Source organism: Homo sapiens, chromosome 5 (assembly GCF_000001405.40).
Source record: "Homo sapiens chromosome 5, GRCh38.p14 Primary Assembly".
In the NCBI taxonomy this organism is placed as follows: domain Eukaryota; kingdom Metazoa; phylum Chordata; class Mammalia; order Primates; family Hominidae; genus Homo; species Homo sapiens.
In genome coordinates, this window is record NC_000005.10 from 173,828,235 (window position 1) to 174,114,058 (window position 285,824).

The 285,824-nt window shown below is 42.1% G+C and overlaps 3 protein-coding genes, 1 long non-coding RNA gene and 1 pseudogene across 12 annotated transcripts, besides 26 other annotated features; 3 read left to right on the top strand and 2 right to left on the bottom strand.

Moving 5' to 3' along the window:
• Positions 1,528-1,637: an enhancer, noted in NCBI's record as "active region_23667". NCBI's record gives its function as "activates an Ori minimal core promoter by ATAC-STARR-seq in GM12878 lymphoblastoid cells {active_cell/tissue: GM12878}" and the evidence as "EXISTENCE:reporter gene assay evidence [ECO:0000049][PMID:35858748]".
• Positions 7,472-7,766: a silencer, noted in NCBI's record as "tiled region #12964; HepG2 Repressive non-DNase unmatched - State 23:Low". NCBI's record gives its function as "represses a minimal TATA promoter and a strong SV40 promoter by Sharpr-MPRA in HepG2 cells {active_cell/tissue: HepG2}" and the evidence as "EXISTENCE:reporter gene assay evidence [ECO:0000049][PMID:27701403]".
• Positions 25,117-25,657: a transcriptional cis regulatory region, noted in NCBI's record as "candidate enhancer chr5.4558 targeted for multiplex CRISPR interference". NCBI's record gives its function as "positively regulates CPEB4 gene expression with high confidence in K562 cells {active_cell/tissue: K562}" and the evidence as "EXISTENCE:mutant phenotype evidence [ECO:0000015][PMID:30612741]".
• Positions 27,299-27,868: a transcriptional cis regulatory region, noted in NCBI's record as "candidate enhancer chr5.4559 targeted for multiplex CRISPR interference". NCBI's record gives its function as "positively regulates CPEB4 gene expression with high confidence in K562 cells {active_cell/tissue: K562}" and the evidence as "EXISTENCE:mutant phenotype evidence [ECO:0000015][PMID:30612741]".
• Positions 27,452-27,746: an enhancer, noted in NCBI's record as "tiled region #12084; K562 Activating DNase matched - State 5:Enh". NCBI's record gives its function as "activates a minimal TATA promoter and a strong SV40 promoter by Sharpr-MPRA in K562 cells {active_cell/tissue: K562}" and the evidence as "EXISTENCE:reporter gene assay evidence [ECO:0000049][PMID:27701403]".
• Positions 32,298-32,765: a transcriptional cis regulatory region, noted in NCBI's record as "candidate enhancer chr5.4561 targeted for multiplex CRISPR interference". NCBI's record gives its function as "positively regulates CPEB4 gene expression with high confidence in K562 cells {active_cell/tissue: K562}" and the evidence as "EXISTENCE:mutant phenotype evidence [ECO:0000015][PMID:30612741]".
• Positions 33,955-34,230: a transcriptional cis regulatory region, noted in NCBI's record as "candidate enhancer chr5.4562 targeted for multiplex CRISPR interference". NCBI's record gives its function as "positively regulates CPEB4 gene expression with high confidence in K562 cells {active_cell/tissue: K562}" and the evidence as "EXISTENCE:mutant phenotype evidence [ECO:0000015][PMID:30612741]".
• Positions 46,682-46,840: a silencer, noted in NCBI's record as "fragment chr5:173301919-173302077 (GRCh37/hg19 assembly coordinates)". NCBI's record gives its function as "represses an EF-1alpha promoter that drives an FKBP-Casp9 reporter gene in an ReSE screen in K562 erythroleukemia cells {active_cell/tissue: K562}" and the evidence as "EXISTENCE:reporter gene assay evidence [ECO:0000049][PMID:32094911]".
• Positions 56,406-56,655: an enhancer, noted in NCBI's record as "active region_23668". NCBI's record gives its function as "activates an Ori minimal core promoter by ATAC-STARR-seq in GM12878 lymphoblastoid cells {active_cell/tissue: GM12878}" and the evidence as "EXISTENCE:reporter gene assay evidence [ECO:0000049][PMID:35858748]".
• Positions 59,622-59,861: an enhancer, noted in NCBI's record as "active region_23669". NCBI's record gives its function as "activates an Ori minimal core promoter by ATAC-STARR-seq in GM12878 lymphoblastoid cells {active_cell/tissue: GM12878}" and the evidence as "EXISTENCE:reporter gene assay evidence [ECO:0000049][PMID:35858748]".
• On the top strand, positions 60,115-133,746 carry CPEB4 (cytoplasmic polyadenylation element binding protein 4). Of its 5 annotated transcripts, NM_030627.4 has the most exons (10): positions 60,115-62,624; positions 82,289-82,370; positions 104,216-104,266; positions 114,792-114,815; positions 116,733-116,906; positions 121,274-121,363; positions 121,726-121,844; positions 123,590-123,704; positions 124,857-125,038; positions 127,676-133,746. In NM_030627.4, exons 1-10 carry the CDS (start codon positions 61,500-61,502, stop codon positions 127,901-127,903), a joined length of 2,190 nt encoding a protein of 729 aa, NP_085130.2. In that variant the 5' UTR covers positions 60,115-61,499; the 3' UTR covers positions 127,904-133,746. The 5 variants fall into 5 exon arrangements, with proteins under 5 accessions (NP_085130.2, NP_001295118.1, NP_001295120.1 ...); NM_001308189.2 differs by lacking the exon at positions 104,216-104,266; NM_001308192.2 differs by lacking the exons at positions 60,115-62,624; positions 114,792-114,815 and adding an exon at positions 64,817-64,949.
• Positions 61,886-62,387: an enhancer, noted in NCBI's record as "H3K4me1 hESC enhancer chr5:173317123-173317624 (GRCh37/hg19 assembly coordinates)". NCBI's record gives its function as "activates a minimal SCP1, AML or CMV promoter by ChIP-STARR-seq in naive H9 embryonic stem cells {active_cell/tissue: H9 hESC(naive)}" and the evidence as "EXISTENCE:reporter gene assay evidence [ECO:0000049][PMID:30033119]".
• Positions 62,388-62,887: an enhancer, noted in NCBI's record as "H3K4me1 hESC enhancer chr5:173317625-173318124 (GRCh37/hg19 assembly coordinates)". NCBI's record gives its function as "activates a minimal SCP1, AML or CMV promoter by ChIP-STARR-seq in primed H9 embryonic stem cells {active_cell/tissue: H9 hESC(primed)}" and the evidence as "EXISTENCE:reporter gene assay evidence [ECO:0000049][PMID:30033119]".
• Positions 62,392-62,686: a silencer, noted in NCBI's record as "tiled region #13797; K562 Repressive non-DNase unmatched - State 1:Tss". NCBI's record gives its function as "represses a minimal TATA promoter and a strong SV40 promoter by Sharpr-MPRA in K562 cells {active_cell/tissue: K562}" and the evidence as "EXISTENCE:reporter gene assay evidence [ECO:0000049][PMID:27701403]".
• Positions 65,783-65,902: an enhancer, noted in NCBI's record as "active region_23670". NCBI's record gives its function as "activates an Ori minimal core promoter by ATAC-STARR-seq in GM12878 lymphoblastoid cells {active_cell/tissue: GM12878}" and the evidence as "EXISTENCE:reporter gene assay evidence [ECO:0000049][PMID:35858748]".
• Positions 65,913-66,032: an enhancer, noted in NCBI's record as "active region_23671". NCBI's record gives its function as "activates an Ori minimal core promoter by ATAC-STARR-seq in GM12878 lymphoblastoid cells {active_cell/tissue: GM12878}" and the evidence as "EXISTENCE:reporter gene assay evidence [ECO:0000049][PMID:35858748]".
• Positions 73,492-73,786: a silencer, noted in NCBI's record as "tiled region #4386; HepG2 Repressive non-DNase unmatched - State 15:Elon". NCBI's record gives its function as "represses a minimal TATA promoter and a strong SV40 promoter by Sharpr-MPRA in HepG2 cells {active_cell/tissue: HepG2}" and the evidence as "EXISTENCE:reporter gene assay evidence [ECO:0000049][PMID:27701403]".
• Positions 89,769-90,028: an enhancer, noted in NCBI's record as "active region_23672". NCBI's record gives its function as "activates an Ori minimal core promoter by ATAC-STARR-seq in GM12878 lymphoblastoid cells {active_cell/tissue: GM12878}" and the evidence as "EXISTENCE:reporter gene assay evidence [ECO:0000049][PMID:35858748]".
• Positions 113,426-114,064: an enhancer, noted in NCBI's record as "H3K27ac-H3K4me1 hESC enhancer chr5:173368663-173369301 (GRCh37/hg19 assembly coordinates)". NCBI's record gives its function as "activates a minimal SCP1, AML or CMV promoter by ChIP-STARR-seq in primed H9 embryonic stem cells {active_cell/tissue: H9 hESC(primed)}" and the evidence as "EXISTENCE:reporter gene assay evidence [ECO:0000049][PMID:30033119]".
• Positions 135,203-136,402: an enhancer, noted in NCBI's record as "CDK7 strongly-dependent group 2 enhancer chr5:173390440-173391639 (GRCh37/hg19 assembly coordinates)". NCBI's record gives its function as "activates an origin of replication core promoter dependent on BRD2, BRD4, P300/CBP, MED14 and CDK7 cofactors, with strong dependence on CDK7, by STARR-seq in HCT116 cells {active_cell/tissue: HCT116}" and the evidence as "EXISTENCE:reporter gene assay evidence [ECO:0000049][PMID:35650434]".
• Positions 135,297-136,179: an enhancer, noted in NCBI's record as "H3K27ac-H3K4me1 hESC enhancer chr5:173390534-173391416 (GRCh37/hg19 assembly coordinates)". NCBI's record gives its function as "activates a minimal SCP1, AML or CMV promoter by ChIP-STARR-seq in naive H9 embryonic stem cells {active_cell/tissue: H9 hESC(naive)}" and the evidence as "EXISTENCE:reporter gene assay evidence [ECO:0000049][PMID:30033119]".
• Positions 139,610-140,273: an enhancer, noted in NCBI's record as "H3K4me1 hESC enhancer chr5:173394847-173395510 (GRCh37/hg19 assembly coordinates)". NCBI's record gives its function as "activates a minimal SCP1, AML or CMV promoter by ChIP-STARR-seq in primed H9 embryonic stem cells {active_cell/tissue: H9 hESC(primed)}" and the evidence as "EXISTENCE:reporter gene assay evidence [ECO:0000049][PMID:30033119]".
• Positions 144,958-145,037: an enhancer, noted in NCBI's record as "active region_23673". NCBI's record gives its function as "activates an Ori minimal core promoter by ATAC-STARR-seq in GM12878 lymphoblastoid cells {active_cell/tissue: GM12878}" and the evidence as "EXISTENCE:reporter gene assay evidence [ECO:0000049][PMID:35858748]".
• Positions 153,120-153,621: an enhancer, noted in NCBI's record as "H3K27ac hESC enhancer chr5:173408357-173408858 (GRCh37/hg19 assembly coordinates)". NCBI's record gives its function as "activates a minimal SCP1, AML or CMV promoter by ChIP-STARR-seq in naive and primed H9 embryonic stem cells {active_cell/tissue: H9 hESC(naive and primed)}" and the evidence as "EXISTENCE:reporter gene assay evidence [ECO:0000049][PMID:30033119]".
• On the top strand, positions 160,936-181,314 carry C5orf47 (chromosome 5 open reading frame 47). Of its 3 annotated transcripts, none has more exons than XM_017009028.2 (5): positions 160,936-161,354; positions 169,919-170,004; positions 171,466-171,565; positions 172,962-172,997; positions 178,609-181,314. In XM_017009028.2, exons 1-4 carry the CDS (start codon positions 161,030-161,032, stop codon positions 172,979-172,981), a joined length of 531 nt encoding a protein of 176 aa, XP_016864517.1. In that variant the 5' UTR covers positions 160,936-161,029; the 3' UTR covers positions 172,982-172,997; positions 178,609-181,314. The 3 variants fall into 3 exon arrangements, with proteins under 3 accessions (XP_016864517.1, NP_001138426.1, XP_011532733.1); NM_001144954.2 differs by lacking the exon at positions 178,609-181,314 and adding an exon at positions 176,037-177,906; XM_011534431.2 differs by lacking the exons at positions 171,466-171,565; positions 178,609-181,314 and adding an exon at positions 176,037-177,906.
• Positions 191,276-191,865: an enhancer, noted in NCBI's record as "OCT4-NANOG-H3K27ac-H3K4me1 hESC enhancer chr5:173446513-173447102 (GRCh37/hg19 assembly coordinates)". NCBI's record gives its function as "activates a minimal SCP1, AML or CMV promoter by ChIP-STARR-seq in naive H9 embryonic stem cells {active_cell/tissue: H9 hESC(naive)}" and the evidence as "EXISTENCE:reporter gene assay evidence [ECO:0000049][PMID:30033119]".
• Positions 211,517-211,988, bottom strand: RPL12P22 (ribosomal protein L12 pseudogene 22; annotated as a pseudogene).
• Positions 217,472-280,945, top strand: NSG2 (neuronal vesicle trafficking associated 2). Its single transcript, NM_015980.5, has 5 exons — positions 217,472-217,609; positions 218,500-218,650; positions 235,998-236,081; positions 275,994-276,104; positions 279,080-280,945. The coding sequence occupies exons 2-5, from the start codon at positions 218,522-218,524 to the stop codon at positions 279,269-279,271; spliced, it is 516 nt and encodes a 171-aa protein (NP_057064.1). The 5' UTR covers positions 217,472-217,609; positions 218,500-218,521; the 3' UTR covers positions 279,272-280,945.
• Positions 254,041-258,246, bottom strand: LOC102724551 (uncharacterized). 3 transcript variants are annotated; one of them, NR_188239.1, is made up of 3 exons: positions 258,164-258,246; positions 255,865-256,056; positions 254,041-254,393 (listed from the first exon to the last, which is right to left on the bottom strand). It is a non-coding gene; the product is annotated as an uncharacterized LOC102724551 (long non-coding RNA). The 3 variants fall into 3 exon arrangements; NR_188240.1 differs by lacking the exon at positions 255,865-256,056; NR_188241.1 differs by lacking the exon at positions 258,164-258,246 and having other exon boundaries at positions 254,938-256,316.
• Positions 262,638-263,139: an enhancer, noted in NCBI's record as "H3K4me1 hESC enhancer chr5:173517875-173518376 (GRCh37/hg19 assembly coordinates)". NCBI's record gives its function as "activates a minimal SCP1, AML or CMV promoter by ChIP-STARR-seq in primed H9 embryonic stem cells {active_cell/tissue: H9 hESC(primed)}" and the evidence as "EXISTENCE:reporter gene assay evidence [ECO:0000049][PMID:30033119]".
• Positions 263,140-263,639: an enhancer, noted in NCBI's record as "H3K4me1 hESC enhancer chr5:173518377-173518876 (GRCh37/hg19 assembly coordinates)". NCBI's record gives its function as "activates a minimal SCP1, AML or CMV promoter by ChIP-STARR-seq in primed H9 embryonic stem cells {active_cell/tissue: H9 hESC(primed)}" and the evidence as "EXISTENCE:reporter gene assay evidence [ECO:0000049][PMID:30033119]".
• Positions 280,946-285,824: the final 4,879 nt, after the last annotated feature.

The following is a 285,824-nucleotide window of genomic DNA, read 5'->3' on the forward strand; positions in this document are numbered from 1 at the left end:
GCCATGGCAGCCATCTTGAGATAACAAGGGGAAAACCAAGAGAACTGGAGAGATGTGGACCCAATGGACCATCCAGATATCTGGACACTGAGCTACTGCTGAAGCCACGCTGCAAGGGTGTACCCCTCAGACTTCTCAATACGGAAACAACAGACATCCTTGTGATTTAAGCCGCTGCTTGTTTGTTATTTGCTCCACGAATCTTAACTAATGAAGGAATTGTAAGGAATGAGACTGGAGGGTCTAACGGGGCCTAGATTATGCAGGGCCCTTAAAGGCAGCTGGGGTAAGTGAAGGATTTTACATAGGAAAGGGAAGCTCAGGTTTAAAGAAGGTAAGTCACTACCCAGAGTCCTACTGCTAATAGGTGTCAGAGCTGAGATTTGCAGAGACCCTCCAAGTGGAGTCCAAGTCCCTTCCTACCACTCTGTAGGGCAATTTGCCTCTACAACCAAATGGCCCTAGTCAATCCTCACAAGAGGATTCTCTTGGCCTATGGGTCATTTCTAACTACATGCTGGAAAAGCTGAGATTTGGCCAAATCTTCCTTATTTGGAATCAGATCTGTGATCTTCAGAAACAAGAAGACTTGAGGAGGTATGTAGGGACATGGGAGAAGGTGCAAAGTTGAGAGATGGTATGGATGAATTGAACTTGGGGAAAAGACTCACAAAGACACAAGGCATGGAGGAAATTACAAACAGAAGGATGGTGCCAACCCTTCCACCATCTTGGTTTCATTGTCTGAGAAGAAAGTGGGAACCCCAGCATCCTCTCCTGCCTCTCCAGGGTCTGCACCTGTCTGACTCCATTGCACCACAGGCATCCAGGAGGCCCTGAACTCCTCAGGGCCACTGCAGGGTCTCACTCAACCACTCTCTCAGAGTCAGGCTCACTGCGTGCCACAGAATGGGTCCTTAGTCAGCATCTGCCCTGTATGGACTGAAACTTGAGACAAAGCAAAACTAGGGTGAGCTCACCTCTGGGGTGGGCACCTCCTCAAAAGACAGGATCACAGGTCATCCCCATTTTTTTCTCTCCCAGGTTCTTTCAGCTGAACAGACCCATCCACACATCTCTTCCCCCAACAAAAACCACAAACCTTTTCCATGATTCTATTTCAGGAGATTCAACTTAGTTTAATAGTTCAGAGTGCTAGTTCTGAAAACCAAACTGCCCGGCTCTGCCACTTACTAGCTGTGTGATTTTGGGCAAATAGTTTAACATCTCTATGTCTCTGTTTTCTCATCTGTTGCGTATAGTACCCACTTCGTGTGGACTGTGCTTGTGAGAGTGAAGTGAGTTCATTCATAGACAATCCTGACATACACCAAGCACGTGATGAACGCTGTTGTGATTATTTATGATTATCCTGACTCAGGACCTTGCCCCTCATGCCGAGCCCACTTCAGCTTATAGTACTCATAGCACATGCATCTCAGAGAGGTGTCCACAGATTTGAAATCCCTTTTTTTGCTCCAGCAATTTGAAGCCCAGCATTCCCGTTTAAATCCTGACTTAGCCAGCCCCTCAGGGCCCAGGTAGGACCAGCCTGACTGCACACTACCCTGTCATCCCCGGGCTTGTCCCCCATCTCCTGCCCTCTCTGTGCACTAATGGCTGGGGAGCTAAGGGAGGGCAGTGTGCCCTGGCAGGCCTGGCCACGCTGAGCCTTGTTTGTGTATTTCCACCTTCATGCTTCAGTTGCTGTCGCCCCTGACTCATCAGTTAGTTAACAAGCTCCAGAACTGTTCCTCCTCCTTGGGACATCTCATCACACAGCCCATCTAGCCAGTGAGAGTGTGGGCTCCAGCGGGGTGCTTCTGAGGGAGAAGCTGTCTTGTCTGTTCTTCTGTGATTCTGCCCTTCCTTCCTCAACGCTCTGAGACCAACTCAAAAGCAAAGTCACTGTCTTTCTTTTGCAGTGTGTGCATGTGTGTATGTGTGTACTCATGCGTGTGTGTGTGTGTATAGGCTTTTGCTCTTCACAGAAAGAAATCATGAGCCATCTGGCTGGCTGATCAAGAAGGTTATTATTTTTAACAATAATAGCAGAAGCTCACATTTACTGAGCATTTACTATAAACCAGCATTTTATGTGAATTAACTTGTAGAATGTTCTAAATAACCTTGGGAAGTCAGGTGCTTTTGAAAATCACTGTTTTACAGACAATAAGAGTGCAGCTTAGACAATAACTTGCCCAAGTCATGCAAATACTAGTAAGTGACAAAGGCAGGATCTGACTCTAGCCTGTTCCACTCCAAAACTGTACCCTTAATTGGTGCTTTGAACTTTTTGGTACATACAAATCACTTTGAAAACCTGACGCAAGTGCTGATTCAGTAGATTTGGGTTGGGGCCTAAGATCTAGCATTTCAAAGAAGTGTTCACATCATGTTGATGCTAACCAGTCTGAGCAGACACTTTAAGCCATGTTGATCTAGATCACCCTATTGTTCCTTCTGACCTGTTAGGATGACTGCAGGGTGTTCAGTTAAATTTTTTCCAGGAAGGAATCTCCTGAAATAGAATCATGGAAAAGGCTTGTGGCTAGAGTCCTGGGTTTGAATTTCAGCAACCATTTAGTTCTCATGACCTTGGGCAACTTCTACTTTTAGAAACTCAGTTTCCTTATCTTCAGAATGAGGATAATAGTATCCACTGGCAGGTGATTGCAAAAGAGTAGATGTGAAAATGCCCATGAAAAAGGGCTCTGCAGACTGTACCAAAAGTTCAGCTATTAAAGCCATTTGTTGTTAAATAATAATATCATTACTATAAAAACTCCTGATTGAATGGGCAGTGGGGAGGGTCTTATGTTGCCGTCATTCCATTTTTCATTCATTCCCAAACTTTTTTTTAAAACCATCTACCTGATGACCAAGGGTAAAGAGATTCATCACAGTGTTTTATTTATAGAGACCTTCACTACCTCAGCCTCTGAGCTCTGTAGGACCCTCTGTGAAGTGTTGTTTAATACCCACAAAGCAATTCTTCCAAGCCCCTTCCATCTTTGGCAAAATAGATGAAACAGGATTGGATCTCCCCCACCTCAAAAAAAGAGATCACAAGGAGAGCAGGAAGACCAAGCAAAGCTAACGCCCACTTCTGAATTCCCAGCCATTGAGGCTCAGCATAGAGAGCAACAGATGGCTGCAGTAGATCTTGCTAATCTGGCCAAATGACAGATTAGCAGAATTTAGGTATTTCTCATTAGCTCCCTTGCTTTTTCCTCTACAATAAACTAAATGCAGTGAGCTACAAATTATTTACTGTTTCTCCCATTAAGAGGTGAATTCCGTTTCCCCTCCCCTTGAATCTAAAGTTGCCTTTAGACTTGTTTGGTTTATATCAATAGAATGTGGCAAAAATGACATTTTAGGGCTTCCCAGCCTAGGCCTTCAAATGACCAACAGATTCTACCTTCTCCCACTTTGAAGCCAACTGCATGTGTAAAGAAGCTTAAGCCAGACTGCTAAGGGGTAGGAGGGGACGGCGTGGAAAGAGGCCTTGAAGATCAGAGGCCATCCTCGGCATTGCAGCTGCAGATAAGATTCTAGTGGAAGGCAGCTCCATTAGTGCCCTCAGCTACCCCTTATGAAACAAAAGAACCATACCAGCTAAGCCCAGGCAACCCACAGGATTGGGAGAAACAACACATGAATTGTTTTAAGCCCCTGTGTTTTGGAATGGTTCATTATGCAGCGATTGATAACTAAAACACTAGACTTTTTTGAATCTAAATTTTCTTTCTAATCGTCTCTTCCACTTACACATCCAAAAAATATGTCCTACCTATGTGTTAAGACAATGGCTTGCAGCATGGTCCCCACATCAGCAACATAAGCACCTTGTTAGAAGCTTGTTAGAAATGCAAATTCTAAGGCCCACCCCAGACCTGATGGTTCAGAAACTCAGGGATGGGGCCCAGCAATCTATATTAACAAGCCTTCTGGGTGATTTCAATATAACACTCAAGTTTAGGGATCACCGGGCTCAGCCAGTGGTTCTCCATCTTGGCTGTGCACCTTGATCACCTGTGGTCTTTAAAAATACAAACGTGTACAGGGCTTACCCCAGACCTACTGAATCAAGGAAGGCCTAAGTATATGTGCTACTGAAAGCATTCCTTGCTGATTTTGCTATGCAGCCAGGTACTGTGGAGGAATTCAAGACCCTCATGATGTTTGGGCCCTGTAGATCTGTGCTTCTCAAGCTTGAATGCACAAAGGATTCACCTGGGGATCTGATGAAATGCAGATTCTGACTCAGTAGATCTGGGGTGAGGCCTGAGATTGTGCATTTCGAATATGCTCCCAGAGGAAGCTGATGCGGTCAACCTCATTGAGAGCAGCAATACCCTGGGGAGTCACCATCTTCTCTGAAGGGTAGATGTCATAAAAAGTAGTTTTATGTTACACACTCACACACAGAAACACACATACCATCTCTAAATGCCGTAGCCGGGAGTAGCTACACAAGGCGCCGTTGAGGCAGCTTCAATGTCCCTACTACGCAGACTTTAAGGATGACTCCCTATAGGAGATGCCATTTGAGCTTTGCCTCAAAAGATAAGAAGGATTTTGTCCAACAGACATGGAGAATGATGTTCTAAGGTGAAGAGAAGGGCCCATGTTAAGGAAGCCCCAAAAGCTGCTTAGTGTGACTGAGGTCTATCCTGGTGGGACGAGAAAAGGGAAAGAAAGCCAGAAACTGTTTGTGGCCAGATTATGAACAGCCTTGAACATCAGGCTAAAAAAGTCCAAACTTTATCGCATGGGCCATGGGGAGCCATGGAAATTTCTTCAGCAGGGGAATGATGTCTCTGTGCAATCAGAATCTGGTTCCCACAAAAGGTAGAAGGGTTGCCCTGATTTCTCATCTTTGTCACGACTACAAGATTTATGTCAGAAGAGAGAGAAATGCCAGAAAGATGCAGAAGCCTGGAATTAACTGCACAGGCCTGTATTTTGAAACAGGTGGCTTGTCTTCCTTGAAAGATGACAGTTCTCCAATCTTTTTGAGGAACCGTTCCAAGAAAGAGGAACAGTAAAAGATTTCCACTCCCAGAGAGCATAGCTCTGCTCACATGTTCCAGTAAGTAATGTTCTCTGTATCACAATGAACAGAAAAATGTGCGTGATGGAATGAAAATCCGTACTGCCTGGCTACCCGTGGGCAGCCTTGGTTACTATGGAAAATTCCTGATTAAAGTCAGCAGAAGAATTTCCTAGCTAACGACTATTATTAATAGGAGCTTCAGCCTTGCGCTGACATTCTTTAATATGTCATTGCACAAGCCAGGTGATTAAACTCCTATGTTTTTTAAAAGGAAACAGAATGCACCCACCTTCTCCAGGCTGACTACCCTTTTTAATAACCCACGCGGTCCTGCTTAGTTAGTATAAGAACAAAACTGCAACCATGAAATTATTTTAACAAGACCATAAAAAAAACAATTTGCTTGAGTGATGTTTAGGGAGAAGGGGGGACCCACCCTCTCCTTAAACTAATTAAACTGTACTATATGTCCTTGTGTAGTTCCTGACATTTTTCTGGTTCACTCAGTTTGAATCGCTACACGGGGATCGGTGCCAAGCTCCCAAATGGCTAACTCAAAACAAAAGCAGGGTCTCCGGAGTATTCCTAGGCATCCAGCAAATTGAGGGAAAGTTATTTTGGGTTAATCAATGTACTTCAGTTGCAATCACATCTTGCCCCATAGAAAAGACGGAAAACAAGGACTCACTGTTTGAAGTCTAACTCAGGGTGAACTAGGAAGTGACACTGACCTTCTTATGTTCTTCGTGTTTCACTATTTTATTTTTTTCTGAAAAATTACACCCTGCTTTGCATGAAGCCAAAAACAGTAGCCCCTCATGTTCCATTTCTCCCCCCAACCTGCTGATAGTTTATGTCTTTCCCACTCACACTGGCGATTACCAGAAGCCACTGGCAGCTTCCTTGAATGTCTTTACAGGCAAGGAGTCTATTCTCAGCCTGGTAGGGACTAGACATTGATTAATGGCTGGGAACTTTGGTTTCTGGCAAGACAAGCCTTAGTTTAAGCTGAGGAGGGCTTTGGGTGTTGGTCAGACTCTTGTCAAAGTCAAACTGGGAGGCACAATGGGTGTCTTGGACACAGCACCGTCACGCATGTCTTAGTCTCCTTCTGAGAAATGTGCCCCTGTGTATTAAGACCCAATATCATGGCCTTAACACTCCTTGAAACTAATGTTTACCAATCACTTCAGAGTTTAGAGAAAGTGTTCGCTTCTGAAAAGCTCTTTAACGTTGATGAGGCAATCATTTAAATTCCGAAGAACTGTGGAGCACAGATAAAGCGCATAATTCAATTTATTTCTGTTTAAAGCAATATACAATGAACTGCCATGTGTGAGATTCTGATGGGGTACCATCCTTTGGATGAACAGGATGAAACTGATAGAGGTGCTTTCTGACTTCAGGGAAATTAGACTGTCCTAATTTAGAGAGGAATCAGTATGATAAATGGTAGAACTGCTCATAGTGATAAGCCCTAACATTTTCATTATGTTCTGCAATATGCAAAGTACATGCATATAAGTGTATAGACAGCTAGCTACAAGGCCATTCTTTTCTCCTGGCAATGGATGCCAATGGTCTCTGATTGCTCTCCCACTGGTTCATCCAACCCAGTGGGAAAAATATCAGCTGGAGTCATGAGGTATTATGCAGGTGAAAACAATCAAGTGGTTGACTAAGAAAGTCTGGGCCTTTGGAGTCAGACTGAGATGTGAATCCTGACTGTTCTAACTCAAAGCCTGTCAAATGAGAGACACGTCCCTCTCCATCTTGTATGATACTTGCTTTATCAATTCCAGGTGTGCCTCATACAGAGGTGCTGGTCCATGCCTCAGCCTTGCCATGCTGTCCTCTACTCAGGTCCCCTGTCCTGTGCCATTGTACATCTTGTCTCCTGCCCCAGAGCTCCATGAAGAGTGTCGTCTTGCTCTTTGCAAAACATCTGCCTCTTTCTTTGTCTGGAGGAGGAGCTGCCAGGAAGGGAAGCTGCCAGGAAGAAGAGCAACTCAAGTTGGCCTACTTCCTGTTTTGAAACCCAGGGACTTGCTTGCAATCAAGGATGGGTTGTAGAGGCTTGAGGAAGATAGTTCCCAGCACCCCATGAATAAAGGGCTGGTTGTGGCGTGTGGTTCGCATGGCTGGCAGTGTGCTCTTGAGCCTATTTCTGGCTTAACAATATGCCCTCCCTCCATGGGGTTGCATTTTCTTAGAAATCCAAGATGCCAAGAAGGGCAATGTTGGTGGCCTGATCTGGTACAGGAAAGCTAGCCTGATGGTATGTGTTCCTCTACCTTTGATACTTAGTGTTTTCCTCCTTCCCTGTTCCCATGGAGAAGAAGCAGCAGGGCTACTGGGGCACCGAAGGAGAACTCACGACTTACTCCCTACAGCTTTCCAGAAGCACAATGCGTGGCCCTCATCTCTGGCACCACAGTCGCTCCCCTCTTTCAAGCCACATCATCTCTTGTTTGAATGCCTGCAATATCTCCTAGTCACTGTCCACGCCCTTGCCTTCCTGCAATACCTAGTCCATGCAACAGTATCATCTTTTCAGAATGCAACTGTGACCCAGGGCTGCCCAATCAGAGCATGACATCGCCTGGCCGGCATGACTGGTTGAGGGATGGCCTGTAATCTAAGCTAGTGAATAATTATAACTCTCACCTTTTAAGCTCTTGCTGTGTGCCAGACATGGGGCAAAACCCCTGACAACCAGCATCTCACTTCACCCTCACAATAATCCTATGCTGTCAGCACTATTATTATTAGAGGGGGTTAGTAGCTTGCCACAGGAATCTACTGAGAAAAGCGTCAGAACCTGAATTCAATACTTTCTAAATCCACAACCCATGTTTACAATGAAGTGTTAACAGAGACATAGAGCACCCTGTGGCTATTTTCTCCCAACAACAACACTTTTCACTATGTCTTCTAGTGAGGCCAGTGTTGTGGTGCCATGTAGACAAAGCCAAAAACAAAAAAACAGGGGCTGGGGGGACCTGCTGAACAGCCTGGCTACCCAGGGCTTATCAGCGAGATTGTCCTCCCTCCTGCAAGCAAGGTAAGGCATATATGCCCCCTAACAGTAGTAGGTTTTATTTTTTTTTTTCTGAATAAAAAGCCACCACATTGTAGTAATCTGCTACATCTTGGTGGACTGATCAGTTTCTCCTCCTGAAATTGATCTGGACATATTTTTGCATTTATCCTGGGATGGAACCTCCTGCAAGATTCCTCCTTTTTGGTTTGGTTTGAAACACAATGGTTTGCCACCATTACCGATATCCTCAGCACACTTAGCAGGCTGTCCCAAGAGTGGAAGAGTCCCGTCGTGCACTGGGCCAGGAATCTGGGGTCAGAAGGACCAGTGTGAAGAGCTGTGTAACTCCAACACAGCACAGGAGCTAGCTAAACCCATCTCTCAATAGGAGAAGAACCCTACCTCTCAGGGCTGGAGGAGGGCTGCACTCATTTCTGTCCATGCTTAGTCAAGTGCCTGGCACACACCCTCCTAAAGACTAAGTAAATTGTAGCTCTTTTTATTCATTGTTCTACTGAGAGGAAGAGTTGATTTTAAACTCATGATTATTGGCTTAATTAATTTATACCCCAAAATTCAAACACATGTTGCTGATATATAAGTAGCCCAGTCCTTCCACTTTTTGTCTCCCTTTCTTTTTTTTTTTTTTTTTTTTGAGACAGAGTCTTGCTCTGTCACCCAGGCTGGGGTGCAGTGGCACAATCTTGGCTCACTGCAAGCTCTGCCTCCCGGGTTCACCCATTCTCCTGCCTCAGCCTCCCGAGTAGCTGGGACTACAAGCGCCCGCCACCACGCCTGGCTAATTTTTTTTGTATTTTTAGTAGAGACAGGGTTTCACTGTGTTAGTCAGGATGGTCTCGCTCTCCTGACCTCGTGATCCACCCGCCTCGGCCTCCCAAAGTGCTGGGATTACAGGCGTGAGCCACTGTGCCCAGTCCTGTCTCCCTTTCTTAATAAAAAAATTACTCCTCCTATAAAATGATCACTAACACCACTGATAGGGTTTGGCTGTGTCCCCACCCAAATCTGATCTTGCACTGCGGCTCCCATAATTCCCATGTGTTGTGGGAGGGAATCAGTGGGAGATAATTGAATCATGGGGGCGGTTACCCCCATACAGTTCTTGTGGTAGTGAATAAGTCTCATGAGATCTGTTGGTTTTATAAGGGGTTTCTGCTTTCACTTGGCTCTCATTCTCCCTGCCTGCCGCCATGTAAGACCTGCCTTCCGCCATGATTGTGAGGCCTTCCCAGCCACCTGGAACTGTGAGTCCATTAAACCTCTTTTTCTTTATAAATTACCCAGTCTCAGGAATGTCTTTGTTACCACTGATTTCTATTTTTTAAACTGGAAAATGCACATGACATCACTTATTTCTCCCTATATAAAAACCCATGATGAGGTACTTAGAGGTACCAGAAATCACAGAGACAGAAAGCAGAATGGTGGTTGTCAGCAGCTGGAGGGAGGTGGAAATGGGGAGTTCTAGTTTAATGGGTACATAGTTTCAGTTTTACGGAATGAAAAGAATTATGGACATGGATGGTGGTGATGGTTGCACAATACTATGAATATATTTAATGGCACTAAACTGTATATATTAAACACAGTTAAGGTAGTAAAATTTTATGTTATGCATATTTACCACAAATTTAAAAACTGGAAAAAACTCATTGTAGTTTTCTGATTATATATTCAACATCCGGGCGAGGCACAGTGGCTCACATCTGTAATCCCAGTGCTTTGGGAGGCCGAGGCAGGAGGATCACTTGAAGCCAGAAGTTCAAGACCTGGTCAACATAGCAAGAATCTACAAAAAAAAAAAAAAAAAAAAAAAAAATCAACTTAGCCAGGCATGATGACATGTGTTTGTAGTCCCAGCTATTTGGTAAGCTAAAGAAGGAAGATTGCTTGAGCCCAGGAGTTCAAGCCTGCAGTGAGCTCTGATCATGCCATTGCACTCTAGCCTGAATATATAAAATACAAAAAAAAAAAAAATTCAATAACCATGTATTCCAGAAAATTTAGAAAATTCATAAGATCACTGAGAAAGTAATATGTCACTAACATTCTCATCCTACTACCTAAATAGTTGTAATCAATGATTTGGTGTATTTACTCAAAATTTTCTGTCTATGTATACTTATGTTTTTAAAAATAAATAGGATTATCTCATGTTAAAAAAATGTAAGTCATTTCCAATTCAGGTGCCAAAGAAAGTTTTACTTCTGGGTAGGGCACAGTGGCTCACACCTGTAATCCCAGCACTTTGGGAGGCTGAGGCGGGTGGATCACAAGGTCAGGAGTTCAAGACCAGCCTGGCCAAGATGGTGAAATCCCATCTCTACTAAAAATACAAAAATTAGCTTGGTGTGGTGGTGGGCACCTGTAATCCCAGCTACTCAGGAGGATGAGGCAGAGAATTGCTTGAACCCGGGAGGCAGATGTTGCAGTGAGCTGAGATCGTGCCACTGCACACCAGCCTGAGTGACAGAGCGAGACTTCATCTCAAAAAAAAAAAGAAAGTTTTACTTCTGAGACATTAGTATACTTTTTCCTTATATGGCACAAATAATGTAGCATCATATTTTTTTTTCATATTCTCAAGCATCATCATGTTTTCCTTTTTGTTCTGGCCACTGGGAAGCTCAATCTAAATATGTGGCCAACTTTGATAAACGCCTAGAATCCTTTGTCTGCTTGTTTATGTCCTAACTTCCTTCCTGGCCCTGATCTATTAAATCTCTCTTTCCCTAATCCTGATTTGTTCTCTATGTATAGCTTTGTAGTTTACTGTTGTATTGTATTGTGTTATTGTACATACATAATATTATAGGTACTATTGTAAGCTCCACATGGAAAAGGGTCGATGATATGTAAGTAGTCACTAGGAAGAAGATTCATCAATATTAAGTATTCTTGTAATCTGTCACAATCACCTGATTAACCTGTCATCATATGGTAAGCCCCAGGTGGCAACAAAGCAGGGGAGGGGATGGCCAGTGTTTATATGCGTGTGGGGAAGAGATAGAGACAGAGAGGCTTCAACCACCCCATATAGAACTCTAGAATCTGCTTGGGTTCCTGGTAGCAGTTTGTCACTTGAGAGAGGGTTTGTGAGCTTTATCTGCTGTCTCCTGATAAACCTGGGTGACTCACTTGTCTCTGGCCTGTATGTCTGTCACAGCTCCTGGCCACTCCCTGAACTCCAGAATAGGCACCTTCAATCCACTTTCTACTGGGTCCCAGGGTGATTTTCTTTTTTTCTTCACTACAAATGTGACCACATGACGCTCCTGCTTAAACCCTTCAGTGTTACCCACAAAGTACCCCTAAAAAATTCCTAATCGAATGCAGCCCTCTCGTTTCATAATTGAGAAGAATGTGACCCAGAGGTAAAGCAATTTAGTGGCACAGTTGGGACCAGAACTGAGGTTTCATTTATTTGTTCATTCATTCCTCCATGCATACATTTATTTACTAAAAAATTTTGAGGACTAATAGGCATCAGGCACGTTGGAGGCTCTGGAGACATAGCAGTGAGCGACACACCGGGTCTGCTGTCTTCCAGCTTCCACGCTAAAGGGGCAGGATGCAAGAAACAGATTGACGCAGAAATGAACAAGGTTTCAGATTGCTCTAAGGGCTATGAGACTTAAAAAGGAGGCACCATGCTGGAGAGTGGGTTGGGGTGGGGTGGTAGAAGAGGCTTGAGGTAGGGTGGTCGGGGAGACTCTCTGGTTGTGACATTTGAGCAGTGGCTAGCGTTGGGAAGATCTGGGTCTTTGCATGCATATGAGGTCTTGAGGAGAGCACCCACCTGGCTCCTTCTAGCACTCTGAGGAGAAGGAGAGGGCAGGAGGGGAGTTCTGTAGCAGGGATGGCAGGGTCAAGTCTCGGAGAGCCTTGGCAAGGTCTCCCGCCCTGTCATCACAATTGTGGTTTCCAAAACTCATCACAGGCTCAGGTGTGTTTTCAGGCCAAAGGCTTTTGGTTGAAAAGCAAGGAGAAAATGGAGAGCTAAGCATTTCCTTTCATGCCCAGCCCAACCAAGGCACAGCCCTTCTCACTGGATGAAATTTACACCTAACGTTATTTTTAGTCTTCTCTCTCCAGCTCAATGAATACACCTCACATGCAAGAGAAGATGAATTTATCTTTGTGGTTGAGAAATGCTCACATGTGAGAGCGGGAAAGAACACAAGCTTTGGAGGGAAGGAGAACATGGTTGAAACCTTGGTCCTGAAACCTGGTGTGGTCTTTAAGCCAGCTTCCTCACCTTCTACCCCACAGTGTCCCATCTGTCAATAAAATTAGTAAGGACTGGGGTGTATACGGTGCTTTGTGTTCTTTACAAATATTATCTCAGTTCATCTCCTAAGAACTCTCTTATGGTACTATTATTTTCAAACCCATTTTACTGATGGGGAAACTGAGACCCAGAGAAAGGGACCTGAAATTCAAACCCAAGCAGTCCCACACCAAGGTCTATCCCAAAGTCTTCCCCAGGATGTCATATCATCTTGTGCATGGTACTGCCATTGGGAAGTGTAAAAGAACTAGAGCTGGTAAAAGGCCCAGATGAGACTCTGGGCCCCCTCAGCATTGAATCCATCTTCTTTTTACTCTGAAGAACCAGACGGATGGGGCACAAGCAGGTGCCCCATGGCTGCAAATGTGAGGCAGTGCAGGGGGGTAAGACTGGTTGGCTCACCAGGGTCCCCAGCCCAGCAGCCAAATGCCCAGGTATTCCTCCTCCCTTCTGCCAAGGAAAAGAAAAATAGGTTTGACTTCTTTTCACTGTAGTCGTGGTCCCCAGCCATGACCCTTTCCCCTGGATTTCATTGTTATGCAGAAGCCACTCCGTCCCAGGCAGAGCGTGTCCCTCCTTTAGGCTCCCACTGCACCACGTACATCCTGTATCTCGCCCTTATAAACCTGTATGGTAATTACTTTACTTGCCCAGGGCAAGAGTACAAACAGAGACCCACATATTATACGTCTAAATATTAAAAGTTATAAATCAAGCTAATGAACTGTTAAATAAAATATGTCTAGCTGCATACCTTGACAAATATATCTGCCTAACAATCTGGAAGGTCAAGATTGAATTTAGAAATCTCAGATGCCTCAGCATTTTGCGCCTACAGGTGGTGACCTTGGAAAGCCAATCCCAAGCCCCAGGCCCGGCTCCTGCCCCACTTCTCTCCCCGCCTTGGTCTGTATCTGTACTGAGATGGGCCTTGTGCAGGCAAAAACACCTGAGGGTGCCCCGGCCTCACAGCCAAACTCCATTGTCTATTTCCCCTCCCAACCAACAGCTACCCTTGGCCACCAATGGGCTTCAAGGTTTGCGCACGGGCGGCTTGCTCAGCCTTTGAGAGGACAGACCTGGGGAAGGAGTCCATGCAGTTTCTGGAAATAAGCTCATAGCTGTTTGGGCAAGGTATTCTAGTCCCCAGTGTGTGCATAGACCATGAGCTACAACATTGGTATCTAATAGAAACATAACGTGAGTCATAAATGCAAGCCACGTGTGTAATTTAAAATATAGTTAATCTTTGAATAACACAGAGGTTAGCGGCAGTACCCCCTGATCACAGTCATACCAGCTTATAACTTGACTTCCTTAAAACCTATCTACTAAGCTGAAGCAGGAGGATTGCTTGAGCCCAGGAGTTTGAGACCAGACCTAGCAACCAGTGAGACCCTGTCTCTACAAAAAAAAAATAAAGAAAAATTATCTGGGTGTGGTAGTGCAGCCTGTAGTTCCAGCTATTTGGGAGGCTGAGGAGGAAGGATCACTTGAGCCTGGGAGGTTGAGGTTACAGTGAACTGTGATCACGCCACTGCACTCCAGCCTGGGTGACAGAGCAAAACCCTGTCTCAAAAACAAAAAAACAAAAACAAAAACAAACCACTAATAGCCTGCTGTTGACCAGAAGCCTTACCAATAAACACATATTTTGTATGTTATACGTATTATACACTGTATTCCCACAATAAAGCAAGCTAGAGAGAAGAAAATGTTATTAAGAAATCATAAAGAAGAGAAAATATATTTACTATTCATTAAGTGGGAGTGGATCAGCATAAAGGTCTCCATCCTTGTTGTCTTCAGGTTGAGTAGGCTGAGGAGGGGGAGGAAGAGGAGGAGCTGATCTTGCTGTCTCAGGGGTGGCAAAGATGGAAGAAAATTCATGGGTAGGTGGACCCATGCAGTTCAACTGACACTCTGTGTTGTTCAAGGGTCAACTGTATACTAATAGCTCACATTTTTTTTTTAATAAATAAATGCTGGGTGCAGTGGCTCATGCCTGTAATCCTAGCAATTTGGGAGGCTGAGGTGGGCAGATTGCCCAAGCTCAAGAGTTCGAGACCAGCCTGGGAAACATGGTGAAACCCCATCTCTATCAAAATACAAAAAATTAGCTGGGCGTGGTGGCACATGCCTCTAGTCCCAGCTACTTGGGAGGCTGAGGCATGAGAATCGCTTGAACCTGGAAGGTGGAGATTGCAGTGAACCGAGACGGCACCACTGCACTCCAGCCTGGGTGACAGAGGGAGACTCTGTGTGTCTCAGAAAGAAAAAAAAAAAAAGCAGGTGAAATTAATTTTAGCAGTATATCTTATCTAACCCAATGTATCCAAAATATTATTCCAACATGTAATCAGTGATAGAAATGTTACACCCTATTTTGTACTAATTTTTTTTTCTTTTTTAAAAACCAATTTTAGGCCAGGGGCGGTGGTTCACACCTTTAATCCCACACTTTGGGAGGCTGAGGCAGGTAGATCACTTGAAACCAGGAGTTTAAGACCAGTCTAGCCAACATGGCAAAACACCGTCTCTGCTAAAACTACAAAAATTCACGGCTGGGCGCGGTGGCTCATGCCTGTAATCCCAGCACTTTGGGAGGCTGAGGTGGGCAGATCACCTGAGGTTGGGAGTTCGAGACCAGCCTGACCAACATGGAGAAACCCCATGTCTACTAAAAATACAAAATTAGCCAGGCCTGGTGGCTCATGCCTGTAATACCAGCTACTCAAGAGGCTAAGGCAGGAGAATTGCTTGAACCCGGGAGGCGGAGGTTGCAGTGAGCAGAGATCGCACCAATCCACTCCAGCCTGGGCAACAAGAGCGAAACTCTGTCTCAAAAAAAAAAGTTAGCTGGGCATGGTGGTGCACACCTGTAATCCCAGGTACTCAGGAGACTGAAGCAAGATAATCGCTTGAACCCGGGAGGCGGAGGCTGCAGTGAGCCAAGATCGCACTCCACTCCAGCCTGTGCGACAGAGTGAGACTCTGTCTGAAAAACAAAAACAAACAAAACACCATAAAATTCACCGTTGACAGTACACAATGCAATGGATGTTGGTATATTCACAAAGTTGTACAACTATCACCACTACCTAATTTCAGAACCATTTCTTCATCTCCAAATGAAGCTGTGTACCTGTGAGCAGTCACTCCCCATTCCTCTCAGCCCCTGACAACAACAGATTATTTTGTACTAAATCTTTTAATTCCAGTATGTATTCTGCATTGACAGCACATCTCAATTGAGCTGGCCACATTTTGGGTACTCAGTAGCCACTTGGGTGAGTGGCTGCCTTGTTTGGCAGTGCAGGTCTAGAACTTTGCTACTGTGAGTGTCATCTGTTGTCAAGTAGGAGCTGTAGCACCTGTAGAATCTCAGGCCCCCACCTAGACAAAATTAGCATTTTAGCGAGATCGCCAGGTGATGATCTGCACGTTAGAGCTAAAGAGGCTGGCTGCTGTAGAAGGTTCCTGAGCATACCCCTTTGACCTGCTGACTTGACCCAGAGAGGACCAGAGCTGAACTGGGGGCAGGGTTGGGGTCCTTTTAAGGGTAGTTTTGCCAGAGTCTTCCTACTGATCCACAGTGCCTCCCGTTAAGGCCCTTGACCTTGGGCAGAAAAGACCAGCATAGCCTGAAAAAAGAGAATGCTGAGGGCTCAGTGAATAGGAACAGGCTTCCTAGGCAGTAGAAGTGGAGACATCTGTGAAAAGGAAAAAAGACAAGAAAGAGCATGATCACAGGGGCACAGCAGGCCAAGAGTCCCAGAGGCAGGTCTGGAACAGGAAGCTTTACAAAGGCTCTGGCTAGGATGGGAGATGGTGGTAAATAGTTTGTGCTGGTTTCTGAGCATGACCAGGTAGGTGTCTAGTCTACGAGATAAGCCCATGGGAGGCTTCTGAAGAGAGCTATATAGGGAAATTTCATACATTGAATTCTTGATCACAAGCCCTTACATTGTAAAATCAGAGCTGTGTCTCAACAGATTAAATTTACCAATGGTGTAAACTGACGTCTTGTACTAAGGGTGGAAGCCAGTCCCATAATATGCTTTTCGTTGAGATTTCCCAGACATACTGGAGGTGAGATCTTCTGCTAGAAGTTACATTGTGGAAACTTCATTGTCTTTTTGACTGGCATCATGGATTTTTTTTTTTTTTTTTGGTAGGGGAGAGAGAGAGCAGGTCTCTAGGTTCATTTCACTGTTGGTTCAAGCTAGACGAGAGTTGAATGGACAACAGTATCTTCAGATGAAAATGAGAGGCAGAAAGAAGCTAAAGTCTACGCAAATAAACACTATGCTTTTGCTCGATACATATGATATCTCCATTCACGTCCACCATGCCCCTCTCAGGTAAGTGTCGTTACGTCAGTCAGGAGGTGTTCAGCAGCAACTAATAGGACATCTGGCTAACAGTGGCTTAAAAAATGTCTCTCAAAACATGGTTCACGCCAGGCATGGTAGCTCACACCTACAATCACAGCACTTTGGGAGGCTGAGAAAGGAGGATAGCTTGCATCCAGGAGTTTGAGACCAGCCTGGGCAATATAGCAAGACCTTGTCTCTACAAAAGAAATTAAAAAAAACAAAAATTAGCCAAGTGTGGTGGTGCGGGCCTATAGTCCCAACTACTCAGGAGGCTGAGGCAGAAGGATCACTTGAGTCTAGGAGATCGAGGCCGCAGTAAGCTGTGATCATATCACTACACTCAGCCTGGGCAACAGAGTGAGACTGTCTCAAAAAAATAAAATAAAACAAAATAAATGTGGTTCACTGGCATCTTCTGCATCATGCAGGAACCTGTCAGAAATGCACATTCTTGGGCTCCACCCTAGACCTACTGAATAAGAAACGTGGCGAGTGAGGGCAACAATTTGTGTCTGAACAAGCCCTCCAGATGATTCTGGTGCATGTGCAGGTTTGAGAAAAGCGGTTTCAACAATAGAGACACTAACATTTCTCAACAAAATGTTCAGAAGAAGCTCCACACGGCCAGCACTCTGGCTCAGCATCTCTGTGATTCTTTTGACTTTTCCCTCATGGTCACAAAATGGCTGCCACAGCTTTTAAGCATCACATTCTTACCTTGCAGCATCCCAGACAGGAAGGTCAGGGTGATGGCAGAAAGGGGAATCTTCTTCATTTGGACTTTCTCTTTTATTGAGAGGAAAATATATCTTAGGAACTTCCTCAGCAGACTTCCTTCCCCAACTCATTCTCCAAGCCGGGTCTCATGGTTGTCCCTAGGCAAATCATTGGCAAAGTGGAATACGGTCCCCACAGTGACTTAAACTGAGCACAATTCATCCCCTTGAGCTCACTGCTGCTCCTCCAATGCCTGAACAAAATTATTTCCTATTACCATGAAAGGATCAAGGCATGGGGGTAGGGAGAGTTGTTTGCATGCAACTAACAGTGTCTACTACAATTATTGTCCCCGGTTTACAGATGTGGAAAGTAAAGCTCAGTGAAGACTACATAGCTAGGAAATACGGGAGCTGAGATTCAAAGCTCACTTTTGTTTCTGGCTCCCAAAATCTTTCTGCTACCTTACTTCACCTGCAAATTTACCAGTGACCCAAATGCTGGAAAGTATAAGAGGTAGATTCTGTGACTTTATGCAGTAGCCAACATTGAGATATGGACTATAAATTGGAGCACAGGATGTCAGTAGAAGAGAGGTCACCACCTGGATACCTGTGGGCCTTGTGCTTCATTTGGTAAAAAGTTTAAAAAAAAATTTAAATTCATGTTCCATATTTAATATTGGAAGACTTCACATACAAATTCTGACTTCTAAATTCATTTGAAGAAAAATGAGAGGATCTTGCCTCCCTGGACCAACATGCCCTTGTGGTGAGAATCTGTGGGAGCTGAGTGGTGTCTGCTTCCTTTGGATGGAGCAGGGCTTCCTAATTTTCCTCATTTCCTATCATTCTCTATGGCCTTACACCTGACCCAGTTCACCTATTTGCATCACTTGCCTTGTCCTAGCAGACATGTTGCCCCCCAACCTGAATCCTGTGCCCATGTGTCCAATACTGCAATGCCAATGGTAAGGTCCAATAGCATCTATTCCCCTCTTTAGCCCCCAAAACCTGCAGCCACATGTTCCAGAGGAAGAAAAAAGACAGTAGGAGCTTTCAGAGTGAATTTGAATTTTCCTGCAGGGCCTACAGCACTGTGACTCCCTAGGACTCTACTATAGGCACTGCTCTGCAGTTTGAGACATGACTCCAGAAGGCAGGGCTGGGATATAAACCTCTGGGTGTCATTTGAGGGCCCTGAAACAGCAAGCAGTTTGGGGATAGGGTCTGGAATTAAGGAGGTAAGGACAAGCTGGGCTGCTTTACTTCCTAGAAGCTAGCTTCCCCTGAAGCTCCCCAATTTTCCTATGCAATTTTATATTCTTCAGTCTCCATATGCCCTCTGAGACTTGTAGTTGTAAAACACCACCTGGGGACTAATTGTCCTCCAGCTTAAGTCACTACCAGAAGAAGTTGTGTATAAACTTTGGACCTATTTCTTTATCTTACTTTTCAACTCTGAAATTCTGGTCCCCTGTGTTAGTTCATTTGCAATGCTGTAAAGAAATACCTGAGGCTGGGTAATTTATAAAGAAAAGAGGTTTATTTGGCTCACAGTTCTACAGGCTGAACAAGCAGCATGGTGCTGGCATCTGCTTCTGATGAGGCCTCAGGAAACTTACAATCCTGGTGGAAGATGAAGGGGGAGCAGGCATATCATGTGTCAAGGGAGGGGGCAAAAGAGGGAGAAAGAGATGCCACACACTTTTAAACAATCAGTTCTCTCATGCCTGTAATCCCAGCACTGTGCGAGGCCAAGGTAGGAGGATCACTTGAACCCAGGAGTTTGAGTCCCCAGCCAGGACCACAAAGTGAGACCCCATCTGTACAAAAAAATAAAATTAGCCAGGCATGGCACATGCCTGTGTTCCCAGATACTTGGGAGGCTAAGATGGGAGGATTGCCTGAGCCTAGGAGGTCAAGGCTGCAGTAAGATGAGATCGTGCCACTGCACTCCAGCCTGGGTAACAGAGTGAGACCTTGCCTCGAAAAAACAAAAACCAAAACAAAAGACTATCAGCTCTCATGTGAACTCATTACCACGGGGAGGGCACCAAGCTGTTTATGAGGCATCTGACCATGACCCAAACACCTTCCCCTAGGCCCCACCCCCAATACTGGGGATTACATTTCAACATGAGATTAGGAGGGAATAAACATCCAAACCATATCATCCCCTCTTCCACTCTTTAAGTCCATGTATAAATTCATCTGGATGGTATTTCCCCAGAAGCACTTCACTACAAAGTAGAAGCAACAGGAAGAAGAATAGTGCTGATAATAGTATAGCTGAGAAGTGAGGTCCTGCATGGGAAAAGCCCTATCCCAGCTCTGTGCTGGCTCTGAAGACCCAAACTCAGGGGACTCTCAGTCTGGCAGGGGAGCCATGAGAGAAACATGTCATGACCAAGCAATCTGATCAGGGCAGCTCTGTAGGTAAACATAGGGTGTTCTTGGGTCTTGGAGGACTGGCACCTACCCTGAGATGAGGAAGTTTCTGGAGGAGGTGATGACTGAATCTTGAAATAAGAATCAGCCAAACAAAGAAGAGAAGGGCAATCCAGGCAAAAGGAACAGTGGGAGCAAAGGCCTGGAAGTAGGCAAGAACATGGCATATGTGTGGACTGACATGTCCCTGGAACCAAAGAGGAAGGCCGTGGATGAGGCTCTGGGGGTAAGAAGCAAGTCACTGAAGATGGTTGGCTTCATCCGGAAAGAATGGAGACACCATGAAGGGCCTTAAGGAGAGATGTGACTTGACCAGATGATTGGAGGGTGGATAGGAGACCAGCGATTACTCTGTGCTATTGCCCACTAAAGAAAGAAGGAAACTCCTATTTGCCCTCCTTCTCCAGGGTTTACTATCTCTGGAAATGACACTGCCATCTACCCAGTTGATCAAGTCAGGGACATCCTCCTTAACATCTGCTTCTCTCTTACCTCAGTATCACCAAGACTTAGAGAGTCTGCATTCTCAGTATCTCTCCAACACGCTCATCCTCCAATTTCCCCGCCATCATAACCTCCAATGGCCTCCTGATGTTCCCCTGCCTCCAGCTTCTTCTTCTTCTAGCTATTCTCTACATCACAGCCATGGTCTTCCTAAAGTGCAGACTTAATCTTGGCATTTCTTAGCAGAAAAAAATTTTTTAAAAGCCCTTCAGTGTCTCCTGTGTCAGTCAGGATTCCTACTGCAATCAGAACTCTAGCTATTTAAACAGAAAATAGTTGTATAAAAAGGATATACAGCAGCACAGCAAATCATTGGAATTTTGTTTGTAAATCATCATCCTTTTGTTGGGCAAAGGATGTGCCTTATGTTTCAGTCATCTGTTGTGTAACAAACCATCTCAAAACTTAGTGGCTTAAAACAGCACCAATTGTATACCATGACTCAGGGCTGACTGGGCTCTGCTGGGCAGTTCTTCTGGTCCTCATGGTTTTGGCAGGAGCTGTAGCCTCCCGGAGGCTCAACTCAGCTGAGATGGCTCATTCTCATGACTGGTGGTTGGTCCTGGCTGTCAGGTAGGAACTCAGTTGGGGGTGTCAACTGAGCTTCTCAGTTCTCCCTGTGGTCTTTCTATGTGGCATGTGCAGCTGGATTCTAAAAGGGAATATTCAAAGGGTGTGAAAATGAAAGCTGTAGATCTCCTATGGCCCAACCTTGAGAGTTACACAGAAGCACTTCTGTTGCATTCTTTTGGTCAAAGCAAAGCAAGAGGGCCAGTTCAGATTCAAAATAGACTCCTCTCCTTCGTGAAAGGAGAGGCAAAAATGTGCAGCCATCTTTATATGCACCATCCCTTACTTGTATATCCTCCTAAATCACCTAGTAGGATACATAATAGGTGCTTAATAAAAATTTGTTAGGGATCAATGTATTCAATTATTTATTTATTTATTTAGAGATGGTGGCTGGAGTGCAGTGATGCAATCTCAGCTCATTGCGACCTCCACCTCCTGGGTTCAAGCAATTTTCCTGTCTCAGCCTCCCTAGTAGCTAGAACTACAGGCACTCGCCACCATGCCCGGCTAATTTTTTTTTTGTATTTTTTTTTTGTATTTTTTTTGTAGAGACAGGGTTTTGCCATGTTGGCCAGGTTGGTCTGGAACCCTGACCTCAAGTGATCCACCCGCCTCAGCTTCCCAAAGTGCTGGGATAACAGGCATGAGCCACCACGTCCAGCCTGATTTAATCATTTATTTATTCATTTATTTGGGAATCATTGGCCATGAAATAGACCAATAGTCTTGGAAAACACTAGAAGGCGGCTCAATGCGCTGAAGAGAGTCCACCAGACCTATGGTCAGACTTTGCCTTTCTTATGACCTTAGGTAAATTGCTTAGTCTTTGGAACTCAGTTTCCTCATCAGTAAAATGGCATAACTATGCCTACAGATGAGAGTAACAACACCCACCTCACAGGGTATTTCCAGGTTTAATTGCTCATGTGTTCTAGCCCTGCTTGTTCACTTTGAGGTGATATGACCCAGTAGAGAAAAACTTACTCCCCTGAGAAACAAGTTTTATTTTGGTGGTGCAGGGGTGGCGGACCCTCTGGTGTTACTTTAGAGCACTTTCATTTGAAACAGTTACAACACTACAAACAAACAAGACATAGACTTTTTGCTTTTTGAAGATAATTAATTGAAGAAAACGAGTAATAGAGGTTGCCTCTGGGGAACCAGGAATCAGAGATGGAAGGGAAGTGTGTGCTTTACTCTGTACTTGTTGGCACTGTGTGAATATTTCTCTTACAGGTCTCTCTCTCCAAAGAGAGAGAAAGAGAATTTAAATATGAGGAATTCAGATACAGTTGAAACAATTTCTTCTGGGTCACAGTGACTTCAGTGAGCACATAGCTGTTCATTAATATAATTCACAGCCACAAAAAAAGATGTGAATCACATTTTTCCTATAACAAGAAGCCTTGAAAAGAGCACCCGGAGTGGGGCTCTGAGGCTTCTTATCTCTCCACCCCTGTGGCAGTTTCCTCTCGGATCCTTGGGGTGCTTCTGCATTTGTTCATTAAATGCCTGCTCAGACTGGAGACAGCTCAGGCAATGTCCTGTCATTGCTGGACATGACATGTTCGATATACTGTCACAGTCTCCTTCCCGCATGCCCCCTCGGTGGCCCTCACTTCTGTTTGGCTCAATCATTTAATTTGCAGACTCCAGGCAGCCTAATTCCTAATCTTTCTTTAGCAAGATCATGATATGTGATGCATTGGGAGCCAGTCAAGGAGGTGAGGGGAAGTCTGGAAGACGAATAGATGAAAGGAGGGCAGGAAGGGAGGGAGGAAAGAGGAAGGAAGAGGTGCTGATTCTTGCAATTTTCTAGAACCTCTCCAAAGTCTTTTTTCCTCCATGACCCTTTCTCCCCTTGCCCTGGGATTCTCTTGTCCTCACTACCCTTGCAGTCTCCCACTCCTGCGTATTGTACAAGCTGGTGCAGACTGAGAAATGTTGCTCTGAAAGACAGGAAAGGGAATTTTTTTAAACATCTGCTTCATTACCCAGCTCCCCACTGCCCAGCCACCAATACACACAGACACATTGAATGTCTCCACAGGTCCTCTCAGCTCTTTGAAAATGATGAACTATCCAATCATTCACTTCTCTAAGTCTCCACCACCCCATCCCTGTCACTCCAGATGAGAAATTCATATAAAGATGGCTTTGCTCAGAAAACAATGTTGCCTGTGGCCATTAAGAAAAAAAGGTCTGCCCACCCTTAAATGTTTATCATAGCTCCTGATTTTTTTCTTTTCTTAAATCTTTTTTTCTTTTTTTTGACTTGGAGCAAGGAGGGTCTGACTGTCACTTGGAGCTAAACCAGTCTCCAAGTGGCCATCAGACCCTCTTTGCCCCAAGTCAGTACCGTCCTCAGTGACAGCTCTGATATGGGTTAAATTGTGTCACCCAAAAAGACGTGTTGAAGCCCTGACCCCCATACCTTGGAGTGTGACCTTCTTTGACAGTAGGGCTGTTGAAGATGTCATTAGTTAAGATGAGGTCATACTGGAGTAGGGTGGGCCGTTAATCCAGTATGACTGGTGCCTTCCCAGAAGAGGAGAAGGGACATACATGAAGTCACATAAGGGAAGAACACCATATGACACCGGAGGAAGGGGCTGGAGTGATGCAGCTGCAGGCCGGGGAACATCAAAGATCGCCAGCCAACCACCGGAAGCAAGGAGAGGCAAGGAAGCATCTGCCCAGAGTTTCAGAGGAACAGGGCCCTGCTGACACCATGATTTTCCAACCCTGGCCTCCAGAGCTGTGGGAGAATACGTTTCCATTGTTTTCAGCCACCCAGTTTGTGGTACTTTGTTTATGGCAGCCCTAGCAGGTTGATATAACTTCCTGCTATTGCCTTTGAAGCTACCGCTGGACAATAGTCTTTCAAAAGGAACTAGGGGTTTGATTTCAATGGGATGAATTTGAATAGAGTTTTGGGAGCGAAACACATATGCTGTCACTGAATTCTCAAAAAGCCTGATTTCCTCCAAGTGTCCTATCAAAAATATAAAGACATTTGAAGATAAAACACACCTTCCTTTTCCTTATCCGAGAAAACCCCAAGTTCTCAGGATAACAGACACGGGACGGCAGAACTCAAGAGAGAGTGGACTTGTGGCAAATGTGGAATCCCAGGCCCGCTGTGTGGCTATCAGCTGCGTGGTCTTGATTGAGTGTGTCAGTCAGGGTCCTGGAGGAAACGCCACTCACTGCAGATGGGTCAGGTGAAGAGACTTTAAGGAACTGACCACATGCTGTGTGCTGTGGCTCCCACCTATCATCCCAGCTACTTGGGAGGCTGAGGTGGGAGGATCACATGAGCCCAGGAGTTCAAGGCTGTGGTGAGCTATGATCGCACCACTGTACTCCAGCCCAGGTGACAGAGCGAAACCCCATCTCTCTACTATAAAATGAAAAAAAAAGAAAAAGAAAAAGAGGGAAGGGACCACACAGGTGCTGGGAGGATGAGGAAATAAACCAGGAATGACGAAGCATGCAAAGAAGAGCAACGAGGAGGAGTTGTTACCCCTTCAGAGCAGAGGGGACAGACGGAGGAAACGGTGGCATTGCCCTCTATCAGGCATCACACTCATGGAGGGACTCAACGACTGGCAGACAGGTGGCACCTAACTAGGTAAGGATGGGGAAGAAAGACTTCGACTTCTCTCTTCTCCTGCTAGTGCCTCAATTGGCTGAACCCAGCAGGAAGCCCAGAGGACAAGGACCCCAGCACAAAGAGATGGCAGAGAGAGCAAATGGAGAAGAACTACTACAGCAAGCCATTCTCCATTCCGAACTAAGTATTTCCCTGGCCAAATGGGAGTAAGAATACTGACTGCTAGGCTTGTGACATGCCTATCACTTGGTCATGAATTATAAGGGACATAGCACAATGCTGGGCAAAGAGGATTGTCCTCGAGAAACACCCAGTGAATAAACAATTAATGGGCTGAGTGGATTTTCTTACGAGGCACACACATCATTCTTTTTTTCTAAAAAAAAAAAAAAAATCTCCAATGATAGACTTGGATAAATTATGCCTCAACTCCATGTCATAAAAGGTACAGAGGGAATTGTACAGCATATTAGAGATAATTAACTCCAAGTAGAATCAGGGCTGCCAGAATTCAGGAAGGACTCTGTGAGTCAATCTCACCCTAAAAAGGCACTGAGGCGCATGTACAGAAAGGAAAATAGAAGCCAATTAATTCAAAACATTTGGTACCTTGTAGCCTCAAGAGGTTTAGATGGAAGCACTTAGCGAGTGTGACTGAAATGGCAAGTACGTCCGGCTGCATGTGATAGATTGGTGGGAGCTGATTCAGCCACCATGCAGAGTACTGAGAAGTTGTGTCCATTTCTAGGAACTGTTGACTCAAAGGCAAAATGCAAGATGGAGCTTCATTAGGGCAGGTGGGTTTTGAAGGAGAGTTGAGACAAAGGTTATTTTTATCTCGGGGCTGTTTTCCAATCTCTCCTCACTTTCAAGGAAGGGAACGGATAGAGCACCTACTGTGTGTTGAGTAGGAGCTAAAAGGCCCCTGCACACCACTTCAGCGAATCCTCACAGCAACCAGGAGAGCGAGAAGAGGAAAGAGGCTCAGGGAAGGCTTAGGGACTTTGAGCCTTGCCCAAAGTCCCATCAAAGCTGGGGGGCCCAAGAGGAATTCAAACTTATGTTGTTTTCACGCTATACCACGTGACCTTTTTTTCCTTTTCTTTTTCTTTTCCTTTTCTTTTTTTTTTTTTAGAAAGGATTTCACTCCGTCACCCAGACTAGAGGGTAGTGCATAATCATAGCTCACTGCAGCCTTGACCTCCTGGGCTCAAACAATCCTCCTGCCTCAGCCTCATTAGTAGGTGGGACTATAGGCACATGCCACCAAGCCAGGGTGACTTTTAATTGTTTTTGTACAGAGCAGGTCTCCTTATTTTGCCCAGGCTGATCTCAAACTCCTGGGCACAAGTGATCCTCCCACCTCTGTCTCCCAAAGTGCTGAGATCACCGGTGTGAGCCACCGCACCCGGCCCAAGTGACTTTTTCCATCCCATCATGTGAGTCAAACCTCTTGGCTCCACTCTCAAGATATGGTCCTAAGAAACTACAGAAACAATTTCACCATACTGGAAGAAACACAAATATCAAACAACAAAGGAAGAACAGAAAGAGGGATCCTGCAGGGAAATCCCAGTTCTGCCTCTGCCTCATAGGTTGCTACCACCAGATTTCGATGGTTCTACCACACACACTTTTTGTTTTCTTTTTCACATTTTAACATCTCAAAAATCAGAGTATATTTTACAATTGATGGCATGTCAGAGTTTAATTGACAGTTGTTATTCTTTCTTGATGGCACATTACACAATGGTGAGCCTTATCATGTACTGTTGGCACATTTATGAAATATATTATTATCAGCTTCATTTTTCACAGATGAGTAATGCAGCCTGTTCACAAGCAAATCAGTGGTCCCCTGCCCACTTCCCTGACCTCACCTCCGCCTAGGATGCCTGATTCTTTCTTTCTTTCTTTCTTTCTTTCTTTCTTTCTTTCTTTCTTTCTTTCTTTCTTTCCTTCCTTCCTTCCTTCCTTCCTTCCTTCCTTCCTTCCTTCCTTCCTTCCTTCCTTCTTTCTTTCTTTCTTTCTTTCTTTCTTTCTTTCTTTCTTTCTTTCTTTCTTTCTTTCTTTCTTTCTTTCTTCTTTCTTCCTCTCCTTTTTCTTTTTTTTTTTAGTCTCGCTGTTGTCCAGGCTCTGGGCTCACTGCAGCCTCCATCTCCTGGGTTCAAGAGATTCTCCCGCCTCAGCCTCCTGAGTAGCTGGGATTACACTCACCCGCCATCATGCCCAGCTATTTTTTGTATTTTTGTAGAGACGGGGTTTCGCCATGTTGGCCAGGCTGGTCCTGAACTCCTGACCTCAGGTGATCTGCCTGCCTAGGCCTCCCAAAGTGCTGGGATTACAGGTGTGAGCTACTGCGACTGGCCGACACCTGATTCTTTCTACATTTGCCCTCTCTTCCTCCCTCTAACCACCATTTTGTTCCTATTTGTACTGGGCCCTGTGGGCTGCCTTGTAAACACTCTTTCCTTTTTCCCTCCTGGCCAACAGGACTCTGATTTGATAGAAGCGTCCATTGATCCAGATAGGTTATCTTACCCCATATCAATTAGATACCCAATGTAATCATGGAAAATACCATTTCTCTCACTTGTGTAGTTCGGGCTGGGCTTGTGAGTCACTTGTGGTCTAAGGAAAAGTGTACTGGGGACTCCTGGGGAAAGCTTCTTCTCTTTTAGAAGATACAGAAGTTTTCTTTGTTTCGCTAGACAGTTGTGTCTGGATGTGCCTGGCACTACAGGCACCATGAAGGGACCCAGCCTTGGGATGGGCAGAGACACAGAAGGAAACCAGGCCCTGATGATGTGGTGCAGCAGTGCTGTGTTCCCCATTTTCCACCTTTTACTTGAGAACTCCCAGCTCAGTGAGATAAAAATGTGCTTATCGTAGAAGCCACCTTGAGTCGGGGTTTTCTGTGACTTGCAGCTGAAGGCCTCCTCATTTACGGGCAGCCTCAGGGCTTTCCTCTCACTGTTTTTCTGCTTGACCCTCTCCCCCTGGCTGGCTCCGCCTCATTCTTCAGGCCCAACTCAGAGGTCACTCCTGTCACCTCCCTGTTGGATGTGCTCCCGCCAGTCACTCCATCTCGTTCTGTTCTGTTTCCCGCAGAGCCCTTGGGATTCATTAAACTCGTCTGGTTTAAGGACAGCACTTGATTCCCCCACACCAGAACATAAGCCCCAAGACAGCAGGGACATGCCTGTCTTATTCACTCCAGGACTCCAGGACTTAGCTCAGTGCCTGCCATATAGTAGACACTCAATAAATCATCTCTGAGTGATCAAGATGTAGAGAGCTGGCATTTTAAACCCAAGCATTTTACATCTTGCTAGATGCCACCTTTCAGAACTCTTTACCTCCCTGTTTTAGGATTCAGGCTCCTTGTTTCCCTAGCTAGGCCCTGCTCCTTAGCTCACAGATGCCATTTCCCCCTAAGCATCAGCATTCTCTCTTTGCAGGTGAACTCTTAAAAAGGAGACAATCCTCCTGCCTCAGCCTCATGAGTAGCTGGGACTACAGGCACATACCACCAAACCAGGGTGACTTTTAATTGTTTTTGTACAGAGCAGGTCTCCTTATTTTGCCCAGGCTGATCTCAAACTCCTGGGCACAAGTGATCCTCCCACCTCTGTCTCCCAAAGTGGGAGCTGCCTGCCCTGCATTCCATTGCTCAGCTCAGGATTGAATTGATGGCTGTGTTCTCCAGGCCAAAATCCTGGGCACAGAATTGGGATGGCCTTATCATCCCTCTGCTCCACCTTCTTGCTTTCTCTGCCAGTAGCCCCTACCTAATCTGCTGCGGGATTGGGGGTGGGGGGCAGTAGTTATGATGGTGATGGCACCATGGATCCCAAGAATTCCTCAGAAATTAGAAATTTAGGCTCAGACAGGGAAAGTGATCTGGTCATAGGCAGTAGTTGGAAGACACGGGAAGAGAACCCAGCTTTCCTCTCTCTCCCGGTTCCAGGATCTTTCCAGTAACCTGTTACTTCTTTTTAGATAGAGACATAGTAAACTGAAAGTTGTCGTTACTTCCAAGGTGAACTAGAGCATCTCCCTATGTTGCCCAGGCTCATCTCGAACTCCTGGGCTCAGTCCATCCTCCCGCCTCTGCTTCCCAAAGTGTTGGGATTACAGGCATGAGCCACCACGTCCAGCCCGTATGATTTCTCCAATCCCTTCATGTGAGTCAAACCTGTCAGCTGTTTCAATTCTGTGAGCCTCAATTTACCAATCTGCAGATTGAGGCACTCAGCCATTTTCCTCAGAGGGTGTGTGTGTGTGTGTGTGTTTCTTAGAAGATCATGCAAGGGCTGATATAAAGGCCATAAAAACACTAAAGCAGCCTTTCCTCTAAGTCCAGGTTCAAGGGCCCATCTAAGTCCAGCATTTTAAAATTTGACCCCTTACAAACACACAGCTTCATCCTTAACAAGATGCTTAGCCTGAGCATCTATCGTCTGCCGGCTTCCTCCTCTAGCCCATCTATCCCCATCCCCTGGACATCTGGTGCCTGTGGCTGATCCATTAGCTGCCTTGCCTGCCCCCAGAGCAGAGCGATCCAGGCCACCATGAAATATTTAAGCAGCCCTGACAGCAGATAACTTACTCTGACTGGATTCTGCTTTGGCTGTGGTTTGGGTTACAGATGAGAAGGCTGACCAGTTAAGGCAGAGAAGTTAAAGGCCTGGTGCAGGGCTGCCCTTAAAATGGGGAAGGGACACTGGAAAATACATTGCAGCTAAGGATGACACTATTTTTTTTTTTTTTTTTTTTTTGAGACGGAGTCTTGCTCTGTCCCCAGGCTGGAGGGCAATGGCGCGATCTCGGCTCACTGCAACCACTGCCTCCCTGGTTCAAGCAATTCTCCTGCCTCAGCCTCCTGAGTAGCTGGGACTACAGGTGTGCACCACCACACCCAGCTAATTTTTTAATTTTTAGTAGAGATGGGGTTTCACCATGTTGGCCAGGACTAAGGATGTCACTTTTTAAACAAACGCAAACTTCGCAAGCTCAGACTTGCTACAGGATTGTAAGTCAGTAGCCAAGACCTGAGAATCCATTTCTGACAGTAGAGAATTTCAGCCTTTAGAGGCATCAAGACCTGAGTTCAAGTCAGCCTGGCTGCTTTCTAGCTGTCGTCCTCTTGTGAGTAACTAAATTGTGCTGAGACTCAGTTTCTCTATCTGTAAGTTGAAGAAAACCAGCCCTTCTCCAGATTGCCATGAGACTTAAATGCAATAAGATGTTTGGAGGTAGCTGACAGGTGTTTACTTTATGTGAGTTCCCTCCTTCCGCTTAATCAGGAGTTTCTTATCTGGGTCAGCCTTAGGAATGAGAGATAACTAGGTGTCATCTGGATGGATATAGGATGACAGTTTAAGGGTCACCTACACTGGAACCGAATTCACTTCATCTGGGCTGTTAGAACACATTCCAGACTCCTAGAATTTCTTTACTACTGACTTCATTCCAAAAAAGGATCTGAGGCTACAGAGTGCACGTATATATATTACTGTTAATAAAACAGGAGTAGGAATAATAGCAGCTAATGTTTATAGGGTTTGCTGTACAGCAGGTGCTGTGTTAAGTGCCCTACCTCACATTATTTTTTCTTAAATACAGCACCCTGACAAGCAGGCAGAAGCGTATCTGCTAAGCATTGATGGCCCTTTCTGGCTCTAATGCCAGAGCAACCCTGACTTCTAGGTCACGGTTGTAAAATAAATTGTTGCAATGGGATCCAAAAAAGGGGGAAGTTTATACTAGAGAGCTTTACAGTCACAATAACAGAAATAATTTTTCCTGTAGGAGTCCCAACAGTAAAGGTGTTTTTATAGCTGGGAGTTCATAACCATAAAACCTAAAGTCACCAGCTCCTACAGTGTAGAATCACGTGGCATCTTCCTTATCACCACCAGCTCTGACATTGGTGCAAAACATCTTACGCATTTTCTAATCTTTTTTATCATCTTTTCCAGCCAATGTTATGATAAAGTCTTGCAATCAAAGCAAATGTTACCACTGCAAAGCCATTTGACCTATTGTCCTTGTGGCTTTCTCAGCAGAGGGGCCCTGTAAGGCCAATTGTATACCATAAATAATCCATCAGGTTATCCAGTTGGCATAATGGGCCCTCCCACTGCAGAAGAAAAGCTTGTGGTTGAGTGTCCAAGGTCTCTCTGAGCTCCTTGGCAGCCCCTTCCCAAAGGGAAATACAGTGAAATTTAGAGGGAGCCCTCCTTCCCCGAAAGGAGGAAGCAAACACTCTGGGTGCTGTTGCTTTGGCTTGGTTCCTTTGGAGTGAGGTGCTGTCTAACCAGGCTCTTGGCTGGATGTTTGCTTTTCAGCCTCTTTGGCTGTGACTTCTGTGGGGTGAATATAGGATCTGTCTGCCCCACTCAGTGCAAGAAGCTGGTGGGATTTGGCAGACCCCCAAATGTGCCAGATTCCATCTACATGCATGGATTCCACACTCTTCACCTCATGGAATCTTGACAGCTCTTCTGCGAGGGAGGCAGTACGATCCTCATTTGACAGATGAGGAATAAAGGAGGCTCAGAGAGATAAGTTTAGCTGCCCAAGCTCACACAGCAGGGAAGTGGCAGAGTCTGACTAGACCCAAGATCTCCTGACTCCAGCTGCAATCTTCAGAGAGTTACGATGATGACATACTTCATTGCACACAGGGAACAGGTAACAGAGCTGGGGAACCAAGCCCAGCACTCACCCCAGTCCACCACACAACCTCCCTGCTTGCATTTGCCCAATGAATAAATATTTGCTGCCCACCTGCCAGACACCAGGGTCTACTGGATGTCCTGAGGATGTAGCTATGAGCAAGTCAGGCAGGATCTGTGTGTCCCCAAGGGGCTCACCTTCTAGTGCAAGAGACAGATGATAAATAAGAAAGCTGGTAGGTTGACAAGGGTATTGTTGTTGGGATTATCTCATGGTGGAAATATTCAAGGGCTGGGGCAGGGGAAAAGGGTGGGGTATGTGGTCACTGCTTTAGACAGGAGGATCAGGAAAAGCTTCTACGAGGAGGTGACATTATCTGAGAACTTCAAGATGTGTAGGAGCCAGTCATGGCAGGGAGAACAAGAAGGGTAAGGGCCCAGAGGTGAGATGTAGCTTACCCGGGACAGGGAATAACACAGGGCAATATGGCCAGAAGGTCACAAATGAAGACCAGAAGGGCTCAGGATGAAGTTGGACAGAGGTTGGCAACAGATCTTGAGGATCACATAAAGGGGTTGAATATATTTCCCTAAGGGCAACACAGAGGCATTGAAGGGTTTAGGCATGGAGGTGACATGACCGGATTTGCATTTTAGAAAGATTTCTCTCTCTCTCTCTCTCTCTCTCTCTCTCTCTCTCTCTCTCTGTGTGTGTGTGTGTGTGTGTGTGTGTGTGTGTGTGTGTTTTAGAAAGAGGGGAGTGGGGAAAGGTTGCAGGGTGGGGACCTGGGAAGCCAGTGGAGTGCTGTAGAAGCCCAGACATAGCTGAATGAGGGCAGTGGCAATGAGAAAGGAAGAATGGGGCAAATTTGGGACATGTTTAAAAGCAAAATAATGCAGAGTTGTCGACAGCTTAAAAGTGAGCAGCGAGGGAGGGGAGGTGTTCAGAATGACTTCCAGGCTCCTGGCTTGAGCAAACTGGGTGAAGAATAAGGCTAGTCTAAGGACTGTTGGAGCAGGACAGTGCAGGAGGGCCTGGGTGAAGATTAAGAACGCTGCCCCAGGCTTGAGTCTTGAGTCCCACCCTCCAACAGAAGCCGTGCCACCAGCAACAAGATCCCTTCCCCCACAGAGCAGGCAGGACCAGCACCAAGATAACAATTCCCTCTGCCCAGAGCCTTCCGGGGACGCCAGCCAGCCAGGCCCTGCTGCAGCCAGGGCACTGCATGCTCTAGATTGGGTTCCTGGAAAAACTGTTCAATTATTGATAAGGAGCTCCCCTGACATCACTGAAAGACAACAACCCTCTCTCCTCGCTGCCCTACAGATCTGGGTTCCCCGGCTTGGCAGCTGGAATATGATGGGGGTGGGGGCCAATGCAACCCTTGAAACGCAGCCACAAGAAAGCACTCAGCATACAAAAATAATAACAATGCTGTAATAACTTACATTTTCTGAACACTTGCTATGTGCCAGGCAGGGTTCCAAGAAAGCTTGGAACCCTGGAACCTTGGAACTCTTCTTAAGAACTCTAAGATGGAGTTCCTATAATTATTCCCACGTTATAGGTGGAAAAACTGAGGCAAAGGGAGGTTAGGTAAATTGCCTCCTTAGGTCACCCAGCTTGGAAATGGTGAAGCAGTCTCGCTCCAGAGTCTGTGGTGTCCCCCACTTCTCTGGAACTGCTTCCAGGTGATAACACAGGTGGGGAGGGGAAGCTGGTAGCAGAGAGGCCTATTTTACCTTTCTGCATTTGAAATAAATAAGTTAGATATTAGAATGATGTGGGCAACATTGAACTAAGCCCCTATTCAGCGCAAATATTCACCACTTTACTAACCCTCTATGCAGTGAGAAATCTGCTCATACCATGTTACAGATTTCGAGAAAACTAAGGTTAAGAGAGATGAGAGGTTTCACCAAGTACTGGGCAGCTTGGAAATAACTAACCTGAAATCTGAACCTTGGTCATTTAACACCAAGGGCAGTGAGTTCTCTGACTTCACTGCACATATAAGTATATGCATATACCGTGTATATAAATTATGCACATTCCCTGAAAAGGATATTGATGTTTCCACACAGAGCACACATGCTACACGGTCCAACCTCATGTTGTGATGGCCATCTGAGTATTTCCATCCTCACAGAAAGCCCAGTGAAAGATCCACTCTGTAGCTAACACTCCAGCTGCTGCCACCTTGCTTGTTTTCTGATCTTGGGTAGGTGCTCTTCTTTTTGTGACCTTAGAAGAGAAGAAGTTACACCCTAAACCCATTTCTCTAATCCTCCACCAATTTACTGCTTTGAAATATTCAATTACTTCCTTTTATTTTCTTGTCTTTGAAATTTGTTCAATAGTTTGCCTTCTTCTCTTTCTTGCTGCCTTCCTTTTTCAGTCAACGAGCTTTTGCTGAGCACCTACTTAGCAGTACGATGTTGCAGGAAGACCATCACAGCGGAGCAAAATAGGCCTGTGATCAGATACCAGCTCTGGGGCCTTAGGCAAGTTCTTTCACTCCTCCCAGCCTCAGCATCCTCGTCTGTAAAATGGGCAAATCCTACAATCTACTCCTCATGGGTTGCCACAAATAGAAAACATAGCCACAGTTGTGCAAGTATCTGACATGGAGCTTGACGCAAAATTGGTTCTCGGTAAATGTTTGATGAACGTTGAGACTTCAGGTGGGAAGGAAGAGGAGAAGAGTCAGACACAGGCCCTGCCCTTGAATAGGTTCCTGCCTACAAAGGGAGATAGGCAGAAATAAGTGAGGCAGCCTGTGATAAGGCCATACAAAGGGGCAGATAAAGAGTCCTGAGGACTAACAGGAAGGAGAAATGCTTCTCATGAAAGTACCTTAGGTTCTGCAGAACAGCCTAGAAACACATTCCTGTGTCTCTCCCTCTCTCTGAGGGGTCAGGAGGATGTTTTTCTAGGCCAGATCTGAATCTGCCCTGAATCCTCAGCAAAATAGGGCAGAAGGTGATGGGAAAGAATGGAGATGACACTATCTGTGATTGAGGCCAATGGCTTAGAAGCAGTAGAAAGCACCCCTTGGCTAGTCCCATCTGTGGGCAACAGCCAGACATTCGGGTCTGCCCTGCGTCCTGGCTTTGCCACCTCCAAGCTATGTGACTTTTGGAAAAATGTCCCCCAGTGTCCTGAAGCCTCAGACCCATCACCTATAAAATACAACTAAGGCCAGGTGCAGTGGCTCACGCCTGTAATCCCAGCCTTTTGGGGGGCTGAAGCGGGTGGATCACCTGAGGTCAGAGTTCCAGACCAGCATGGCCAACATGGTGAAACCCCGTCTCTACTAAAATACAAAACTCAGCTGGGTGTGGTGGTAGGTGCCTGTAACCCCAGCTACTCAGGAGGCTGAGGCACAAGAATTGCTTGAACCCAGGAAGCAGAGGTTGCAGTGAGCTGGGATTGCACCACTGTACTCCAGTCTGGGTGACAGAGTGAGACTGTCTCAAAAAAAAAAAAAGAAAAAATACAACTAACAATAGCTTCTATCTTCAGAGCTGTTATGAGGATGGATAGCACTGTATGCAAGCTCAGGGCATATGGAATCTATATAATAAGGATCAACTTTTACTTCTTGTTCTCTTTTTGCTAAGTGGGGTATGTTTGGGGCTCTTCTATGGCAGGTACATTTTATTGGCCAATTAGAATTTTGGCAGCTCCATTTTAGAACAACGAAAGGGTAGGCCCTTGACAATTTTATGTTTTTACTGTTCAACAGAGGAAACTGTATGAAATATGTGTGTTGAATTAATAGGAACAAGCAGGATCCAGACCCCTGCATCCAATTTAGACGTGAGTTCAGCACAGCATCCATCTGACCCCATCTCATATTGAACAATGGGTTTAACGTAGACTTGAAGGGGAGAATATCCATGAGTGCTTGGCAGCAACCATCAAAGTGGGATGATCCCTGTGAGCAGGCCAGCACCATCAATTGATAGGTTCAGAGATTCACAAAGCATACACACACATGCAGAGGCTCTGCTGGGCTCATTCATGCAGCCAGTTCATGCATATGGATAAAGTAACTGTTCAGTGGCCAATCAAGGGACAGCTCCTGAGCAGGAAAGGAAAGAGCATTATACCAGGGAAGCAGAACTCTATTTCAAATTCACGTCTGCCACTTTCATCTCTCTGAGCCTCAGTTTCCTTATTTGTAAAAATGAGTAAAATATAACCAGGGTTGTCAGGAATACTAAATGAGCAAGTTGATATGAAAATGGCGTGATACAGTGCTTGGAATGTAGTGGGGGCTTAATAAATGCTGGCTAAATTGGAATCTGCTAAGGACTACAGAGACATAAAGATTTAACAAATATTTATTGGTATTCTACAATATGTCAGCCTTGTGTCAGGTTCTGGGCACGTGGAGATGAGTAAAACATACCGTTGTGGGGAGTCTACATTTTAGATCTGTGCTTTCATTTTATTTGTGTATGTGGAACAGGCATACACAAACATCAGGGAAGACGCCACAGAAGAAATGAAGCAGGGTTTGAAGGACATGAAGGAATTTGCAATCAGAGTCACTCCTGATCTTGGAAAGTTCCCTTTGGCTATCTGTTGCATTTAAGAGTATAGCCATAGAGAAAGCCTAGGTTGAATACTAAATTCAGTTTGAACAGGTAAAGGGCCCACATCCCTAATATAGAGGGTTAGAGGTCATGTCAGCCTTCCAGCTCAGCCAGCCCAAACCTAGTCTTAGCCCTGCCACTCCTCTCCGCAATCCCGGAAACAGGTCACTATCACTGGGATCCCAAACTTGACTTTTCCTTTAAATCTCCAGTCCTGGGGGACAACAGCCTCTCTAGGGTTCCAGTTGAGAACCGGGGTTTCAGAAATCTTCCCTTTGCCTCTCTAGACCCACAGTCTAGCCTGTTGCACCCTGCTCTGTGATTCTGGGAGCTGATTTCAGTGACCGGAATCAACGATGCCTGTTTGCTCTCTGGTTCCTGGTTGGGCTCAAACAGCAGGGGCGGGGCAGGAGACGGAAAGTGAGGTTGGAGTATTCATTCCCCTGCCTCCACTTGCTGGGCCACTATGGGTTGGCTGAGTCCCTCCACCAAAGGCCACAGGTCCTGCACACCAGGCTTTCTGTCTCAGGGTCCAGGTCAGCACTCTGTCTCCTGTCCCCTCAGACCTAGGAGAGGTGACAGCACTCAGCTTTTACCAGCCCCAGAAAACTGCACCGTATCTTGTGGGTTCCCCATACCTTTGTAAATAGCTCCTTTATTAAACGTTCCTCAAATTGCCTAATTTGAGCATGCCATCTGTTTCCTCCCAGCCCCTGACTGACACCTCCAGGTTCTCAGCCTGGAGACTGCTTTGCACTGTGCATATATTTTTCTGGACCAGTGGAAAATAAGGCTGGAAATTTGGCCGTGACAAGGTTGTCCTTCCAAATCTTTGCACATCCTGTTTGCTGTTCAATTTGGGCCTGCTATAAGAGTCACTTTTCCTCCCAGTCCTTAGGAAAAGTGATTTTTTCTGGCATAATCTGAAATCAGGAAGCTCAGAGATGTGTGTGGACAGAATTCACATTAACTAAAGGGACCCATTCATCTACCACACACCATGATCTCAGGATTAATTTGAATTACACAATGCCAGTCTTCTAGGAGAGCGTCTGGCACCGAGTAGGTGCTCTTAACTTCATTAGATCATATCATTGGCTTGACTTTACTCCCTAATGATTCCCATGGATATTGTCCCAAACATCCACTCTGCTCTGTAGCCTTGTCATTTATATACCTGCAATGTATAGAAATGTTATTCACACTTTTGGAACTCCTACTAGGCGCCAGGCGCTTCAGGCAGTAAGGTAGAGGGTGGCAACTGGTACAGTGAATAGGCATGCTTGCCCTACCCACTTCTTCCTGTATTCACTTACTAGCTTGTAGCCTGAACCAGTTACTTAGCACCCTCGTTAATGTCTTCGTTTCCCTATGGGTAAAATACACATAATAATATTACCTACATCTTAGAGCTGCTGGGAGGATTAAGTGAATAAGATGTGTAAAGTGCTTCTATACATGTATTATGATTATACCCATTATTTCATTTAATTCTCATAACCCTAGAGGTATGTGTGATTGTCACAAATTTGCAGGTCTGTCTTACTACAAAGCCTGGTTTCAGCATGCTCCCATTATGGCCAGAAGCAGCTGACATTACCAAAGCCCATCACAGTGCCCATGAAACAGGAAGCAGGCGAGGACCCTGTCTATCCGGCCCCTCCACAATCCCAGCTAGTGGGAGATTATGTTGGGGGACAGAATTCAAGGAGAGCTGCAACAAATATATTAACAATGGCTGCTGTGTGTTGGGTGGGTACTCTGTGCCAGGAACCATGATAAGCACTTTATGTATCTTATCCCGATTTCAACTCACAATGATGCATAGAGGAAACCATTATTAACTTCACTTTACGTGAGAAACTGGGGCACCTAGGTTTAAGTAACATGGCTAGGGTCATACATATAGAAAGCGGCCCTAGCAGGATTGAATCTTGGTCTCTCCATTCAGAATTTCATGCTCTTAACCACCAAGAAAAGACAGAGTAGCATGCTGCTCAATTGACAAAACAGGAATCCCACAGAAACCTGTCTAGGGATTCTGCACCGTGAACCCCATTCTAACATAAACCAGGTTTGCATCCTTGCTGCAGCAGTGAGGAGTGTAGCTCGGTGCTGAGGCTGGCAAATGCAGCATCTGATGCAATCTATTGCATTACTGAATGTGCAGTGCTCATGTTTTAAAAAAAGAAGAAAAAAGGAACGAAAAAAAAAAAAAAAACGCTGTAGAAATGGTTGGAAGGCGGGGAGGCCCAGAACCCGGCCAATTGAAAAGCAGCAGCTGGCTTTACCAACGTCGATCGCAGTGCCCATCAAACAGGAAGCAGGCGAGGACCCTGGCTGTCCAGGTCCTCGCCAATCCCAGCCAGCCAGACAAGGAAGGCTGAGGGCACTCTGACAAGGCCCTTTCAGCCAGCTCCCGCAGCCAGGCCCAGCTGTACAAAGCAGTGTCACTGCCTCAGAGGAGACCATCTGGGGGACAATAGTTCCGGGATAGTCTGTCCTCTCTCTGTGTGCTCTGTCACCCCCAGGCTCCGCCTCAGCTGCTGCCCGCACCAGGCCAGGGGGAGACTTCCCCATTTCCTCCTTTAAAAGGCTCATCAGGAAGGAAAGAAGAGCAAAAAGCAACGGGTAAAATAAGGTTTAGCTTCATCCAACACAAAAGGGGGTGAGATAAAGGACAATTGTGTGTCAAACCCAGTATGAAACATACTGGGGCAAGGCTAATGAGTGGGGGCCCACCCGAGAGAGAACGTCAGTAGGATCTAGCAGCTGGTCGCCACCACTGTTCAGGGGCTGAAGGCTTGCTAGAACCAATTGGACTGTGCGTGAAGTCTTCTGGCTCGGACCGACGGTTTCAGGGACAAGCGGCCCAGGACTCCGATCCCAGCTCAGTCGCAGGTACCGGCATACAGCCACTTCCGCGGTACCCTGTGGCCCCACCCCTGGGCACAGATGATTGAGCCAGGAGAAGAGGTCAGCTGACCAAGAAAGACCAATCAGAACCCCACTCTTCCAGTGGGAACACCCACCTCTCAACACCTCGAGGGCAGGATTTTTTGTTTTGGTGTTTGTTCCTCCCCGCCCTTTTTATCTATTTTGTGCACTGCTATATCTTAAATGCCTAAAATAAAACCCATAACCTAGCAGTTGCTCAGTATGTATTTAACTGAATCATGCTCTATACTTCAAGTCAGGATTCAGCCAACTGGTCTCCCTCGAACTAGAACTGAAGTTCCCTTAACTGGGAAACTGGGGCAGTCCTGCTCTGCAAAATGGACTTCAGGGTGTGCAATGGGAAAAGAAGGAGGAGAATGAGCAAGAAGAATGGAGGCAGAGAGAGTGGTGACAGGCTTCCCGAATACATCCCAGTATCCTTATGATAATGTTCTTCTTTTTCCTTAAGCTAGCTGGAGTGGGTCTTCATATTTAAAACCAAGTCATTCTAGCCCAAACAGCATGTCTCCCTGAAATCCTTTCCCAAAAGGATTGGTGAAAAGTCCCATGAACTCCTGAAATATTTTTAGCTTAGTGCACTTGGAGGCATGAGGCACAACTTTAGTCCTTCCCCAAATACCTTGTCTGATCTGCCAACTGAGACACCGCAGAGGGAAAGTGATAGGGTGGCCAGTTCTGGGGCCTCACTGCCTGACCCCAATCCTGGCTCCTGCCCACCCTCCCTGAAACCCAACTCAGGTTATCTAACCCTTCTGAATTTCTTCCTTTGCAAAATGAAATTATAATAGCATCCATCTCCATGGCTTATTTTGAAAACATAAAGTGCTTTGTACAGTGTTTAGCACATGGTTAGTGCTAGATAAGTAATAATGTATCCAATACATTGAATAAGCAGGACTCATTAAAGCAACTTTATTTTTGTCTCCCATTTCTCTTTAGAACTCTTCATTGTGTTCAGTCCATTCTTTGCCCCAGAATGAGAATATGGACAGATCCTTGAGTTTTCTAATCATTGTTAAGTAATAAAACATCCTGTGGTTGCTTTAAATCAGGGACGTTGCTTCAATTCATTATTTACATTTTCTTCCCTCTTTCCCCTAAGGCCTGCTGCCAACAGAAACCTGTGGGTCTGGCTTTTCTGCTCCTCCACTAGCTTGCTAACCTATTTTCTGGTGCTTCCAAGAATCACGTGGGGATAGAGAAGGGAGGTAAAGGGGATAAGGAAGTTCTTAATTGGACGGTACTGTCAAAGACTGGCTTTGTCCTCTCTGAGTCTGATAGATGTTTTAAGTTGACAGTTTCCCTCCTGAATGCTCTATAGGTTATTTGGGGACAGCCCTGCTGCCCCACCAATGATTATAACTGCCTCGATGCAGGTGAGCTTTTTGTTTGCCCAGTAACTCGCCATTCCCCTTCTTGGCCTCTCCAGGTACTTTCTTCTGGACAGAATCCCTTTCACAATGACCCCAGGCTGACATTCCTACTAGGAATGTAATACCCCCTTCCCCTGCCCTCCGCCTCATCTATCGTTGCCCAACCATTGTAGGCCATGTCCCTACTTCCTCTCCTCTGCTACCACCAACTACAGCTTCCTTAAGCATGAGTCAGACCCCAGCCCACCACAATCCCCCAGTTGCAAGGCACACAAAACAAGCTCTCTGGGAGTCACTAGGAACTAGGGCTAAGGCTGAAGGCACAGACTCCTTTTCCAAAGAAGTCTTCACAAAATCTTTCCTAAATTTCCAAAACCCAACCCTTTTCTGTCTTCCAAAGGGGTGGCAAGCTTTGATAAATGTGCAACTGGTTTTTGCATTTTACTTTTGTAAATCCTGCACTCTTGGGCTGGCCTCAGCCCACCTGTGGCTTGTAGCAGCTGTCATACCTTAGTTCCTCAGGTAAAACTTCAATTTTAACCTCCCGTTGCATTAATAATAAATCAACATGTGCACGTGACCTTTCAGAGCCCAAAATGTGATCATATGCATTATCTTACCTATTCTGCACTGCAGCTCTATTGAGGTGGCAATTCTGCTCTCTCCATTTTTCAGATGAGGAAACTGAGGCATAGAGAGGTCAAGAAGCTTGTACAAGATCACACATCTGGGAAATGAAAGTCAGATTTGCACCCATGTCTACCTGACTCCTTTTCACTGCCAGAGATATCCTCCCAAGGGGAAAGACATATAAGGGCACTGTGCCCTTGATCTGTAAGCCTGGCACTTGAGACTTCCATGGCCCCCAGGCATTCCTGATTCAGGGGATGTCCCAGAAGCCACCCTGGAAAGGCAGTGGCCTCCTCAATACAGAGCTAAAATACAAACGTGAGACTTCCTTGAAGCGGATCGAGGCAGCCAGCCCTGTGACTGGCAGCTGAGTTCAGAGAACCAGCCAAAGCAAAGCCGTGTTTCCTTTGCACATAAAGCATCCATTCTCAGCCATGCACACTGGCACAGACACTCACAGACCAGAGCCTCAAAGGGCTGGACAAAGAAACAGACACAGGCAAGAGCAAAAGTTTTTTTTTTCTTTTCTAAATGCAAAGCCCAGATAATACTCAACATGTATATACAATTTTCATATGAGCTGAATTTTTTATAGAAAAGGCAGAGACTTCTTGTGCCAAAGTTTTGGGGGCAGATGGCTGGGGGGTTGTTTATAAAGACAGATTTATAGCCTGTGGCCCCTTCTTCATGGGCTGAAAATACCCCGGCTCTGTTTCCCCCATGTTTCTCATTTTCCACCCATCTTCTCCTTTTCCCCTTTTCGTTTTTGATACCTTTCAGTGGCCAGCCCTGGCCAGCTACCCTTCAGTAGCTACAGAGATGAGCTATTCAAACCTTCCTCCAGAGCCCTACAGTCAGGTAGGGGAGACAGACAAGAAAAGCCAATAATGAAAATACAGAATAAGGCCAGGTGTGGTGGCTCACGCCTGTAATCCCAGCACTCTAGGAGGCCGAGGCGAGTGGCTCACCTGAGTTATCAGGAGTTCGAGACCAGCCTGACCAACATAGTGAAATCCTGTCTCTACTAAAAATATAAAAATTAGCCAGGCATGGTGGCGGACACCTGTAATCCCAGCTACTTGGGAGGCTGAAGTGGGAGAATCACTTGAACCCGGGAGGCAGAAGTTGCAGTGAGTGGAAATCACATTGCACTCCAGCCCGGGTGACAGAGCAAGACTCTGTCTCAAAAAAAAAAAAAAAAAAAAAAAGACAAGACAAGACACTAATAGAGCAAAGGAAATATACATAGAGTGGGGAGGGGGCAGGTGGGATCAGAGGGGATTTTCACGATATGTTACCACTGGTACTGACTGACCAGATAGAATGATTCCATGACCCATTGGAATGGACTCCAGCCTTTACATGGGATTTGGTGACTATCAGCTCATGGTAGAATAAGAGAAAGCTTCATGGAGGAGGTGAAGACTGAGCTGAGGTGTAAAGGGCATGTTTGTGAGGCAGGCATATTTGAGATGTGGCAGTTTCGGGCCAAGGGAACAGTAAAGGCAGAGAGGCAGGAGAGAAAGTCCATTAGGGGAACTATCAGGACCTCTCCATCGCTGATCCCTCGGAGGCCCAGAGTGGTCAGTAGGTATCTGTTGAATTAATAAAAGAATAATGAGTCAATGAATGAAGTGGAAAATGTGTGGTAGGGGGGCATAGAGGGTGAGGCTGAAGAGCAGCAGGGAGGCAATAAGATAGCTACCATTTATTGCAGTCTGAGATGTGCCAGAACTTTACGCAGATTATATTATTCTATCCTTCCCATCAGGGCTAGCTAAATTGTCTATATTGTATGAGTGAGGAACCTAGAGCAGTCCCAGGCACAGAGAGCGTGTTAGACAGGTATTAGTATTACCCCAGAGTTACAGATATGCATGTTGAAACTCAGAGAAATAAGGTAACAGTTTGTACAGCCAGGCCTTTCTGACCCCAAATCTCATTCTCTTATCTCAAATCCTAGAGGAGAGTACGGCCATTTAACTTACGTGAATTTTGCTATACACATTTGCGGGGGTGGTGGGAAAGGAAATTTTAAGAACATGGGCCATTCTTCTCATCATGATCTATGCCATGGAGTAAACGTGGGGCAGAGCCTGAATCTAAAAAGGTTGCCTTCACTCCTCTCAGTTCCTTTGGGCCTCTCATGGCCAATATGTCTAGGTGTCCACATGATTTCCATACAACAAAGTTCCTAAATGCAAGCCCCCTACTTTACTTGGGCTCAATCAAAGAAACAGTGATGTATCTGGTCCAACCATGGACATTAAACAATCACTCTTCCTGTATCATGCACATTGATAGACAAGTTAGGAAATTGTTGAAGATGATTTTTACAATATCAATGCAGTCCGTGTTGTCTTTGGAATGTACTGGCCCCAGGAAGGTGCAATTATGCCCAGGGCAGCCTCCAGGTTAGGAATGGCCAGCTGGTCTGTGGGTTAAAGACCCTTGCCTTGGCAGCCATCTTTGTGCCCCTTTGTGCTTGGAATGCCAAGTATCTTCTGATTTTCAGTGGCCAAAGCAACCAGATATTATCTGAAAGCCAATAGTGGTTTTCTCAGCTATGGGAACATGATGAAGACCAAAAAGACCACACTCTGGTGTTGTGGATGCCATCCCTTGGCTTTCCACCACCCTGGTCTTTCTGTGGTTAATTTTTGGCTCCCAGAAATGAAGGCTCCATAACAGAGCTGGAAAGCTCTCTCCAGGGCACGAAGGAGCTACCGAGCTGAGACCTCTCTTTTGACATCTGAACATCAGAACCTAATCAAGGATGAGGACCATTACTTGGACCCGTTTTTCTAAGGTGACTCAGCCTGACAAGGCCCTAAATAACATCCAAATATTATCCCACACTGGGAGAAAGAAAGAAAAATAAAATCAGGCTACTTCATCATTTGTCTCTCATGAATGCATCTTATGAATATTTTCCTTTAAAAGACTAATCTGCTGAGAACTTGGAAGAACGTATTTGTGTGCATTCATTAAGTCTCCAACTTAGAGGCACATTCTGGGACTAATTATTTTTTAACTAACTAATCAGCATGTTTCATTCATAAATTGGGATTTATCAGTATAGCACATGAAAGGAGAGAACATATTATTATTTTAATTTGGTTAATATGCAAAAACGTGCTGTGTTTGTAATGACCTGCTTTCACTGAATAGACACAGCCTGGAAATAGTAGCAGCTTCCTCTAATGAGGGTTCTGGCTCCTGGCCCCAGCTGCTCGGCACTAGAAACTCAGTTTGCTCTCTGACCCATCAGCGTTTGTGCTTCTCCGGTGAGGAGGCAGGAGTGATTTCCTCACAAGGAGAAAAACCAAAGGCCTTGTGTTTGCTCTGCTGATGGAACCAGTTACACCCGCTTTGTTAGTGGGAAGAAAAAGCATGGGGGTAGGGGCGGAGAGTGGTGGTTGGAAGGGGTTATCACACACACACACACAGACACACACACACACACACACACACACACACACACACACACACACACGCTCCCAGAGGCCCAACTCCATTAATAAGAGATTCCACCATAATCTAGTGATTCTTGTATCTTACTCTATTGCGCCCATCATCCATGTGCAGCTTGTCTACCATGCAAATAAGTCCTCTGTTCTGAAGTCCCTTGATAAAGGGATTTATTTACCAGCCTAAACTGGTTATCCCATTTGCCCCTGCAAATGTGTGGTTCCTCCTTGCCTCTGAGCTGTCACACACGCTGGTTTAGAGCCACTGAGCCAGGGCCTCAGGTTCATGCAGCCTGTCAGGAGCCTGGGTTGTCTCCCAGACCCCTGCAAACATTCGGCCCAGCTTTGAACCTGAATCCTCTTGCCCCTCTGATTCGGCTCAGCTTTGAACCTTACTCGTCTTGCCCCTCTGATTCGGCCCAGCTTTGAACCTGAATCATCTTGCCCCTCTGGCCAACAGCACTGCTCTGGACTCACCTAGAAGGGCAACGTGGGGCAGGCGTCGCCACTGGCCTTTCTGTGACACGCTGGAGTAGGGTCCAGCTGTATTTTTTCTGTCCAGCCCTGGTGCCAGCCTGCTGAGGTCTCCACCCAGACACATCCTGATGTGGCACATTCTAGAGCCAGGCGCTGCTTTTGTGTTTTAAAGGAGGACGTTTCCTCTTCTGTTTTTTTTTTTTTTTTTCACTGTAGAAGCTCTTTTTACATTCTGAAAGAAATACACATGCTCATTGTAGAAGATTTAGAAAAAGCAGAAAACTATCCATTAAAATTCAATCTATAATCCCACTAGCATGAGACTACCCGCATGCACACTGACATTTGGGGTGTTTGCTTCTGGCCCCTTGTGCCTGTGGCAGAACAGGTCTTCTCCAAGAGGGAGAGTGACCTGGGCTTCCTCTATTTGTGAAGCTCTGAGTGTGAAGCAATACTAAAACAGAATGAAAACCATTGTGCCGTATTTTAAATGTGTATATTCTTGATATATTGTGCACAGATATACTCTTGCCATTTATCATGTGACTCTTACAACAGTGTATCTGTGACTGTGTGTGACAGTGTTTAGAGTATTCCTGTGATTATTGTATAACTGCATTTACAGGTCACGTCCAAAGTCTCAATTAGTGAACATAAGACCTGGTCAAATGGCTCTCCTGGATCCCTTCCCATAACCCCATGGGCATTTGTACTTACATCATATCGGAGATCATACTGCATTCATATTTTTATATTTTGACTTAATACTATTTTGTTAACCTTTTCACAAGTTAATAAAAATTCTTCCACAGCAAGCTTTTAGTGGGTAACCAGCATTCTACTATGTAATCTTACTACCTAAGCTTTCACCCATTATTGAACATTTCAAATGGCCAATTTTTTCCCCATTATAAATAATACTGCATTGAACATCTTTCTGTGAAAATCTTTGCAACTCTCTGGGGTTATTTCCTTTGGATGGAGTCCTAAAAGGAAAACTAATGGGCCACAGGGTAGGAACATCTGAGAGTATCTTGTTTCATGTTGCTTGATTTGTTTCCAAATAGGTGGTATTGATTTATCCTGAAAGTTAGAACATTTTCACTATCTTATTTAGTCTTTAATTGCACAAGTAATTCACAGGAATACACTCTCCTTGTACAAAATTTAAGAAAGTAAGGCCTAAGTCTCTTTTAACCACCCCCTCCAATCCCTGAGGTAGCCACAGTTTTCAGCTTAACAAATGTCCTCTAACAATGCATTTATTTAGTTATCTGTGTTCTTACATAAAATTGCATTACCTATAAAGTATTAAAAACTTGCATACTTCTATAACCGTAGAAAATGTAGTATTTTTGTGTGTGAATTTTTTACATAAATGGTGTCATAATGTATAGGTATTATGTGACTTGTTTATTGCCTTCAGCTGTCTGTCTTGGAGCTCTTCCTTTGTGCATATAAATCTACCTCATGCTGTCTAACTTTCCATATGTTTCCATGGGCTACATATAGGCTACATATTTGGATCCTCCCAATTTTTTCATGTTTACAAATAGTGATGCAATATAAACACTTTTACACAAGCGATTTGAACAAGATTTTTCTCTACTTGAAATCAAATGGTATAATTACTGGGTCATGGGATATGCACACTTTTAATTTTAATAGATGCCAAATTAGGCTGGGCATGGTGGCTCACACTTGTAATCCCAGCACTTTGGGAGGCTGAGGCGGGCAGATCACTTCAGGTCAGGAGTTCGAGACCAGCCTGGCCAACATGGTAAAACCCCGTCTCTTCTAAAAATACAAAAATTAGCCAGGTATGGTGGTGTGTGCCTGTAATCCCAGCTGCTCAGGAGGCTGAGGCAGGAGGATTGCTTGAACCCAGGAGGGGGAGATTGCAGTGAGCCGAGATCACGCCACTGCACTCCAGCCTGGGCAACATAGCGAAATTCCATCTCAAAAAAAAAAAAAAAAAAAAAAAAGAATCCAAGTTGTAGAGGACATTTTAAATTACTTTTATTAGGAATATTCTAGAATGTTGTGGATTTGGGCTTAATTATCAAGGATGTAATTCTAAAGTGTTCTATTATGTAGGATGTCACCCAAAGGTCTTTTCATGTCTTCATTCATTCCCTCCATCTCCATCTGCTCTGGGCCCAGGGTGGCCCACTCACCTGCAGTACACAGTCAATGAATGCAGGTTAGGCACTTTCCCCTTCACCCAGCCCCACCCTTTCAGAGCCCCAACCTGACACCTGGTTCCCTTCAGCACCTGCCAAGACCCTGCTCATCTTTCCAGATAGAGCTCACATGTCCCCTCTTCTTGGAAGCCCTCCCTAGAGTGCAGGCTGTGTAAAGCAACCTCTCTTCAGTGTCCCCATGGCACCCTTATTTATTGGCTTGTCATGCTTACTGCAATTTGGAATTTAGTCATCTCTACCCCGTTAAAATGGACAGTCTTGGGCTTTCAATGGTGCAGCATTTGGGTGTCAACTGATAAATATGGACCACTGACTGAATGACAAATGTGCTCGAATGGCAGTCTGTCGGTTTCCAAAGAGAAGGGACCAACCACATGCAGCTTTTTTCGTAGAGAGCTTCACAGAAAAAAGGCTGCAAAAACATTAGATGGCTAATAATTGACCCTTTATGGTGACCATGATCTTAATAAAAATGATAAACAGTTGGTGAGTAAAGTAAATCACGAACTCTCACACGTACAAAAATTGAGAACCACATTCTCCTCTGGAAAGTGTTTATACCACTTCTTGCTTCAATATTTCTTCATGAAATCTAGAAGCTTTTTATGCAATTGATTTTTTAAAATGCATCCCAGGGAATGATAAACAGCAGCAAGAAAGCCACTCAAATACTTAGAATATGGTGATTGTATTGTCATAAATCTCTGGGTAGAATCTCAACTATGAAAAGAAATGTATGAAAAAAAGACTGGAAATAAATATATCAAAATGTTAATAATGGTTGCTCCAATGGGGTTGGGATGCTGTGCAAATTTCTTTTCTTCTTCTTTTTTAAAAACTTTTCTGATTATTTTACCATGAACATAAATTCATTTTTTATTAATTTTCTATTTTTTTGGAGACAGAGTCTCACTGTGTCACTCAGGCTGGAGTGCAGGGGTGCGATCACGGCTCACTGCAGCCTCAACCTCCAGGGTGCAAATGATCCTCCCACTTCAGCCACCTGAGTAGCTGGAACTACAGGCACACCACCATGCCCAGCTAATTTTTGTATTTTTTGTAGAGACTGGGTTTTGCTGTGTTGCCCAAGCTGGTCTTGAACTCCTGGGCTCAAGCAATTCACCTGCCTTGGCCTCCCAAAGTGCTAGGATTTATAGGCTTGAGCCACCGTGCCCAGCCGTAAATAGAAATAACCAAAAAATTTTTCAGCAATTAATCAAGCTTCTAAGGAGAAAATTTTAAATACTCTGTGATTTGCATACATATATGACAGGATAAAATAATTGCAAGAGAACTAGTCAAAAATATCAACTCTCAGATTAGATAGTCACTCATTCAGGACTGTATTGGGTGAAGGGGATATAGTGCTAAACAAGTCAAGTGTTCTTCTCACCCTCAGGAAGCTCATAATTTAGTAAAAGCCACAAACTCAAATATCAACAGGGGCCAGGCAGCAAGGGGAAAGCAGTGAAATCCACCAACAGGCCCATTCCCAATATTTCCTAATATTTGCAGGTCCAGGGAAAGAATATAAATGGAAGCCCACTCAACATAATCTAGATACTCACAAGCTCTAAATCAAGTTATCAAATTTAATTTAATTTTTTTTTTTAATATGGAGTTTCGCTCTTGTTGCCCGGGCTGGAGTGCAATGGTGCGATCTCGGCTCACTGCAATCTCCGTCTCCCGGGTGCAAGCAATTCTCCTGCCTCAGCCTCCCAAGTAGCTGGGATTATAGGCATGCACCACCATGCCCAGCTAATTTTGTATTTTTAGTAGAGACAGGGTCCTCTATGTTGGTCAGGCTGGTCTCGAACTCCCGACCTCAGGTGATCTGCCCACCTCGGCCTCTCAAAGTACTGGGATTACAGGCGTGAGCCACTGTTCCCAGCCAAATTTAAGTAACTTCTAATCTCTTATCTTGACAAATATACCTTTATAACCACCTGGAAGGCCAGGTTCAAATTTAGAGTTCTCCCTTGCCTGAAGATGATGACTTAGGAAAAACTGGTCCCCAGTCCAGAGTCCTCCCTCTTCAACACCTGCTCTTCTTCTCTTCTCATATCTGACTCCATTTCATACAGCAGGGGGCTTTGCGCAGGTGGGTGGACACTCTGGCCTGCACATACAAGCATCATCCTCTTCCTCACCAAATAATAATAATAAAAAAACAGCTTTTCATTGCCACCCCTTGGGTCCCAGGGTGTGCACCCTGGCAGTGCTGGGTGAATTAACTAAGAAAAGAGGTCTCTGCTGGCTCCAGAAGCAGGCTCGGGTAATTTGGGCTGGGCATTCAGGGTCTCTTGGTACCTGCAGTATGGTCTAGAAGAGGCAATGCAGGCATCTATTGGCTCCTCAGACTTCTTGCAGCATGGAGAAGGGCCAGGGTAGACCCTCGAAAGCAGGCCAAGGGCAGGGGCCCCACTTCTCTGGGCCTTTGGTCAACACCAAAGACTGGGTAGAGACCATGGCGAATTGGAGAGCAAACGCCCCATCTTACAACAGCAGCAGCTGCTCAACTCCAGCCCCAAATTATCATATGTAGGAACACACATCCAGATGGCCACATCTTATACTTTTTGAAGAAAAGACACAAATCTGGATTTTCCTATGAAGTTTCATAATTTTTACATGTTAGCAGGTAATAAGAATAAAAACGTAAATTACTCCGCTGGCCAAACTAAAAATATCTGTGAACCACCTGCCTGTGACTTCTATGAAGGAAAGCAAACCAAACTTCTGTTTACATGTTGCTTGACCACCGTTTAGTTTTGAAAATGATATTCTCCAACTCATTAATGTCACTTGAGCCCATAAGTAAATGATGTTGTCTCCATGGCTGTATATATGTTTGAATTTCATGCATATCTTGTTCCCCAGCAGAATTCCAATTTACCTGGCACCTTCCAGTACCGATGTCTGTCCCCATAAGCCATCAGAAAAGACCTGATGTATGGATCTACACATTTTTCTTCCCTGATGCTGACTTTGATCATGCTCTTCTCTCTGACCTTCCATCTTAACCTGGGCACAAAGCTCTCACTGCACTGCTCGTATCTCTTTACATGGCTGCTTAAATGCCATTATCTCCTTACATGGCTGTTACTTTGAAAATTATCTCCATGTCCCCAGGGCCTATCACTGAGCCTGTCATGTGGTAGACACCTAGTACATTTTGTTTGTTCTGGAACTGAATTCATTGGTGTTTTGTTCTCCACGATGACCCACATCTCCCCAGTCAGATATGAATAATAATTATAGATGATAGTTCTTGGACATTTGCTATAGGCTAGGTACGATGCTAAGAGCTTTATACATATTACCTCGTATAATCCTTTCAACTAACTGCTCAAAAAATGTTATCCTCATTTTCCAGATGCTGAATCTGAGGTTCAGAAAGACAAAAAGACCTGCTCACAAGTCTCTCAGCTGGCAAATGGGAGAGGTGGGACTTGAGCCAATCCTGCCTGCTCTGAAAGGTCTGTGTTCTTAACCAGGAAGTCGGTGCCTCCCTAAATGTCCTTGAGCTCTTTTGGATAGTACACAGAGGAACTGTCTCTTATTTTGATTTCTAGACATTTGTTCCACTCAATATGCATTTATTTCAGTGTATATTAGGAAAAATAAATAACAGTAACTTCTTATGGCATATCATATTGATTTTTCATTTACATTAGTAATACGGAATTTTCCTTTTAACTTATTTACTTAAGTTCTAAAATATTGAGTCCATTTACAAACAATGTTGAATGAATAATAAATACGATATGTAGTACAATAATACAATACAAATTATGTATCAAGTATATACAAAGGACTAGGATTTGAAAAATACTGCCTCAGAAACCACCATATATGGGTTTAAAAGAAACACACACACAATGAAACTAATAATTAAACTCTCACCACTCTCACTTGGAACTTGCATTTCCAAGTTTGTAGAATGTTGCTTAAAAAAAATATTCCAGACCCTGCCTAATGAAGACTCCAAGCAGTCTCTAAATTGCTAACTTTGAAGCATGTTTATTTCTTTTTCCTGTTTCTATTTTTGGAATTTAAATGGCTGAATGGATTTTTAAAAATTGCCTCTAAATAAAAAATGAGCCAGGGGCCTGGAGCTCTCTTCTGTCTCATTTGAACTCTGAGCAAATGGTGAATTACAACACCCCTGGACATAGTGGTTTCTAACTACCAAGCTGCCAGGCTTTTAAATAACAGCAGCACCGAATTGTGGCCATAATGCTACCTATTTCCCTTGATAAATTATTTATGCACTTATTATATTTTACATGGGCTGCTGAATCTGAAGGTACTTCTTTGGGGGCCAGGTGATTTCAAGAAGCCCATTACTGAGAATCAACTCAACAACATTAGAAACTAGCACATCCAATTGTATGTGATATTACTCATTAATATTACATCGTTACTGCCTCAGCAGTTGTTTTGGGTGGTGATAACTTTATGTGTGTGTGTGTGTGTGTGTGTGCATGCACTATCCAAAGGCTTCAAGGCAATCCACTTCATTAAGAAGCTGTTTAACATTGAGGGTACATCAATAAAAACTAGCTTAATGCAATCGTGGAACTGTACCTAAGATGACTCGGCCAAATGAAGCTATTACCCATATAATGTGTTTCACACAAGATGGAAATGGTTTACTAAGTTTATAAAATCACTCTCCAGGATTTACAGTGACTGATTTGCTGTAAGATCAGCAGTGTGGTAGAAGTTTTATGCTAACAGTAACTTCACATATGCTCTTAGGAAATTGCTATATTTTCCTCCAAAACAACACAAAACAGCAATGAAATAGAGAGCACTGTTTGTAAAATGTTCCAAAGCACGCTTGTAATTCATCCTAACATTTAGTATTTGGACTTTGTTTGTGACTTGCATAGAAGAAACAAATTAATTAATTCAGCCTTAATTCAACAAACACTCATTAAACGCTTACTATGTGCTGGACAAAATGCTGGGCCCAGGGAACACCAAGGAGAAAAGAAGAGTCCCTGACCTGGAGGAGCAACTCCAGTAGGTAGGCTCTAAATGGTCAATTCCATAATTGTCAATTATGCCGCTAAGTGTCCATGCCAACTAGGAGAAGACACTCACTTCTGCTCCAAGGGCAGAGAAGGCCATGCATGCTTAGTAGAAGCTCCCCGGGCAAACAAAGCAGGCGAGACCTACGGTAATTTTATGGTGGGCATGTGAGACACTTGTTGATTCCTCCAGAGCCTTTCCCTCCTCCTTTGCTAGCTGAGTCCTGATTTTGTTTATGTTTCAGGTTGAGCTCCTTTGGTCTCAGGGAAGGTGGGTCCATGTCTGATCTAGATCAAGGAATGTGACCCAGCTCTGACCAAAAAGATGTAATAGGGAGTGAGCAAGTGGAAAAGGCCTTTCCTATCTGATCAGAGGAATGTTCATGATGAGAAACTCTAGGCTCTTTGCAGCCCTTTCCCTCTAGCTTCTGAATGCCTGTGTGATGACAGGGACTGTGGCAGATTTCTTAAGACCTTGGAGGGAAGACCAAAAACGTCTAGAGATTCCAACCCAGATCCCTGACATCACTAGCCTTCCAGCACCAGCAACCACCCACTCCAGCCTTCTTGATGTGTGAGAGAAGTAACCTCCAATTGTTTAAGGCACTGTGTTACTTGCTGCAAATAGCATTCATGACTTATTGCAAGTTTGTGGAAACACAAGTTTTTCAGGGTGCTTGAAGCAATGCTCTTAAAGGGTTGCAAGGGATGATGCTGAGACGTCAAGCAGGTGCCAGGCTGTTGAGGGCCCTGATGCCACATTAAAGGAGTTTAGCAGTGCTTTCCAGGCAATGGGTCCTTTCCCAGTGGGATACATCAGATGACTGGAGGCAGCACACATATAAGGCAATGCATAATCTTGAATCACACAACCAGACATTTAGCTCTGTTCCCATTCTCTTTCAGTCCTTCTAATTACATAAAGAAGATCTTTCAAAATTGGCCTAGGTGGCTCACGTCTATAATCCCAACACTTTGGGAGGCCAAGGTGGAAGGATCACTTGAGCCCAGGAGTTCGAGACCAGCCTGGGCAATATGGTGAGACTCTGCCTCTACAAAAAATTTAAAAAATTATTAGCCAGGCATGGTGATGCACACCTGTGGTCCCAGCTACTCAGGAGGTTGAGGTGAGAGGATGGCTTGAGCCCAGGAAGGGGAGGCTGCAGTGAGACAAGGTGAGAGAGCCATTGTACTTTCTCTAGGTGACAGAGAGAGACCCTGTCTGTTAAAAAAAAAGGAAAAAAAAATTGGCTTAGGAAGTCTTTACTCTCTCTAACCTTATTAATCTTCCTTTTCAACAAAGATAAAGAATTTTGATAATTACCTTTTGGTTATAGCAAGTGGTACTTGTTTTTCATTTTGGTTGGTGAATCAAGTTTCCTTGAATGTATACTTATTTAAATTTTTTTAAAGTAAGTCAACTTACTGAAAAATATTAAATAAGTGATAGTGCAGGAGCTACACCTACATGGCAAAAACTGCAACGCTGTAATGAAAAACACTGAAGTTTGAAAAATACAGTTGAGTACATCAGGGAGCCACTCAAAGTGTTTAAGCAATGGAGTAATGTAATTAGACTCCCCATTTACAAAGATTTAGTGGACAAGGCCAGGCATTAAGCCTGAAAATGACTTTTGAAAAAAAAAACCAAACAAATTTCAGATGAGAAATGATCAGACTTGAACCAAAGCAGGAGATAGGGAGAAAAGGAGATGCTAAGGAGAGAAAGGGAGGAAAACTTAGGGACCAAGAATAAAAGGATGGAGAGGGAGAGGGAGGAGTTTGGGATGATTCCAAAGTTTGGCTTAGGTAACCGAAAGAATGAATCATGGCACCATTAAATGAGCTAGAGAAAATCGGAGGAGGACTAGGGCTAGAGGGAGGGTGATGGGTACAGTTGGCCACATTGAATTGACAGCCTCTCATTAAACCCAGACGGTGCTGTAGACCACTGGTTCTCAAAGTGTGTTCACCAAACCATCAGCATAGCCTGGCAAATTGCTAGAAATGCAAATTCTTGGCGCCACCCATACTTATTGAATGAGAAATTCTAGTCTGGTTTAACTAGTTCTCTAGGTGATGCCGATGCATGATAAAATTCAAGGACCACTGGGCAGGAGACAGAATTCTGAGTCAAGATACCTGGAGAAAAAAATTTGGATTATTTTAGACAAGGCCTTTCCTTGGGCCTCAGTTTCCTCAGTTGCAAAATGAAGGATTGACTGGGCTATAAGATCTCCAGTAAGTCACCAAACCTCACTGGGTCTCAGTACTTCACCCCTAAATTACCATCTCCCCCTTCTTCTTTAGTAATAGAACCCCAATTTTTAACTAAGTACTTGGGAGTCCAGAATAAAGATCATACTTTCCAATCTCTTTGGCCACCAGGTATGTGACTAAGTTATGACCAATGTGCAGAGAATGGAAGTAATGTGTGTGTCATCTGAAAAGTTTCCTCAAAGAGAAGAGTTCTGTCCTTTTTCATCTTTTCCTCTGTCCTTTGGTCTGGAATGCAGACATGATGGCTGGAGCTTGATCAGCCATCTTGTATCATGAGGGAGAAATCACACTTGGAGGAGAGAAGAGCAATGAGTTAGAAGGAAGCTGGGTTTCTGATGACTCATTGAAACCACCCACTAGCTCTATGTTAACTCTTCTAAACTTCTTTTATGTGAGAAAGGAACTATTTTATTCTAGCCATTTTTATTTTTGACTTTCTCTGCTCCTACATTATTACTAGAAAATCCCTTGTACCTTATACTTTTATTAAAAAATACTATGAGAAAGCCAAATCAGAATATTTGGGGGCAGGGCCTAGGAATCTGCATGTGATGACCTCCCCTGGGAACTGATGAACTCTAAAATTTGAGGTTGGGTGCCTAGGAATTAACTCATATTATTGTTTTATAGTTATATATATATACTCCATGAACAAGGGAGTAAGAAATTTGGGTATTAAAAAGATTATTTTGTTTTTTGTTTTTACACATATTGATGACTTTCTTTGCACTTTTTTTGCTTAAGGGTTTGGAATTGAAACTCTTTGTAGTTCAAATTCTGCCCATAAGGAAATCATCAGACAAACTGGACCAGTGCCTGTGAGCTTATGGCTATGTTGGGGTTAGAATTTTGATCCCTGACTCCCAGCTCTCCGACCTCTGGACCCTGCAGCTTCCCTGCAACCTCTGAAAAGTTACTTTTTTCCCAGCATTGCAAGTGAAAATCCTCCAGCCTAGCCACAAAGTGTTACAGGGCAGCTGTTCAGCAGCATGGCCAGTTTTGATAGATGAAGCGAAGTGTGTCCAATCAAAACAGCAAAGGGTAATCTAGGTCAGCAGCCTGGCCACATAGGTGACTGGAGCCACAAAAGAATCCAACTCATCCCAAAGTGATGCATGTCACAGTTTGGAAGGTCAATCCTCTGTTCTAGCTCACCTAAATCTTTGCCAGGATACGACAATTTCAAGTGAAGCATATCTGTGTCCTGGACCTTTCCAAACCATTTATCCAATAACAATGCACTGGAGGGATTGGCTTCACCACTCACTATCAAAATGGCTTGTTAACTATTCACTCTATGTTAATGATAATACCTCAAATGGGAAGGCAGGAAGAAAATCATGTTTAAAATGCAGAGGGCTTGAACAGGTTGCAAAACAACCAATAAAAGAAGAAAACACGACCCAGCATTAGTTAAAAAAAAAAAATCGGTTCTTTCTAAGTAAATATGCATTCTTTCCAACACTGAAAGAGAGTGAAGATCAGAAGTGGGGTTTAACGAAACCTGCTTTCATGACTTGGTTTTGTTTCTATCAAGCTTGCCTTATGGTAGTGAGCTTCCAGGCACTCTTGGAGAAGAGGATATTCCAAAGGTAATTTCACCTTTCTTTCTTCCCCTACCTTCACAGGCCCTGCCTTTGAATATTATTATTATTATTATTTTTAGTTTCATTAAAACATATATTCCACCACTACATCAGAATGCTTATTAACGTTGCCAGGCAAAGTAACTGCTGGGTATTAATCTCTTGGAGGCCTGGACCATATACTTGTCCAGACTTGTCTTCTCACTACAGCTCACTAACCAAAACCAATACCAAGGACACAGTGTCCTTCAATTCAATTACAGAAAGTTCCTGGGCTGCTAACTCTAAAAGGATCAAGTGCTTTAAATATTTCTGCAGGCAATAAGCATGGCTCATGTAATGAGCTTTTTTTGTATGTGTGTCATATTTGTATAATGTGCCCCTGTGTCTTAGAAAAAAAGAACTGAAACAGGGCTGCTGCCTTGTACAACTCCATTGGATGCATTCACATACTAGTCTGTGGTGCCTTATGAAGTTGCACAGTGCACAACCAGGGCAGCCTTGGGTAGTGGTCCTGATTTTTGGTCATTAGACAAGCCTCTGGGGAGCTCGGGTGTGGGCTATTGGGAGAAGGCTGACAATGCATGCTTCAAGGAAAGTGGTGGGAGACATTAGAGCTGGACTGGGGCAGAGTTCACCTTGTGTGATTATGGGGTGAGATTTCTACTGCTTGCCGAGCTTTAAAAGAGGCTGGTGAAGGAGATATTAATGCCCTGCTTCCTGGAAGGCTCTAGGTTCTGGGTGTGGTTGACCTCAAACCCCAGAGGGGGCTGGGCAGTAGCTACCAGGTTACAGGCATTCCCCAGCCTACAACTTCTCTGAAGGTGTGTTAGCCCTCATTGTACTAGACAGGGATAGAGCTTTTTAATTTTTTTTTTTTTTTAACTAGTAGCACCTTAATGTTTGGGCAGAACTTGCTTCCCCTGCAACCCAAAAACTTTCTGGTGAGCACACTTCATGAAAAAGGCTCTCTTCTGCCAGCAGAGTGCTCAAGCCAGCACTCACCTACATCTGTAGATCCTTTTGGAGATCCTAAATGGAGCTGCTGAATTGTTGTCATGGTTACCATGGGAAGTTTCTGAGGCCAGAATGTTTTCAAGGAGCGCAGCCCTGGGCTCTGGGTATCCTGGGTTCCTGAGTAGGCAACTGATGCCAAAAAAAAAAAAGAAAAAAGAAAAGAAAATAATAGATTTCCCCCTTCCTTCTTCCATACTTCCAGTCCCTAAGCAAGAGTCTGATGTCTTAGTGATCATCCTAGCTGCAAACCATCCCAATCTACTGCCCACACCTGACTTAGCCTTAAAAGATTAGCCCGACTTGGCAGCACCTGACTGTGGCCCTGGGCGTCTCCACCTTTTATCAACCAAGACAAGTTCCTGGATTCCCTTGTGCACACAGCTGCTTCTAGGCAAAAGACACTTGTGAAGGAATTCCCTGCATTTAATGTGTTACAAAGGAAGTGACATTTTTGATCACCTCTGATATGGTTTGGCTCTGTGTCCCCACCCAACTCTTATCTCAAATTGTAATCCTTATGTGTAGACAGAGGGAGGTGATTGGATCAAGGGGGCAGTTTCCCCATGCTGTTCTCCTGATAGTGAGTTCTCATGAGCTCTGATGGTTTTATAAGTGTTTGACAGTTCTTCTTTCACTCTGGTCTCTCCTGCCGCCTTGTGAAGAAAGTGCTTGCTTCCCCTTCGCCTTCCGGCATGATTGTAAGTTTCCTGAGGCTTCCCCAGTCACGTGGAACTGTGAGTCAATTAAACCTCTTTCCTTTATAAATTACCCAGTCTTGGGCATTTCTTTATAGCAGTGTGAAAATGGACTAATAAAACTTTTTAGGAGTCCAGCACTTCACATGTATCCCATGTAATTTACAAACTTAGCAAGAGAGGAAATATCATTCACATTTTATCTAGAAGGAACCAAGGGCTTATAGAGGTGATGCCCAGTTTTGCACAGCTAGGAAGCAGCAGAGCTGGGATTCAAATTCAGGGCTGTTTGGTTCCAAAGGTGCTCTTTTTTCCAAGTCATGGCTGCCATTTTAGCCACTGATAATTAGTAGCTCTGAGGGACCCTAAACCATCTTCTGGGCATGGAACATTCATTTGTTCATTCAATAAATGTGTTCTGAGTTTTGAGTCTGCTCTGTGCCAGACCCTCTTCTGGCCACTGGGGACATAAAGATAAATCAGACACAACCTCTGCCCTTAAGAAACTAACCCACTGACAACCAGCAGTAATTAAAAGAGAGCAATCTACAAGACATTAGAGAGAGGGCCAGTCAAGGAAACCATTCTGGCGGAAAAGACACCTGACGGAACCAGCTAAGTTTCCAGGCATGTCCAGTTGTAGGGAATAAACAGCAGGTAAGACCCAATCTCTATGCTCAAAGAATCCATAGTAGAGTTACAGAGACAAGACTCATGCTCATGGCACAATGAAAGAGAATAAAATCACCGATTGAAGGCCCTCAGGTGTTCTACACGGAAGTGATGGAGGATTGACAGACTGAGGCAGAAGTTGAGACCATTAGAGGAAGGCTATGGAAATGAAATGGAAGCCACCTTTGTTCATACTATTTTTCATTAATCTTGGTATCTTTTTTTTCCCTCTAGTTGTGCCAGTTACTTCTGGCTCTACCCTGATTTCTTTGTTCATTTTTCTTCCTGCTAAAGGAAAATACTCACTTATTTAACATATTTAAAGCTGTGCTGAGAGCAAAGCATTATCCTAAGCCCTGATGGTGGTCATAGCGTTGGGAATGTACAAAGATAAACAGGACATTAAAGCCCTTGAGTACCAAACATAATGAAAAGTCTGATATGTGAGCTCCAAACCAAATGGCAAAAGGAAGGAAATAATTAATTCAGACTTGGAAACAGGAGTGAGGGGTGGGGGGTGGGTGACGGGTGGAAGGGGTGGCAGTGGGTTGGGGGGCTGTCACTCAGGGAAGACTTCATTGTTGCTGGTTTGTTCATTCACGTTTTCAGGATTCATTCACTGATGTCTCCTATCTACAATGTCTGCTCCTGAAAGAGCCCACGGTCCAGCACAGGTCTGGAAGACATAAACCATCACAATATAGTGTGAGAAACAAGCACGAGAGGTACACAGGGCCGTGGACGCTTATAAGAGAGAATTCAGAAGATGCTGTTGGTGGCTTTTGAACTGATTCCTAGAAATAAATAGGAATTTACCAAAGGAGAAGAGTGGAAAGGACATGTAAAAAGGCATTGAGAGTGTGTTTGGAGGGGGAAGAGGCACTAAGATATACCACCCATTAGGTAGAAAGGCTTGAATACCAGACTAACAAGTTTGGCCTTTATCTTCGAAATAATGGGCAACCATAGAAGAAATCGGAGCATGTGAGGGTCAAGATAAAATTTTAGTTTTGGAATTTTCCCTCTGGTATTGCGTGTAAGGTGTACTAGATCGGGATGATACGGGGGCATAGCCACAGACGCCTCAGCTGCATCTCTGCACCTGGGAGACTGCACCAGATGCGAGCCTAGCAGAATGGGAGAGTGGGAGGTGCGGGTGAGCGAATGGAAGGTTAAGGGAGAGTCCCTCGTGAGGTCTACATTCTGGGCAAGGGCAAACGCAGTTCTAGGCACCGCACAGCTGCTGGCAAGACCCGCCTCCCCTTCCAGATCCCTCTGGGGCGGAGCTCGGGCCAGAGCACGTGATGCTTGGAGCACCACCTTTACTGTGGGCACCCTTCTCATTCATCCGCGGTTTCACGGGCCGCCACTTCGATCTCCAACACCTTGACCGTATGCCTTCGTGAGCGAGGAATCCGTTCTCCTTGACACGTCCCTATTGCTCCTCCTGCAAAGCCCAGTTAGGGAAGAGAAATATCAAAGGAGTCCCTTGCCCACACAAAAGATGGCGACCTGCTGCGCTCACTCTGGGTGGGGGAAGCGGGTTCCAGGCGCCGGGCCTCACTAGGCGAGGCGCAGACGGAAGAGGCGTCTCTGGAGGTAACTTTTCGACCTTCCTGGGAGTAGCTCTGAAGCGAGGGGGCGTGGCCTCGCCTGAGTTCTAACAGATGATTGGTCTTCCGGCAGGTAGGTGGGGAATGAGTGCTACCCCCACCCCTCCCTCTTCGAACCGGAAGTGTCTCTGGGTCTTTCCAGCTGGTTGTCATTTCACTCGGCTCGGTCCTGAGGAGAAGGACTCAGCCGCGGCTGCGGGACCCGGGCACCGGGAGGCGGTGGCGGCGGCGGCGGCGGCAGCAGCGGCGACAGCAGAGGAGGAAGAGGAGGAAGAAGGAAAGAAAAAGAAGAACCAGGAGGAGTCCTCAACAACGACAGCGGGGACTGCGGGACCAGGGTAAAGCGGCGACGGCGGCGACGGCCCAGCAACCGTGAGGAGAAACAAAAGCCTTCTAAATTATAGTTTAAAAAAAAATTCTGGGGGAAAAGAGAGAGAAAGCCGAGGGGGGAGGCCCTTCTCCTTTAAAATAACTACGGTAGTGGGTTTTTCCTTTTTTTCCTCTTTTTTCCCTCTCTGCGGAGAATCGAACTGAGGGAACTGAACAAACCGCCCCTGGGTCCCATGAGGGAAAAAAACCCCGGAGCCGCAGAGAGGGGAAGAGGCAGAAACCGCAGGACCTTCCAGGTCGCCCCCTCGGTCCCCGCACCCCCAGGCCGCCCGCTCACCCTCGTCGAGTCTCGCTAATCCCTCCTGATCGCGACCCCCGCAAGAGGGAGAAACGGGTGTTTCCAACCCCTTTCATGGGGGAGAGGAAGCCGCGGGGAGCCCAGGAACAGCGACCGCAGCAAGATCTGCACCCGGAGCCTCAGGAACAGCCCCAGAGGCCAAAACTGCACCCTGCGAAAGAGCAGAAAACAGGACCAGGAACAGCAGAAACCTCCCTGCAATCATCTTTCCATTAGTCAATGCTGATTTCCTCTCCCGAAACCAGGAATTCACTTCCCACCCCAGATAACCTAATATAATCTATATATATAAATATATAATATATAATGTTCTTAAATTATTCCTGATTTTTTTTTAACCAAGCTGCCAAGAAAAGAACGTATTCCCCTCTTAGTCCTATTCTAATTTTTATGTGAGTGAATCTAAACTGCTGAGGAAAACCATATGTGATTGTTAAATTATATATATCTATATTTTTACTCCGCGCAAGGCTTATTCTTCTACATCCATAGATGCTTGAGAAGCTCTGTTTTTGTCATTCATGTACATTTTCCTTTGGAAAAAGAAAGCGCCTATTTTACTAACCAAAGACTTGATTTTTACCCTCTTCATTTTTATTCCCTCCTAAAAATAAGCCCAATTGGATCCAAGTCAATGTTTTAAGAGATTTTTTTAAGAGTTGTTTTTTCTTTCAGAGACCAGAATTCCAAATCAGAACAATTTAAGGTGATAAGCTGCGATCTTTGAGCTAGCTATAAATAAGACATTTCAAGCAAGCAAGCAAACAACTTAAATTTGGGGTAGAGGAAAAAAAAGGCGTGAGACATCAGGTTGTCATTTTTTATTGTGAGATTCTGCTCCTAAAGATAATAAATGGGGGATTACGGGTTTGGAGTGCTAGTGCAAAGCAATACTGGGAATAAATCTGCTTTTCCAGTCAGATTCCATCCACATCTGCAGCCTCCACACCATCACCAAAATGCCACCCCCAGCCCTGCTGCTTTTATAAATAATAACACAGCTGCCAATGGCAGCAGTGCTGGGTCAGCTTGGCTTTTTCCTGCTCCAGCTACCCATAACATTCAGGATGAGATCTTGGGGTCAGAAAAAGCAAAAAGTCAGCAACAGGAACAGCAAGACCCCTTAGAAAAGCAGCAGCTTTCCCCAAGTCCAGGTCAGGAAGCTGGAATACTGCCTGAAACAGAGAAGGCAAAATCAGAAGAAAATCAAGGGGACAATTCTTCGGAAAATGGCAATGGGAAGGAGAAAATAAGGATCGAATCTCCAGTGTTGACAGGGTTTGATTATCAAGAAGCCACTGGGCTAGGTACTTCAACCCAACCCTTGACATCTAGCGCATCGTCTCTTACTGGTTTCAGTAACTGGTCAGCAGCGATAGCGCCTTCCTCCTCTACAATAATCAATGAAGATGCAAGTTTCTTTCACCAGGGAGGGGTCCCTGCTGCTTCGGCTAATAACGGTGCTCTGTTGTTTCAAAATTTCCCCCATCATGTCAGCCCTGGCTTTGGAGGCAGCTTCTCTCCTCAGATCGGGCCTCTCTCACAGCACCACCCACATCACCCTCATTTCCAGCATCATCACAGCCAGCATCAGCAGCAAAGGAGGTCTCCTGCCAGTCCCCATCCCCCACCCTTCACACATAGAAATGCTGCTTTTAACCAGCTGCCTCATTTGGCGAATAATCTTAACAAACCCCCCTCTCCGTGGAGCAGCTACCAGAGTCCGTCACCAACACCCTCCTCTTCCTGGAGCCCGGGCGGTGGTGGATATGGTGGCTGGGGAGGTTCCCAAGGCCGAGATCACCGCAGAGGGCTGAATGGTGGAATAACGCCCCTGAACTCCATCTCGCCTTTGAAGAAAAATTTTGCAAGCAATCATATTCAGCTCCAGAAGTATGCTCGCCCCAGCTCTGCCTTTGCACCTAAATCCTGGATGGAAGATAGCTTGAACAGGGCTGACAACATTTTTCCTTTTCCGGTAAGATTATGTTCCATTAATAGATTAGGATGAATAAGGAAATAGCATGGTGTAATATCTATGTAACTAGAGTTTGAAGTGCCCGTATTCACATCAGAGCTTTTCTTAGAGAGAAAATGAATCAATAACCAGACTTTATTTTAGCAGGAGTGTAATTGGAACAAAATATTCAGCTGTTTCTTTGGCAGTTTTCTAAATTGTAGCCTTAATCTTGTCATAGATAATTATGAATACCTGGTAGCTGGTGATGTAGTAATTATTAACTATAATACCTTTCTTGCCTGACATGAGAATCAGGGTCAGTTTTTTCCCTATTTAGATGAGAATAAATAATATATAGATATAAATATATTTCATTGCAGAAACTATTGAATGTTTTCTGAAGTAACTATATAACTAAACAAATTTCTTTTGACACTATAAGGTAGTGATTCACTGAAAACCAGCTATTGAATTACAGTTTTCTCACTGGTTGGTTGCATTTTAAACCTGGAAACTCTCTGAACCTTGTAGGTCTGAACAGCCTGAATTGATGGACTTGGCAATTCCTCTTAAACCTCTGCAAATTTTGGCCTACCTTTCATCAGTAAGGACTATCTAGTGAGAGAAATGATCTAAATGTTTTCTTCATCCCCATTTATTTTTGAACACTGTGAAACTGTTCATCTCAGAGTGACTCTTTATGCCTTTCACCCGTTTGTTTATTTTCCAATGTTAACATTGAAGATGTAGATAATTAAACCATTCCTAAAAATAGATCCAGGCAAAGATCATTTGTCTTTCTTGCTACCAGAATATCTTTATTCTGGCAAGAGTCATTGATGTTTTTGAATTAATGAGCAGCAAGTTAGGTTGATATGAACTAGATAAAGGGAATTTCATAGGTGGTTGAACGTCAGATGCTCCACTAAATGTATATACTTTGAGGGTATGATTATATGTGTTTAGGAAATTTATAAGGGGTAAGAATCTAGCATTGAATCTAGTTTTCCCAACAACCTCACAAGATGAGTTCTGTTATTATCCCCATTTTACAGATGCAGAAATTGAATATGAGAAATATATAATAACTTAGCCAAGGGTACACAGCTGGTCAGAGTACAAATTCTAAGTTAAAAAAAAAAACAAACCCAAGGATTGAAAATATGTATACATACATGTGTGCACGTACACATGTGCTACAGCTAGAGGGTTACTTTAGAAATATTTCTGCAAAGGCTGAAACAGATTATAGAATCATTGCACTGTTCCCAAATACGATGTTAGCCCTAGCAGAATTATCTGTTTTAATTAGTAATTGACTGAGAGGGAGGGGAAGTTTGCTAAGAGAACCCTATGTCATTCCTTTCCTAAGGATTCAGGTGCAGTGCATCTTAAAATATGTGGGTATATTTAGTTTTCGACTTCTAAAAACGATTTTTTTTTTTTTTTGCCTATCAAAAAGCTGTTGGCATTTGCTTTAAAGGGTTTCAGTTGTTAAAACCAAAGATCAATTACTGTGCTTTAGTGGTCAAGTAAAAAGGCTGTTTAAGACATTGACAATCCCATGAAGTCTATTTTTAAAAAGTTGCCTTTGATATTCCTTTGAACATAAATTTAAAGAAAATTTAATGCAAAGATAAGTTTTATGAATTATTCTTATATTGCTAATTTAAAAATTGTAAGTTAACATTCAGTACATTTTAACTGGATTAAGATTTGGCTCAGAACTAAATACACCTTTTTTTCTTATTTTGCTACTATATGCTGACACAGTGAATTTATGTGGCCTCACAGTTTGGTTCCCATTCTCAGCTTACTGACTTTTGTTAAGATTGCTTTAGGAAAAATGAAAAGTTCAGACAATGAATAAAATATACATATATGCACATTAATATTTTTTCCTATTGGGCTAATAGAGTGTGTGTTATGTGTGAAATCTTTTTGAACAGTTTCTTTGGAGATTAAGTTGATTTATGAAATAATAGTTAGACTAAGATTGATACTAAAATATATTGTTAGAAACTAACTCTTCCCTTAGAACTGCTGTCTTTTATATTGATTATGGGAAAAGGATGGTCAGTGTACCTGACTTTCAAATATGGTAAGATTCAAAAGTAAATTGTTAATTCTGCTCCTCATCCCCACCATTTGTAGCTCTGTGTGTGTGTGTGTGTGTGTGTGTGTGTGTGTGTGTGTGAGAGAGAGAGAGAGAGAGCACACGCACACATGTATGAGGAGAGAGCTAGCAGTGGGGTGATTTGAAAGTCACAAGAGAAATAAATGATTTGAAAAAAATCTCTATGACAAGAAACTCCTAATTGGGTTTTGAAAAAGTCTAAAGAAGTAAGTAAACTGACCACTGTGATTCTTACTTAAATGGATACAGTTCTTTTTGCTTTTTAAAAACCAATAATTCTTGTGAATTAGTTATTTTTGAGAAAAAGTATCATTTTAAGTTGGTATAAGTAACTTGGTTAAATTTGTCTTATTTAAATTTATAACTTGCAGGCACGTGCCTGTAATCCCAGCTACTTGGGAGGCTGAGGCAGAAGGATTGCATGAGCCCAGGAGTTTGGGACCAACTTGGGCAACATAGTGAGACCCCCGTCTCAAAAAAAAATAATTTATAACTTAAACACTATTAATTTTAGGAAAGAAATTTTATAGATATTAGCACTTCAATTTAATTACTATTAAAATAATTCCTTTCTTCTGCAATATTTCTCACAGGGGAAAAAAAAAGAATAAAAAGAATTCCTTAGGCGTGATAGAGAGATCTTGAAACTTACCACAGACATTAAGGATAGTGCTTACATGGGTACATTATAATAATGGTATTCAATCAAAGGCCAGCACGTTATTGTTATATTGAAAGGAAATAATTTACCTGAAGTGTAACTGATATTAGGCAATGTTTATTTTAATTTGAAATGAACCAGAATGATTTTTACGTTTGTTTACTCAGGTTTGGGTACATATAATGAATTAAAATTAATAACCTTTTAAATTCATAATCCTCCCCCCCAATAACTGATAGGGGAAGACATTTTATTTGGAGGATTTTTGTATATTAAAAGGTGTTTCTAAGTTATTTTTGCTTAGCTTAAAGCTTCATTACATGAATTCAGAGGGCATCACTCAAATCCTGATTTTGTTTGTTTGTTTCTTTTAAGACAGGGTCTCGCTTTGTCACTCAGGCTGGAGTGCAGTGGCATAATCACAGCTCACTGCAGCCTTGACCTCCCTGGGCTCAAGAGATCCTCCTGCCTCAGCTTCCCCAGTAGCTGGGACTACAGGCACATACTACTATGCCCGGCTAATTTTTGTATTTTTTTGTAGAGACAGGGTTTCACCATGTTGTCCAGGCTGGTTTCAAACTCCTGGGCTCAAATAATCCACTCGCAGTGCTGAGATTGCAGGTGTGAGCCACCGTGCCTGACTGAAATCCTGTTTTTAGACACAGCTAAAGTAATATGCATATAATAATAGCTAACATGTGGCGGGGTGCGGTAGCTGACGCCTGTAATCCCAGCACTTTGGGAGGCTGAAGTGGGCGGATCACTTGAGGTCAAGAGTTCAAGACCAGCTTGGCCAACATGGTGAAACCCTGTCTCTACTAAAAATACAAAAATTAGCTGGGCGTGGTGGTGGGTGCCTGTAATCCCAGCTACTCCAGAGGCTGAGGCAGGAGAATCGCTTGATCCCAGGAGGTGGAGGTTGCAGTGAGCTGAGATCATGCCACTGCACCCTAGCCTGGGGGACAGAGTGAGACTCCGACTCAAAAAAAAAAAAAAAAAAATCTAACATGCCTCCTGTGTTCTAAATGTTTTACATGTATTGATTCATTTAATTCACTCAACAATCCTATGAAGCAGAAATTATTATTATTTTTATTCACAGACAAGATTTGGCTCTTAATCATTATACTACAGTGCCTCTTCACATAATGATAATATGGCAGGGGGATAGTGGGTGCAGGTGGGGCTGGAAGGGAGAGTGCCTCCCAGACGCATGTAAGATGAGAGGAAAAAATTTTACAGTGATACATGATGATCAAAGGCTGATTGTAGATAGAGTATTGAAAGGGGAAAATAATTGAGTATACTTGTTTATCAACTTTAAATGTTAAACTTAGATAATATTTTGGTCAATGCTTTTGTTTTAAATTTTGAGCACATGTTATATACCAGGCACTGGGCTAGGTGCTTTCAAATATGTTATTTCACTTCCTATGTGGGATTTCTCAGCCCTGTGACATTTGGTTTTATTGTCCCAATTTCAAAATGAAGGTCCATATTCATGTGACTACAGGCATGATTGGACCCTTACAGTAAGGAAAAAAAAAATCCTGTCTTACCAAACATATCTTAGAATTCTGACATCCAAAGCAGATAATATATTGGGGCACCTGCCAATAATTATATTTGAGTATAGCATTTCTTTGGAGGGGTGCCTGGATCTTCTATCCTTACAGGAAAGTAAAGGAGAATTACTTAGTATATGTGCTGACACCCTCTTAACTACAGCTCAATTATGTTGCCGCTTTCATTAGCTAAGAGTCAGGTAGGAAGGAAAAAGACAAAATCAGTATGTCACAAAGACTATCCTAAAACTTGTTTGATAGGGAAACAAGTGTCTAGATCCTCAAAATTATATACTGCATCTTATATTTGCAAACAGAACACTGCTGGAGTGCTTCAGTTCTAAAAGTCATGGTGGATTATTAAAATTGTCTAATAGGCAACCTCATTACATTTTCTTGTTTCTTAATACAGTATCGTTCCAAGAAGGATCTTTGCATAGGAAACATTTTCTTTGACTTAGAAGGGGAGAAATCAGTTTTTTCAACTGTAAATTGTGGGTCGGATGGTTCTAGATCTAGCAGAACTGACATATTGGAAAAATCTTCCTCTTTGTAGAAGGCTTTTTAACTAGGTTAGATAGCTTTTCTGATGAAATTAAAACTAATTCCAGGGTAGAGTTTTTTTCTTTTTCTTTTTCTATCTTCAGAGAAGCCATCTTCAGAGAAGCCATGGAATATGATCAGCACATTGTTCCAACACCTTTCAGGAAAAACCTGTTTATCGCAAGCCTAATAAATGTGGTTGTTGCTGGTTGCAACTAGAAAGATGCTACTTAGCTCATGAGTTTAAGTTTTTGAAAGTCATCGTTGTTGGTGTTCATAAGAAAGAAATGGGGAACCTAGTTTTTAAATTAACATATGCCTAGGTTTGAATTTGACAGTTTCAGTTTATTTTCCTTATGACTTTCTCTATTTTGCTAGGAGGAAAATAAGCTTGATAATTCGCTGTCATATTTTTTCAGCGCTGTATTGTACCTCAGTTTTTGGTCTCATCTCACATAAGATAATGTGAATAATGTGCTTCTCTTTAAGGCAGAGAGCCTATAATGTGAGCATTTTAACTTTTTGTGACAAAATTCATTTTATTTTATGTTTAATTGTTCAAAGTTGCCTTGCAGAAATTAAAAGTATGTTTTACCATGATAAATTTAGAGCAATATATTTTTTAAAATTCAAATTTATTGGAGATTCCCATCCATTTTTTCTCACCGCATTTTATCTTATTGAAACAGAATGAGTTCCACCTTTAAGTTTTCAAAAAATACTTAGTAGATAGAAAGATAAAGTTGTTGATACTATTTTCAATCAGTTTCTGAAGGTGAAAAGTGAACAATTATTGAGAAAGGCTATTTTGTGAGCCCAAAAATGTAGAGTGAAGCATAGGCTGTGGACTCAGACTTAAGTTTGACTCTGAATTTGAATGTAATTATTTACTATATGAAGCTGTTGTAAAAATAAATAAAATGCATATATAAAGCTTTAAAAATTTTGTCTCTAAACTCTAATGAGCAGTGTGACCTTGAGTAAATCTTTTAAATTCCAGAAGAAAATACCGTATCAAGAAAATAATAACTGGCCGGGCATGGTGGGTCACACCTGTGATCCTAGTACTTTGGGAGGCCGAGGTGGACGGATCACTTGAGCCCAGGAATTTGAGACCAGGCCTGGGCAACATGGTCAGACCCCATCTCTAGAAAAAATACAAAACACTTTTTCTAAAATATGATAATACCTAACAGTGAAGGGTAATGTGAGGCACCTTATGTATGTGGCCATATTAGGTTGATTAACTTTTTAAATTTAAAATATGGCTTTCTTATATTGAATAAAGTTATGAAATTAGTTACAAATATAGCTTGTGTTACTGTGAAATATTTTAGTCATGCTTATCTTGCTATATATGCTTTATTGAATAAGCTATAGATGCAACCCCAGACAGATAAAATATTTAGCAGAATTATCAATTTTCTCGAAGAGAAGTTTTCTAATTAAATATAAGCTTAAACTTTCATTAGCATTGACAGCCTGTTTCTTTCAGGATTTTGAAAGATTTTGGCCACAGTTGTTTTATTAAGAACTTTAGAACATGTGATTGCTTTTGCATACATTAAAGGAGACTACATTTTAATGGAGAATTTATGATTTTTCAGTAAGAGATATGAAAGGGTGCCATAGATTTGAATTGAGAATAGTTTGGCTTTTATCCTGGAATCAAGAGTTTTTAAAAAATATTTTAATGTATTTAGCACACATTTATTGGAGCACCTACTATGTTATGGACTAAGCACAGGACTGTCATAAAAAATGAATCAGTAACATGGTTTGTAATGTATTTTTGACCTGTGCTAATCTTTGAGTAAGACTGAACATGCATTTTTTTCTCTTAAATATTATAAACAAATTATCAACTAGCCCAATAGTTTCATTTTAATCTATAAATTGTTTAATCATTAAGGCAAACTAACATTCAATTTTAGCTATAACAAAAAATTGTATAAATGGCATTTCCAAACTTTTTTATTAACGTAGTCATTAATGTGTTTATAAATATATGCTTATATTTGGAAATTTTAAATTTTTAGAAAATTATAATGTTTTTGGAAAAATATTTGGAAAGTGTAATTATCAATTATAAATACACACTCGTATAAGTTACCGTATGTTTATATATAACATGTGCTGATTTACATTCTATGACAAAATGGTACCACAAAAGGCAAACTTTAACTTGGATAGCAGAATTCTGGTCCTGTTACATGCCAAAGAAAAACTCCATCAGCTACCTATAGGTGCTCATTCATGTTTACAAATGGAATTATTCAAGTTCAAAGCTTTAAGCTGTACAAGCGCATTTTATATTGTAGGTTATTTTGGTTGGGCAATTTCTATTTGCTAAAGATTTATCAGATATATTCTAATCATTTTTTAGTAGACCAAAACTAAGTTATAATTAGTTCCTCAGTATTATATATTTTAAATCTATATTTATTTTAAAATACCATGTAACAATTTAAATAATAGTTCTTCCAGGTATTCTTGAGGAATGCATCTAGTCAATAGGATCATGGTACTAGTCAGTAAAATAGTTGCTGCCATTTTATTGTCTATGAGACCTTAAAAAAATAAAAATATAAGAACGTGACTCAGAATATTCACATACTCTGAAAAAATGTTATTAGAAAACTATCTCAGTTAATGGAAGTCAGATCTGGGTTCCAGATATGGCTCGGCCATTCATTAGCTATGTGACCTAGGCAAGCTACAGCACCTTCTGGGTCCTTTATTTTCTCATTTCTTTTGTCTGGTATTTTTGAGGATAAAATGAAATATGTCTAATATTTGGCTTCTAGAAGATTCTATTGTTTTAAGAAAGCAACTCATCAAACAGAAATATTAAGTCAAAGTTTTATTCAAAATATAGCACAATTTCTTAAAATCTGAAAACCCGTGTGTAACTGGTGTGTGATAATTTGAACTTAATTTTATTTTTTGAGACAAGGTCTCATTCTGTTGCCCAGACTAGAGTGCAGTAGCGCGATCTTGGTTCACAGCAACCACCACCTCCTGGGTTTAAGCAATTCTCGTGCCTCAGCCTCTCCAGTAGCTGGGACTACAGGCATGTGCCACCAGGCCCATCTAATTTTTGTACCTTTTAGTTCACCATGTTGGCCAGGCTGGTCTCGAACTCTTGACCTCAGGTGATCCGCTCGCTTTGGCCTCCGGAAGTGCTGGGATTATAGGCGTGAGCCACCGCACCTGGCCTGAACTTAATTTTAAATAAATAAAATACAATTCCTAAAGTCACTATACTTAAATAATGGTGGGACTGAGGCTAGATGACACACTGATTTTCTTGAACACTGCTGAAAGTGACCAACTGGTGATATTTTTTTTCTCTCTTGGTAAAGCACCCCCTGACCCATGTCTTCTTAAATTTTTATTATGGAAAAATTTAAATATATTCCATGGTAGACAGAATAGTCTAGTGAACTCCCATGTATGTGTCACCTGGCTTCAACAATTATCAGCTCCTGGACAATCTTGTTTCATCTATACCCTTAATCCTCTCTCTCCCCATTTGTATTATTTTGAAGCAATTGCTTCATATCATATTATTTCATCTGTAAATGGTTCAGTATGTGTCTCTAGAGGAGTCTTTAAGAGAAAACATTAAAATTTTTTTCAAGTTGTTTTTTTAAAGAAGGGTAGTGAGAAACTGAAGCAAGGCCCACATTTCTGTTGTACCTGCTCAGTCTGTTTCACTGCTCAACCTGGTGCCAATAGTGGTGGACCACTGTTGGCTTCATCTTCTCTTTCTGTAACATAGAAAAATAAGAGATCCAGTTAAAGCACCCAAATACCAGCTAGTGATTCGAAATTTGGGAGGAGAGTATACCGTTTTCCTCCCTTCATCTTATCCTTTCTCTAGGTTCACACTTCTGTGGACTTGTGGGCAAGACCTCTGAAAGGAAAGATGAGTGAGAGAACAGGACAGGACTGAGCTTTTATGGTTGCTGTCTTTTTTGTTTTTCTGTTTTTTAAGAGGAATGTAGAGGTTTGGGGTCCCTTGCAGACTTTTAGACTGCATCAACTTTTTACATTTCTTGCTTGCTTTCAGTGCACAAATGTTTGATGCTTTTGAAGGGCCATGGGCTGAGGATGCTTAGCTATGGCAAACGTGATACTTCTGCTCCTGAAGTGCACTGGCCAGTGACCTCCTCTTTGTGCTTGAGTGTTGAGGAGTGCCTTCTGCCCAGGAGATTCTGGAGAACTGTGGATGGGGGTCGGGGGGTGTTGTGAGAGTCTGGAAATGTGGAGGCTGGGCACAAGCTGCCTTTTGAGATCACTGTCAAGGCTCACAGAAGAGATGTCGAGGGTTACAAGACATAAGCTTCAGTTTAGGAATAAAGGTTGTGCATTGGCCAGGTGTGGTGGCTCACGCCTGTAATCCCAGCACTGCGAGAGGCTGAGGTGGGCGGATCACCTGAGGTCGGGAGTTCGAGACCAGCCTGACCAATATGGAGAAACCCCATCTCTACTAAAAATACAAAATTAGCCTGGTGTGGTGGCGGGCGCCTGTAGTCCCAGCTATTCTGGAGGCTGAGGCAGAATAATCACTTGAACCCAGGAGGCAGAGGTTGCAGTGAGCCGAGATCGCGCCATTGCACTCCAGCCTGGACAACAACAGCGGAACTCTGTCTCAAAAAAAAAAAAAGTTGTACATTAGGGTGGACCCCTCTCCCTGCTGACGCCGGACCCTGCTCAGACCTAGCAGACATGGAGAACAGGAACTCTAACAGCCAGTTGAGGTCTAAATAACTTCATTCCTCAAGGCTGAGTGTTAGTATTGTTTACCTGCTTTCCTTGAACTAATGACTTCTTGCCCTGAATAGTTTATTAGGGAGAAGTCTTATACTGATAGTTTTGGGGTCATAGGTTTGAACATATTTTGATTATCTCTATGAAAACAGGTTATAGAAAATAGCACAGAATCACTGACTTATTCAGATACAACCGATATCTAATTTAAAATGTGAGTTTCATGCTTTTTTTCATTGCACCATAGAAGGGGCAGAGAAATGTTTATTGAATGAGTTCACTAACCGCCATGCTTTGTGCTCCTGCTGCCCATATACCTTATCTCACTGGCTTTTCACTACAGATTTATAAGGGAGGTGCTATTATCCTCGTTTTGCTGATGAAATTAAGGTTCAATGATATTGCAGCATCAAGATCACTTGCTTAGTATGTTTGATACTTAGTATCACAAGTATCAAAGCTTGTGATAGATTTTAATTATTTCTCTCTGCTAGGCAAGATTAGTATGAACAAATTGTCAAGAAGAAGAAAAGGTCTATTGATTCAGGAACTGACTGACTAATCAAGCCTAGAATGGTCATTTGGTTTTTTAATACAAATAAGTGATGACAAGAAATGTTTATCATTTTAAGGATTTATAATGCTCAAAATGAATGTGATTTATTTAGTAAAGGTGCAATAAAAAATGTTCTCAGAGGCTTTCTGGAGAGATCTTATTTGTCAATTAACATGGCAACCAAATGGAGCTGTTGATCCAAGGTAATACACTGAAGACATTCATTCATTTAGTTGTAGATCATAATTCTATTAGGGAACATGTGGTAACCTAAGATCTGTTAGACTCTACCTTCATTACAGGAGCTATAATGAAAAAGTACTGATTGAAGAGGGAACTTGCAAAGAAATATGAGATGCTGTTAAATGTGGTCCCTCCTGCTTCAGATAATTACCACTTTAACTTTAATCTCTGATGCTCGTTGTCTTCATTCAGGCCACGTATATATAGTGAAGGATTTCATACCTGGCAGGTAATAATAGAGCAAAAATTCTAGGCCCAAACAAAACTTCACTTAAACCACTTTTCCTGAACATCTGCTCTGAAGTCAGACTCGACCACTTACTGTGTGACTTTGTAGGGCAATTAGTTAACTTCTCCTAGCTTCATTTGCCTACGATGGGGAAAATAAATGACAGTACTGACTTCATATGATGGTTGTGAGGAACTAATATATGTAAATGTTATGTAATTCATGTAAGATGCACAACACAGAGCCAGGAGGAACATGTTAGCCACTTTCTATATCAGTGGCGATGGCTTTACGGCATGCTACAAGCTGTGGATATGAAAATGAGTGAAGCTCATGGCGCATGGTGATAGTATAAGCTCTGTCATACAGAGCTTATCACTATCTTGTGGGATGTCAGAGTGCTAGGGAGACATAAGGGAAAAGGGATTTGCTGCCTGTGTAGGGATGTGAGGGTCATTTGGAAGTGGAATCTTGAAAGTTGACTGGATAGTCCACTCTTGATGATCTGTGAATTTACATATTATTTAATTCAAGAGGAATATTTACATTTTGGCAAATCTTGAATTAAAACTCCCATAGTTACCTTTGATTAATTATGGGCTCTACTGGCATCTCAAAATTTCTATTTATTTTGGCAGCTGACACACTGGCGTACACTTTCCTTTCAAACCAAAATATTTTCCCTTCCCTTCTTTACCAGGGAAAGTTTAAGCCAGAAAGAGAAACTTCTGTAGCCTGGTACAGATATGTAGCAGTCTGAGAAATGATGATCACAGTAATATATGTTTTTATAGAAATAGAATGAGTCAAGGGATAGCTGAATTTTGGCTTTGGTTCTTAATAATGTGGTTACATTCAATTAATTACCTTTTGTGTTTTAGACTCAGTCTAGTAATGCCAAAACATACTAGCTCAAGTATAAAAAGAAGCAATAATAGAGTGGTGGTGGTGGTGGTGGGTAGCATGGGTTATATTTAGATGAGAACATTTAAACTCAGTACAGTTTTTGCCTGTGAGCACATAACCTAACTGTGAACACCCCAGCATCCAAGACAAAAATGTAACATGATGGGTGATGTAGATCTCATTCTCTAATGAAAATAAGCATACTTTTAAACAAGAGTGAAATATTTTTGAGAGAAATTTGCCTTGCAGGTTTCTAATCATGGGGCGTTGACAGACAATGAATTTTTCCATTGCTGACAAATTTTACAAGAAAATTCATAGATGTTTAACAAACAGCAGTTACTAATATTTTCTGCTTATTAAAATCTGAGATCATGCTGTTAAGCCATAATTCTATAAAAGCAAGTCCAAAGGGACCAGTATATACTATGTATTTTCTGATGATGTGACTTGATAAATAGGTTGAATCTGAAGGAATGAGTAATTAGCATATCCTTTGTTTAGACTGTTTATCTTGGCTTGTAGGGCATTTGACCAGTTGTGAGAGAGAGAAGACATGTCAGTAGTAAATACCTGAATGGCAGATATTCCATGTAGCTGAATGAAAAAAAAAAAAAAAAGCTATATGCTTAAGATATGGGGTATATGGATGCCAGAGATAGTATTTTATTGTGAAAATTCAAGCACCAAATTTGTATTTTGTTTGTTCTTAATGGTGAGCCACTCACCTCTTGATGCTTTTTCTTAAGGAATTTTGTTTTGGTGAAATTGAACTTTATTTTAATCTTTCCAAAGGTATGGACCTTAGAACTTGAAAGACAGAGCTGTTTCAGGTTTTGAGAGCAAAGCCCTTCTCTTCATAAGGAAATCATACAGTAGTTCCTGTAGAATATTTAAGCTGGACTGCATCATAGCTGGCCAACTAGGATAAAAGCTATAAAGCACACCCCTAAGGATCTAATGAAGTTAACCTGTTGAATGGATTTGCTTAACTCCGTGGTTCTCAAAGAGTAATCCCTGGTGTCATTTGGAAACTTGTCAGAGATGGGAATTCTTGGACACGACCCATGCTGAATGAGACTGTGGGGATGGACCCAGTAATCTGTATTTTAACAAGAACTCCAGGTGATTCTGACGTACTCTCAAGTATGAGAAACGCTGGCTTAGATCAGCCATCTGGATGTTAAAAAAAAATGGCCACAAATGATTATTTTGGTCTGTGGCATAATTACAATTTGGTTGTTTTTCCTGATAGGAACAGACCAGCAGGTTCACGTGCTGCTTGTGGCAGCTTCTGGAATGTCATGAAAAGCCTTGTCATTAGCTATATACTGATGTAGGTCTTCCCATTTTGCCCTGGCAGGCAGTATTATTCAGGTGTATACTAAAAACAAGGGTCCTCTCTGAAACATTCATTTTGTTTTGTCAGAAGCTTATTTTTATCAACTTTGATTTTCATAGTGGTATCATAAGGTCTTTCTTTTAGAAATTGTCCTGTGAAGTAGAGATGACAGAAACTGAAACTAACCAGTTACTGACATGCAACTCAGTATATTAAATATAATAATTAAGACTACAGAATATGATGAGGTTTAAGCATTGTGATAAAGTTTGCTTTGCTTAGCCTTGAAAATCATTGGTGATCTTTTATTTTCCTTCATGATTACTAAGCTCACATGTTCTAGAGTCAGAAGGTCTGGGTTCACATTCTGCCTCCACTTACCTAACATTGATGGAATTATTTAAATACTCGAAGCTTCAGTTTCTTCATCTGTGAAGTGGGATAATAACTGAACATATCTAATTGTATCAGGGTTTTGTGAAGAATAAATGAGGTTATGAATGTAACCCATAATGTTAGCTGCTGATAGTAATCCTATTAGTACTGTTACTACCACCAGTACTCCTGTGGTTAGTAGATAACCCAGAGATGCATTTATGATGGGTCTCTAATTTGTATGCCACTCTGTCATCTCAATGGGGAAAAGGAAGATAAGATTTCTCTTTCTCTTCTTATGGTTTTAGTACCTCTGATATATATCATTTGTATAGGTAAAATATAAAAGGTAATATTTGTATAAGTAAAATATAAGTAATATTTGAGTGCCTACTGTTTGCCAGGCACTAGCCAGCATATTCATACCCTCAGAACCCTTAGAGTGCCTCCTTTATTCAAATGTATGTCTTAATTAGTATGGTTCTTTGCCATGATCATTACCCTACCCAAGGAAGGATCACTTACTTGGTTTATAGTAAGACTTGGGTTTGAATCTGACTATGCCACTAAACTATGCAGTAACCAATCTGTGTAGTAAATTGTGTAAGTTTTCTTTAGTCTCAGTTTTTATTATTAAAATAGGAGTAATAGGCTGGGTACAGTAGCTCATGTCTATAGTCCCAGCTACTTGGGAGGCCGAGGCCAGAGGATCACTGGAGCCCAGGAGTTTGATGCTGTGGTGAGCTGTGATTGTGCCACTGCACTCCAACTTGGGCAACAGAGTGAGACCCTGTCTCAGATAATAATAATAATAATAATAATAATAATAATAATAATAATAATAAAAAAATGTAACTTAGAAGATTTGAGGATTAATTAAGACAGTGTTTATCAAGTACCTAGAATAATATCAGGTGCTTAGTAGATGCTCAATAAAGGGTAGGTCTGCTTTTCTAATTTCTCCCTTTAGGGTGCCAAGAGAAACTGGCAGTGGGGTTGAAAGCAAATTGAGTTGTCAGTATCTTTTGTTTTATAAGAGATTCTTTAATAATCTATCTGAAAGCAGCACACTTCACTCTTCTGTCCCCCAGCAAATTTTTTAAGTAGATTTTTTTTGAAAGAAGCTTATTTTATGTTTTATGTAGCATAATTAAAATGCCATGATTGTCTTTTTTTTTTTGAGATGGAGTCTCGCTCTAACGCCAGGCTGGAGTGCAATGGTGTGATCTCAGCTCACTGCAACCCCGCCTCCCAGGTTCAAACGATTCTCCTGCCTCAGCCTCCCAAGTAGCTGGGGTTACAGGCACCTGCCACCACGCCCAGCTAATTTTTGTATTTTTTCACCATGTTGTGGGCAGGCTGGTCTCGAACTCCTGACCTTGTGATCTGCCCACCTCGGCCTCCCAAAGTGCTGGGATTACAGGTGTGAGCCACTGTACCCAGCTGTGATTGTCCTTTTAAGACTCTAAGTGATCATTTTCTTACTAATTGATCACTGACCCTTGCCTTTTTGTGGGCAAAAGTGATGGACTTTGATTAGTGGGCAAAAGTGGTGGACTTTGATTAATAAATTCTCATCCTTATTTTTGGTTCCTGCCATAATTGTCATAATTTAAACTGTAAATCTTGAAAGAACAAGACATGTTAGGATATCAAAAAGCTAGAATACAAATGTATTTTGGAGTTAGGACAGGGACATCAGAGATCCAATCAAACCACTCCTTTTATGGACCAGAAAAGAGGTATAAAGGACGAAAGTGCCCAAGCTCATAAAATACGACAGGCAGAGTTGAAGCTTCCTAGTGTCTAATGCCCATTCCACTCATTTATGCTAATGTTCATGTTTTGGTCATTAGCTCAAGTTCAATCAAGAAGAGCATCACCTAACAAGGTTTCTATTTTACAGTTAATCTTTGGGAAATGGATTCTAGAAAATAGGTCAGTGGTTATATTTGATCCAATTAACAATTTAAAAAGGCAAAATTGAAGAATGAAATATGGAAATCAAAGCACTCTTATTCTTTTGATTTGACTCTTTCGTTGTTGCATAGGAAAACCAGCATTGTTTGTACTGTTCTTATACTTTGGGTTTGTTTATCTGTGTCCCCTTTATCTATTTCCTAATGGTACAGACACATTTTAGGATTTTTTTAAATTAGTTGTTAAAAATGGACAGAAAAGATCAGTGAGGGAGTAAATCAAGAATGGCAATCTTAAAACCTGCTCTGAGAACAGAATGTTTACTTGACAAAATATGTGGCTTTTGAACTCTTTGAATTACCAAAGCATCATAAACAAAATGTTTGTAGTAAACTATACTTGCTAATAAGTTTGGGTTGTGGGGAAGAATACATATTAGACTAGGTTTGGCAAGAATGAAGTACTTGTGTCATCGGACCTTATACCTTGCAGCAGTCTGTGGAGGCAGTTTCCTTCTGAGTCCCTGTAGAGCCTGAGAATCCTTCTCAAAACACCTTGCATCTAATAGTACCAATTGAACAAACTTTGTGTATTTGTATTTACTTGTCATCCCTGTATTAAACTGTAACAAATTATAGGAAAAAATTAGTATCATTACTAAAAATTAGTGTAAAAAGGGTGGAGAATTTCTTTTCATTTCATAAAACATTACTGAAAATTTAAAATTTAATTTAGGATTTTAGTTTTAATGTACTTTACCAGTTAGAAGTCAGCAAAAATCTTTATGTTTCCCACAATATGCTTGGGGTGCCCATGGGGCAGGGTAGTGGGAGGAAAGTGTGGAATAGTTTACTAAATTCCATTCATAATACCACATTTAAAAACCTATAGGTTGCCAGGCATGGTGGCTTACACCTGTAATCCCAGCACTTTGGGAGGCCAAGGTGGGCGGATCACAAGGTCAAGAGATCAAGACCATCCTGGCCAACATAGTGAAACCCCGTCTATACTAAAAATACAAAAATTAGTGGGGCGTGATGGCACGCACCTTTAGTCCCAGCTACTCAGGAGGCTGAGGCAGGAGAGTCGCTTGAACCCGGGAGGCGGAGGTTGCAGTGAGCCTAGATCACGCTACTGCACTCCAGCCTGGCAACAGAGCGAGACTCCGTCTCAAAACAACAACAACAACAACAACAACAACAAAACCTGTAGGTAGAAAAACAAAAACAAAAACTTACAGGTAAAAAGGAGGCTTCTTGACTTACTGGAAATAGTTCTTATAAAACAAACCAAACAAAACCAGTCTATATTTTTTATCAATTGCTTCTTTTCAGTGCTCTTGTCATTCAGTGATTGCAAAATGCATGTTCCGGAAATTCATAAGGTTGCTTACTCTGTTAGTTGCATGAAAAACAACACTAAACTTAATTCCTCCCCTCCCCCAAAAGAAAACATACAGCTCTTTAGAGGGAAAGGGGGAAATATAAAGACAAATAAATCTTAAGGAAGTAGCAGAGAATATTTTAAATGTTTAAAAATTACATGAAGGAATACATCCATTCATTGATTTAGCAAACATTTGCATGCTTTCTACCTGCCAAGACCTATGTGAGGCAGAGTAATACAGAAATACAGGACAGTGCTTCTTAACCAGTTTTACATCATGACACACATAGAAAATGATAATTTTTAAACGGAGATCATCTGCCAGGAAGCTCCTGCCACCTCAGGCTCTTTTGGACAGTCTTGTGGGCTTAGGACATGACTGACTTGGCGCACCATCACCCTGTTGTGGTAGGCATACTGGAAATATTTGATGTGAGACATAGTTCCTGCTCTTGGGAAGCTCACAGTCAGAGGACACAGCCAAGTGAACAGACACCAGGAATTATTGCCTCCAAGACTGGTTTGTGTTGGAGATGGAAATGGATGGCCCTTTTAAAGGTGTGGTTCATTGCTGAAATAGAACATATCCAGCAACTATAGAATGAGATAGTGTAATTTTATATTAACTTCTAAACCTCAAATAATGCCTCAAGTCTACTTGGCTTCTGAAAGAATATGCAGGTTTTGACTTAATTTAGTGCTTGAAATGAGGAAGTGTAAACACAGAACAGCTTCTCTCTTTTGGGAATACTAAACCTTAGTCTGATCCTGGCCATGTATACTCCTGCCTCTCTATAGATAGATCTTGTTCAGGAGATGAGGATAATGAGGAAAGAATCCGGTGGAAGAGGTGGGGCAAAGATGTTCTGGAGGGAGTCATACCAGTTTAGAGCAGGATAGAATGGTAAGGCACGTGTTCACTCTTCCCCATCCTCATCCTCACCCTAACCTTCCCACCCCTGGGGGAAAACTTGAAATACTGTCTCTTACCTGTAATATTAGATTCTACCTAAATATACTGTCCCTGGACTCCTCAAGTTGCAGTGGTATTATAAAACCACTCAGCGCACATTACTGAATATCTGCATGATGAGATGGGGTCAGGAGGAGTGGTCCCTATTTCAGGGAAGCAGAAGAATCATGTGGGGTAAGATGTGTTACAAAAGCACAGAAGAGAAATGTTAGGTCCATCCAAAAAAAATAAAAAATAAAAATGCTCTCAAGTGGAGGACATCCTCTGTCAGCTTAGATGTTCTAGAAGTTAGCTAGGAAAGTAGAAAAATGAAGGGGATACAATTAGGAGGTGATGTTTTAAAAAATAAAGTCAAAGCTTTGAATTTAAATTGTAATGTAAAAGGAAATATAATTGAATAGAAGTTTTAGAATTCTGCTTGCAGATTCCTTTGGGATCCCCTTTTTCTTTAATATTCTTGCAGTGGCCTTTGTGTGTTTATGTACAGTATCCTTAAGGTGGGTCAGAGCATGTATTATTGCTTTGTCTCAGTTTAATTTTAAAATGTTTTCATCTCCTACTTTCAATGTATCAAGCTAAACCTTAATTTTAGTTGTCTCTAGTACTCTTCATCCTGAGGAATGTCAGAGCACTTGGGATGTTGTATATTTTAGGATTCCATACCCACTCTTGAAACGCACTTGGTTAAGCTAGGGGTTTAGGTCAGCAATGTACCCCACACTCTTCCTTCCCTTTAATTTTAATGCAACAAAATCAAGCCTAATTTTGCAAGTTGAGAGTAAATAAGAATTGAGATTTTGTTTTGTTTTGTTTTGTTTTGCTTTCTCATCTAAATTCTAACTCTTATTCTAACTCTGATCCTTTTATTCTTTATTTACCAGAAGTAATGACTGGGTTGTTTGGGGACCTAATAACACGTTGCATTGGGGGCAGGGAGGGACAGAACATGCTTCAGCAGTTCTCTATTGCTATTCTCATCCTTCTCCTTAGAGAAAGCCTCGTGACAGTAATGAGAGCAGCTTCTGTGCTTCATTATTCCAGATTTATTTTTATGTTGGGGGAAGGGAGAGTCTACGAAATTTTTTTTTTTTACATGATTTTTGGAAGGAAGGAGATTTTTTTTCAACTTTCTATATAGATTATTAGTTTTAAAAACAAATCTTCAGAGAAGGCAAATCATTAACAGTCAAGAACAACTTTGATAATATATAGAGATGAATAAATCAGTATTTTTATTTTCTTAAAATAAGTATATAATTTATCTTGGCTGGATCTGGTGGCTCATGCCTGTAATCCCAGCACTTTGGGAGGCTAGGCAGGTGGATCCTTTGAGGTCGGGAGTTCAAGACCAGCCTGGCCAACATGGTGAAACCCCATCTCTACTAAAAATACAGAAAATTAGCCGGGTTTGGTGGCGGGTGCCTGTAATCCCAGCTACTCTGGAGGCTGAGGCACAAGAATTATTTGAACCCGGGAGGCAGAGGTTGTAGTGAGCTGAGATCGCACCACTGTACTCCAGCCTGGAACAGTGTGAGACTGTGTCTCAAAAAAAAAAAAAGATTTCTCTCATTTTTTTTTTTGTATGCTTTACCATTTAATAGTCTTACAATCATTCGATGACTATTTTTAAACTTTGCCTTATAAGAAAATATAGCTATTTTGAACAGCACATACAGGTACCAGTCTAGCAGATAACTAGTGGGACAAGTTTGGAAAGCTTTGCCACGTTTTTGCAATCTTAAGTGATGGGAAAGAATTTTTTTTTTTTACACTTATGTAATGTTCTTAACTAATACAGAAATTCGTTTTAATGGTTTTGGCTTTCTGAATAAATGTGATGCTTTTGTTGAAATTATTGTTAGAAGTCAAATCACTCTTTGCTGAGCCCTGTGTACTTACTTTTGTGGTTTTTGATGTTTGGTGTTAATAATAACATTTAGTAATAATGTGCCTTACATAGAGAGTAAAATTGCTACTTTGTGATCTGTGTCCCATCTAATGAAACTTACTGTCCTCTTTTATATTTAAATGCTATTTTAAAAAGTGGTTTGTGGCTGTTTGTGTCTACAGGATCGCCCCAGGACATTCGACATGCACTCACTGGAGAGTTCACTCATTGACATAATGAGAGCTGAAAATGATACCATTAAAGGTAAGTTTAGAAATATACCCAATTGATTTCAGACAATAGTTTTAAATGTGTATTAACTATTTAATCTGATACACAGTATGGCAAATATTATGGAGTCACTTTGTATGCAGTAAGTTCTATCAATTTTACACATATACCTCTTGTTGTTAAAAAATCCAACATACTTGATGAACCTCTATAGTGGAGCCATCGTGATACCAGGTAAGAGTACTACGTGAGTACTAATTGCCAAGAATGGGCAATTATCTCAAAGACACCAACTACATACCTTATTATTATTTTTTTTATATCTCAGGCAATAACTTCTCAGTGTCTTAGTTGTTTATGTCTACCTACTTATGACAGTGATTATGTCCCAGGAACAGTTCACATGTTGGTAGAATTTTTGCCTACTTTCATGTTTTAAAAAATAACCAATAGTTTCAAAGTTAAAATGAAGTTCTGTAGTTCTCAGAATTTTTTTCTATGTATTATGTTAAAAAAAAATACTGTTTCTACATGGATTCTAGTCTCATGTTACTGACAAGTTGTGTTATCTTGAATAAGACATTCTGTTTGACTAGGCCTCAATTTCTTCACCTTTATAAAGACGTAGAATTACCCGGGTGCTTTAAAAATAAAATGTAGATGTCTGGACCCCATTCCATACATGGGGTGCGGGCTTGCATGTTTTTATTTTTTTTTGAGACGGAGTCTTGCCCTGTCGCCAGGCTGGAGTGCAGTGGCGTGATCACTGCAAGCTCCGCCTCCCAGGCTCACGCCATTCTCCTGCCTCAGCCTCCCGAGTAGCTGGGACTACAGGCGCCCACTACCACGCCCGGCTCATTTTTTGTATTTTTAGTAGAGACGGGGTTTCACCGTGTTAGCCAGGATGGTCTCGATCTCCTGACCTAATGATCTGCCCGCCTCGGCCTCCCAAAGTTATTTTTTAATATCTCAGGTGATGCTAACATGTAGCCAAGAATGAAAATTGCAAGACTAGATATTTCCTAAGGGCCTTTCCTCTGATTTTGGGAAAAGTATCTCACAAAATAAAACATTTTTCTGGATAAAAATATCAGTTTATTAGAAAGCAGGTTTTTTTTTTTTTTTTTTTTTTTAAGAAACTTAGAATGTTTGGTATATTTGGTCATCCCACTTAAGCTGTTGGCTCCTTCATTCATTCATTCATTCATTCATTCATTCAGTGATTCAATGTTTATGACACTGCTTTGTGCCAGACATAGAGCTTTGCACTGAGGTCAAAGGTGACAAGGCAGCCTGTTGTTTCAACTGGTGACCTGCTTAGCCTAGTTTCCCTTTGAGTTTGGCTTATCATGTTACTGATGCAGAAAAACATTTTATGTATTTTTCAGTAGACCAATAGTGATAATATTGTTTTAATGAAGAAAGCTTTTAGGTTTCTGGAGAGAGGGAAGAAAAATAATGTGTAAAAAATAGGCATCCATCTGATGTGATACCTTTGAAATAAGAATATTTGGAAGGTCTTTACTGAGTTTCTCATGGAATTCTGGTGGATGACTTTAGTGTAGATGCATGCTATATAGCTGTGGAAAGATGATCTCCCACTCAGAATTGGCTTTATTTTTGCTACTTTTTAGCACTCTGACTTTGGGTAGTCTTCAGCCTCTTGGACCCTTTGTTTTCTCTTCAGAAAAATGAAGAGTCTAAGGTGCTATTTCTAGCACCAGAAAAATTGTACACTCTTAAAAAATAGCTAAAGGAAAAATATGAATAAGGTCTGTGGGTTGTACCAATGTCAATTTCCTGGTTTTGTATTATAGTTATGTAAAATGTTGCCATTTGAGAACACTGGATAAAGGGTACATGAGGCTTTCTCTGTACTACTTTTGCAACTTGCTGTGAATCTATAATTAGCACTTTGGGAGGTAAAGGAGGGAGAATCACTTGAGCCCAGGAGTTTGAGACCAGCCTGGGCAACATGGCAAGACCCTGTCTCTATATAATAAAGTAATTTGAAAAAGAAAAAAACACAGACCCTGTCTTTATATAATAAAATAATTTTTTTTTTTTTTTTAAAAAGTTAAGGTCTGGTGCGGTGGCTCACGCTTATAATCCCAGCACTTTGGGAGGCTGAGGTAGAGGATGGCTGGAGCCCAGGAGTTCAAGACCAGTCTGGGCAAGATGGTGAGACCTGGTCTCTACAAACATTTAAAAAAAAAAAAAATTAGCCAGGCATAGCAACCCACACCTATGTTCCCAGTTACATGGGACGCTGAGGCAGGAAGATCACTTGGGCCCAGAAGGTTGAGGCTGCAGTGAGCTGTGTTCCTGCTCTTTAAGACCCTGTCTCAAAAAAAAAAAAAAAAAAAAGTATGGAAAAAGTAGTTAAAGAACATTTGTATATTCTTAATGTGTTTAATTCTTTCAGCACATTTTAAAAGAGCTTCCCATACACTAGGTACTACAGATAATAAGTAATTAGAAATCATTTTCTAAGTGCCTATGGTTTTTATCACAGAAAATATAGGTTACAAACAGCAGTGGATAGAAACAACTTGTTATGTGACATTTTAAGAAGCAAGCCTCTAACTAATACTTAGGTTAGATAAAAGAGTTGGCACACATTATTCTTTTTTTTTTTTTTTTGAGACAAGAGTCTTGCTCTGTTGCACAGGCTGGAGTGCAGTGGCACGATCTCAGCTCACTGCAACCTTTGCCTCCTGGGTTCAAGCAATTCTCCTGTCTCAGCCTCCCAAGCAGCTGGGACTACAGGCGCCTGCCACCACGCCTGGCTAATTTTTGTATTTTTAGTAGAGATGGGGTTTCACCTTGTTGGTTGGGCTGGTCTTGAACTCCTAGCTTCAGGTGATCCACCCACCTTGGCCTCCCAAAGTGCTGGGATTACAGGCGTGAGCCACTGCACCTGGCCAGCACACAGTATTCTGATACGATTAACAATAGAATTTCCTTGGCCATCAGTTTTAGCCAGGACATCTCTATCAGATTTTTTTCTTCTAATTTGCTCAACGGATAATTGTTTAAAGTTCTGCCTTTATTCTATATTCTCTTTTTAAGTTCTCCTTACCAATTTTTACTAAATTAAGTTTCTTTAAGCTGATATTATAGGGATAATCAAAAGTTAGGTCTGATGACAAAATAAATTAAGTCTGATTGATCTAATCTGGGAACATACAGATTTTGTAAAATAGTGATTTATAGACTGCAACGTGATGGAATAGAAAGACAGTGGCTTTTGGAATCAGATCTGGTTAAACGGCCACTCTGTCACTACAGTCTGTGGTGGCTGTGAGGATGACATAATATGATGCAGCTATAGATTTCAGCGTATTGCCTAATTCATAGAAGACACTAAAGAAATTACATGTATTATTACTAAACATGTAAGTCTGCTTTCATGCTCATCAAAAAAGCCAGCTTCAGTTTAAGTTTAGGTGCCAATCTGGCTTGAGTATATTACAGGAAGCTTGTGTGTTTTTTCCTACAAAGAGCAGTAAAGAATTCACAGATGAGTGCATGGATCTAAAATGCCAGATTATAGTTACGCTTGTTTTCTTTTTCAAACAAGACCATGACCTTTGTATCATTGTAGCCTATCACTGCCAAGACATTGTTTTTGCTCAGGGTAACATTTTATTTCTTGTCAAACTATCTTCTGATTTAGATAGCTATTTTAGGAATACTATGCTTGATTTTAACAGTGGTTCATTCTATTGTGAAATTTTGTTTAAAGGTAATAAAGATAATAAAATTTGAATAACTTAAAAAAACACATTGTCATTTTGAAATAGGTATCTAACACCTACCAATTCATTTTGAAAATAAATAAATAAAATACTCTTCTAGTGCTCTGCTTCCTTAGAAACAGAAAATAGAAAATTGACATTAGCCAGGTGTGGTAGCTCACACCTGTAACCCTAGCACTTTGGGAGGGCCAGGTGGGTGCATCACCTGAGGTCAGGAGTTCGAGACCAGCCTGGCCAACATGGTGAAACCCCATCTCTACTAAAAACAGAAAAATTATCCGGGCGTGGTAGTGTGCACCTGTAGTCCCAGTTACTCCAGAGGGTGAGGCAGGAGAATTGCTTGAACCTGGCAGGCGGAGGTTGCAATGAGCCGAGATCGGGCCACTGCACTCCAGCCTGGGCAACAGAAGAGAGAGACTCCGTCACAAAAAGGAAAGAGAAGAAAATTCGTGTTAATTCTGAGATTAGTAGAGAACAGTATACCACTCAGAAAAAAAAATTAAAAGATTTGATTGTTTTAGACTTTACAATTCAAAGACAACTTTAATAATCTTAAAAATAATTTCATAAAAAATTATGAATGACCTCATTTATTTTTCTCTTTCATTTCTGGTTCCTCATAGGTATGCAGTTTGTGTGTGTATGTGTTTAATACGGCCTAAAATTGCTACGGGAACTACCAGTTGAATCTATTGGTGTGGCTATTATTAACTTAAATTTTCAAAAGAGCTAGAAAACTTAATTTGTATTTTTCATTTTGGAACAAAAAAATTCCCTTACTGTAATGCGGTTAAAAAACTTTATTTTTACTATCAACAAAATGCTTAATAGTCCTAGGAACGTTCAAGTACAGTTTTTGAATTTCTTTATGAATGTGTTATTGATTCCAACTGGTTTGTTGGAAAACTTATTTTTTTTTAAACAAATGTTCAAAGGAGTACATAGCTTTCATAATTCGTATTAGGTTTTTTTATAACTTATTTTTAATTGCTTTTCTAAGAATTTTGAGGCTACTATGATTTTTTCTATGTACAGGGATTTAGCTCTTTGTGCGGTGGGGAAAGGGTTCTCCTCATTCCTTATCTCCCTGTCCTTTCTCTGGTCAGCTGGCAAGTCTGGATGTTATTTTTATCCGCGAAATTGTGTATTGCCTTCTCCATAACCAACACCAGTGACAATCCTCAGAAGCTCTTCCCCAGAGACCGAATTCATTTTCTTTGCTGCACACTCAGTCTCATAAGCTTAGAGCCTGAGCTACAGGCTGATTTTGAATTTTGATCTCCCAGGTGGCAGCTTGTGCATTGCTACAATATTATTAGGCTTATCAAGTTTTTCTTCACCTGGACAGAAAACTATTTTATTGCTGTAGATGCCTAGATGATTATTTGGGGAATATTGTATCTTATTGTTATGCATGTTTTTTCTCGCTTATGAAATTGGTACTTGTTACTTAGAAATGGAGCAGCATGAAATAGATTAAAACCACATGCGAGTACATCTGTTTTCAGCCTTCTGAAGCATAGGTTGGACACAGTGAAATAAAGATTCATGAGTTAGTATTATATTCAGTGTATAGAGAGACCTCTGAAAATTAGGGAGCCTTTTTTTCTTTTCTGTATGTGAAGGGAATAAAGAGACAAAAATAGTGCTTAAAAATTAGACGTCAGACAGAATATAACAATCCACAGTTTCATGATAGTGGTTGAGTATTTTAAATTCAATATATGAAAACAATATAATATTCAATTTGCTTCATTTCACTAGAAAGCCAAAATGAGACAGCAAAATTATTGAGAGAACAAAGGCAATCTACAGACTGTCAAAACATTATAGTTGTTCTTCAGATATGAAATTATGACTTAGATATCATATTATTCCTTTGAATAGTGTGAAAATGGAGTCTTTTTCTCTTCATATTGTTGTAGAATATATGTTGCTTTCAGATTTTTGAAAGAAAGGCTCAACATATCCACCACAATTCCTCTGAGTTTCAGGCATTTCAAGTACTTAATTTGAATGTAAGCAATAATGATTGCATTCAGAAATGCAAGTTGTTTAAAGTGCCAGTCTTTTACATATCCCCATGGTGCCCAGGAAACCTATTGCATATGTAGAGGAAGTAGTGGAAGCATGTTATACATCACTGCCTCACGTGTTTCATGCATCGCTTTATTTTAAGAGCTATGGATCTACTCCAAAAATGCTATGTATTTAATTCCTGACTGCCAAAGGTGTTGTGACCTTGCATTTTAAAACACTTTCATATTTTTTCTTGCTTTATCTACGTGTTAAATTTAGAGACCCTTCCCTGACTATTTTTCATTGCTGTAAATTTGTTTGAAACAAATGCTTAAATGAGTGGGCAAGTGATGATTCCATCTGTGCTTCTTTTCTTTGTTGCTAAGCAAAAGAATTTATAATAACCTTTCTAGAAGAAAATCATGAAACTCAAGTTGAAAGTTTAGTACACAAAGCTTGTTTCATCAGTTTTATAAAAGTTTTTTTTATATCATTGTAAGAGAGTGGCTGTGGGGATTATTTAAATTCTGTATCTTTACAGTTGGGATAGAATTTAGTGCTACTTAAAAATATGTAATAAATAATAGGAAACCTTAACTTTTCTTTCGATACACCATTTTACTAATATTCCTATATTCCAAATTGCAGTCACTTAGTTGACTTAGAGAACACATGTTGTATACTGGTAGAGAGGCATTAGAACAAGTATTTTATACAGATACTGACTCTGTGCAGGCTGAAATAGCTCTGGAAACCTGCTATGAGAGTTGCTAAATTTTGTCACTTATTTATTTCATATGTTATAAATTTGAAGTAATTTGGGAATAAATAATTTTTTTTCAAAATGAAAGGAAGTCCTACTAAAATAGGTTCTGTTGCTTTAATATTAGAATGATTTATTTCAGGTAGGAATGGTGGGGAGAGTATATAATTTCTTACAGTATTTAACCTTTTTCTATTTAAATTGGTTTGCCTGTGGCAAAATAAGAACAGATTACTGGTACCCTAACCTCCAACCTTTTTAAAGGATTAGATGGACATTTTCCTTTAAGGGACATTTAATGGGGCAGATTCAAAGTACCATAAAGAAGAAGTGGATAGGCTGGGCGTGGTGGCTCACGCCTGTAATCCCAGGGCTTTGGGAGGCCAAGGTGGGTGGATCACCAGGAGTTCAAGACCAGCCTGGCCAACATGGTGAAACCCGTCTCTACTAAAAATGTAAAAATTAGCAGGGCGCGGTAGCGGGCGCCTGTAATCCCAGCTACTTGGGAGGCTGAGGCAGGAGAACCGCTTGAACCTGGCAGGCGGAGGTTGCAGTGAGCCAAGATCAAGCCATTGCACTCCAGCCTGGGCGACAAGACTGAAACTCCATCTCAAAGAAATAAAAAAGAAGAAGAAATGGATAACGCAAACCAGTTAATTTTACTCGGATTTATAATCAAATTTCTCCTTCCAAGTAAATTATTAGTGTGTGGTATCAAATGTGTCTGGCGAATTGAGGGATCTTTAAATATCATTAAGTCTTTAAGACTCAGAGTCGGCCGGCAGCTGCCTGCGTGTCTGGCTGAAGCCTTCCTGAACTAGGCTGGCTCTTTCTTGCTCGGTTTGGATGATACCAAGTAATTCAAAGTAGCGTAACAGGGGAGTGACTTAAGTCTCCTAAGAATTAGAAAGTTGCCTTAATTCTCAAAGCCTCATAAGTAATGGAGGACGTTAAATAGCAAAGAGTATAATTTAAACTGGGCTACAATTAAATGTGTGTGTGGCTATGTAGGAATGAAGCGTGTTTCTTCTCCTCCTGTACTCTCCCTCTCTTGACTGCGGAAATGGAACATCCTAAACAGTCTTTCTCTTGCCTTGGCTTAGCTGTGCTGTAGGATGGGACCTGGGCTTCTGTGTTGAGGTAACTTCTATTGTGAGGAAGAAGAGGGCGAAATTGTGTGGCATGATTTTTTTGTATGAAAAGTGAAGGGCCTATTCTTAATTTTGAACAACTGCCTGCTTTCTGATTTACTTTTGATCCGGATTTGTTGGATTCCTCACTGTACTGTGTAGGTTGAGCTTACAAAGGTGTGGATTTTGAGCAGTGCGATTACCCCCTTTCAGATTTGGGGTTGCTGTTGTTTTTGTCTTTGGGTTTTTATAAGGCGGGGAGGGTAAGGGGAAATGCCTAGGAAAGAAAATCATGTGATGTATGTGAATGCCGACATCGTCATAGGATCGGACTGAAGCCTTTCTCCCTCTAGCCTCTGAATGGAAACCAACTCAGTTCAAACTAAATGCATCTTGTGCATGGGCCAGATCCTCATCTGCCCCGTTTACTTACATAACACATACTAGTCAATCGAAAATAGTGATCCTCTGCCCTCTACCTGCCACACATTCGTGATTGAATATTTAACCCTTGTTTTTATTTGGTCTGAAAATCAAATAAGCAGTTGCCACAAAGGGGGAATTTGTCTTATGTCATCCATGATGTGGGTCCGTAATTACTTAAGCAGCCCCTTTATCTTAATCCTGAACATTGAACACAAGGAATCCTATTTTGAGGCCATGAAAATCGGTTATCGTTTTATTCTTTGTTACCTGAGTGAGAGGTGAGGGTAACGGTGGGCGAGTAGATGGGGGAAGTATTATAATAGTAAACTTTTAATGTTATTAGAAGGTTAAACATACATTTAAAAGATTTTTTTAATACATAATTTTTTCTTTTCAGTTGTAGTAAAGTTCCCTTATAATATGGTTATTATGACTTAATATTGTTTGACATACATTCAGGGCAGGGATTTAACTATGTGTGGTAGATAAAAACTTAGAGATAAATAAGAAAACAAGCAACAATCAGGTAACAAATTAACAAGTACTTTTCTTTAATGTTTTGCTTTGTCATATTAAGTTTTGTGTACAATTTAAGCTTATGTTTTACCATCTGGACAGGCAAAAATAGTAATCTCCACTCAGAAATGAAATCAGAATGACAATTAAGTAGTAAGATTTTCAGACTTTGTCCACAGTTTGTCAATGATAAATATTAGGGACCTTCCTACTGTAAAAAAGAGAAGGGGCCCCACAATATTTATGGGGATACATGTCATTCATGTGCCACATCTAAATTAATAGAGTGTATTGTGCACCTTTAATAGTGTCACTTGGTTTTTCTGTTTTCCTTCTATAATAAAATTCTATAGAGGTGACTCTTGCTGTCTCATTTCCTGGCAGCTACAAAAACAGCCCAAATATCTGCTTAATAAAAAAGCCCTTTGTTGTCTATGAAGGTCTTAAGGCTTTCCTTGATCTTGTTATATAATCCATGACGATGTTATTTGCTGACTTTGGGGGAGGGGAAGAAATGCCACCTGATTCATAGTTGTCATAAAAATATCCAAGATTCTCTGCATTTAGTTTAGCAACAGGAACGAGGGAACAGTTCACAATTGTGCCACAGAATTATTACTTCCCAAAACTCCTGCATGGACTTTCTACCTGAATGTTGTATGCAGTTGATTCATTTATCAACTGTATGTGCCTGGATTGTGAATTTCTTGTTTTTCCCCCTCACATTACCATTATCCTTACTACCAAAACTAAAAAGGAGGAGAGAGAAAATTCTCTGAAATTGTTCTTGCTTAGCCCTGTACAATTAGCCATACAATTTGTAAAAGGAATACTTTTTAAGAAGGTTTAAACTAGTCACTACTTTTCAAATCAGACATTGAGATGGTCAGGCTGCCTCTGGGCTTCATTATTTTATCTAATTGACTGATTCTGAATTCAGTCCTACACCACTGCACTCAGTTCTAAAAGCAAGGCTTTGTTTTATTCTGGGTATTACCTGGTAACCAGTCAATTAAGAACATTAGTGGAACTCTGAAGGGAAAGCACTTCCATAATCTCTTTGGAATCCAGTTGGGTTGATGCCAGTTGCTGTGTATTGGAAAAGAGAAGGAGGAATCAACCAATTAGAGCCCCCTTTTAGTGCTTGAGAAACCAACAATAAAGAGCAAGTCTTAATTCTGAAGAGCAGCCCTGATTAATTGAAATATAAATAACTTTTAAAAATCTAACTTCTGCTGGCTATAATATTCCAAATAATAAATGTCTGGCATGGTTGACTAAATAGAGGTATTTAAACCAGCTGCCTGATTTCTTTATTGTAATGATCGGAAGTTGTTAGCATATAACAGACTTTTCCAAATGTTACGAAATAAAAGGAGAAGTGTTCAGGGTTGTGTTCAAACCTGGTTTGGCCACTAGTAGTGCCTTAGATTGGTCACTTCTCTCTAGACCTCAATTTCCTCACCTGTAAACGGAGGGGTTGAACTTAATGATCTTTACATTACCATCAGCAATTCAGTCTTACATTACAAAACTGGAGGTACAGTTTTATATTTTAAAACTGAAGGTTTTTATGGTGTAATGACTGAAAGTAGCCCATGAATATCATGTGATTCTGGGTGTGGCAGTATTTCATATGGAGTAGTTTGTATAAGGGCTATAATCAGAGATCAGATTTAGTCGGTTGAGTGAAGGCTTTGGGTCTAAACTACATCTTTTCTTTTTGAGATAGGCCTAAAAATATTATGTTTAGAAAACAGTTGTTTAAACTTGGCCTCGTGAAATGTTTTTGTTCTCCATTTGTGAACCATGGGCCTCTTCAGCCATGGGAATTATTTGATAGAGCCTGTGAACCCATTAGTGACCAGGCATTCCAGTTAGATGATAGATGTCACTTGTGTATGCATGATTATCTTCCAAAAGCATGTGGATGCTGATGTAATGCAATTAAAATACATTTAAAGGTGTTGCTGAGTTCATAGTAGCCTTCTGATATTAAGATTTTTTTTTGTTTTTGTTCTGTTTTACTTAGGGTAGAGACAGGGGTAGGAGTCTTCAGTTATTATTATGGAGGAAAGCCTCTCTGAAATATTTTGATCAAAGTAGGTCTTAATAGTTATTACAACAGATTATGAAATACTGCTCTAGAGAACTTCCCTAATTTTTCTGCTTTATACTCTTGCCATTAGAATGCTCCTTGTTACAAAAAAGAACATAACATAAAAAAGGAATTTAACAGAGGAAATGGTGAGGAGGAGGACAGGGAGGAGTGAGGAGGCTACTGACGCTCTCCTAAATTGTCCTCTCCACCAAGTAGCATTTTGGAGCTTCCTGACATCTGAAGCCATCTTTATTCCTTTGTAGCAGGGTTAAGAATATGGGCTGCTGAGGCTACATCCTGCATGATGCCAGGGGGTAGAGGGAGCCATCTGACGAGATGGGTGCACTCCGTGTTGTATAACATGGCAGTTCTTGTTAGGAGGGGGAGGCAAGTGCTACTAAAGCCTCTTTAAGCCACATGGTTTGGAAGTGTCTTATATTTTAGCTTCTGCTTATACTCCACCTCCACAAATATTTGAACATATTCAATGTGCCAGGTAGATTGAAGGATAGTTTTGATGCTGTGCTGCATTTTTCCTTTTCGAGGTAGACCTGGACATTCTGTATGGGAAGCAGCATTAACCAGTTTCAAGTGAAAGGGTGCTTACCTCTGATACCATTTCTCTTTTATTCAGTGCCCCTTCTGAGAATTATTTGTAACCCAGATCCTTACGGTAACCTGTTATGTGAGTTTTGTGGTCTTCATTTTACAGTTGAAAAGAATTGGAGATCCCAAAGATGCAACAGCTTCTGTAAAGTCACTCAGATTCCTGGTACCTACAAGGGTCAATATAGGAGGAACACACAGCTTCTGGCTCCTGGTTCAATGGCCTGAGTATTTATTGTGTAGCCTCTGAGAAGGAAACAAACATAAGAAAATGGAAACATTTTTGTCTAGTATGCTTTGACAGAGGGTAGGCATTCAATTTTTTTTTCTCTTTCTCTTTCTTTCTTTCTTTTTTGAGACAGGGTCTAGCTCTGTTGTCCATCCTGGAGTGCAGTGGCACAATCTTGGCTCACTGCAGCCTCCGCCTCCTGGGCTCAAACGCTCCTCCCACTTCAGCCTCCCAAGTAGCTGGAACTACAGGTGCCTGCCAGTGCACCTGGCTAATTTCTGTATTTTTTGCAGAAATGGGGCTTTGCCATGTTGCCTAGGCTGGTCTCAAACTCCTGGGCTCAAGCAATTCACCTGCCTTGGCCTCCCAAAGTGCTGGGATTACAGACATGAGCCATCATGCCTGGCCAAGATTTCTTAATTTCAATTTAGGAGATGGTACAAAATTTAAAAATCTGTATTTTATCATAATCTATGAAAGATTCACACATCACAGTTGGCTGGTTTCATACTGAAGTGTGCCTTATTGGGAGTGGAAACTTTTCCAAGTTGACTTGTTCTCTTCCCTGATTCTGATTCACCAGATTTGCCATGGGACTTAAGCATGTGCATTCTTCATGTGATTCAGATACACTTCCTTCGCTTCCCACCCCCAACTTTTGCGCTGCTTTGGATGTATATGTAAAGTCCAGAGCTGTCTGAGGCCATTCATACAACAAATATACATCAGGCATCTACTGTGCACCAGGTACTATGGTTGTTGGGATATATCAGGGACTAACTAAAAACAAAGGTTCCTGGCTTCATGCAGCTTATTTTCCAAATAATTACCAGACATCTTTGAATATCCTGTTTATTATTTAATTTAGAAGATTAATAAGAGGAAAAGTAAGAACCCAGAGTATTGATAGGAGAAAATAGGTAGTGGGCCTTCTGAGAAATAACAAAAGGTGAAATTCTTATATCAGATATAAAATGCAAGTCCATTTTTCATTAAGGTTCAGAAAAGTTGTCAGAATTCATGTTAAGTAAGTGACTAGAGTTAATGATAGATAGGTCTGTATGCAGAAAGCCAACTAGTGACTTTGCAGATTGCTTTTTGGGGTTTGGACTTCAGTAAACAGTTTTAATGCAACTTTTTATCAGTGTAGTAGCATTCTATTTTATAAAATAATGGTTATAAATAAGAAACTCAGTCTTAATTCTCTTTAGTTTCTGTAGTCAGAGAAAAGTCTAATTAGATCTCTTGTGGCTTCTCTCTCTTATCTCTAAAGTTCTCAATCATTTACACTGACTTAGCTTGTGGTCCCTAGAGATTTCATAAGTTTATCTTGGTGTTTTTTTATGTTCATGTCAGCACAGAGAGCCATTTGTCAAAATTATTTTCACCTTGGGGCCAGTTCTTTATTCATTGGTTCTTTTAATATATGTCTCTTGTAACACATGCTTCTTTTAAGCAAACTTTTTGCAAGGTAGGAGAATTTTAATTTACTGCCTTGGCTTTTTTTCTGGATTGCTTTAATTTTTTCTACTACTTGGTCTGTTTTTCCACTTTTCTTTCCATTATATTTTTTTCACCTTTTTTTTTCCAACTGACTTTGGCTGGCTTAGCTTGGACAAAAACTACACCTAGTTTTGCCGAGTTTTTTAGAGCTTAAAAAATTGCCATTAATCTCTGGTATCATAACATCCTCTTAAGGCAAGTTATCTTGTTGCTCTGTCCTCTAAATGTAGCATCTAGAGTCAGAAGGCTTCTGGCAAGGATAAAAATAGCCTTCCTGCTTGCTGGTTTGTTGTTAGCTTTACTGGCAGTAGGAAATCTTTTGAATTCCTTAATTGGGTCAGCTTCTTACTAGTTTCTCTCTGGACATTCCCTTCTGCCTGAAATTCTTAGATGCTTTTAGATCTTGCAGCTTCGCACCTGCCCCGAGTTGTAGTCAAAGCAGTCCTTCCCTTCTATGAAACCTTCCTCCATCTGTAGAAACATATTCCATTGACCTCTCCCATCTTACAGATAAGTGTTATTTTCTTTTGCCACTACTACAATCTGTTTTTCAATCATCATATTACAATTGAAACATTAAATTTGGGGTTTTGGTTCAAAATGAAGATCCTCTCTGGTTTTATTGAAAAGAAAAATTTTAGGTTGAATTTTTGAAGTTTTCATTAAAATTATTATGTATCTTTGCCAGTTTGGCTTTGATGAAAGTAAGGGGTTAGGTTTTGTTCTTTTCTCTCTTCCTGAGAAGACTTATATCCCTGTTTTTAACCAAGGACACTAGCAAATTCTCATTTTTCTGAAGCTGAAATATCCCCCAGATTTGCCCCTCCCTTTTCCAAGGTTCCAGTTTGGAACTTTTTGGCCAAAATAAATCCTACTTGTCCTTTCTCTTACAAGTGGAAAATTGTTGGTTATCTTCGGCTTATTACTGGGGAAGGGAAAGGAATTAATTTTGTTAAGTACCTACTGCATATTGAGGGATTTTTTTTGGCATTCTGCAAACATTATCTCAAGACTGTCTCACAACAGCTCTGTGAAGTCAATGGAATTATCTCTGTTTTCCTGAGGTTCAGCAAAGCTAAATAATTTGACTTAGGTCACAAGATGATACCGGCTTGACTCTACCCATTACACTGCATCTTCCATGGCAGAGAGATCATCAACTGCTGACTTTGCTTCATTCATTTTCCACAGTTGTTTATTGAGCACCTTTCTCTGCTCCAGGCTCTGGGGTAGCACACCCAAAATCCATAAAGATCTCATTGCCCTACAGCAAGAGATTAAAACAAGTAATGTAAATATGGTGTAATAAGTGTAAAGAATACTGGAAGGAGTACAGAGGGTTATCTGAATCAAAGCAAGGATGATGTGGGGCAGGGAAGGCTTCTCATAAGATGTGAGGCCTAGCAGGGGAACTGCTGGGACAAAAGTGTGGAGGCTTGAGTGGTAAGACATTGAGGGGCAGAGAGAGAGAGGAGGGCCTTCTAGGTAGAGGGAGTTACCCAGAAGTTGAAGTTATGGGCCAGCAGTTCTGAATGGCTGGAGTGCCTGATGTGGGAAGGGAAATGGCAGTGTGGAGAGTTAGGAAAGCCATTAATTCAAAGATTTTTGTAAGTACTGGCTTTTGAGCTGAAAGCCAAATTTGTAGCAGAGAAGGGTTTTGTTTAGCCTAAACTCTGTGTGTTTAGTGAATTTTAAGTGGCTCTTTGGGAGGGGACAAGACTCTTCAGCTGATATCTGTCTCAGCCAGTTCCTTCTTTGTGATTTTGCATGGGAATGTCTTTGTTGGAAGTTGGTTGTAGCACAGATAGATAAGGGGGTAGAATAAGCTTACTGATTTTGATTTGGGGAGTTATTTTTGTGTCAATACACTAAATTATTAAAAATTAAATTTATACCATTAAATTATAGAACATATTGAATGCTGTTTTGTTCATATTGCTATGTCTTCTGCATTTGTGTAAGTATATAAAGTTGGCATTCAAAACCAGTGGATTTATTACACATTTCTTGAGCTTTGCTGTCCGATGTCCAGGTCCCCACAGCGCCATCTTGCTGCAAGTCTCAAGTGGAGTTTGTAAAAACAGAAGATGTGCAGGGGTAGGAGGACTACCTCCTTTAAAATATTACTTATGACGGTATAGTTTTGATTTACTTAGATGTGAGCTAAACAAAATTAGCAGGAGCAGAGGTAGGAGCAGCACTTCTAGTTAGGCAATCAACAACTGCAAATGTATGTGTATGTATATATTTGTGTGCATTAGAAATTTTTAATGGTGCTCACTGAAGACTCCTCTGCAAACACCCTGCTTTTCTTTGGAGTATCCACATTTTTATAGGGTGAATCAATCAAAAGTTGATCCTTAAAAATTTTATGCTACTTGTCACTTTAGAGTTATTCCCTATTATCATTCCTTGGCCTGCACCATGTTGTCAACATTGTTGGCATGACTGTGAAAAAGAAAAGCTTATAGATAGCGTGAAATCTAATTGTGCTGCAGATACATTTGATACTTTTTGGTGTTTGTGTGTTTGAAATGGCAGCATTTATTTTTATTATTTCCTGTTGAATTATCAGTAGTAGTAATATCTGGATTATTCTTTAGAAAATAACTTATTTTACCTAATTAATGAAAGTAATACTTATATATACTGCTAATGTAAAGGAGGATTTCCTCTGGTCTTTTCTCCTTTTATTTTTTGACTTGGTTACTTTAGTTAGTGTCTTAAAAGGATATGATAGTACATACTGTTCTTTTTAGCACCTCCTGCCCCCACCTATTCTAAGTCAGTCTGTTGGTAAATATTGGTTCTTCCAACTGGCAAATGCTTAGCATAGAATTGCCTAGTTGACGTATGGATCTTTTCTAGGTTGTAGGATTTGGTAGTGTAGATCCCCAGAGTCACACTGTATCTGTTGCCTATATTTGGCTAGGTTGAGTCATGTCACCAAATATAGCCTATGCCTTCGGCATGATGTATGCCAGGCTTCTGGTTCCAAATTCTGCAGCTGGCCTCCAGAGACTACTGCTTTTCCTGTCATAATGTTCCTTAAGATTAGGGCTGCTGACCAGGCAGTATTTTTTATATTTATAACAAAATCAATACCAAGAGCCTTCAAAGATTGAATTTTGCTCATCAAATAGGTTCACATGCTGAAATCCTAATGCCTTCCTTCTCCCTTTAGAAATTAAATTCTGAATGTGCCCAAACCTGGATAATGATTAAAGATAGATGAGTTCTTGGCTGGGCACCGTGGCTCATGCCTGTAATCCCAGCACTGTGGGAGGCTGAGGTGGAGGCATCACCTGAGGTCAGGAGTTCGAGATCAGCCTGGCCAACATGGTGAAACTCTGTCTCTACAAAAATACAAAAAAAATTACCCGCGCATGATGGCGGGTGCCAGTAATCCCAGCTACTCGGGAGGCTGAGGTGGGAGAATCACTTGAACCTGGGAGGCGGAGGTTGCAGTGAGCCAAGATCGTGCCATTGCACTCCAGCCTGGGAGACAGAGCGAGACTCTGTCTGAAAAAATAAAATAAAAAAGATGAGTTCTCAAAAACCCAACCAGACAAAACAGCAGGCAGGTACTGGGTTATATTAATATTCAGACATCTCAATTTTTATTTTATTATACTTTACTTATGAAATACTGGTGTTTTGAGTTCAGTGGAATGAACTCATCAAATGCTCACCTGGTACCCAAACAGGACACTCAAGATGCCTAGGTATTAAAAGCTCTAATTCCGAAGGGGGCTTTAATGTAAAAGAGGTAAGAAGGTTAGCCAGAAGCTGAAATGATTAGGTAAGAAAGTTAGTTGTTGCTTTGTAGCTACAAATAAAATTTGGTGAGTTCATTAAAAAGATGTTTCCAGCCAGGCGCAGTGGCTCAAGCCTGTAATCCCAGCACTTCGGGAGGCCGAGGCAGGAGGATCACGAGGTCAGGAGTTGAAGACCAGCCTAGCCGGGTATGGTGAAACCCTGACTCTACTAAAAATACAAAAATTATCTGTGTGTGGTGGTGCTCGCCTGTAGTCCCAGCTACTCGGGAGGCTGAGGCAGAAGAATCGCTTGAACCCAGGAAGCAGAGGTTGCAGTAAGCTGAGATCGCACTACTGCACTCCAGCCTGGGTGACAGAGTGAGACTCCATCTAAAAAAAAAAAAGATAGATTTGAAAAAATCCTTGAGAAAACTTATGCCTACGCAAAAGCCTGCGTGCACATAGATGTTTATGACGGCTTTATTCATAATTGTCAAAACTTGGAAAAACCAAGATACCCTTCAGTAGGTGAATATAGATTAGTAAACTGTGATCCATCCAAACAATGGACTATTATTAAGCACTAAAAAGAAATGAGCAATCAAACCATGAAAAGATATGGAGGAACCTTAAATGCATATGACTAAGTGAAAGATGGCAATCTGGAAGGCTGCATACTTTATGATTCCAACTGTATGATAGTCTGGAAAAGGCAAGTCTGTGAGACAATAAAAAGGTCAGGGGTTGGGGGCTGGCGAAGAGGGATGAATAGGGGGAGCACAGAGGATTTTTATGGCAGTGAAACTACTTTGTATGATACCATAATGGGTGGATACATGTCATTATACATTTGTCCAAACCCACAGAATGAATACCAAGAGTGAACCCTAATGTAAACTGTGAACTTTGGGTGTAACAAATGTATAGGTTGGTGCAAAAGTAGTTGCAGTTTTTGCCATCAACCTATACCACTCTGGTCGGGATGTTGATAATGGGGTAAGCTATGCATATGTGGGGGCAGGGGGATATCAGAAATCTCTGTATCTTCCTCTCCATTCTGCTGTGAACCTAAAATGCTCTAAAAAAATGACGTTTATATATTTATTTGTAAGTATGCAAATATGCTTATATAAAAGCACATATTTATATATCAACATAAAAATACATATATACGAGACACACACTCTTCATTGGGAACATGGAGTGAGGGCCACTGTCTCAGGCATGGGAGGGGATTATCAACTAGCTAGCCATGGAATAGAAAAGCTATAGAAACTTACACCAATATAGCAGAGAGGATATTAGAACAGAAATAAAGGAAAAAGTACGAGAGTGCAAAAAGGTTGTAGATAACCAAATTCCCATGGCACTTTTAATGGAAGCTTTTGGAGGATTTCCAGAAAGGAAATGATATGTGTTATCCATAATATGATGGACAACTCTTTAGATATTTTAGTTGTGGAGAGAATTTACGGAAGAGTAGGGCACACAAGTTAGGGAAGCATTATGAAAGTTAAAAAAAGAAAACAGTTTCTTAATGTCACTTATGTTAAAATTTAAGTAGAAAGAATAGCTGATTGTTTAACAGAATGTCACAGGTGTGTTTGCTACTAGAGACCACAATTGATTCTAACCTGACAACAGGAATCATATCACAAGGCCGGATCAAAAAAATTAAAAACAAGTATCACTTTCAGAGTTCAACTGTGAACTTTGCCAGTGATTTTTCAGTGTCGCATTGTGTCTTAGCTGGAGGGTAGAATGACTGTAACTTATAAGGCCAAGGGACAGGGAAAGTGTTAAAGGTCACCTCCTTTGGTTGTGGGAGGTCTCTTCAGGAGATATGGGAAGAGTTAATCTCATAATAGAGTTAAGAGACCGTTTTGTTACTGTCAAGTTGAAATTTTCTCTTTAAAAGATACCCAAAACATGAGTTTGTGATAAAGTGGAACTTCATTTGTGAAACTTCATTGTGAAACCAGCCTGTTTAGTAATTGTCTTTTGGATTCTCATTGTTCATTATCCTCCCTTAGGGCTGGGTGAGGTGGCTCATTCCTGTAAACCCGGCACTTGAAGAGGCTGAGGTGGGAGGATTGCTTGAGCCCAAGAGTTCAAGACCAGCCTGGGTAACATAGGGAGACCCCCATCTCTACATAAAATAAAAAATTAGCCAGGCATGGTGGCATGCATTGGTAGTCCCAGTCACTTGGGAGACTTGAGGTGGTAGGATCACTTAAGCCTGGGAGGTCGAGGCTGGAGCTGAGATAGCACCACACTGCACTCCAGCCTGGGCAACAGAGTGAGACCCTGTCTCAAAAATTAAAATAATAATAATAATAGTCCTTCCTTGGCATCAAGTAAAAGGGATTATGGTTCATATAGAACAGCCTTGGTTTCTATTGCAATGTTAGCATTAAATAATTAGAATATCTTCTTGGAGATAATAAGACATTTCCTCTTAATATTTCAACTAATGTTATCAAATATTTTTGTCTCTATATTGATTTAGTCATTCTTCTGAAAATGTTTTATGATAAATGAAAGTGTGATAGCTCTTATTCATTTACTAGAGAGTTTTAGAAGTATAAAATCTCTATATATGTTCCATTACAGAAAATCAGCTGCTACTTTTAGTTGTGATTCAGAAACAGTACTCTGTTCCCACCTCCCAAGTTTTTTTTTTTTTTTGAGACAGAGTTTTGTGCTTGTCTCCCAGGCTGGAGAGCAGTGGCGAGATCTCAGCTCACTGCAACCCCTGCCTCCTGGATTCAAGCAATTCTCCTGCCTCAGCCTCCCCAGTAGCTGGGTTGATTACAAGCGTGCACCACCACGCCTGGCTAATTTTTGTATTTTGTAGAGATGGGGTTTCACCACATTGACCAAGCTGGTCTCGAACTCCTGATCTCAGGCAATCTGCCCGCCTCGGCCTCTCAAAGTGCTGGGGTTACAGGCATGAGCCACCGCACTTGGCCCTCCATCCCCCAAGTTTTTAACAGGGTCATGTTCTTGCTCGTAGCATCTCAAGTCTATCCTTTTAAAAATACATACTTGTGACAGGCCATAGATCCAGGCTTTAGTTAAAAAGTAGCCTAGATAGAATTCAGTAGATTTGGGTGCTTGGCTATGTACATTAGAAGTAAAGAATGAAACCAATTTTTAGGAAGAAATTGAAATGTCAAAATTAATTTTTACCTTTTTTTCTTCCATCTCCATTCCTACCTCCACTCCCTACATAGGACTAAGCTGAAATTTAAATGGAACGATTACCAACTTAGTTTCTTTTAAATCCTTTCATTTGGTTTTAAAATTGTAGGAAAATTGGCAGCCGGGCGCAGTGGCTCACTCCTGTAATCCTAGCACTTTGGGAGGCCGAGACAGGTGGATCACAAGGTCAGGAGATTGAGACCATCCTGGCTAACACAGTGAAACCCCGTCCCTACTAAAAATACAAAAAAATTAGCCAGGCATGGTAGCGGGCGCCTGTAGTCCCAGCTACTTGGGAGGCTGAGGCAGGAGAATGAGGCGTGAACCTGGGAGACGGAGCTTGCAGTGACCCGAGATTGCGCCACTGCACTCCAGCCTTGGAGACAGAGTGAGACTCTGTCTCAAAAAAAAAAAAAAAAAAAATTGTAGGAAAATTATAAAGTTCAGAGTTTATCCAGACTTCAAGTTTTGGATATGGATTAATTAAAGCTGTTGGCAATAGAGAATAGTTTCCTCTTTTCATGCCATGAGTTCATTACTATGGAGACTGTTTCAAAGAAGCAGCATTTTAAAACATTGAAGACCTTAAGTTCCTTTCTAAAGAGTTGTTAATATGTAGCTGTTGGATTGATGGGACCCCATGTTAGCTCTGGTTCCCAGAGTATTTAGTGGAACTAGCTAGAGTCCTTGCTGGCATCCTGGAAGGCCTGCCCCAGCCGCAAGCCATTGGAGAACCTCTGTTTATCCGTTATTCCTTAGCTTTTGAGAGTCATGGTTCTGTGGGGTCAGAGTTCAGACTGCTGTTTCCTAAAGGAATGTTTGTAGTTCCGAGTCACTTTAAAAGTCCTGTTCTAAATCCTGATTTATAGAAGGTGGGACTATAGTAGAGAACTAACAACCAGGTCCCCCTATCCATTCCTTAGATGAGGAAGACCTGTTGAGGGTTCTTCAGTCATTCTTCTCAAGGTGGGTGCAGATGGCATGTGGGCTTTGGAGATGTAAAAGTGTTGCATGATGATTCTTATTTTATAACTTACAGTATAGAACTAGGTCCATATGTGTACTCAGTAAGGATTTGTAGTGTAGATAACTCAACTTACATGTAAAACTCTTCCAAAACAGAAATGTAATTCCTTCAACATAGAGAAATCCCAGTGCCATTCCCCCCGCCATGCATTTGTGGCTACCAATTTGGAAGACAGTTCATCCAACAAAAATTTTAGTACCTTCACAAATTCTTTTTTGAGGGGTATCTTGGGTGCCCATTTTAGTTTCAAAAGTAGATTTTGACACACTTCAAAATTCAGAGGAAAGTAACCCAGCATTTAGTGAGTGCCTACTGTGCCCTGGGCTTTTGATATTTTTCATCATATGTAAGTTTAGTGAAATGTTCTTCTTCCCTCTGAGAATATTTCCCCAAACCTGAAATTAAACCCATTAGCCTGTCTCTACATGTAGGCATAAGCCTGGCACTTTTCTTATGAATCACATAGGAGAATATTACTGCCAATTACATAGTTTCAAAAGTAACAAAACACTACACAAATGAAGAAAAATTTTCACATTTATTGGGGCAGAAATGTGAAGATTGTCATAATGAGTTGCTATTACATAATGGTATAAAGAAAATTACCTTGGATGGAAATTTGTAAATTAGAAGGACCTAGTTAAATATGAGAGATACTTTCTTTTCCTACTTTCAAACTTTTCCTTTTTGAATATTGATGAACATGCTGATTGATATATCCTCTGATTCAAATACCTTGCCTATTTGAAAGCAAGTCAATTCAGCTCTGTTATTGAATAAGTTTAAACCATCTATGAAAAAAGTAAACTTAGTAACGGCCTTCTTTTACCTTCAGGTCGTCTAAACTATTCATATCCAGGATCCGATAGCTCTCTGCTTATTAATGGTAAGTGATAATTGATTTACCCTAGTGAAGTGCACAAAACTGATACAGTAGTTGTGCTTCAGCAGTGGAGAAATGACATTAGTTTGTTCTGTAATGATAACTGTAAGTTGCTATTAAACTATCAGCTATTTTAAGAATGATTCTTTTAGCTCACAATTGTGGCAGAAACTTTTCTTTTTAATATGAGGGCCAACTGATTCCCTGTCCTGAACTTGGTGACAATGAGAATGAAAATCCCATAATGATACCTAAAGATTGGCTTTATCTAATATTAGCTTCTGTAGAGTGACCTTTGAAATGTCAACATAAAAGCCATTTCCACGTGGCTGGAAAAATGTTCCAAGAGGAAAGGATAAGCAGAGATCTAAAACCAGAAAAAGGCAGCCTAAAACCACAGTGCTTGACATTGCATAGGACAAGGTCATTTGCTGTTTGCTGTCTAACAAAAACAAGAAACATGAAGTTTTATTGGCTTTCCAGTGTCTTCATTAGATTCTCCTTTCCTGTGCTAATGTTCTGTTGAGTTCTCTTTTTATGCGCATAGTGAAGCAAGCTAAGTTTCACCAGGAGGAGGGAATATCCACTCACAAGAATTTTAGTGTCTGTTTTTTTAGTATCATGGTCTAAAACAATTGGGTGAAATACAGAGGTCTTGTTTACTTCTTTTCTACTAATTTGCTATGGAATGTGGATTTCAAATTTCTGTGTGTAGAAAATGTCTTCCATTTGTCAAAGCTCATTTTAAGTCCCACGACCTCTAAGAAGTGTTATGGACTAAATAGCTATATTCTCATAATTCCCAAAACAAATAAAAATAAAAATTCTTCCACTCCTTGATTTTAGTATGTTGTGAATGAGGAGTTAAAAATTATTTTTATAACTGGATCTCCTTTTGAAATCAATATGTTGAAGGATTGTTGAGCCAGGAGAAGTTAGCAGGAGATTTGATGTTTGAGAATTGCTGGGTACATCAGATCTTCTAGAGACTAAATAGTTTATAAAATCTTACTTGGTCATCAGATGTAGGTCTTTTCATGCTACAGTGCGAGAAATAATACCATAATGTAATATTCTAGCATAAATATATTAGGCCAAAAACCAAACCCAGTGGCGACAGTGGCATCAGGATAAGGAGAACATAAGGGATATATATATACATGCAGAAGAGTTTACCTTTTCCTTTGGAACTAGTTCAAGTCAGTTCCAAGTACTGGAAATTGTAGTGAACCAAGATTGGGGATATTACTGTGTCATCTTAGGCAAAGTGATCAACTCTTCTTTGTCCCAGTTTCCTTATGAAGGTGTTCCTGTTGGATTAGTTGCCTCTGGGGCCCATCTTGTTGAGGGTTGTCGAGAAAAATAAACTCTCTCTAGTGGGTTTTCCTTAAAGCTAAATTCACTTAACTAGGAAAAAAAAGCCACCTGTAATCCCAGCACTTTGGGAGACTAAAGCAGGAGGATTCCTTGAGTCCAGGAATTCAACACCAGCCTCGGCAACATGGCCAAACCTTGTCTCTACAAAAGATTTTTAAAAACTAGCCAGGTGTGGTGGCACATGCTTGTAGTCCCAACTACTTGGGAGGCTGAGGTGGGAGGATTGCTTGGGCCGAGGAGGTCAAGGGTGCAGTGAGCCATGATTGCACCACTGTACTCCAGCCACAGTAACAGAGTGACACCCTGCCTCAAAAAAAGAAAAAAGTATACTATTATGAGATTGCCTTTCCTTTTTTCTTCATTACTATCCTTTCTTTCATAAATAATTTTTAATGATCTTACTTGTCAATAAAAAAATAAAAGTAACTTTTTCCCAAAATATTTATGTTTTCAAATTTTACTGGTCCATGAACTTTAAGAGAAGACTAGATAGTTTTTAATGTTGTATACGTGGAAATTTTGTTTATTATAAAGGCATACTGACTTGGGTTAACATTGCCTCAAACTGAAAGACATGAAGATAAAGGACAAAGAGAGATGTCTTTCTTCTAAGAAACATCTCTTGCTGGCTCCCCAAGCAAGACCCGGGAGTGTGGGGTTTACAGTTGCCGTGGTCTCAGGTCTAGTACTGAGCTTCATGGGGCCCCAAAACTTGATTTTGTCAGATTTGATGAAGGATTAGTTTTTTAGTAACCAACCAACTAGGACCAGATGCCAATTTATTCATTTATAATGAAGCATAAAACTTCCAGGTAGACCAGATGCCAGAGGTGACTACTCGACCGACCTATTCTCTCTCCAGTAGCAATGTCCAGATTAGAGCAGAAGATTGCTTGAAAGTCGTGAAATTAAAACTAGGTAGGGAGGAGAGGTGTTGAGAATTTTTTAGTGACCTTGATCAAGATATGCACATTGTCCATTCTGTCAGTCATGTTTGTGAAATATCTTCTAGAGTGGATCACATCTGTAGACAAATTAACCTCATTCATGTATTCATTCTTAGTAGCTTTGCTCTCACTTTAGCTCAGGTTTTGGGGGTACCTGTATTGCAAATCTGGCATAATGAATTGTGCTTAGTGAAGATTAATTAAAGAATTTACAGGTACTACCCATCACATAGGGTTGTGGTGAAGATTCAATGTGTGTAAATCACTTAGCATAGCACCTGGCACGTAGTAAGTCAAAATAAGAGAATTAGAATAAGTAATATTTTTGGTTAGGAATTAATCTCATTCATGTATTGATTCTTAATAGCTGAAAATATATAAGAAAAAAATACAGAACAAAGGATTAATATGAGTTTGCAAAAATTGTTGAAAGTTGAACATGCTTTCATTGTCTGTCATTAAGGTAGATAATCTAAAACTATGCACTTTCAAATGCATTCCCTTCATGTCTTGTGTCCATGCAGCCTTTTCTTAAAACTGAAAATAAAAGCCTAATCTATTATGTCACTTTATAGTCATTGTTTAATTTTAAGACTGAAAGGTGCTGTAAGGAGCTATTCTTCCTTGTCCACTGTAATCTATTCAGGCTTTTAAAAACCTTTAATAAGGTGATTATATAGCCACTCTGCTTTGTTTCAATGTAACTTTCAGAGCTTTTTCTTCCAAGTTATCTGTTGAAAGCCGTTTCTTGTTTTGTTTCGATAAAAATGTAGAGCAGCTGTTTATTCTCTTTCTCACATGAACATTTGAATTTTGACTCTCTGATTTTTATTTTATGCTTTATTTTGAAATTTTCAAGCAACCTCAAAGCTTTTAGAAAGAGGTTTAAATCCTCAATAAACAGAAAGAAAATCCCCTCACCAGCCTCTTATTGGAAAAATTATAACAATAATTAAAAGAAAAAAGTCAGAGTCACCAACCAGTTTTCAGTGGTTTATATTGGACTAATGTTGTAATTTGCCTTTACAAAGATAAATAGGGTGTATTCATCCATGGATCAAATTATTTTTTTGCCCTGCTCGATCATCAATTTCCTACAGTTTCATACAATGACCTTCGTATACCACTCATGTTAAAAGGCAGTGCCAATATAATTCAACAATGATTGGTAATTGTGTTAAGAATGTTACAATTCACACTCTAGGGAATTTTTCAATTTATTGCTGTGTTAATAGTTGTAGAGATTTTTTTGAGGGGCAATCTTGGGGACAGTTCTTGGATTTTCAATGTATTTTTAAAACCAAACTATCTAAAGCTACTTTTTGGGTGCTCTATTAGTTTGCTAGGGCTGCTATAATAAGTACCACTGACTACTGGCTTAAACAGAAATTTACTTCCTCAGTTCTGGAGGCTAGAAGTACAAAAGCAAGGTGTTATCAGGGTTCATTTATTTTGAGGCATCTCTCTATGGCTTATAGATAGCTGTGTTGCCACATGGTTTTCCATCTGTGCATGTCTGTGTCCTGAACTCTTCTTATAAAGACACCAGTCATATTGGATTAGGGACCACCCAAGTGACCTCATTTAACCTTAATTACCTTTTTAAAGACCCTGTCTCCAAATATAGTCACATTCTGAGGTACTGGAGGTTAGGACTTCAACATATGAATTTGGGCAGGAGGGTGGGGGTAGGGGGTGGCCACATAATTCAGCCCATAATAGATGCCTTATACTAGTAAATTTCATGTAGTAGGGATATAGTTAGAATGCCCATTTTATGGTTATGAGAAGCAAGCCTAAAACTTAGTTTCCCAGTTAAGTGAGAAGAAGTGTTAAACATAGGCTAGTTACCTCAAATTCCTCTGGAGTATCTTGGCTTAGCTCTGAGATAGACATTGGATTAAAAGATTAGTTTTCCTCTTACCCAGCTTGAAACTTTATTTTACCTAAGAAACCACCACCACCTCTGTATAAAAATGCTTGTGCATTATACTTTTTTTTTTTTTTTCTCTAACCTTTCATTCTCCTGCTTTAGCCCTCAGGATTAGCTACTTCAAAAATGAACCTTGTGGCAGGAGAAAGTTATAGAGCAAAAAAAACGTGTTAAGTTTTAACAACTCATATATGTATTTTCTTTCCTTTGAGGAAGTGATTAGTAAGAGATCTATTAAGGGTAGCACAGAACAACATTTCTTTCCTTTTTTTTTTTTTTTTTTTTTTGAGATGAAGTCTGTTCTGGACTGATCCAGACTCCAGTCTGATCCAGGCTGGAGTGCAGTGGCTCCATCTCGGCTCACTGTAGCCTCCATCTCCCAGGTTCAAGCAATTGTCCTGCCTCACCCTCCCAAGTAGCTGAGATTACAGGCACCTGCCACCATGCCCAGCTAATTTTTGTATTCTTAGTAGAGATGGGGTTTTACAATGTTGGCCAGGCTGGTCTCGAACTCCTGATCTCAAGTGATCGGCCTGCCTCGGCCTTCCAAAGTGCTGGGATTACAGGTGTGAGTCACCTCACCCGGCCCAACATCTCTTAATTATAGTTTTTTGGAATGAAAAGAGGAAGATTGTTTGCTTGGGAGGGGGAAGAAATCTATCAAAAAGGAAGGTGTAATTTACTCAAGAGAAATGTAGATGATGATCACTTACTGAAAATGTGTGTAATATGGTTCTAGTTGCTACAATAATAAGCATGTTGAAAGATCCCTTCATTGAAAAGATAATATGAAAACAAACTGTAAACTCTAAAGTGCTCTACAATTGTTAACCTTAAAATGCTAATGAAAAGCTGAGAATAATTGTTGAAGATCATACTCAGAATATATGCATATGAATTTACTTTTGGGAAAGGGAGATTATTTATTGAGTATGTGACTGACCATTACATATACACATTGTGTTTTTCATTATTCTCTCATTTGCTTCCCATTTTTATAAATAAAGAAACTGAGGGTTAGGGACATAAGGAAACTAGAGTTGCATTCTCTGCTCTTTTCTAAGGTAGGCCTTACAAATAATAGTGTCTTTATCATATCTTAGGAACATTCTTTGAATGTTGTTGTACCAACAAGCTAATATAAGCATAAGCCAATGTGATAGGAATTTCTAACTATAAAGCAAATGTAAATTAATTTTGTGGCAGTGAGCCTATTAAATTAGGGATTAATTTATAAAATCATTTAAAATGGTTCTTTGCATCTTTGTTGAATCGTATGCTTTGGTCTTTGTGATGATTGTGTCTGCTTTTTGGTTCTACCATCTTTATTCTTTTGTTCACAGATTAATTCCTTTTAGCTTCAAGCCTTTGATTTATATCTTTTCAACTGATTTACTAATTTGGCTAATTTCTACACTCCTCTCCCCATATATTTTCTTTTAGTCCTCCTGGAAAAGTCAGGTTGTTTTGTTTTGTTTTGTACTGTTTTGAGACGGAATCTCGCTCTGTTGCCCAGGCTGGAGTGCGGTGGTGCAATCTCAGCTCACTGCAATCTTTACCTCCCGGGTTGAAGCAATTCTCCTGCCTTAGCCTACCAAGTAGCTGCGATTACAGGCATGTGCCACCACACCCAGCTAATTTTTATATTTTTAGTATAGACAGGGTTTTACCATATTGGCCAGGCTGGTCTCGAACTCCTGACCTCAAATGATCTGCCCACCTCAACCTCCCAAAGTGCTGGGGTTATAGGTGTTAGCCACCATGCCTAGCCAAAAGAAGCCAGTTATCTGATAACATCTTATCATCTGAGCTACACCCCCCTTTTTTTTCCAGATAGAATTGCTATTTGTCTTCTCACCTTGGGGCAGAGAGAGGTGCACAGTTGGAGAGCCTAAGGTAGATCAGCGTAACCCGAATAGGATCCGTTTTTTCATTGTCCACTAAAACATAGTAATATCTTATCCTTCATGGCCTAAAGTCCTATTCGTGACAGAATTGATTAGGTGCTGTCATGTAGGAAAGTATGCTTTTGTATGAAAGTAATAATGTCATTTGTTCATTTTTAATATTAGTACCAAGGAGAAAACCAAAAAGGGTTCATTAACAAATATAGCAATATAGCATATGCAATAATAATAAATTCAAATGGTACAAAAAGGGATAAAACAAGAAGTGAATGCCTTCTTTCCTCTTTCTAGAAGTTTCTCTCTCCAAAGGTTCTTGTGGTTGTTTCTAGAAAAAAGTATTTCATGGCCAGGCGCAATGGCTCATGCTTACAATCCTAGCACTTGGGGAGGCCCAGGTGGATGGATTTCTTGAGCCCAGGAGTTGAGACCAGCCTGGGCAACATGGCAAAACCCCATCTCTATAAAAATAAAAATAAAATAAAAAGTAAAAAGATTTTATGCATAGTCCCACATATCTATTTATATTTTCTTTATTTTTAAATGTACACAATAAGGATTCTACAATACACACTTAGACACTGCATGCAGGCCAGCATCTTAGAGAGCTTTAGGTACATGAACGTGAGCCACATTTAAAAATGCCACATGCTCAGTTAATAGGGTTGCTCCTTTGAAATACGTACATACATACATACATACATACATACATACAAATGCCACCTACTAGGTGTTTCTTCTTTTGAATGTGTGGGTACTTTGTTTCTTTTTGATTATTACAAATGTTGCAACAAATGAGAAAAAAGTACTTTTTATGGGATAAATAATATTTTATTTTTATAATAAAATGTATGGGGAGGGAGAAAGTCAGGGGAGCCCTGACAAGTCTTTCTGTACCTTCTTCGTAAGTCTGGCATTACAGATTAATGGAACATTTTGCTAGAGGGAATTTGATTCTGCATATAGGGCTAATAACAAGGAAAGGAAGCATTTGTAAGCAATCCTGTAAAGACGTTTTAGAAATAAAGTATATCAATAGATCTAATAGCAGGTATCCAGAAGTTATAAAAATTTATGGCCATAATATTTTGAGCCTTTTTTTTTTTTTAACAATCTTGAATCCTGTTAGTTCTGAACATTAAATTATTGAGGACTTTATAAATCAAAACTAGGCTGGACACGGTGGCTCACGCCTGTAATCCTAGCACTTTGGGAGGCTGAAGTGGGCAGATTGCCTGAGCTCGGGGGTTTGAGACCAGCCTGTTCAACAGGGTAAAACCATGTCTCTAATAAAATACAAAAAAAAAAAAAAAAAGCTGGATGTGGTGGTGTATAGTCCCAGCGAGACTGAGGCAAGAAGAATTGCTTGAATCTGGGAGGCAGAGGTTGCAGTGAGCTGAGATCGTGCCACCGCACTCCAGCCTGGGCGAGAATCCATCTCCAAAAATAAAAATAAAATAAATCAAAACTAAGAAATAATACAAGTGGATAAACATATAAATCGTAATCATTTAAACTTTGGTGGGGACTGGGAGATTTTTATTCAGTGGCAAGAGCATGCATCTAAACAATCTTTGAAGAGTCTACTTTTTGGTAACTGAAGGAAACTTCTGAGCAGGGTTAGTTTGGCTGACTTAGAACTTTTCCAAAATGTAGATTTCTTTGAACATAATTAAAGTCATTTTTTAACTTACACTTCCTCGGATATTTGAGAAACATCAAATAACAGGCAATACTTGCTAGTCATGAGATTGGAAATCTGTCTGACATTTTCCTCAGGAAAGCAGAGAAGTTCTATGTTGCAAGAATTTCATCATAAAGTGTGTGCCAATATAATTTGAAATAAGTGAGGAAAAGTGCTTAGTACATCTTTTTTATGTAAGATAAAGTGGCGTTATTTAGCATTCTATTAATGTCTGGGTTCTGGTTACATAGATCTGTTCAATTTGTAGAAAATTCATTGAACTTATGGTTTATTTTTGTGTATATGTCATATGTCAAAATTTACATGAAAAATAATGTATAAGTATTACAATAAGTGGAAATAAAAATTACACATTCTCGTTTTGCATGTTCCAGAATGTCATTGTTTTTATTTCTTCAATATTAATTTACATTAATTTCCTGATTTGATTGGGCAACTTTTATAGTTGTAAACATTATTCACTTATAACCTATTTTCCCTTAATATGAGAAAATATCTACATAGCTTTCAGAATTTAATCTCAGAATTTAACCATGAATTATTTTATATTGACCAGTTTAATTTTATAGTATACAATCAAAGTTTGAGAGTGTACATTTGAAGATTTCGAGAGTATTTGATTGTAACTTTTGATCCACAGCCCTTACTATTCCGGAAATTATTTATTTTTGATATAATGGAAGCCATGAGAGTTTTCATGTTAATTTTGTAGCTATATTATAAAAGCTTATTCTTTTCAAATATCTGTTTTCTCAGAAATCCAAGCAGCATCAATCAACTTTTTAAGATTGACAGCATTAAGATTTTCAAATCGTTACTTTGTTTCCCCAGACTCCCTAATCTTTGAAGCAGTTGTATGAATAGAATGTTCGTAAACAAGCATCTGCTTTGTGATGCTATTTGTCTTTCTAACCTCTGTCTGATTAAGTCAGAAAATACCTACCCCTCCCCAACCCCCTAAACTTAAGACCTATTAAAGTGAAAGCACAAGTGCTTGAGGGAGATTGTATGTTGTGTGAATCCATTTGCTCAAATACTTTGGTGAAATCCAGGGCTATCTAAGTGTGGCAGAAATGTATTTTGGTTTGAGATATAATTTCACTTTGGAAGATACTCACATAATATTTCTGAGTTATAATTATTTAGCATTTATCTGGAAGAATGAGAATAAAAACCTTGACCAGTTTGTGAGTTTGTATAGTGATTTCTTAAAGGAGCTATACCTTCTAACTCAAAAACCTATCCCAGGCTGTAACCCTGGGACTTTGGGAGGCTGAGGTGGGCAGATCACTTGAGATCAGGAGTTCGAGACCAATTTGGCCAACATAGTGAAACCCCATCTCTGCCAAAAAAAAAATACAAAAATTAGCTGGTCGTGGTGGCACACCCCTGTGGTACCAGGTACTGGGGAGGCTGAGGCACGAGAATCGCTTGAACCCGGGAGGCGGAGGCCGCAGTGAGCTGAGATTGCACCACTCCAGCCTGGGTGACAGAGCTAGATTCTGTCTCCAAAAAGAAAAAACCCATCCCAGTTTACTGTTGAAACCTCATCCCCAGCCAAGTCCCCACTTGTTCTACATGCTTCTGTTCGGCCACCTTTCCCTGAATGCTACAGCAGCACCCCTGCGTGTAACGCTGTTGAGCCTGGAATGCCCTTCCTCTGTTTTTCTGTTAAGGGCCACCTCAAATTCCCTACCCCCACCCCCAACTTTTTCATCAGAGTCAGTTCTTCCTCCTCTATTCCTGTTACACCTACCACATAACTAGTATAACAATAGGCATGCTACACTGTTGTTTGCTTATGTGGCCTTCTGGCATTAAAAGCTGCTAGTTCCTGGAGGTCAGGGACATGCACTATTTACTATTTATCCACAAGATCAGGCATTCAAGAAATGTTCGTTGGATAGAATTGAGGTGTTTGGACAGGCTGGGCTTATAAGTGCCAGTTTGTTTCAGGGAAGACATTTTCTCAAAGGTTTTCTGATTTAAAGTTTATACTGTCATTTCCTGAGTATTCCAGTGGATTATTAATTACCTTTACTTTGCCCCTTGGCTACAACCTACTTGGCAATAAAAATACCAAGCCTTTTACTTTTCAACATTTAGGACTTGGTAGAAGACTTGATTAGGCATAGGGAACTGTTGGCTAAAAGGAAGTTGATGAATTGCTTAAAGATTTCATTTGTTATGATTTTCTCTTATAAGGGATTAACTGAGGAATACTGTAAAGTTGTTATTTATCTTCTGGTGGTGAAAAAGTCATGAATTAAATATTGGTATATCTACTAAATTGCTAGTTAGCAGGGAATTCTGAGAGAAAACGTTATTAATATGGTAATAGTTGGTTTTTATTATGTTGTATACTGCCTTAGTTTCATAATAGTTTGAACCTTGGGCAACAATTACAGCAAAAAGCTTCCCATAAAACAAATAAGATTCAATAAAGTTTTACAGTGTCCTTGAAGAAATTTTAAAAATGCCCAAAATTGACCTCTTACCTCCCGTTCCTTGTTTTTTTAGACATTTACCAGGAAATGAAGAATATAGTCACAGTTTTTCCATTTTCAAAAGCTGGTAGATGAAATCACAGTTGATTCTTTTGACAATGTTTGAAAGGTTGTTTTGTTTTTTTGTTTTTGTTTTTTTCTCATTTGACATGCAGCAAGGACATATGGGCGAAGGAGAGGTAACATTGTTTTTAACTTTTAAATGTATCACTTGTATTTGGAGACGACCCAAGCTTGTTTAATTTCTAACCTTTGTGGGGAAGGGGAGAGGGGAAATGAAGCATAGCTTTGATCCTTAGGTAATTTTTGTGTTACAGTTAACATTTTAGACATAATTTGAAGGAGTTAAGGAGCTATAAAGAAATTTAGCAGAATGGTGGGATTTGGATTTGAATCAAAATGATTTCCCTGTGTTAAATGAGAAACTCAGCTTATTTATATCTAAAGATGTGCTTTTTTTCCTTTCTGAAAGGAATTTCTTAGAAAAAAATTAAGAATCTTTAAAAAGAAAAATATAGTGACACTAGTCCCAAAATACCTCATTATCTTGGAGGTTTAATTATGCTCAAATGCCTTATGTCAACTTTTTTCTTTTCTTTTTTACTAAGTAAACAATACATGTGGTTTAAAATGAGATGAGCTAAATAAATGACTAATCCTATAAATTTCAAACATTTGGGGGAAAAGCTCTAGAAATTTTAGGTAATTCTAAAGAATCATTTCGTAGAGGTACCTGAATAACTTATTCTTGGCACCTATATTTTGCCTTTTTACGAGAAAGTAAGACAGTTAAATAGCTTAGATTTAAAGGATAAGTGATTTTTTTAAGATCATTCATGAAATAACCTCCAGTTTTATAATCAGTTTGTGTCTTCACTTGACATATGCTATTATAGGATAAATTTATAAAAAATATACTGTTATTATTTGTGTTTAGTAATAGAAATTGAAGACAAGTGTGGCAAAACCTGGAATGTTTCTATTAAAGTAAGAGCACTTGAGATACATTTCTAGAAGATCCATTAACAAATTCCTCATGTAGTACCTAGAAGTAAATTGGCAGCCAGAAAAGTGATAAAACAGTGCTTGGGAGATTGTGCAGCTATTTGTAGCTCTGTGTTTTCCTTATGATTTAAAAGTTTATATTTTGCTGTCAGGTAAATATGGAAAGACTGTTACACATATTGGCATCTCTGGTGTTTCCTGCATATATATTCTGGACGATAAGATTTTCAAACAGCAAATTTAATGACTAGTTTTTAGAAATAGATAATACCCTTAGCAAGCTGATAATTACCCAGCTAATAATAAATATATCTTTAGCATGCCTAATAATCTTAAATTTCATAAGACTACACAATGAAGTTGGAATATAACATTAAGTGGGTTTTGATTATATCCCATTAGTTAAGGTAAATAAAAATGAGTGGTCACTTTAAAAATCTACTTGTTACGTTAGCCAGATGTCATGGCATGTGTCTGTAGCCCCAGCTACTTGGGAGGCTGAGGTGGGAGGGTCACTTGAGCACAAGAGTTTGAGGCTGCAGTGAGCTATGATTATGCCACTGTACTCCAGCCTGGGTAAAAGAGCGAGACACTGTCTCAAAAAAAAAAAAAAAAAAAATTGACTTGTTCATTTTAAGCACATTCTTAGAGGAAACTGTGCAGGCTATATTGTTTGATTTTTTTAAAGAAATGTAAGTGATTCAATGTCTTACAGCCAAATTTAATATTGAGTGTACATGTCTAGGTTGCCAATAGCCATGGGGCCCTGCCAAGGGAGTACAGTCTTCTGCCGACTGCTTGTTAAAGTGTGCTCTCTCCTCCTGTACTTCAGTTCACCTCACTGAAGTTTCTGGATCCCAGTGGGATACTTGAGTCGCCTTCTATTAATATTTAACTGTGTGCTTTCTCTCTGACTCAGTTGGGACTTTAAGTTGGTGGGAATTCAAGAGTATAGCTAAGTGTTTCTATTATTCAGTGAGAAAAATAAAAGCAGCAGTTTTATTGAATCTGCTGTTTCCTTGTTTCTTTGCATGATAATCAGTGGCAAGGAACATTTTCTGTTACCGTTTTTTCCCTGCTTTCTATTCCAGGTCAGTCTTCACTGTTTCCAATGGAAGATGGATTCTTGGATGATGGCCGTGGGGATCAGCCTCTTCATAGTGGCCTGGGTTCACCTCACTGCTTCAGTCACCAGAATGGGGAAAGAGTGGAACGATATTCTCGAAAGGTGTTTGTAGGCGGATTGCCTCCAGACATTGATGAAGGTATGTTTAGAACTGTTTATAGCACGGTGCCCAGATGGTGGCACATAGTAGGAAACTCACAGATAGTGTTACAATAACAGTCTTATCTGGCTCCAATAGTCAGCCCTGCTTGCATTGTTCTCTTGTCCTATCCTCCTATCATGGCATATAAGATTAATTCATAGAAGGGAGGGGAGCAGAGCTGTGCAAACCAACTAAAGCAAGGCATTGGACTATATGAAAAGGAGTAAACATCACTGGGAAAGCTTCCAAGGGACTTGATTATTGTGGGCATACATGGGTACTAACTGCGTTTTTGTCTGTGTGTGCTACTTTGGACAAATTCATTGATGTATTTTCCTTTTTCCCCCCACATTTTATGAGTGCTCCACAAATGTATAGTTCATTGTTTAAAATCTTAGACTAAGCATGAACTTTTGAAAAATATAGCCTACAGTTGTACTACAAGAAGGATAATCTTACTTAAGGTAGTAAACAAGATGGAAGGTCCCTGCTTACATAGAGTTTACATTTTATTGGGGGAAGGCCCATAAACAATGTATAAATATGCAAGAAAATACTGGAGAGCAAGTGTTGAAAAGCACACAGCAGGATGATGTAAAATAGTGATGCAGGGAGTTTCTTTTTAATTAGGTGGATAAGAAAAGCCTCTTTGAGGAAGTGATATTTAAGCTGAGACCTGAATAAGGAGCCAGCCATGCAAAGACTTAGAGGGACTTGTTCAGGAATATGCTATTCATCCGTGGGTCTGAGTGACCCCAATAAAAATCAAAGTAGCAGACCTTATAGCATATTTTTGGTTGCTTTCCTAATTTCTTTTGTCTTCGTTTCCTGAGTGAAAATGGAAATACACTAAATCACATTATGGAGAATAGAATAGATTTCTTTACACATGTATAAGATCTAATAAATAATAAGGTTTAATATCTTCACATTTAGATTGGGATCAGACTTATCAAGTCACTTCATTTTCTTCAAGATGATTTATCTTTTGGAAGGTTGAGACAGAAATGGTTCTAAAAAGCCAAAGATTGAAATAAACATAGAGGTTTTTGCTTTTTCTTGTTGTCCACAATAAAATGTCTTGGTGGAAGCTATGCTGAAATTTCAGGGTTCTCTGAATCAATCTCCATCCTGCCCTCAGCATAGCTTGAAGAATATTGTGTTCTGCAGAATTGTGCACTAAAAATTACAGGGTTTATGGGGGAAAATAAGGTTAAAGACAAATCATTTAAAAGCTAATGAACTTTGTACCTGAAGCACTAACAAGAAGAGAATTAGTACCTTGGAGATAACTTGGACAATTCAGGCAAGTAGCTCAGCATGCTTGGGGCTGCTTCAGGGAATATTGAAAATGTACAAAACCAATAAAGCAGAAATGCTGGCTTGCAAGCATGGAGAAAATGCAGATGGAAACAGACCTTTGAACACCTGAGGAAGCGCAAACTAAACTGTCAGGAGATAAGAGCCCTGCAAGGTTAGGGGCATAGCTCTCTGACAAGAGAATTCTGGTTGCTGCACTTATTTTTAATTTTCTTACAATAGAGCTGGGAGGGTTTGTACCTGTACGTCAGACAAGTGGGGGGCTTTTTCCTTTCCTGATGAAGTTTGTAATTCTTTCCTCACTATGCTAGCTTACCTTGCCTAGGAAAAATCATTTATGAACCAGTACAACTTCCATGTTATACTGACATTGTTCCCTGTTTACTAGACTCACACAAACTAAACTTACTCTGCTCACACTACGTATTCCAAACTGGAATATCACCATAATGGTGCAATACCATCCTGTCCTACCATGCGCATGTTAACCTTTTTCCCCCCCAAGATAAGGGCTCACATAGTGAGCCCTTATGATACCTATGAGAATAGGTATCGTAGAAGAGCAGACTAGACTGTTTCACAGTCTGGGGAAGATGAAAACAGCTCTGCCAGACTGGAATTTAGGCATACTCCTCATCTTTCTTTTCTGTTCCTTTACCCTGCCCTATTATCAGGTCTTATCTACACATGCTTACCTACTCTTTCTAGAAGTCTCTTTGAAATGTATTTTTCCATAATCTCATTAGTGTCCAAATGTATAATGTAGCATAATTTGTATCATTTAAATTGCAAAATGTGGTCAGGTCTTCCTTGTCTATCATTTTTTCCCATTCATCCCTTTTTCCTCTCCCTCTAAGGCTGAGATATTGCTGTCAAGGAAGTGGATTGGTGACAGGGAAGAGGTCTCAAGTGGAGGGGATGTGTATGAATGTATGTAGAGGGGGCTTGCTCAGAGGCCTGAGCAGCAGTACGTATGGTATCCAAGAAATAAGGGCGAGAAGACCCAAGGCACAAAGGTAGAAGGTAGAGGAGGCTATAGGGGAAAGATTGGTTACATTGAGCAAATTAATAAATGTCTTTACAGGTATTGGGAGCTAGGTTTCTCCCTGCAAAAAGAGAATATAAAAATAGAAAGGCGGAAGGCTAGAAAAACCCATGAAATGTTGGAGTCATATTGAAAATATCAATATGAACTCATTAGTTTTTGTAAGTACATACACAGATACAGAAATAGTTATAAATTTGTGTTTGGGCGTGTATTTCTTTATTTCCTAGCTTCCTTCACTGTGAAGACTTAGAAATAATGAATACTCACTAGCAGTGAGCATATAGAGCACCTGTAACTTAGTTTCTAAATACCTTTTGCCACTAAAATGATCAGTACATCTTGAAAAAAAATGACTGATTCTTGGGCTGGGACAGGGAAAGAATAAGACGAGCCCGGAGTATCTTCGTAGGCCAGAAAGCATGAAAGTGCTTAAGAATGGAGGCAAGAAGTGCGAAGGACATGGGAGCCTCCCACGCCTAAGGGACACGCAGGACAAAAATTGTCCCAAATCAGGGACAATTTTGGGGACAAATTGAGCATCAAAATAAATGAGTGAATTGGATCACAACCCATTGAATAAAATAGACCCAAACTGATATCAATAAATGAATAAATCAATGGGACAGATGGAAAACTCTTCTACTGCACAATACTAACTAATATATGTAGAAGGAATGATGGAAACAGATAATCATTATTTGGCAACCATTATTGTGGTAGTTAATACATGCAGGAGTCTTCAATGGATGCCAAGGCTCATGAAGGAACAGGATATTGGTGAGCAACACAATATACTCTTGTAGAACGCTAATTGAATACAAAAGGAGAAAAGGTTTGCTTGTGGTAGAGAAACCAGGCGATCAAGATTAACATGCCCTCCAGGTGTGGTGGTATGCACCTGTAATCCCAGCTACTTGGGAAGTTGAGGCAGCAGGATCACTTAAGTTCAAGAACAGCCTGGGCAACATAGTGAGCCCTTATCTTGGGGGAAAAAAGATTAACATGCTCATGGTAGGAAAGGATGGCATTGCACCATTATGGTGATATTCCAGTTTGGAATACGTCACATGATTCTGCTCATAGGAGGGAGAGCACAGACCCAGGTTGAGGGTCACTATCTTAAATCTGTTCAGGTTGCTATAAAAAAATAACAGACTTGGTGGCTTATAAACAACTGAAATTTATTTCTCACCATTCTGGAGGCTGGGAATTCCAAGATCAAGGTGCCAGCAAATTCAGTGTCTGGTGAGGGCCTGCTTCCTAATAGATAATAATCTTCTTATTGTACACTCACATGGCAGAAGGAGTGAAGGGTCTCTCCAGAGCCTCTTTTATAAGGGCACTAATCCCATTGAAAGGATTCTACCCCCATGACCTAATCACCTACCAAAGGCCCCAGCTCCAAATACCCTTACATTGGGGAATAGGTTTCAACATATGAATTTTGAGGGAACATAAACATTTGGACCGTAGCAGTCATTCTATAGAATGAATATGAAAGACAAGAAAGAACATGGAGCTGTTCCAAGTTGAAAAAAGACTGATGCTCTGAGGATATGATAATTAAGTGCAACCTATGTTCTGGATAGCACTGTGGATCAGAAAGGATTTTGAAATTTAAATGAAGTCTGTGAATCGCATAGTAGTGTTATATCAAAATTGATATATAAGGGAGTGACCCTGCTTTGAGCAGATACCAATAGTTATGTTTGGGATTACAGGGCACCATTTCAGAAAAAGATGCTGGCTGGCTGGCTTGGTTGGATGGCTAGATTGATTTGTGCATATGTACAGATAGAGGGAGAAAGAGGAAGAGAGAAGAAAGAGGGTGAAGGCAGATGTGCAAATTATTAACAGTTGGGGAATCTAGATGAAGGGGATAAAGGAGTTCTTTTTACTGTTCTTGTAAATAGTAGATTTGAAACTTAAAAGAAAAACTTTCAAAAAATGATCATAAAAATATTTAAATCTACTGTTTTCCTTTGTTGTTTATTAGATGAGATCACAGCTAGTTTTCGTCGCTTTGGCCCTCTGATTGTGGATTGGCCTCATAAAGCTGAGAGCAAATCCTATTTTCCTCCTAAAGGTAATTCTCAAGATTCATTATACTTATGTAATTTATTCTTACATTGTTTAATGTGTAGCCTTTTCATAAATGTTCACCTTCACTGTAAAATGTTGCATTGTTAAACTTGCATTTTCCCAAATGCTCTTTAAAATTTCAACATAATATTCTTTTAATTCAAATTTAATTTTACTCTAAAAGATGCTTCAAGATACTACCAAAATGAACTGTATGTTGATGTCATCAGACTTTTGGTATAAATATTGTTTTAATTTTTTTCCTATTCCTTTTTCCTTTCTTTAGTTTTGTGCATGATTCCTTTCCCCTGAAGAATTACCAAAAAATAGGAAAACATGTAAGCCTTCTTTCCCCCTTTTTTCCAGGCTATGCATTCCTGCTGTTTCAAGATGAAAGCTCTGTGCAGGCTCTCATTGATGCATGCATTGAAGAAGATGGAAAACTCTACCTTTGTGTATCAAGTCCCACTATCAAGGATAAGCCAGTAAGTGTGGTTTAGCATAAAATAGCTTCTTGTTTTTGCCTCCATTCATCTGTTATATTTGAAAAACCCATAGACAACTTGATGTGTTTGGGGTACTTAATTGACATGTTTGTAAGCAGACTAAGTAGTCTTGTTGTGAAGTTCTTAACATTGACATTCTGTGTATTTGCACATCTCAATTTGACATCGAATTTTTGGTTAGTTGAAATATAATTGGTAAATCTTTATTTTTAAAAGATTTCACGGCTGGGCATGGTGGCTCACACCTGTAATCCCAGCACTTTGGGAGGCCGAAGCAGGTGGATCACATGAGGTCAGGAGTTCGAGACCAGCCTGGCCAACATGGTGAAATCCAGTCTTTACTGAAAATACAAAAATTAGCCAGGCATGGTGGCGCACATCTGTAGTCCCAGCTACTTGGGAGACTGAGGCAGGACAATCACCTGAACCCAGGAGGCGGAGGTTGCAGTGAGCAGAGATTGCACCATTGCACTCCAGCCTGGGTGAAAAGTGAGACTCTGTCTCAAAATAAAATAAAATAAAATAAAATAAAATAAAAAACCAGACTTCATTTGATAATGCATTTAATAAAATAGCAGAATCAACTCTGAATAACGGAACTCAAATCACAAATACTATGTGTACGTCTTTCTAGCGTTTTCCTCACTTTAATGAAGATTTTACCCAATATTATCCTTAACTTTATATATGGTACTCTCCAAAGTAGACTGAATCGTGTATATACATGTACAGGTACATTGCATACTGTTTTTTCTTTCTGGAAAAGTTTATCATAAAATTTAGTCTTTAGGAAGAGGAGCAACTGGCATGTTTTGATGACTCTGGCAAAGCAGCAGTTTATTATCACTCAGCCAGCACCCAGTGAATGATGATAGTGCAGAATGGAGTTGTCAGTGGGCCCAGCTTAAGCAAATAACATCTGTGGAGCTTCTCCTGAAGTCTTGTGGTTGTCTAGGTCAGAAACTTTCGAAGAGTTCCTGTGGTCTGGACTCTTTCTGCTTGACTTGTTTATGTTCCCTGCCAATCCCCATCCGTATTTGAATTTGGGACCTCTGACCTAGGACTCTGTTGGTGTGCATATTTGGGAATACACTGCTGTCAACCCATAGCCTTTGGTGTGGGCATTTGTGACAGTTAGAAAATGTGAACAGTTTTAAATGAGGTACATGATTCTTGATTGACTTATCTAATGGATACACTGAAGTATTTGTCATAAAAAAAAATCTATTGCAAATATCATCAGTATTTTTACTTTGAAAACCATTTTGAAATAATGCATCAGATTTGATAGTATCAGGAGTAGTTTGCATTTCCTAGACATACACTGATTGGACACACAATTCTTGTTTACTTAGTATTGTATATTGATTGGCATTGGATACCATGCTAAAAATTTAAATTATGTAGATATTGAGGCATTGGACAGACTAAAGGCCCAAATAAGCTGAAAAACAGTGAATTAACTTACAAATAATTGTGGACATGTTAAGTAATTTGGCTTATAATAGACAATCAAATTGAACTTTCCACCTTGGTTTAGTTTACTTCTAAAAATGAAACGATGGGTTGGGATACACTGTTTTTAAATCTTCTAGTTTCCCAGCTTTATTGACTTGTAATCATAGGATTATTGCTTTTAAAAATACTTTGTAATAATTGTTAACTTTTTTGCCCATGAATTGTCTGTATTGAGAATGAGACATTTTGGTTTGTACATTCCCTAGGTCCAGATTCGGCCTTGGAATCTCAGTGACAGTGACTTTGTGATGGATGGTTCACAGCCACTTGACCCACGAAAAACTATATTTGTTGGTGGTGTTCCTCGACCATTACGAGCTGGTATGATTAAACAAACGACAAACTCTCTACCCTATAGCGCAAGAAATATGAAGATCTTCAGGATAAATTTTTCCTAAGAATTGGAGTTAATATCCAAGAGTGAGAGTTCTAGAATCAAAATATCTGGGTTTGAATTCATGTGTTCTAATAGTTAAGTGACCTTGGACAAATTCCATGACTTTTCTAATTCCCAGTTTCCCCATCTGTCAAGTAGGGATGAAAAGCGTTTCATCCCTAGGATGAAATAACACCAGAAAAAGTATTTCCTAGTGTTATTTTGAGGGTTGAATTAGACGACCAGTGCAAAGTACTTAGTCTAGTGTTGCATAATGCTAATTATTACGCTCATCATTGTCTGAAAAGAAAAAAAGTCCTTCAAGAATAGATTCTGTATTGAGATTGTCAGTATTTGTTTCCCACATCCTCATTTGCTCAACAGCGACTGACTGAGCTCTGGGATATAATAGACTTCCCAGCAATGCATCAGATTTTTAGGGTAGTACTTACAGAACAAATTAAATTCCTAACTTCAAGTAATTTGAGGTTTAATAATATACATGAGATAAAAAGACATAACATGAACAGGAATGTAGCTGCACGATTTTAACACTTCATAAAGAAGAAAATGCAGTCATTATTTCAAGGTTTTTTTAAATGAAAAATTGGTGAACTGACTGTGGGGAAAGAGTTTTGATGGAAATAAGCCAGGAGGGCCCACAAAGAGTCTACCAGTTAGTTTTCTAGTGTTCAAGTAATTATTACATTAATCAATACATTATTAACTGGTAAATCTATGGCAGCAACATGGCACAGAGCAGGCAAACATGGGAGTACTATCACTTAATGACCTGTGACCTTGGACAGATGGATCACCCTTTCAGCACCTCAATTTCCTCAGGAAATTACTACCTACTTCATATAGTTGTGAGAAGAATAAAGAGAACATACTAGAAAACACCTAGCAACCCCTTGCCCACAATTAAAAGATTAAGGCTTAACACAATGGATGACTGGTTGTAGTAATGTTTCATTTTAATAATTATTATAATGATGTGAGCTCAGAGTACAGATGAATTGCTTTTGATGAAACGGTTGGTGAGCCAGATGAATTTTCCTGATTTTAAATATCCTCCTTGTTCCTTTCTTAATTAGTGGAGCTTGCGATGATAATGGATCGGCTATATGGAGGTGTGTGCTACGCTGGGATTGATACCGACCCTGAGCTAAAATACCCAAAAGGAGCTGGGAGAGTTGCGTTCTCTAATCAACAGAGTTACATAGCTGCTATCAGTGCCCGCTTTGTTCAGCTGCAGCATGGAGAGATAGATAAACGGGTAAGCCTTATACTACATTTTGGAAAATTCTAGAAATGGTCCTCTAAATGTGTGATTACCAATATTAGAACGGGAGCATTTTATGACAATAAAGTGACAGCTGACAATTTTGCCTATAGAGTTAATTATGGTCTATAATACATGAAATAATGTCCTATGAATTTCTTTTATCTTTCAGTTTTTTGAGTAGCCTAATCAGAACACTACAATTTACTTGAGTTAATTTAATCTTCTCTAACTTCCATTCAATCTCAATCCATCCGTCCATTCATTCACTTAGTTTGTAAGTCATTCAATAAATATTTACTGAATCCTTTGTTCTGTGTTATATCAAGTATACAAACAGGAATGCCCTTGAGGTTTCCTGCCCTTTTTTTTGTTTGTTTTTTAATCCTGGGACATAGGGAAGACCTCAGCAAGCCCTATTTCTCAATGAATTGTACTCACAGATTTCTTTTTTTTTTTTTTCTTTTTCCACAGCCGCCACCTCTCACCGATTTATTCCTTAGCTTGGTGTTTCATGTATTCAACAAACGTTTTAGTGCTTAGGGCAAGAAGTTCCTGTCCTCATGAGTTTATTTCCTAGCAGATAGAACTGTATCACTTGCCAGTACTACTCAGAGTGTGGCCTGTGGACTGACCTCCAGTCTGTAAACTTAGTTTGTAGTGAGATAGGAATTTAGACCAGAATGTGTAATCAACCACATTACTGGGCACAATGTTTGGTCCAGCTGGCGATTTTTTTTTCATAGAAAGCCTTTATTGATGAGGGAAGCAATATATTGATTTATATTTTGGGGTCACCTTTTTATTTCATGGCACACTGGCACTTTCATGCATGCTGACTTTGATATCCATCACTCTGAGGCATTGTGCTAAAATAGATTGATTTTATCGTGTTGTTCTCAATTCAAGATGTAAAAATCATCAAGTCAGTAGCAGTTTTTGCTTTTTATGTTTCATGTCATGTACAGTCTACTTCACTGGCAGTAAAAAAATTTAAGATAGTGGTGGTCATCCTACAAACTGTGAATCTATTAAAGAGAAAAGTATCTGTTCTATTCTAAGCATGGGGGAGGGACAAGATTAGTATGTTAACATGCCTACTTTGTTTGTTTGAGATGGAGTCTCTCTCCGTCACCCAGGCTGGAGTGCAGTGGTACAGTCTCAGCTCACTCCAACCTCTGCCTCCCGGGTTCAAGTGATTCTCCTGCCTTAGCCTCCCGAGTAGGTGGAATTACAGGCATATACCACCATGCCCAACAAATGTTTGTATTTTTAGTGGAGACAGGGTTTCACCGTGTTGGTCAGGCCAGTTTCAAACTCCTGACCTCAAGGGATCCACCTGCCTCACCCCCTCAAAGTGCTGGGATTACAGGCATGAGCCACCCACCATGCCTGGCCTACTTGGTTTTTTATGCACACTAAAAAATACCTACATCTCACTGCCTTATTCCAACATAAGTTTCAGAGCTGTGGGATTGGTCATTAGAAATTCAGACTGAATTTGTGTTCCTCTGCAATGAAATCCTTTGCCCAGTGTTCATGTCACTCTGTAGACATTATGGAGCAGCCTAGAGGCCAGAAGCCCAGTGCTCTCCTTATGCCTGCTCTTCCTGGGCTTCGTGACACTCTTCTTCTCCTTTTGTACTTTTATTTTTTTAGTTAAAAAATTTTTTTTAGAGGGAGGGTCTCACTCTGTCACCCAGGCTGGAGCACAGAATCACAATCATGACTCACTGCATGTTCTTCTCCTTTTGTTCATGGCTAATCTTGGTCAGGATTCCTTGTCAGAGCTGGGTGGCACCAGTGCTGGTGACAGCCTGCTGTAAGGGAGTTTCAGCCATGAATCTCTCCAGACTAAAAATAACCAGCTCTTTTCTAGCTGATGAATTAATAACCAGGTGACTGTTAATGCTTGAAAGGTTCACATGACAGGTTGGCCGATAGAACGCTGGAACAGGCCCAGTTTTAGAAATTCACCTCTGACTTTTAGACTCAGGTGAACCATTCTTACTGAGAAAGAACAAAGCAGGGTTTTAGACTGTGAATCCTATGGCTGCATCTTTTTTTTTTTTTTTAACAGAGTTCCAGGTTTGTGATTATAACCCAACATGTGTACACTATAAATAGAAACCACGAGCCAGGCTTTTTACGACAGCTCAGAATCTTGTGACGCAGTAGTCAGGCATCTTCACACCAACTTGAATATTGAAGTGCAGTTGTGTGGAACTTGGATCATCTTAGTTGATTTTGTTTAAATTATGATTCCACATATGACAAAAATCCAGATCCACTAATTAAAATGAGGGTTTATGTCTATGAATAATCTCCTGTGGGTTTAATCTCATAACATTCTAGTCTAAACAGTTGGCTTCACTTCATGATGTCTGCTCAAATCCTTTTTCCTTTAAAGGATGTTTATTTAATAAGAAAAAAATGTAAAATGATAGATAATAAAAGCCTTACTAGGTTCTTAAAAGATGAACTATCCATATTTCAGTAAATGAATAATTAGTCCTTCCTCTTTGGGCACCTTGGAACAGATTCATTCAGATAGTGGGTGGAAATGTACATGTATGGTAAGCATTGCTGGCCTAGTCACTGAAAAATGTAAACTCTTATTTTTGATTGCAGGTGGAAGTTAAGCCATATGTCTTGGATGATCAGCTGTGTGATGAATGTCAGGGGGCCCGTTGTGGGGGGAAATTTGCTCCATTTTTCTGTGCTAATGTTACCTGTCTGCAGTATTACTGTGAATATTGCTGGGCTGCTATCCATTCTCGTGCTGGCAGGGAATTCCACAAGCCCCTGGTGAAGGAAGGCGGTGACCGCCCTCGGCATATTTCATTCCGCTGGAACTAAAGGATAACTGCAGTGCTCATTTTCAGGCCTCAGAATAAGTGCACTCTTCTGTTCATTCTGACCCCTTCCTCAACCTCTTCACGCTGGCATGTCCTTTTGTAGCAGTCTGTAACTTAACTATAGTATAATGAAAAGAATGACCTATAATATAGGTGTTTTGTAGATTCTTGTGTCACTGCAAACAATATGAACTCCTTTTTCGTATTGCCATCGGGTTGCATGGAAGTTTTATTCTCTTGTTTTGCTGGAAACCAAGAGGATCCAAACTTCCTGCAACATTTTCTTAGAGGAGAGAGAGAAATATTAAAAGAGAAATGAAACAATAGAGTATTTTGGGTTTTTAATTAAATTATTGTTAATAATATAACATATAAGAATACTTTTATTAAAATAACCATGCAACAATAACACTATCGGTCTATCTGACAGTTTTTCCCCCAGGGAAGTGCTTTTGCCTTTTCCTTTCTTTTTTTTTTTTTTTTCATCTTTTTTGTCTCTCTCTTTTTTCCATCCCTTTTTAATTTTTTTAACAGCAATGGAGGAAGTTAACAATTTTTAATGGAAAGAGCATGTTAGAGCAAACAAATGCATAAGCAAGACTGAGCAGCATTATAATTAATTTTCAGGGTTTTGAGGCTGAACATAATTTCATTATCCCTCAAAAAGTTACCACCACATCAGAAAAAATAAAAAAAAAATAGTAAAGTAGGCAGAGCTAGGTTTATTTTCTCTTAAACAATTTTTAAAATTCAGAATGTAAAAATTGGGTAAATTTACTACTGAGGGGAGTGCACTTATTTATTTAACTTACTTATCTGGTCAAAGCCCCAGGAAACCTACCAAAGCTAGAATTAATGACAACTGGTGGGAAACCTAGCATTTCCTCTCCTGAAGAATAAATGTATAAATGTTATTTTTGATGTTTATATATAAACTCTATATCCTAATTTACTAATACTCATCAGATGTCAGCCTTTGCTCTCCATTTTGACGTTAAAAAACAACAACAGATCTAGAGATACCTCAAGGATATCATTTTTGATTTTGTGTTACAGTACACTTGTAGCCAAAACTGGAAGACAAAACCAATATATAATTTGGCTGCTGATTGGCTTACTTTTAGATTTAAAGTTACTTTGGGTATCCTGTAATTTAGTTGTAACATAGAAAATGAAAAAACAGTTAAAAAAAGTGAAGTAGTTGCAAAGTGTTTTGCACTGTTGAACTAAGTAACTGTGTAAATCTGTGCAAAGGTACGTATGTTTATCTTACTCTTCCTATAAACTAAAATAACATTACAGTTTCCGAATTTAGCATGGGACATAGTCAGTGTTTGAAGTGCCAACTTCATCAAGTAATGCATGCTTTATTATAAATAAAATTCTAGCTTTGAAAGGCGTTATGTGTTGAACAGTATGCTTCAGGGGTAAATTTAAAATAGTCTCTTGAAGCCCTAGTCATGGAAGTAACTTTTATTTTAATTGACATTCTCTTATTAAATGCCCTATCCATCATTAAAAGGTTTATTATCAGTGGGCAAAACATGAAATAATATGATCGAATGGCAATCTTGCTAGTTGCGCTACCTAACAGTACCATCTTGGATCCTTCAAAACCAAAGACTTGCCCCAGCACTGCTGTGGAACCACCTGGCTTATGACCCCTATGGATGATCTTTAGGAAAAGCAGCCCTTTACTTTTAATACAGGCTTTAATGAACTATACCTGTTAAGTTCCAAAGGTCAAAATGGAGGCATTTGCTGTCTAATATTCAAACATAGAAAGGGAGCTGCTTTTAAAGAATTCCCTGCAAATACTGAAAGCAGTCATGCGAATGGAGGGTGCTCTTGTGTAGCTGGTCAGGGACTTTTTTTTCTTTTCTCCTGAACTACATGATTCTAATTGGAATGTTCATTTGCCTCTTTTTACTCTTTTAAATGCTTGTAGGTGGCTTGGGGTGTGCTATCGTGCTGTTCCTACTCAGTAAACAGGTGTGATGAGTTAACAAGAAATAACACTGTTTGAGAACTAGCTTTGAATAATAATTTTTCCCTTTGTACATGACCTGCTGAATTTCGGTACAGTGTTTTTGTAGCTAACTTATTTTGTCATGCACATAATGTATATTTGTTATGCACTACTTTTGTATATCTTGTTTTTCCAACAGTGAACATTTTTAGGCACACTTTTCACTGACGGGATATCTCTTTATGCAATACCTCAATTTTTCATATTGCAAAGAGTAGCTTTTTGTACTTTTATTACTGAGAGATCTTCATATACTTCATTTTTTAATATAAATAATTTTAATAAATTTTATTTTCTTATATTCTGCTTTTTATACATTTCAGTGCTCTGCATACATTTTAAATTATGAATGTCGTGCACTGGCAATGCTATTTTAGAGTCTGCAGAGAAGAGAAAGCATGTTGCTTAAACATCCTTCCCCAGCACCAGCTATTGGTGTACCTATAATTTAAGAAATAGTCTATGTAAAGTCACAAATTAATGAAAAAAATTCGCATGAAAATGACAGATAACACTGTAGTTCCTAAAAAAAAAATTAAATGCATAAGCATAAGGTAGAAATTAAAATAACAAAATTGTCTACAGCTTCTTACTAAGTTTTTAAAATTATTCATAAAATGCAGACATTTTTGGTGAATGTTTAGCCATTTTTAATATTAATAAATTGATGTTAAGTGTTTGATTCAGAGATGTCTGCTCTTTTAAATTATATATAAGGAAAAAAAATAGCCTGCCTTGGGACAGGTGTGTAATGTTAGTGTGCATGACTAATGTAAGAAATTGTTATTCTACTAATATTTACTTGTGATTGTGTGACAAGTGTGTTTACAGATTATTGGTTACACTTCAATTTACAGGGCATAAACAATGATTATCTATTACTCTGAACTTTATGATTACATGTTCTTCAGATTACATGGGATTGTAGTTGGGAGTTACCATGTAACTCAAACATAATTAACATGTAATTAGTTTACAGATTGTAGGGCATCACTTCAATTCACCAAGCATGTAGTTCTAGCGCACTAGCATGGCGCCAGCCATGTACTTACAATGTAGTTACAGAGTAATTACATGGTGATTTTTGCAATGTAAAATAAAGTGTTTCTGATTATTTTCTATGTAAAGGAACCCTCTCCTTTCCCCTTCTGGTCCCTGCGCTTTGGTATAATATATATACTTCTCCATACACAGACCTCTGCAGAATGCAAAATAAAACTTGCAGTGAATGAATTTAGCATTTTATGAGAGTGCTGTTGGAAAGACTTGATAATTCACCCCTTTTGTTTTGAAGAGTTGAATCTTCTGTTAAAAGGTGATTTAAAACTTGAATGTGATGAATTGTGGCAAGTTAACTTCAAGTTATGTGCAATACTTATTTCAAACTTTTGAAAGATCTTTGCAGTGTAATTCTTTGTTTTTAATTGCAGACATTTAAAAATGTCATTTTCTACTGTTAAGAGTAATCCTCTTTCTTGCTGGTGTTTCTAAAGAAAAGAATCAGAAATCAATCTTTCTACTAATGTAAATTTGAGATTATTTTTAAAAATGGAATAAAAGAGGTTTTGGTCATTTGCTTTATTTTATTATTTTAAAGCTACTGTGATTGATAGCATTGTAAGAATCGGGACAATATTGTATTCAACTGTTTTATTTTTTATATTTTTAAAATTTAAAGTATAATTAGTTTTTATAATTTTCATCAGATTTTTGTTATATTTTTTGGAAGTGAAACTTTTAGCAAGTGGGTGTCTAGTTTTTACTAATCCCTAATTTTTTTTCCAGTGTATTGCTCATATTATCAGAAGGAAAAGTTATTTAAGTATGTCAGTTAATTGTACTACTTGGCTGAATTTCCATATAGTTTTTACTGTGTATGGGGAGGTTGTAGTATTTATTATAGCATTTTAAATAAGGGTAATTCATTTTTTATTAAAGTCATTTTCACGTTAAGTTCCTATTTTTGTATGTTCTACTCTTAAGTTATATAACACAGTTCCTTTTTTAAAAGAGTTCATTTGTTGAAGTGCTAGTGAAAAATTAATGTTATTAAATAGTTTGCAAATGACTATTTATACCAGTATGCATATAATTTTTAAATATTTGTAATGTGAGATGTTGAATGAATAAAACTTTTAACTCAGATTTCTTTTAATATACTTATTTCTTTTTAACACAAGTAGATGATGCTTTCTTGACTGGGAATGTAACATTTTAAAATATTAGGAATATACTGTTCAGCTAATGCAGCACAAACCAATAGGAAAAAATCTTCAGTCATATAAGTACTGTGGCCAGTGTGCATTCTTATGTAAGCCTATAAGCGTCGGTGGGTGGTTGTGTCTTTGGCCTGTACTGTTAGTTCACCTGCTGCCTGCCCTGCAGAGTTCTTTTTATTTGTAGCCTTCAATATGTATACAGGGAGTAAGCCCAGGATCTAAGCATTCAGTTATCAGTTGAAGGCCAAATGCCCAACAAAAGTGAAAAACCCAATGTTTAGTTAATAATGAAAGTCCGTATCTGGGAGGTTCAGTTTTGAGTCTTTGTCAATGAATAGTCTTGATTTGTGGCCACACTACCAAAGGGCTTGAAAACAAGTCTCTTTTGACTTCCAATTCCCAGTTCCTCCATAGACCTTAATGTCATAGGATACGGTGTGTGGGATTATAATCTCTATGGCATGTCAATTGAAAATATTATCTTTGATTTGATCCATTAATCATGTGGACTACCAAGTGCTGTAATGTGTTAGTATTTATATTTTAAACTGCATTCTCAAACTTTTAACATAAGGATTTATTATAACAAAATATAACACTGAGAATATCCTGTTTTGTCAGATTTAATATCTGTTCTTTCTTGAGTATAGTATTCTCAAGACTAGAAGAGGTTCTTGTCCTGAGAGAAATGGACTATGAGATCTTTTGCGTCTAAGTTGTCTTTCCCAACAGGCAGCTCTTCTAACTATAGAGATTACTGAGGGTAAGGGCAGGCTGGACAGCTTCCCCTTTCTCTCATCTGGCAATTCCCAAACCTTACGTTGAGCATTCAATGAAGGGCCTTGAGGAAACCCCAGGGATGGGACACTGGAGATGTGGGTGGCATTTGGTTATCAAGTCTATAATATTCCTAGGCATTCTGGGATGGTTTCACTATTTTAAGAAAAGAAAAAAAAGATAGCCCAAGCATATTTAGTTTATTTTAGGAAATGTTTATTTCAGGTAAGTGAGATATCAATGATATGTGATATAACAACTCTATCTTGAAATTACATAGGTGCATTGCTTTGGGTGTTTTAAATCACAGAATGGTGTGTCTGGAAAGGGTGTAAGAGGCTTCCTGGGCTATATTTCTTCATTCACTGATTGCCTAAACCTACCCAACGAGGAAAATTCTTTTTATTTTTATCTTTTGTTTTTACTGTCTAACCAGATGAATAAACAGTGGAAATTCTCTACCACACTCTTAACAATCAAGTCATTTCATAACCCCTTTTGGTAATGGGTGTTTGTGTCCACAGCTAGATCAGAAAGTAAGTACTTTTTCTAGGGATTTTTTTTTTTTTTTAAGTTTGGGAAATAGTTTGATCAAAAGTCATGGGGAAAGTAATCTCTGATTTTAAAAATTGAAGAATACTGAAGGTGTCAGTGAGTTAGAAATTTTTAAGGAGTAATTATTTTCTGAAATGTGTAATAACCGAATAATAAACAAGACAAAACTCTAATATTTCAGACTGTGATCTTCAGAGGACTAGGATAGTCCTTTCCACAAGAAAAAGACAAAAAAAAATAAAGTTTTACCATTAAATACACTTAGAAAATGGGTCACCTTGTTTCTTGCAAAGTCAAAATAATGCACATTTGCACATTAGCTTATTAAGACTTCAAGAAATTCTACAATGAAGAAATCTTTTTTATTTTATTTTATTTTATTTTATTTTATTTATTTATTTTTTTGAGATGGAGTTTTGCTCTTGTTGCCCAGGCTGGAGTGAGTGCAATGGTGTGCTCTCAGCTCACTGCAACCCCTGCCTCCCGTGTTCAAGCCATTCTCCTACCTCAGCCTCCAAAGTAGCTGGGATTACAGGCATGCACCACCATGCCCAACTAATTTTGTATTTTTAGTAGAGATGGGGTTTCTCCATGTTGGTCAGGCTGGTCTCGAACTCCTGACCTCAGGTGATCCGCCCGCCTTGGCCTCCCAAAGTGCTGGGATTACAGGCGTGAGCCACCGTGCCCAGCCAGAAACCTATTTACTTTGTTGAAAGTGTCCCTCTCACTCCAATTTCTCTGACTACAGATTCTGTTTACAGGTAACACATGGAACATACTTTGGGCTATACCACTGTAACATTTTAGTATGTTTCAAGAAGCTTTGAAACCCCACTTTGTTTTTTGGCATCCATACATGTGTTCTGGAAGGGTGCTTGGCCCTGCCACTTGTGAGCCACTTTCAGAGCTGCTTTCATTGCCCACACCTACTTTACTGGAGTTCTAGGTACTTACGTAGCTTCTAAGCCCTGTCCTAGTTCCAGTGCATCCTCCTAATTCGTCTTCCCTCTACTACCATCCCAGAAGAAAGAAAAAGAGAAGTTACTTTGCACAATAAAGCTATTTTGATTATGCTTTTCACTGTCTCAGACCAGCCCTTGTTTCTCATGAGTGCCTCAAATGCCACTTGAGACAAGCAGCTAGTGCTTTGAATCTGCCATTCTATGATATGCTGTCTCCCTTTCTCATCATTCCTATATCCTCCTTCAAAATTTTCTTTTGCAAACTTCCCTCAGCACCCCTCACCCGCTGATTCTCTTGAGAATAGGCGCCACTGGCTTTGAATAAATTCTAAGAATTTAGAAAATGAACATTTGCGCCCCACTAGGAACTCTTACCTAGCAATACCAATTCAGTCGTCCTCATTAGAGAACATTTTATTTTGCCGTGCCTTGAGTCTTCTCAGGATATTTTGGGTTATCATCTTTCTCTAGTCAAGCTGGGTGTCATTGTTGGCTGTCTGGAAAAAGTGTCTTATTGTGATTCAGCGTGGTGACCAGAGTTGGAAAAGTACACATTGTCTCAGGGAAGTTAAAAATGAACAGCAGCATCCCAAATCAGAATGTGAGCAAACCTCCAGCCTTTAGTATTGCGTGTAATTTGATTCAGTGTCAGGGAAAAACTGCCTGTGGGTAGCTGGGCTGGAGGTGGTGAATCAGTGCACGCAAATGCCAGCAGCTAAGCTTGAGCTTTCTTTATCCTTTTCATCGGAGTTCTATTTCAGGAAGCCCGGCTTTGATACCCTAAAAATGTCAATGTGATCAAGCAAATGTCACCATTTTAAAGAGATTATTTTCAACTCTTCTCCCACCTCCCTGTGAGACCTAGGAGTGACTCCCCAGAACCCACCAAAGGCAGCAGGGCATTTTAAACTCGTGAAATCAGTTACCCAGGAAGAGAACCGGGAGGGGTGGTGGTAAAATAATTATGTGAAGCTGCAAAGAATGTTTTAGCTAGGATCCAAGAAAGACCTGGCGCTTCCTTATTTGGAGGAATGAAGGTGATACAGGAGCTAAAAGGAAATTATTTAGGCGGTTAGCGAGGGTAAGAGAGTCCTCAGGCTTCCCTTTTAACAAAAAGCAGCCCCCAAATCATTTCTTTTCTAACAAAGAGCAGCCTGTAAAATCGAGCTGCAGACATAAATAAGCAAGCTGGAAGCCTGCATAGGTAAATGCCGGCAGCTGTGCCAACAGGAAAAGGCTAGCTGGGGGCCAGGCATGTTCAACATGGAGGCTCCCTCTTCCTTTTCTTTGTCGCTATGTGTGCAGTAGAAAGGCAGGCAACATGGCGTTGGCCAGGTAGAGACCCCCATCTGCATAATAAAAGATTAGGGTGGGATGGCCAGCTTCTTTGTGCGTGATGCAAGTGTCACGCCTGGTCCGACCAATCTCTCTGGCCCTACGTGAATCAGACACGCCTCCTCAAGCTCATCTATAAAATCCCATGCATTTCATTGTGGAGCCGGAAGTCCCACCCGGGAGCCCCTCTCTCTCCTAAGAGAGAGAGCTATTCTCTTTCTTTTGCTTATTGAACCTCCAGGGTTAAACTCACTTCTTGTATGTCCGCGTTGTTGATTTCCCTGGCACGAGACGACGAACCTCGGGTACTTACCCCAGACCACAACGCCGCTTCAAAGGCACAATTCCCCTTTCATGTTTGAGGGAAAAGTGCTGTGGGTCCTTGAGTGTTTGGTGACAGAAGGTTTGATTCCAACAGCGTGCTGGGTGGGGTAGGGTGGGTGAGGGTGGGGTGGGGTGAGGGTGACGGTGGGGTGGGGTGAGGGTGAGGGTGGGGTGAGGGTGAGGGTTGGGGTGGGGTGGGGTGAGGGTGGGGTGGGGTGAGGGTGGGGTGGGGTGAGGGTGAGGGTTGGGGTGGGGTGGGGTGGGGTGAGGGTGGGGTGAGGGTGGGGTGGGGTGAGGGTGGGAATGTGGAATAGTCACATCCATCAGATGACTCTCAGCACTGCTGACTTCAATGACGGAATGATTTGGTTCAGAAGAAACTAGTAAATGCTGATCCCCTGTTATATATCAGGCCCTTACATACATTAGCAAGGATAACACTTCCATGAGGTATTGAACAGATCATAGAACTGTCTCATGGAGAAGGTGGGTGATTTGGCCAAGGCTGGGATGTGCCTAGGTCCCAATTCTCATCTACTAATCTCAAATCTTCTCCTTTAAACCTTCTTGCCGCTGGATTAGCAATGAACAGGATCAGGGCTTTTTATTCAAGTTTTATTTTGTTTTTAAAAGAAAAGTTTCATTCCTAAACCTAATCTGGGTGTAACTGTCATATTTGAAACTATAGAGATAGGATGATAAAACAAAAGTTGTAAGATGGGTGGGCACGGTGGCTCACGCCTGTTATCCCAGCACTCCGGGAGACCTAGGCTGAGGATCAATTGAACCCAGGAGTTCAAGACCAGCCTGGGCAACATGGCAAAACCCCGTCTCAACAACAACAACAACAACAACAAAAACTTAGCTGGGCATGGTGGTGTGTGCCTGTCGTTCCAGCTGCTGCGGGGGAAGGGGGCTGCTGAGATGGAGGATCGCTTGAGCCCAGCAGGTGGAGGCTGCAGTGAGCCACGATCTCACTATGGCACTCCAGCCTGAGCAACAAAGTGAGACCATCTTGGGGGATAAAACAAAAACACCACAAAATAAAACCAAAAAAACTCAAAAGTTGTACAATGGCTGGGAACAATGGCTCATGCCTGTAATCCCAGCACTTTGGAAGGTGGGAGGATCACTTGAGGCCAGGAGTTCAAGACGAGTTTGGGCAGCATGGCAAGACCCTGCCTCTAATTTTAAAAATAAAAAATAAAAATAAACTTTGTAAGAGCAAATGTGAGTTTTGATTGTGAGTCCTAAAATGTGGCCACTTCCTCTCTTAAAAACTGACTCTCAGCTAAGACAGGTGCTCGAGGTCATGTAATTAGTTAGTAGGGAGGCAGATAAGGAGGCCAGAGGGAAGTCCTTGAGCTCTGTCAAGCTCAGGTGGCTCAGGCCCACCTCTGCAGTTCTTGTCTGCCTTACTGGCTTCCATTAAGCCCATGAGTATGGCTCAGAGGCCAGAACTGGGTATATATTTTAGGAGTAGGGACAAGGTAGTTGAAATGACATTTCTATTCACTTTAAGGAAGTACAGTACAGACTTCTTAGTACATATTCTTTCTCTTTGATCCAACCACCAAGAGAGACACATCAGTTTGGAGTAGGAAACAAAGAAAAAGGAGGGCCCTTTTCTCTAGTATTGTAAACCCAAGAATTCCAGAAACACAATTTTAGGAGTGAGAATAATAATAATAAGGCCGGGGGCGGTGGCTCATGCCTGTAATCCCAGCACTTTGAGAGGCCAAGGTGGGCAGATCACGAGATCAGGAGTTCGAGACCAGCCTGATCAACATGGTGAAACCCCATGTCTACTAAAAATGCAAAAATTAGCCAGGCATGGTGGCGCACGCCTGTAATCCCAGCTACTCAGGAGGCTGAGGCAGGAGAATCTCTTGAACCCAGGAGGTGGAGGTTACAGTGAGCTGAGATCGCACCACTGCACTCCAGCCTGGGTAACAGAGCAAGACTCCATCTCAAAATATTAATAATAACTACAACATTGGTGGAGTGCTTTCCAAGTGCTAGGCATTTGATATAGGGATCTCCTTTCTACCTCCCCACAAGCCTATGTCATAGATACTGTCATTATACAGTATCTCATTTTAAGGCGACCAAGGTTCAAAAACGTTAACTAATCTGCAAAGCCAGGATTCAAATCCAGGCACGCAGGTCCTGCCTGTTTCACCTCACCCCTTAGAAATGTCCAACCTAAAAGGGAAATTTGATTAAAATTTCATTTATTCCCCTGCGTTGGTTAAAAACTCACCAATGAATAGTGTGACAGCTAATCTGTGTTGTAGCTATGCCATCCCCAAATTCTCAAGGGACTAAGATGAGGCCCAACTAACCAAAATCACATGGGTTCCGAGGAAGGCTATCCAGCTTGCTAAATAATGAAGAGATAGATAGGTAAGTGGTTGGAGGGATAGATTTTATTTTATTTTATTTTATTTTTGAGACAGGGTCTCACTTTGTCACCCAGACTGGAGTGCAGTGGTACCATCATGGCTCACTGCAGCTTTGACCTCCTGGGCTTAAGTGATCCTCCCACCTTAGCTTCCTGAGTAGCTGGGACCACAGATGAGCATAACCACACTCAGCTAATTTTTTATTTCTGGTACAGACAGGTTCTCTATATGTGTATCTATATGTCTATGTGTATATATAGAGACATGTATATCTCTGTATATCTCAGATATATGTTTTTTAGATGCAAAGAAAAATCCCACCAAGAAGAAAGGGTTTTACTTTTTTCTATAGAACTATAATTGACCAACATGCTCTATATAGAAAATCAAGCCTCCTCTCATGCATCTGATCCTTTGATATCTGCACGGTCTATGTAATCTCACAAAAATAGTCCTGAAATCCAAAGGAATGGGGGAGAGACTTACGGATGTGTCCTCGTGAATTTTAAAACAGCACTTGAACGTTTTGCTTTTGGATTCAGATGTCAGAAGCATCAAAATAGATTTCTACAGAGAATTTATATTCCTGACTTTTTATATATATATGTGTGTGTATATATGTAAAGAGAGGCAGTGTCTGCCATTTTTAGAGCACTGGAGCTTTGAATTACACATGGCTTTGATCCTTGCCGCAGCCTAAACAGCTGTTCTTGAGCAGATGTGATGCTGTAGAGCCTGGAAGAATCAACTTAGAATCTCTGAACCTAGATTTGCAGCAAAACGCCCTTCTGAGGGAGACGTTAAGACCATGGTCAAATACAGTCATCAGCAACTTCCTTTTTCTTTGCCCCTTCCCAAAGTTCAACTCCTACAAAGACCAAACATGAAATTCTAAAGCTGGAGAGGATGCAACCTGGGAAATCAGATTTAGTCTCGTAAGTGTTGTACTTAAGTCAGGATCAGCAGCCCTCCATAAGGGGTGTCGGAGGGTGAGGAGGAGGAGTTTAAGGGGGAGAGTAGGGAGAATGAGGAGGTCAAGAAGAGAGAGGAGAAGAATTTAACTATTGCATGTAATTTTGTGTCCAGAAGGTAACAGCACCCTCTACACACACGGCCCATAACTAGGGATCTAAGGCCTTCCACACTCCTGATCACACCCTCATCGTTCTCCCCAGGGTGGGGCAATTTTGCATTAACACAGTTATCACCCATAATGGGGAAAAACTGGAATTTTTTTCTTGGCTTTCCTTATACACGTTTTGTAATATTCTTTCCTTTGAATTCTACATGGAGAGTGGAGCTCCATAATGGTTGGAAGCCGGGGTCTATCATCTGATGCTGGTAGCACGTAGCACTGTGTTTAGCACGGAGTAAGCACTCAGTAAGTGTTAACTCATTATCATCATCGTTGTTTGCTACTATTATCTATCCACTGACAAAGTGCCAGTCCCAGTGCTGAGTTGAGGGCAGAGGTGGGTGGCAGGGTCACTGCCCAGTGCAGGGGCTAGGAACCCCGGGATGCCCCTCTCCCACATTCCTTTCCTCCTGTGGATTCTCTGGCTCCCACCCCATCCAGCCTACAACAGTTGCCATGGTGACCGAGAAGGCTCTGCGACTCCAGGCCCTGCTGCTACCGCAGTGCCCAGCTCTTGCTGTCTCCCTCTTTCCATCTTAGGAACTGGAGGATTCCGCCCACGTCTGGGAGTCATGAGCGGCAGCAGAGGGGGTTGAATGTGTGCTACCAAACTGGACAGAAACTCCAGAGGGGCTGTGTCCTGGGACTGGTTTTCTGGAAACTTTGGATAAGCCCCAAATCTTTCCCTTTAGAGAAAGAATCAGGAGGTGGGAAGAGGAGTTGGAAATTAGGCCCTGTGTCCTTCAGCGACAGCTCAGTGATACTGCCTTTGAGGAAACAGAATTTTTAGTTCTGCAATTTTTTCCCCTTTGTCCTTATAAACTGCAAAAGGTGGGTGAAGGGAGCCCAGACACCATGTGGGATAGTAGACCTGACTTGCTTCTGGGAGTTAGGCATAGCTGGGCTCAAACGCCAAAGACAGGAAGCATTGTGGTTAGGGACTTGGCTTTGGGGTGATACCAACGGGGTTTCTATCCTTGGACTACTGCTGACGGACCGAGTGACCCAGACCACATTAGGTAACCTCTAAGAATCGGCTTTCTCATGCATTAGAAGGGGCAAATAATATCTTCATCACTGGTTTGAGGTTAGGATTTAACAAGGTATTCACGAAAAATGTGCTTCAGTCATAATCATGAGGGGTCCCCAGTATCATTAACATTATTGCCCCAGATCTGACCATTGTTGGCCCCAACTACCTAAGGAAAGTCCCCTCACCTCTCAGAGAGATGGAGATATAGCCTCCAGCCTCCACCCCCGCAGCTAGGGTGGAACAGAGACCTGACCGCCTCTGCCCCTGCCTTGCAAAACACCCCAACAGCAGTGGCTCATTGCCCTGGAAATCAAATCCACCCCAAGGCCTTGCAAGACCTGGCCCTGGCTCCCAGCCTGCCCTTCTATTTCCCCTTCTTGACGGCGGGCTGCCGCCGCTCTGCCTGGGCCACCGTTCTGGTAATGCAGGTCCCCTTCCCTGGTGCACCGTCCTCTCACCTGCCTCCTAGGAAAGTCTCTGCCTGCTCCTGCCCTGCTCCCTTCCTTGCTTCGACCCAGCTCCACGTGGAGCTGGCTCCTCACTTCTCCTTCTGCAGTCAGCTGGCACATCACCATCACCTCCTCCCTCTGAGAGGACTTCCTGGGTCTCTCTGAAGCCCTCCTGGCCATCATGTTTTATTTGTTATCAGAAGCACTCCTGACTCAGCACTAAATAGGATGCATAATTGTCACTGCCTATCATTTGTTTACCTTTCTTGGGGGAGGAAACAAACATTCTCTTGCTCGCCTGTGTCCTCAGGACCCATCATGTGCCTTGCTCCTGGTAAGCACTTACTAAATGTTTGCTGAATGGGTGACTAACAGGATCCCTATGTGAGCTCTCTTTCTTAGACCGGCTTTCAAAATTGCCATGCAGAGGAGGGCTGTGCTTCAGGATTAGAGGCCCACAGCTTATGGGGCCCCAAGGCTGGATGTTTCACAAGGAAAGTGGATATCAGAATGCCTGATAAAGGTAGCCTGGAGCACTCAGAGAAGTACAGGCAAAAAGTTCACCTGAGGATCTTGTCAAAATACAGGTTGCGAGTCAGCAGCGCTGGGAGCCTGAGACTACATCTCTACCAAGCTATCCAGTGGGCTCCATGCTACTGCTTCTCCATAGAAGTTAGTTCTTGAGAAAGCCGTGAACGTTCAGACCTGGGAGTAACGCTGTCAGAATGAGTGCAGCGGCAGGGAGAGCAGAGCCTGGGGGGGTTGTGGGTGGGCCTCCTGCCTGACCCAGGCCCTAGGGACAGGGAGGACAAAAGCAAAGGAAGGGCTGGCTCCCCTCTATGTCTGAGCAGACCAGCCAGATGAGGCTGGAATCTGTTTTCTAGAATTTGCCTTAGTCCCAGGGAAAAAATTCCATCCGGGAGTTTGCTCATTCATTCATCTATTTATTTCTTCAACAAATATTTGTTATTCTTAGGCCCCGAGGATGCTGTGGGGACAAGACAGGTAAAGGCTCTGTCCTCTTGGCATTTATGTTCTGGAGACAAAGGCCTGGGTTTGAGCCCTGGGATGTATGTGTGTGTGTGTGTGTGTGTGTGTGTGTGTGTGTGTGTGTTGCTGTGTCGGATTTTGGTGAGTCACTTCAGCTTCAGCAGTGCAGCCTTAGTGAAATGTGATGGGCGTCATTGGGAAGATCTCGGGAAAGAATGCCGTGAAAAGATAAGGCACTACTGTTATGCACAGAACCACTAATCTGAATTTGCGACTTTATAACTGTTACCCAAAGTTGTTGATCTGCAAAAGAGCATTGCATCAGGGAGTTTCTTTATTCATTCAGTCATTCATCCAACAAGTATTTGCACTGTCCCAGGCTCTGGGGACATTGTGGGGACAAATCCAGCAAAGTCCCTGTTCCCTTGGCATTTATGTCCTGGGAAAGGGAACTCATCAGACGGTCACCAAGTAAACACGTACATAAGTAGGAAAACATTAGTGCTAAGCCTCGAGGAAATTAAACCAGCTAATACAGTGCAGACTAGGAAGGAGTGGGGCTATGTTAACTGGGCGATTAGAGAAGGCCTCCTTGACAGGTGAGATTTAAACACATCTGAATAATGAGAAAACACAAGCCATGCTAAACTGTGAGGAGAAAGTATTCTGGACAGAGGAAATAGCACGTGCAAGTGTCCTGGGGCAAGACTGAGCTTGATAAATGTGCAAGGAAGAGCAGTGTGGCCGGGCACAGTGAGCCAGGGGGCGCACCTGAGCTCAGAGAGGTGGAGGGGCTGCACAAGACAAGACCTTGTTAGCCCAGTAGAGACTTTAGATTTTATTTCTAATTACACAGAGGGAGAGTCAGTGAAGAGTAGCTGCAGGGGAGGAATGGGACTGATTTGCGATCACCAGGACAACTGTGGGAAGAATAGATTGTAAAGGAGCCCGAGTGGGGCAGGAGAAGCCCTTAGGAGGGGATAGCAGTGGCGCTGGTGTCACTGGTGTCAGTGGAGGATGGCAGCAGAACCGGGCCACGTTAGCTCTTCGTGTCAGAGAGAACGTGGGCAGTGAGGAAGACACGTGCGCGTGACTTGAGAGTTGGCAAAGTCCCACGTGCCCTACTATTTTGGGAGGAAACACAATTTACAACGCATTACTAATCTCGTTCCCTTGGAACACTTCAGCAAAGGCAAAACTTTCATGAAGTCAGAAGGAAACAAGGCCAGTTCTAATCCTGCCTAGACACACAGAACCTTCAAAAGGAAGGTATCGATTACAAAGGGAGACTGTTACCCCAATCCCCTCCCTGTCCTCTGAAGTCTCATTGAAATTCTTTGCTTATCTGAAAGGGTATGAGATCCTGCTTCAACAAGTAAGGAGTGGTATTAATACTTAGTTGCATGAAACAGACTCTAATTCTGATCAAGCGGTGCTCTAATTTGGCGGGGGCGGGAAGGGCGGTTCTGGAAGGAAAATGAGATGGAAGTGATGATGCAGGCAACTTAATTAAGAGACTGGGCGCAAAACCCAGGTGTGTGTCTGTGTTGGTTTTGTGGTGTGGAGGCAGCAGGGGGAGGGAGGAAACACTCAGTTTTCCTGCTACCAGGTCTAGAGAATTGTATCTCAGTTCCCTGTAGGGGTGGGGCCCTCCCATTCCTTCAGGGTTGGGCCAGGTCCCCTGGGCCCAGGGTCCTTTCATTCACAAAGGACTGAAAATGGAGACAGCTGACATTATCTGAAGGCTGAACAATAGCCATAGAGCTCCACTGCCTGGTATCATAGCATTGAGCCCTGAACACCTTTCAACTTGGTACCATTATCACACCCTCTGTGGTAACCCACAAAGAATCCAATCTTCCCCTAATTCTCAACAAGAGCACAAGGATGTTACATTGTACTTTGAGGGTTAATAGCATTTATTTATTTGTTTAACATACACATTTAAAATATATCAATTTCTGTGTGTGGTTTTTTTTTTTTTTTTTTTTGAGATGGAGTCTTGATCTGTCGCCCAGGCTGGAGTGCAGTGGCGCCATCTCGGTTCACTGCAACCTCTGCCTCCCAGGTTCAAGCGATTCTCCCGCCCCAGCCTCCTGAACAGGTGGGATTACAGGCGCCCGCCACCACACCTGGCTAATTTTTATATTTTTAGTTGAGACGGAGTTTCGCCATGTTGGCCAGGCTGGTCTCCAACTCTTGACCTCAGGTGATCCGCGCGCCTCGGCCTCCCAGAGTGCTGGAATTTAGAGGCGTGAGCCACCGCACCCGGCCCACAATTTGTTTATTATAAAAAAGGAAATCTCTCTTCCCCTCAACACATAGAATTGGCCTGGGCCTCTTTCCCTCACAGAGCAGTCCTGGGGTTAGCACTTTGAAAGTTAGGGGACTTAGGAGCAAGGTGTGTTCCGGCTCCCCACTCCCCCCGAATCAGTCCCCTTTCCACTCTTGGGAACACAATGGAAGCTGCCAGAAGCTGTGGCAGAACTAGCGGAGGGTGAAGGAACAGCATTTCAGGCAGATGAGGTGGGTAGGCCCTTTCCTGACAGCCATCCCCGAGGTGTCCTCAGGGGACCATATGTCCCAGACCTGCTGCTGGCCAAATGGAATTCATGACTAGGAATATGCACCGTTTGGTTAACTGCGCTCCTGCAGCTGTTTGATGAGGGGTGGGGAGGGAGGAGCCAGTCACCTCTTTTGTGGGCTGAAATTCCATCTCACGTCATGGATCCTGGGCTCCCAGGCTGCGCACCCCCAAGCCCGCCTGCCTCTCTCCGCTTGCGCCGCGGCTCACGGGGGTTGGAGACGCACCTTCTCCACGTGCCGTTTTCAAAAAGCTCAGGCAGGGAGTCGTGTTTTGAGTTGAGGCTACTCACTTCACTTCTTGGTAATAATAAAAATTGAGGGAGGCGGCGTCGGGGGAAAAAAAGGGTTTCCTTCTTAAAGGGGAAGGGGGGAGATGAAAAGGGACGACTTTATCCGGGAGCTGTGACTGCCACCTGGTGGACAATGTCAGCTGAGCAAGACAAAGGCTCCCCGCTTCCAATCAGCCCTTCCTGCATTCTTCACTCTTCTGGTCGACTGTCTCCCTCCGGGAGAAGCTCCGTGGAGGGGAAGAGAGAAACAACCATAACACAGTGTGACGGATGCTGTGATTGGCGCGGTCTCGAATAGGGGCTCAGGCTGTGGCAGCCAGAGCCACACAGCCTGGGTTTGAGTCCCTGCCCCGGGACTTCCCTGCCGTAACTTTGGCTGAGCGACTTAACCTCTCCTGTGCCTCCTCCTTCTTATCTGTAAAACGAGGCTCACGGCCCCTACCTCACAGAATTGGCAGTTCCTGTCTCCTAGGTCGTAAGGATGGAATAACGCACTCCATGTACATACCGAGCACGGGTCTGGCTCAGAGACAGGGCTCAGAAATTGGCTGGTAGCATGGAGAGAAGCCTGGAGCCACGGGAACCTCTGGATGGTGTCAGGTGCTCTGCGGCCCACGGGGGCGGGGGAAGGACTAGTGAGCAGAAACTCCTCCTCGCCTTATCAGGTGAGAGAGACAGGCATGAACACTTGAATGAACAGAAAAGGCACGTTCCGGCCCCATGGTCTCCTTGGGGAGGTAGACTTGTACACAGGTGATTATAATTTGTAATAAGCATATTCTGGGATGGGATGCAGTGCCATAGGAGCTTCCCCACCTCGGGAGTGGGCAGACTTTGGGGAAACAGTGGAGGTGGCGCACGCTGGTACTGAGGGTTGGCCCCTTGCTGCAGGTGAAGGAGATGCTGGAGATGATGTCTAAGTGTTGAGATAAGCCACAGTCCTCTCCCCCTCTTACCAGAACACTCGAGTCCCAAGAGGCTGGTGGTGGTGGTGGTGGTGGTAGGGGGGCAGGTGCTGATATGAGGCTGAGGTGGGGGAGGGTGACAATAAACAAGTACACAGTAAATAAGAGAATTTCAGAGCATGGTAGAGACAATGTGTGAGGGAAGGCGCAAGGACAGAGCTGCTTTGGAGAGAGGGGTCCAGGATGGCAGCTCCCAAGAGGGGCCTTTAGGCTGAGATCTGCACCGTGAGAAGGTGTAAGCTGGGTGCACCCTCACTTATCAGGCTCTCGTGTCATCCTGCTGGGCATCCTGTTAGCAGCCCCGCATGCTGACTCTCGTGGAGAACAGGGAAGGCCCCAGGTGACTGGGACAGTGAGACAGCTCTGTGACTGTTCCATATGGACAGGCCAAAACAGGGTTTTAAGGCACAGTAGCTTCAGTCTCCTCTGTTGCCTACATCTCCTCCTTCCCTGTTCTTCTGTCTAAGCGGAAGGAGTTAGTATCAGATTTGATGTCTCTCCTACCAAAATAAACACTAGATTTAAAAATATATATTTTATATTTATATAAATATATATTCAAAAGGACTGGAGAGCTACTGAGGTGGTAAGACCTTGAGGCCGGTTGTGCACAGGTCTGGGCAGAAGACAAGCACCACGGTGATGCAATATCCAGCATGACTTCTCCTCCAGACATTGGCTGATCGTGAGTGACAGCCTAGAGGCTAAGACGCTGAGCTGTAGGTGGCCTCATGGGGTGTAAGGGACAAAAATAAGACCAGGTCCAGAAAGGGCCCTGATAAACACCCTGGACTTTCAACTGGGGCATTTAAGAGCGAGAGTCTAGAGAGTAAGACCAAACAAGATATACACTAGCCTTTGTAAAGACTGAACCCAGCTATAAATCAGCTTGATCCCAGATAAGGAATTAAGATGAACTTCCTCTACCTCAGCTGCCCACCAGAAACAAAAGTAAATTCTCTCTGGAGAATGATAACATTATCTGGAGTTTCAAATAATCTCTACAATTTTTATTACACACCATCTGGTATTTGATTTTAAAAATTTTTCCAGCATGCCAGAATTCAAAATCCAATGACTAAAAAATAAGAGAAACAAATGGCTTCGGTTACCATAATGGTAGTTTTAAATTTTCAATAGTTTTTTGTGGAACAGGTGGTGTTTGGTTACATGGATAAGTGCTTTCGAGGTGATTTCTGAGATTTTGGTGCATCCATCACCCAAGCAGTGTGCACTGTTGCTGCTACACCTGAGCAGTGTAGTAGACTACCCAATGTGTAGTATTTTACCCCTCACCCTCACTCCCACCCTTTCCCCTGAGTTCCCAAAGTGCACTGTATCATTCTCATCCTCCATCCTCATAGCTTAGCTCCAATTTATAAGTGAGAACATACAATGTTTGGTTTTCCATTCCTGAGTTACTTCACTTAGAATAATGGTCTCCAACTCCATCTAGGTTGCTGTGAATGCATTATTTTATTCCTTTTTATGGCTGAGTAGTATTCCATGGTGTGTGTGTGTGCATATATATATATATATATATATATATATATATATATACATTTTCTTTATCCACTCGTTGCTGAATGGACATTTGGACTGGTTCCATATTTTTGCAATTGCAAATTGTATGGCTATAAACATGCATGTGCAAGTGTCTTTTTTTTTTTTTTTTAAATAAAATGACTTCTTTTCCTTTGGGAAAATACACAGTAGTGGGATTGCTGGATCAAATGGTAGATCTACTTTTGGTTCTTTAAGAAATCTCCCAACATGGCACATATATACATATGTAACAAACCTGCACGTTGTGCACATGTACCCTAAAACTTAAAAAACTTAAAGTATAATAATAATAAAATTAAAAAGAAATCTCCACGCTGTTTTCCATAGTGGTTGTACTAGTTTATATCCCCAACAGCAATGTGAAAGGCTTCCCTTTCCACCACATCCACAGCAACATTACCTATTTTTTAATTATGGCTATTCTCGCAGGAGTAAGGTGTTGGCGCATTGTGGTTCTGATTTGCAGTTCCCTGATCATTAGTGATGTTGAGCATTTTTTTGTGTTTGTTGGCCATTTGTATATCTTCTTTTGAGAATTTTTTCTTCATGTCTTTAGCCCACTTTTTGATGGGATTATTTGTTTTGTTTTTCTTGCTGATTTGAGTTTCTTGTAGATTCCAGATATTAGTCCTTTGTTGGAAGTATAGATTGTAAAGATTTTCTCCCACTCTGTGGGTTGTCTGCTTACTCTGCTGATTATTTCTTTCTTTTTAGTTTAATTAAGTACCATCTATTTACCTTTGTTGCATTTGTTTTAGGGTTCTTCGTCATGAAGTCTTTGCTTAAGCCAAAGTCTAGAAGGGTTTTTCCAATGTTATCTTCTAAAATATTTATGGTTCCAGGTCTTAGATTTAAGTCCTTGATCCATCTTGAGTTGATTTTTGTATAAGGTGAGAGATGAGGATCCAATTTCATTCTTCCACCTGTGGCTTGCCAATTATCCCAGCACCATTTGTTGAATAGGATGTCCTTTCCCCACTTTATGTTTTTGTTTGCTTTGTCAAAGATCAGCTGGCTGTATTTGACTTTATTTCTGAGTTCTCTATTCTGTTCTGTTGGTCTATGTGCCTATTTTTATACCAGAGTACCATGCTGTTTTGGTGACTATATGCTTATAGTATAGCTTGAAGTTGGAAAATGTGATGCCTCCAGATTTTTTTTTTTTTTTTGCTTAGTCTTGTTTTGGCTATGTGAACTTTTTTTTTTTTTTTTGGTCCCATATGAATTGTAGGGTTGCTTTTTCTAGTTCTGTGAAGAATGATGATGGTAATTTGATGGGAATTGCATTGAATTTGGCAGTATGGTCATTTTCACAATGTTTTTGGCAGTATGGTCATTTTCACAATATTGATTCTACTCATCCATGAGCATGTGATGTGTTTCCATTTGTTTGTGCCACCTGTGATTTCTTTCAGCAGCATTTTGTAGTTTTCCTTGTAGAGGTCTTTCGCCTCCTTGGTTAGGTGTTAGGTGTATGCCTAAGAATTTTATTATTATTATTATTTTTTGCAGCGATTGTAAAAGGGGTTGAGTTCTTGTTCTGATTCTCAGCTTGGTCGCTGTTGGTGTATAGCAGTGCTATTAATTTGTGTACATTGGCTTTGTATCCTGAAACTTTACCGAATTCATTTATCAGATCTAGGTGCTTGTTGGATGAGTCTTTAGGGTTTTCTAGGTATATGATCATATTATTGGCAAAGAGTGACAATTTGATTTCTCCTTTACCAATTTGGATGCCCTTTATTTCTCTTGTCTGATTGCTCTGGCTAGGACTTCCAGTACTATGTTGAATACAAGTGGTGAAAGTGGGCATCCTTGTCTTGTTCCAGGTCTTAGGGGGAAATGCTTTTAACTTTCCCCCATTCAGTATAATGTTGGCTGTAAGTTTGTCATCGATGGCTTTTATTACGTTAAGGTATGTCCCTTCTATGTCGATTTTGCTGAGGGTTTTAATCATAAAGTGACGCTGGATTTTGTCAAATGCTTTTTCTGTGTCTATTGAGATGATCGTGTGATTTTTATTTTTAATTCTGTTTATGTGGTGCATCACATTTATTGACTTGTGTATGTTAAACTATCCCTGCATCCCTGGTATGAAACCCACTTGATCATGATGGATTATCTTGTTGATATGTTGTTGGATTCGGTTAGCTAGTATTTTGTTGAGGAATTTTGCATCTATGTTTATCAGGAATATTGGTCTGTAGTTTTCTTTTTTTATTATGTCCTTTCCTGGTTTTGGTGTTAGGGTAATACTGGCCTCATAGAATGATTTAGGGAGCATTCCCTCTTTCTCTATGTTTTGGAATAGTGTCAATAGTATTGGTACCAATTCTTTGAATGTCTGATAGAATTCAGCTGTGAAACTATCTGCTCCTGGACTTTTTGTTGTTGTTGGCCATTTTAAAGTTACCATTTCAATTTTTCTGCTTGTTATTGGGGGTCTGTTCAATTTTTATTAATTTTTTTATTTTAGAAAGTCTCGCTCTGTCCCCAGGGCTGGAGTGCAGTGGTGCCATCTTGGCTCACTGCAACCTCCACCTCCCAGGTTCAAGTGATTCTCCTGCCTCCGCTTCCCAAGTAGCTAGGATTACATGGATCTGCCACCATGCCTGGCTAATTTTTATATTTTTAGTAGAGACAGGGTTTCGCCATGTTGACCAGGCTGGTCTTGAACTCCTGACCTCAGGTGATCTGCCTGCCTTGGCCTCTCAAAGTGCAGGGATTACAGGCGTGAGCCAGTGCTCCTGGCCTGTTCAGAGTTTTTATTTCCTCCTGGTTTAATCTAGTAGGGTTGTATATTGCAGGAATTTATCCATCTCCTCTAGGTTTTCTGGTTTGTGCACATAAAGGTGTTCATAGCAGCCTTGAATGATCTTTTGTATTTCTGTGGTATAGGCTGTAATATCTTCCATTTCTTTTCTAATTGAACTTATTTGGATCTTCTCTCTTCTTGGTTAATGTCATTAACGGTCTATCAATTTTGTTTATCTTTTCAAAGAACCAGCTTTTTGTTTCATTTATCTTTTGTATTTTTTTTGTTTCAATTTCATGTAGTTGTGCTCTGATTTTTGTTATTTCTTTTCTTCCACTGTGTTTGGGTTTAGTTTGTTCTTGTTTCTATAGTTCCTTAAGGTGACCTTAGATTGCCTATTTGTGCTCTTTCAGACTTTTTGATGTAGGTGTTTAATGCTATGAACTTTCCTCTTAGCACCACTTTTGCTGTAATCCCAGACGATTTCATAGGTTGTGTTACTATTATCATTCAGTGCAAAAAAGGTTTAATTTCTATCTTCATTTGATTGTTGACTCAATGATCATTCAGGAGCAGATTATTTAATTTCCATGTATTTGCATGGTTTTGAGGGTTCCTTTCGGAGTTTCTAATTTTATTTCACTGTGGTCTGAGAAAGCACTTGATATAATTTTGATTTTCTTAAATTTATTGAGACTTGTTTTGTGGCCAATCATATGGTCTACTTTGAAGAATGTTCCATGTGCTGATGAATATAATGTGTATATTCTGCAGCTGTTGGGAAGAATGTTCTGTAAATATCTGTTAAGTCCATTTGTTCTAGGGTATAGTTTAAGTCTGTTGTTTCTTTGTTGACTTTATGTCTTGATGACGTGTCTAGTGTTGTCAGTGGAGTATTCAAGTCCCCCACTACTGTTGTGTTGCCATCTGTCTCATTTCTTAGGTCTAGTAGTAATTATTTATAAATTTGGGAGCTCCAGTGTTAGGTGCATATATATCTAAAATTGTGATATTTTCCTTTTGGACTAGTCCTTTTATTATTATATAATGCCCCTCTTTGTCTTTTTTAATTGTTTAAAAGTCTGTCTTGTCTAATATAAGAATAGCTACTCCTGCTCACTTTTGGTGTCCATTCGCGTGGAATATCTTTTTCCACTCCTTTACCTTAAGTTTATGTGAGTCCTTATGTATTAGGTGAGTCTCTTGAAGACAGTAGATACTTGGTTGGTTAATTCTTACCCATTCTGCCATTCTGTATCTTTTATTGGAGCATTTAGGCTATTTACATTCAGTGTTAATATTGGGGTGTGAGGTACTATTCTATTCATTATGCTAGTTGTTGCCTGAATACCTTGGTTTTTCTTTGTGTTACTGTTTATAGGCCCTGTGAGATTTATGCTTTAAGGAGGTTCTATTTTGGCATATTTTGAGGTTTTGTTTCAAGATTTAGAACTCCTTTTTGTACTTCTTGTACTGCTGGCTTGGTAGTGGCAAATTCTCTTTGCATTTGTTTGTCTGAAAAATACCTTTCCTTCATTTATGAAGCTTAGTTTTGCCGGATACAAAATTCTTGGCTGATATTTGTTTCGTTTAAGGAGGCTAAAGGTAGGAAGGACCCCAATCCCTTCTAGCTTGTAGGGTTTCTGCTGAGAAATCTGCTGTTAATCTGATAGGTTTCCCTTTGTAGGTTACCTGATGCTTTTTGCCTCACAGCACTTAAGATTATTTCCTTCATCGTGACTTTAGATAACCTGATGATTATGTGCCTAGGTGATCTTTTTGCGATGAATTTCTCAAGTGTTCTTTGAGCTTCTTGTATTTGGATGTCTAGATCCCTGGCAAGGCCAGGGAAGTTTTCCTTGATTATTCCCTCAAATATGTTTTCCAAACTTTTGGATTTCTCTTCTTCCTCGGGAACACCAATTATTCTTAGATTTGGTCATTTAACATCAGCTCAAACTTCTTGGAGGCTTTGTCCAGTTTTAAAGAATTCTTTTTTCTTTGTTTTTGTCAGATTGGGTTAATTTGAAAGCCCTATCTTCGAGTTCTGAAGTTCTTTCTCCTACTTGTTTGATTCTCTTGTTGAGACTTTCCAGTGGATTTTGCATTTCTTTGTGTCTTTCATTTCCAGAAGCTGTGATTGTTTTTTATTTATGCTATTTCTCTGGAGATTTTTTTATCCATATCTTGTATTATTTAAAGAATTTTTTTAAGTTGGTTTTCACCTTTCTTTGGTGCCTCCTTGAGTAGCTCAGTAATTGACCTTCTGAATTCTTTTTCTGGCAATTCAGAGATTTCTTCTTGGTTTGGATCCATTGCTGGTGAGTTAGTGTGACCTTTGGGGGGCATTAAAAAACTCTGTTTTGTCATATGACCAGAATTGTTTTTCTGGTTCCTTCTTACTTGAGTAGACTATGTCAAAGGGAAGATATGGGGCTCAAGGGCTGCTGTTCAGATTCTTTGGTCCCATGGACCCTTAATGTGGTATTCTCTTCTCTCCCCTAGGGATGGGGCTTTCTGAGAGCCACACTGCAGTAAATGTTTTTGCTCTTCTGGGTCTAGCCACCCAGCTGAGCTACCAGGCTCAGTGTCTGCAAAGAGTCCTGTGATGTGATCCATCTTCAAGTCTCTCAGCTGTGGATACCAGCTCCTGCTCTGGTGAGGGTCCTTGGTGAGGATCCTTAGCTGTAGTTTTGTTTAGTGTGCTAGCTTTCTTGAATGCTGGTTGCATTAGCAGTGAAGTTGTCACATGGACAGACTCAAGACTTCTGGTTATCCAGGATGTTGCAGACAGTGGAATTAGCTGTTGTCTTCTCCCTTCTTGGAGAAGGGTTTTTATGAGTTGCCATGACAGCATGAGTTGGTTGGCCACCAGCCAGGAGGTGGCACTTTCAAGACAGCATCAGCTGTAGTAGTATGGGGAGAATACAAGCTTGCCCTAAACACCTGGATAAGTATTCGGGTTTCTCAGGCGATGGGCAGGGTCAAAGAGATCCCACGAGTTAAGGTCTTTTGTCTTCAGCTACCAGGGTGAGTAGAGAAAAACAATCAGGTGGGGGCAGGGCTGGTGTGTCTGAGCTTAAAGCTTTTCTTGGGCAGGGGCTTGCTGTGGCTGCTGTGGGGATTGAGTGTAGGTCTCAGGCCAATGGAGTTATGTTCCCAGGGGGATTAAGGCTACCTCTGCCGCATCATACAGGTTGCCAGGGAAGTCAGGGAAAGCTGGCCATGACAGGCCTCAGCTCCCACGCAGCCAGCAAGGCCAGTCTCACTCCCTCCATGCCCCACCAACAACACACAAAGTTTATATCCAGTCATCCAGTGAGCAGGGCTGAGATCTTGCCCCAGACTACAAGCCTCTCCACTAAGAAAACAAGCAGGGCTTTGAGGCTTTGCCCTTCTCTGCTTGCTGCAGCTTCTGTGCTCACATCTGCACTTCCCATTTGCCCTCCTCCTCCCTGCTTGATTCTGCCCTGGAAAATTCATGCTTGGTCAAAATTATGACAAAGTTCAGCTGGATGTTTCCTTCTCCCTGTGGTCCTTCCCCAATTCCACTGGCAGCCCTCCCCAAGGACCCCATGAGAGAAAGTCAGAAATGGCTTCTCGGGGAACCAGGAGTACCTTGAGGGCTCTTTCTGCTGCTTCTTCTACTTTCATATTTTGCTCAGGTCCCTAAATTCATTCCAGCTCTAGGTAAGGTTATATCCTTTTCCTGCGATCTCGATTTTCAGGTTTCCCAGTGAGGATGTGTGTTTAGAGGTGGACTGCCTCCCTCTCACACGTTGGGCACTCACAGTTTTTCGGCCGTCTCACAGTTTGCAGCAGCAAGCCGCTTCTTTTGAATTCTCTGTTTTCCTGGTATGTTCCTGCAGTAGTTCTTGGAGCAAAAGTTCGTGATGTGAGTCTCCACATGCTGCTCTGTTCATCTGAGTGGGAGCTGCAAGTTAGTCCTGCCTGCTACTTGCCATTTTTTCCCCAGTAGGTCTTATTCTATGTGTTCCATAATAGTATTGACAATAACTCTGATTAACATATTCTAGAAAATATTCTGAAGCAATTCTGAATAAGAAAACTTAGCAAAATGGAAATGGAAATTCCAGCAGTGGAAAATATAACTGAAATTAAGAACTTAGGCTAGGCGTGGTGGCTCACACCTGTAATCCCAGCACTTTGGGAGGCAAAAGCAGGAGACTACTTGAGCCTAGGAGTTCAAACCTAGCAACAAAGTGAAACCCTGTTTCTACAAAAAATCAAAAATTAAGCCAGGTATGGTGGCACGTGCCTATGGTCCCACTACACAGGAGGCAGGGGTTGGAGGGTTACTTCAGTCCAGGAGTTCGAGGCTGCAGTGAGCCATGATCATGCCAGCCTAGGCGACAGACAAGACCCTGTCTCAAAAACAAAACAAAACAAAACTACTTAATAGAGGGTTTAATAGTAGGTTAGATAGTGCTGAAGAGAGGATTAGTGAACTGGTATATAAATCAGTAGAAAATAATCAGACAGAAGCATTAAGAGAAAGAAGTGTGGAAACTACAGAAGAGCAGAAGAGATCTATGGAGCAGAGTAAAAAGATTTAACATATGTGTAGTGGAGTCTCAGAAAAGAAGACAAAGAATGGAACAGAGGCAATAGCCAAAGAAATAATGTCCTAGAATTTACCAAAGCTGACAAGTGCTATCAAGTTGCACATTCAAGAAGCACCAATAAGCCCAAACAGAGTAGAGACAAAAACCCCACACCTAGGCACTTCATGGTGAAACTGTTGAAAAGCAATGAAAAAAGAAAATCTGAAAAACATGCAGAGGAAAAAAGACACATTACTTTGTAAAGGGCAGTAATATGACTAATAGCTGACTTCTCAAAAGCAATATCAGAAACAAGAAGACAATAGAATATCTTCAAAGTGCTGAAAAAAAATAGTTGGCGACATGAATTCAATACCCAGCAGAAATATATATATACAGTTTAAAATGAATGAAATGGAAAAAAGATGAATGAACAGCAATGGAAAGAGTAAATATATTAGTAAACCTAAATGAAGCCTGACTGTATAAAACATAGTAATACTGATGTCTCATGATGCTTAGAATATACTATAAAATTACCAAAAACTCTATATGTGCTTACATAAAACATAGGGAGGAAGAAAAGTTGAGAGTCAAGTCACCAAAATGGCAGAGTAGAAGCAATCTGGCCTCCCTCTCCCCCACAGAAAACTAAAACCAATATCAGTGCAAAGGTTATCACCAGCAATATCCTAGAACTCAAATATGAAGCAGAAATGATCCCCAAGGCCTCAGAGAAGTAAAAAGCCTCCAATTGGAGGGTAAGAGAAATGGACTTCTTTATCCTTGATGATCGTGCCCCAAGCTGCCAGTCACCACACAGAAAACTGCCCTTAGAATCATTTTTGCTGTTTTCTTTTTCAGAATTTCTTCAGAATATTTTGTAGAATATGTTGATGAGAGTTATTGTCAATATTATTATAGGACACATAAAAAAAGACCTACTGGGGGAAAATGGCAGATAGAAGGCAGGACTAATTTGCAGCTCCCACTCAGACGAAGAGAACAGCATGTGGAGACTCACATCATGAACTTTTGCTCCACTGGTGACAGTGAGGTGGATGCCAGCTTTCCCATTATCCTGGGTTCCTGCATCAACCTATAGGAAGCGTTGTGAGTGCCTGAAGGGAGAAAAACCCCTGAGGGCAGCTTGAGACTAAGAAGGGAGGATGGCAGTTCAGTGGCTCTCCAGCAGCACCACGCTATGGGAGGCATGCTCCACAGGTCCCTGGGTACGACCCCCTACCAGCCTTCCCACATGGCTAGGGTGTTTCATTTGGGACCTCACCACCCTCCATCCAAGTCTGGCAGCACTACTGTTTGTGAAAGTGAGGCAAACCTGGGCTTAAGAGGCCATCTAGTGTGGAAAAGGAGGCAGTGTCCTAGTGGAAACAGCATTCAACAGGTGGACTGCAAAGAATCTAAGCAAACATACCCTAGAAAGACAAAAACAAGCTGGATGTGAAGACTGGAAAATATAACCTTTCATGCAAAGATATGGACGCACATCCACAAGAAACAACAGCAAACCGGGAACCATGACCTTCTCAGATAGACAAAGCAAAGTGCCAGTTACCAATCCTAATGAGACAGTGATGTGTTTCTGTGAGGTATTTTTTTTTCTTAGTGAGATTAACATTTAAGCTAGTAGACTCGGAGTAAAGTAGATAACCCTCCAAAATATAAGTGAGCCTTATCCAATCATTTGAAGGCCTGTGTATTAGTCCATTCTCATACTGCTCATACAGATATATCCAAGACTGGGTAATTTATAAAAGAAAGAGGTTTAATTGACTCACCGTTTGGCATGGCTGGAGAGGCCTCAGGAAACTTACAATCATGGTGGAAGTGGAAACAAACATGTCCTTCTTCACATGACAGCAGCAAAGAGAAGTGCTGAGCAAAAGGGGGAAAAGCTTCTGATAAAACCATCAGATCTTGTGAGAACTCACTCACTATCATGAGAAAAGCAGCATGGGGATAACTGCCCCCACAATTCAGTTACTTCCCACTGGGTCTCTCCCACAACATGTGGGGATCATGGGAACTACAATTCAAGACGAGACTGGGTGGGGACACAGCCAAACCATATCAGCCTGGAAGAAAAGACTGGGCTCACTTGAAGAGGGGGGAATTCTGCCAGCAGAGGACCTTTAGACTGGAACTGCAGCATCAACAACTCTTCCCTAGATCTCTTAGCTTGCTGGTGTACCTTGTAGTTTCTCTCTCTCTCTCACGCCACAGTCTTTTGTTTCTGCTTCTCTGGAAAACCCTAATATACATATCCATGAGAACAGCTAACATGAAGATGACAATGCCAAGTGGAGGTGAACAAGTGGAGCAAGTGGAATCCTCATACTTGGCTGGAGGAGTGTAAATTGGTACAACCATTTTGGATACCTGTTTGTCAGCAGCACCTAAAGCTGAACGTATGAACACCCTAAGCAACTCCACACTAACATATATAGCCTATAACCTGTTTCCACAAAGGGTATGTATGAGATTCTTCTTAGTCCCACTAATAATGAACCAAACTGGAAACAACTAAATGTCCATCAATAAGTGGAAAGGATAAAAATAAATGGTGACATATTCAAATGATACACAAACTTCTACAGTTGTTAACTAACCAAGTTCATTCTACCCTCAGGCAGCAAGCCAATCACTGAGGTGATGCGTTTTGCAAGGGAGAAAAGATGTTATTCACAAGGCTGCTGTGTGAGAAGACGGGAGAACAAACCTGAAATCCACCTCCCCAAATATAGGGCTTGAAGGTATGTAAGGAATAGAAAGCAAGGTGGTTTAAAGTGTGGGGAAAGATGATCGGTAGGGAGGAAAGGTGAGGTAATTGGGGTTTCTGTGCAAGTGTGATCAAGCTACATCGTTCTTCACGCACATGCAGAAAATGGCTGCATTGGCATGATCTGAGGGTGAGGTTTTTGGGCCTCTGACTTCACAAGGTCATTCTCTGGGCATCTGTGGAGGCCCAGTTGAAGGGTTGGTGGTCTTAACCAATTGGAAATTACCAAGAGCTGCCTTCCAGTTCCTGAAAAACCTTTAAGCACCCATTACTGTAGTGACCAACATCCAGAGACATTATCTCTAAGGAAGCTTGTGGGAGTTTAGTTATGTATTGTTTGGCTACATGACTTGCTAGCGGGGTTTTTTTTTTTTCTTTCTCACCCATGGACTCAGGTCATAGCTAGCATTAGTTTTTGCTGTTGTTGTTGTTCTTTTTTAAGACGGAGTCTTGCTCTGTCACGCAGGCTGGAGTGCAGTGGCGCGATCTCGGCTCACTGCAACTTCTGCCTCCTGGGTTTAAGCAATTCCCCCGCCTTGGCCTTCCGAGTAGCTTGGATTACAGGTGCCCACCACCACGCCGGCTAATTTTTGTATTTTTAGTAGAGACGGGGTTTCACCACGTTGGCCAGGCTGATCTTGAACTCCTGGCCTCAAGTGATCTGCCCGCCTCGTTTTAAGAACAACCAGAAGTAAGCAATGTAAAGCAAGCAAGGCAGGTTAAGCTTGGTGAGTTTACTCAGGTTAGCTCTTGGTTTCACAATAACATGCATCTCACTGATACAACTTGAGTGAAAGAAGTAAATTAGGCCCGGGCGCGGTGGCTCATGCCTGTAATCCTAGCACTTTGGGAGGCTAAGGCAGGCAGATCACAAGGTCAGGAGATCGAGACCATCCTGGCTATCATGATGAAACCCTGTCTCTACTAAAAAATACAAAAAATTAGCTGGGCGAGGTGGTGGACGCCTGTAGTCCCAGCTACCAGGAAGGCTGAAGCAGGAGAATGGTGTGAACCTGGGAGGCGGAGCTTGCAGTGAGCCGAGATCGCGCCACTGCACTCCAGCCTGGGAGACAGAGCAAGACTCCGTCTCAAAAAAAAAAAAGAAGTAAATTAAATAAATTAAATGGACAAACCTAACTGATGACTTTTTTTTTTTTTTTTTTTTTTTTTTGGAGAAAGGGTCTTGCTCCATTGCCCAGGGGGAGTGCAGTGGTGTGATCAGGGCTCATTGCAGCCTTGACCTCCACAGCTGAAGCGATCCTCTCTCCTCGGCCTCCCAAAGTACTGGTATTACAGGCACCTGGCCATTGATGACATCTGAAATCAAAAAAACAGGAAAAGGATGGTGATTGGGTGAGGTCATGAGGTGCTTCTGCAGTGCACCATTTCTTAACCTTGGTGGATCTTACACAAGTATATTCACTGTGTAAAAATTCAGCCATCTACATAGTGATGATTTGTGCAGGTTTCTGCATATAATTTAATAACAAGTGTTTAAGAAAGTATGTCTCTGTCACTGCCTATTACTTTGGGGAAGTAACTTCACATTTTGGAGCCCCAGTTCCTCTGCCATAAAATGCTACATGAATTTAAAGAGATGGTCGGGTTGGGCGCAGTGGCTCACGCCTCTAATCTCAGCATTTTGGGAGGCCAAGGCTGGCAGATTGCTTGAGCCCAGGAGGTCAAGACCAGCTTGACCAACATAGCAAAACCTTCTTTCTACTAAAAATGCAAAAATTAGCCAGGCCAAAAATTAGCTGGGCGTGGTGGTGCACGCCTGCAGTCTCCGGAGGTTGAGGCAAGCGAATCGCTTAAACCTGGGAGGCAGAAATTGCAGTCAGCTGAGATTGCATCACTGGACTCCAGCCCTGGAGAAAGAGCAAGACTGACAAAAGAAAAAAAAAAAAGGGTTAGTGGAAACCTATTTGTAAAGTTTCAATGTAAAGAAATTACAATGTGCACCTCACAGTTTACGTCCTGAATGGATAACTATCTCTCACTGTGTGCCAGATGCTGAATATATGCCTTATTTTGATTTATCCTCACAACTCAGTTCTCCTGAGTTAACATTTGAAGACAATGGAGGCTCAGAGAAGGAAAGGGGCTGGGTGTGGTGGCTCACGCCTGTAATCCCAGCACTTTGGGAGGCTGGCGGATCACCTGAGGTTAGGAATTCAAGACCAGCCTGGCCAACATGGTGAAACCTGGCCTCTACTAAAAATACAAAAATAAGCGGGGTGTGGTGGCACATCCTCGTAATCCCAGCTACTCAGGAGGCTGAGGCAGGAGAATCGCTTGAATCTGGGTCGTGGAGGTTACAGTGAGCCGAGATCGCACCATTGCACTCCAGCCTGAGTGACAGAGCGAGACTCCGTCTCAAAAAAAAGAAAGAAAAAGAGAGAGAGAGGGAAAAGGGCTTGCCCAAATAACCCAGCTGGCCAGTGCCTAACCAGCTTGGGCCTCAGACCCCTGTCCCCCTACCCCTGTGTCTCTTGGGGATCACAGCTCCATCACTACCACCTGCCAGGCCAAGGGCATACTGGAACCTTCCGGCAGCCAAGGGCTCTGTGTTCTCCCCCAGGCTCCCAGCGTCACGTGGCTGATGCTCCAGGCTGCTCAAGTCCCGTGTGGGTTCCTCACTCTGAAATCCTCCCGCACCCAAGCATGGGGGCGTCTCCCTAGTAGTGACCTGGTCCCTTTCTCCCACCCTCTTCTTGGAGTAGCTCATTTCTTCTGAGGGGTCTGCACCTCGTCATCGTCCCCAACCCAACACCCGCCCTCTTCCCACTTCCCTCCATCTCCCCTGGGCCTCTCACCTCCCAGCAGCGTGCCCTTCCCCTACTCCTGCAGCCCACGCAGTGACCGGCTGCCTCGCTCCTCAAGCCCAGCTTTCTCCCTCCAGCCCCCCAGCAGTGGTCTGGCCCTAACTTCCCTGCCCCACCCTGCATGGTGGTCCCCGCCACCCCCACGTGGTGATCCGGCCTTAACCCCGTCACCCCATCCCTACTGGGTGGTCCTGCCCTAACCCCACCACCCCCATCCCTGCGAGGTGGTCCGGCCGTAACCCCCTCCCCCCATCCCCACGCGGTGGTCTGGCCCTAACCCTGTCACCGCATCCCTAGGGGGGTGGTCCGGCCCTAAACCCGTCCCCCTCATCGCGGTGCCATGGTCCGGCCCTAACCCTTTGTCCCCCCCATCCCCACAGGGTGGTCTGGTCCTAACCCCCCCCAATCCTCACGCGGTGGTCTGGCCCTAACTCCCTCCCCCCAATCCCCGCAGGGTGGTCTGGCCCTAACCGCTCCCGCATCCCTCGCCTGCACAGTGGGCAGTCTGGCGCCTGTGGCGTCGTGTTTGCTGAGGGCCCGGCTGCCGTTGACTGAGGCTGCGATGGCGGCGGCAGGCCGGGGTCGGGAGCAGGACTCGGCGCGCTTCGTCTATGTGACGCGCTTCGGCTCGCATCAGTGCAGTGGCGTCCTGCAACTGGGCGGCCGTGGAGCTCAAGGCCTTTGGGGTCAGGGGCCTGGGGCAGGCTGTCGCCAGGAGAAGCCGAGGGAAGCAATGGCGGTGGCGGGCGTTCAGGGTGGCAGCGAGCTGCCCCTCGGTTCCCAGCTCAGGGTCCCCACGACCCCTGGTGTGGAGGCTGCGGCCTCTGCCTCCTCCCAGCTGCGGGCATCGAGAGTTCAGAGCGGCACCAGACAGTCGGCGCGTGCAGGTGGTGCAGCGGGGCAGGGCGGGACCGGGCGCGGCGGGGCGGGACGGGGCGGAGCGGGCTCAGCTGCTGGGCGCCATCTTGCGGCACGCAGGAGGCTGGGGGCAGCTTTCCTGTCAGGCCGTGTTGCGAGCACGCGCAGGGGCGAAGGAGAAGCCCAGTAATTCCCTTCAGAGGGCCAGCTGTGGCCGGCACGGGCACCTGACATAAGAGGAGAGGTTGTTGAATGGAGCCTTTACGGCCCCCTCACGGAGGCTTTTGGCCTGCGTGTTTCCGTTCCAGCTGAGTGAGATTCGTTGACTTCGCAAACCCCCTCACCTGGAGGATTGACTTCCGGATGCTGTTGAGTCATCCTGGCTAAAAACAGCATGAGCTTTACGTTTAAATCAGGAAATGTCTTCAATTCAAAAATTATCCTCCCATAGGTTTTGCATATGTCTTGATCAACTTATTCCTAAATATTTAATCTTCTTTGCTGTTGTAAATGGGGTTTCTTTTTACGAAATGCCCTCTAAATGCTCACTGTGTATAGGAAGCCAATTTTTTTTTTTTTTTTTTGAGACGGGGTATTGCTGTGTCACTCAGGCTGGAGTGTGGTGGTCCAATCACAGGCTCACTGCAGCCTTGACCGCAGCCTTGACCTCAGCCTCCCGAGTAGCTGGGACCACAGGTGGGCACCTCCATGCCCAGCTACTTTTTTTATCTTTTGTAGACATGGGGGGCGGGGGGGTCTCCCTGTGTTACCCAGGCTGGTCTCGAACTCCTGGGCCCAACTGATCCTCCTGCCTCAGCCTCACAGCCCTGGGATTACATGCATGAGCCACTGGGCCAAGCCTTTCTTGGTTTTTCTTTTTCTTTCTTTTTTTTGAGATGGAGTCTTGCCCTGTTGCCCAGACTAGAGTGCAATGACGTGATCTTGGGTCACTGCAACCTACGCTCCCCTGGTTCAAGCGATTCTCCTGCCTCAGCCTCCCAGGTAGCTGAGATTACAGGCACCTGCCACCAATGCCCAGCTAATTTTTTTCTATTTTTAGTAGGGATGGGGTTTCACCATGTTGACCAGGTTGATCTCGAAATCTTGACCTCAGGTGATCCACCCGCCTCAGCCTCCCAAAGTGTTGGGATTACAGGCGTGAGCCACCGCGCCAGGCCCTCTCTTGGTTTTTCTAAGTCAGCTTTACTGAGGATTAATTTACGTATGTTTCGAAGAGGTTTGACAGATTTATACACACCCTAGTAACTGCCACCATAATTAAGATATAGAACATTTCCATCACTTGTACTTACGGAATAACAGCTTTATTAAACTATAGTTCACAGTGCATACAATTCACCCGTTTTGCATGCTTAGTTCACATATTCAACCATCACCATTTTAGAATATTTTTAACCCCAAGAGAACCCCTGTATCCGTTAAACATTGCTCACCATTCTCCCTATTTGCCCTCCTTTACGCATAAGCCCAGCCCTAACCAAGTACTAATCTGTTTTCTGTCTCCATAGATTTAACCATTTTGGACATTTCGTATATGTTGAATCATAGAGTATGTGGGCTTTTGTGACTGGCTTTTTTCACTTAGCCTATTGGTTTTTGTTTACTCACTGGATACTTTTATTATTAGTTTTATCCTTGATTCTCATGATTTTCCAGGTATCAATATATATTATTTGTAAAGAGATATAATTTTATTTTTTTTCACCCATTTGCCTGCAATAGATTTATTTTGTCTAATTGCATTTGCTGATACCTCAAGGGCAATGTTGGATAGTATTGGAGATAGCGGGCATCTTAGCCTTGTTCCTGACCATAGGGGAAATGCCTATAGTGTTTCCCCATTAAATCAGGTACTGGCTATGTGACTAAGGATTATATATTTCAAATATTACAAAGTATCCCTCCATACTTATTTTTTCAGTGTTTGTTTTTTTTTTTTTATCATGAATGGGTGTTGATTTTTGTCAGAGGGTTTCTCAGGTCTATGGAGATACTCTTTTTCTTTAGATTTGTTTATTAATATGGAATGTAATATAAATGGATTTCCAATTATTGTACCAACCTTGCATTCCTGAAGTAAATTCTACTTGGTTTTGGTGTGTAATTTTCCTAATACAGTGTTGGATTCTGCTAATAATTTGTTTATAATTTTTGTATCAGTATTCAGGAGAGATAGTGATCTTTAGTTTTTCTTTGTACTCCTTTATCTGGTTTAGGTATCAGAGCTGTGTTTACTTCATAAAAGGAATTAGGAATTTTTCCTTTTCTATGCTCTTGGATAATTTATAGAATGTTGGGATTATCTTGTCTTTGAAGCTTAGGTAGAATTCTTCTGTAACTATTAGAACCTAGTGCTTTTTGAGGGATAATTCCTTAATAACCTTCTCTATGTTTTCTATGGAGATTGATCTTTGTAGGCTTCCTAACTCTAATAGGTCAATTTTAGTAATCTGTATTTCCTTAAGGAATTATCTGTCTCATCTGGGTTTCCAAATTCGTTTGCATAGATGTCTGCAAAGTAGTGTCTTATGATGTTTAAACATTTTCTTGCGTTTTAATGGTTATTTCCCTCTTGTCATTTCTTTTCCTATATATATGTGCACTCTGTCTTTTTCTTGATCAAGTTAGCCAACATTTTGACTATTTTGTTAATTTTTTTTTTTTTTTTTACTAAGCTAAGATTTGGGCCCGATACAGTGCCTCACACCTCTAAGTTTACCACTTTGGGAGGCTGAGACGGGAGGATTGCTTAAGGCCAGCAGTTCAAGGCTGCAGTGAGCTATGATATGGCCTTCAGCCTGGAGAGACAGAGTGAGAACCTGTCTCTAAAAAGGAAAAATCAAGGTTTTGATTTATTCGTTAGATATTTTGTTTCTCTAGTCTCTTCCTCATTAATTTCTGCTTTTAATATTATTATTTCTTGTGCTTTCTTTTGGTTTACTTTGTTCTTCTTATACTTTTTTGTGAGCAGGGAATTTAATTCATTTATTTTTATTATTGTTATTAAGTGTTTAGTGCAGTGAATTTTCTTCTAACCACTACTTTAAATACATCCCATAGATTCCAATATGTAGTGTTTTCGTTGTCACTATTTTTAGAAGAAATTCTGTAATTTTTAACTCTTTTCCATATAGTTGCTTAATAGATTTAAAATTTAAGTTTTCAGCGCATTTCTAATTTTTATTTTTAATTTTTGCTAGTAAACTCTAGGTTTATTGTGATCAGAGAGTATTGTTTGTGATGCCTTCATTTTATGGATGTTACTGGTATTTTCTTTGTGACCTAATTTATCATCCTTTTTGTTCTTTTCACCTCAGAAACCATGCCATTGAAAGACTGCTCCTTTAAATCATGCTTGCCCCTTTAAACTGAGTCTGTCCATTATATTGCATGCTTGGCATTCTGTGTTGTGTCTGTCTCTTTAAATTTCTCCCCTATAGTCTGTACTCTGATTTGCCTAGTTATTTATTTATTTATTTTTTTTACTATTTTCAGATTTAGAATGCATTTAATCTTAATGTTGGTCACGTCAGCTCTTTTGAGGCATTTTTGTAGTATTTCTAGTTTCTCTTCCCTGCTGGCCAGAGCCCCTGTAGGTCTAGGGCATATGGGATCATAGAGCAGCAATTTAATGTTTTTTTCTCATTTTACTTACAGTTGTTTTGCAGCTTCAGCATCCTTTGTCTTAAAGTGATGCTGAGGGTGTGGTTTTTGCTTGCTATTGTCTTAAGCTACCCAGAAGCCCTGCTTTAAAAGATTTTGAATAAGAAAAGTGATAGGAGCCAGGCGCGGTGGCTCATGCCTGTAATCCCAACACTTTGGGAGGCCAAGGTGGGCAGATCACGAGATCAGGAGTTTGAGACCAGCCTGGCCAACATGGTGAAACCCCATCTTTGCCAAAAATACAAAAATTAGCTGGGTGTGGTGGTGCGCGCCTGCTGTAATCCCAGCTACTGGGGAGGCTGAGTCAGGAGAATGGCTTGAACCCAGGAGGCGGAGGTTGCAGTGAGCTGAGATCGTGCCACTGCACTCCAGCCTGGGTGACAAGCAAGACTTTGTCTCAAAAAGAAAAGAAAAAAGAAAAGTGATAGGGTCAGATTTATTGACCGTGCTGTACAGGGGAGATTGACTTAGAGGCAGGTTAGACTGAAAAAAAAATCTCAAGTTGAAAAATATATAAATATTTTGTTTACTATTCTTTCAAAACCAAATTTACTTTGATAATTTATTAAGTTGGTGCAAAAGTAATTGTGGTTTTGGACCTTGAGTTTTAAGTCATTTTAACTAGGCTCAAGCACATCTTTATTAATCAAAATAGGAACCATTACAATAAACACATTTTTGCCAACAAGAAATAAGTTTGTTTATTCCTGTAGTATAAAAGTCCACGCTTTGGGATTTGACGAACACTTGGGAAGTATTTTCTGTGTTCTGCAGGTTGTGGAAGCGTTTTCCTTGCAAAAAGTTGTCCAGATACCTGAAGAAGTGGTAGTTGGTTGGCAAGAGGTCAGGTGAATGTGGTGGATGAGGCAAAACTTTGTGGCCCAATTTGTGCAACTTTTGAAGCGTTGGTTGTGCAGTGCATGGTCTGTCGTCGTCGTGGAGAATGCAGACCTTACTGTTGACCAATGCTGGCTGCAGGCGTTGCAGTTTTCGGTGCATCTCATCGATTTGCAGAGCATACTTCTCAGATGTAATGGTTTCACTGGGATTCAGAAAACTATAGTGGATCTGACTGGCAGCAGACCACCAAACAGTGACCATGAGCTTTTTTTGGTGCAAGTTAGGCTTTGGGAAGTGTTTTGGAGCTTCTTCTCAGTCCAGCCGCTCCCACCTCCTAGTTCTCCTTCCTCTGGATCTGAACTTGTTAACTCTGCCACAAAGGAGTTGGTGGGTGGGAGAGATTGGAGGCCAGAGAACAGTTACAAGACAGTTACAGTAGTCCAGTGGAAAGAGTGAAGGCCTGAACTAAGGCAGTGGCAGCGGAGGCAGAATGGACAGGATCACATAGCTTACTGAAAGAGAGAAGGAAGAATTGCGGCCAAGTCTGAAGTCTCTGTGCTGGGCAACTGGATGGATAATGGAGCCACTAACGTTAGTGACCACGCTGCTGTGCTTGCGAAGCCAAGGTTATAGTCAAGGGAAGGGGGTCCTGGGGTAGACTTATGTTTAAACCAAGCCAGAAAGTGCTTAAGTGCTTAGGTTTTACTCAGTCTTGGGTGTACTTAATGTTTGTTTTTGTTTTTGTTTTGAGACAGTGTCTCGCACTGTCTCCCAGGATGGAGTGCAGTGGTGTGATCTCGGCTCACTGCAACCTCTGCCTCCCAGGTTCAAGTGATTCTCCTGCCTCAGCCTCCCAAGTAGCTGGGACCACAGGCGTGTGCCACCATGCCTGGCTGATTTTGTATTTTTAGTAGAGATGGGATTTCAACATGTAGGCCAGGCTGGTCTTGAACTCCTGAGCTCAGGTGATCCACCTACCTTGGCCTCCCAAAGTGCTGGGATTACAGGCGTGAACCACCACACCCAGCCCTTAATGTTAATATTAAGTAGACATTCATTAAATGTGTCACCCCCTATAGGGAAAAAGATGAATTTATTCATTCAGTAACATTTATTTAAAACCTATCGTGTGAGCACTAGGTCAGATGTTAGTGACACAGATGTATCAGACAAGTAGTCTGCTCTCGAGGGACTTATTAATTAATGAATAATGGAAATATAAACTAGTAGATATGAGTGTTGTAAGAGTGAGCTGAGAATAGCTTTGATAGTCAAGTTCAAGGAAAGAAGAGGCACAGATGCAGAAAATCAGGGAACATGAATAGAGAAGTCACTAGTGGGACAGTAGAGGTTATGAAGAGCATTGGCTTTGAAGTCAGAAAGACATAATCCGTGGTTCTGTCATTCATCAGCAGGATCATATTGGCCAAGTTAGTTAACCACTATTATTCTCAGTGTCCTTATCTGTAAAATGGGGGTAATGGTTCCTACCTTAAAGGTTTGCTGTGAAGGTTAAATTAAGTAATACATGCAGAGTGCCTAGCACAGTGTTCGGCATAGAATAAGTGCCCAGTAAATGCTGGCACATTGAACAGAGATGACTTGAAGGGAAGATGGTGATTAGCATGTCTAGCACACAGTGGACATGTGCTATTTATTGAATGAATGAAAAGTAAGTTTTGGACCACATTATGGAATACCTTGCAGACTGTTATTTTTATAGTCACTGAAGATTTTTGAATGGTGGGGTGGAGTAAAGTTATCAGAGACAGGTGCACTTCTGGAAGATAAACTTGTAAGCTGTTTGGAAATGTACTGAAGTTTAGAGATTCAGGAGTAGGCAAATCAGCAACTCTTCTAACATTTCAAATAAGACTAATAAATCAGGCCAGTTCCCTGTCCTTACAGAACTTGAAAGCTACATTTATGATTTGTATGTAATGGAAGATGATGAATGCTATTGTGGAAGTACAAATGAATGTTTTGGAAGTGGTGAATAATTTGGGGAATGAGAGAATCAGGGAAGGCTTTATGATAGTGGAAGCTCCATGAGATTTACACATGGGGCTGAGATAGGAGAATTAGGTGGGGAAAACATGTGAACAAAGCACCGAGTATGGATCAGTGATGACAGTGATTAGGAAGAACGACTGGGTCAGAGTGGGTGGAAAGAGGACTAGAGAAAGATTTGAAACATAAGTCAGGACAAAATCCATGAAATACACTGGAGCTAGTCTCAGTACAATACACAAAATGAGTGGAAGAAATATGTCTTTTTTCTTTTTCACGTCTTCTGTACTTGTATTTTAGATCCCCAAGTAATTACGGGTAGACTTGATGACTCCTGTGTTTTCTCAAGGAGTATAGGTCTATGTTGGTAAGACTTACAAACAAGAAACATTTGGGAATGATGCAAATATAGTATTCCAAAGGTTGTAGGCATTTAGAGGGAAGGATAAATATGGGTTTATGAAGAGCAGAGTTTCCCAAACTTAAATTATTTTCCTATGCCATATCTGCATATCATCTGTACTATTATTAATATATTTATTTAAATAGGCACATTTTCCCTTTTAACTAAATTTCTTTTTAGAACACTTTAAATTATTACTTCAGTGGAAAACTGTACCATTTGCTATAAATAGAAATTAATTAGAAACAAATATAATAAAGGCAAAACAATATTATTAAATTCTAGCTAAGTAGGTTGTCTGCTGAGAGTTGTCTGTGGTCACGAAGGGAGACGACCAAGTCTTAGAGAAGTCTTAATAACATACTGGTACCAAACTTAGATTTTCTCCCAAATGTAATCAGAATATTGAAAAAAACTGGAGAGAGAATGAGTTTCTCACCATATGAGTTAATATTCCTTAGTGCTATGTCTGTATGTCTGTGACCTGCTCCAAATCAGTGGCATGTTTCTCACAAATTGCAAAATGCCATTTTAGAGCATATTCTAGTTTATTCAACAAATGGAATACTTATTGTATAGCTGATATCTATAGAATTGGATACTGGATCTCTAGTGAATAATAAAACACACTCCTCAAGTAAACAGTGTGATAAATCCTATGATACCTGAGCAGAGGGTGCTTTGTCAGATCAGAGAAGGCTCCCTGGAAAGCTAAGTATTGAAAGAGTAGAAGAAAGTGAGAGATAGAGTGGTGGTAGGGCAGGAACAAGGTGGGGAAGGGTTGAGGTGAGGGAATATTCTAGACAAAATGAGAGCCAATATAAAGGCTTTCAGGGAACACACGCTCATTATTTTATAATTTTGTCTTTGGAAAAACAAACCCTTGGGTTTTCTTCTAACAGTTAACATTTGAGAAGGCAGCATGGTTTAGTGAGTATTCAGGAAGCCCGTTCACTCTGGATAACCCTTATTAGTACTACTATGTGTGTGGTAGTGTGAGTGGAAAGATGACTAAGACACACATGGCCATTGCCCTCCAGGAGGTCAGAGCCTAGTGGAGGAAACACATGATAAAAAGATAGGCTGAGTGCTATGAAGAAGGTGTTCTCAGATCCATGCTGTGTGTTGAGCTGCGTGTGTTTGAGGGAAGGCTGTAGAGAAGAGGTACGTGTGAGCTGAGTCTTGAAGAACAGGTAGAAATTTGCCTGGGAGGGTGTGTGTGTGTGTGTGTGCTGAAAGTGTTAGAAATTAGATACATTTGAGGTACCACAAGGTATTGTGTAGTTGGAAGTGTAATGTCTGTCTGGAGTTGCACTGAGAAGAATGGAGACTGTAGAGATACACTGGGGCAAGATGTGTTATCTGGTATTTGTTCATTCTGTTGTTGGTCTTTTTGGGACTAGCCTTACAAACCAGAAAAGGAAGACTGAACTAGCTGGATGGTTTTCTGGGTACTTGCCAGATTATGTCTAGTTTTCTTGGTTGTTTTCAACATGTTATTAGTGAACTGGTAAACCAGTATTACCTGGTGATCAGAAATATACCAACAAGTATAAAAATCCCCAAGGAGACCTCAAGAAACATTTATATGGTCTCTATTTTCAGATAGTAAATCCTTATATATGTTGACCTTTTCACTTTCTTCTTAAAAATTAGGTTTAATCCAGAAGGATGCAGCTAAAAAGTATGATTTTCCCATACCATTGAATGAAGCTTCCAAAATAATGAAGAAAAAGAAAAAGGTATATTGCTGTAAAGGAGAATGAGCAATATTTGAATTTTAGATCATCCTCTCTAAATACAAATGTGTAAAGATATTCAAGACAGTGAAAATAGTACCATCTTTTGAATAATTTAATTTTCTGAAATGAGAAATAGAAGTAATTCAGAAGAAATGGAACTGGGTTTGGAAATATTTATTAACCATAAAGAATTGTCCTTCCAGTGTTATACCAGTGAAGGTATAAAACACATTTTAATCAAAGTGTAACCCCACTGGAGGATTTTTCAAAGCATGATATATGTTCCACAGAATATAATAAACTGTGATAGATAATGTAGTATAAGAAGAAAAATCACAGATTTCATAGAAAAGAATAATGTATCTATATTGGTCTTTTTAAAGACAAGGAATATGTAATAGGTTTCTAGCAGGCAATCTGAGAAGGATGAGCCACTGCTGCTGAGCTGTTCTCGCTGCTAGTTGTCCAAATGTCATGGTAACTTGAGTGTTTTGAACATATTCAAGACCGGATGCTCTGCAAGTCTTTGATTACCACTGTATGTTTATATTTCACAGCATCGTTTATATTCAGTTTAAAGAAATTATTGGTTGATAGTGACACATAACATTGTGTTGTTTCTGAGCTTTGAGTTTGTTTGATATCCGTGTATGGTATAAAATAGCATTAGAGGTTAATAACTCTTGCACCAAATATATTTTGAGTGAGCATCTAATTTTCCCACTGTACTAAGAGATGTTTCTTCTGAGAACCAGTTCCTTTTAGGTGAGGAGAAAAGAGCAATAATCAATACTTCCTTTTAATTACTGTGTGCCAGATACTAGGGTAAGTGCTTTACATATGTATTAAATATTTTTTCCTTAATTCTTATAATCCAATGTATGAAGTTATTCCTAGATGAGATTAAAATACTCTCCCAGGCAACTGGAAAATGGCAAAGCTAGAATTTGAGCCTAGATCTATTTGTTTGATTCTATAATCCTTGTTCTTTCGATTCCAGTATATTTATGTTCTCTAGTACTATTGCTTTGGTATGTCCTAGGAGAAATACTTAATTCTTAACTGGAATAAAATATGTTTAAAAAATCAAATCATTGCCCAATGGTTTAATCATTGGAATATAAATTCACAATTTTTTAAAATTAGCTTTCAGAATGGAATGTGTTAGAATTGATTAGGTAGGACTTTATAGTCATTGCCTTTGAAAGGCAATTTCATCCAGGACAGTTAATTTAAATACTACAGGGAGGAAATTCTAGGAATTTTGAAAAAGAGAACAGATATTTCAGTGATCGTGGGTAAACAATTACACTTAGGTTTTAGTTCTCTAAATGCTAATATAGCCTTATAATGATGATATCAATTGACATACAACACAGTTGAGGCATTCCCAGTTGCCTCCATGAAAATATATTCCTACTTTTCTGCTCAGCATTCCTTTACTGTGCTTATCTTTTTAAGGTTTTAGTATGGAATAGAGTATACAAAGTCATTTCAAGAATGCTTGAAGAAAATGAAAAATATAGACACAGGCTGAAATGCCAAAGGTTATCTAGTGAAAGTAAGTTAACACAATTTTTATTGTATTAAAAAGACTGGCCTCTGTAACAGTTTAGTTATCCTGGGATTGCATGAGATCAGTAGTTTTCTTAATTGTCACATTCAATATACAGAACTATAGAAATGAGGCTACCATATTATCACTATTCATCATAATTAGAAGTACAGAGCACCTGCAAGCAGTGAGCACAGAGAGCACAGGTATAGGAGTGAGTGGAGGAATGTAGAAGGTGTGTGTTGACTGGAATTTACTGAGCAAAGGGAACATACTTTTCTGTTAAATGTGAATCTTAATGCCAATTAAAAAATACAAGTTACGAAGCTCATCGGTATTGATGAAGAAAAACATTTTAACTGCAATATAAAATTATACATTGTGTCACTTCATGTAGTCATTTCCTCTCCATGGAAGCTACATTCCTACTTAATGCATTTAACAAAGATCTACCCTTGAGTTATAGCCTTGATGTCATTATTTCATTCCTGGAAAACAACTCATGAATTAAACCGTGCTCTAAAGCACTATTGAGTTGATATTGTGGTCAGAGCGAAATTAGATGTAGTCTGGTGTGTTTATCAAAATAATTTGTAGTTCTGGATTTTAAAAAAATTAAGTTGGATAAAATTTATGTAACTAATAATGCAATGTGAATTGATAAATCACAAGTTATTTTCTTTCCTTAACGTGCATTTCTTTCTTTAACATGTCTTTCTTTCCTGCACATGCTATCATGAATGTTTCTGTGAGTTCTTAGTACGGTCATTCTATGGCAACTTCTATTTCATAGTCAGTAAAATTGCAGTATTTAATTTCATGAAGAATATTTTCATAAGATAATCATGAAAACAGAATGCCATTTTGCAAGCAGTGGAAACTTATGGTTCATATAATATTGCATCAGTGGTAGCATGAATTGTTTGCAATAATGGCATATTAGTGATAATGTGTTTCACTTTGCTTATCCATTTAAGAAGGAGAATGAGGTGGGGGGTGGATAGGAAAAAGAAGTCAGAGGTATCTTAAATGAAAAGGATGTTTGAATAGGCAGAGCAGTGTGCAAAAAACCTGGACATACTTCTGAGTGCTAATTCAGATCACTGCATAACTTTGAACTTGTTGGGTTCTTTTCTGCCTCAGCAAGAGGCCTTCTCTTAAATGTAATCTTGTAAGGATTATTTAACAACTTAATATGCTGTGTTTTCCATAAATAGCCTCTGGTAAACCAGTTCATTATTTTACATTACAGTGTTAAACTACATTACAGAACTTCTTTATAAAACTAATAATTATGTTTAAAAATGTATTATAACTTGTATTCCATAATGTATATTTATTAATGGGAAAACCAGTGCTAGAGGCCAACTTAAATTTTCCTTATTTTTTATGTTGTTTGCAGGCTCAAATTACACAAGATGAATCTTCTTATCTTCTGGTAAGAATTTATTTACGTAATAATTATGGAATATAGATTTTATTCCCTTCCCTTCTGTATCCTCCCTTCTCCAAACATTAGTGTATAACCAATCATTGCTAATTCCAGCCTATTTCCTTTCTTAAATACAGTGTTTGGCACATAGTAGGCACTCATTATAATACTTACTGACCTTTAAAACTTCATTTGGGCCCCATGTCCATCATGCTATTAGAAATTCTCTCTCTGTACTCCATGTTTTTCCTTCTTCTTCTTTTTCTTTCTTTTTTTCTATCGTACCCTCTGAGGGTACAATATGGTACATTATTCTGAGGGCAGAATCTTCTTCTTTTCGTTTATACCTCTACTTAGTCCTCTTTTCCTTTGAATATACTGTCATATTTAATGCTATCTTACTACTGCTCCTTTTTATGTCTTAGTATCCTGTAGGCTGTGTTATGGCCCTTGTCCTGCCTCACTTACCATATTTACCTTTGCTACCACCTAATAACAAATGCTGTCCTAGGAGTGATTGTTGGTCCCATTCTCTCTTTACATATTCACTCTGAGATAACTCACAGATTTTTATAGCTTCAACTACTCTTCCTGGGTATATTACCCTTAAATCTCATCCTACCCTTGACCTCTGGTTATGTACCTCTGGTTTTCTTTAGGCTGTTCTACTTATTTCTTTTTTTGTCACCTCTACTGAAATCTACATACAGTTATCTTTTTTCTTTTTTTTTTCTTTTTTTTTTTAAAGAGACAGGGTTTTACTCTGTACCCAACCTGGAGTATAGTGACTCAATCGTAGCCCACTGCTGCCTCTAACTCCTGGACTCAAGTGATCCTCCCACTTCAGCATTCCCTCCCAAGTAGATAGGACTACAAGTATGCACCACCATGCCTGGCTAGTTAAATTTTTGTTTTGTATAGGTGGGGGTCTAGCTATGTTGCCCGGGTTGGTCTTGAACTCCTGGCCTCAAGTGATCCTACTGCCTCAGCTTTCCAAAGTGTTGGAATTGCAGCCATGAGTCACTGTGTCCAGCCGAGAGTATATTTTAGACATGAACATGAGCAAATTCATGGAGTCAAGAAAACGATTAGGGAATGTACACTTTGATTAAAAATTCTTTAACACAGTAACCTAAGAAAGGTATAAAAGTATACTGAGATAGTATTTCAAAGAGTCTAACTTGAATTTTGGGCTGAGGATTTGTACTTCATTCAGTAGGGAATGAAGAGATGGAATATTTTCTTAATCTTTTATTCTAAATGATTTCAAATGTACAGAAAGATGATTAGGCTAATACAAAGCACTCCAGTATATTGTTTACTAAGATTTGCTGTTTTTTAACATCTTGCCACGTTTGCTTGCTCATTCTTCTTCTCTCTCTGTGTGTAAATACTTCAGTGTATATAACCTAAGAGCAAGAGTATCTTTTGTATAACCACACTACAGTTATCAAAGTCAGGAAATTGAACATCAATATCAAACATAATTTATAGCCTACATTTCACTTTTTTCCCTATTGCCCCAATAGTGTTTTTAATAGGAATTTTTAAAAAATTTTGGTACTAGATATACAGTTCAGGATCATGTATTGTGTTTAGCTGTTGTGTCTGTTTGGTCTTCCTTAATCTGTAGCAGTTTGTCAGGCTTTGTCTTTTTTGATACTGATATTTTTGAAGAATACAGGCCCGTCATTTTTCAGGCTATTTCTCAAGACTTGCTGATGCCTACTTATGATTTGATTCATGTTATGAATTTTTTGGCTGGAACGTTGTATACGTAATGTAACTTCCCAAAGGATTGCATCTTGAGTTATGTGATCTTCACTGATCCCTTATTGATGATGTTAACTTTGAGCTCTTGGTTAAGTTGTTATCCATTTATAGTTACTATTTTTTCTTTTTTAATTAGTATTTCATAGGAAGATAGAAAGAGTATGCAAATATCTTGTTTCTTTATGAATATATAGAACATTTTAAAGCAGTGGAGCTATCAGATTTGCATTTTAGAAAGAATGTGATGTCATTTGTGGAAAGATTTGGAATGGAGGTGAAATAGGAGGTGAAAAAGAAAATCTGGGGATTGTAATAGCATCCAAGTGAAAAGTAAAATGCACTCAAATGAGGGTTGCAGAGGGTGCAGAGAGGAGATAGATGATCAGGTATGGGGATAAGATGATGCTGAGTTTTGAGAGTGAATAAGAAATAAGGAAGTCAGGAGAAAGGACTCATTTTGTGAAGGTACTGAGTTTTACTTTTGGCATGTTGAATTTTAGGTAATAGTGAGGTACTCAGGAAAAAATGCTAAGCAAGTTATTGGAAGTGTTGTACAGGAGGTAGTGTGATATCTGTAGTGCATAAAGGTCATATGTAGTTCTAACAGTAGATGTAGATGAAGACTTTAATGTGAAGATGGACAGAGGAGAGGACTGAGTACGGAGTATCAGGCAATGTCGAGGATAAAGAGGAATTTTCAGTTTTGGAGTCAGGGATTATAGGGACTTAATCAGGAGTAATGAGAGAGATGATTGTGGGGCTGAGGAGGGAGACATGAAATTCGCAGGAAATCAAGGGATTGGGAGTTCAAAGGAGGGCAGAGACCTTGCTTAGTGAGAGTATAAGGGTATAAAAAGTAGGAGCATAAAAATATGTCATCTAGGAACATTTGAAAAGTTTCAGCACCTAGAGGTAAAGCACAACTTCCAGTGATGACAGTGTCTAGGCAATGGCCTTGGTTGTGAGTAAATGGCCTGGAGGTGAAAGCCTGTGACACAATGTTTCTGTGACACATTTCTTGCAAATGGGACTGTTGAAGTCACCCAAGGGTATTGGCAGGAGTTAGAGTTGAAAAGAAAAATATGAGTTACATATTGAGTCTGTTGGAAACTTTTTATGTTCAACTAGAGAAAGTAAAAGTCATTAAAACAGTAAGTACAGGGAGTTTCTAACTGTTGCTTTATAGCCTTAGAAATGCTAAAAATTTTCAGTGACTACGGATGATGATATTTTATATTAACAAGAACTCAATTTTGTCATTTTTAAATTTAGGAATAACCTATCTTTGGATGTTTCCCAAAGAAGAGTATGAAGAATCTAAAGATGAAACATTAAATGAATCATAATTATTTGTTAATTTTGATGTGTTTTATTAGAATTGGGACTTTAGTAGTCGAACAGAAAAATTACCTTCTTTATAAATTAATAATATTTCTTTGCTACTTAATAATACCTTTAGTTAAATATTGTTAACCATATGCATGCAAGTGTTATTTTCAGAATTAATGCTTATTCTACATACTTTTAAATTAACCTCATACATAAAATTAAATTAGCATATCAATGCAATTGCATGAATTTTATAATTACCAGCTTTTCCATTTTATTAATGAGTCTACAACTGCTGCTTTGTTCATCTCTTCTTTTAGATGTAACTCTTAAATTAAACTTGGATTCATTTAAATTATTTTTGGCTTCCTCTAAACTTCTCAATTATTTTATGGAAAAAACCTTAGAATTTACATAGCAACGATTATTTTGGGTGTTAAAACTAAGCTAATGATTATTTAAGCCATCTTTTCATCCTAAGGAAAATTAGTAAATGTATGCATTTATAATATGGATATATTATAATGGACTATATTATAATATGGAGTATTTTAGGAAAATTTTTGGGCAAAGATCAGAGGAGATGCCCTTTACCTTGCCAGGCCCCTAAGTAATACATTATTTTTAAGTCAATGAATGAGAGGATTAGAATTCTGAAAATCATTTAGAAGTATTGTTTAATAAGTCCTTTTTTTCTACTCAACATTAAGTAGTAATCAACTTTTACCTCCGCCAGTTTTTCTGCTTTTTTGCTGGTACGATCTCTCTTTCTAAATTGAATCAAAGACCTAGGTGGAACTGGAAACTTAGGAGGGAAAGACAAAATGAGGCTTGTTCATGATCAAATTCTGTGTACTCTAGTTGCTTCTTTCCCTTGGAGTGACAGGTACTTTTATATCCAGGATGATTACAGTGATGACATCCATTCTTTTTTGGGGGCATTGAGAAGGTGGGCTTCCTAATTATTTTACAAAGGTATTACAAAGTGTTAATATACAAAATTCTCATGAAATAGTACAAGTTGTAAGGACTGTAAAGTAATTCATAGTTTTGTTTTTTCCTCTAATAGTTGTAACTTAATTACTTCAGGAGACTACGACAGTGTAGAATTTGTGGTAACATGATCTTCTAGTGACTATTTATCAAATCCACCTGTTTCTAGATGAAGGACACATTGCCTGGGGAAATGGCCTCGGTTTTTTTGCCATGTAGGCTCTCAAGTTTCCCTGCATTGAGGGTCACACAACTTCTTTATATTATGCTGGGTAAATTTCAGGCTGCTAAATCCTTGGGTGAAGCTTCAAATTTTAGCTTATGCAACTGAAGTCCATTGCAAAATGAGACATATTTACACTGTTTATACTGTAATTTATGCTGCATAAAGTTTTGTAGTGAATGTGTATGAGAGTTTTAGGTTTGCTTCAATGTATGTTTATATTTATGTGACTTATACAACTTGACATAGTAGTCTGTTTTAATTTATTAGGTATATCAATATTTGTTAGATTTAAAATAAGAGTCTAATGCTGGATACAAACTCAGTTTATTTCACTGTTCTAGAACCATGGAGGAATGAAGACTCCCACTGAAATGAATGTTCTAAATATTTGTTCTAAATCTTTTAATTTTTGTTTAATAATTTCTGGTGAATATGTGTTCAATCTGTTATGTTAAATAGAATATAATAAACATAAGACTTTTCTTTACTGATACATCACTGAACATAAGCTGCAATACTTTAACTTATTTCTGTTCCATAATTTCAGTAGGGGCTAATGACCCACCCCTGCTACATTAAAGACTTCAGACTGCATTGTGGTCCTGCCTTCTCTTCATCTCCAGCCCAAAGTGTCATTTGTCTAGTTTTCATGAGTAGAAACATTCACTCACCAAATCTATATCTGACTCTTTCCTCTGTGTGGATGAAAGGCATTTTATTTTAGCCCAGTAGTCTAATATTTGCAACTTACGGTTTGGGTTCTGCAGTGGTTGTTTCATGCTTAGTTGTGCAGGGAAGGGAGGGAAGAGATCTTCTAGTGGTTTTAATGAAAAATTTTGGTGAGTACAGAATGGTGAAGAAGCGTCAATACTTCAAAATATCATTCAGCCATTTATTCCAGGTCACCTGAAAGGTTTCAGGTAAACGTTCATGAGAAAAAAAACAAACAGTGGAATATTTAAGCATAGGAACTAATTAAATTCAGGGTATTTTTACATCCAATATAAGCTGAGGAAATGTTAAAATTTGGGAAAAGTCTTGGGTAATCTGGGAATCTTATGGGAGTAAACTTATAAAATAGTGAAATAATGGTCTTGAGTTTAGGAGCGGGTCTGTGGGAGTCGGGTGGCTGGACAGCCTGGGAGTAGATGGGGAACAGCACTAGTGCAGCATTTTATTTTAGGGAGAATGCCGAGTTAGGTGGTGGTATGCTGCTGCAGTAGTATTCCAGTTCCTGAGTCATGGACTATACCTATGGCAGCCATGAAAATGTGCTTCTTGGATTTCCCACCACAGGGGCATAATTGACTGATAGCCCAGCTGTGCTGTATTGTGAATTCTACTACATTTGTATGAAGCCATTCTTCCCAACAAGTTGCACCCAAGCCAATGATTAAGCATGGTAAGGATTTTAAGGCAGGTGTGTTTCTCCAAGACAGGCCTCAAAGGTTCTCTGTTTGTCTTTCTGAAAAATTCTTAGAACTGCACCAGAGATAGCCTGAGACTCTCACAGTGGGCCCACTGGGTTTAGAAACCTACTCAATAGCCATCTCCCCAGGCCCTGGGTGTATAATTGGAATTGATATACCTGGCAGTTGGAGTAACTCTTACGTTGGATGCTTGTCTGGTGGAGTAAGAGTTATCACAACGAGGAAGGACAAGTAGAAATGCCTAAAACTGCCTCCTTTCTCCCAGCCAAGATAATAATAATAACAATAGTAATAATAATAATGAGATCACATTCTGTGGAATGGGAGGAGGGTGACAAATTATTGCTACCATTAAAGACCCAAAGGACTGTAGACTACTACAAAGTTAATTGAATAGTAGCTCTGAACACAGCTGCTTTGCTAGACAGTTGCCATTGTTAGAGCAGGAGCATGGTATATAGCAATTGATGTGGCAGATGCATTCTTTTCCATTTGAATCAGAAAAGGTCACACAGTTGTATTCACATGGGGCAGACAGTATTTACTTAAGGTTTTGCCTCAGGGCTATGTTAACTCTCCTACCTTTTTTTTTTTTTTTTGAGACGGAGTCTCGCTCTGATGCTGAGGCTGGAGTGCAGTGATGCGATCTTGGCTCACTGGAACCTCCGCCCCCTAGGTTCAAGTGATTCTCCTGCCTCAGCCTCCTGAGTAGCTGGGACTACAGGTGTGTGCCACCACACTCGGCTAATTTTTTTGTATTTTTAGTAGAGACGGGGTTTCACTGTATTAGCCAGGCTGGTCTCAAACTCTTGAGCTCAGGTGGTCGTCCCACCTTGGCCTCCCAAAGTGCTGGGATTACAGGCATGAGCTACCACGCCCAGTCCTCTCCTACCTTTCATAATAATGTAGTCCAAAGAGATCTGTATTGCTTGTTCATCCCACAGAATTTCACACTGATCATTACATTAATAACTTTATGCTGATCAGCAGAACAAGCAACAGGTGGCTCGTATACTGGAGGCCTTGGTAAAAGATGTGTGTGCTCCCAAGGGTGGAAGATAAATGCTACAAAGATTCAGGGACCTGCCTGGATTTTCAGTGAAGATTTTAGGAGTCCAACGTAGAAAGCTTGAGTGATATTTTTAGGGTTCCAGTGGCCATGGGTATGCTAGGATATCCCTTCCAGAGTGAAAATCACTGCTCAAATCTTGATTCCCTCACCACAAAAACTGAAGCACATGCATGGTAGGCCTCTTTGTATTCCTAGAAGTAATATATTGTTCATCTAGGAATATTGATCCGGCCCATATATTAGGTGACACAGAAGGTTGTTAACTTTGAATGAGACACAGTGCAGGAAAGGGCTCTGCAGTAGTTCCAGGCTGTGGTGTAAGCAGTCCTGCTGCTGGAGTCATATGATCTGGAAGACCTTATGATGTTAGAGATGTCAGTAGTGAGAAAAGATGTAGTATGTTGCTTATGGAAAGCCTAACACGGGCCCTGTAATGGGATTATGGATCAGGGTCATGCTGTCCACAGCATAGAATTAAATGCCTTTTGAAAAACAACTTCTGGGCCAGGAGTGGTGGCTCACGCCTGTAATCCCAGCACTTTGGGAGGCTGAGGCCGGTGGATCACGAGGTCAGGAGATCGAGACCATCTTGGCTAACACGGTGAAACCCCGTCTCTACTAAAAATACAAAAAATTAGCCGGGCTCGGTGGCGGGCGCCTGTAAGTCCCAGCTACTCGGGAGGCTGAGGCAGGAGAATGGCATGAACCCGGGAGGCGGAGCTTGCAGTGAGCCAAGATCGCGCCACTGCACTCTAGCCTGGGTGACTCCATCTCAAAAAAAAAAAAAAAAAAAGAAAGAAAAACAACTTCTGACATGATTCTGGATTCTGGTGGAGACAGATTTATTGGTCTTGAGGCACCAAATGACTGGATCTGGGACTTCACTTTATAAATAGGATTCTATCAGACTTACCAAGTAAAAAAAATTGAGTACTAGCAGTAGACTATCATAAAATGGAAATAGTGCATCTGGACTGAAGACTGAGCAGGACCAGAGAGCACAGGCAAGTTACATGAGCAGGTAGTCTAATCCTCATATCATCCACTTCGGTTGCACTAGCTAGAAATGCCCGCTAGAAAGCCTCCAGTGTCCTAGAGGTTGCCGTGAGCCGAGATTGCACCACTGTACTCCAGCCTGGGTGACAGAGCAAGACTCTATCTTAAAAGAAAAAAAATAATCCTCCAGTGTCCTGGAGAGATACTGGAAATTAAGAAAACGGAATGATGGCCAGATGATTTTGCCATCCTTCATCAGTGGCCACCCAGGAACTCTCGTTTTTCTGTTTTCAGTTTCTTTCATTTCTATTTACTATTTCCTTTCTTGTGTTTGCTTTGGTTTTATTTTACTCCTCTTTTTTATATTCTTGAAACGAATGCTTACATTATTGAGACTTTTCATCTTTTCTACTATATGCATTTGGTGTTATAAGTTTTTCTGTCAACACCGCTTTAGCTGTATCCTACAGATTTTGATATATTGTGTTTTCTCTTTTTTCCTCCTGATCAAATAGCTCAGATTCTAAGTGTTTTAATTTTGGTTTACTTAAATGTAATTTTTGATTTTCCTTGAGATTCCCTCTTTGACTTGTAGATTATGTAGAAATACGTTGTTTACTTTCTAATTGTTGAGATTTTCCTGTTATTCTTTATTGATTTCTAGAATGATTCCATTGTGGTCAGAGAACACACTTTGTATGATTTCAGTTCCTTTACATTTGTTGAGGCTTGTTTGATGGCCAATGATATGACTTATCTTGGTATAGGTTTCATGGGCACTTGAATATATATTCTACTGCTGATAAGTGTTCAACAAATGTCTATTAGATCCTCTTGGTTGATGCTGAGTTCTTCTGTATCCTTGATGATTTTCTGTCTAGTTATTTTATCAGTTGTTAAAAGAGGTGTGTTGATGTCTCCAATTGTATGTTTTTCTATTCTTTAGGTTCTCACAGTTTTTACTTCACATATTTTGCAGCTTTATTATTTGGTGCATACATATTTAGGACTGCTAAGTCTTCTTGGTAATTGATCCTTTATCATTATATAATGCCCTTTTTTGTCTGGTAATTTTCTTTGTTCTTAAGTCTATTTTATCTGATAATAATATAAATATTCCTGCTTTCATTTTATTGTATCTTTTTCCATTCTTTTACTTTCAACCTGCCTATATCACTATATTTGAAATGAGTTTTTTATAGACAACATATAGCTGGGTCATGTTTTTTTAATCTACTCTGACAATGTCTGTCTTTTATTGGTACGCATATATTTACATTTAATGTAATTTACATTTACATTTAATGTAGTTAATATTAGTACTTAAGTTTTCCATTTTATTTTAGTTTTTTTCTGTTTGTTATTTTTGGTCTGTGTTTTTCTGTTTTCTTTTTCCTGCCTTCTGGCTAGTGGGGTGAATGTCTGGGCTTTCTAATTTGCCTTTTCTGGCATCACCCCATTGTGGGTGTTGGGACACATCAGCATAGCTTCATGAGTGTGAAAGCCTGGGCTTCCTACTAAACCCTTACTGCCGTTAATGTGGTTGGGGCCTCAGTTTTTTCTGTGGTATTTGGCTAGTTGAGTGGTTATCATCATAAAGTTTTCTGTCTTGCTCAGCTATTCCTTTCCTGGTCCTTCAGGTAGAGAGAGCTGGTTTTTGTTGGGCCTTTTTTGTCTATGCCTTTTGGCATTTCCAGGGTCCTGGCTTCTTAAGCTTCAAGTCTGGAATATATGAAACAAAAAGAAAGCCTAATAATTCACTCCTGTGTTGTTCCTTGAGCCTTGAGGTTCTTAACTGGTCTGTTCTCTACAGCTTTCAGAGTGTTCTTATGTTTGTTTTATGTATAATGTTCCAAGTTTTTAGTTTTTAATACTTGGAGACAGGAATAGGGAAAAGTGTGTCTGCACCATTTCCCTGTGGAAGCATAAGTCTCAGCTGATATTTTATAAAGGAAATGTGCAAATGCAGTTCAGTAAAGAAAGGGTAGTCTTTTCAATAAATGGTGTTGGAACAATTGGATATCCATGTGCAAAAAAGTAAACGTTCTCCTAAACCTCACTTTTTTTTTTTTTTTTTTTTGAGACAGGGTCTCAGTCTGGCCTAGCCTGGAGTACAGTGGTGATCATGGCTCACTGCAACCTCGACCGCCCAGGCTCAAGCCATCCTCCTACTTCAGCCTGCTGAGTAGCTAGGACTACAGGCATGTGCCACCATGCTCAGCCAATTTTTGTATTATTTTTATTTTTGTATTTTTTTGTAGAGAGAAGGTTTCACCATGCTGCCCAGGCTGGTCTTGAACTCCTGGGTTCAAGCAGTTGCCTGCCTTGACCTCCTAAAAGGCTGGGATTACAGGTGTGAGCCACTGTGGCCAGCTCTCATATCTTATATAAAAGAAATATTCAAAATGGATCATAGATCTAAGGAGGAACAAATGCAAATTCCCTAATTTGCATTGTTAGGGAAATGCAAATTAAAACTATGATGAAATAACACTACGGATGAAATAAAAAAATACTGACTATAACAAAAGTTGGTGAGGATACAGAGCAGCTGGAGCTGTCATACATTGCTGGTGGGAATGTAAAATGCTGCAGCCACTTTGAGAAATAGTTTGGCAATTTTTGAAAACACTCAAACTACTATACAACCCGGCAATTGGGCATTTATCCCAGAGAAATGAATTTATGTTCACACAAAAATCTGTACACGAATATTTATAGCAGTGTTATTTGTAGTAGACAAAAATAGAAAACAACCCAGATGTCCTTTAATGGATGAATGATAAACTGTGGTATCTCCATACCATGGAATACTACTCATCATAAAAAGAAACAAACCGTTGATACGTGCAACACACTTTAATCTCCAGAGAATTATGCAGAGTGAGAAAGCCAATCCAAAAAGGTTATATACTATATGATTCCATTTATGTAACATTCTTGAAATGGCAAAATTATAGAAATGTAGAACAGATCAGTGGTTGCCAAGGGTTAAGGAGAGGGTTGGGGTTGGAAAGAAGTGCATGTGGCTATGTAAGTGCAACATGAGAGATCTTGGTCTGTGTCTTGCACATATCAATCACAATATCCTGGATGTGATTTTGCACTATAGTTTTGCAAGTGACATCTTGCAAAATCACATCTGGGATATTCACTGGGAGAAACTGAGTAAAGAGTACACAGGATCTCCATTATTTCTTACAATTGCTTGTGAATCTACAGTTATCTCAAAAAAATTAAAAACTGCATCCTGATTCTTAGGCTAAGTTATTACTTATAACAATATATAATAAAGATTCCTTTAAAATATCAATTGATCGTATGTCTGTGGGTTTATTTCTGGATGCTCTAATACTGTTCCTTTGATCTAGGTATCTATTCTTTCTCCAATACCACACTGTCTTGAGGCAATAGTAATTTTGGGGTAGTTTGGCCTATGACTGGCTATAGGAATTTTAGAAACTAAGTATTGTGTCTTACAGCTTAAGGTGTTTCCCCAAAATTGTTTTGGCTATTCTAGTTTTTTTGCCTTTCTACATAAATTTCAGAATTAACTTGTTGATTTCTGCAAGAAACACTAGGGATTTTTATTTGATTGCATTGAATCTATAGATCAGTTTGGGAAAAATTATCATTGTAAGGATGTTGAATCTTTTGATTCCTGAACATGGGATATATCTTCATTTATTTAGGTCTTTTTACATTTTGTTAGGTTTTGAATGTGTTGTGGTCTCACTCTACAGATCTTGCACATAGTTTGTAAGATGTACACCAAATGTTTTGTGATTTTTGGTTCTATTCTGAATGGCACTTTTAACTTGAATTTTCCATTGTTAATTGCTGGTATACAGAATTTTTTGGGATTTCTACAATCATTTCATCTATAAATGAGACTTTTATTTCTTCCTTCCAACCTGTAAATACCTTTTACTTATTTTCTTTGCTTTATTGCACTGGCTAAGATTTCCAGAATGTCAGGTGCCATGTTGGTCTTTCTCTGACTTTAATGTGTTCTTATTGGACCCCATTATTCTAGGAATCTGATGAAGTTTAGTGAAATTTTTTTTTTAACAACTGGGAATAGCCTAGTTTGATAGTGGGTGACTCCATTACTCTCAGTATTTACTATATGCCATATTAGGAACATTTCCTCCCTCTCTCCCTCCTTCCCTTCCTCTCTCTCTCTTTCCTCTCCCATCCTCTTTCTTTCATTTCTTTCTCTTTTTTCTTTTTTCATTTTTCTTTCTTTTCTCTCTTTTTTTTATTTTCTCTATCTTTCTTTTCTTTCTTTCTTTCAAGACAGGGTCTTGCTGTGTTGCCTAAGCTGGACATGAATGAGATATTTCCTTTCTGAACCACTTATCTCCATCCCCAACCCTCTCCTTAACCCCTGGCAACCACTCATCTGTTCTACATTTCTATAATTTTGCCATTTTAAGAATGCTATATCAATGGAATCAAACACTATATAATCTTTTTGGATTGGCTTTCTCACTGTGCATAATTCTCTGGAGATTCAGGTGTGTTGGATGTATCACCGGTTTGTTTCTTTTTATTGATGAGTAGTATTCCATGCTATGGAGATACCACAGTTTGTTTCATCATTCATCCATTAAAGGACATCTGGGTTGTTTTCCATTTTTGTCTACTACAAATAACACTGCTATAAATACTCGTGTACAGATTTTTGTGTGAATATTTTTCTTTTTTTTTTATTATTATACTTTAAGTTTTAGGGTACATGTGCACATTGTGCAGGTTAGTTACATATGTATACATGTACCATGCTGGTGCGCTGCACCCACTAACTCATCATCTAGCGTTAGGTATATCTCCCAATGCTATCCCTCCCCACTCCCCCCACCCCACAACAGTCCCCACAGTGTGATATTCCCCTTCCTGTGTCCATGTGATCTCATTGTTCAATTCCCACCTATGAGTGAGAACATGCGGTGTTTGGTTTTTTGTTCTTGCGATAGTTTACTGAGAATGATGATTTCCAATTTCATCCATGTCCCTACAAAGGACATGAACTCATCATTTTTTATGGCTGCATAGTATTCCATGGTGTATCTGTGCCACATTTTCTTAATCCAGTCTATCATTGTTGGACATTTGGGTTGGTTCCAAGTCTTTGCTATCGTGAATAATGCCACAATAAACATATGTGTGCATGTGTCTTTATAGCAGCATGATTTATAGTCCTTTGGGTATATACCCAGTAATGGGATGGCTGGGTCAAATGGTATTTCCAGTTCTAGATCCCTGAGGAATGGCCACACTGACTTCCACAATGGTTGAACTAGTTTACAGTCCCACCAACAGTGTAAAAGTGTTCCTATTTCTCCACATCCTCTCCAGTACCTGTTGTTTCCTGACTTTTTAATGATTGCCATTCTAACTGGTGTGAGATGGTATCTCATTGTGGTTTTGATTTGCATTTCTCTGATGGCCAGTGATGATGAGCATTTTTTCATGTGTTTTTTGGCTGCATAAGTGTCTTCTTTTGAGAAGTGTCTGTTCATGTCCTTCGCCCACTTTTTGATGGGGTTGTTTGTTTTTTTCTTGTAAATTTGTTTGAGTTCACTGTAGATTCTGGATATTAGCCCTTTGTCAGATGAGTAGGTTGCGAAAATTTTCTCCCATTTTGTAGGTTGCCTGTTCACTCTGATGGTAGTTTCTTTTGCTGTGCAGAAGCTCTTTAGTTTAATTCAATCCCATTTGTCAATTTTGGCTTTTGTTGCCATTGCTTTTGGTGTTTTAGACATGAAGTCCTTGCCCATGCCTATGTCCTGAATGGTAATGCCTAGGTTTTCTTCTAGGGTTTTTATGGTTTTAGGTCTAACATTTAAGTCTTTAATCCATCTTGAATTGATTTTTGTATAAGGTGTAAGGAAAGGATCCAGTTTCAGCTTTCTACATATGGCTAGCCAGTTTTCCCAGCACCATTTATTAAATAGGGAATCCTTTCCCCAATTGCTTTTCTCAGGTTTGTCAAAGATCAGTTAGTTGTAGATATGCGGCGTTATTTCTGAGGGCTCTGTTCTGTTCCATCGATCTATATCTCTGTTTTGGTACCAGTACCATGCTGTTTTGGTTACTGTAGCCTTGTAGTATAGTTTGAAGTCAGGTAGTGTGATGCCTCCAGCTTTGTTCTTTTGGCTTAGGATTGACTTGGCGATGCGGGCTCTTTTTTGGTTCCATATGAAGTTTAAAGTAGTTTTTTCCAAATCTGTGAAGAAAGTCATTAGTAGCTTGTTGGGGATGGCATTGAATCTGTAAATTACCTTGGGCAGTATGACCATTTTCACTATATTGATTCTTCCTACCCATGAGCATGGAATGTTCTTCCATTTGTTTGTATCCTCTTTTTTTTTTTTTTTTTTGAGACGGAGTCTCGCTCTGTCGCCCAGGCTGGAGTGCAGTGGCGGGATCTCGGCTCACTGCAAGCTCCGCCTCCCGGGTTCACGCCATTCTCCTGCCTCAGCCTCCCAAGTAGCTGGGACTACAGGCGCCCGCCACTACGCCCGGCTAATTTTTTGTATTTTTAGTAGAGACGGGGTTTCACCGTTTTAGCCGGGATGGTCTCGATCTCCTGACCTCGTGATCCGCCCGCCTCGGCCTCCCAAAGTGCTGGGATTACAGGCGTGAGCCACCGCGCCCGGCCTTTGTATCCTCTTTTATTTCCTTGAGCAGTGGTTTGTAGTTCTCCTTGAAGAGGTCCTTCACATCCCTTGTAAGTTGGATTCCTAGGTATTTTATTCTCTTTGAAGCAATTGTGAATGGGAGTTCACTCATGATTTGGCTCTCCGTTTGTCTGTTGTTGGTGTATAAGAATGCTTGTGATTTTTGTACATTGATTTTGTATCCTGAGACTTTGCTGAAGTTGCTTATCAGCTTAAGGAGATTTTGGGCTGAGACAATGGGTTTTCTAGATATGCAATCATGTCGTCTGCAAACAGGGACAATTTGACTTCCTCTTTTCCTAATTGAATACCCTTTATTTCCTTCTCCTGCCTAATTGCCCTGGCCAGAACTTCCAACACTATGTTGAATAGGAGTGGTGAGAGAGGGCATCCCTGTCTTGTGCCAGTTTTCAAAGGGAATGCTTCCAGTTTTTGCCCATTCAGTATGATATTGGCTGTGGGTTTGTCATAGATAGCTCTTATTATTTTGAAATACGTCCCATCAATACCTAATTTATTGAGAGTTTTTAGCATGAAGGGTTGTTGAATTTTGTCGAAGGCTTTTTCTGCACCTATTGAGATAATCATGTGGTTTTTGTCTTTGGCTCTGTTTATATGCTGGATTACATTTATTGATTTGCGTATATTGAACCAGCCTTGCATCCCAGGGATGAAGCCCACTTGATCATGGTGGATAAGCTTTTTGATGTGCTTCTGGAATCGGTTTGCCAGTATTTTATTGAGGATTTTTGCATCAATGTTCATCAAGGATATTGGTCTAAAATTCTCTTTTTTTGTTGTGTCTCTGCCTGGCTTTGGTATCAGAATGTTGCTGGCCTCATAAAATGAGTTAGGGAGGATTCCCTCTTTTTCTATTGATTGGAATAGTTTAAGAAGGAATGGTACCAGTTCCTCCTTGTACCTCTGGTAGAATTCGGCTGTGAATCCATCTGGTCCTGGACTCTTTTTGGTTGGTAAGCTATTGATTATTGCCACAATTTCAGATCCTGTTATTGGTCTATTCAGAGATTCAACTTCTTCCTGGTTTAGTCTTGGGAGAGTATATGTGTTGAGGAATTTATCCATTTCTTCTAGATTTTCTAGTTTATTTGCGTAGAGGTGTTTGTAGTATTCTCTGATGGTAGTTTGTATTTCTGTGGGATTGGTGGTGATATCCCCTTTATCATTTTTTATTGCGTCTATTTGATTCTTCTCTCTTTTTTTCTTTATTAGTCTTGCTAGCGGTCTATCAGTTTTGTTGATCCTTTCAAAAAACCAGCTCCTGGACTCATTAATTTTTTGAAGGGTTTTTTGTGTCTCTATTTCCTTCAGTTCTGCTCTGATTTTAGTTATTTCTTGCCTTCTGCTAGCTTTTGAATGTGTTTGCTCTTGCTTTTCTAGTTCTTTTAATTATGATGTTAGGGTGTCCATTTTGGATCTTTCCTGCTTTCTCTTGTGGGCATTTCGTGCTATAAATTTCCCTCTACACACTGCTTTGAATGCGTCCCAGAGATTCTGGTATGTTGTGTCTTTGTTCTCGTTGGTTTCAAAGAACATCTTTATTTCTGCCTTTATTTCGTTATGTACCCAGTAGTCATTCAGGAGCAGGTTGTTCAGTTTCCATGTAGTTGAGCGGTTTTAAGTGAGATTCTTAATCCTGAGTTCTAGTTTGATTGCACTGTGGTCTGAGAGATAGTTTGTTATAATTTCTGTTCTTTTACATTTGCTGAGGAGAGCTTTACTTCCCAGTATGTGGTCAATTTTGGAATAGGTGTGGTGTGGTGCTGAAAAAAATGTATATTCTGTTGATTTGGGGTGGAGAGTTCTGTAGATGTCTATTAGGTCGGCTTGGTGCAGAGCTGAGTTCAATTCCTGGGTATCCTTGTTGACTTTCTTTTTTTTTTTTTTTTTTTTTTGAGACGGAGTCTCGCTCTGTCGCCCAGGCCGGACTGCGGACTGCAGTGGCGCAATCTCGGCTCACTGCAAGCTCCACTTCCCGGGTTCACGCCATTCTCCTGCCTCAGCCTCCCGAGTAGCTGGGACTACAGGCGCCCGCCACCGCGCCCGGCTAATTTTTTGTATTTTTAGTAGAGACGGGGTTTCACCTTGTTAGCCAGGATGGTCTCGATCTCCTGACCTCATGATCCACCCGCCTCGGCCTCCCAAAGTGCTGGGATTATAGGCGTGAGCCACCGCGCCCGGCCCTCCTTGTTGACTTTCTGTCTCGTTGATCTGTCTAATGTTGACACTGGGGTGTGTTAAAGTCTCCCATTATTAATGTGTGGGAGTCTAAGTCTCTTTGTAGGTCACTCAGGACTTGCTTTATGAATCTTGGTGCTCCTGTATTGGGTGCATATATATTTAGGATAGTTAGCTCTTCTTGTTGAATTGATCCCTTTATCATTATGTAATGGCCTTCTTTTTCTCTTTTGATCTTTGTTGGTTTAAAGTCTGTTTTATCAGAGACTAGGATTGCAACCCCTGCCTTTTTTTGTTTTCCATTTGCTTGGTAGATCTTCCTCCATCCTTTTATTTTGAGCCTATGTGTATCTCTGCATGTGAGATGGGTTTCCTGAATACAGCACACTGATGGGTCTTGACTCTTTATCCAATTTGCCAGTCTGTGTCTTTTAATTGGAGCATTTAGTCCATTTACATTTAAAGTTAATATTGTTATGTGTGAATTTGATCCTATCATTATGATGTTAGCTGGTTATTTTGCTTGTTAGTTGATGCAGTTTATTCCTAATCTCTATGGTCTTTACATTTTGGCATGATTTTGCAGTGGCTGGTACCAGTTGTTCTTTCCATATTTAGCGCTTCCTTCAGGAGCTCTTTTAGGGCAGGCTTGGTGGTGACAAAATCTCTCAGCATTTGCTTGTCTGTAAAGTATTTTATTTCTCGTTCGCTTATGAAGCTTAGTTTGGCTGGATATGAAATTCTGGGCTGAAAATTCTTTTCTTTAAGAATGTTGAATATTGTCCCCCACTCTCTTCTGGCTTGTAGGGTTTCTGCCGAGAGATCAGCTGTTAGTCTGATGGGCTTCCCTTTGAGGGTAACCCGACCTTTCTCTCTGGCTGCCCTTAACATTTTTTCCTTCATTTCAACTTTGGTGAATCTGACAATTATGTGTCTTGGAGTTGCTCTTCTCGAGGAGTATCTTTGTGGCGTTCTCTGTATTTCCTGAATCTGAACGTTGGCCTGCCTTGCTAGATTGGGGAAGTTCTCCTGGATAATATCCTGCAGAGTGTTTTCCAACTTGGTTCCATTCTCCCCATCACTTTCAGGTACACCAATCAGACGTAGATTTGGTCTTTTCACATAGTCCCATATTTCTTGGAGGCTTTGCTCATTTCTTTTTATTCTTTTTTCTCTAAACTTCCCTTCTCGCTTCATTTCATTCATTTCATCTTCCATTGCTGATACCCTTTCTTCCAGTTGATCTCATCGGCTCCTGAGGCTTCTGCATTCTTCACGTAGTTCTCGAGCCTTGGTTTTCAGCTCCATCAGCTCCTTTAAGCACTTCTCTGTATTGGTTATTCTAGTTATACATTCTTCTAAATTTTTTTCAAAGTTTTAACTTCTTTCCCTTTGGTTTGAATGTCCTCCCGTAGCTCGAGTAAATTGATCGTCTGAAGCCTTCTTCTCTCAGCTCGTCAAAGTCATTCTCCATCCAGCTTTGTTCCGTTGCTGGTGAGGAACTGCGTTCCTTTGGAGGAGGAGAGGCGCTCTGCTTTTTAGAGTTTCCAGTTTTTCTGTTCTGTTTTTTCCCTATCTTTGTGGTTTTATCTACTTTTTGGTCTTTGATGATGGTGATGTACAGACGGGTTTTTGGTGTGGATGTCCTTTCTGTTTGTTAGCTTTCCTTCTAACAGACAGGACCCTCAGCTGCAGGTCTGTTGGAATACCCTGCCGTGTGAGGTGTCAGTGTGCCCCTGCTGGGGGGTGCGTCCCAGTTAGGCTGCTCGGGGGTCAGGGGTCAGGGACCCACTTGAGGAGGCAGTCTGCCCGTTCTCAGATCTCCAGCTGCGTGCTGGGAGAACCACTGCTCTCTTCAAAGCTGTCAGACAGGGACATTTAAGTCTGCAGAGGTTACTGCTGTCTTTTTGTTTGTCTGTGCCCTGCCCCCAGAGGTGGAGCCTACAGAGGCAGGCAGGCCTCCTTGAGCTGTGGTGGGCTCCACCCAGTTCGAGCTTCCCGGCTGCTTTGTTTACCTAATCAAGCCTGGGCAATGGCGGGCGCCCCTCCCCCAGCCTTGCTGCCGCCTTGCAGTTTGATCTCAGACTGCTGTGCTAGCAATCAGCGAGACTCCTTGGGGTAGGACCCTCCGAGCCAGGTGCTGGATATAATCTTGTGGTGCGCCATTTTTTAAGCCCGTCGGAAAAGCGCAGTATTCGGGTGGGAGTGACCCGATTTTCCAGGTGCTGTCCATCACCCCTTTCTTTGACTCGGAAAGGGAACTCCCTGACCCCTTGCACTTCCCAAGTGAGGCAATGCCTCGCCCTGCTTCGGCTCGCGCACGGTGTGCGCACCCACTGACCTGCACCCACTGTCTGGCACTCCCTAGTGAGATGAACCCGGTACCTCAGATGGAAATGCAGAAATACCCGTCTTCTGCGTCGCTCACGCTGGGACCTGTAGACTGGAGCTGTTCCTATTCAGCCATCTTGGCTCCTCCCCCCACATTTTTCTTTTCTTTTAAAAAATTTCTATGAAATTGAATCTTCCAGAGATCAAGAGGCAGAGACGAACTTAAAACTGAAATTACCTCAACAAAAGGCAATGCCAAGTAGTTACAAACATGTACTACCCACTCCTGCCTGAAGGTGGGAGTCTTCAGTTATGTAATGGTCTAGGGCACAGCTTGTGGAGGAGGGGTGACATCCATGCACAAATCTCCTACTTGTGTGAGTCAGGTTCAAGTGAGACACTTATCCATTCATACCTTCATTGCTTCATTCATGTAATATTGATTGAGTCTATATCCTGTGCCAAATTCTTTTCTAGGTACCAGGGGAGCAAAAGTGAGCAAAACATACAAAAATTCATCTTTAAGGAAAGACAAGTGATAAAGTATACAGTATGTTTAAAAAAATAAGTACTATGGAGAACTAAAGCAATAAATGAGAGAAAGAGATGAGAGTGTCAGGGGAGTCAATGTTAAGTAGAATGGCAAAGGAAGGCCTCACATAGAAAGTGATATTTACATAAAAACCAGCAGTAAGCAAACCAGACATGCAAATAGTTGGGGTCAAGGCCAGGGTCCTGAGGCTGAAAAACAGGAGGAAAAAAAAAAAGGAGGAGGAGGAGAAGGGGAAGGGGAAGCAGAAGGGGAAAGGGAAGGGGAAGAGGAAGAAGAAAGAAGAAGAAGAAGGAAGGAAGAAAGAAGAAGGAGAAGGAAGAAGGAGAAGGAAGAAGCAGAAGGAAGGAGAAGGAAGAAGGAGAAGGAGAAGAAGTCCCGTGGAGTGAGAGGGAGAGGGAAGACGGGAGCGTGAGTAACAGAAATTGGGTTATGTTGGGCTACTTAGAGGACTTTCCCTCTCTTCAGAGTTAGATGTAAAAACTATTGGAGAGTTTTGAGTAGTGAATTTACATGAACCAGCTAACATGTAACTACTTTGGCGACTGTTTTGAGAATGGACTGAAAGTAGGCAAGGGCCATCTTACCTTTTTTTGAGTCAGTGAGGGATGATTGTTTTCCCCTTATTCTTTAATATAAATATAAAAAATCAAGCATACCTTCTCTACAAAGAGAAACTTTTCATGAGGCATTTGCAAATACTACCTGTTGTCTTTCTTTGGTGGAGATGTATGGTCCATCTTTTGGGAGGGGACACTCATGTCCCTGTTGCACCTGGTTTCAGAGCAATAGATATTTGCATTCTGCAAATCCTCTCTGGTATATCAGAGACTTTCAGGCTCGTAAAAGGAATTTTCCATGGGCTCTTTCATTACACCCAATAAACTTATACTCAAATATTTGGTTTTATCATGTTGGCTTACTAGTATGTGATAAACTCACGGTTTTTTAAAAAATTATATTTTCTAGAACTCAGTGGATTTTTTTTCTGGCAGAAAATTATTCATGTTTTTCCCATATTTAAAAATAAATAGCAGCTGGCATGGTGGCCTATGCCTGTAATCCCAGCACTTTGGGAGGCCAAAGCAGGTGGATCATTTGAGGTCAGGAGCTTGAGACCAGCCCGGGCAACATGGTGAAACCCCGTCTCTACTAAAAATACAAAAATTAGCCCAGTGTGGCAGCACATGCCTGTAGTCCCAGCTACTTGGGAGGCTGAGGTGGAAGAATTACTTGAACTCTGGGGGCAGAGTTTGCAGTGAGCCAAGGTCACACGTCTGCACTCCAGCCTGGGTGACAGAGTGAGACTCTGTCTCAAAAAAAAAACAAAAAACAAAAAACAAAAACATGTATTTGGGGACATGAACAAAAAAGTATTTTAAAAATAATGGAAATCACCCATAACATCATCCAGAAAAAAATCCAATGAACAGTTTTGCCTTTTTTTATCTTTATTTTTTCTCAAGGTTGAGATTATATAATGTCTATACAACTTTGATTCCTCTTTTTACTCGAAATTATGTCGTAAACATTTCCCATGTTATTCCATATTCTATGCCATCATTTTTAATGACTGCATAATATTTCATCATATGCAATGAACCAAGATTTACCCATCCACCCCTACTTGCTGATAATTAGATTGTAAAAACTCAGTCCTCATTCTCATTAAGTCACAATTACACAACTAATTATGTAGTTTTATGTGTCATGGTATTTCAACAATGAACAGGGTGCTAAGGAATTGGACAGAGTCCAGGGCCTCAGGGGGCTTCTCTGAGGAAGTAATACTTAAATGGCTCTCAAGAATCACAAGGAATTAATTAAAGGAGTGGGAAGAGCACTCTCTGAAGAGGAAACATGAAAGGAAGCATCAGGGGAGAGTCTCTGGGCTGGGAGGGAGTGGGTGTTTGGGAGGCCGGGCTGTAGGATTGGTGGGCAGGAAAGCAGGGTTGTTAGATCAGGAGACAGAGCAGAGTAGGGTGGAGTTGTTGGAGACAGAGGGGTGGACTGATTTGAGTGATATCTGGGAGGGAGAATTGCCAGGACTTGGTGATTGGATGTAGGAGGAAGAAGGAGTTGGCAGGAATTCTTCTCAGGTTTCTGGCCGGAACAATGGATGGGTGGATGATGGGACAGATTCCTGAAGGAGGCACAGCAGGAGGAGCAGCAGGTTAGAGGGCAGAGGCCGCCTCAGTCTGTTCTGGTACCTTTCACAAAGCGTCATAGATTGGGTGGCTGATAAACAGCATGAATGTATTTTTCACAGCTCTGGAGGTTAGAAGTCAGAGACCAGGGTGCCAGCATGGTCAGGTTCTGATGCACTCCCTCTTCCAGGTTCCAGATGGCTGATTTCTGCTTGTCATGTGGGGGAAAAAAGAGGTAGACGGTTCTCTGGGTCTCTTTTATGAGGACACTAGTCCCATTCATGAGGGCCCCACCTCCTAATACCATCACTTTGGGGGTAGATTTCAACATATGAATTTCAGGGGGACCCAAACATTTAGTTCATAACAGAGACCATGAATTCAGTTTTGGACATGCTGAGATTCAGGTGTCTTGAAACATCAAGTGAAGATATCAAGGAAATAGTTGCATATATGAGTCTGGAGTCCTAAAGAAATCCCTGTGCTGAAGGTATACATTTAGGAACTATCTGTATAGTGATGGGATTTGCAGTCGGTGGTGTGAGTGCTGAGCAAGAGAGTGTGGCATGAGGACAGCCAGGACAGAGCCGGCAGTGGATGCTGAGCAGCCCGGACAGATCTCCCTTTGGGACTGAAAGACTTTTTTCCCTTGGCTGCTAGCTGACAACCCTTAGCTATTAGCCCTCTCTGGGAATCGGCCTTAGCTGAAGACAGCCACACTGCCCAGGGTTATGCCTTCTTGGGGAAGAGGGCCCACCTGCATCTCAACGTGGGGTGGCTATAAGAAGGGCCATCCCAGCTTCATAGCTACTTGTGGGATCAGCTGAGGAGTTCATTGAGGCTGTATCACAACCTACCATCTTCCTCTGACCAACCCTATTTCCTTTTCTTCCCTTCTTCATCCTGGAACCACACCCTAATAAACATCCTGTATTCAGAGCTTCCCAGAGCTGGCTTTTTGGGGAACCTGTCCTGTAACTGAAAACCTTCCATTCAAATGTGGCTTGTTTTACAGCACAAACTAGGAAGGGTTTTCTTAGAAGAGACAGATAAATGGATCATTTAACGGGAAAATAGTCTCTAAGAATGCTCTTTAAAGACATAAATTTCTAGGCAAAATTCAAAAACTTTTTCAAAAAGCCCTTATTTCTTTCTAAATGGATTCCTAGACCTCAGTTGGAAGGGTTCTTTGTAAGTCATCCTGCTTGCATTAAGTTGATGTCAAAGTATCACCCCTAGGGCTTGTCTCCTTTATTTGGAGAATCTCCATCTTCATCTATTTCTAGCCAGCTGGAGGAGAAATTTTGACTGTCCTTTCTGCCACTTCCTTTCTGCCTCTCTATTGTCCTTTTCCCCTTGAAATCAAAAGTAGGCAATGTCTCCTTTTATAAGAAAAAAGAGAATCTCATGCTTTTCATAGCTTTCTGACTGTGGTTATTTGAAATTTAAATATAGAGCTCCTAGTAATAGTCTTAGTATAGCATTCTTTTGTGCTTGTGTCTGCAAGATTCTTAGAGCAGATTTCTAAAAACCTTATTATTATTATCAGACCATTACATTTTGAAAAACATTCTTAAACTGACAACAGGATTTATAATGAGACATTTAAAGTGCTTTTATCATGTCTTTCATTGGCGGTATGCTTATACACGGAAAAAGAACACTAAACGTAGGATGTAATGAAAACCTATCACATAACATCACAAATCCTTTGAAACCTATGTATGTAAAATAATTATTTTCAGATAAAGCATCATTTGAGGCCTTCTGGAAAGAGAAACTTACATTGTATCAATTTTTCTCCTACTTCCAATTCTGACGAAAGTGTCTCAGGAAATGGAAATAAAACAGGGAAAAGTATGTATCAGTGAAAATAAAGACTTGAGTTAATCTAAGATTTGACTGATAAAGGTGGGAGAAAGGAGAAGCAGGAAAAGGAGAAGGCGAAGGAACATGTATGCTGATGATCTCATTTTACATGGAGGAAGATCTAAAGTGTGTTCGATTCCCAAGGCTAAGAGATAAGTGTTGTTTCCAATGTTTTTGACTTATTAAGAAATAACTACAGATGTAATTTTAACAAAGCATCTTCCAAATTACTGGGAGAAAAAAAGTGTGTGTAGAAAACAATGAAGGAAATGAAGAAAATAGCAAAGAATCAGAAAAAATTATGACAAGTACATGACAATACATGTTGTCATAAAAATTACTTTTTTTACATGTATTTTTTAGAGATATGGTGTTGCTATTTTGCCCAGGCTGGATTTGAACTCCTGGGCTCAAGCTGTCCTCCTGCCTCAGCATCCTGAGTAGCTGGGACTATAGACAGTGCTACCATGCCTGGCTAAGAGTTAATTTTAAGGGGTTAAATCCTTATATTGAAAAGGTTACCTATAATGTACAATGACCTAGTGAAGAAACAAGTCCAACTATAAAAAGCTGGGAAGAACAAATAGAAACCATAGAAAGAAGGGCTTGCAATTGTATTTTAGATAAAGAAGAATTCAAATCATGAAATGCTAAATAGGACTAATAGCTCATTTACACTTATAAAAGTAAAATTCACAAGAAGATGTGACATCCTGAAACAGTGTGTGACATATCATAGCTTTAATGCAAGGAGAAATTTCGTAACAATCATGTAAGATAGAAACACCCCTCTCTCATTTCTTGACAGATCAAGCAAGTAAAAAAATAAATGAGGGCAGAGAAGATTTAAATGGCATAACTAACAGACATGATGTAGTAGTTATGCATATAAATCTGTATTTATAAATAATATGGCTTCTTCCTTTATGTCCAGAGAATTTTAACAGAAATAGTTCATATGTTAGGCCATTGTGAAAATGTAATACATTCCCCAAAGCAGAAAAGACCACAGTTTTGGACTACACATAATAAAACCAGAAACTAGTCTCAAAAGATACACATCATAGCAACAATGAAAACCAAGCATTTGGAAATTAAAACAAACCAAAGCCATCTTACTGAACAAGTTGTGAGTCGAAAAGAGAAGTAAATCTTCAGTTAAATGTGAAAAATTATAATGGAAAAACAACAATCAGCAGAGATAAAGTAATGGCATTAACTTCTTTCATGATTAAATAGGAAGAAGGCAATTCAATAAATTAGATATTTGTCCCAGGAAGTTCAAAAGACAAACTTAAGGTAATTAGACAGTATAAAATAATTTTAAAAAAGTATAAATTAATATATTAGAAAATGAAAACAGTACCACCAATTAACGCAAGACTGGATTCTTTAAAAAGGTTATGTAATAATAGAATAATAACAGTAAATATTTGTTTGGGACATACATGTTTTAAGCACTTTTTAGGTGAGTATGAACTCATCTAATCCTTATAATGGTCCAATATGGTGTTAGTAGTATCTTTACTTTTCAGTGGGGAAATTGAGGCCCAGAGAAGTTATAAATAACTGACCCAAGATCATAAATCTAGCAAGTGGCAGAGCTGGAATTTGACGCCGACAGTCTGGTTCCAGAGACTGTGTCCTTAATTCCCATACTATACTCACAATTATTAAGGAAGATGCTTAAAAACTCATGGAAACAATGTCAAATTAAAAATCGTAAGTGAAAACAATGTGTATGATACTATAGTAAAAACATGGAGGATTTAAAATAGTCTTTATAAGTTATTTATAGTGAAAGCCATCTGGCAATATCAGATAATGTTCAAATGATTAATTATTTCTGTGTTTCATCCATGTCAGTGCCAATGCATAGCCTTAAGGATGTATTATTAGGCTAAGGGTAAGGTTATAAAGTTTGCACTTCTCGGCATGGCGCTGTGATAGATATCTGTTGATTGTAGTTCTCAACACCCCTTTCTGCTTTTTAGAAATGCTTCCTTCCTTCCAAGAAATGCTTTTGCCCAATTCAACCATGGGGTTTGCATTGGGGTTGTCATCTTATAAGTCTCCTTTCCCTTGTCAGATGTGAGCACTGGACTCTACTTGGGCCGATCAGAGCCTTTCCTCAGAAGTTTTGAACTTAGGACTGGAGAGAGCAAATCTCATGTTCTTCTTTGGTGTGGTGGAGAAGCTTATCTTAGCAATACTTCTGCTGAAAACAACTAACATCTTGGTCAAAATAAAAAAACAGGTGTTTGAAACAATAAGCTACCACTATGCACATATTAGAATGGCTAAAACCTAAAACACTGATACTAATGTGGGGCAACAGAAACTCTCATTCATTGCTGGTGGGAATACAAAATGGTACGAACACTTTGGAATACAGTTTGGCAGTCTCTTACAAAACTAAACATACTCTTAGCATACAATTCAGCAGTTGTCCTCTCTGGTACTTACCCAAATGAGTTGAAAAATTATTTTCAAATAAAAACCTGCACAAATATTTAAAGTAGCTTTATTCATAATTCCCCAAATTTGGAAGCAACCAAGATGTCTTCAAGAGATGAACGGATAAACAAAATGTGGTGCATCCAGACGATGGGACAGTATTCAGTGGTAAAAATAAGTGAGTTATCAAGTCATGAAAAGACCTGGAGAAACCACAAATGCATACTACTAAACAAAATAACTGATCTTAAAAGGCAACATACTGTATGATTCCAATTAGATGACATTCTTGAAAAAGGCAAAATTATAATCAGTAGTTCCCTAGGGTTCAGAAGGAGAGGGGGAGGAATAGGTGGAACATGCGGGATTTTTAGGGCAGTGAAACTCTTCTGTATGATACTGTAACGGTGGATACATCCTACATGCATTTGCCAAAATTCATAGAATGCATGATCCAAAGTGAGCCCTGATGTAAACTATGGACTTCGGTTAAGAAAAGTGTATCAAAATTGTGTCATCAATTGTAAAACACGTACCACACTAATACAAGATGTTAGTAATCGGGGAAACTGTGTGTGTTTGTAGGGAAAGGGGGGTGGCGATGGCAGAAGAGAGGGTGTATGGAAACTCTGTAGTTTCCACTCAATGTTTCTGTAAACTTAAAACTGTTCCCCAAAATAAAATATGTTAATTACAAACAGAAAGAAGAAACAAAGCAGCTGTTTGAAGGAAAGGGACGGATGCAGCATAGACTCAGGAGCTAAGATTCTGGAGAGATTGGCAGTAAGCATCAAATTCTCCACTATTTTGTCCCTTCACACTGCTGATAGAAACTGAGCAGAAAGTGGTGATCCGGAGCTTTCAGCAGTTTTATGGGATAGGGGAGATGAACACTGAGGTTCAGTGCTACCAAGTTATCCAGGACGGGAAGGGAGAAGATCCCAGAGAAAAGGGAACTGCTGAGAAGGAGCCCAACCTTCTCTAACATGTTCCCCCTCAAGATGTTTTCTGATTCTTAATCTGTACACAACTGATGACCCAAATAGAAAGTGGATGTGAAGAGGCTAAGAAACTTCAGCAGAACCTTTGAAGCCTCACAGCACCACAGAGAGGCAACTGGAGGCCAGGGCCTGGCATGGGGGACGTGTCCTGGTAAATGCCTTAGACTTTCATTTGAGACCCCGGAGGGGCTGTTCAAACTAAAAATAGATCAGGCCTTACAAAATCTCAAACCTGGGACCTCTACTTATTCCCTCATTGGAACAGGGCGAATATGCCCCTGCCTGCCAGAATAAAAGTAATTTTTTCTTTGTAGGAAGCTAACAGTATCTAGAGCCTGTATAATTTTTTTTTGTACACAATGTAAAATGTAAAAAAAAATTAATGGGTAAGTCAGAGTCAAATTGCTAAAATATAAGGGAGAGAAAAAACGATAGACTCAGATCCACACGTGATCCAGATACAAGAAATATCAAACCTGGACTTTGAAATATTTGTGAATAATATCATCAAGAAAATAGATGACAAGATGCTAAATTTCATCAAAGTCCTGAACGCCACAGAGAGAACTGTAAAGAATATCTAGATATTTAAAAAAAAAAACAAAAATCTACAACTTAATAGGTGATTTAACAGCAAATTGGACAAAGTACACAGAAAAAACTTACTGTAAAGATTAGACAAGCAGATTAGTACAGTGGAAAATAGGTCAAATAGAAAATATGTAGATTAAAACATGGAGAGGGAAAAAATGGACAATACAGAAAGTGCCGTAAGACACACTGGGACAAGGCCTGATGTATTTGTAATTAGCATCCCAGAAAAAGAGGAGAAAGGAAATGAGGCCAATAAATTCCTGAAGAAAGAAAGACAGATAATTTGTCAAACCTGACAAAAGACATTAAACCACTGATTCAAGAAGTACTGTGAACCCTAATCAAGATGAATTCAGGTAAAACCACACTTTGGTACATAACAAAACTGCTGAAAATGAAAGCCAAGAGAAAACAATAAAGGGACCCAGAGTAAAAACAAACAAACAAACATTATCTTCAAAGGAGTATCAATAAGATGGATACTTATTTTTTAAGAGAAATAAAAACTGAAATGGCATCTTTAAAATGCTGAAAAAGAAAACTGTCAACATAGGATTTTATATCCAACAAAAATATTGTTTAAAAATGAAGGACAATGCCAGACAAAAAGTGAGAGTTTGTTGTGAATGAAGCCACAATAAAATAAATACTCAGAGCTATTCTTTTTGTTTGTTTTTTGAGACAGTCTTGCTCTGTCACCCAGGTTGGAGTGAAGTGGTGCAATCTTGGCTCACTGCAACCTCCACCTCTAGGATTCAAGAGATTCTCCTGCCTCAGCCTCCTGAGTAGCTGGGATTACAGGTGTGCATCACCACACCCGGCTAATTTTTGTATTTTTTGTAGAGATGGGCTTTTGCCATGTTGGCCAGGCTGGTCTTGAACTCCCGGTCTCAAGTGGTCCGCCTACCTCAGCCTCCCAAAGTGCTGGGATTACAGGAGTGAGCCACCGTGCCTGGCCAAGAGCTATTCTTTAGGCAGAATAACATAATCCTAGATGGAAGCCTGGTGAGGTACAGAGCAATACAGACTAATGCAAAGGATAAATATTTAGGTAAATCTACATTAATATTATTAAAACTTTATTATAATAATAGGATGTGGTGGGTTTTATATATATGTAAAATTAAAATTTATGACAATAAGAACACAAAGAAGAGTGTGAATATAGCTAAATTGTTCCAAGGCCTTGCTTGTCTGATAAGTAAAAATATTAATTTACATTAGAATATAATAAACCAAAGATGTGCATTATAATCTCTAGAGTAATGGCTGAAGTAATAAAAAAGAAGTAAAAGCAAATGTGGTAAAAATGTAACAAAAATATTTAAATAATCCAAAAGAAGGTAAAAAGGAAGAAAGAAAAAAATACAGATGAAACAAGTAGAAAATAAGATGGTAGATTAAACCCAAATATATTAATTATTATATAATGTAAATGGACCACATAATTCAATCAAAAGATAAAGATTTTCAGACTGGATAAAGTCCAATTTTATGCTGCTTGCAAGGAGAAGATCTCACACATAGGGATGCGGAGAGATAAAAGATGAAGTTAAAGGATGAAAAACTATTTACCATACAAACATTAACCAAAAGAAAGCTGACACAGCTATATTAATACCACATAAAATAGACTTTAAGACAAAAAGCAGTTGTAGAGATATAGGGACATTTCATCATGTTAAAAAGGGTTTATCCACCAGGAGTAATTCTAAATTTGTACCTGCTTAATTATGTAGCCTCAAGTATACAAAGCGAAAGCTAACATAAATAAAAAGATAAATTAGTTCACAGTTGTAGTGGGAGATTTTAACACATTTATTGTAGTTACTGACAGAACAAACAGACAAAAAATCCATTAGTGAGCAGAATATTTGAGCGGTATGATAAACAAATCTGACCACATTCGCCTTTATTCACCTCTCCATCCCCAAATAAAAGAATGTATATTCTTTTAAAGTCCACATGAAACATTTAGCAAAATTGATCATATGCTGAACCATAAAGTCAGTCTTAAAAAATTTCAAAGGAATTATACCTTAAATATAAATACATTCTCTGATCACAGTTCAATAAGTTATTGATTAACAACAAGAGGCATATCTAGAAGAATCCTGAAATGTTTGGAAATTAAACATTATGCTTCAGAGAAAAGAATCTTTGTGGGCACTAGGATTGTCTTGGCTATATGGGTTCTTTTTTGGTTCCACATGAATTTTAAAGTAGTTTTTTCTAATTCTGTGAAGAATGTCAATGGTAGTTTGATGGGAATAGCATTGAATCTATAAATTACTTTGGACAGTATGACCATTTTCATGATAATGATTCTTCCTAGCCAAGAGGATGCAATGTTTTTCCATTTGTTTGTGTCTTCTCTTAGTTTCTTTAGCAGTGGTTTGTAGTTCTCCTTAAAGAGGTCTTTCACATCCCTTGTTAGCTGTATTCTAGGTATTGTATTTTCTTTGTAGCAATTGTGAATGGACGTTTTTTCATGATTTCACTCTCTGCTTGTCTGTTGTTGGTGTATAGGAATGCTTGTGATTTTTGCACATTGATTTTTGTATCCTGAGACTTTGCTGAAGTTGCTTATCAGCTTAAGGAGCTTTTGGGCTGAGACGATCAGGTTCTCTAGATATAGGATCATGTCTTCTGCAAACAGAGACAATTTGACTTCCTCTCTTCCTATTTGAATAACCCCCCCTTTTTTTTTCTTTCACTGGCCTGATTACCCTGGCCAGAACTTCCAATACTATGTTGAATAGGAGTGGTGAGAGAGGGTATCCTTTTCTTGTGCTGGTTTTCAATAGGAATGCTTCCAGCCTTTGCCCATTCAGTATGATATTGGCTATGGGTTTGTCATACATGCCTCTTATTATTTTGATATATGTTCCACCAATACCTAGTTTACCAAGAGTTTTTAACATGAAAGAATGTTGAATTTTATTGAAGGCCTTTTCTGTATATATTGAGATAATCATGTGTTTTTTGGTCATTAGTTCTGTTTATGTGATGAATTACATTCTTGATTTGTGTGTGTTGAACCAGCCTTGCATCCCAGGGAGGAAGCCATGGTGGGTAAGCTTTTTGATGTGCTGCTGGATTCAGTTTGCTAGTATTTTATCGAGGATTTCTCACTGATGGTCATCAGAGATATTGGCCTGAAGTTTCCTTTTTTTGTTGTATCTCTGCCAGATTTTGGTATCAGGATGATTCTGGCCTCATAAAATGAGTTAGGGAGAAGTCTCTCCTTTTCAATTTTTTGGAATAGTTTCAGAAGGAATGGTACCAGATCCTTTTTGTACCTCTGGTAGAATTTGGCTGTGAATCTGTCTGGTCCTGGGCTTTTTTTGGTTGGTAGGCTATTTATTACTGCCTCAATTTCAGAACTTGTTATTGGTCTATTCAAGGATTCAACTTCTTCCTGGTTTAGTCTTGGGAGGGTGTATGTGTCCAGGAATTTATCCATTCCTTCTAGATGTTCTAGTTTATTTGCATAGAGGTATGCTATAGTATTCTCTGATGGTTTTTTGTATATCTGTGGGGTCAGTAGTGATATCCCCTTTATCATTTTTTATTGTGTCTATTTGATTCTTTCTTTTCTTATTAGTCTAGCTAGCGGTCTATCTATTTTATTTTATTTTTTTCAAAAAACAAGCTCCTAGATTCACTGATTTTTTTGGAAGGATTTTTTGTGTCTGTATCTCAGTTCCGCTCGGATCGTAGTTATTTCTTGTCTTCTGCTAGCTTTTGGATTTGTTTGTTCTTGCTTCTCTAGTTCTTTGAGTTGTGCTGTTAGGATGTCAATTTGAGATCTTCGTAACTTTCTGATGTGGGCATTTAGTGCTATAAATTTCCCTCTTAACACTGCTTTAGCTGCATCCCAGAGATTTTGGTATGTTGTCTCTTTGTTCTCATTGATTTCAAAGAACTTCTTGATTTCTGCTTTAATTTCATTATTTACCCAGGAGTCATTCAGGAGCAGGTTTTTCAATATCCATGTAGTTGTGTGGTTTTGAGTGAGTTTCTTAATCTTGAGTTCTAATTTGATTGCACTGTGGTCTGAGTGACTGCTTGTTATGATTTCAGTTCTTTTACATTTGCTGAGGAGTGTTTTACTTCCAATTATGTGATTAATTACAGAGTAAGTGCCATGTGGCACTGAGAAGAATGTATATTCTGTTGTTTTGGAGTGGAGAGTTCTGTAGATATCTATTAGGTTTACTTGATCAAGAGCTGAGTTCAAGTCCTGAATATCCTTGTCAATTTTTTGTCTCGATGATCTAATAGTGACAGTGGGGTGTTAAAGTCTCCCGCTATTACTGTGTGGGAGTCTAAGTCTCTTTGTAGGTTTCTAAGAACTTGTTTTATGAATCTGGGTTCTTCGGCATTGGGTGCATATGTATTTAGGATAGTTAGCCCTTCTTGTTGAATTGATCCCTTTATCATTATGTAATGCCCTTCTTTGTCTTTTTTGATCTTTGTTGGTTTAAAGTCTGTTTTGTCGGAAACTAGGATTGCAACTTCTGCATTTTCCTGCTTTTCATTAGCTTGGTAAATTTCTCTCCATCCCTTTATTTTGAGCCTATGTATGTCTTTGCATATGAGATGGGCCTCTTGAATACAGCACACCAATGGGTCTTGACTCTTTATTCAGTTTGCCAGTCTGTGTCTTTCAATTGGGGCATTTAGCCCATTTACATTTAAGGTTAATATTGTTATGTGTGAATTTGATCCTGTCATCAGGATACTAGTAGTTATTTTGCACACTAGTTGATGCAGTTTCTTCACTGTGCCATTGGTCTTTGTATTTCAGTGTGTTTTTGCAGTGGCAGGTACCAGTTTTTCCTTTCCATATTTAGTGCTTCCTTCAGGAGCTCTTGCAAGGCAGGCCTAGTGGTGACAAATTCACTCAGCATTTGCTTGTCTAACAAGTATTTTATTTCTCCTTTGTTTAGGAAGCTTAGTTTGGCTGGATATGAAATTTGGGTTGAAAATTTTTTTCTTTAAGAATGTTGAATATCGGCCCTCACTCTCTTCTGGCTTGTAGGGTTTCTTCTGAGAGGTCTGCTGTTGTTAGTCTGACGGGCTTCCCTTCGTAGGTGATCTGGCCTTTCTCTCTTGCTGCCCTTAACATTTTTTCCTGCATTTCAACCTTGGAGAATCTGATAATTATGTATCTTGGGGTTGATCTTCTCATGGAGTATCCTACTGGGGTTCTCTGTATTTCCTGAATTTGAATGTTGGCCTGTCTTGCTAGGTTGGGGAAGTTTTCCTGGATGATATCATGAAGTGTGTTTTCTAACTTGGTTCCATTCTCCCGTCTCTTTCAGGTACTCCTATCAGTCATAGGTTTGGTCTTTTTACATAGTCCCATAGTTGTCGGAGGTTTTGTTCATTCCTCTTCATTCTTTTTTCTCTAATCTTGTCTGCCTGCCTTAATTCAGCAAAATAGTCTTCAATATCTGACATTCTTTCTTCCACTTGATTGATTCAGCTTTTCATACTTGTGTTTGCATCACAAAGTTCTCGTGCTGTGTTTTTCAGCTCCATCAGGTCATTTATGTTTCTCTCTGAACTGGCTATTCTAGTTAGCAGCTCCTGTAACCTTTTATCATGGGTTTTGCCTTCTTTGCATTGGGTTAAAACATGTTCCTTTACCTCAGCGAAGTTTGTTATTACCCACTGTCTGAAGCCTACTTCTGTCAATTCATCCATCTCATCCTCCATCCAGTTCTGAGCCCTTGCTGGGGAGACGTTGCAATCATTTGGAGGAGAATGATCTGGCCTTTTAATTTTCAGTGTTTTTATGTAGATTCTTTCTCACCTTCATGAGTTTGCCTAGTTTCGATCTTTGAGGCTGCTGACCTTTGGATGAGATTTTTGTGGGGATGATTTTTGTTGATGCTGTTCTTGTTGCTTTCTGTTTGTTTGTTTTTCTTTCAGTAGTCAGGTCCCTTTTCTGTAGGGCTGCTGCAGTTTTCCGGGGGTTCACTTCAGGCCCTATTCATCTGGGTATCTTCCATACCTGGAGATGTCACCCGAGGCAGCTGGAGAACAGCAAAGATGGGTGCTGGCGTTTTCTCTGGGATCTCTGACCTTGAGAGGCACCAACCTGATACCAGTAGGAATGCTCCTGTATAGGGTGTCTGGCAACCCCTGTTATGGGGTCTCACCCAGTTGGGGGGCATGGGAACCAGGACCCATTTAACAAAGCACTTTGGCTGTCCCTTGGTGGAGGGATAGTGCTGCATTAGGGGAGAAACCCACTCATCTGAGCTGCCTGGATTCCTCAGAACTAGCAGGAAGAAAGATTAAGTCTACTGGTCCATGGAGACCATGGCCAACCCTCCTTCTAGAGGCTCAGGCCCAGGGAGATCAGATCTCTGTCCCTAAAACCCTGGCTAGAGTTGCTGGAGTTCCTGCAGGGAGGCCCTGCCCAGTGAGGAGGAATGTGTCAGTGTCCAGCCTAAGGAGGCAGTCTGGCCATGGTCTGCAACAGTCAGTGTGCTGCGCTGTGGGAAATACTTCTTGGGACCAAGCAATCCAGTCTCCTCAGCTCCAGTAGGGAAAAATCACTGGAGCTATAGTGATGGCTGCCGCCCTTCTCTCCAGCCCTGGGAGTTCAGTGTCTTAGGCAGCTAGCAGCTGCAGTAATGGCTGCCGACCCTCGCCCCGGGAACTTGGTAGACTTAGGTAGATTCCAGCTGAGTGGCTGTTGAGAATCTGTGTGGCTCTGTGGTTAGGACCCAAGGCCCTGGTGGCATGGGCTCTCAAGTGGGATCTTCTGATTTGGGGTTGCACAGATCTGTGGAAAAAGCACAGTTTCCCAGGCTGGGTAGCATGCTCACTCACCTCCTTCCTTGGCTGGGGGTGAGGATTCCCCTTGCCCTGTGTAGCTCTCAGGTGGGCCAACACACCACTTTGCTTTTCATTTTTATCTGTGGGTCATGCCAACCACCTAGTCAGTCCTGATGCTAGAATATGGATACCTTGCTTGCCAGTGCAGGATTCTCAGCTGTTTTGGTTCTCCTCAGTGTGAGCCTCCAACCACTGCTAGTCAGCCATCTTGGCCCTGCCTACCCTTCCTTTTTTTTTTTTTTTAATTTGTTTCTTCCATTTAATCATGCTCCATTTCCTTCCCTGTGAAAATGAGCTCTTGGGAAGGAATCTAATAGATTCATTCACACAAAGGCTGATTAAATTAATTATGTGATCTCCAGGACCGTAATGCTAATGATTTTGAACATCCTTTAATGTGCTTATTTGCTATCTATTCATACTCTTTGATGATGTATCCAGTCAATATTTTTGCCCACTTTTTGTTTGTTTGTTTTTTTTATTGTCAAATTATGAGAGTTCTTTATGTATTCTGAATACAAGTCTGTTGTCAGGTACATTTGCAAATATTTTCTCCAAGTCTATAGCTTGTCTTTTTATTTTTTCTTAACAGTGTCTTTGGCAAAACAAAAATCTTAAAGTTTGATGAACCCCAATTTATCAATCTTATCTTTTATAGATTTTGCACTTGGTGTCAAGTGTATGAACTATTTGCCTAACACTAGGACGTGAAGTATTTTTTCCTATGATTTATTCTAAACATTTTACAGTTTCATATTTCACTTTTAGATGTGTAGCCTATATTTATATAAGATATGAGGTTTAGGTCAAAGCTCATTATTCAGCATCATTTTAAAAAGACCATCTTTTCTCCATTGAATTGCATTTGCGCTATTGCCAAAAATCCATTGGCCATATTTGTGTGGGTCTATTTTTGTGCTCTCTCATCTCTCCTATTAATCTATATGTCTAGCCCATTGCCTTTACAGTTCTGTATAAAATACTATAGCTTTATAGTAAGTCTTAAAATTGGATAGTGTGATTCTTTCAATTTTATTTACTTTTTAAAAATAATTGTTTTGGTTATTATAGTTATTTTGCCTTTCTATATGTATTTTGGAATAACCTTACCTACAAAAATTTCTGCCAGAGGTTAGAATTGAAAATTAACTCATAGATCAATGTTTATGGATTCGACATCATTACTATGTTGAATGTCCAATTAGTGAACTTGGTATTCTTCAATTACTTAGGCCTTTAAGATACTTCATAAGCATTTTGTAATTTTCACTATACAGATCCTGTATGTATTTTGCTAGATTTATACCAAGGTTTTTTATTTTGGGGAACTATTGTAAATGGTATTGTAAAAAACATTTTGATTTCTAATTATTCATTTCTGATACATAGAAATATGATTGATTAATTTGTGCACATTCATATATTCATGAATGTTAACCCACATGCTAAATTGGTTCAAGGTATTTAAAAAATAGATCTCTTGTTTTTTTTAATGCAAGCAATTATGTTCTCTACAAATAAGGATAGTTTTATTTCTTCCTCTCCAATCCGTATGCCTCTTATTAATTTTTCTTGCTTCATTGCACTGGCTAGTACACTTCTAAGTAAGAGTGGTGAGAGTGTTGCTTTGTTTCAGATATTAGGAGGAAGGCATTTTGTCTTTTACCATTAAGTAAAACATAATGCTAATTTTAAAATTTTTTGCAGAGATGGGGATCTCACTATGTTGCTTAGGCTGGTTTCAAACTCCTGGCCTCAAGCAATCCTCCCACCTCTGCCTCCCAAAGTGCTGTGATTACAGGCATGAGCCATTATGCTTGGCCAAGTTTTATCTTATTTTTAAGATGTCCTTTATCAAGCTTAGTTTCATTTTGTTCCAAGTTTGCTGAGAATTGTGAATGGACATAAATTTTATTAAATGTTTTTCTCTTCATCAATTTTACTCCTAGGATAAAGCCCATGGTGTATTATTCTTTTTGTGTGTTGCTGGATTTGATTTTCTAATATTTTGTTGAAAAATTTTGCACCTACATTCATGAGGCATATTGGCCTGTATTTTTCTTGTCTTGTACTGTCTTTGGTTTTGGTATGAGAGTAATGCTGTCCTCATAGAATAAATTGGGAACTGTTTATCTCTTCTTCTGTTTTCTAGAAGAGATTGTATAGAACTTTTTTTTTAAATGTGTGTTCCCACAGTGAAACTGTCTGGTTTGAAGATTCCTTTTTGGGGGAAAATTACTACAAATTCAATTCCCTTAATAGTTAAGATTATCATTCAGATTATCATTTCATCTTCAGTAAGTTTTGCTAGTTTATGGTTTTTGAGAAATTGACCGATTTAATCTACTTTATCAAATTTATGTACATAGCATTGTTTGTAGTAGTCTCTTATTATCCTTTTAATGCCTTCATGCTCTGTAGTGTTAGCGCCTTTCATTCACGAGATTAGTAATTTGTGTGTTCTGTCTTTTCTCTTTGTCAGTCTTTCTAGAGGTGTATCAAAATTACTAATTTTTAAATTTAAATTTTAATTCTTTTGAAACAAGAGTTTTGCTCTGTCACCTAGGCTGGAGTGCAGTAGCTCTATCATAGCTCACTGCAGCCTCGACTTCTCTGGCTTGAGTGATTCTCCCGCTTCAGCCTCCTGAGTAGCTGGGACTACAAGTATGTGCCGCCATGCCTAACTAATTTTTAAATTTTTTGTAGAGATGGGGTCTCACTATGGTGCCCAGGCTCATCTAGAACTCCTGGGCTCAAGTGATCCTCCTGCCTTGGCCTTCCAAGGTTCTGGGATTATAGACATGAGCCACTCTGCCCAGCCAAATTTACTAATCTTTTTAAAGAACCAACTTTTGCCTTTGTTGATTTGCTCCATTGTTTTTCTGTTTTCAATTATATTGATTTCTGCTGTTTATTATCTCTTTCCTTCTGTTTGCTTTGGGTTTATTTTGCTCTTCTTATCTGTGTGAAAGGTTAGATTATTTATTTGAAATCTTTCCTCTTTTATAATACACACATTTAACACTGCAAATTTATCTCTCATTACTACTAAAGCTGCACTCCCCAAATTTTGATATCTTATATTTTCATTTTTGTTCCGTTCAAAATATTTTCTTATTTTTCTTGAGACTTTCTTTTTGATATATGAATTGTTTCGAACAATGTTGTTTAACTTCTGTTTGGAGACTTTCCTGTTACTATTCTGTCATTGATTTTTGGTCTAATTCCATTATAGTCAGAGAACAGTTTTTTTGTATTATCTCAATTTTAAATTTTTTTCAGGTTTGTTTTATAACTCAGGATATGGTCTATCTTGGTATGTGTTTAATGTGCACTAAAAATAAATGTTTATTCTTCTGTTTTGGGTGAATTATTCTATAAATGTCAGTTAGATCCAGTTAATTGATGATGTTCTGTTCTCCTATAGCAGTGGTTCTCGACTGAGAATGATTTTCCCCCACTTCCCCCAGGGGACATTTGTCAGTATCTGGAGACATTTTTGATAATCACAGCTTAGGAGGGGATGCTGCTGGCACCTGGTAGGTAGAAACCAGAGATGCTGCTAAGCATCCTACAATACACAGAAGAGCCTTACCCCACAACTCTCACCATAATTATCCAGTCTAAAATGTTAATATTCCTGAATTTTCTGTTTGCCCTAACAGTCAATTAAAGAGAGAGAAGTATTGAAGTTTCCAACTATAATTGTGGTTTTGTCTGTTTCTCTTTTTAGTTCTGTCAGGTTTTGGTCCATGCGTTTTGAAGCTTTGTTATTAGGTTCATACGCATTTAGGACTGTTTTGTGTTCTTAGTGAATTGACCTTTTATCATGTGTAATGTCCCTCTTTATCTCTCTCTTCTTTGCTCTGGATTGTTTGTTTGATATTAATATAGCTACTCCAGCTTTCTTTTGGTCAGTGTTACATTGGTGTATCTTGTTTCATCCTTTTACTGTTTTTTTGTTTGTTGTTGTTGTCAAATGATCATTCATTTAAATATTTTCCTTTGTAGTTGTTAACTAGCTGGACATTCCACTATGCCATTGTTGATGTCATCTATGATGCGGAGTGTGGTAGCCATCAATAGTGCAGTCCACCAGTTGGTGGGCAGTCTCCAGGAGCTCTTTAAGGGTTCCAGAGAGTTCTCTAGCTAAATATCAGTGCTGCATTGGGAAATGCTGACAATTGCAACAAAAATGATATTTCCACTCTGCTTACTGTTTTTTTTGCTGTTTTCTGTCACAGAGCGATTCTTGGAGAACTTTGATGATAGTGCAGAGGCAGAATCCTCAATCTGGGCCTGCATGTTCTGAATGGTTCATTTCACTGTAATCCTTAGGGTCTTCCAGTCACTAGCTTTCTTGGCAATGTCATTACCAACATTTATTTGGAGACAGGTCCATGGAGTTGATCTCAGGGGTCAGGGCAGGCATGACACTGATTTCCCCACCAGCGTCCCTCAGGTATACAACTTTGATTTTGGTGTGCTTGAACCTGGATGGCATGGAAGAGGCGGCTGGTGTTATATGAAATCAGATGCTGCATGGCAGAAGAAGGTTGCACTTTGTTTTCCTCTGAGCTGAAAGCCCAGAGTCCATACTTTTACTTTGAATCTACTTATATTTTTATATTTGAAGTGAATTTCTTGTTGACAGCATATATTTGGTTTGTGTTTTTTCTCCATTTTGACAAACTTTTTAATTAGCTTGTTTAGCCCACTTAAACATTTAATGTAATTACTGGTATGTTTGAAGTCTACTGTTTCATCATTTGTTTTCTTCTGCCCCCTAATTTTTTTTGTTCCTCTCCTTTTCCGTTTCTGCCTTCTTTTGGAACTTTTTTTGTATCCCACTTGATCTATTGCATTTTGACTATATCTCTTTGTATATTTTTGTTTGCCCTAGAGATAACAATAGAAAAATTTAGCTTTGCCTACTTTTGCCACTTCAAGTAGAATATAGAAACATTCCCACCATATTGGTCCCTTTAGCCTCAATTCTTTGTATTGCAGTTGTCTTATATATTACTCTACATACATTGAATACCTCATCAGAAGATGTTATAATTTTTGTTTTCAACTACAAACATATTTTAAAGAAATCCAGGCCAGGCATAGGTGGCTCATGCCTATAATCCCAGTGCTTTGGGAGGCCAAGGCAGAAGGATCACTTGAGGCCAGAAGTTTGAAGCTGCAGTGATCTATAATAGGATTGTGCCATTGCACTCCAGTGGGGGTGACAGAACGAGACCTTGTCTCTTAAAAAAAAGATCATTACATAGCAGAAAAATAGTCTATTATACTATAATGGTCTATTGTATTAAGAACCCCTCACAGTAGAGTAACTATGATTTATAAAAATCTATTGTATATTTCAAAATAGCTGGAAGAAGAAAAAATAGGACCTCGCCAACCAGGAGAAAATTTCCCATATCACTTCAGCCTTCTGTTTCTTCCTGCAGCTTCTCTCCTGGCCTCACATATCAGGAGACCTGAATTTCCCACTGCCTTGAGATAGGCTTGGACCTTACTAAACTCAATACAACTGGCTTGAAATTATTTTTTGAAATTTTGCTTTTAATTAACACATAATAATTGTACATATGTATGGAGGATGGTGTGATGTTTTGATACATGTATACATTCTTTTTTTTTTTTTTTTTTTTTTGAGACAGAGCCTTGCTCTGTTACCCAGGCTAGAGTTCAGTGGCATGATCTCTACTCCCTGCAATCTCCACTTCCCAGGTCCAAGTGAGTCTCCTGCCTCAGCCTTCCGAGTAGCTGGGATTATAGGCACCTGCCACTAAGCCTGGCTAATTTTTGTATTTTTAGTAGAGACAGGGTTTCACCATGTTGACTGGGCTGGTCTTGAATTCCTGACCTCAGGTGATCCCCCTGCTTCAGCCTCCTAAAGTGCTGGGATTACAGGTGTGAGCCACCGTGCCTGGCTGATACATGTATACATTCTACAGTGACAAAATCAGGGTATTTTGCATGTTCATCTCATTTATTTATCATCTCTTTGTATGAGAACATTCAAAATTCTTTTAGCTCTTTTAAAATATACAATACAATATTGTTAACCATAGTTACCCTACTGTGCAGTGTAAAAGCAGATTTTTTTTTTTATTTAAAAATATTTATTGAACACCTTCTCTTTACTTGGCAATAGGTGACATGCTGGATATACACGGTGAACAAAACAGGCACAGTCCTCACTTTATTGGGTTCTCATTAACCAAAGAAGTTTTATTGATGGAAAGGATTCACACATATAATGTTATATAAGTTATTTAACCCCTTTGAGTCTCAGTTGTCTCTTCTATAAAATGGGGTTAGTAATATTTTCCTTCCAGAATTATTATGTTCCCATCTTGTTCATAATGCATATCCCTGGTTATCTGCCATATAGCGGGTACTGTATGTTTATTACAGAACTAACGAATACATAAAAAATGAATATATAGGTCCCTTAAGCAATGGGTCCACATTATACAGTAGCCAATATTATGGACAATATTTTCTCCTCCTTTTTAAAAGTCAGTGTCACAGATAACAACAATAAGTGTGACAACTTGTATTTGTTTACTCTCACTTTTTTTCCTTGCTAATTTTTAAAGATAATATGTCTTTCGTAGGGACATGGATGAAGATGGAAATCATCATTCTCAGCAAACTATCGCAAGGACAAAAAACCAAACACTGCATGTTCTCACTCATAGGTGGGAATTGAACAATGAGAACACTTGGACACAGGACGGGGAACATCACACACCAGGGCCTGTCGTGGGGTGGGGGGAGGGGGGAGGGATAGCATTAGGAGATATACCTAATGTAAATGACAAGTTAATGGGTGCAGCACACCAACATGGCACATGTATACATATGTAACAAACCTGCACGTTGTGCACATGTACCCTAGAACTTAAAGTATAATAATAATAATAATAATAAAAGAAATGAGCCAGGCACAGAAAGACAAATATCATGTAGTCTCACTTACAGGTGGGAACTAAAAAAGTTGAACTTAGAAGTAGAGAAGAGATGGTGGTTACCAGAGACTGGGGGTAGGGGGAAGACATTGGTCAAAGGATACAAAATTTTGATTATATAGAAGGAATAAGGTAACGGCAGTATTTATTCTTCCTGTCTAACAGTAACTTTGTACCCCTGGACCAATCTCTTCCCCTTCTTCCCCACTCCCTACTATCTCCAGCCACTGCTAAGCACTATTCTACTCTCTACTACTATGAGATTAACTTTTTGTTTTTTGTTTTAAGATTTCACATTAGTGAGATTGTGCAGTATTTATCCTTCCGTGCCTGGCTTATTTCATTTTACAGAATGTCCAGGTTCATCCATGTAGCCACAAATGACAGAAGTTATTTTTTGTGGCTGAATAGTATTCCATTGTGTATCTATATATCACCTTTTCTTTATCCATTTATTTGTCGATTGCACACTTGGGTTGAGTCCATATATTGGCTATTGTGAACAGTGCTGTCGTAAACATGAAAAGTACAAATATCTCTTTGACATACTGATTTCCCTTCCTTTAGATGAACATCCAGTAGTGGAATTGCTGTATCATATGGTAGTTCTATTTTTAAATTTGGAGGATCCTCCATACTGTTCTTCATGATGGCTGTACTAATTTACATTCGCACTAACAGTGTATAATAGTTCCCCTTTCTCCACGTTCATGATGGCATTTGTTATTTTTGTCTTTTAATGATAGCCATTGTAACTAGGGTGAGGTGATATCTCATTGTAGTTTTGATTTGCATTTCCCTGATGATTAGAGACATTGAGCCCTTTTTCATACACATGTTAGCAATTTGTATGTCTTCTTTAGAGAAATGTCTATTCAGGTATTTTGCCATTTTTTTTTTTTTTTTGAGACAGAGTCTCGCTCTGTCGCCCAGGCTGGAGTGCAGTGGCATGATCTCAGCTCACTGCAACCTGTGCCTCACAGGTTCAAGTGATTCTCCTGCCTCAGCCTCCCAAGTAGTTAGGATTACAGGCATGCGCCACCATGCCTGGCTAATTTTTGTATTTTTAGTAGAGACGGGATTTCACCATGTTGGTCAGGCTGGTCTCGAACTCCTGACCTTGTGATCCACCTGCCTTGGCCTCCCAAAGTGCTGGGATTACAGGCATGAGCCACTGCTCCCGGCTGCCAATTTTTAAATCAGATTTTTGTTTTTTGGCTGTTGTTTGAGTTTCTTATATATTCTGGGTATTAACCCCTGGTCAGATGCATAGTTTGCAGATATTTTCTTCCATTTTGTAGGTTGTCTCTTTAGTCTGTTAATTATTTCCTTTGCTGTGCAGAAGCTTGGCTTGAAATTATTAAAAGTGTGATTTCTATGTGTGAATCAATCACAAGACATGTCAAAAGGAATTTCTTTTTCCTCTGGAGGAAAAAGATTAAACACAAGGGTTCACAATTGACTCCACGTGGTTATCCACATTGTGTTGTCACAATGATTGCACCTGAAAACTCATCTAGGTCTTTGGAAAGAAGAGAATGGAGGACTAACATTTACTGGGACACTCCCATATTATGTATCTGCCTACTTCTATTAATATAGCCCTGTGCAGCTCAGATGTGCTAGCTTTTGTTGTCTCAGAAAATGTCTCTCTCTCTGTCTCTCCACACACGTGTCCCCCCCCCCCACACGTTTCATTACTGAACAATATATATAATACTTACGTTTTCTCCTGACCTTTTAGCTAGCAGAGTGTATGCTCAGCACATGAGCACTAACTAGGGTGACCTAACAATTTATCACATAAACTAGAATACTTTTGAAAGCAAAAGGGGACCCTATGACAAATGCCAAGACAGCTGGGCCTCATGAAGTGCATCATAAGCAGCACTGCAGCTGGGAATGAACAACCATCAGTGACTTGAACCACAGCTTGGTGAAGACAGTGGCAACAGCCTTGACCTCAGAGGATTTGAAGAGAATCTGTGAGCAATCCCCGGGGATGAAATAATGCAGCCATTCAGAACCTTGTCCCTGAGCAGTAAGGGGTTTCCTTGAGCACAATCTCTTCTCATATTTACAATCGCTCTCCTGAGCAATAAGGGGTTTCCTTGAGCACAATCTCTTCTCATATTTACAATCGCTCTGCAAGAGAGATATTATTATTCTTACGCCAGAGAAAAGGAAATGGAGGTTTAAAGAATAAATGCAAAATGTCCAAAATCCATACAGCCAGAATTTGGTAGAGCAGACACTAGGACTTTGCCCTGTCTGATTCCAGGCACCAACTTGGAAGCCATGCAATGTCCTGGGCTGGATACAAATTTTGGTGGCCACCGATCAGGGTTCAAATTCCAGCTCTGGTTACCGTGGCTGCCCTGTATGATCACAGTGCAATGTTGAGTGTAGTAGCTCATGTGAATACAGTGCTTGCCATAGTCCCTGCTCTGTACTACATGCATTCCCTATGCTATCCCATTTCATGCTTTGTACTAACCCCATCATGTGTGTACTATTAGAAACACCATTTTGCAAATGAGGGAGATAGTCTGAAAGAGGCTGGAAAAGTGCCCACTGCATGAAAGATACACAATAAATATATTTCCCTTCTGTCCTGACCACAGGGTCAGAGCACAGTAGAGGTCTTGAACCATTCTGTGTTTTATGATATTGTTCTGGAAGGTCTTAGGAGGCAATGCCCTCTCCTAATGAATGTGCCTGCTTTTCCAGTTTTTCCAAAGGCTCAAGGATTACTTGTTATATGGTGCATATTAATTATTTTTTTGGTGTGGCCAAAATCCTTCCCACTTTCTTGAAACCATTTTGTCCCGTGCAGTGGTTGTGGCCATGCATAAGAAACAGCAGGTGGTGCCAGATGACAGATGGTGTGGGAGCGCGTTCCCCGGTAGGAGGGGGCGCGAGCGAGCAAGCAGGCAGGCAGCTGCCAGGAGCTCTTCCCTGCTCGCTCACGCCTGCTCTCAGAAGCTCCGATCCAGACACACGCGAGGCGCTGTCCTTTCAGCACCACAAGCTCGGGCTGAGGAGGGAGGACTCCTGGCCGTCCTCCTCCTCTTCAAATTGGCTTGAATCTGCTCTGACCCCCCACGAGTGCAGCACAGTAAGTAGGCATTTGTTTTTGCTATAACCACTCCCCAATATCCTCCAACCCCTTTCACCCCCACAACAACCCTGTTTTGTCTAAACGTTCCATCAGCAGGATTGAGAGAAGAAATTCAGTTGTGTTGAGCTTCTGGGGGTGGGAGGGGAGCACCATTTGACTTCTAAGGGATCTGGAGATGAATAAATGTGATTTGTTTATTTAGTTGGCAATCCTGCAATATGGGGGCTGCTAACTTTCCATGGAACCAAAAAAAAAAAAAAATGGCCCTTCGCTATTGAGGAAATGGAGGCATTCCATGGCTGAATAACAGGATCAGGTTCAAGCTAGCCTTTTTTTTGTTTGTTTTTATTTTAGGAAATTGCACCTCATGTACAATCCACATATGATGTAACAGGGTACACATTGAGACGTTGAATGTATTTATTGTGTTTTAGGGTATTGCTGATGGAAAACCAACATAATAGAATAGCAACCAGAGTGGTGAGGTGAAATTTATCATACTGCAGGCGGGGGGGGTGGTATAATAGGACTTCATTTTGCACTAAGTATAATCTTTTTACTGGCATTGTGTGAGCACTTTAGCTCTAGTGTCTTGGGTATTTGTTTTACACTTATATTTTTTGTGTGTATAGGTTTAGGATTTTCCTTGAATTCCTTAAATTTGAGTGCTGTTGAACCCCATGGGAAGGTGGCATATTTTGATGATTAAAGAAGTTTTGTTGGACAATGGGAATCATGTCTGGAAATCTAGTGGAAGATCAATGACTGATCACTAGATTGAAAGCCACTTGAGTGGAGCTGTTGAGGACAGTGCTATTTTCTCTGTCGTCAGCCCTCTCTTTCTGCCTCACCTCCTGCTGTAACCAGAATCCCACTGCTTGCCTTAGGTCTGGGAAGAAAGGCGTAAGGATGGTGAAGCTGAACAGTAACCCCAGCGAGAAGGGAACCAAGCCGCCTTCAGTTGAGGATGGCTTCCAGACCGTCCCTCTCATCACTCCCTTGGAGGTTAATCACTTACAGCTGCCTGCTCCAGAAAAGGTAAAGCATGTCCTCTTGCTCTCATCAGCCCCCAGGCTCCCCCCATCTCAGGAAATAAAGCAGCAAAAAATTCCACCCCCCAAATCCTTTCATTCTCTTATCTGCCAAATGTGCTCCCTTTCTTGTAAAATGTAGTTATTCCTTCCAGAGCCAAGACATCTCTTGTGTTATTTCAGATTTATGGTAAGTGTTTATTCATTTTTTGTTCATATCTGCATAAATGGGCAAGCAAATTGATCTTTCCTTGTTAAAGTTTTCTTACAGCTGGTGAATACTAATAAGCTTCTAGGTGGTGACAGAAAATTCATCTTGATTATTTTGGGAAGGTCTTTCAAAAATTGACAGGTATAGATTTGAGGACAGAGGATTGGATTCACTCAAACAAGCATTCAGTTTGTACCTGCTAAGGCCCTGTCCCTATACTAGGAGTTGGTTATAAAAAGACAAAATTACAAAATCCTTTTCTAGTATGACAGATTAATTCATCCTGGTAAATGTTATACCTGAGCATTACAAAGATTGTGAGGGTGCACAGGTGGAAACAACTAAATTCTATTGGGGTGGAGAAGGTTTGGGAATGGGACTGAGAAGACAGGTTAGGCAAACTGCAGAGGAGAGCATTTGAATTGGGCTTTTAAAGGTGAGTAAAAACCCTTCCTGGCAGACCATGGAGTGGGGAAGGGAAGGCATTTTTAAGGCAAAGGGCACACATATGCAAAGCATGGAGAGCTTTAGGGGAGCAGCATGACTGCAGGAGAGTGTCTTTTGGGGAGGCGTGGCTGGAAATGAGTGACTGGCTGATGGCACATCTCCTGACATGGGAGTAGTCCATGAAGAATGGAGGTGGGCATTCACACAAAGGTGGGATGGGGGTTATGGACACAGAAGGGAGAAATAGTATCATTTCAGGTCCACCTGAGACAACCTGGGGTTTTATTATGTGAGCTTTTGTACACGGTAAGGGAGAGACTTGGAGGCCAATGATGGAGTTCCCTGGCTTAAGAGCGAACAATGGATCATTCCATCTGTTTGATTTCCCATTGGCATCTGCAGGAGGGCATTGTGTGTCTTAACCAATTGGCTTCAACCAATCAACAGAAGAGGAGCCAAAGCTAGATAAAGGGGCTGCTGATTGGCCAGAGGTTGAATCATTTGTTTTGAAAGTGCAGAGATTGTCAATAGGAGAACGTGCAGGGGTGGGGTGGCAGACAGAGAGAATTCTTAAGTGCCATCCTAAGGAACTGGTAAAGCCTTTAAAGATAAATTCTGAACAGGCAACTAACACTAAAGAGATGAGAAGGGGCAATATTAATAGAGTATGTGCTACATGTATATCAGAGCTTCTTGGTTTTGAACTGCATATTAGAATCACCTGGGGAGATTTTGAAACTCCTGCTTTCTAGACCATGACCCAGAACAATTGTATCAGAGTCTCTGAGAGTGAGACCCAGGCATTAATATGAATGAAATCTCCCAGGTGGCTCCTGCATGCAGCCAAAGTTGAGGACCATTGTTTTAGGTGTGCATTAACCTGGGAGTCAGGGATTATTCATTCATATTTGTAGATGAAAATTTGGTGAGTTATCCAAGCTCACAGAAGGAGTAAGTAGAAATGTTGGAGTTTGAACCCAGATATAAGTAGAGGTTGGGTAGGAGAAGGGAGAGATATTCTCTTGGGGCTTTATGAGGCCAACAGCTATAGCCTTGCAGATCTGCATGTCTTTAAGAAGTGTGAAAAGAAAAGGGATTGTGGTGAGGTCATCTCTCCCCTAGCCTTCTACATGCCTGCAGGTCATCTAGAGATTATCATGGTCTCTGTCCCCCCTTACTCTCCCACCCACCTCCCAGGGCTTTATTCTTTCCTTGAGAGAGGAGGCAGGTCTGATAACCACTGAGTATCCAGTCCAGGTGCACCAGAAGCTGTCCCAAAGCCTGAAGGATAATGCATTGTCTCTCATAGTGGGCCTGCATGCATGCAACGTGAAGCCAATTATCCTGAAAGATCCAGGGCACCCAGTTTGACACTCTGATTGTCATCACACAGTCTTTCACCAGGGTGGCCTCAGTTTCCTGTTTTTTTGATATGGGGAGGATCACATCTACCTCACAATGGTCAGAACAAAGTTAGATGTGGCATTATACGTAAAGTGCCTGGTAAAAAAAAACCGCAAGAGGCTGGGCATGGTGGCTCATGCCTGTAATCCCAGCACTTTGGGAGGCTGAGGCGGGCGGATCACAAGGTCAGGAGATCGAGACCATCCTGGCGAACACGGTGAAACCGCGTCTCTACTAAAAATACAAAAAAATTAGCCGGGCGTGGTGGTGGGTGCCTGTAGTCCCAGCTACTTGGGAGGCTGAGGCAGGAGAATGGCGTGAACCTGGGAGGCAGAGCTTGCAGTGAGCTGAGATTGTGCCACTGCACTCCAGCCTGGGCGACAGAGCGAGACACTGTCTCAAAACAAACAAACAAACAAACAAACAAAAAAACAAACTACAAGAGAATAGCGTCACCATTTTTCAAGTGCTTCCTAAATTCTAAGCTATATGTGCACGCGCACGTGCACACACACACACACACAATCACTCACACATGTGTGCAATTTTCTTTCTTCTTCTCAGGAATTAATAGGCCCCAGTGAGGGAGTCACTACTTTGGTCTGAATTTTACAGAAGCTGAGACACAGAGTGGTAAAGTAGTTCCCCATAGCAAATAGCTGGGAAAGCATCCTGGACATAGAGCCCAGGCAGTGCTGTTCCAGAACCTTCTACCTCAGCAGGAATGAGGAGTGAGCCAGCCTGGGAGTCCCCAGGTGTGGTCTGTGGCTCAACCTCAGCCACTGACCCACAGTGCGCTCCATTCCCCTCTCTTAGGTCTGTGTTCTCTGAGTGGAAAATTGTATTATCAGTTTTCTGTGCTAATATTTAGATTTTAGAATCTTTACAAGAGTAATTACATTGTTTCCCTGACATGAGAACAGATGTGTTCAAAGTAAATTTTGCTCAAGAAGCCAAAGGTCCTCTAAATGCTTAGAATAGTGTCCAGATGACCAGCAAGGACTCTGAAGCCACCTCTTTAGGTGGGTTCAAATCCCACTCCAACTCTTACCAGCCTGCTTTGGCTAAGAACTTGGAGGGTAGTTTCTTAAGTTGCCTCAGCATCAGTCTTCTAGTGTATAGAATGGGGACGCTAATTTTGGGACTCACTCACAGGACTTTTGTAGAGGAGGCAGAGTGAGCCCTGACACAGCTGTCAGCTGTCAGCCCTTTGGTTAGGCTCCAGTCAGATGGTGAGTACTTGAAGCTAAGATGGTTATCACAAAGAAGGATATTTGACCCCAATGTCAGATCATGGCTTTTCTTTTTGAAAATGTAAAATACAGAGTATGCTTGTAATACTGAAAATCAGTATTCTAAGTATCCTTTAGTAGTATGAAATCTGAATTTCAAGAGAACAGCTTCTGGAGGCTAGCTGGAGTCCTCTCGTGGAACGTGTCTGAAGACTTGTTCCAGGCCAGGGAGGGGACTATGCAGGGCATTCAGGTTATTTCAGTTAATCTTCCCAGTAGCCTTGTGAGGTGGATCTCAGTGCACCCATTTCACTCATGAGGAAACTGAGGCTCAGGACAATATAGTGGCCTGCCTAAACTTTACAGATGAAGAGTGGAAGGGCTAGGGTTGGAACCTCAGTGTACTTGATGTTCCAACTTTTTTTTTCTGCATTGCACTGCCTTCAGTAAGAAGTCTCTCATTCTGGGAGAGTGCTTCCTCAAACTCTAGGCTTCCTCATCCATGGCTGCCCCTTGAGCCCTCCCCCTGGCAGGCTCCTGGACCTGGAAGGGACCTGGACTGGTCCCCCAGACAGAACACCAGAGGCCCCAGTGCTCTCTCCCTGCCTGGTGCTGGAGAGACTGGTGTTTGCCTCAGGGAAGAGCAGCAGGCTCCTGAGTTGCCTCCTGCCTCTTCTCCCTTTCATGCGACTCACTGCCGCCAAGCCTCCACACTGCCCCCAAGCCTCCCCAGGGCTGTGCCTTGGTCCTTCTCCCATGGAAACCTTCTGCATCTCCTCACCCCACAACATCCCATCCCTGAATCTTGACCTTGCCACTCCAGCTCTTTCACCATCTGGCCTGCGCTGGCCTCCATTCCTTTCACTCCCACGTTGCGCCTCGAATGTTAGCGTGCCAGACCTACCTGCAGCAGCGGTGCTCCATGGGGGCGATTCTCTCTCCCTGGGGGGCAGTTAGCAATGTCTGGAGACATTTTTCGATGTCACAACTAGAGGGAGGATTCTACTGGCATTTTATGGGTGGAGGCCAGGAATGGTGCTAAATATCCTATAATGTACAGGACACCCAAGTCCCCCAGTCCTGCCCCTGGGTAGAATTATCCTGCCCCAAATGTCAACAGCGCCAAGGTTGGGAAACCCTGCCCTAGAGTCTTGCATACTCCCCAGGATGTTCCATGCCTTCACCTCCATGAACATGCCATTCCTTCTGCCCAGAATGCCCTTCTGGCTCCTTTGCTTGTATGATGTCAATATTAATCTTTCTAAACCCAGTTCAGACAGCACCTCTCCTGAATGCCTTCCTTGACCACTGATAAGTATAGCTGTAGTTGTACCTATTCATTCATTCGTCGTCCATCTATCCATCCATCCACCAATCCATCCATCCATCTACCCATCCATTCATCATCCATCCATCCATCCATCCAGCAAGTCTTATAGGGTACCCTCTGTGAGCCAGGCACTGTGCTAGGCCATAGGTACACAGCAATGAAAAGACAGCATTGGCCACTGCTTTCATGGAGCTTCCAGTCCAATGAGAAAGAGAGACTTCAAACAATCCATCATACACATAAAAGCATATAGATGCAAATTGTGAGAAGGGCTATTAAGGAAAGAACAAGATGTTGTAATGTAAGGAGAGATAAGACATATAGGGGACCTAATTATAATGACAAGGTGGTCAGGCAGCAGGCCTAACTGAGCCCTCAGAAGGGTGGAGGAACGATCAGGGGGCCACATTGGCTGGTGATGTCAAATGGTGGGGAGAGACTTAAGAGATGAGGTGGGGTGGGTACCAGTTTATGTGGATTGTTTGTTTTTTTCAAAAGGTATTTAAAGCAGGAGAGTCACAGGATCAGAGTTTGATTTTGGAAGATTGCCCTCATTGCTGTGAGCCACCCTAGGGACAAGGGACAGGTTCAGTCTCATGCTTGGTCTTCTGATCTCCTCTACTTCTTTCTGTCCAATCAGTCCTCCACGCAGCACCAGATTAGTGTCCCCCAAAACAGGGGTGACTGAGTTGCCTGAAGCACCCCCGATATGGGAGTAGAAGAAAGGAATGGGAGGTCTGACACCAGTTAGAAGGCCACTACTACATTCAGGGAGGAGAGGGTAGTGGGGCAGTGGCAGTGGGGTGGGGAGGCTAGTGGTATTGAGATGTGGTACCAGGTTGATTGGGAGGAGAATTTGCTTTCTCTGCTCCATTTGCCCACTAGACCTGAGGCCCCAGCTAGACCTGAGGCTGTGTCATCTCGGTAGCCTTAGGCCTGGCCTGCAGTGGGCAGTGGAAATTACTGGCTGATCCCCTCTCTTGCCTAGCTTAAAACTGGACTCAATTTCTCTACTTGGTAGCTGAGGAAATAGACTCAAATCTAGGTGGCTTTCTCCAGGCCATGGGAGCAAGCTCCTGAAAAGCTGGAACATTAGTTTGCAGACATCAAATTTCAGGACATGCCTTTGGTGCTTTGCTGCCTTTGGTTCATCTAAGTAGCCACAATAACCCAGGTGTCCCCACAAGCCCTGTGACGTTGCTACCATAATCCCCATTTTACAGGTGCAGAAACAGGCTCAGACAGGTGGAAGGCTGTCCTAGGGTGCATCAAAGGAAAACAGTGCAGCCAAGATCTGCATGCACGTGTGCTGGGAAGGGTGGCAGGTGTGCAGAAAGCAAACCATAGACAGGCACAACCCACCTTGGCAGAGCCACAGGGGAACCATAATCGGCAAGTCTGCTGCTGCGCTCTGGGCAAACGCTTCTTTTCTTTCTATTGATTATTAAGTCTTTATGCATCTTGGAGGAGGTCACTTACCTGCTTGTGGGAGGAGAGGAACACAGATATTTAGAAACTAATGACTAATGTATGGCATGCTTTAAATTTTGCACAGTAGGCCACATGCACTTCATAGTCCTAGAGACCTGGGTTCAAATCTCAGCTAAGCTATTTACTTACTGTGTAGCTTTAGGCACATTGCTTAGCATCTCTGGGCTTTGAGTTTGTTCAGCCCTAAAACAGGCAATAATATCTACCTCAGAGGGTGCTGATGAGGGAAACAGTGTGACAGTTGTCTAATGGGCCCAGCTCAGTGCAAGGCATACTGAGGGAGAGCACAGATAGGGTTTCCTTTCTTTCACTGGGCATCCAGAATATGTCTCTTGAAGATGATAGGTTTAGAAGGAGACTGCAGAATTGGAGCATGCTGAGAAGGATGGGGTTTCACAGGTGGGTGTGGGGCGGGGTGGGGCCTGATGATGCTCTGCAGGGGAGGCCTGAAAGGGGACCTATGGCTGTCACTGAGGCCTGTGTGCCTTCTGGGCCTCTCCCTGGGCTTTCCGCAGTGTTTCTTTTTCTCTCCGAGACACAGGATATGAGAAACATAGGCTTTCCCCAGGGAACAACAGAAATGCACATCACTGCAGGCTCCAGGCCCTAGAGCCCCCTGGTTCTTCAGAGAATCTCAAGAGATGAATTGTAAATCATCTCAAATTGGGACAACATCTCTGATTAGGCAGATCCAGCAAATAGCTAATGATCAATAAATGTAGCAAAAATACCTTATAATTTAAAAACACAATCTTAAACAAAATATACTTTTTTACCTACCAAATTGGCACAAAAAAATGGATATTTCCTCATGTTGACAATACTGGGGCAAACTTGTCCTCAGTTTGCTCTTGTTGGTTATGTAATGTGATGCAGTGTTTTTCAGAGGGTATTTTGACATTGTCTGTACAATGTAAACTGTGGGTAGCATTTGACTGGTATGCTTTTCACTGGTAGGAAGTTACCCTATGGGTATATATTTCAAGTATGCAAAGGCCACTATATATTGAAAAGAACTGGGAACAACTTGGACTATTCCCTGAGAAGGGCCTGGTTAACTGAGCTCTGGCACACGCATGTGGAATCCTAAGCAGAGGTTTTGAGAATGAGGCTGATCTGCATGCGCCAGCGTGGAAAGCTATAACAGACACACTGCTTCATCCAAACAGCTTTAAAGAGAATGGTGTGGAGTGATCCCATTTGGGGAAACACACATAGTGTGAGCATGTTTTATTCTTGTAATTCATAAGACAGTTTTGGAAGGACACACAGAAAACTGTTAAATGTTAGGGAAATGGGAATTGGGGTAGGTGCGTTCCATTTGAAGAATTTTATTCTATACTTTTTATCTTTTTTTGTTTTTAACCATAAGAATGCGTCGAATTTTATTCATCTGTTTTTAGAGACAAGGTCTCTCTCTGTCGTCCTGAAGCTGGAGTGTAGTGGTGTGATTGTACATAGCTCCCTGCAGTCGCGAACTCTTGGGCTCAAGCAATCCTCCTGCCTCAGTCCCCTAAGTAACTGGGACTACAGGCACATGCTACCACACCCAGGCTGATTTTTAAAGACTTTTAATAGACGGGGCCTTGTTGCCCAGGCTAGTCTCAAACTTCTGGCCTCAACTGATCCTTCTGCCTTGGCCTTCCAAAGTGCTGGGATTACAGATGTAAGCCACTACACCTGGCCTCAGATTTTCTATTAAAAAAAAATCACCCCCATTTCACAGACAGTGAATGGTCTCAGGGAATGGATGTAACTTGTTCACTTTGACACACAGGGAGATCACTGTGAAGCCAGTGTCTCTCTGTACAGGGAGGTGTCAGAATAGCACAGTTTAAATTCAAATCCTAACTCCACCTACTTGCACTGTGACCCTGGGTGAGTTTATTAACCACTTTGACCCTCTGTTTCCTCATGACACTAGTATCTTTCTCTAAGGATTGTTGTAAAGATAAAATGAGGAAAATACATAGCAAATGTTTATCATAGTGTCTAGTACGTAGTAGATGCTTAATGCAACGGAGTAATTATTATTGCTGTTGTTCTTAACATGATCTATTTAGTCCCAGAAACAGGTTCCCTGTTTCCGGAGGTCACAGGGCTACCCCAGGCAGCAAGGAGAGGTGAACAGTGACATGGTCTGGGCCTCTGGACTGTGGAAGACCCAGGTGGCAGAGCTATGGGCTCCACTGTAATGATTCCAGCCTAGGCAGCTTGCCTCTGTTCAGAGCAGAAGGAGCTGGAAGTCCCCCGTAGAGGATCCTGTGGAGAGCACCTCATCTTGCCCCATGCTATGCATTGCCATAGAAGTGGGGAGTTGGCTGGGCATGGTGGCTCATGCCTGTAATCCCAGCACTTTGGGAAGCCGAGGTGGGCGGATCACGAGGTCAGGAGATCCAGACCATCCTGGCTAACACGGTGAAACCCCATCTCTACTAAAAAAAAAATGTAAAAAATTAGCTGGGCGTGGTGGCAGGTGCCTATAGTCCCAGCTACTCGGGAGGCTGAGGCAGGAGAATGGTGTGAACCCAGGAGGTGGAGCTTGCAGTGAGCCAAGATATCACGCCACCGCACTCCAGCCTGGGCGACAGAGCGAGACTCTGTCTCAAAAAAATAAAAATAAAAATAAAAAAGTAAGTGGGGAGTTATAGATTTATTGAGGCAGATAGTTCATTTGAGACCAACTTTTATATTGCCTCTGAGAAAGCAAAGCAAAGGCCCAGCAAGAAAGACAAAGTTTATTCCATGGAAAGAGCTCCAGACTGAGAGTTGGCATTCATACTAGAGACCTGCTTCCGACTCAGTCTTACTGTGTGACCTGTGGCAAATCCCTTTCCCGCTCTATGCCTCAGTCTCCCTATTTGTGAATTGATGAGGTTGGACAACACTGCCACTAAAGTCTTTTGAGCACTGACATTTTACCCTGTGTTCACGGCCCAATACCAACCTTCAAGGCCCAGGAAAAAACTTGAATCCAAAGAGGGAGTGTGGAGTGAGGAGCGAGAGGTGCAAATGGGGAAGTTCCCAACTAAGGATGCAGGCCCCATCTGGGCAACTTCACCCTCTCTCTTTAGAAATAGGATTTATTTGTTCACTGATTCATTCCACAGTTTTTATGGCCTCCCTATTGTGTCTTGGTTCCCCAGGATCAGAGTTCAAGTGTTAGGTGGCACTTGGAACTGAGCTTAGGTTCAAGTCTGGGCTCTGCCTCCTAGTGGCCATGTGAAGTTATGAAGTCATTTCTGCTCTCTGGGACTCAGGCTCCTTATCTGTAAAATGGGAATAATTACCTTTACCTCATAGAATGATTGAAAAGATTTGCTGAGATACAGGATGTAAAGTGTTTGGCACAGTGCCAGGCACATAGTGGGTACCTTTACAAAAAACCCAAAACCATGATCAATAGGAAAGAGTATGGTATTCTTGAGTTTGAATGTAGCTCAACCCGAGGCCAGTCATTTGATCACAGGCAAGCGACTGAACTCTCAGAGGCTAAATTTCCTCACCTGAAAAATGGGAATAATCATAATGATTTTGAAGGAGAGAACTGAGGCTTGGAGAGAATGTTGTCAGGAGAATTATGAGAATTGAATGAGTCCACATCAGCAGGGCACCTGGCACCGTGCCTGGCTCACAGTAGGGATTCAGTGCCAGCCATTTATTGTCCTGGCTCTGAACCTGTCTCTTTGCTCCAGGGATGATGGGTATAGCTTAGATCTATTTTTGGACTGTGCAAGTCCAGCTCATAAAAATACAATCTTGCTCCTTGTCAGCACTTCTGCACTTGTATTTATTGTTCCTGCCAATCCTGGGACCTCTCCATGTGGGAACGTCTTCATTATTGATAATCCTGGGAAGTAGTATTTTAAATTTTTATGATCTGTACTTTGCACTGTCTGAACCACCATGTATTATCTGGCCTTGCCAGTGACACGGGAATTATATCCAGACAAGGGGTCCTTTAGGGATGAATAATTTATCCCATTTTCACAATGCCAATTATATTAAATTATGTTCTTCATATTAGCAGCTGACAGGACAATGGGGATCCAATGTGTAAATATGGAAAGAAAACAAAGTTATTTCTTTGCCCAAATCCACAGTCATATTTGAAAACCTGGAGTTTCATTTTTCCAAATATCCATAAAACCCCACTTTTAAGAATAAAAAGAGTAGGAGAAATTTTGCCCCTCCCCTCTCTACTTTTCTTCTCTCATTTCTGCTGATAGACAAGGCGCTCAGGGCTCTGTTTTGCTCCATTTTCTTTTAACTGCGGGAAAAAGAAGAATGTCTAGAAGAGAGGCTTTCTTTGCAAATTTATTTTTCTCCTGTCTTGTTCTCTTTGCCTATGCGAGCTGATTCCTCCAAGGTACAATTAATAACGATTGGCTAACATTTCTTAATGCTTTCCCTTTCAGAGTACTAAAAAAAAGGAACTGTGACTTTATCGTTTATGGAAGGGAAATGTTTCTGGCTCTACTCCACAGGAACAAAACACTAAGCTTTATGAAAGTCCTCTAGCTGGCTGGTTGTAGTGACTTTGTAGGGTTGTATTTTCCCTGCTCTCTGCCGGTCCCCATGCAGTGTACCTTCACTGTGGCCAGAGGCCTCTCCTGTGCCTGAAATGCATACCTGCAAAGCCGTTTTCTCATTTATAATCATTCCTCAGCTCTTCACTGCCCTCACATTAATCTTCAAGGTGCCTAGCATGGCATTCAGAGCCTCTGTGTGCCTCTCTAGCTTCCTCCCTGTCACCTACTCACCTCACCCATCCTGTTCCCTGGCCACTTAAAACTGCTTCTCTGTAGTTGCCTCAGGTGCTGGCCTCCCGGATGTCTTCTGAAGGTTTGCTGGTATTGTCTCTCCCTCGATCTAGAGGGATCTTTCCCCTGGGTTTGGAAACAAGGAAGCTGGCCAGGGCAAAGGTCCAAAGAGAGATGACCATGTCCTATATTGGGGTAGAGGCCGTGCAACTGGATGAGTGGGTTGATTTAAGGGAAATTTTTGAGGAAGCTGGAGCTGGAATGGGTGGAATAATGGAATGAATTTTGAGACTAAAGGGAAGGGAGGAATCATGAGAGATTCTGTGTTTGATTTGACATAAACAGTAGTTTGGATAATGCTGCTGTTATCTTCTAAGTTGGGGATTACATGGCATGAAGATGTTGAGAGTGAGGTGGCTGGGGCAGGAGGGTCAAGGGTGAATGTTCAGTAGGGTCATCTGAGTGTTGAGTGATATCTGAGTGGAAGTAAATATTTGGGAGTCATGAGGATAAACAATGAACTTGATTAGCCAGGTGTGGTGGCACATGCCTGTAGTCCAAACTACTCAGGAGGCTGAGACAGGAGAATTTCTTGAACCCAAAAGGTAGAGGTTGCAGTGAGCTGAGATCATGCCACTGCACTCCAGCCTGGGCAAAAGAGCGAGACTCTGTAAAAAACAAACAAACAAAGAAACAAAAAAACCAATGAACTTGGAAGTGATGGGAGTGAGAACATGCAGAGGGGGCTTGTAGATGGAAAGAAGAGTGGTCATGAGCTGGCTTTGAGAAATCCCAACACTGAGAGATCAGAAAGAGGAGGAGCCTGGAGTGGAGACGGAGGAGGGCTGCTGGGTGAGCCAGCAACAGAACCAAGAGAGAGGCTGCCATGGGCCCAAGGGAGGAGAACCTTTCAAGGAGGAGAGAGAGAACAAGCTTGTCAAAAATGACTGAGAGGTCAAAGAAGATGAAGGCAGAGCACTGTCCATTTGTTCCAGGCAAACAGGCCAAGACCTTTTGAAATGGAGATGGAGTTCCAAAGAGCTAACACTTCCTCGGGGTGAAGACAAAATATTGTGTAGCAGCCTGAGTTGCTTTTGGAGAAAATGTGGCTTAGCTAAAGAAAACAGCAGATGACTGAGGACCCACATGGTATCAGGCACCTGCCTGTCTCTTGGCCTGTATTTGAACTTTGTGGTTTGAGGAGTGAGGACCTGAAGCTAAAGGGACTATTTTCATTAGAAAGTCACTCAAAGCCTAAGTAGCATTTCATAAGGGTTCAGAGCAAAGCAGGACATGGATTTGAAGAGAGGGTTATGGTCCCAACTCTGCCTAATTTCAGTACCCTCTAACCCCATGACTGCAAATGGTGAGTGGCATATTTTTATGATAAACATATTATACATATAAATTATTATATGTATACTTGAAGTTGATGTAAATGACATCACGCAGTATATAAAAACCTCTTGGTATCTAATTTCTTTTGTTCAATGTAATGTCTATGAAATTCATCAATGTATATGTAGTATAGCGGTGAGGCATTCCATTTTCTGAGTAAACCACAATTTATCCATTCTCCTATTAGTGTACATTTGAGATGTTCCCAGTTTGGGGCTATCAGGAACAAAGCTGCTATGAATGTTCTTGTATCTTTTGGTGGACCCATTATGTTTTTGAGCTGACTTTTTGCTGACACCTAGGAAATCTATTGATTTTGGTTTACTTATTTAGTATTTGGCTACCTTACTAAATTCTAATCACTTTTCAGTTCATTTTCTTGGGTTTTCTTGGAAGACATGTGTATCAGATAGAAAGCTTTTAGTTTCAAGTAACAGAAAACCCAGCCAAAATTATATTAAGGCTCAAAGAGTAGGTATTTGCCCCTATAACTGTGGATCCCAGAGTAGGTCTAACTTCAGGCAAGGTGCAATCCCGGGGTAGGATGTCATCTGGACCCAGCTCCATTTCTCTGGGTTCCTCTTGGCTCTGCCCTTCTTTGTGTGCTGCCTTGTTCTTCTCCTGGTTCCCATCAAGATGGCAACAATTCCAGGACTAAAGTCTTCAGCATACCATCCAGAGGAAGAATCACTCATGAAGACCTACAAGGCTTCTTTCATCAAGACACTAGTCAATACTACCTCATAGCTCATTGGTCCAAATTGGGTAACATGCCCATGTCTGAGTCAATCAAATTGTGTGATCAATAGGATGGTATGCCCTGATTGGCTCAACTTCACTAGGGACCATCACTGTCACTAAGGAAGTGGTCAATCCCACTGAACCACATGGCTGCCACACAGTGAGGCAGGGGTGGGTTCCCAAAAGGAATATCATAGCGCTTTTGGTTGAAGAAGGAGATGGATGCTAGAGAAGCAACCTCAAAATATTTATTATTATGAGAATAAAAATGATATTGCCTGTAATGATTATTCATGGTCTTGTTCTGACAGTAATATTTTTCAGTTCTGTCTCCTGTCTCAACATGTTGGTTAGAATATGGGGTCTTTTAAGTTTACAGAGAATGGAAACGGTTTTCAGATTTTTCAAAAGCTCTGGGAAGGATGTTTATAAAAATAGAGAGGGAGCGAGAAAGACTAAGAAGCAAGTACTTCTTAATATTTTTTTTTTTTAAATTTACTAGTCTCTGAGTTTGCATCCAACATTTGATGTGAGGATTCTCAAGAACAGTTGGAGGACTGTGGATCTAGAAAGGAAGGGATCAAGCCAAGAGATGATGGAAATAGACTTGGCAATGTGGGAAGGTGGACTAGTTTTCAATTGCTGTGTGACAAATTACCAAAAATTAAGTGGCTTAAAACCCATAAACTTATTATCTCACAGTTTTCGTAGGTCAGAAGTCCAGCCATAGGCTAGCTGGGTTCTCTGCACCAGGGTCTCATGAGCCCGAAATCAAGGTGTTGGCCAGGCTGCATTCCCACTGACACTTGAGATCTTCTTTCAAGCTCATTGAGGCTGTCGACAGATTTCAGTTCCTTGTGGTTGGAGGACTGAGGTCCTGGTTTTCTTGTTGGCTCTTGGTTGAGGGTTGCCCTCAGGTACTAGCTGCATGGCTGTCTTTCAGCATGTCAGTTTAATTCTTCAAGGTCAGTGGAGAATCTCTTTCCAGTCTGTTACCCTGGAGTTTTACATAGCACAATGTAATCATGGGAGGGACTAGCCCATCATAACCACAGGTCCAGCCCACATCCTAAAGGGAGGAAATTATACAGCACATGAACACCATGGGGCAGGAATCTTTGGAGCCAAATTAGAATGCTGCCTACCCCAAAAAGCAATTATTACCCCAAGGCTTGTGGCTCATGCTGACCAAGAAATACATATATTATATATATTAATAGATATGTTACATGTATATATTACACACACACACACATATATACATACACACATGCATGGGGAGATAAAATTAAAATTGTAAATCCAAGTTTGTGAATATTTCTAAAATCGTGGATTAAGAGAAATAATCAGACATCTAAATTTTCTGTACCACTTCATAATCTGACAGTTGATCTAGTGATGTCCAAAATATTTCTAATAACTGGAATTTGTAGAATATCCTTTTAGTTCACAAAGCACCTGCATGTATGTTCTTTCATTTGGTCCATCCCAGAATGCTGTGAACTAGCCTAGGAGCTTTACCATTTGCTCTTTTGTTTACATCAGCTTCCGACTCTCGTATTCGCATTGCAGTTCACATGCCAGCAAAGCAAGTTCTTGTAGATCACATGCTATTTCACACTTTTGTTTCTTTGGCTCTGTGGTACACTTTGCAGAGACTGTCTTCCCTTGTTTTGTCCACCCAGGAAACTTCTATTCATCTTCCAAAACTCTTTTTTTTCTTTTTTTGAGACAGAGTGTTGCTCTGTCGCCAGGCTGGAGTGCAGTGGCACAATCTTGGCTCACTGCAACCTCTACCTCCCGGGTTCAAGTGATTCTCCTGCCTCAGCCTCCTGAGTAGCTGGGATTACAGGTGTGCGCCACCATGCCCAGCTAATTTTTTTAATTTTTAGTAAATATGGGGTTTCACCATGTTGGCCAGGGTGGTCTTGATCTCTTGACCCCATGATCCACCCGCCTCAGCCTCCCAAAGGGCTGGGATTACAGGCGGGAGCCACTGTGCCGAGCCCCCAAACTTTTTTTTTTTTTTTTTTTTTTAGGCAGGGAAGTTGGGGGCATTCTTGAATGCCCATGTTCCTGAGAAGTCCTTGTGTTGCTCTTGATAGGCTAGGTAGGGTGACACTGCAGCCTGACAGGTGCAAGGCTCCACTCTACAGCTGCCTCAGTATCTATGGAAGAAAATGTGATAGCACCCAGATGTTATTGGATTAATGTTCTGAATGTCTAACTTGCATCAACTCATTTATGCCTCCCAACAATCCAACGAGGTGGTCATGGTGATTTCCCCATTTTATAGATGAGAAAATCAAGACACAGAAGGCATCATCAACTCACCCAAGGTCACCAGCTAGTAAGTTCTGGAGCCAGGATTTGAACTCAGCCCACACTTGTACACTCCCCTACAATATTGACAATATTGGTATCTGCTTTATAGTGTAGAATTAAGTGAGGTAAGGCATGCCAAATGCTCAATGCCTGCTATATAGTAAATGCACAAAGTATGAGAATTATTTTTCTTATCTGTGGTACAAGAGCTTCTGTTTTCCTATTCTTTGGCCTAGTGGGTAGGAAGAAAATAAAAATAACAGAGCATCCTTCTGCCCCCACCCCCTGTAAGCTCTCATCCATGTTTGGCTGTGTTGCTTCCCTGTTTGAGGAAGCCAGGGGCTCTCTTTTTGTTGTTTGGAGGAACAGATTGCAAAGAGGGCAGGAAACAACAGCAGAATTTCCATCCAGAAATGGGTTCTAGAGGTAAGAGAGGGTGGGGTGCTGATGGGCTGGGGTCCAGGGCCTCCTTAACCCCCATAAGTCCAGCCATAGGTTAGTTGGGTTTAGGTACCACCTGGTAGATGTTCCGTGTATGGTAGCGCCGTCCCTATCCCTTCCTTTTTGAGCTGCATTGAGTCCATGACATGCCTCACAGATGTTAAAGGACATTCTTCATAGAAGAATTCTTGCTCTAGTTAATACGCTTGACTGTTGTCTCCAGGGAAGGTTGGTGGGCGTTTTCAGTGAAAATTCTGTTAATTTGAGCCATAATGGGAAGTAGGAGTGATCATGGTTAGAAGATTACTTCATTTTAGCTGTGTGACCCTGGACAAGTGACTTAGCATCTCTGAGCTTGAGTTTCCTTGTTAGGAGAATGGAAATAGTAGTGATAGGTAGGTGAGGCATATGAAGTGCTTGATCTAGTTCTGGCATATAATAAGTGGTTCAAAAATATTGCTCATTATCATCTCACTTAACTCTCAAAGCAACCTTACAAAATAGGGATATGAATTAGAATTATTTGTCTCTATTTTACAGATGAGACCCTGAGGCTTAGACAGCTTCTGTGTTCCTCATGGCACTGCAGCACTTGGCAATAGTTATTGATTATCTGTCAGGTTTCTTTTTCTTTCACTTTGCCTGCACAGTGGGATGGAGTTACATAAATGTCTTGTCAGGTTGACAGCATATCTTGATAAGATGTTAACCACCTCTGCAAAAATATTCAGACTTTAGAAAAATAAGATGATACAACAGATTCAACAGAACTTTCTATTTTTCTTCTCACAAGTCCCCAAATCAAATTGGAATTAAGTGTGTGTGCAAAGGCTTAGAAACAGAATCTTCATCATAACTTTCTATTTTATTTTATTTTATTTTATTTTATTTTATTTTATTTTATTTTATTTATTTACATATTTATTTATTTAATTTTTGTGGGTACATGGTATATATATTTTTGGGGTACAGGAGATATTTTGATACAGGCATGCAATGTGAAGCACATCATGGAGAATGGGGTATTTATCCCCTCCATCCCCTCCATTTATCCTTTGAGTTACAAACAATCCCATAACTTGTTTATATAACCAAAACTGGAGGCAACCTAAACGTGTAACAATTAAAGTTTAATTAGATCAGTTGCAGTACACACATGCAGTGAAATGTTATACTATGCCAAAAGGCAAAATACAATGATATATTTGTTTACATTGGAAAATTGGAGAAAAATATAGTGTTGTGTGATAAAAGCAGGTTATAAACTATAAAGTATGAATTCATCTCATAAAATATATATTTTCACAAATAGTAAATATATAACAATATGTACATATATAAGTCTATATAAATATCTAAAAAGGTATAATCAAAGTTGTTACCTAGGGTTGTCTCTGTTGGAATGGGGAAGTATTATGAGTAACTTGAATTTTCTCTTACGTGTGTTTGAAGGGGGGTTCTTTATTTTTTTGATCTTTATGTCATGTGTAATAAATTCTGGTTACTGAAAAAAAAGAAAGGAAAATGTTTCAAGTCTCCATGCATGCTAACACACTGGTTGACTCTTTCAGGTGATTGTGAAGACAAGAACGGAATATCAGCCGGAACAGAAGAACAAAGGGAAGTTCCGGGTGCCGAAAATCGCTGAATTTACGGTCAGTTTCTTGATGGTGTAATAGAAAGAGTAAAGGAGAGGCTGGCTCCAGCCAGCTCAGCACACCTCGTGCTTGGAGCAAGTACTGCTGTGGGTGGGGAAATGATGCAGGCTATTTCTGGAGGATTTCTTGAAGCCATACAGTCTGGCCACTGAGTTTAATCAAATAACAAGAACTCTGCCTCTGAGGTCTATCATATTCTCGTGTACTCTGGAATGTTCTGATAAATCTCATAATTGATAAATGCCTCTTCTATTCCTTCTCCTTTCTCCTGTTCCCTTCTTCCTGCTTTTTCATCACAATCTCCAGGAAATGTGATGGAAATGCAGTAAGTGACTCACATTTTAGTCCTTCGTTGCAACAAATATGAGAAAAACAAAGGTGGGGGGAAGAAAAGCTGGCTTCTTGGTGGTGAAACCCTAATGGTTGGCTTCCTATTTCTTGGTGGAGGGGCCGCGAGGAGCACTGGAGAATATGTTGCTAGCTGTGATGAATTGCATCAAGGATCCACAAAGCATTCTCTGTGAGGGTGAAAGAGGAATCCCAGGGAATGCCCCGAGGAAGTCACTTAGGAGCTGAGGTGGGTGGGGAAGTGGGTATGAAGCAGGTACAAGGTGCTTGCAGCTGAGGAGAGTGCAGCTTGTGCAAAGGCCCTGAGGCAGGAAGGAGGCTAGCCCCAACCCTGAATAGAAACAGAAATAGAAACCCTGAATAGAAATAAGGACAGTGAGGGCCGGGCACGGCGGCTCACGCCTGTAATCCCAGCACTTTGGGAGGCTGAGTCGGATGGATCACGAGGTCAGGAGATCGAGACCATCCTGGCTAACACGGTGAAACCCCACCTCTACTAAAAATACAAAAAATTAGCTGGGCGTAGTGGCGGGCGCCTGTAATCCCATCTACTCGGGAGGCTGAGGCAGGAGAATGGAGTGAACCAGGGAGGCAGAGCTTGCAGTGAGCCAAGATCGCACCACTGCACTCCAGCCTGGATGACAGAGCAAGACTCCGTCTCAAAAAAAAAAAAAGAAATAAGGACAGTGAGGCCGGGCTCTAGGAGGGTGCAGGGAGCAGACACAGATGAGGCAGAAGTGGGCGGAGGGCAGACAGTTCCAAGCATTGAAGGCTGTATGAAGGCATTTAGGGTTTAATACTAAAAGCAACAGGAAGCCTTTGAAGGACTTCAGGAAGAGAAGGGACATGATTACATTTGGGTTTTAGAAAAAGTATGCTGGCTTTTACATGGCTAATGGAGTGTGGTGGATGAAAGGGGATGGAGGGGCACTATTAGGCTACTGCAGTCATTCAAGTGAAAAAACACACAAAAAACGGTGGCAGATCAGATAAGGGTGGCCAGTGGGTGGAGAGATGCAGGCAGATCTAAAATATTTAGGAGGCAAACAATCAGCCCTGGAGGCAGTAGAACAAGTGGTCCTGTGGATGGATGATGCAGCAGCCTGGCTGGGCTTGAGCCTTGGTTCCACCTTATCCTAGCTGTGTGGCCACAAGCGAGTCACTAAGCCTCACTTATCAAATGGAGATAATAGTAGGGTTGCTATGACGATGAAGTACAAAGTACCTGCAAAGCACTTGGATCTGTATAAGTGCGCAATAGTAGCCTTTTTATGTCAACTGTGACTGGGAGCTTTGAAAGTGAACATGACTCGTGGTTGGTTATCTGGGAATTGAAGCGTATGCGGGGAGAAACATGTGGGTTTGTTTGTCTTTGACTATTTTTCTCCCCACTAAATCAATACTGAAGCAGCTGCGTATGTGGCCCAGGGGAGGAGTGTGGTCCCTCTGTGTGCATTCCCTGGAATGTGGAACTTCCTAGATGCCACCCTCCTCTTGGAGAGCAGTGGCTGGTCTTACTTTTTTATTGTACTTTCAGTGTCTGCCACACAGCACAGGCCCAGTGAAAGTGGACCAAGACCCAGCTGCGTACAAGTACTTGCAGGAATAAGCAGGTACCTGCATGAATGAGCACAGAGCTTGCAGGAGAGGCCTGGGGTATCTTGGTGCACCAGGCCACGGGGTCAAATTTACCTGCCTTCCTGGCAAGAGATCACAAGAAATATTCCCAGGTTCACATGTAAGAATGTTTGCTGCAGTACTATCTATAAAATTAAAGTATTGGAAACTAGACTTTCAACAACTTTCTTGTGATTTCATAAATGAGAACACATCCATATGATGAACTACTTTACAGTTTCTTAAGAATTACCTTTTTTCCCTCAGAGAGTAGTTTTCTCTAAATTATATGTATATGAGATACTTTCATCTAATTTTTACTTCTCTATGCTTTCCAAATTTTATGCAATGTGCACTTAATTATTTCAATAATCAGACAAAAATGAGAATTATTTTTAAGTGTGCTTTTTTAAAAAAAAACAGAGTGTTAGGCATTTTTAATGAAATTATCCTTTATCCAGCAGTCATTTGAAATGATGGCTGTGTCACGAGGTCAGGAGATCGAGACCGTCCCGGCTAAAACGGTGAAACCCCGTCTCTACTAAAAATACAAAAAATTAGCCGGGCGTAGTGGCGGGCGCCTGTAGTCCCAGCTACTTGGGAGGCTGAGGCAGGAGAATGGCGTGAACCCGGGAGGCGGAGCTTGCAGTGAGCCGAGATCCCGCCACTGCACTCCAGCCTGGGCGACAGAGCGAGACTCTGTCTCAAAAAAAAAAAAAAAAAAAAAAAAAAAGAAATGATGGCTGTGAAGTGCAATAATTTGGGCAAATACTTAAAGAGAGAATGTTGAGTGAGTAAAATAGAGATTAAGATTGTATGCTTTCTAGGATTGGAGCTATGAAAAATTACAAATAAATGTATTAATATTAAAATGCTGTCTATGGCTGTGTTATTAGCAGTGATATAGGGCTATATATTTTTTTTGTCTTCTTTGACAACTTTTGGTGATGTGGCTACTTTTTCATATCTATGTGAGAGATTGATATAATCCCCTATGGCTCCGAGAGGTGACATAACATGCTGACCCACCAGCAAGTGGCAGAGCCAGGGCCTGGCGGCCTCTCTGCTCAGCCATGATGCCTGCAGTAGGTAACTGCTGGGTAGAACAGAAATGAGTCAGCTAAGAGAAAAAGGGTGCTGGGTCAGGGACCAGGGCCTGTAGAAGTTCTCCACCCCCGCGCAGTTTGACTCAATTAGTCTTGGGGGTCAGGAAAGAAGGGCTTTGTGGTTCAGGGGCAGCCCTCTGTCAGCCCTGTCAGGCATGGGCAGAGGGGGACCTGCACTTGAAGCAAAATGGGAGGAATGGAGCAGATTCTCTTATGCTTATGTAAAGCTGCAAGAATTAATTAGCCTGGTTTTTCACTTTCTTAAAGAGAGCTCCTTCTGGGCCCCATGAAGGATGCACCTGCAGGTGCAGAGGTGGATGCAGGGAGGCTAGGGAGGAGGCGTGGAGGTAATTAAGAAGAGTCTGAGGGTCTGAGCTGAGTAAGCTGGCTGGGGCTCATGATCCAGGGAGGGGCTGTTATGGAGGTGGAATTTACAGGACTTGCTCCTGGTTGGAGGAAGGGCATTGGGGGACTCTTTGGTGTTTGGCTTGTCTACCTGCCACTGAGGTAGGGAGCTGGGGGGATGCTCTGAGTGTGAGGTGCCTGGAGACCATGGGTGGGGAGGGGGAAGACAGGTGGTCTGGCCACCCTTGGAACTAATAGGTTTGGAGCTCAGGATGGAGATTTCCACTGGAGAACTAGGGCTGGAGTCAGGGAATTTACAGTTAGAGAGCTTGGTGCTGTTACACAGTCACTGGGTCACCCTGCAGATATATTGCCCGGGGCTGAGGGAACCTTGGAAACTGCAAAGGTGCACCCCTTCTCATTCCAATCCCTTCATGGATCTGGGACAGCTTGTGATTTGAATTTCAAAATTAACCTGGAGAAAGCAGTTCATGGCAATTATTCTGTAAGAGAGAAAAGAAGGGAGCAGGGTGGGGAGAGATGAATAGAGAAAGATGAGCTGAAATAATTGCCTGGAATTTTTGTCATTTCTGAAACTAAGGAGGCCCTGCAGTCATTGTAAAGGGCCACAGACTTGAAATATTTTCATCAGGGTTATGTGAGAAAATGGGAAAATGCAGAGAAAAAAACCCTCCTTTCTTAATCTGAGAGCAAGGGGTTCTCTAAAACTGATTTTGCTATGGATGGTGCTGGTGCTGTGGTGGGTGTTTGCGTCATGGGATCCTGGTGCTGTGGAAGGTGCTGGTGATGTTGGGGGTGCTGGTTTCCTGGTGATCCTGGTGCTGTGGAAGGTGCTGGTGCTATATAGGGTTCTGGTGTCACGGTGATCCTGGTGCTATGGAAGGTGCTGGTGCTATGGAGGGTGCTGGTGTCATAGTGATTCTGGTGCTATGGAAGGTGCTGGTGCTGTGGAAGGTGCTGGTGTCATGGGAATCCTGGTGCTATGGAAGGTGCTGGTGCTGTGGAAGGTGCTGGTGTCATGGGAATCCTGGTGCTATGGAAGGTGCTGGTGCTGTGGAAGGTGCTGGTGTCATGGGAATCCTGGTGCTATGGAAGGTGCTGGTGCTGTGGAAGGTGCTGGTGTCGTGGGAATCCTGGTGCTATGGAAGGTGCTGGTGCTGTGGAAGGTGCTGGTGTCATGGGGATCCTGGTGCTGTGGAAGGTGCTAGTACTATGGAGGGTGCTGGTGTCTTGGTGATCCTGGTGCTATGGAGAGTGCTGGTGTCATGGTGATCCTGGTGCTATGGAGGGTGCTGGTGCTGTGGAAGGTGTTGGTGCTATGGAGGTGATCCTGGTGCTGTGGAGGGTGCTGATGTCACGGTGACCCTGGTGCTGTGGAGGGTGCTGGTGTGATGGTGATCTTGCTGCTGTGGAGGGTGCTTGTATCATGGTGATCCTGGTGCTATGGAGGCAGCTGGTGCCAAGGAGAGTGCTGGTGCTCTAAAGGTTACTGGTGCTCTGAAGGTTGTTGGTGCTATGGAAGATGCTGGTGCTGAGGAGGGTACTGAGGCTCTGGAAGGTGCTTATGCACCTAGCTATGCTGCCAGGCCTGGTTGTTTCCAGGTTCGTCTGTGAGTTGGAGCTGAGTTTGGATTTGGAAGTCATTGGTGCTAAGCTGTGGAGAGGCACAGCTGTCCTCCAGGGAGATACCTGGGCTTGAGACTAGGCTCGCCTAGGCATCTTAGATCTTGGCTTTGCCATATCTTAGCTTCATGACCTTGGGAAAAATCTCTCCACTCCCAAGTTCCCAACTTTTCATTAATAAAACCAGACAATAATAATGAATAGTCTGTCTTTGGTGCACGCTAGGGGCTTAATAAATTATCATTTTCTTTCTTTCCTATTTATATCCTTTTTCTTCCTCTTGTGTTCTTAGCTTCCTGTCTAATTAGCTGGATTTTGTTTGTTGGTTGGGCTCTGGGCCTCTCTTTGCAGGCTTTTCTCCCTGGGAATGTGACTGGGAGAACCTGGAGGAACATTTCAAGGGGTAGCCAGTTCATTGTCAGGATTCATGGGTGGTCTCTGGCTTCCCACAGTGATTCCTGGAGGCACGTGTTTGCTTGTTGGTAAAGGTAGGCCATTTTTTTTTTTTTTTTTTTTTGAGACAAGGTCTTACTTTGTCACCAAGACTGGAGTGCACTAGCATGATCATGGCTCACTGCAGCCTTGACCTCCCAGGCTCAAGTGATCCTCCCACCTTAGCCTCCCAAAGAGCTGGGACTACAGGCACAAGCCACCATGCTCGGCTAATTTAAAAAGGTTTTTCTTTTTTTGGTAGAGATAGGGTCTCACTTTGTTGCTCAGGCTGGTTTGAACTCCTGGCTTCAAGCGATCCTCCTGCCTCGGCCTCCCAAAGTTCTGGGATTACAGGTGTGAGCCATCATGCCCCGTCTGGTCATTTTTTTCGTGGGCTATTTTTTAGTACTTCAGTTATAAGACAAATAATAATAATGTCTTAAATATGCTTTTACATCTACTTTTCAGCCTAACAACAATCTTGGGAAGTAGGTACTTTTATTATCCCCATTTTACAGGTGAGGAAACTAATGCTTAGAGAAGTGAGGTGATTTTCCCAAGGTCACTTAGCCAGGAAATGTCAGAACAAAGCAAGAACCCAGCTTCATGGCTCCATATCCCATTCTCTCTGCCACAACTTGATGTCACCCTGCCATTGTCCTGGCCAAGCTGTGACCTTCCTGCCTTCTTTCCTTCCTTCTTGGTCTCCCTCCCTTTTCTTCTTTGTCGTTATTAATATTGGTTCTGGTCTGGGCTCAATGCCTGTTGCTGGGAGATACAAAAATGGATAAAACAAAACCTCTGCCCTGAAGGAGCTAACAAATGTGTGGATCAGATGAGAAACATTCTGTGCAGCTTCTCAGCTGTGCTCTTCCTGGAGTCAGCAACTCTGGGACCCCTTCCTGATCCTCTAGCTGGATTTGGGGCCTCCTCTGGGCTCTGTAGGGTCATGAGGCCTCCTTTCCCACTGTCCTCTGCCTGGCCTATCCCGCACCTGCAGCCCCCTCTAGCTTCTGATCCCTGGAGGGCAGGGAGGTGTCTGGTGCATCTCTGTGTTCCCAGTTCCCAGCACTGGCCTGGCATGGAGCAGGCTTTGGGTGTGTTGCATTGTGGGCCCTGTCTCTTGGGATGGTCTCAGGAGCATCCCTGACCCCACACCCTGATCCAGCATTCAGAGAATCTGCCTCATTAGGCTCTGGCCAGGGCCAGCTCAGACTGGAGGGTGTGTAGGCACTTGGGAAGGATCCTGGGAATGCCTGCAGTCCAGACCTAGAGCACATCCAGTGGGGAGAAGCTGCAGTGGGAGGGACACCTTAGCCCAAAGGGACCAGAGCTCACCATTCTCTCATTAAAATGAGGTGGGACCAAGAACTGGAAATGAGAGGGTCAGTCCTTTTTAAACAACCAGTGGCTCATGCCTGTTATCCTAGCACTTCGGGAAGCCAAGGTGGGTGGATCACGAGGTCAGGAGACGGAGACCATCCTGGCCAACATGGTGAAACACCGTCTCTACTAAAATACAAAAATTAGCCTGGTGTGGTGGCACGCACCTATAGGTCCCAGCTACTTGGGAGGCTGAGGCAGGGGAATTGCTTGAACCCGAGAGGTGCGGCTTGCAGTGAGCTGAGATCGCACCACTGCACTCCAGCCTGACGACAGAGCAAGACTCAGTAACAACAACAGCAACAACAGAAGAACCAGTGTCAGTGGGCTATTATTAAACAAACAGCAACAAGTAAAACAAAAATAAAACCCCAGTTGCAGTTTCAGGCTAACATTAGAAGGTGTGGATTTTTGCTGTTTCATCCGCTCACCGATCCATTCCACTCTTTGGGCTCCTGCCTGTGACTAGCACTTTATGTGCACTACCCCGCTGAATGGTCCCAGCACGTCAGGCTGGCGGGATTGTTACCCCACTTGCATATGAGGAACACAGGCTCAGAGAGGCAGAGCGAGCCATCTGAGGTCCACACCCTGGAGGCTGTGCAGCTGGGCCACCTGCCCGGGTAGACAGGGTCAGGGAAGGTTGCTCAAATGGAAGGGGATCCCCGGCTACACAGGAATGGCTCCTAAGGATGCTGCTGAGCTCACTTACCTGCCAGTGGCTCCTTCTCCTTTCCTTTTATAATCTAGGGCCAAGAAATGGGGGCCTTGGCTCCCTGTCTCAAGCCTCAACCCTGCTCACGTTCCCTCCAACACTAACAGGAGAAGAAGCAGGGAGAAACACAGAAACCAGCCTCCTCAGTGCTGGCCGCTGCACCTAGCAGCCATAGAGCCAGGCCCCTCTCCCTCTGGAAGTCTCTAGTGACTGTCCTTTCTTCTCTGTTCTCACTCCAACACTCTGGTTCAACCCACATCACCACCTGTCCCAGCCCTCTCCCTGATCCCTGGCCCCTTTCCTCAGCAGCCCCAGTCCTTTCTCCTCCCCTTCTAGAGCACATGCCCCACAGTGGCATTTCTGTGCCTCCATTGCTTACCTGCCTCTCCCATAGGTGCATCCACCTCCCAGAAGCAGTGGCCCTTCCCTCATGATCCTGTCCATTGGATGTCTCCCTGCCTTTGTCTGTGTCATCCTTCCTAGCTGGATTGTCTTTCCTGCCTGCCATGGGGCCATCTCCCTATTCATCCCTCAACACCAAATGCACATGGCCTGGGCCTGTGCAGTGTTGCTTGCACTGACATGCAAAGCCTGTCCTTTCTCCTTTGGGTTCCTGCATGTCCTATAGGACCCTCCATTCTAGTACCAATTAAACAGAGTTGGCATCAGTGAGTTACCTACTAGGTCTCCTGCTGACTGGACCAGGAGCTCTTGTACCCTTCTCTGTACCCTAAGAAGCTAGCCAGCACCTGGCCGGATGAAGCAGTAAAAAATGCCCTTAATAAATGAATAAGGCTGGGTGTGGTGGCTCACACCTGTAATCCTAGCACTTTGGAAGGCCAAGGTGGGAGGATTGCTTGAACCCAGGAGTTTGAGACCAGCCTGGGCAACATGGCAAAACCCCATCTCTACAAAAAATGCAAAAAATTAACTGGATGTGGTTATGCATGCCTGTGGTCCCAGCTGCTCAGGAGGCTGAGGCAGGAGGATCATCTGAGCCTGGGAGGTTGAGGCTGCAGTGAGCCGGATTGTGCCACTGCACTCCAACCTGGGTAACAGAGTGAGATCCTGTCTCAAATGAATGAATGAATGAATGAATGCATAAGGAGGTGAATGAGCAAACAAAAAAAATCCGTATGGCTGACCAAGAAACTCCACATCGATCACATCAACAGCTCTGGTTGCCTCATTTCCAGTATCTTTATATAAAATCAGGGCCCTATCTTTTCTTCTGAACTCTTGCTGATAACACATCCTCATAACTCTCTTCCTGATGCCACATTCTTAAGAAGTTAGACAACATTTCTAGCTTCACCATTTGCTTCTACCAATTTTTCATCAAAACTCCAGGGCCTTCATTCCATGGGATTCTAATATTTGCTGACAGCAGCAAATGGAGATAAGCGATTTTACTTTATTATCTGTTGTCTTGGTTTTTATTGCTCTCTCTTTCTTTTAAATTTTGAGGAACATTTTTAGGCAAGTTATTAAAAACACTGCCTGCTGGGTTAGGAGCAGAGTCATTATTTGGCATGGAAAGAATTTGCACATGAGGACTTGGTGGAGAAAGGCTGCCAGAGTGTTTCATGTTTATTATTTCACTTCTGGCCAGGGTTTTATTGAAAATCAGACTGAAGATGCTGGCCTATGTTTTTGTCCAGGTGCTTTCGCCTGGCTTTGTGAGTGTACTATTAGAATGACCTTCAAAAATGTATGCTGTTATTAATTGATAGTTGCAAAGCAATCGTGGCTTAATTTTTTAACGAAACATTCCTCTGAGACAGAAAACACACATTGTGCTGCCTTAGGAGGAATGTGCATAGGGTTTGATGAGAGACGGGGTGATTCAATGACCACCCCATCGCAAAAGGATGGGCTTTTATTACCGGCTTTACATTCTCATTGATCCAAACAAACATTGTTAAGTAAATGCTGCAATAAAGCAAGTCACTTGTTAATAAACATAGTGTAGAAGAAGACTTCTAGGGTATAGTGAGCACTCTTGTTTCCTATGGGACTCCTGCAGGGGTGGGCTGGAGTAACTCACACCCACTCCTGAGAGCTGATTCTTCCAAGTTTGCAAGCCAGTTGTGAAACTGTTGGAAGCTTGAAATCAATCATGGTGGGAGTGTTTACACCATGGAAATCAGCAAAGGCTACAAATCTCCTCCTCTCCCCCCAAGAGCTGGTCTCTCAGCACACCACTGTGGAAAGGCGATATGGAAGAAACACATGGGTTAGGGGTTTGATCCCATGGGTTTGTGAACTGGAACATGTCATTTCAGCTCTCTGAACCTGCGTTTCCCAATCTGCAAAATGGGTGGCGAAGGCTCCATCATAGACCTAGTGTGAGGCCTAAGTGAGGCAATGTAAGCTAACACAGTTGTTCCACTGTGGCTCGATAAACGTGAGCTTCCTCTTGTAGCTGCATGGTAGTTTTATTTCTGGGGAGGGAGGTCTCTTGCTAGATGGATGCTGCCACCTAGCTTGGGTCTCCAGTGGGAAGCTACGCCTGGTACCTGTGGGCCTCCATCCCAGGTGACGCTGCCGTAGCTCAGTTGCTCCTCTTGGCTTACCCTTTCCACTGTGCCAGCTCCCAGCTCTCCATCTCTGTCCCACCCCTTCACGCAATATGAGAAAAACCAGATTACGTCATCAGATCACTCTCCTGCTTGAGAAATCTGCGATATCTCCCTGCTTCCTAGGGGCTGCAGTGTGATGTCCTTAGTACGGCACTGCAGGCTCTTCCAAAGGTGGGCCTTGCTGCTGATTCCTGTCCCTCTGCCACTGCCTTCCTACACTCCCAGTGTTCTGGGGCTCTCATAGCACTGCAAAACTGCCATGCCTTTTCATACTTCCAGCATTGCCCATGCAGTGTCCTCTGCCTCCATTGCCATCCATGTTTTCTGCTTGGAGACCCCGCTTAGAGCTCATCTCCCCTGGAACTGGTCCTTGACTCCCCACTTTCATACCTGGAAGTCCTAGGTTCCTAGCATTACAACTTTTCCTTCTCTTCCTGCACCTCACTGCTGAGATGGCACATCGGCTTTCCTAGAGTTCTGCTACCTAGCTGGATTGCTGAAGGTGCCACTGAAAAGAGGGCTTCCTAAAGGTTTCTCAAATCCTTGGTTGGAGTAATAAAAGGAAGATACAGAAAGTAAAACAACATTTTAAAAATAATTATTTGCAGTAATAAATAATAACAGCTTTATTTTATTAAACTTCTATTATGTGCCAGATAGCCTGTGAGTCATTTCCCATTTTATCTTTATTGTAACTCATGAAATAGGCATATTTTTAATATACGGATGAGAAAGCTGGGGATCAGCATGATTAATTAAGCCACTCGGGGTCATACAGCCAATAAGGGGGCAGAGTCGGGGTTTTCTGACCCAGAGCGGTATGTGCACCGATGTGTGGTTATGTGTATGTGTGTGCATGCATACACGTATATTCTTTTATCTATACCATCTTCCAAATTGGGAAACCCTGCACATTTGGGGAATTGGCTAAATTAAGCTAAACTGAAATGTGGTTGCAAGAATACTAAAACTTTGCTGCAGATCCCTGTTATTTGCCGAGTGTTAGGTTAATTTTGCGTTGGCTCTCTCGTCCTCTTTTTTCTCTTTAAATACACTGTTTGGCCGAGTCCTGAAATGTGTTGATCCAAAAGGGAAAAAGAGAAGCGACAATTTCCCAAGAAAGAGATGCCGTTTTCCCCAGGGTCTGTCATGCCACCTGCTCCGCAATCCCAGTCACAAGGTGGGAGAGCTCATCTCCTGGCTTCCTCGCTCTCTGGGCCTTTGCTCCTGCAATGCATGATTATATTAAATGTGATTCTTAAAAAATTGATGATGTTTAAGCTCCTGGAACTGTCAGAAGAAGGCCCTAATAAGATGACTGTATGTGCAGCTTTTCATGTTGCCAGTAGGTTCTATAATTATAAGAAAATGAGTTGTTATAGCAACTGCCATGTAGGCCTCGCTTCCTCCTGGGGATGCTGAGCGCTCAGCTCTGTGATCCAAGTAACTGGGAGGGAATTTGGTTCTTTAAGGGGTTTCAACCCTCACTTGGGTGATCATCATTCATTCATTCTAATTCTTGACAACCTGAACCCAGTTTTACTTTGCAATCTGACAGACCTGGTTTGAATGTTAGTTCTATAACTCACTGGACTGTGTGACCTTGGGCAAGTCACCTCACCTCCATCAGCCTCAGTTTTTACTTCTGTAAAATGGGGATGCCAGTGCCCACCAATTGAGAGAGCCATTGTGATGATGGTGCTTGGGATGTGGCTAGCACAGCGCCCGGCATGCAGTAGCCCCTAAAATAGACGGGACACATTCCCCTTAACTTCTTTCACTGGGAGCAAATGAAAAATGAAAATGCTACAAGTAGGGAGGGTAGGTGTTTTCATAGTCTTTAAAAAAGTATTGTCATTAATTTGGGTAGCATTTGTGGCTTGAAAACCAGGCTACTGAACAGAAATTCCAGGCTGAATCATGTACAAGATATGAGACAGGGAAAAAAAGAGAGACGAAGAGAGAGAGAAAAAAAGCTAAATATAAATGAATATTTAGCTAATGAAACTGACTTGAATGAAAACTCCAACTTTACTTTATATTGCATTTCTCTGAGGCTAAGAAAAAAAAATTTCTAATTTCTAAAAGAATCTCCAAACTGAGTCAAGAAACCTGGTTTCTGGTCTCAATCTTTGGGCCTCAGTTTTCCCATCTGTAAAATGAGGTAGTTGGGTGAGTTCATCCCCAAGAGGCCTGGAACAATCGTTCTCAGTCAGAGGTGATTTTGTTTCTCAGAGGACACTTGGCAATATCTGGAGACAGTTTTGGTTGTCACAGCTGGGGGTAGGGATGCTATTGGTCTCTAGTGGGTAGAGGCCAGAGATGCAGCTAAACACCCTATGATACATAGGACAGCTCCTTACAACAAAGCATTTTCCAGCCCCAAATGCTGAGAAACCTTGCTCTAGGATTTACCAGCATGTTCGCTGGGTCTAAAACCAGAAATCAAACCATAGTCACGCCACCAAGGATAAGTCAGATTTGTTCAGTATTTCAGTGTCTTATCCTAGCAATCTCCCAGAGATTTGAAGCCTTAGAAAAATTAGAAAAGGTAAAGACAAAAAGACTTCTCAAGGTTGTAGGAAGCTCAATAAAAAAATGAGATGGCCACAGGAAGTGCGATACTGCACAACCCTAAACAGACCCAATATGATTGTTTTGTGCACAAAGCAAAATGTACTTGATGCAATTTTAGGTCTATAAATAGCTTTATTTTTTTTGTATAAAGGAGGATAAAAATAAATCTTGCAGATATTTCAACTGCCCTTCTCATTTCCAGCTCCTCTCTTCGGTTTTGACATGTCAAGCCACAGTCAGAGTGTGTCTCTTCTGAAACTCACAGGCAATCACTTCCTTTCCCTGCTTCAAACCATTCTGGGGCTTCTCTTGATCATTAGGGTAAAATCTGAACTCCTTCACCTGCTATATACTTGGTCTCTCGAGCCTGTCTCTTGCTCATCTCTTCAGTCTCCTCCGAACAAGCTAAATTACCTGTCGAATTCTCGACACACTGGACCCGATTTCATCTCTACTCCTCCGCTTAGCTGTTCTTTCTACTCCGAATGCTTTTCTCTTCCCACAGTCTGGTGGCCACCTATTCATCTCATAAAACTGGCTGGGACATCACCTCCTTTCCTAGTAGCTGCACCTCTCTTCCTCATTTTCAGAAAGGACTGACCATTTCCTTTCTGGGACTTTAATCACTGGGCAGAATTGGTCATCTTTCCCTCCTTCATGCAGTTATTTCCTTTCCTGCGTTTTTCTGGTGCTATGAAAGCCTGGGCTCTTGCGGACAGAAACTGCCCTGATTCAGTTTTATAGCCCCGTATGCCTATACATTCTGGGGCCTTGAATACAGTAGGTGGTCAGTAACCTTTGTTTTAAAATAAGAATAACATACAAATGCACAACATTCTAACAGTACAGAAAGGCATTCACTGAGAAATTAAAGTCTCCCTTTCCCTCCTTCATAGTTCTCACAAAAAATATCTGTTGTCTACATCTGTGCTGTCCAAATTGGAAGCCCCTAGCCACCTGTGGCTATATACATTTAAATTGGTCAAAACAAAATACAATTTAAAGTTTAATTTCTATCACACTAGCCACATTTCAAGTACTTAGTAGCCATGTGAGCCTAGTGACTACCATATGGGACAGCTCAAATTTAGAGAACATTTCCATCATTGCAGAAAGTTCTGTTAGTCCAGGAGCAGCTTCCTATGTTCCTATGATCTCATCCAGGGACATTTCCTAAAGGTCTTATATGTACAGTACACGCACACACACCACACACACACACACACAGACACACACACACACACTTAAACTTGATTTCCTCATTCATCTTTTCAAATGTAACCATTGTATACACATTCTCTTGTACCTTGCTTCTTTCTCTTAATAATATATCTCAGAGATCTTTCCACATCAGCACATTGAGATCCTTTTTCTTCCTGTTAATGGTTGTAGACAGAGGATGTTTCATCATCTTTCTCAATTAGTCCACGATTGTTCTAGCTTTCAGCCTTCTGCTGCTGAAATCAAGCTGCAGTGAACCTCCTTCCAGTGAACTACATGCACTACTACAGTTTGAATGTTTGTGTTTTCCCACAAATTCCGATGTTGAAATGCTAACCCCCAAGTTCATATTAGTTATTAGGAGGTGGGGCCTTTGGGAAGTGATTAGGTCACGGGGGTGGAGCTCTCATGAATGGGCTTAGTGTCTTTATAACAGAGGCCCCAAGAAGCTTGATCTACCCTTCCACCATGTGAGGACACAGATAGAAGGCACCATCTATGAACCAGAAAGTGGGCCCATCCCAGATACCAAATCTCCTGGTGCCTTCATCTTAGGTCTCTCAACTTTCAGAACTGTGAGAAATAAATGTCTGTTGTTTCTAAGCTATCCAGTCTATGGTATTTTCTTATAACAGCCCAAATGGACTAAGACACACGCACACACACACATGCACACGCACACCCCTTTCATATGTTCTGCAAGTGTAAGTGGAGGGCATGAGAGTCTTCAATCTTAAAAACCTTGCCAGAGGGTATATACACCTTCCCTTTTAATTAATAAATTTTGCCAAATTACCTTCCAAATATGTTCCACCAGTCTATACTCCCCCAACAGTGCCTAAGCGTGAGCTGCTCCTCCCCGTGTGCTGGCACCAGGTTTTAACCAACTCTAAGTCCTACCCATCTGATAGGTAGGAAATGGCCCTTCCTCTTGAAGTCTGCATGTCTTTCTCTCTCTTTCTCTCTCTCTCTCTCTTTTTTTTTTTTTAGATGGAGTCTTGCTCTGTCGCCCAGGCTGGAGTACAGTGGTGCAATCTCAGCTCACTGCAACCTCTGCCTCCCGGGCTCAAGCGATTCTCCTGCCTCAGCTTCCTGAGTAGCTGGGAATGCAGACGCCTGCCACCCCACCTAGCTAATTTTTGTATTTTTAGTAGAGACGGGGTTTCACCATGTTGGCCAGGCTGGTCTCGAACTCCTGACCTTGTGATCAGCCTGCCTCAACCTCCCAAAGTGCTGGGATTACAGGCGTGAGCCACCATGCCTGGCCATGCACATCTTTCATTATCAGTGAGTTTGAGCTTCTTTTTGGGTTCTTATTGCCTGTTTGATCATTGGTTCTTTTCTGGAAAAATTCTTATCTGGCTGGACCATTTGTTCCTTCCTCCTGATTTGTGTTGCTACCTCCCAAAGCTACAGACTTAGTTTTTCTCCCTTGTTTGTTATTTCCTCAGTCGTCCTTTGCCTTTTGGTTTTGTTTATGGTGTAACTGCTTTTTTCATTCTACAATATTTCTAACTTTTGCTTTAACTCAAATTAATCATGGACTCCACAAGGCATGAGGGAAAATATTGATACATTTGACTTTAAAAATTAAGGCCATCTCCCACCCTAAATTTATGTTTTCTTCTGGTGCTTTTATGATTGTGTTTTATATGTTACAATTTTGATTCATTTGGAATTTGTCTCTGTGTGAAGAGCAAGCTGGGAATCCAAGTTTATTTGTTTTTGAATGGCAGTTTGTCAGGTGTTCTAAGATCATTTATTAATCTTTTCCCTCTCTGACTTGACATACAACCTTTAAAAAAGCTACTGCATTTCCATATGGGTTTCAGTCTACTTCTGTTCTCTCTTTTCTTCTATTGAACTGACTGTTTTTTGTTATTGTATACCAAATTCTTTCAGTTACAGCTTTGTTACACATCTTTATATCTGTGTAAATTATTCTTCTCTCATTCCTTTCACTCCTTACCCATTCTTGCATTTCACTTTTGCAGGTAAATATATATATTTATATATGTTATATATATATAAAATGTTATATATAACCCTATATATAAATTAACCTTATTATATATAACCATATGTATGTGGATATTTTACTACTGTTACTGTTTACTTGGATTACATAAATTTATAGATTTCAATTTGAGGAGATGCTACGTCTTTAAAATATTGAGATTTTCTTTCTTTCCCTCTTTCTTTCTTTCCCTCTTTCTTTCTTTCCCTCTTTCTTTCTTTCTCTCTCTCTCTCTCTCTCTCTCTTTCTTTTCTTTCTTTTCTTTCTTTTCTTTCTTGACAGAGTCTGTTCTGTCGTCCAGGCTGGGGTACAGTGGTGTGATCTTGGCTCACTGCAACCTCCACCTCCCGGGTTCAAGTGATGGTTGTGCCTCAGCCTCCTGAGTAGCTGGGATTACAGGCACGTGCCACTACACCTGGCTAATTTTTGTATTTTTTAGTAAAGATGGGGTTTTACCATATTGGCCAGGCTGGTCTTAAATTCCTGATCTCAGGTGATCCGCCCGCCTTGGTCTCCCAAAGTGCTAGGATTACAGATGTGAGCCACCACGCCTGGCGTAAAATATTGAGATTTTCTATCTAGAAGCAAGATTGCATCTGTTGAAGACTTTCATCACTTTCAGTTGAGCTGTAAGATCATTTTTGCAGTTCTTGTTAAATTTATTCCAAAGTATTTTACCTGTTTTTTTTTTGTTGTTGATATTGTACAAGGAATCTTTTCTTTTGTTGTTTTTTAACTGGGTATTATTTATACTTAATAAAAATGCTTTTGAATTTTGTATATTTATTTGCCTCCAGTTACCAACTTCTCTTATTATTTCTAATAATTTCTTTAAAATTTTGATTCTTTATGTTTATAAGGAATATACAATTGTTCCATCTGCCTGTAATTCTAATATTGCTCCTCTTTTTCTGATATTTAGTTTTCTTATGTTATTTCCTGTTTGCAATTTTTAGACTCCTGATGTCATTTTCCTGTCTAATTGCAGTGGTCAGTACTTTCAGATTTGCTATTTCTAGTGTTTTAGCATTTACATTTTGATGTTTTTTTCCCCCCCAAATACCCTTTCTGCATTTACGGACATGGTGATATGGTTTGTCTTCTTTGACTTGGCATTATGATAAATTATACTAATATATTTTCAGATATTAAGCCATTCTTACATGTCCTCATTTGGTCATGGTGTACCATGGAGTTCTGTTTGCTAATACATTACTGTATTTAAAATTTTTGCTTTATTAATATTGTGAGGTTGTGTTGAGATTTACTTTTTGTGCTGTCTTCATCAGGTCTGGTATTAATGTCATTCTGCCTCTGTAAAAAGAATGTACGAGCATTTTTTTAAAAAGAATGTGCAGGCAGATCATGAGGTCAGGAGATCAAGACCATCCTGGCTAACAAGGTGAAACCCCATCTCTACTAAAAATACAAAAAATTAGCCAGATGTGGTGGTGGGCACCTGTAGTCCCAGTTACTTGGGAGGCTGAGGCAGGAGAATGGCATGAACCCGGGAGGCAGAGCTTGCAGTGAGCCAAGATGGCACCACTGCACTCCAGCCTGAGCAGCAGTGAGACTCCGACTCAAAAAAAAAAAAAAAAAAAAAGAGAGAGAATGTACATGCATTTTTCTTTCTCCATGTCCTGGAAAATTTGACAGTAGAGAAATAATCTGTTTCTTTATATATTTTTTAAAAACAGAATTAACCCACAAAATCATCTTAGCATTTGGAAGGATGTGGGTAGTTTTCAGTAAATATGTGAAGAATTAACGTACAAATAAATTTCATTTGTACCCGACCACCTGTCTGAAGCTTTGAAAGATTACATTTAGAAATGCACCCATTGCCATTCTCTTAATTGTAACTCCCTTCAGCAATTTTTTCGAGTGGCCCCATTCAGTCAATAAGTGTTTACACAGTAGCTTCCATGTCCGGAGCCTTGGGGTAGATGGTATGGATGATTCATGGAAGTACAAGACGTGGCTTACAATTTAATGTTCCCAGGGTGCGGACATACAGCTGAAGCTTCTGTTTATGTGAATTTGATTCTAAAGCAATATCATTTATCATTGAATATTAATGGAGCAGTATTTGCAGATTACCCTTTAGGCTTACATTAGTCATCCTTGGATTTAGAGTTCAGTAGCTCAGTCCAGGCTGCACACACTGAGCCAGCACATGGTCTTTCCTTCTTGCATCAGAGTCTGGCTTCCCTCCCTGTTGCAGGTCTGCAGAGTAGAGCATGTTGATTGCTCTGTGGGGTGTGGCTCTGCCACTGGCTCCCTGTGTGACTCACTTCTCTTCCATGAATTTGGGTCTTTCACCTGTGAGATGGAGACACCGATCTTACTTTGTCATACTTAGATAGTATATGTAAAGCATCAAAACACAGTTGGCACCCAGAAAATCTACATTTACCTCCTCGTTTTGGTATCTCCCAAAATAGCTAGCTGAGTACTGGGCTATGAAGTACTATGGGGTATGGGACAGTTGTTCAAGTCTAGATTATTTTTAGAGCCCTTGACTGGTCTTCCTGCTTCCAAAATCCACTCCTTCCAGTCAATTTCCATCCAAGCTGCCAAAGTGATTTTAAAAACGCCAATGGAACCATGTCCATGAATGCCGGATATGACAGACCCACTGGCTCTCTAGTGCCCCCAGTAAACTCTTCAGTCTGAACCTTATGCTCCTTCCTCAGGCTTCCTCTGCTTACCATCCAAGACTTGTCTTTCACTGTCATGGGCCACTCCAACGTCCACACCCTGGGGCAGGCTGTTCTCTCCACCTGGATCCCCCTTTTACTCTCTCCTTCCAGGCTGGCCCAGGAGCCCCACTCCCCAGTGCCATCTCCATCACATCGCTTCTCACCTTGCCTTCTATGAGTCTTTCCTGAGAGCCGACACCACGTATACGTCATCCCTGACTCCCATGTGCCTGGCCCAGGGCCAGCGAAGGGCTAGGCATTCAGCTTGTATCTATTGTCCAGTGAACAATTAGGCTTTGGCTTGCATGGTAAAATATGAATGACATTTTCTCCATTTTAGTTCTCTGGGGATCCCTGGGGGAAATTGTTCTTTATAACAGAAATGAGGCCAGGAAAATCAATTGTGTTTCTCGGCTGCAGGAGATGATGGAACAGCGTAACTTTCCTGAATATCCCAGGGCACAGCACTATAACAGAGTGGCAAGAGGTGGACTGTGCTGGAGGCCCCTTTCATTCTTACGTGCATTTCAAGCCAAGCTCAGGCGAGAACTCACCATTCAGCTGCCCACTGCTCATGAAATTCAGGAGCTGGCGTGCTTGCAAAGCTTCCTTGCAAAGCTCCTTTTTTCTTTTTAGGTCATAATGAGCTGGTTGGGCAGCTGCTTGGTTGCCAATGACTTTATAGTTAAACACCCACACTCCAAGACTCTGCCTTCAGTAAATGGAGGGAGAACAAAAGACCGCAAGAAAGACAGGAGAATGAACATTGATACAGCATCTTCTGGGTTCTAGGCACAGTGACTGCTGCATTTGTCTACTTCCTTGACCTGCATAAGTGCCCTGTGATGGGGACATTATTGTAATCACTCCCTTTGTACAGAAGATAGAGAATGAGAGAGAAGTGACTTGTCCAAGGCCACATGCGTTAGATAGGGGCCATTTGTGTGTCTTCTGAGCAATCAGTTTGCTTTTATCTTCTGGACTCTATGAATATTATCGCCGACCCATTTCCTATCATTGGTCAGGTTTCTGGAAAACCTTGAGCTATATGTCTTGCCCGCCTGCTGCAAGTAGGGACACTGTTAACATACCTGCCTCCAACTTATGGCCATCCTTTTTCCTTCCATTTCCTCCATTACTATTTTTCTCATCTATAAAATGGGAATAACAGTAATTATACTGATCACAATATTGTTGTGGAGAAACCAAGCAAAGTGCTCAGGGCAGAATTGGGCACAGTGTGAACACTCAACGTGGAGCCTGTCAGTTGCCAGAAGTCATTTCTGGAAAAAGAGGAAAGTGTAATAAAGATAAGATGAGCGAAACAAGTTAGGTGGCATTTTATACTTAGCATAGGTTTATCAAGCACCTACTGCAACCAAGTCCTGGCCAGATGCAGGGGCTATAGAGATGAGTCCTCAGGGCCTCGGGCCTCAAGGAGCAAGCGGTTCAGTCAAAACCCAGGTCTGCCACAGGTGAATGTCAAACTGGCTTTCTCAGCTGGCCTGATGCGAGTTCCTTCCACGGAGCCTGTAGTGAAGAGCATTCCATGCTCTCTGCATCTCCTGTCCTGCTTTATTTTCTGTGTCCAGGAAGCAGCCCAGATCTGAAGCTCACCTCCAGCCATGTGGTTTGTCCATAGCCCCTCAAAGAAGAGCTTTGCATAAAGGAAGACACCCCTGGGCTGACGCCCCACCCTCGGTTGTGAGGCCCCATTCATCCTGCCAGGGCTACGGGGTCACAGTTGAATAAGCACACAAACAGGGGACCCAATTTGCAGCTGCGGCAGGCAGATCGGCTGAGGGAAGATAATTTCATTAGGTTCCAGGCTCTTGCTCTAATGCTCTGTGGCGATGTCTCTGTGGCCTTGCAGGCTGGCTGTGCGTGCACTCCTGTGTCTACTGGATAATTTTCTTGTCTTTGTACAGTCAGAATGGTGGATAAGGATGTGCACGTCCATCTTTTTTGGAGCCAGGAAGAGTGGGTGAAATGCAAGAGTCTGATTTCTGCTCTGATCAAACCATGGGAAAGTTAATTAAGGCTGTGACTCACCAGACCATCTTGATGAAATTAAGCAGTGCAGCCAGGCCTCTGGCTATTTTAGTGGCAGGAAGTCAAATGGTTGGCTCTGTTGGTGACTCCATAAGTGTATATTTAAATAATAATGACAGTAATAATATCCAACATTTATGGGAGCTTTACATCCAGCATCTTTGGAAGTCCACCCAATGTACCTAGTAGGTAGGTGTTATGATTCAGATAAGGAGATGCAGATAAGGAGACTGAGGCTCAGAGAGGTGGCGTCGTGTACTGAAGGTAACACAGCCAGGAAATTGTGGAGCAGAGATTAAATCCTAGTTTGATGGTAAGGCCTATTCTCCTTTTCCCACCTCACACTGGTTCTCTTTCAGGTTCCTGCATCCCAGTCTCTGAACAGCCAAAACTAAACTGCTATATCATCTGTATCCTGAACGCTTGCTAGCCCTTCATTTTCTTAATAGCAAATTAAAATTATCATCATGGCAGCAGTAAATAAGCTTCATGACCTCACTGCTCCAAGCCCATTTGCCTGCATTTTGGGACAAATTTGTAGCTACAATCATTGCCTGTGGAAACAGCAAGACTGTGCGATGACATCTTAATTTCCCGAGTTTCACTTTGTACAAAATGACCCTGGTGAGACTTGTGAGGGTTTTCTTGTTTGGATCATTTTTCCCAAACGCTAGTGATTGACAAGTTTGCGGATGAAAGCTCCACATCCCAGGCCAGAGGAAGGCCTAGGTGTATTGAGCAAATGTCAGAAAGAAGAGACTCCACCTGACCTGGCTGTGCGAGGCTAGGAAGTCCTTTCACCTTGCCACAGTCAGATGGGGATTAATGACATCTTCGTCAAACCGTTGTTGTTATTTTGGACTTAAACTAAAGCAATGCACGCAAAGCCCAGCTCCTGGCTTACAGGGATGCTCAATGAATATTAGGTCCTTCTCCTCTACATTCTCAAATCCCTCCTTTGTGGTAGATGGTGGCCTGTACATATTTGGAGATTTTTTGTGGACACATGTTTCAGACCCGTTTAACCCCCTGCCCTGCCCTGTCAAGTACCTGGCCACAGGAGCCCATGGTGCCAGCTGGAAGCCAGCTCCTGGCTCAGCCCCAGACAAGTCACACTCCTGGCCTCACCCTGGGCCTTGTTGAACAGATTGGGGTGATTGCTGGCTAACTGACCCCGGGCCAATCACTTTCTGGAAACTTATTTCCTCTAAAATAGGGATAAAAAGCCCAACCAGACAGGGTTGTTGAAAGGCTTAATGCAAGTAACAAAAGAAAGTAATGAAAGCACCATCCCCAAGTTAAAAACTGGGAAACTTCATGTAATTTCATGATCTCTACCTTTCTTGAAAAATCAGATCAGCCATGTTAGAATCTCATTCCCGTCCTTGACAACGATTGTCTGGAGCTGTGCAGCTGCTGTCCCCTGTCAATGAGGCAGGTTCCCTCTAGGTCCCGAGCATGCCACAGCAGCCTTCTTCACTCATTGGTGGTGTGTGCCTGCTCCCTGCTTGCACAGAGAAGGTCACCAGGCCAGGTTGGCTCCTTTCCTCTCAACAGGTCGGTGAGATCTAGGTAAACAGGTTTCCATCTATGACACACTTGCTTTTGCTTTGTTGCCTTATAAAGGCACAACCTTGTGAGTTAAGGCCTCAGCTTCTCCATCCTGTAAGAGGTTCACTGTCAAAGGTCTTAGTATTCTCTGGCCCATGTTGAGTGATGACTTGAACTTTTAAAATGAAAAACATTTCGGGAGCCCAGAGATTTATCTCCTACATCGGCAGGGCCCTCGGACCCTCGCTCTTCTTCCTAACGATTATACCACAGCACATTAATTTGGGAAATGAATTACTGCTTTGGAATGTTCCAGTTCAAACTGTGCTTTTTCTCTTTCAAGGATTCCACAAATATTAATGAGTTTCTGGCTCTACACCCAGGAATCACACTTCTACACCCCTCCTTCTTCCCATGGGGAGCTTTCCTCTCTGGGTTCTGAAAGAGATTCCTGAATTATTGCTCATATAAAGTTTGAGGCCATAGATGTTTCATTTTCCTTTTACTTTCAAAAGGCAATTTACTTAGTGAGATTCATTGGGGCCCTAGAGAATGGGCTTCTTTAATGGGTTTTGGGGGGCTTCCATGGGGAGCTGACCAAACATTATGATAATGCAATCTTTTTGGTTTGCGGATGGAGAGAACCGGTGTATTCCATGCTGCAACAATCATACAGCCACTCCAGAGGCTGTGGAGTGAGTAGAAGGTGCACATGGCCTTTATGGTCACACCTGAATTCAAATCCTGGCTACTCCATTCATTAATTGAGTTTCCTTATAGGCAGGTGACTTAACTACTCCGTGTTTCATTTTCTTCATGTATAAAACAGGAAAAATGACAGGCTCTACCTTATAGAGTTGGTTTTAAAAATTATTAGCAAGAAATGAGGCTGAGCATTGTGGCTCATGCTTGTAATCCCAGCACTTTGGGAGGCTGAGGTAGGAGGGTTACTTGAAGCCAAGAGTTTGAGACCAGCCTGGGAAACACAGTGAGACTCCATCTCTACAAAAAAATAATAAAAAAAAAATAGCTGGGCATAGTGGTGCACCCCTGCAAGTCCTCCTACTTGCAGGAGGCTGAGGTGGGAGGATCGCTTGTGCCTGGGAGGCTGAGGCTGCAGTGAGCCAAGATCGCACCACTGCACTCCAGACTGGGTAACAGAGGGAGACCCTGTGTCAAAAAAAAAAAAAATTGTTAACAAGAAATGAAGTTAAAATAACTACATCATGTTTTATAAATTCTAATATGCATCTTAAGCCTTTCCAGTGAAATCATCTTGGATATGAGAGCACAGCCCACAGACAAAGCCAACTCCTTCTCTAGGGATTGACCCTAGAGAATTGAGGTCTCTAATTCTGTCTAATTGAGGGATTAGACAGAACAATGGGCAGTAAACAGGCCCTCCACAGATGTTACCTCCCATACCTGTCTTGCCATTTTAGGGTTGTCATTTCTATCCAAGAGAGGATCTTTACAGGAATTCTTCTGATATATTGACTTAGATGCCATTTACTGAACACATACTGTTTCAGACCGAAGCCAGACAGGTGAGCTCCATAATCTCATTCCACCTTTCGGCGTTTTGGGGTGTGAGAGAACATTCTAGTTCCTGTTTTATGAATGAAGAAACTGAGGCTTAGAGATATCACAAAAGTTGTTCAAAGTCGCACAGGTGGTAATAGTGGGAGAAGCTGCAGGCGGAGAGTCCGTCTGTCCCCAGAGGCTATACTGGCTCCAGACCAGCTCTGGCCAGTAATGAAGGCTGTCTTCAGCCTCATTCCAGTATTTCACAACACCCCAAGGAAACGATTCCTTTTCTTCTGATTAGGCCAAATAGACCAACAGAAACATCATGATCACCCTGGTTATCTCCTATTCTCAGATATGTGCATGAGTCTGATAAATCCAAAACAGGAGAATGAATTCATTCGTATTGAATAAATGCAGTCTGTTTGGCATGAAAAAAACTCATTTGAAACATGGGAACTATGGGACAGGGAGAGGAACAAGACTTTAGATCCTAAGGCATGTTCCTTCTCCCAGATCCTTGGTCTCTGGGCACCTGCTCTATGCCAGGCGCTGGGCTTGGCATTTCCACACAATGATTTCATTTCCTCCTTACATCCGTGCTTCAAGGTGGCTATTAGGATTCTCGTTTCCAGATAAGACAGCTGAGCCCAGGAAATGTAATAAGAGACCCAGAAAGTGATGGGTGGGAATCTCAGCAAGGGTGTTTCTGGCTTCAGGACAAAGCTGAGGTCAAGACCTGGTTTTTCTCTTTATCAGGACAGAACAGATGGATGCAAAGGTGAAGTCACAGTGAAACATACTTCCTGGCCTGGGAACATGTGGGCTTTGAGGGCAGACTTGGCTTCTAGGTATTATTTAAAGGTGAAATTGGTAAGCCCCTTGAAGGGGCTGAGTGGATGTGGAATCAGCCATGACCCCCATCTGCATACCGATACTGACAGGGATCAGAAAGGGGCTTTGGGTTCTGGAATCCCACCACTCTTGCCTTCTAAGGCTCACTGACAAGGAGGTCTGTCTATAAGGACTAGCCCCAAATGGCAAAGAACTGCTGTATTCACCTGGCAAGCATCCCTAACTCCGAGGGGCAGCACCTCCAGTAAGCAAAGCTGGGGTTGAGGCTCAGGGTGGGGTCCTCAATGAATTTACAGATTCCTGTCCTGTTGTGCCCACCTTCGCCCCAAAGAGGGATCTCATCCTGCAGTGCAAGGAGGCAGTCCAAAGTGTACGCCGCCACCAGAGGGAAACCCATGAGGTGGAAGGTAGGAGAGGGTGTATTTTTTTTTCCATGTCTAGTGTCAGGCTCACTGAAAGATAGCTGAAGTCAGGATGCCACAGGGAAGGAGAGGAAGAGCGTCTTACTCTTCCTGCACAGAGGAGCCTGGCCCAAAAAAGATACCCCAGGCTTCTCCGTGCAGGAAGAATAAGATCCCTACCCTCATCCTGACCCACGAGGAAAGAAGGAAAGGAAGAGTTTGTGGGGATTTTGTTGTTTGCATGTTTGAGACAGTTCTTGCTTGATTTGTTGCCCAGGCTGGGGTGCACGACTCACTGTAGCCTCAAACTCCCTGGGCTCAAGTGATCCTCCCAGCTCAGCCTCCTGAGTAGCTGGGACTACAGGTGTACACTACCACCTCCGGCTAGTTTTTACTTTTTTCTTTTTTGTAGAGATGGGATTTTGCTATGTTGCCCAGGCTGGTCTTGAACTCCTGGCCTCAAGTAATACTCCTGCCTCGACCTCCCAAAGTGCTGGGATTATAGGCATGAGCCACCACACCCAGCCAGGATGAGATGTTAGTGGGGCCTGGGCTCTGGGAGGCAGGAAGAGAAAGGCAAAGGGCTGGAACCTGGTGCCTGCCTTTTAAGGCACAGGGTCCCCAGTAAAGCATAGCTCGTTACAAGTTTGACTCTGAAAAATAAGATATGGAATGCCTTCTCCTGCCTTCACATTGGGCACAGGGGCAGCTGTGTTGACGGTCCCCAAGACCATCCCCAGGTTCAATAATTCACCAGGAGGACTCACAGCACTCAGCATATGGCTGTATGCATGGCTGTGATCTCTTACAGCAAAGGGATACGCAGCAAAATCAGCAAAAGAAAAGAAAAAAAGAGCATGAGGCAACGTCGAGGGGAAACCAGGCACAACCTTCCAAGAATCGTCTCCCAGTGGAGTCATGGAGGATGCGCTTCATTCCCGCAGCAGTTTCAGAGGCGCGTGGGCAACGTCCGCCAGGGAAGCTTGTTAGAGACTGTCTCCAGGGTTTTCACTGGGGGCTGGTCACATAGGCACTGTTTGCTTAGCACCCACCCAAGTTTCAGACTCCAGGTGTTCAACATAAGCCATATTGTAAGTACAAGTTAGGCAGGGTGAGCCACTCCTATCAGTTCTGGGGATGGTGGGAACATTCTTAAAATCCAGCTTCCCAGACACCAGCCAAGGGGCCAGTCTTGCATGCAGACCTTTCCAGGGGTACCAATCTCAGGCTGGCTGTGTGAACTGTTTTGTGTGAAAACGCCCTCCAAGACTCCTCCCAGGTAAGGTGTGTCTGTGTGTATTTGTTCAGGGCAGTGGGGTGGGGAGGTAGAAGACAGGGTAGAGATTCCTTCCTCCTCATGGACAAGGTAGCAAATTGAGCACGGGGGCAGAAATGCCGTCTTCCCCAACATGGCTGACTTATGTCCAGAGGAGATACTGCTGGGTGTGCTAGACTGTGGTATTAGCAGAATTATTCTTATCCTTGCAAGAATTACAGGGAGACATGGAGTAGTTTATCTGGCAGGGGAACCCCCACTGGAATGCCTAGCAGTGCCACACATTGAAATTTGGGAATGATATTTAATTTTCCAAACCAACTTTGCTGATCTGATTCTTTCTTTTCTTCTTCCTTCCCCTTCTTCTTCCTTTTTTTTTTTTTTTTTTTTCCATCAACTTTTCTGCCAAGAAAGGGGATTAAGGAATGGAAGTAGCTTAATGGAACAAGCTATTTGGGCTGCCGGGCTCATGTCTCCATGGAGATGGTAATGCAGGCTGTGTCTAGACAGACGGTTGGCGGGGATGCAGTGAGACAGTTGTGCGCCTCTGACTGGAGCCGAGATCTGCACGGATGGCCCTCTGGGCTGAGGGGGATAGTCTGGCCCTGCTATGGGGCCTGTCTCTTGGGGTTGGATGGAGCAACTAGATGTGAGTTCTTCTTCCGAGTTCACCTGTGTGCCCTTTGTGCAGGCCCAGGCCAAGAGCTGGGCAGGCGGCCACCGAGGCACAGGCCCTACTCTTGAGGAGCTCATGGACTGCTAGGGCAGGCTGATGTGTTACGTGGCTGTGATAGCACATGTGATGTGTGGCTGCAGCTGGAACTGATGGCCTTGGGAGCCTGGGGGGATGGGGGGCTTGCTCAAAGGGGAAGTCTGGGAAGGCTTCCTGGTGTGTGTGTGGAGCACCCTCTAAGTGGGAGGCCGTGGGAGGCATGCCAGTAGCAGACAGCCTAGAACTTTCAGGAACTAGGACTGGTGTGTGTGTGTGTGTGTGTGTGTGTGTGTGTGTGTGTGTGTCTGGGGCAGGAACAATTAGTGAAGTGGGACAGGTAAGCAGGGACCAGATGATGGAAATAGCACAGTGCCAAGGAAATAATACGTGTTTTGGATCCAGGCAAACCTGGCTTCTAGGTCTTGCTTTACTACTAATTGGCTGGATAATCCATTATTTAATCCACAATTTACCCAACATCTGCAAGCCTCAGTTTTGCCATCTGAAAACCAGGAATATCAACAGTCCTCACTTTATGGAATCCTGGGTAGGACTTAGTGAGATGATACTTGTCAAGTGCTGAGTAGCTGATGATTTAAGGATGTGAGTTTCTTGCCCTCCTTTATTCAGAAGCCAGACAAAGGATTTTGAACATTGTCTTGTTCCAATGACAGTCTCCAGGCTACTTGCATTCAAACCTCCTGGATTTGTGTGGAAAATGCTGATTTCTGGGTGTTATCATAGAACAGGGGGATCAGAATCTATGTGTACTCAGGACTCTGCATCTTACCATTCTCTTTAGATGGTTCTGATGCTTAGTCAAGTCATAGACCTGCTGTGCCAGGAGATGGGAAGTCAGGGGGAGGGCTTTCAGCCCCACCATGCAATGTTCAGAAGAGTAATTTAAGAAGATAGCTTTGGTGGCCAATAGGGAGAATAGTTAGGGTCGGGGATGCAGGAGGGGTCAGAGAGGAAATGATCCCTGTCAAAGGTGCTTTTCTGCCCCATTAATATGAATCATCAGCAAAACCCTTAAAGGGTGGGGCCCTTGGGCCCTGGGGAAGGTCAAACACAGAGGGTATGGCCCTGCCCTTGAGGGGCTGTCAGTTGGTTGGGGAGGACGGATCACAGATGTAATACAGTGTAATACCCAGGCAACACAGAGTAATACCCAGTGGCTTCGTGCTGAGGCGATAGTCGAACCAAATTCATAAATCCTGCATAATTACAAAAATAACAACAATGACAACAAGAAGCATTAATTTGTCACTTTAGCATTTACATGACTCTCTTTCCTTTTGCATTAATCATCTTGCTTGTACCTCATGATAGTTTTTCGTACATTAGCGCACTGATTTAGAGCCATTGTGTAGGTGGTGGGGTCAAGGCTTGTCTTGATTCTGAGGTGGCCCAGACTCGGCACGTGAGGATGCTCTATGTGACTATACAAAGTTGGAGGGGCCACAGTGTGTAAAATGGGATGGAACAGAAGGAATCAAGATTTAAGCTGGGATCCATGTAGATGGGAACAAGAAGCAAGCCTGTAAAAACATATGGGGGATTGATGGCAGGATTGTAATAAGTGTTTTTCCTTTTGGATTTTCAATATTGTTCTTATAATAATGGTGCAATATATTTTTAATAAAAATGAACTGTAATGTTATTGTAGGTTTATAGGCAGTCTAACATATGGTTAACCAGCTGGGCTTCTGAGTGAGACAGGTCTGAGTTATAATCCTCACCCTGCCCCTCACATATGTAAGGTCTTTCCATCTATCTCTGATACAACATTGTACAATGGGCACACTGATAGCACCTACTTCATGGAGTTGCAGGGCCATGAAGTATTGAAATGTATGTAAGCATTCCATGTATGCTAATTAACTAAAGGCATTCCCGGGAAAGGCTGAGCATCTACTAGGATAGGCTAGGCCTATCCTGAGGGCTTTTATGCACTACCACGCCCCGCCATCCAACAGCTATTGTGAAGCAGCCATCAGTGTCACCTACCTTTCAGAGAAGTAAGCTGAGGATTCCAAAGGGTAAGCAACTTTCCCAGGTTCATTGGTGAGCAGGTGGCGAGCTGTGCTTTCAGTCTAGACCTTCTGGCTTCGAAGGCTCTGCTTCATTCACTACTTGGTACTAGGGGAAGGGCTAAAAAGAACCCAGGTGTCATCTGGGCAGAATTTACAGAGGTTGCAACCCCTTTGAACTTTCTGCTCAAGCCCTATTGTCAGGATCTTTGGGGCTCAGCCAGGAACAAGGTGCCGGGAGGCCTAATTCTGTCTCTGGAGGTTCCAGCTGCCACATACAGAAGGCAAATGTCTGTTTGGCCGCCCTGTTTTTATTTCCCCACAAAGTTTAATTTCCCTGATGTGAGTGGTTCTATTGCTTTGAAGTTTCCAGGGTTTGCATTCTTCATAAAAAAGACTGGTTTATGGTGCACTGTGGTGCTAAGATGTGGCAGTACCTGAGTGTTAATGAAGTTCATGTTTCCTGACATGATGAGGGTCCTAGATCAGCATCCTGGCTTGACAGTGGAAGGGTTTTTGGTTTTCTCCACTGTCTTCCTAATTCCTGAGGTTTCTACCTGGGTGGTGACATATCTTCCTAGAATAAGTTTACAGTATGCATCGTGCATGGTATCTTGCTTCGTTGCACTATTACAAGCAAATGTAGCTGCAGGACAGGAAAATATGTATCACAACGCCAATTAAGGTATGGTTAGGGTTGAGGGCTTTAGAATGAGATACTCTAGAGTTCTAAGCAGGCTGTACTCCTTCAGGAACCATGTGGCCTCAGACAAGTTACTAAACCTCTCTGTGCTTCAGTTTCTACAGCTATAAAATGGGGGTAATAATTCAGCTTCCAGGGCTATCATGAGGTTTAAAGGAGATCACACATAAAAATCACTCGCCAAATGCCTTGCTCATTATTGAATAGTCAATAAGTGATTGTTATTATCAGGTAAGCCCATAGGCTGGGCCAGTAATACCAGGCAATTTATAGGCACCATCTCATTTAATCTTCACAGCAATCCTATGGGGTGGGATTGATTTTTCTGGTCCCCATTTAACAGATGAAGAAAAAGGGGCTCAGAGAGATGAAGCATCTTACCCAAGGTCACACAGCTCATCAGAAGCAGAAGCGAGATTGACTCCTGTCACGATGTGGCCATAGTTACCTCAGAGAACTGCCTAAATACTTTCCAGAATGCAGGGTCCAGCTCTCCCAGCTGTGAGAGAGAAGCTTCTCATCTTTGAGGGGCACAGCAGGCAGACAAAGAGGCCACTTCAGGGTCAACTAAGGATTCTTCCAGCATCAGACAAACTATACTTCAGATGACCATATGCAGTGATTTCATCCAACTGGGTTCTTCCCTTCAGTCACTCTGCCAAGCTGTAGAACAGTTAAGACGGGTCCTGAAAACTCACTGCAGCCAGTGCTTTGTACCAAAAGTGAGGATAAGGTGTGGGCTAGGGAATGAATTAGCCTCTCCCCTATCCCATGCCAGGTCATGAGTTGGAAGTTGGGAATAAGATTTGGTCCCTGTCCACATGACACACGCAATGAACAATTGTGATCCAGTGGGCTGAGTGCTAAGTGGTAGATGGATGCACAAAGTGTAATGAGAGCAAAACTAGGCAAAGGAAGGCTTCTCAGAGGAGGTGACATGGTGAGTTGGGCTTTGAAGCATGACTAGGAGTTCACCAAGGGGAGAGTGGCTGAAAAGATATGCAAGAGCAGTTCATACGGCAGTCTTCCTGAGTGGTTGGAGCTTTTGAAGTGCATGCTGAGGAGCATGGCAGACAATATGGGGGAAGAGAGGAGTCCGCATTTGTAGCACGTATACCAGGCACTGTGGGAGGGCGCTGTATTCATTTCCTGGAGCTGCCAAAACAAATGACCATAAACTGTGCGGCTGAATGCAACAGAAACTTGTTCTCTCACAGTTCAGGGTGTCAGACATCCACTGCTGAGGTGCTGGCAGGGCCACATTTCCTCTGAAGTCTCCAGGGAAGAATCTCTCCTTTCCTCTTTGGGCTTGTGGTGAGCGCAGGTGTTCCCAGGCTTGTGGATGCATCACTCAAATCCCGCCTCCCGTTTTCATGTGGCTTCTCTTCTTTCTGTGGGTCTGTCTCCCTCCGTGTGTCTCTAATAGGGGCACTGCTTGAATTCAGGGCCTGCCTGCATAATCCAGGATGATTTCATCTCAAGATTCTTAACTAAATTACATCTGCAAAGGCCCCTTTTCTAAATAAGATCACATTGACAGGTTCTGGAGATTTGGATGTGGGCATGTATTTCAGGGGCCACCACTCGACCCACTTTCAGGTCCCACATGCATTATCCCACGTAACCCTCAGAACTCCGAGAGACAGATGTTGTTACAATTCCCCTTTGACAGAAAAGGAAACTCAAAAGATTAAAGGTAGACTTTATGCAAGCAGGGATTCCCCTGTCCTCTTTTTATGCCCAATGTGTGCAGTTATCTCTGACACACTGTAGGTGCTCAGTTAATAATTAGTGAATAAAATATCTCAGCCCAAGCTTTATGAGGAGGATAGCATAGGCTAAGAGCCCAGGCCACACTACATAGAACTAGATGCCTGGCTGGATTACTTAATGAGCTGTGTGACCTTGAGAAAATTATGCAACCTTTCTGTGCCTTAGTCTTCTCATCTGAAAAATGAGGATACAATACCACCTACCTCATAGGGCTGTTGTAAGGTTTGCAAGAGCAAATCCATGTACAGTGCCAAGAACAGTGCCTGGCACAATCAGTGCCTAGTAAATGGAAGTGAGAAGTATTACCCCACACTGTGTCCCAAGAGGGGCGGCAGACAGGTGAGGTTAATTAAAGTGCCCTAGGAGAAGTGTCTTGAAGAGCTGTGATCAGACAGCGTAGCGGCTCAACATTGCCTGAGGACTTCTGGGGAGACTTTGGGGAGGAGGAGATAGTTGAGCTGAGTCTAGGGTGAGCAGGGACTTGACAGGCTGAGGAGTGGGAACTGGCATTCTAGGCAGAGACCAGCAGCTGCAAGATCATGGGGGTGGGGAAAACTGGGGTACCTGGAGCTTGGAGGGCCAGGGTTGGGGCTGAAAAGGGAATGGAGGTTAAATCCAAAAATGCCTTGTCTGCTCTGGCAGACAAGAGATGAGCCCTCATCCTGTAGGTGTGGTGGCTCGTTCATCAGGGAGGCAGTGTGACCAAGCTGGCTTGTTGGAGAGTCTAGGGCGGACTGGAAGCCTAGAGGCTGGAGGCCCAGGAGCAGTGAGGCTGCTGCACCCAGGGGAGAGGTGATGGTGGTCTGGCCAGGGGGCTTATGATGAATATGGGGGCAGGGGGAGATAAATAAGCTGTGTCAGAGGCAGAAGCTGCCAGAGCTGGTGTCTGCCTAGGCATGGCTCTGGGGGAAAAGTGGAGGCAGGGGTCGCTGCAGAGTCAGGCCCCAGATGCGGTGGGCAGCGCTGCCTCCTGCCACGGCTGAGGCTGGTCAGGGGCATGGTGAGGTCAAGATGCCCATGATATAACTTGGTGCCTTTTCTCGACTTACCTCTTACCAACTGGGGAACCTTGGGGAAGTCACTTCACCTCTCAGAGCCTCACTTTCTCCATCAGCAAAATGGGGATAATAATTCTACTTCGTATGATTGTGACGATAGTGTGCACTACGTTCCCAATAACTCTTAGCATCTGTTGTTATTGTTACGACTCCTGCCACTGTGATTAGATGGAGGGAGGGTGGTGGGGCAGCGGTCGCTGTGACTGTAGTCCCGGCACATCTTTGCCAGAGTCGCCAACTCTGTGCTCTATTTTGAATTCTTCCTCTCTTCTGTCTTGGATCTCACAAGCCTGAAGAGGAATCTTGGGTGCATCTTCATGGGTGCCAGCCCAAACCCTGATTCTCCTCAAGGTTAAGGTGCTTTTGTTGGGCACATGTGTGGGGTGGCGGGGTTGAGGAGAGGGAAGAGAACAGGAGGAGACATGCAGGTGCTTCCGTGCACCACTACACCTGCACACGGCACGGTTTGGGCCAGGTTGCCGTCTGTCTGCTTGTGGATGTCTGGGGGGAGGCTGTGTGTGTGTATGTGTGTATGTCTGTGTGTGTGTGTCTTTCTCAGTGTGTGTGTCTCTGTATGTGTGTAACTATATGTGTGTGTCTGTATGTCTCTGTGTGTGTAACTGTGTGTGTGTCTGTGTGTGTGTAACTGTGTGTGTGTCTGTGTTTCTCTCTGTGTGTGTCTCTGTGTGTGTGTTTCTCTCTCAGTGAGTGTGTGTGTGAATATCTGTGTCTCTGTCTGTGTAACTGTGTGTGTCTTTTTGTGTGTGTTTGTCTCTGTGTGTGTCTCTGTGTCTGTGTGTGTGTCTGTGTCTCTGTGTGTGTACCTTTCTCTCAGTGTGTGTGTCTCTGTGTGTGTGTGTAACTGTGTGTGTGAGTGTGTCTCTTTGTGTGTGTCTGTGTGTGTGTGTGTGTGTGTATGAGTGTCTGTGTGTCTGTCTCTCTGGTCTTAATTCAACTCAACACTGCAGGTCAGGAAATGTTTCTGATCCCCACTTTGTATGAGTCACTACTGGGCACAGAGAAAAGGGTGCGACTCGCTTGCTGCCCGAGGCCTTCCCAGCAGAAGGTGGCTGGTAGGCGAGAGGGGTGATGGGGATGCAGTGTGCTCCTATGGAGGAGGAACTGGAGCAGGCCCCAGCTACACAGCAGGGATGGATTAGGGGTTCAGGGCTGGAGCTGAATGCTGAGGAGATGTTCTCCTTGCTGAGGAAAGGCACACAGGGGCTCCAGGCCTGGCCCAAGGCCCAGAGAAGCAACTGCAGGAGCTGTCAGGGTGCTGGGGCTGGAGGGGACAGTGTGAACCAGTGGGGAGAGGTACATGAGACTGGAGGGTGGTTGAGGGGGTGCAGGCTGAGCAAAGATGTTACCCCGACAGCACCAGGGCTGCCTCTGTGGGGAGCTACTGTCTTGGGCAGGACAAGGGTGATATTGGCCTCCAAAGCCCTAGGGGGCTGGACCCTGCTTTCCTTCCAGCCTCACCTCAGCGTTCTCTCCTTGTCCCCTTCGTCACAGCCAGACTGCTTCTTCCAGGCCCTCTGGAACCTCGAGCTCCTCTTCCTTGTAGGATCTCTGGGCGTCCTAGAATGCTGCAATGCTCTGGCCCGGGGTTGCCTGGAGCCCAGTCCCCTCTCGCTTCCAGGACCACCCCGTCAAAGGGCCCCCCTCGTGTGCTCTGTTCAGACCACATTCAGTGCTTGGTTTGTGGTTATTTCTTTGGTGAATTGCTCATTGAATGTCTCACTCTCTCCCTCCTGTGAACTCCTTGAGGCAATGGCTGTGCACAGCATCCGGCTCACAGTAGGCCCTTTAGTAGACTCTCAGTGAGCGGACGATGAGTGGCTGAGTGAGTGGATGAGGGGAGACGGGTGCAGAGAGGGTGATTCCGTGGTGAGGACTGTGCCTGTAATGAAACCCTCCAATGTAGCGCTGGAGAACTAGCGAGCTGTTTATCGCGAGGCTCAGGTTGTTAAATTCAAGAAGTGAAACCAAGGGCTTTAGAACGTCTCTGAGGATGGAGGTTATATAAACCGAGTCAATAAATATTGATGTGGAGTCCGGCTTTCATGTTCAGAGGTGCTTTGTGGGGAGGTGGGAGTTTCTCTCCCCGACCCTCTTAGGCTCACCCGGCATGGCGGGAGCTTTGTTGCAGGGATCAGGCACGTAGGCCCCTGAATTTCACAAATCCACCAGAAAGGGAGGCCGGGGAGGCTGGGTCCAGCAGGATGCCTCGCAGAACTGAAACCTGCCTGTAGGAAATCTCGCCCTGGAACCAAACCAGGACTCTCCAGCTCCCGCCCCACCCCAGCAACCATTGACAACTGCATCATCCAGAATCCAGAAAGCTCACCAGTGGAACTCGCCGGCCTGAGCCGGCCCTTCCTCCTCTTGTCTCGCAGTGCTGTGCTCACCTCTTATGCCATCTTAGGCCATTGACTCCACCCCACTGCCCCGTCTGGCCTCAGCACCTGGGACACGCCCTACTACATCAGCCTTCCCACTGGCCCCCTTGCCTTCAGCCATCCCCCTGCAAACATGCCTCCTGTTGCCCCCAGAGACATCACTCCAAAACATAATTCTCACCTTGTCGCTTCCCTGCTTAGAACTGTCACTGGCTCCCTGTTGTCCTTGAGATCAAGTCCAAGTGTAATCTGTTCTTTGCCCCCTGCCCAGGCCCCCAGGCTTCCCCATCACTCACACCCCTTGGGCCAGCCATGCCAAGGCCTGTGATGCCTCTAGAACAGCCTGTGTGCTCTCCACGTTCTTTCCAGGGCTGATGCCATTTCCTCTGCTCAGAGCCTTCTTCCCCTCATCCTAATGTTCTTCCATGAAGTCACTTATGATGTCACATCCCCCAGGAGGACGTCCCTGATGCCCCCGCCCCCAGGTTGATTAGGTCCAGCAGCCCCCTGTGCTGATGGCCTCAGTCATGGTGTCACCTCTGCGTTGCAAGTGTCTACACCCATCAGTCCATCTCTTCCTCCCCCTGTAGACTGTGAGGTCTCAAGAAAGAGCCTGTGCCTGATTCACCACAACGTACTCTCTGACCTCCCCAGACTCTTAGGGAATGATTGGCCTTCAGTTGCAGAAGTTACCAAAATTCAGGACAGGGAGGCAAACTCTCCTTCAGCTAAGACAGCCTCCATTGAGCCTAATTCTGGGGTCATGGAGCATGTGGGGTGGCCTGGCAGAAGTTAGCCCTGCTTGGGCAGAATCCCATGGGCTGGGCTGCACCCGTAGCAACCAGTCAGCATTAGACCCTTGACTCTGACAGTCACGGAGGACACCCCAGCAAGTGTCAGCACACAGGACTGCTTGCATGTGGGGAACCACGTGGGGGCTTCGAAACATGCTGAGGCCTGGACTGCACCCCCAGAGATTCTGGTGTAGTTGGTTTGAGATAGGGCTAGAGCTCCAGGATCATTTGAAACGTTTGAATCCCAGGGGATTCTAACATGTGCAGCTGCTTGAGAACCACTCACAGCTAGTCCTACTAGAGCAGCGCTTCTCTTCCTGGTTACACACGGTAATTACCTGGACAGCCTTGTCCTGGACCCATGGAATTAGAATCCATGGGGGTGGTGACAACCTAGGCATCAGCATTTCCGAGCTCCTCAGCTGCTTCTAATGTGAAGCAGGGTTTGAAACCACTACCTCCAACGTACCTCCCTCCCTCCCTTTTCTTTTTCCAGAAGCATTTGCTGGAGGCCTGCTCTGTGCTCGTGCTCTCTAGCCCTGGTGGTGCTTTGGTGAATCAGCCCCTGCAGTTCCTATTTGGGATTTCTTAACTCAGGGGACGTTAGCAGTGGAAGAGCTCACCCTGTAAAGGGAACCTGTCCCACAGGCAGGCTTGCTGGGTCCTGCACCAGCTCCTAGTGCCCCTTTACTAACCTGCTGTTGGCCAGGGGCCTTATCCAGCCCTGTCTGGGCACGTCCATACCCATGTTGGGAGGTCTTGCCCAGCTCCTGAGTCTCTCAAGAGGCCTGGGACTCTGCCTAGGCAAGGTTTGGGGTTGCACATGGTCATTGGGATGGGAAGCTTTCCAGCAGCTCCCTCAGACCCTGCATCAGGCTGGAGGCAATGGCAGGCTGGGGCTGAGGCTCTGAACTCCCTCCTGAGCATGCACGAGCTCGACAGCTGCACTGTAGTCTGTGGATGAGCCTGCGACTATAGGCAACTCTCTTGGCTGGGCCCAGGTGTGTTCTCTTTGAGGGGAGGGGATGCCAGCAGGATTTTAATATCCCTTTAACAGAAAGGGTCACCACTTAGGAAATTGGCTCCCTGTCCCTAGGGCAGAGCTGCAGGTGCCAGGATGCTGCCTGAACTCTGGGCATTTATTTTTAAAAACTAAGAGAAAACTCGTGTAACATAAACATAATGACTTTAAAGTGAGCAGTGCAGTGGCATTTAGTGCATCCATAATGTTGTGCAACCATCACCTCTGTCTAGTTTCAAAATGTTTTCATCACACCAAAAGGAAACCCTATACCCCTTATCAGTCATTCCCCATTCCCCCAGACCCCCTAGTCCTAGCGGGCTCCAGTCTGCACCTGCCTCTGTGCATTTCCTCATTCTGGGAGTCTCATCAGATGGAATCACATGACATGTGGCCATTGGCGTCTGGGTTCTTTGGCTCAGCATCACGTTTGAAGGGCCGTCTGCATCTGCAGCTGGTCCTTCATTCCCTTTCATGGCTGAATAACATTCCGCTGCATGGATAGACCACAATTTGTTTATTCATTCATCAGCAGATGGAAATTTGGGCTGTTTCTACCTTTTGGCTATTGGGAAATCTGAGCATTTAAAATTTTTTTATATCTCTACTCCAAACACATGTTGATCATGTGTTCCTAGGTCCTCAGCATTTGTGAGTCGTGGTCTTGGGTGGCCTCCTTTCCTGTACTATTCAAATAGGAGTTTCCTAGGGTGCATATGTGTCTTCATGGTATCTCTTGCTTTAAGTCCAACTTCTCTTGATTTCTCCACCTCAGCTCCACCTCTTGCCTGTGTGATACCGGACTGATCTCTGCACCATCTCATCCCATACTGTTATCACTCCAATCCAGGGCAGGAGGCTGATAAGCATGCAACAGGCTTCAACTTCTGGCTTGGGGTAATGGAGAGAATGGACAGCACATGGTGTCAACAGTAGCTTAAAATTGAATGTTACACAGTACTGTCCTAAAACTTCATATACACACTCATTAGGAATTGCTCATGGACGGTGTCTGCCCATGAGATTTGGACAGAATCCTCCCGACATCCATCTTCCTCTTTTCCTTTTCAAATTCCTCCCGTCCAGTATTTAAAACTGCCAACAGACAACTCCATATTTTTGGAGCAATGTAAACTCCTGTCTCCTCCTTTCCTTATAAACATGCCCTGGGGTGGGAAAGAGATGGCATGGGCACTCCCAAAGTTAATTTTACTCTTTTTCTGAATCAAAAGGAACCTTTCCTCCATGAGAAGAATCCTGCCATATTTCTAGGCCAACTGACTGAAAGGGACACCAGCTTTAAAAAATAACACACACACAAATTCTGCTTGTAATATTAGATGCCCCGGTATCATGGGGACTTCCCTGCCCCCTTGTACATAGATGGTGGGATGGGGTCAGTGCAAGCCTAGAGGTGCCTCTGAAGTTAACCAATTACTGGTTTCAGATGAATCCTGATGGTGCCCCCACTTTGTTTGGTGTTGTATTATTTTTTTTAAAGGTTGCTTTCAGATAGTGGATAGGAACTGGGTTATATTTAAGCTGGAGACCACTGCAGGCTTTCGAGCAGAAAAGGGCCATGCTTTGTTTTTTTTATTTATTTATTTATTTATTTATTTATTTATTTATTTATTTAGATGGAGTCTCACTCTGTCACCCAGCCTGGAGTGCTGTGGCACAAGCTCGGCTCACTGCAGCCTCCTCCTCCCAGGTTCAAGCAATTCTCCTGCCTCAGCCTCCCCAGTAGCTGGGATCACAGGTGCCTGCCACCACCCTGGCTTTTTTTTTTTTTTTTTTTGTATTTTTAGTAGAGATGGGCTTTCACCATATTGGGCAGGCTGGTCACGAACTCCTGACCTCAAGTGATCTTCCTACCTCGGCCTCCCAAAGTGCTGAGATTACAGGTGTGAGCCACTGCACCTGGCCCCTGCTTTGTTTTAGATTTTACAAAGCTCTCTCTGGTTGCTGTGTGCTGAATACACCCTAGAGGACAAGGAAGTCGTCACTAGTTAGAAGGCTGTTAGATGCTGTAGGTGAGAGATGATGATGGCTTCCACCCGGTTGGACATGATTGAGGTGGTAAAAAGTGGTCAGATTATGGGTGTATTTGAAGGCAGAAATGATCGTTTCTTCTGGTAGATTGGATGTGGTGTTTGAGAAAAAGGGAGTCATGGATGACTTCAGGATATTTGGCCTGAGTGACTGCAAATGTGAAATTGACATATTCTGAGATGAAGAAGAATGCAGGTGGAGCAGGTTTGAGTTGGGAGGAGAGCAGGAATCCTGTTTGGGAATGTGTTGAAAGTGTGTATTAGATGTCCAAGTAGAGGCGAAAGAAGCAGTTGATGTCCGAGGTTGCAATGCACCAGTGCTGGGGCGCGGTGGGGATGTAAAGCAGGAAGCACTGGAAGTGACAGCTTAATGATCAACTCCCCCACATCCCACATAGTTATCAGGAAAAGGAAAATGAGGGGGAAATCACATGTTAAATCAGAAAGGAGTGGTCGGGTGCAGTGGCTCATGCCTGTAATCCTAGTACTTTGAGAGGCCGAAGCAGGTGGATCACCTGAGGTCAGGAGTTCAAGACCAGCCTGGCCAACATGGTGAAACCCTGTCTCTACTAAACCCTGTCTCTACTAAAAAATACAAAAATTAGCCAGGTGTGGTGGTGGGTACCTGTAATCCCAGCTACTCGGAAGGCTGAGGCAGGGAGAAGCACTTGAACCTGGGAGGTGAAGGTTGCAGTGAGCTGAGATGGTGCCATTGCACTCCACCTCTCCAGCCTGGGTGACAGAGTGAGACTCCATCTCACAAAAACAAACAAATAAACAACAACAAAAAAAACCAAAACAAAAAAAATGGAGCTTCAGAGATTATCCTGCAGAAGGGGGAAAGAGGCCCAAAGACTGCAAGTTAGTAACAAAGCCAAGACAGAGCCAGTTCCTTGGGCCTGTCCCCCTTTCTAGCACACCATGCTGCCTGCCAGTTCTAGGCTCTGAAAGCTGCATACGGGGACTGAAGGTGGGCAGACTGAGGCTGGATGACTTAATTTTGTATTCCTCCAGGTCACCATCCTTGTCAGCCTGGCCCTAGCTTTCCTTGCGTGCATCGTGTTCCTGGTGGTTTACAAAGCCTTCACCTATGATCACAGCTGCCCAGAGGGATTCGTCTATAAGGTAAGAGGTGGTTGAGTAGTCCCAGGTCACTATCAAATTCAGTTAGAGGGTTGATCAATGTCTTCTCTTCACTGGTGTCCAAATTCTGGGTATGACGACCTCTCTACCGACTGTTTAAAATGGAATATGTGTTTGGCAAGGAGTTTCCAAGTTTTCTTGAGGGACTCAGTCTCCAGTAAGCAGTAGAGTTCCTCCCCCAAGATGGTGCTCTCCAGGGTCAGGAGGTGGTCCAGCTTGGACGGCACATCAGCAATGAGGGAAGCAGCTCACTACCTCTTGACATGGACTGTTCCATTTTGGGAAAGCTCGGCTTGGTGCGGGTCTTCCTGGCTCAATGGCTGTTTGCTTACCCTTGCAGTGGCCTTCCAGAGGTGTGAAGGTAGGGCTGGTGCCTCTGAGGTTCTTTGAAGCTCTGTCTCCAAGTCTCCCCTTGACCCACACTCTGATTAAACTCCTTCTCTGAAAGAACGGAACCTGCTGCATGACCTCTGGGAGTTTTCTTGCCCCTCTGAACCTCGTTTTCTTGCCTGCAAAATGGGGGCTCATAATGCCTTTTCCCAGGATTTTTGGGAGGCCTTAAGGAGAGAATTTAAGTAAAATCAGTTAACAAAGGGCCTATTAGATAATGAACTCTCAACAAATGTTAGTTGCAATAAAGACAGAGTCTGTTTCAGAGTGAACACAGCTGATAATATTTATAATTACCATTTGCTGAGTATCTCTAATACATCAGACCCTTTGCTAGATGTTTCCTTAAACATTATCTCAATTGAGCTGTACAACCATTCTGAGAAATAGGGTTTCTTTGGCTCCCATTTCACATATGAGGAATTAAATGTAGAGAGTGTTTAGTTAAGAAGGTTGTCCAAGACATCACAATAATTATGTTTTGATGTGGGGAGATCAAATAGGAAGTGTGCCAGCCTGAAAATGTGTATACTTCGGTTCTGCACTGCCTAGATTACACTCCAATCTGACCGCCTCTAGCTGGTTGACTCACCTATCACCTGGTTGCCTCTCTGGGCCACTGCTCACAGCCAATGACTGTTTATTTCCTCCATTATATACTTGCATCTCTTTTCTCTTATATCAAAAGTCTTGGCTCCTAACAACGTTCACGTAATGATGTATTTGCCTTATCCTACAATATACATAGAACAGTCACAAAATAGCACCAATGTTACTACTAAGAGGTAATGAACCTGGAGACTACTGAACGAACGTGGAGGTTTCTCCGCAACTCCATGTGTCCTTAGAATACACTCCACCAAGGGTATAATCTGACTTCCTAGACTTCCATGGAGGGGGTTCAGATCTGCCTTCCTAGATTACACTCCAAGTGGTCAGAAGCTGAGGTTCTGAGACCATCCTGACCAACGTGGAGAAACCCCGTCTCTACTAAAAATACAAAATTAGCCAGGCGTGGTGGCTCATGCCTGTAATCCCAGCTACTTGGGAGGCTGAGGCAGGAGAATCACTTTAACCTGGGAAGTGGAGGTTGTAGTGAGCCGAGGCCGCGCCATTGCACTCCAGCCTGGGGGGACAGAGCGAGACTCTGTCTCAAAAAAAAAGAAGCTGAGGTTCTGGAAGACTCAAAACAATGGGAACAGTAGGGGACAGTTGAATAAACTGTGACACATCCACCCAGTGGACGTCACTACAACTGGGAAAATGAGGAAGGCAGGCCTCCATACACGGAAAGAGAATGCTCATTAAGACAGTAAGGATGAGTGATGGAAGGAAGGTCCTGCCTATGTGTGGGCAAAGGGGAGGAGAGTGCTATTTGCTTATTGTTTTGGAAAGAAATTCAGGAAGGATACATTTTAAAAATTAATAAAAATGGTTCATCAGGAGGAAGGGATGGACGCAAGGCTTCTTCGGATCTATCTTCTTAAATATTTGTCCTTGAAATATGTAAATGTTTGACATATTTAAAAATAAATACATGAGAAAAAACAAGAGGTTCGTTGTTTAAAGAACCTAGCTCTATATCAAGTTAAGGACATAAACGTGCAAAGAAAATAAATATTTCAACCGGTTGTAGATGACAGCATGTTCGCCTCACACCTTTGGTGGAGTGTATTCTAGGGACACATGGAGTTGCAGAGAAACCTCCAAGTTCGTCCGGTAGTCCCCAGGTTCATTGCCTCTTAGTAGTCATATTGGTGCTATTTTGTGACTGTTCTATGTTTATTGTAGGATAATGCAAATACATCATTACATGAATGTTGTTAGGAATGAAGCCTTTTTTTTTTTTTTTTTTTTTTTTTTTTTGCGACGGAGTCTCACTCTGTCGCCCACGCTGGAGTGCAGTGGTGCCATCTCGGCTCACTGCAATCTCTGCCTCCTGGGTTCAAGCGATTCTTCTGCCTCAGCCTCCTGAGTAGCTGGGATTACAGGTGTGCACCACCATGCCCAGCTATTTTTTGTATTTTTAGTAGAGATGGGGTTTCACTCTGTTGGTCAGGCTGGTGTTGAACTCCTGACCTCATGATCTGCCTGCCTCAGCCTCCCAAAGTGCTGGAATTACAGGCGTGAGCCACCGCATCCGGCAAGACTTTTGATATAAGAGAAAAGAGATGCAAGTATAAAATACAGGAAATAAATAGTCATTGGCTGTGAACAACAGCCCAGAGAGGCAACAAGGGGACAGGTGAATCAGCCAGATAGAGGGAGTCTGTGGGGGTCTCTACAGCATCCACTACAGCCGGACAGTCAGTATGCAGAGAAGGCTGGCCTTGAATCAGTGTCAATATCAGGTTCAGGTCGTCTGGCTTCTTCTAAGTGGAGCTTTGCTGTTTGTGCTGGTGCTGGTGTTGGGAAGGCTGCTGCGTGCCAGGCCCAGGTCAGGAGCTGTCACCTGCCCTCTGGCTGACAGCCCGATGCAGCTGCACTCCAGTCAGGGTGGCTGTGTTGCTGGGCAGGTTGGGAGCAGTTTGCTGAATGACCCCTGACTCTGTCTCTTTCTTCCCCAGCACAAACGCTGTATCCCAGCCTCCCTGGATGCTTACTACTCCTCCCAGGACCCCAATTCCAGAAGCCGCTTCTACACAGTCATCAGCCACTACAGCGTGGCCAAGCAGAGCACTGCCCGGGCCATCGGGCCGTGGCTGTCAGCAGCCGCTGTCATCCATGAGCCCAAGCCGCCCAAGACCCAGGGCCACTAGAGGCCTGCCCCAGCCAGAATGGGGGGCGGGGTGGAGAGGAGGACCCCCATTGGCTAAGCCAAGCTCCAGTTACAAGACAACACTGTACTCCTGGGATATGGGGGCGGGGGCGGGGCAGGGCAGGGTGGGGGGAAGAACGCACCAAAAACGTGGTGTGTGCTGGAGTTGTCTGAACCGATATTTCTTTTTGTTCCTTGGTATTGTTGATTCGTCGCCGAGTCAGGCTCATGTACAAAGGCATGTTTCGTGTTGATTGTTCCCATGTAAGATATTTTTAAAGCCACTGCTTATTCTTTGTTAGGAAAATGTAACAGCAGAAAAGGAAAGAAACAAAGAACATGAACAAAAAGCATTAAACTGGCTCCATCAGAAGACGTTGAAGGGCAGTGAAGAGCACAGACTCTGTGGGCTTCTTAGATAAGAAAACGTAGCTTCAGTGGGGGCTCCAGGGTTGCAGAGTATGAGTGACACAGACCGGGACTATTCCATTAGCCTGTGGTCTGCAGGGTAGGCCCGCAGGAAATGAGGAATGGCCGAGCTGGAGAGAAGAGCTGATTTTGGCATTACTAAGCCCAGAACGCACATAACCCATAGTGAAATGTGCTGGCCTCTGGTGCATTTTGCAAGATGAGCACAAACTTTCTGGGCCTCCATCCTAGGACCTGGGCAGACCCACATGGCCTGGGCTCTGAATGCCCACCCTGCGACGGTGGGTTCTGCATCAGCAAACGCTGAGGAGTGGGCAGATTTTCTTTGTCTTTTGCTTGCATTTTCTAGATCCACACCTGGATACTGCCCATGTTGACGAGACAGCAGCAGGGGGAGAGGGAGGGAAGGAAGGTGCGGCTGCAAGAAGGAAGGCACGGGACAGGCATGTGACACTAGGCCACAAGCGATAAGCACAGGCACCTGACTTTTAAGTTTTTGTTTGTTTGTTGTTTCCCAAAGTGCTGATAACAATAACAACAACAATAGGATTCCAACCAGGAGCCTCAAGTGACAGCCAGGAAGAGACCTGAAGGTTGGGGCCACCACAATGCCAAATCGTTTCTAAAGGAAGCTGAAAAATGGGACTGTCTTTTGCCCACTTCGTTGTGTTAAAAGGGGACATTTGTCCAAACTCCCCAACCGAGTTCTAGAAGCTCCTGACAAGGAGGCAGCATCCAGCCTTGACCAGGCCTCCCAGTTCCCTGGAACCGTATCAGGCATTCGCCTGCCTCTCACAAATGTTTCAGGGAGGCCAGTTCTGCAGGGTGTCAGCTCCAGGACCCACAGGGCCAGAACCAGCTGGGAGAATTGGTTATTTGAGATGTGGTACTGCTTCCTCACAAGTCTCCCACAGGCCATGTAAAGGGTATTTTTTTGTGGCTTGCTGTGTTGCTGAGATCATCGTATGCAACAGCTGGGTAATAAGACTAGCATAGCTCAAACTATCCTGCCAAACGCTCTCATCTGATTTTTCCTCCCTTCTCCCCCAACCTCCAATCACCCTGAGTCACCTGTAAATTCATTTGTCATTCAAAGCGGAATAACAAGTTGTCCCTAGCAAAACCGCTGAGCGCTTTATAATTTTGTGGTGTATTTTTGTCAGTAGGTAGCAGAGGCGGAAGTATTTTTTGGTGTAATTCTTGAAATTTTCTGACAGGAAACAAATAAAGATAGATGTGTCTGAGAGTCTTGACCTTCCTTTGCAATGTTCTTTATCTCCTGCTCAGTGAGCCTGATGGGGAAGATGCTGGGGGTGGGGGTCCCGGAGGGCAGGGTGAGCCCTACAGTGTCCTGTTGGGCTGGGGCTAGAATTGGACTGTAGGGGAATGTCCATCCTCAGGCAACTGGGGCCTGAGATGGTGTTGTGGTCCTAAGGAAGGACCAAGAGGTGTACCTGGCTGCTTATCTGCCAGCTCAATGTCCTTCATGCAGCAGATGCCTACTGGGCAGCTTCTAGGGCCAGGCTGTGCTGGGCATGGGGGATACAGAAACGGATGACAGAGAATCATTGCCCTGAGGTCTGGCGATGGAGTCAGATATGAAAATAAAGGTGTGATAATGCCTTTGACTTAATGCAACTGGTGATTAGCTGCAACTGAGGAGGAAGATGTTGAGGACCCCTTTTTAAATTGCTAATTTAGGACTTAGCATGACCTTGGCAGGTAGGGGTCATTGACCCCATTAGACAGATGAAGACATGGAGGCTCAGAGGGTGAAAAAGAGACTGTACTAGGGCTGTAACAGAGCAGTGGGGGGTCCAATCCCAGGCTTGTGGGACTCCGTTGCACCCCCACACTACTTCTGTTCCATGTCAGACCCTGAGCAACACTGCCTAGTTACTTTTCCAGAAAGTCAAGTTGCAGCTGTAAGAGTGAATTAGCTGATTCTCAGCCAGAACTCGGTATCAATGGTGACTGTGAAGAAAAGCCAACACTTAAATGCCCTGTGCTCCATGCCAAGTACTAAATGCCGCATGTATCTTAGTTCCTACAACCCTCCTACCAGTTCTGTGAAGTAGGTGCTCCACCTTCAGCACCACTACCATCCGCTTTGTCATCATCATCCCCGTTTGGAGACGAAGAACTGGAGGAACAGAGCGGTGAAGCAGCTTGCTCGAGGTCACGCAGTCAGTGAGCAGCAGAGCTGTGACTGAAGCCCACACCTTTTTGGTACCAGGGTCTTAAGCACTGTGCCATGCAGCAGTGACCATGCATCTCTGCATCTTGCTTTGTAGGTTATAGTTTGTGCTCACACATCTTCTCTAACGTGGATGGCAGGCCATCTGAGGAAGAGACCAGGGTTGACTTTGGGCAGAGTTGGAAGCTGAGTCTCCAAGCGGGTTGCTGCGCTAGGGGTTGGGGCTGAACATGCATGGTGGGTGGGAGAGAGAAGGGAGACGACGCAGCACCTCCCAGCTGGGGCTGCACAGGCTGCTGAACACAGGGCCTCAGACAACCCTACCCACTCCCATACAGCCTCGGGTTTCCAGCCCGGCTTTGGGAGATGGTGAGTGGGAGAGTGCAGGGATCGGAGCTGGCATCCTACCCACAAAGCCTGGCTGATCCACAAAGCCAGCACAGAAACACCCAACATGTCTTTCAATTACACAGAATCAGTGAAAGGCTTAATGAACACATGTACAAACACTCTGTCATAAGTGGATTTGCCACTCCAGTGCCTCAAAAAGTAAGAAAGCTATCACTTCTCTGGAATGAACAGGCTATGGGTGTATGAGTAGAAACGAGGGAGAATGAGAGGGCCAGGAGATGGGTGCAGATATTTCTGGTTTAGGAGTGACTCTGGGGCCAAGTGCTATCCTTATTGGAACAGACGATGATGCCTAACTCTTCCCATGAATATATCCAAGGAGTGTGGCATCAGTTAGAAGAGTTTAACCAAAGGGGGTTTGGCCAGGGACATCTCCTCTGCATTTTGCAGGATGGGGTGTTACAGAGCCCTGCTGGCTGATGGAGGGTCAGGGGAGCCAGGCAATGATCCTAAAAACAGCACCTTGGTTTGTAGATCAAGCTCTATTTGTGTGTTTTGCCTGCTTTTTAATCTATTCACCAACATTGGGAACCTCCCCAGAGATCCCCCCAGATAAGACAGGATGAAGGCTGTGCAGAGAGGGTGGCTGGGCTGGGCCTGTGTGTGGCAAGAAGTTCTGAGGCGGGAGGGCATGTCTGTGTGGGTGTCAGACTGGGTTCTGGGAGGACCTGGCCTTGGAACTGGGCCTTGAAGGACGGGCTGCACTATGACAGGAAGAATTCGGGAGGGTGGAGGAGAGACACCACAGAGCCATCCTCCCAGGTAATGGGGACAGCATTGTAAAGGTTTGGAGGAGGGAAAGCTCGGGGCTTCTGCTCATAAGGCTGCTGGGGTGCCTCCCCCAAGCCAGTGCCAGAGGCAAAGATTCAAGTCCGTACCCCTGGGCTCACAGTCCAGGCTGGGGGAGAGGAGGAGTGAGATGAAAGAGCAGCCCATGGCTGCATACTGGGGAGAAGCAGTGATGGCGCCCGGAGTCATCCCAGCGGCCGGTCGGATCAGAAGGTATTTAGCGAGATACACATTTTTTCTGGAAAATTGAAAGGCCACCTGTCAGAACTGCTGTTGGTCAATTTATCTTCCCTCAACTCCTGCAATGTGCTCTAATCCAAACGGGGAGTCATGTGGAAGAAGAAGAAATTGATCCCCAATAATTCTTCCAAGAAGCACACAATACCATCTCTTTAAAAAATAGCACTCCTGGACAGTGGAGAGAAAAGGACTCGTTTCCATGGCAACGTCAATGCCGTTTCCCATAGATCAGACTCAGTCTAGAACAGCAGGCTGTTTATCTGAGTCTGTCCTTTTGTCAGAAATGACCTGTTTCTGGAAACACAGATCTAGAGTTCAATTAGTCAAAGTAGCCCCCAAAGGTGGTTGCACCTCTCTCTCTGGACACTCCCCGCTCCTCTCTCTCCTCACTGTCTCCTCTCTTTCTCTTAATCTTTCTCTTTTTCTGTCTCTGCCTCACTATCTCCTGAGGGAATGTTGTCTAGAGGCTGTGGACTGAGCTTACATAATTTATTTTTCAATTCCAGGCCCTTGGTGAGAGCCTCGCTGGGTTTGGGCCAGGTGTTGGGGGTGTGGCCGGTGGCACAAGGAGAGGTTGGACCCGGGAGGAGAGTAGGCAGCCCTGGGACCCGGTGCGACTCCTGCACCTGCCTCTGCCAGTTCCCTTCGTCTCTTCACACCGCAGCTTCCTCATCTTTAAAATGGGAATAAGAATTGTTCCTACCTCATTTTGTGAGAATTCCATGACATAGTGTTTAAAGATTTACCTAGAGCAGGAACTGGACAAATTGTAGCTACTGTGGATCAATCTCTCTGCCTCAGCTTCCTTATTTGTAAATTGGAATTACTTGTAAATACTGCCCCCCCACCACCAATAGGGTTGCTGTGGGTTAAAATAAGGCAATGGCCTTGAAGTGACTATAACAGAGAAACGGATTACCTCCTGCCTGCCCTCAGGAAGCTCCCAGGCCCTGTCCCATTCCTCGCAGGGCAGCCTCATGTCACCTACCACATATGCCACATCTACCACACAAAGCCACAGGCTGCCCCATTTTCTTCATGTCTACTCACAGTTTTTAATTGCTACATTTAGTTACACAAATACATCATCTTAAAAAAAATTCATTTTATCTTAAGTTCTGGGGTCCAGGTACAGGATGTGCAGGTTTGTTACATAGGTAAATGTGTGTCGTGCTGATTTGCTGCACCTATCGACCCATACCCATCACTTAGGTATTAAGCCCAGCAAGCATTAGCTATTTATCCCGATGCTCTCCCTCCCCCAACCCCACCCACCCCCAGACAGGCCCCAGTGTGTGTTGTTTCCCTCCCTGTGTCCACGTGGTTCTCGGTGTGCAGCTCCCACTTAGAACATGCCATGTTTGGTTTTCTGTTTCTGTATTAGCTTGCCGAGAATGATGGCCTCCAGCTCCATTCATGTCCCTGCAAAGGACATGATCTCATTCCTTTTTATGGCTGCATAGTATTCCATGGTGTGTATGCATCACATTTTCTGTAACCAGTCTATCATTGATGGGCACAAATACATCATTTTTAGATTACAAATAAAGTGTTGCTTTGAGGTCTCTGTCACATTTTCCAAAACCATTTTGATTAAATTATTTACATGCACTTCAAAACAAGCAATAAATACATAAATAAATGAAATAAAACAAGATTACAGACTTTATTCAAATCTCACCAGTCTTTCCACTAAAATCCTTTCTCTGTTTCAGGATCTGATCCAAGCCCTTGGACTGCATTTAGTTGTCTCTTCAGTCTTTTCAGATTTGTGACAATTCCTGCCTTACCTAGTCTTTCACAACCTTGACACTTTGGATGTGCTGATCAGGTACTTTGTAGCCTATCTCTCAATTTTGTCTGACATTTTTCCATGATCACACTGAAGATATGGATTTTGGAGGAAGAATTCACGGAGGTGCCCTTCTTAGAGCGTCATATCAGGAGTACAAGATATTGATGTGTCTTATTACTGGCAAAGTTAACCTTGACCCCTTGGTTTAGGTGGTATTTGCCAGGTTTCTCTATTACAAGTTACATTTTTTTCTTTGTAATTAGTAAAAATTTGAGGGAAGTTCCTTTGAGGACAATGCGAATATTCTATTTCTTCTTTCACACATTAATTTTAGTGTTCATCAATGGATCTTACCTGCAGCAATTACCGTTATAGTGTTCTCATAGCAATTTTATATTTCCCCCATTTCTTGTACATTTATAAACTGGAATTCCTCTATAAGGAAGAGTTGTCCCATCTCCACATTTATTTATTCAATCATTTATTTATATTAGTATAGACTCATAAATATTTACTTATTCTTTGGATTAAAATCTAATATGATTTTTATTTTGTTTCTCAAATTGTTTCTGATTAGTCATTGAGTGCTGTTTCAGGTTAGCTCACGTGTCTTTTTGATGCATCCCTTTAACAGTTCCTAATTTTCTGGCACCACAAGATACTCCAGGCTCATCTTATATTTTCCCCTTTTCA

Coding starts and splice junctions, on each gene's coding strand:
- CPEB4 (NM_030627.4), top strand. CDS start 61,500: ATGGGGGATTACGGGTTTGGAGTGCTAGTGCAAAGCAATACTGGGAAT. Junction 104,267..114,791: donor TAGCTCTCTGCTTATTAATG/GTAAGTGATAAT, acceptor TTTGACATGCAG/CAAGGACATATGGGCGAAGG. Junction 123,705..124,856: donor TCCTCGACCATTACGAGCTG/GTATGATTAAAC, acceptor TTTCTTAATTAG/TGGAGCTTGCGATGATAATG.
- C5orf47 (XM_017009028.2), top strand. CDS start 161,030: ATGGCGGCGGCAGGCCGGGGTCGGGAGCAGGACTCGGCGCGCTTCGTC. Junction 170,005..171,465: donor TAATGAAGAAAAAGAAAAAG/GTATATTGCTGT, acceptor TATCTTTTTAAG/GTTTTAGTATGGAATAGAGT. Junction 171,566..172,961: donor CCAAAGGTTATCTAGTGAAA/GTAAGTTAACAC, acceptor TGTTGTTTGCAG/GCTCAAATTACACAAGATGA.
- NSG2 (NM_015980.5), top strand. CDS start 218,522: ATGGTGAAGCTGAACAGTAACCCCAGCGAGAAGGGAACCAAGCCGCCT. Junction 218,651..235,997: donor AGCTGCCTGCTCCAGAAAAG/GTAAAGCATGTC, acceptor TGACTCTTTCAG/GTGATTGTGAAGACAAGAAC. Junction 236,082..275,993: donor CGAAAATCGCTGAATTTACG/GTCAGTTTCTTG, acceptor GTATTCCTCCAG/GTCACCATCCTTGTCAGCCT.